This window comes from Pinus tabuliformis, chromosome 8, assembly GCF_031772625.1.
Source record: "Pinus tabuliformis cultivar Carrire ecotype Pingquan chromosome 8, CPIR1, whole genome shotgun sequence".
NCBI lineage: Eukaryota > Viridiplantae > Streptophyta > Pinopsida > Pinales > Pinaceae > Pinus > Pinus tabuliformis.
The window spans coordinates 2,037,492,227-2,037,780,584 of NC_142294.1; the positions used below are offsets into that span (position 1 = coordinate 2,037,492,227).

At 38.3% G+C, this 288,358-nt stretch overlaps 1 protein-coding gene across 1 annotated transcript; it reads right to left on the bottom strand.

Annotated features, from left to right (window-relative positions):
* Positions 1-29,850: 29,850 nt before the first annotated feature.
* LOC149244623 (putative amino-acid acetyltransferase NAGS1, chloroplastic) lies at positions 29,851-240,637 on the bottom strand. Its single transcript, XM_089374921.1, has 11 exons — positions 240,213-240,637; positions 239,303-239,680; positions 216,773-216,860; positions 215,826-216,034; positions 215,369-215,520; positions 212,033-212,456; positions 193,959-194,056; positions 161,112-161,223; positions 160,722-160,881; positions 145,066-145,138; positions 29,851-30,290 (listed from the first exon to the last, which is right to left on the bottom strand). Exons 1-11 carry the CDS (start codon positions 240,303-240,305, stop codon positions 30,152-30,154), a joined length of 1,926 nt encoding a protein of 641 aa, XP_089231047.1. The 5' UTR covers positions 240,306-240,637; the 3' UTR covers positions 29,851-30,151.
* Between the last annotated feature and the right edge of the window lie 47,721 nt (positions 240,638-288,358).

The following is a 288,358-nucleotide window of genomic DNA, read 5'->3' on the forward strand; positions in this document are numbered from 1 at the left end:
TTCTCTTCAGTGAAGGAAGAGAATTGTCTCAATGGGAGGACTAGTAAGTCAGATGCAAGAAGCAAAAAGAATGAAAAAAAAGGTGCTCATGATTGATGAAGGCATGGTCATGTTGTCTTGTTGATTACAAGAACAAATTGGTTTATTTTGAATGTATCAACATTGAAGACGAGGAGTGCAACCAGCATGAAGAGTACACAACAATATCTTATGTCGTGGGAAGAAGAAGATGGGTTGCAGCTGAAGAGAGGTTCGACAGGAAGCTCACAGTCAAGTTAGGTCGACAAGATCATTCCCCACACAGAGGCGAGAAAGAATGGCAGGAAATCAGAGAGAATTGGCTCAAGGGGAGTTGTTTCGATAAGCAATAGTAGGCAACAATTGTTAGCCTCAGAAAGGAATATTATTGAGCAAATGAAAAGTTTGCATCTTGGGTGAAATACCCTTATTTCATTTACGTTGTGAGTTTGAGTATGCCTAGTAGTCTTGTGTTTATGAAACACAATTGGTGTAATCTTTCAATGTCCTTTAGTCTTTCAATTGGTATCACCATGGGAATTGATAGTTTGGGCTCATGTGGAGTAACCTTGTGTGCAAATGGACATTTATTTCTGAGAGGAAGTATTAGAGTGTCTGGTACATTGTTCCAATTGTATCTTTTTTTGGTACAATTGGTATTGTTTAAGCAACGGTCCATATTTTGAGGCTTGAACTCAGGGGGAGCAGTGTTGATTGTAAAGATGCTCAGGAGAAGTGAGCATAGAAAATGAATAAGCGGTAGTGAAGAAGAGCAAGCTTAAATGCATCATCATTGATTGGTATTTGAAACAACAACAATATCATGAGCAGTTTAATTCAAATCAGTTTTTCTTTCTAACGGATACAAGAGGTGCATTGTTATGAGAGATATCCAGCCAGGAGCCATAAGATGTCTAAGACTAGAAGCACAAAGAAGAGTCAATGTATGTTCAGAGGAAGCATATCACATATGGCCAAGTTATGGAGTAGAAATAGCGACGGTCCTTGAAGAGATGTCTGCAAAATAGAATGCACATCTCAATAGCTAGACCTTGGTCTTCACAACCAATGATTTCATGAGGAGAAAAAGGTATCATGTAGCCCCTTGCCATTGATGTGAAAGGGGGAGATAATTTGTTGAGAAGTTGTGATGGCCTATGAAGAAGAGAGAAGGTCATTGGTGGCTCATGCTAGGAGAGGTTTGGAAGCAGCGTGTGGCGTTGCCATCAAAATGAAAATAAGGATGAGGTGTTTCCATCAATGTCAAAGGGGGAGATTGTTGGACAGTTGGCATTGTCTGGATGGCTAGTGGCCTAATGAAGATATTTGCAAGTGTGTTGGCATTGATGTCAATATTCATGTTGGGATATGTGATGGGCAGTTACCATTTCCTAATTGTTGGATAGTTGGCATTGCCTAACTATTGGCGAGAGTGTTGGCATTGATTTCAACCAAACTTGCATGGATGCCTGTCATAGCAAATGTTGGCAGTAATGGCCCAGGTGGAATTCCATGGTTGTTGCAGTTCTTTGCAGAGAATCATCACAGTAGCAGGCTTATTGTAAAAGCCATAAAATAATGACTGTAGTGATAGGGAGTTCAGGAGGAATCTCATGGTTGTTGGAGTGCTCTGTAGAGAATCATCACAGTAGCAGACTTATTGGAAAAACCATAAAATTATGACTACAGTGATGGTCCAGATGGAATCCCATGGTAGTTGCAGTCTTCATGTAGAGAATCATCATAGTAGCGGGCTTACTAGAGAAGCTATAAAATGATGACTATGGTGGTTGGGAGTTCAGGATTCCAGGCACAAGAGAGAAAATCAAGGAGAAAAAGAGTGGTATAGAGTTTGCATCCATTTTATAGGGTATCATATGGGCTCAAATCCTACATTGGAACCTCTCCATTGGAAAGTTCTCTCGAAGAGATTTCAAACGGTGTGTGGAAGTCTAAAAATCACCTCCTGGATCAAAATTTATGGTATACTGAAATCAGGGCCTTGAAGTCCTAAGCAGGTCGATAAATCAGATAGACTATATCGGAGATCGGAATATCAGGACCTTGGAGCAGGTCATATCGGCATATCAAAGGTCAGCAGAGCAGAAGGATGAGTATCGAAGCATCGAAGCATGCCACATTAGAGGTTGGAGAATATAGGAACCTCGGGGCAGAGCATATCGGGATATCGGAAGCTGGACATCATCGAAATACCAGAGGCTTGGGATATCAGAATATCAGAATTTCGTAACAGTGGTATTTTAAGAAGTTATGATATCCAACAGGGTCGATATTGCTAAAATCACTGAGGAAATATGGGCCAATTTAACAAAGGAATTGATGCCAAACCGAGGTTGTTTGGGACTCTTTCTCTCTCCTTTGGTAGGACACATGGTGGCATGAGATTGGCACTGAGAAGGTGCAGTGGCAACTGATGTCAGCGTGACATGGAAATGAGGTGGACATGTAACATCCTGTGTTAGCATTTTCGGTGGCCAGATGGGGAAACCAAGGTGACACGTGTCACCACTCAAGAGGGGCCACGCAGAGAAATGACGAAAGCATGACGTCATATCGAAGGTTAGCATATTGGAAGATAAGGACCTTGTAACTCCTATGCAAATGGAATTCAAAATAGTTACAATAAATGGGGCTCTGATGTTAGTTTGGCGCTCGGTCGTGATAATTCCAAAGGAACCAAGGGCTGAACAAAGGGAGCCAAGATGCAATCGAAACTTTGTTGTAGTCATGATATAAAGGGGCTCTGATATAACATTAAGCCATCAGTCACAAGCACGATCCTATGAGAAGGAAAATGCACAGGGAAGCTAAGCACCAAGGGAGTTGAAGATATTGAAACTGAGTAATATCGTAACATCTTGTTTGTTGAAGTTACGATACAGAAGGGCTCCAATATAAGTTCTAAGTCGGCGGTCACAAGCAGCGGTCCTATGATGTGAAAATGCCAAAAGGGCTAAGGGTATCTAAACTAAGCGATATCGTAACATCCCTCTTGTATGAGTTATGATATGTTGCGACTCTGATATGATAGTGCAAAGGTCTATGGCAAATGGATGAGTTGACAGCAAGGACCATGATCGTGCAGAGGAGTTGGTCTCAGGATTAATGGAGACTATCAAATATCATTGGGTCAAGGAAGCAAGCACCATGATTTATAGAAAAAAGGTGTTGGGTCAGCCTTGAGGTGAGACAAGCCATCTCTATGCTTTGATGTGTGCCTCAGTGAGTTACATGGATGAATGGGTCGACAATTGAAGAAAAAATTTCGAACAACGGAGTTGATTGTTGAAGTTGGCTAGACCTGCAGAAGACTCTAAAACAAGGAAACAAGGACAACGGTCCACAAAGAAGACATGTTGAAGTACAATCAAGCTATGTGAAACCATGTACAAGCACGGAGAGCCTCAGTGATAGGAGATTAGTCCACATAGAGGACAGTGTCTGGTTGAAGTGTGCATGTGGACTGAGAATTAATTCTCAGTATGGAGAAACAGTCAAATGGCCATTCTTGTGTTTAATGTCGTGGCAGAGACCAAGTCAGATGCAACATCGGAATTGAAAATCCATGCCGATGTAAACTCGGGAAATGTGGATAGAGGACAAGACTGGCAACATCCATCCACGAGCAGCAGAGGAACAAAACAAAGAAGCCTAGTTGAGCAGAATTGTGGGTGGATACAACATTGTAGAGTGAGATATGTGGAGAGCTAGTTGTTGAGAGAGCATTGTTGTGTGTAAGGCTGAGTGAGCCAATTCAGCATAGATAGGTTGGAGAGTGCCTAAGTAGAAGTAAGAGACCCAAAGAGAACCCGTGTTGCAGTAAGAAAGGTCGAAGGTGCCTGCACTATGGGAATAAGGTTGAGCAAGCCAGTGCTATGATGTGTAATTTTCAAAGGGCCTGATGAATAAAAGAGGTCGAGAACTGACTGTATGCAGTCGAAGAGCAGAGTGTAAAGAGGAATATGTGGCTTGGGTGTGTTGGTGAGTGTTGTGAGTGGAACGAGTTGTTGCAAATTGTGCAGAGGGACGAAGAGCTGTCATGAGTGATTATTGTTGACTAGATCAGTTGGTTGTCACAAACTGAGTAGAGTGATCAGGGTTGTGAAGAGAACAGAGTTTATATCAGGCAGAGTGGTTGTCAATTACAGAGAACATTGAGATCTTTATTGAGTGTGGGTTGGAGCCTGCATATAGGGAGTTGGTGCTCCCATCTCTAGTGGGTGCTTGAGAAGGTTTGGGGGTTGGTGCTTCCTGCAAGTTGGTTCTTACATAAATCCAAGGAGCTACAAGTTGGTTCTTGCAACAAATCCGTGAAGTTAGTGCTTCACATGGTACTTCTGGTAAGTTGGACAGGTGTCTACAAAAAGAGGGATTTGGTGCTTCCTGCTAGTGGGTGCTAGCAAACAATCAAAGGGAGTCGGTGTTTCTTGTGAGTGATGGATTACAGAATAGATTTATGTAATAGAGAAGGTGTCCTTATTTTACATCAATAACAACAACAAGATTTGGTGATTTTTTTCCCAAAAGGGTTTCCACGTAAAACCTTGTGTCTCATGTGTATGATGCTCATGGTGTGTGCTTGTATGTTGATTTCATATTGCTACCATATTATATGTTGTTGTTGATTATATGGATGGTTACGAAGTTTGAATAAGAAAAAAAAATTGGAATAAAGAATTGAAAGTTAGCATTAATATTGATTCACCCCCCTCTCAGTATTAACATTGTTTCCAATAATAGGTTGTGCACTTCAAGGGTGAGCTCAATTGAGCAAATCAATTGTAATACATCTCTATTCATTTGATTAATGCAAGCAGGCTTGGGGTTTTTAGCAGATTGTTTTCTCCAGATAACAATACTTGTTGCATTTGTGTTATTTCTTCTTGCATGTCTGAGAATTTTTTTCTAACTTGTGAATTACTTTCTGCAAAGCAATTAGGTTTGTGTCTTGTGATTTTGATTAAAACTTCATGAACAATTGCAAATCTACATCGCAATTTCTACAGTTCTTCAAATTCTACTATGGCAACATGTTTATTTTGTTTTCACTTTCTATCATTTGATATTTCCGGACAATAATGTCTATAGTGACCAAATTTGTGACAATGATAACATTGGACTCTTGAGATATCTCTCTTTCCTTGAGAAGCATATCTTCTTCCATCATTTCTTTTTTTGAAACCAAACTTCTTTCTTCCTTCAGCCTTCTTGAAAAATGTTACATATGCTTGAGAGTCACTTTCTTCATATCTTTGAATCTTTCCTTTCGACATGAGCCTAGATTCTTCTTGAGTACATGCAATCCAAAGTTATTCAAACTTTGGAGCTTCTTTTCTGGAACATATACATGATGCAAATGAGTCCCAAGATTAAGGTAAACCATCAAGTGTTGTAGTTACTGGTTCTCTTTCATAAATGACTTCACCAATTACTTGAAGTTGATCTCTTAATTGAGAAATCCTCACTAAATATGAGGCTATGGTGTCACTTCTTGCCATTCTAACATCATGAAGCTCATTCTTAAAACTCGTTGTTTGATAAATGTTTTCGATAATGTATAATCCAATTACTAAGGGCATCATACCTCTGTTTTGAGGATTCAAGACTTACAACATAAGAAATCAAATGATCTTTGATAGAGTCTACAATGATGCTCATAGTTGCGATGCCATTCGTCTCATATTTTGTTTTTTCCCTCAGTATATGAAGGTTCAATGACCTTGTCTTTCATAATACCCAAGAGGTTATTCTTTGCAAGAATGAGGTCAATCCTTGTCTTCCAAGTGTTGAAAATTGTAGCTCATTCCAATTTGTTCTCGAGCTTCATAGAGTAACCCATGATCATAGATAACCAAACAAATTGTAGATATAGGTCTTCTTCAAAAGTGATCTTTTATCAAAAGCTTCTTCAAGAGTGATCTCAATGTCCTTTTCGTTACCAAAGCTTTGATACCATGTGCAATAGATACAAGCACAAATTTCTGAAATACTATAATTACTTCAAACGATGTAGATCTTTTAACAATTCCAATTTATCATTAAGTAATTACACTTCAGAAAGTCAACCATAAAACCACAAGAACAAGAGAGATCACAACACACAAAGAGAACACAAGATTTACCCCGAGAAAACTCACTTTGGGGAAAAACCTAGTAGCCTTTTATTAAGAGAAATTCTTCAATTCAACAAGAGATACATCTAATGCAGCTAATCAACTTTGAGGTCAAATTGACCAACAATGTTATGATCAAACCTAGTCAAGTCAAGTCAAGTCAAACTTTTTCCCTTCAACTTCAACCCTATCTAATCTGCCTAGGCCAAATATCGGCCTCCCAAAATATGCCCAAAAATTCAGCCCTACTAGCTATAACAATCTACCCAGAATTTTGCTTGCCCGGGATATGCTGCTCAAAAATTCACATGTACGAGATCAAGAGAGAGAGATAGACGCTAGAGATGAATTCATCCTTCTTATCCTTCGTCCTTCTTCTCATTTTCTTGGATGTCCATAATATTACATGTATTGTGAGAAGTTGAATGGTGCCTTGAGGAGGAGGTCAAATGCTATGTATATCTGAATGGGTGTCTCTCTTCATTTGGGCCAACTTGACTTGAGGGAGGGCCAACTTCACTAGTTTGAGCCAAAAATTCAAATTTCGAAAATGTCTTATAATAATTCTTTCAAGGGTTAATCAATGAAAATGACATCAAAAACATGTGTTACAATTACATTATACATTTCAAGTGCTAAAATATAAATTATGAAGACCAAACATAGCTACAAAATTCAACACACTAAACTTTGAATTCAATACCTAATGCTCAGCTTTGCGCAAGGACCTTTCGAAAACTCGAAAGCAAACAATCTATTGTGTTGTAGATTACATTTCAATGTGTTTAGACCAATTAGATCATACGATCAGAATTAGAAAACACTTAGATGTATTACATTTAATTTATGTCTACGCCCAAATAAATCATGAACAGATTGAATTCTTTGGACTTTGCACACCATCAAACTTGCATAACCAAATTAGTTATTGGACCACTCCTCTCGATTGAGCACAAAATTTAATATATATTTGTTGATCAAATATTATATCAGGCTCTAGTTGTAGCGTGTAGCGTTGAGATCTCAATTCACAGTTATATTGAATCACAACATCCAAATCTCAATTCACAGTTGTAATGTCCATCATTCATGGTTCCATGATCTAGCTCCAGTCCACTTTTTAATATGGTTCAAATCCAATTTCCAAAGATAGAAACTCATATTGGACAGATAACTCCGGTTGCAGCAAATGTCAACATTGAATGTAGCATGACACAATGCTAAAAAAATATTCCACTCCACTACAACATCCACACCCTCGCAAATTTTCACTCTATCCAACTACTTTTCAGTCCACTTGATCATCAAATTGATCAACCCACTAACTCTGCGACCAGATCAACAATGTGTTCATTCCTTAATGTTCTTGGAGACTTGTGCCAAAATAGCAAAAATAATAACAACCAAACCATGTCGCGAGCTTAATCTCATCATAACAAGATAAGATAAAATCCTTTAGACACCAAATCAATTTCCATTCATGATCCATTACTTCATTGGAGACCAAATCAAAATGTCAATGACCAGATCAATAAAGACTTGCACCAAGCATTTCCATAATATTTGAACATTAGCCAAAGTCACTTAAAACAAGCAAGCTTAAAACAAGATAATTGTTACACTCAAAGCCATGTTCTTTGAGTCCAAGGGCTACACACACACACACACACACACACACACACACACATATATATATATATATATTGAGGTCCTTGGGCCGATTTGCATATTTGAATTTTAAGCTTGGGGCCAACTTGAGCTCATAATTTTAATTTGAAAATAATATTCCAATTAATTTAAACCCTTTTTCAAAATGATAAATCCTTCATTTAATACTATCTTGGTCATCATGGAGAGGTAACCCTTTTGCAATGGCTAGGAACTTTTAATCTTATGCCAACTATAGTGCTTTTGTTACAACTCGACTATTATGAACCGTGTGGCATGCAACCTACCGTTGGAAACAACATGATGAGTACTATCTGATGATGATGGTCTTGCAAGCAAATATATTGTCCTTCCCAATCATTTATCTCAACAAGCGTAGGGCATCTTGATCACACCACTAGGACTTCTATGTTTTGGTCTTCCTTTCCTCTCCTCTAGGGCTTCTTGTCCATTGGAACTTCCAATTATTGTAAACCATTTGCATATATTAAAAGTGTTCAAGTTAAAACATTCATATCATGACTTTCCTTCTTTCCTTCTGTTATCACTCAGAATTTTCTCAAGGTTAAAGAAAGAAATTTCCGAGGTAACCACAAACCTAATCTTTTAGACTCGGGTTCTAGCCAACCTAAGTCCATAGAGGGCTCTCTCTTTATTATTTAACTTTTTTTTGGGTGGGATTTCAGGCTAGTTCTTAATGCTCAAGATGTTTTGTTTTGATTGGGTGGTGGAATTAAGAAAACAGATGGGCAGAACAAGTATTTAGGCCATTGGGATATTGAGTCAATCAAAGAGTGGCTTATTGGATCTGATTAATCACTAAAGTAAGAGTTCACAGGGCAGGCTAGCACAATAAAAGAAAATCTGCAGGTTCAAATGGATGAAGTAGTCCTAACCAGGGCAAAGGGCAATGAAGAATCCTTAACCGGGATTAAGATGAAGAAAAGAAGGATGATCAGTAGAAAAGGGCAATGAAGAATCCTTTACTATGGACCAAAGGGGGGAAACTACGGAAGTAAGGGAGCAATTAAGAATTCCCAGACCAAGATAGTTTAGAAGAAAACATAGAGAAAGTAAACAATCAAGACAAAGAGCATTAAAGTTAATTCTGAAATATCATTCCTTGTTTACCATTCAGATTTCGTAGAGACACATGTGAATATTTATAAACATGAAGAGAAACCATTAATAAACATGAGAGATAATACTTGTTTGATTTCCGTTGTGCACAAGAATCTTGTGAAATGTCTTTAACTTTATTCCATGATCCAACAAGCCAATCCAGTCTTAATTACAATAGCTCTTTAACTTGATATGAAATTTCTATAGAAATTTCTTTGAATCCATCCAAAATACTTCAAATGAAGAAGTATTTATACTAATTCTAAATTGAAATATCTTGCAGAAATATCAAGATTGGTTTTACAAATATCTCAAACAGTTTTAAATTAATAGAACTTAAATAAAGGTCATTCAAAACTAATGAATCTATTTGGAACTACTTTTATGGATTTATGGTGATAAAGAAGAGAAATTCAAATTTGATAGCAACTCTTAAGTGATGATGAGGCTTCCAAGTCACTAATTGCCTCCTTCCTTTGTGCATTTTACCCTAGAAATTCTGCAAACTTAGGGTCCAATGATACACTTTTATATCTCAATCCGAGCTAGATATGTAAAAAGTGAAAGAGTTTATTGTAGATAAGAATGTTTTTGAGATAAACCTCTCTCAGTTTCCCAAAATTCAGCTCCAGTTGTTCACAATATTCTCTGCAAAAAGATGTCAAAAACAGGACTTTGCACAAACTGAAAAATAGGCTGTGAAGACATGCACTTATCTCACTTTTGGTAATACCTGTGTAAAAAGTGAGATAGGTTTTTGTAGATTGGCCTATTAGGAACAAAACCTCCTCCATTTTCTCAAAATACATCTTGGATTGGCCACAATAGTTTCTGAAAAACTATGACTTAAACAGGAAATTTCTGAAGAATGTACCATTTCTGCTCTGATTTCATCTTTTAACCTCAAATTTCTTTTAACTGTTTTTCACTTTTACTTTGGATAAACTTCATTGTTTCTGGTGAAAGTGTTTTCATCTCTGTTTAACCCTCACTGCCTCCATGTTTACTTTTATTGTTTTAATTTTACCGTTCTGTTTTTTCATCTGTCTTCACTTTGACATGAATTTGTATGCTATGCTTTGTAACTGTCTTCCATGTTGTTTATCTTCATGCTAGATGATTTACTTGACTTGGTCTTCAATATGATACTCTTTAACCCTGATACACTTTGACTGTTCTTTACTGTGTCCTTTTACCTTCACTGTATATTTTAGTTTTTTACTGTATATTTCAACAGTAAATCATTTAATTTCATGTTTCCTCTGCTTGTCTTTTAACTGTATGTTTTATTTTCCATCTTTGTTTGAATAGATTTGATAACAATCTCGGAGTAAACAAGTCTTATGACTAGTATTAAAACTATTTATCCAAGGCTGTGGTCTTCTGATCACCTATAAAATAAAACAAACTATTAGGAAAATGTTGGGTTGACAGGGAGGTTCATTAATGCATTTATCAAACTTTATAGGTCTATGGAGTGAGTCCAAAGTGATTTCGGGAGGTAAACCATGCTTGAATTAGTTAGCAAAGGCTTCAGGTGGAGCAGAAGGGTTTCATAAGTTTACACAGTAGAATAGGCGAAGGGCGAGAAAACCTGGGTTCTAGGGGTTTGAACTTTAACGGGCAAACTTTTTAAAATATGGCGCGAACTGAACAGTAGATGATTTGTCGCATAGCGGGCGGGAGGTAAGTGGTTTGTTTCGCACAGCATTTGGGTGCTTGGCGGTATTGGGGGGAGGCCGCCCGATGCCATTCATCGGGTGCCACGTAACGGCATGGTGAACAATGAAACCACTCACATCGGACGGGTAAAGGTCGGCCTTCGGAGGCGCCTGATATGAGCGTTGATTGTTGGATCAAAAGGGGTTACATCGAACAGTGATCGGGGCGATGATTTAATCGGAGGTTTAATAGAGGGGCCCGACAGGGTTTTAATGAGCGAAAGGGTTAATTAACTGCGGATTATGGAGGATTAAGGGCATCGGGGGTGATTTCATTGGTGGATGGTTTGACTAGTAATTAACCACGGATTGATTAATTATGTCGGGTTTTATTCATAAAGTTTATATTTCAAGCTTTCGAGGTGGGGTATTAATATAAGGGTTTTATTGATATATATACGTGAAGGGTTTATATTTCTTTTTGGGATTTAATACATATAGAAGTGTTTAGAAATTAATATGAAGATGGTGGGGAATGGGTTTTTAGCGCTAAGTGTAATGTATCTAATTCATTTTATTTTCATAAACACATTGTAACTTAGGCTAAAAAGGTAATTTTTGAGAGTTTTTTAGGAAAAAGGGTTTACATGGGAGTAATTGCTTTTCCTTAGGAGAAATAGTGTTTTACCTTAAGAAAAGGGATTTGTTTGGGAAAACGATGGAGAGTGAAGGGGGTAAATGTTTATGAGGGGATTCTCAATACTTAGGACCTATAAGTCATTAGGTCGAGGGTCTGGTCCCTCCATAAGTCAAATAAATGCTCTGAGCCCCTTTGAATTAAGATTTTAGGTACTTATGACTTTTCTTGGAAATTAGTTAAGTGAAAAGTGTAATGAGTGAGGGAGATTAATCAATTTTGACTTTGTGGATTTGATACATGCCCAATTATTATCCATACTTAGAAATTTGATGATGAAGGTGAATGATATGATCTTTATCTAATTAATCATCACAATTCTGCAACCATTCAACTACTTACCCACCTACTCATCCTACCATTTTTACTTCTCTTTATTATGGTCCACTTAAGTTGGCAAACCCTTATCAAAACCTTTTTCTTTTCTTTTACAATGGTATTCTAACTAATTCTAACATTATTACATCCAAGGGCTCAGATTAAACAGTTGAACTCTTTTTTATTTACTCTACCTATCTAATTATCTACCAAGATTAAACAGTTTGGTCAGATTTTATTCTCTAACTAAAAACATAAAATTCAAAGCATGGAATAACCAAGATTAAACTGTTTGATTACCATGGATTGTGGCATGAATAACAAGTTGCACACAATCATTTATTTTGCACAAAAAGTAAATAGTAGTGGTTTTTTAACTTGCACACTTTCTTGGTCTTTTTGTTTTTGGGGTTCATATTCTTTCATTTTTTTGACCTTCTCTTATTTTTTTTGTCCTTTTATTTATCTTTTAGGACATACCCTCTTTACATTTTTAAATTTTTATAATATGGAAAACATTTTCAGAAAGAAAAGGTATGTACATATTACGGATTTAATCTCAGCGATTCAAAAATTATAACTCCTATTGGTATAGGAACCTAACAGTGGCTCCAATTGGGGATGGAATTTCCTTGTTAAATGTCAAGAAAACCGTCGACTAGTAGCCTGATCCATTGGGCCAATCCCACACATGTGTATGCTCTGTTGTATAATCTATGTGACTGAAAATTTTGAACTGAAATTGTAGCCTTTTCTGCAAACTGAAATCTGATCTAACATAAAGTTGTTGCTGAAAACTGAATTTATTCAAACTGAAATCCTACCTACTTACTCTAATCAGTTGTCCAACTACTGGTTAGGTAAAATGAAACAGCCAATGCAACCAGTCAAGCATTATATACATTGATGGATTTTGCTGCTTGGGCTTGTTTGTGATTAAAACTGAGGTTCTAAAGCCAAATATAACCTTGTCAACCAATGAGAAGATAAGGAAATACTTGCTTTCCTTTGTAGGCTCTAAAAATTGTACAAAAGGATCTTCCAAAATATACACACTATTTTTCAACTGATTTAAGCAACTGCACACTTTTTCTGGATGGCTTCCATGCCATGAAACTGAAATATCACTTTTATCTTTAAAACTCTGCAGACTTTCAGATGAGCTTTGTGATGATACTTCTACTGATTGTAATGTCTGTTTGGTGAAACCTTTATCATCTTGATTTTTACTCTCATAGTATGTTAATGGAGAAAATATTTTATTGCATTCACTATCCAACACATTAGTTATGGGATCATGAAAAACTTGGAAGGATTGCTGCAAATTATTACTCATAGGTTTGAATGGAACTTCATAGATTTCTACAAGCTGCTCATCCTTTTCTTTAGAGATGTTATACCACATTTCCTTTAAAAACTGAAATGATTCAAAACATAGAGGCAAAGAAGCTTCACTTATTTCCAAATTTTTTGCACTTTCTTCTTCACTTTCATAGCTGATATGGATAAAATGATCACTGTTTTCAAGCTGCTGAAACTGAATTTCCTTATTCCCCAAACTAGCTTCTGATTGCTCTTGATCTTCATCAACCATATCATATACAACAGGGAAGTCTTTATCATTATCTTTGTCATGTAGAAGCTTGCAAGGGAGTTGCAAACTCTCATTAATTTCAGATGAAAGATCATGATCTATCAAAGTATGTTGTCTTATTTTATTTACATCCAAGGAGAGAAAATTTGGGAGATGGTTTTCATCAAATAAATTTGACTGGTCTTTAATTTCTGAAGAAACCACTACTTGCTAAAGATGCTCTTGTGGATCAATACTTTTAAGCTCTACCACCTCTATCTCCATATCATCGGTCTGTTGTTGATTTTCACTGTTGTCTTCTACTTGAGCCAGTTCAGGGAGCTGAATTTCTTCTTTACACTGATCAGTTTGTTGTGCTGCAAGAATTGTTTCCTGTGGGGAAACTTCATGGACCTCTAAACAACATACATCATCTTTTTCTTCCTGAGGAGAAGATCATTCAAGCAAGGCTTATACTTTTTGAAAAGATTTTTCTTCTAAAGCCTCTAATATTTCATCATCCATGAACTGATCATCATCATAGTAATCTTCCAGATATTGAATAAAACTTTCAAAATTGTCACAACAGTCTTGAATTAACAACAAAGATGAATAACTTTCCTTGTATTTTTCATGAAACACAGTATGAAAATGCTTTAAAGAACATATGCTAGAGGCTGGTAAATTTTCATACCAAGATCTAGCCTTTTCCTCTAAATTTTCCATAAATATTTTCATAAGAAAATCTTCATGGAATTTAACTTTAAACTTTTGGATGTGCATATGAAACTTGAATAAATGTGAAGCAGCATCATTTCCTGTTTCATCTTTAAATAATGGAAGATTTTTTGACCAAACAACGTTGGGCATAGGATTTGGAAAACCTAAAACCTTTGACCTGTCCAAAGGAGCATACATGCGTTGTATTCCCGAATACATCTTGAAAACACTTTAATGGTAGAATGGAGTCACCATAGGTTCTCAACAACTCCGGATTCTTTTACCAGTGTAGTTTTGATTATTTGGGGCTTCTTGATTGGAAAGTGATCATCATAAGATTCAGAAGGATGTTGTTTAAACGGATAAGGAGGATATGTATTTACAATTTTCAAAGGAAAATAATTAAAAAATTAATCTAAAATCTTCTCTAAAATACTATATACATTGAAAAACTTTCTTGATGAAAAAGAACATAATGTCTTGGATAACAATCCAAGTTAAAAGCCTGATCTTTTCACATAGTTCTTTCAGGTTCATTCCTCTAGTGGAGTCTTGATTGTGGAATTGATTTAGAGTCGCTAGGTGGATGATTTTAACCTTTGTGTGTCTGATCACTATCCACCATCATAGATCAGATCTAAACCTGTAAAACAATTCTGAAGAAAATGTTAGTTCTCCCCAGTATGGTCGCCACTATGTTATCACTCAGAATTTTCTCAAGGTTAAAGAAAGAAATTTCCGAGGTAACCACAAACCTAATCTTTTAGACTCAGATTCTAGCCAACCTAAGTCCATAGAAGGCTCTCTCTTTATAATTTAACTTTGTTTTGGGTGGGATTTCAGGCTAGTTCTTAGTGCTCAAGATGTTTTATTTTGATTGGGTGGTGGAATTAAGAAAATAGATGGGCAGAACAAGTATTCAGGCCATTGAGCTATGGAGTCAATCAAAGAGTGGCTTACTGGATCTGATCAATCACTAAAGTAAGAGTTCACATGGCAGGCTAGAACAGCAAAAGCAAATCTGCAGGTTCAAATGGATGAAGTAGTCCTAACCAGGGCAAAGGGCAATGAAAAATCCTTAACCGGGATTAAGATGAAGAAAAAAAGGATGATCATTAGCAAAGGGAAATGAATAATCCTTTACTATGGACCAAAGGTGGGAAACTATGGAAGTAAGGGAGCAATTAAGAATTCCCAGACCAAAATAGTTTAGCAGAAAACATAGAGAAAGTAAACGATCAAGACAAAGAGCATTAAAGCTAATTCTGAAATATCATTCCTTGTTTACCATTCAGATTTCATAGAGACACATGTGAATATTTATAAACATGAAGAGAAAACATTAATAAACATGAGAGATAATACTTATTTGATTTCCGTTGTGCACAAGAATCCTGTGAAATGTCTTTAACTTTATTCCATGATCTAGCAAGCCAATCCAGTCTGTTGGAAATAATACTGAGGGGGGGGTGAATTAGTATTATCAAGTCAATTATTTTTCATTTCACAATTAGATTTGTATACGCTACTTCAGTTAGTTAAAACTGCGTATATACGCAACTGTAGTTAAGGAAAATAGCGTATAACCTGCAGAATTATAATTTAATTTATTCTTCATATGTTGATCATTAATCTGTGCATCAAAACCATATAAACAATAACCATGTATAGTAAAACAGAGCAGACAGTCACACACAAGAACACAAGATATAAGGTGGAAACCCAATGTGGGTGAAAACCACCTGCTGCAATTCGTCTCTACTTTTAATAAGAAACTTCTTTTTACAATGGTTTTGTACTGGTGCAGTCTTATACCAGTACGTAGGCTTCTACCTGCAGAAGGCTACAACCTTCTCTCATTTTCTAGCTTCTCCTAGAAGGGAGCTACAACCCCCTTAGGTTTTGTACTAGCTGATGTTGGCCTACAGAAGGCGACAACCTTCTCTTTTCTTCTAGGGACCACGTTTCATAAATTTTCAGACTGGATCCATCAATAACAATAATCAAACATCAAATACATCTGCATCAACCAATCTCCTTTGTACCATTCAAAATTGAATCAACCAATCAATTCTCTGAAAGATGTAACCAGAATACAGTAACAGTAACCAGAACCAATCCTGAACCCAAAACACTGCAGCAATAAACAGAAGTAGCTAAAACATATTCCATGAGACATACGCTACTTCAATATGTAGAACCTGCGTGCATATGCTTCTGTATTACGACAAACCTGCGTATACACAGTTTTGTAATACTGAACCAACGTGTATATGCGCCTTTGCTATGCTGAACCTGCGTACAGATCTATAAAGGATAATCTACCCTTTCAATTATTCAGACATCAGTTATACCCAGATTATCAGATTTATAGATCAAGTTATGCGCCAAATGTAACAGATCAAAATCACACAAAGATACTTCTCTTCAAGTCTAGAGATCTTGACCCATCAATAGAACTTATCTTGCTTCTAGCGCTCAGGTTTCTCCTTGATTCAGATCCAGCTATGCACCATAACCTAATGACCAGTATTCTAGATCTTTCTCTTCATAAGATATTCAATCCTTGAGTGTGCCTTTTCCTAATGATCTCCTTCCCCTTTTATAGTCTTAGGCCTTACTCAATACCATGGTCCAAAACCATATAGAATCAATACCTTGGACCCAATACCTGGGGTTAATACTTCGGACCAAATACCATGGACCAATACCAAAATACCATGGACCAAATGCCACGGACCAAAACCAAGTTTTCCAAACTGTACGCGCTTTTCTGTGCATGAAAGTGTGTGTATACGCATACACGCCTTTTGGTCTATGAACTTGCATGTATACGCGGCTTCGTCAATGGGAACCTGCGTATACCTCCTTTTTCTTGATTCTGAGAGCCTGTGAGCCTAAACTGTCATCTGAGAGATTTTCCAAGTGAGTAGCCATCAAGGACAATATATGTGCCATAGTGCCAAACATGTGTCATAATGCCAACAATATCCCCCTTTGGACTTGATGGAAACACAAGATACTCAAATTCATTCTCCCCCTTTGTAATCAAGGGCAAAGGGTTATGCTCCCCCTGAGTACATGCTGAAATTTCTACTCTGTTGTGTTGTCCATGCTCCCCCTGACTATAGGCAAGGTCTGCAAAAAAATGTTCTACAAGAAATAACATGACTCTATACATCATAAATGACCTTCCTATCACCGAAGACTCATACATACATCCATCTCCCAACCAAGTGGGGATTGAATCATCCACCCAACCAAGTGGAGATACACCAAAAGTTTACACATGATCAAACAAGAACATTACATCATCCATCCCAGGCATAGTGGGGAAACCAAAACAGGTCTTTACATGACCTTGATAATAAAAGAAATACATGACATAGAGACTAAATATCTAAGACAAGATTATGATAGTCATCAGCAACTAACATCAGCATCATCTGTCAATCATCATTCAGACCGACAACCATGATCTCCCTCTGCACCTGTTCCACCTGAAACAAAAACAATTGTGAAATTGAACCAAGATCTTCTAAGATAATGCCAACAATGCATTATTAGAAGTATATGCTCCCCCTGAACCTGTGCTAGATGGTCTCTAATAGACCCATATCAGACTCTTTTCATCCTGAGTTTGGCCCCACTTTTTGTCTTCAAACCAACATATACGTGACTGTATCCAAAGAAACCAGTGTATGTACGCAGATATGCTTCATGAAACTCGCGTACAATCACTGATCTCTAAAACAGATAATTTCAACAACAAGATGATGCATCAACTACTCCCAGCTTTTGTCTGAGGTATTTAAATGTCTCCCTGGGTAATGGTTTGGGGAATATATCAGCAACCTATTCCTTGGAGGGAACATACTCCAATTTGACCCTTTGTTCAAGCACTTGTTCCCGAAGAAAATGATATTTGATAGGTATATGCTTGGTCTTCGAATGCATGACTAGATTCTTTGAAATACTAATTGCACTTGTATTATCACAAAAAATGGAGATAGGTGGAGTACAAGTGATTTGAATGTCTTGCAATGTTTGCATCATCCAAAGGAGTTGTGTGCAGCAAGATGCAGCAGCCACATATTCTGCGTCAGCTGTAGACAATGCAATTGAACTTTGTTTCTTGCTGAACCAAGATACTAATTTGGAACCCATAAAGAATGCACCACCACTAGTGCTTTTTCTGTCAGCCATGCTTCCTACCCAATCTGCATCTGTATATGCATGAAGTGTGAGATTTGTATCTCTATGATACCATAAGCCATAGTTTTGCGTTCCTTGAAGATATTTGAAAATCCTCTTAACTGCCTGAAGGTGTGCTTCCTTTGAATTTGCTTGGAATCTTCCAAATATTCCCACTGCATGCATGATGTCTGGTCGAGTACCTATCAGATAGAGCAGACTACCAATCATGAATCTATAGGTAGGTTGATGTATTGTTGTTGATTCACCATTTGCGGTGAGGTTGCCTCTTGTTACCATAGGGGTACAAACTAGTTTCGAATATTCCATGCCATATTTCTTCAAGATCTTCTTGAGGTATTTGGTTTGTGATAAAAAGATACCTCCTTTGTTTTGTTGGACTTGTAAACCAAGAAAATATGTGAGCTCACCAATTAAGGACATTTCAAATTCTTTCTGCATCACCAAAGCAAAGTTTTGACTCGTGATTTCTTCATTGCTACCAAAGATGATATCATCAACATACACAACAAGTATTAGCAATTTATCATTGTCAATTTTTATATATAGATCGCTATCTGTTGATCCTTTGGAAAAACCTTGTTGATGGAGGTATTTGTCCAAACGAAAATACCAAGGCCTTGTTTAAGGCCATAGAGAGCCTTTTTGAGTCTGCATACAAGTTTTGGATCATTTCCAAGGATGAATCCATCTGGTTGCTCAATGTACACTTCTTCTTCTAAGTCTCCATTTAGAAAAGCAGATTTCACATCCATTTGATATACTTTGAACTCCTGAAAGCTAGAAAGAGCGAGGAACATTCTTATGGCATCAAGTCTAGCAACTGGTGCAAAAGTTTCTTCAAATTATATACCTTCTTGTTGAGCATACTCTTTACAAACAAGTCTGGCCTTGTTTCTAATAACATCTCCATTTTCATTCAGCTTGTTTTTGAATATCCATTTTGTCCCTATGACATTCTTATCATTTGGTCTAGGAACCAACTCCCAAGTGTTATTCTTTTCAATCTGCTCAAGTTCTTCATTCATGGCCTTGACCCAACATTCATCTTTGCATGCTTCACTTACATTTTGTGGTTCAATGGATAAGAGCAATGCTAGATAGCTTGAAGCTTTTGAAATAGTTCTTCTTGTTTGTACACCTGCCTCTTTTTGCCCCAAAATTTGAGTCTCTGGATGATTCTTTTGGACGTACCTGGATGGAGTCTTTTCTTCTACCCTTATCTGTTCTTCTGGTGCCTCATAGGTTTCTTCTTCATCATTAGTCTGATTTGATGTTGAAGGATAGTCCTCATCATCTTTGAAATCTTCGGATTTTACCTGCCTTGGATTGTTTCCTGCTTCATCAACCACTACATCAATACTTTCAACAATTTTTCCAAGTCTTTTATTGTAACACTTATATCCTTTACTTCAGGAAGAGTAACCAAGGAGAATGCCTTCATCTGCTCTAGGTTCAAACTTGCCAAGGTTTTCATCAGTCCTTTTGATGTAACATTTGCTTCCAAAAATTTTGAAGTATTTTACCGTAGGAGTCTTACCATACCAAAGTTCATGAGGAGTTTGAGTGCTGTTTACACGGACGTTTGTTTTGTTGAGAATAGTAACGACAGAAAATGCAGCTTCACCCCAGAAGGTTGCAGGAGTTCCAGACTCATCAAGCATAGCACGAGCCATTTGTTGAACCGTTCTGTTCATCCTTTCCACTACTCCATTTTGCTGAGGAGTCCTTGCAGTAGAGAATTCCCTTCTTATTCCATGTTCTTCACAAAAGTCGAAAAATTCATCCGAGGTAAATTCCCCTCCTCGATCAGACCTGAGGCATTTGATTCTGCGATCTGATTCATTTTCAACCAAGGCTTTGAAAGCTTTGAACTTTTCGAAAGCTTCGTCTTTATGCTTCAGAAGTCCTATCCAACACATCCTGGAAAAGTCATCAATGAACAATATAAAGTATTCTTCTCCACGAGGTGACTTTTTCCTTGATGGACCACATAAATCAGTATGGACAAGTTCAAGTGGCTTACTAGCTGATCCTTCCTTCTCAGGGAAATGAGTTCTGGTTTGCTTACCAAACTGACATGATTTGCATATTGTATTGTCTGGAATTTTGATGTCAGGAAGATCACGAACAGCGTGATATTTGCATGCTTTCGTTATCTGAGGGAAGCTTAGATGCCCCAATATTCTATGCCATAGCCAGTGTTCATCATTATTGCTTAGATAGCATTGTTGTTGTCCTCCCTTAAGTATGTATAAATTATTTGGAGTTCTTATGCCTTTGATCACTGTTTCTCTTGTATCAAGCTCACGAACAATACATCCATTTGATCGAAATATTACCTCATTTCCTTGATCACGCATTTGGCTAACACTCAATAGATTATGCTTTAAGCCATCAACATACATAACATTTCCAGCTTTGACGTTTTCTTTCAAAATAACAGAACCTTTACCTTTTATGAGTGCAGGGGTGTCATTTCCAAATGAGACCTTCCTTTCCTTTTCTAAAGCATTATATGACTGAAGTTTTTCTTTATCACCTGTCATATGTTTCGAGCATCCACTGTCGATGTACCACTGATTTTCCAGTCCTTCCGCATATAAGGCTATACCACATCTTTCTGGTTACGGTTCTTTCTTTCTCCATATTTTGGGACCCAATGAAGATTGCTCCTTCTGAGATGTTTGCCGAAACCTACTCCTACATTCAGAATCTTCATGACCGAAGTCGTTACAAATAGAACATTATATTTCATTTTCAAGAGCAAAAAAATTATTGTAGGTCCTTTTCATGATCCCAGTCACACTCCTTTGATTTCGTGCTTCTCTAGTCATGATGGTCTTGTAGGAAACACATTGAGCAGCTTTGTGTCCAAAGTTATGACAAGAGAAACATTTGCCATTAAAGAAATTTGTGTGATTATCAAATCTATTGACCATGTGATTTTAGTTTCCATTGACATTCATTCTTGAAGCAAATTGAGAATGATTTACCTGCGGTTGGTTGTAGCTTCTATTCATCCTTGAAGTAGATTGACCTCGATTTACCTGGAGATCTGCTTTATGCCTTTGCTAATGATAGTCAACCTGTTCACTTCTTCTTGTTGCATCAAGATAACTTTTGGAGGTGGATGGCTTCTGTGCTTGAGATGCTTCTTCAGTATATCCAAGACCTGTCTTGATTAGAGGAAAACGCTGCACTTTGACAATTTCATCTAAAGTTTCAGATCCTTTAGCAAATCTAAGATTAAGAGCTTTTTTTTTCTCAATATCTTTTCTAAGTCCCACAATTTCACATTCTAACTTTTCATTGTGTTTTTCCCTTTCAGCAAGTTGGAATGTCAGAGTATCTATGATCATACTCTTTTCTTCTAAACAGGTTTTAAGTTTAGAAATTTCTTCATAGAAATCATCATCTATAGCATCCAAGAAATCATAATCTTAAAAAGCCATCAAAAGTCTATAATCATTACCATGTTTATCTTCATCACTATTAGAAATTCCATCGCTATCTTTATGTGTATAATAACTCTTCTTACTTACGTTCTATTTTCTGCTCCATTTAACCGGTTCCTTACCTTTATCAAGCTTATCTTTATGAGGACATTTGGCTGCATAGTGATCGACTCTTTCACAAGCAAAGCATTTGAAAAGTAGCTTACCTCTGAATCTTCCAGATCCCCGTTGAAGGTTCTTGACAAAGTTTGATTCTTCCTCTCCTTCTAACGTATGTCCTGACTCATTGTATTCTCCTTTTCCTGAAGCTTTGAATGCGGCTTCTCTCATGTCTGATGGACCCACTTTTCTCATTTCGAAAGCAGTTAGGATTTCGTGCAGCTGTGACATAGTAATGCTTTGAAGATTATGCTTTTCTTCTATGGCAGAAACTTTTGATTCAAACTTAGAAGACAAGGATCTTAGAACCTTTTCAACTGAAGTAACTTCTTTTATTTCTTCACCCAAATTTTTCATGCGATTAACAATCTCATCTATACGTAAGAAATAATTAGCCATGCTTTCATCAATGTGCATTCTGAGAGATTCATATTGAATTCTAAGAGATTGTAGTTTTGCGCGTTTTACCTGATCGTCTCCTTCATAGCTTAGAATGATCTTGTCCCATATTTCTTTGGCGGTTTTGAGCTGCATAACCTTGATGAATTCTGATTGAGATAGACTCCCCAATAGAGTATTGATAGCCTTTGCATTTGTTTCATACTGCTTTTTACCAGCCGTATCTGTAGGAGTTGTTGATGGAAATGTGTATCCTCCTTCCACGATATCCCAAACTTCTGTACCAAGAGATTGAAGATAGGTTGTGGTTCTTACCTTCCAATAGACGAAATTGCTCCCATCAAAGATTGGTGGCCTAATGGATGTCTTCTTTTCATAGTTGCTCATGATGATAGATCTTCCTTCAAGCGATCAAGCTTTTTCTGAAGGACCTGCTCTGATACCAATTGTTGGAAATAATACTGAGAGGGGGGGTGAATCAGTGTTATCAAGTCAATTATTTTTCATTTCACAATCAGATTTGTATATGCTACTTCAGTTAATTAAAACTGCGTATATACGCAACTGTAGTTAAGGAAACTAGCGTATAACCTGCAGACTTATATTTAATTTATTCTTCAGATGTTGATCATTAATATGTGAATCAAAACCATATAAACAGTAACCAGGTATAGTAAAATAGAGCAGATAGTCACACATAACAACACAAGATATAAGGTGGAAACCCAATGTGGGTGAAAACCACCTGCTGCAATTCGTCTTTATCTTCTTTTAATAAGAAACTTCTTTTTACAATGGTTTTGTACTGGTGCAGTATTATACCAGTGCGTAGGCTTCTACCTGCAGAAGGCTACAACCTTCTCTCATTTTCCAGCTTCTCCTAGAAGGGAGCTACAACCCCCTTAGCTTTTGTACTAGCTGATGTACTAGTACGTAGGTGCTGGCCTATAAAAGGCGACAACCTTCTCGTTTCTTCCAGGGACCACGTTTCATAAATTTTCAAATTGAATCCATCAATAACAATAATCAAACATCAAATACATCTGCATCAACCAATCTCCTTTGTACCATTCAAAACTGAATCAACCAATCACTTCTCTGAAAGTTGTAACCAGAATACAGTAACAATAACCAGAAACCAATCATGAACCCAAAACACTGCAGCAACAAATAGAAGTAGCTAAAACATATTACATGAGACGTACGCTACTTCATTATGTAGAACCTGCGTGCATACGCTTCTGTATTACGACAAACCTGCGTATACGCAGTTTTGTAATACTGAACCAGCGTGTATACGCGCATTTGCTATGTTGAACCTGCATACAGATCTATAAAGGATAATCTACCCTTTCAATTATTCAGACATCAGTTATACCCAGATTATCAGATTTATAGATCTAGTTATGCGCCAAATGTAACAGATCAAAATCACATAAAGATACTTCTCTTCAAGTCTAGAGATCTTGACCCATCAATAGAACTTATCCTGCTTCTAGCGCTCAGGTTCCTCCTTGATTCAGATCCAGCTATGCACCATAACCTAATGACCAGTATTCTAGATCTTGCTCTTCATAAGGTATTCAATTTTTGAGTGTGCCTTTACCTAATGATCTCCTTCCCCTTTTATAGTCTTAGGCCTTACTCAATACCATGGTCCGAAACCATATAGAATCAATACCTTGGACCCAATCCCTGGGGTCAATACTTCAGACCAAATACCATGGCCCAATACCAAAATACCATGGACCAAAACTAAGTTTTCAAAATTGTACGCGCTTTTCTGTGCATGAAAGTGCATGTATACGCATACGCGCCTTTTGTTCTGTGAACTTGCGTGTATATGTGGCTTCGCCAATGGGAACCTGCGTATACCTCATTTTTCTTGATTCTGAGAGCCTGTGAGCCTGAACTGTCATCTGAGAGATTTGCTAAGTGAGTTGCCATCAAGGACAATATCTGTGCCATAGTGCCAAACCTGTGTCATAATGCCAACACAGTCTTGATTACAATAGCTCTTTAACTTGATATGAAATGTCTGTAGAAATGTCTTTGAATCCATCCAAAATACTTCAAATGAAGAAGTATTTATACTAATTCTAAACTGAGATATCTTGAAGAAATATCAAGATTGGTTTTACAAATATCTCAAACTGTTTTATATTAATAGAACTTAAATAAAGGTCATTCAAAACTAATGAATCTATTTGGCACTATTTTTATGGATTTATGGTGACAAAGAAGAGAAATTCAAATTTGATAGCAACTCCTAAGTGACGATGAGGCTTCCAAGTCACTAACTGTCTCCTTCCTTTGTGCATTCTGCCCCAGAAATTCTGCAAACTTAGGGTCCAATGATACGCTTGTATATCTCAATCCGAGCTAGATATGTAAAAAGTGAAAGATGTTATTGTAGATAAGAATGTTTTTGAAATAATCCTCTCTCAGTTTCCCAAAATGCAGCTCCAGCTGTTCACAATATTCTCTACAAAAAGATGTCAAAAACAGGAGTTTGCACAAACTGAAAATAGACTGTGAAGACATGCACTTATCTCACTTTTGGTAATACCTGTGTAAAAAGTGAGATAGGTTTTTGTAGATTGGCCTGTTAGGAACAAAAACCTCCTCCAGTTTCTCAAAATACTTCTTGGATTGGCCACAATAGTTTCTGAAAAACTATGACTTAAACAAGAAATTTCTGAAGAATGTACCATTTCTACTCTGATTTCATCTTTTAACCTCAAATTTCTTTTAACTGTTTTTCACTTTTACTTTGGATAAACTTCATTGTTGTTGGTGAAAGTGTTTTCATCTTTGTTTAACCCTTACTGCCTCCATGTTTACTTTTATTGTTTTACTTTTACCGTTCTGTTTTTTCATCTGTCTTCACTTTGACATGAATCTGTATGTTATGCTTTGTAACTGTCTTCCCTGCTGTTTATCTTCATGCTAGCTGATTTACTTGACTTGGTCTTCAATCTGATACTCTTTAACCCTGATACACTTTGACTGTTCTTTACTCTGTCATTTTACCTTCACTGTATATTTTAAGTTTTTTACTGTCTATTTCAACAATAAATCATTTAATTTCATATTTCTTCTGCTTGTCTTTTAACTGTATGTTTTATTTTCCATCTCTGTTTGAATAGATTTGATAACAATCTCAGAGTAAACAAGTCTTATGACTAGTATTAAGACTACTTATCCAAGGCTGCAGTGTTTTGATCGCCTGTAAAATAAAACAAACTATTAGGAAAACATTGGGTTGACAGGGAGGGTCATTAATGGATTTATCGAATTTTATAGGTCTATGGAGTGAGTCCAAAGTGATTTCGGGAGATAAACCATACTTGAATTGGTTAGCAGAGGCTTCAGGTGGAGCATAAGGGTTTCATAAGTTTACACAGTAGAATAGGCGTAGGGCGAGAAAACTTGGGTTCTTGGGGTTTGAACTTTAATGAAGAAACTTTTTAAAATATGGCGCGAACTGAACAGTAGATGGTTTGTCGCGTAGCGGGCGAGAGCTAAGCGGTTTGTTTCGCACAGCTTTTGGGCGCTTGTCGGTATTTGGGGGAGGCCGCCCGATGCCATTCATCGGGTGCCACGTAGCGGTGAGGTGAACAGTGAAAGCACTCACATCGAGCGAGTAAAGGTCGGCCTTCAGAGGCCGCCCGATATGAGCGTCGACCGTTGGATCAAAAGGGGTCAGATCAAACGGTGATCGAGGCGATGATTTGATCGAAGGTTTAATGGAGGGGCTCGACAGGATTTTAATGAGCGGAAGGGTTAATTAACTACAGATTATGGAGGATTAAGGGCGTCGAGGGTGATTTCATTAGCAGATGGTTTGACTGGTAATTAACCACGGATTGATTAATTATGTCGGGTTTTATTCATAAAGTTAGAATTTCAAACTTTCGGGTTAGAGTATTAATATAAGGGTTTTATTGATATATATACGGGAAGGGTTTATATTTCTTTTTGGGATTTAATACATATAAAAGTGTTTAGAAATTAATATAAAGATGGCGGGGAATGGGTTTTTAGCGCTAAGTGTAATGTATCTAATTAATTTTCTTTTCATAAACACATTGTAACTTAGGCTAAAAAGATAATTTTTTATGGTTTTTTAGGAAAAAGGATTTACATGGGAGTAATTGATTTTCCTTAGGAGAAATAGTGTTTTACCTTAGGAAAAGGGATTTTTTTGGGAAAATGATGGAGAGTGAAGAGGGTAAATGTTTATGAGGGGATTCTTAATACTTAGGACCTATAAGCCATTAGGCCGAGGGTCCGGTCCCTCGGGAAGTCAAAGAAATGCTCTAAACCCCTTTGACTTAAGATTTTAGGTATTTACGACTTTTCTTGGAAATTAGTTAAGTGAAAAGTGTAATGAGTGAAGGAGGTTAATCAATTTTGAGTTTGTGGATTTGATACATGCCCAATTATTATCCATACTTAGAAATTTAATGATGAAGGTGAATGATATGATCTTTATCTAATCAATCATCACAATTCTGCAACCATTCAACTAATTACCCACCTACTCATCCTACCATTTTTATTTCTCTTTATTAGAGTGCACTTACGCTGGAAAACCCTTATCAAAACCTTTTTCTTTTATTTTACAATGGTATTCTAAGTCTAACCTTATTACATCCAAGGACTCAGATTAAACAGTGGAGCTCCTTTTTATTTACTCTACCTATCTAATTATCTACCAAGATTAAACAATTTGGTCATATTTTATTCTTTAGCTAAAAACATGAAATTCAAAGCATGGAATAACCAAGATTAAACTGTTTGATTTGGATTGTGGCATGAATAACAAGTTGCACACAATCATTTATTTTGCACAAAAAGTAACTAGTAGTGGCATTTTGACTTGCACACTTTCTTGGTCTTTTTGTTTTTGAGGTTCATATTCTTTCATTTTTTTGACCTTCTCTTATTTTTTTGTCCTTTGATTTATCTTTTAGGACATACCCTCTTTACATTTTTAAAATTTTATAATATGGAAAACATTTGCAGAAGGCAAAAGTATGTACATATTACGGATTTAATCTCAGCCATTCAAAAATTATGACCTATTTGTATAGGAACCGAACACCTTCATGACTTTCAAAGAGGATGCACTCTTTATGCTAACTTTTACATCATTCAACAATAGCCATCACAATATACCCAGCAAGGTAATGATCAAAGAAGACTAAAAAAATTATGCCCAACAAAAATAAGCTTAGAATGATCAAAGTGATGTTGCATTTTTAACTAATTTAGCCAAAATAAGCTTAGAATAATCAAAGTGACGTTACTTGCATTTTTTAACTAATTCAAGTGATTACGAGCTCCAACCAAGGAATACATACATATGCATTCATTAGTTTTCAACTCTACGACTTAATTAAAATATTTTATCCCAACCATGTTTTGGGCATCGTCTAAAAACATGCTGCAAAACAACTTTGATATCTCAATCAAGTATTATTATTTACCCTCCAAATATCATCTACTTTGATATCTCAATCAAGCATTATTATTTACCCTCCAAATATCATCTTCTTGTGGAAGAGTGTATTTCTTACTCCAAGTTGAGAACTCGTTATCCTCTCTAATATGACATGGTGATGAAAAATTTAGAAGGAGAATTAGATTGTTTATTATGCCAAAGTTACAATGTATCATATGTTGATAAAAAAAATTGTAGAAAGAATTAGGGTATTTTAATTTTTCAAATTAACAAAATTTCAAATTAGGATAAGAATGGAAGAGTGTATTTCTTACTCCAAGTTGAGAACTCGTTATCCTCTCTAATATGACATGGTGATGAAAAATTTAGAAGGAGAATTAGATTGTTTATTATGCCAAAGTTACAATGTATCATGATAAAAAAAATTGTAGAAAGAATTAGGGTATTTTAATTTTTGCAAATTAACAAAATTTCAAATTAGGATAAGAATATATATTGTCTCTAGTTTTTTATTTAGAAAAAGTCTAATTATTTGAAATATGAACTCTGGTTAATGCCTTTGCAAGTAATAGAGACCAAACATAATATTTATGAAATATCATGAATAATGTTTATTAAATAATATTATAATATTATGAATATCATAAATATTGTTTAAATAATATAATGGCTTTGTAATGATAAACAAAAAAACAAAAAAACATATATAATAGCTTTCTAATGATGTAGACCAAACATAAAAGTCTTAAATAAGAATAAAGAGAAAAAACAGAAACTATGAATAAATATCACTCAACAGATTCATGAAGAAATTATTGTGAAAATAGTTATCCATGTAGACCAAACCTAATATTTACGAAATATCCTGAATAATGTTTAAATAATATAATGGCTTTGTAATAATCAATAAAAAATATATATAATAGCTAGCTTTGTAATGGTGTAGACCAAACATAAAAGTCTTAAATAAGAATAAAGAAATTATTGTGAAAATAGTTATCCATGTAGACCAAACCTAATATTTACGAAATATCCTGAATAATGTTTAAATAATATAATGGCTTTGTAATAATCAATAAAAAATATATATAATAGCTAGCTTTGTAATGGTGTAGACCAAACATAAAAGTCTTAAATAAGAATAAACAATAAAGAGGAAAAACAGAAACTATGAATAAATATCACTCAACAGATTCATGGAGAAATTATCGTGGAAATAGTTTTGCATATGGTTAAACTAAATATATAACTATATCATAACTATTATGATCATCTATTGCTATATAAAGAACCCAATTGTATAATAGATATAAAGATTTATTGAGTGTGAACTCGTAAAATCCCTTTACTTATGCATGTTTTAGTGCATTTGCTACAAGTTTATGCCAAGTCCATGTCAATGTCTAACAACCACGCTCTTTTTCAGTTCCTCTCAGCCTCGAGCATATTCTTATTCCCACGCTTTGATGCCTCAATCAGACATTATTAGTTATGCAGCAAATATCCCCTTGTTGGCCGAGTATCCCTCACTCCATGTTGAAAAATTGGTTATCATCTCTGATATGGCATGATGATGAAAAAATTGCCGGGAGGATTTGATTGTTTATTTCACCAGGTTTACAACGTATGACATACACTGTGATGAAAAATTCCAGGGAGAATTATATTGTTTATTTTGCCAGAGTTGCAATATTTTGACTTGGAATAATGACAATCATATTGTATTTCTGGTTTTTCATTAAAAGGTTTCACAATATTAATGAGTTCTCAAGCTCAATTTGTAATAGCCAGAGTCTAACAATCATGCTCCTTTTTCAGCTCCACCCTTGGGCGTATTCTTATTGCCTTATATACAATGAATCATTCACCTAAAAGCCGCTGCACTGTGTTTCCTCACTAATCCATATGAATTGCTCCCAAAAACTGTTTTTGGATATCGAGACTGGTTTTAATATGACCTGCAAAATTATGATGGAAAATTCATAGTTCCACTAGTGACTACTGTTAGGAACAATGTATCGACGGACTCTATTTCCTGCTTAGAATTACTTGTAATTTTGATGGGAATTTGTTTATGACATGTAGCTAAGTTGTCCAAATAACCTCTCAAAACGCAACCGCAAAAACGGTACAAGGCATGCATAGGAGTGCAATGGGTGTAAAGCTCGAAAAAATTCACAGAAAAAATAAATTCTTGATAAAGTAGATTGCTCATTGTGGTTTGACTATTTTTCAAAATGATATTTCAAAAATTGCACGATTTATTATCAAACATTCTGAACCTCAATTCTCTTTCAGGACTTAACAAATTACAGATCTCAGTGACAAAATTTTGTGCGCTTATGAAGCTAGAAGCAATACACTCTTTGGCTTTTCCTCACCCGTAATCGACATTTTGACCAGATTAAGAATTTTCTGGCAAGTCGCTAAATTTGTAGTATTACTCAATAGCCAACTAAAGAGGCACATGAATATTTGTATATTAACAATGAAAAATTATACATCGACGCTTTTCAAGTTCCAAGGATAAAATCTCATCCTAGTCAACGATAACTCTATTATAAATGGGTTGAAGTTTTTTAATGTAGTACTTTGATCCACGGGTTAGATTTATCCTTGTTCTCCTCGATTCTGGAATAGAATCTATGGTACATTCCAAGAAACCACGGCTGACAAACCTGCAATAACATCACAGTATTTGATTAGTCATTGCATACATTGCACTATATGAGCTTCATTCATGATCAAAATATCCTCTAGTGGTTATATGTACCATCAGAAGATATTAACGGCCAACAATATCTAACATAATCATTTTCATCATACCAACAAGTAGCAAGCAGTTTCAAAATGTTTTCATTTTATTTTCTTTCGCCAAAGTGCCGTCATTTTATCATCCATCACCACATGGTGCGAGTACAACAGCAGAAATGACACAGTCAATGCCCATGTCCAAGCATCTCATATACATGATATGCATAATCTCATATACATGATATGTTGATGCAGGAGCATCTACAAGCCAATGACCATTTTTGACCTCTTAGGTCAAAACTCATTTAGTAAGGGAATTGGAACCCTAGTTTGTTTATCCAGGGAAGTTGGGTTCCCTAAGACATTTAATTAGGGAAGTTGGGTTCCCTAAGATATTTGATTTGTAATATTTCCTAATATAGTCCATACGGAATTTGATTTGTAGGAAGTTAGCCGAGTTTCACTTAATTTCTATGTAAAAGGGATAAACTAGCTAAATCTGGGATTTGTTAGATAATTTAGGAACTTTGTTAGACTTGTAAGAGAAATCTATGGAAAAGAGTTTCCCTATGTAATTGAGTGATCAAAAAGAAGAGAGAGAGATACATACAATGAGAAATTGATTCTGTCTTATTAAAGAAATCTGTGCAGAATTGTGTAATGGGTAATTTCCTTCTATTTCAGAAATAATATTCAAATTTGTTTCCCCCTGGTGTTTAAGAATCTGTGTATATGTGAGGTTGTGCTAAGCAACTAGATCGGCTTCATTTGCAAGTTAACACGGCAGTAAAGTCTCAATAGACAAACACAACAAATTTTATTTTTCCCAGCTTTTTATGAATTGACGGAGATGTGAATTTTTTTTCCCTCGACCTTTTCTATCTATCGGCCCTCGGGGATGGCAGAGACTTTCACTTCGCGCAATTAACCCTTTGTTAGCCGATCCGATAACCGTCGACCAGTCACGTCGAGTGACAGACCTTTTTTCGTTTCCGTTTCCCGTTTATCAACCTTCGGCAATGAGTTAGTAAAAGTTGGCGCTTTCATCAGTTAACGAGCCCGATATACAGAAGTTTTCACATCAGTTGCCGTCCTGTTTACCGCCCTATCGTCCTGCAAAGAAAAAAATGGAAGTTTAAAATGCCAACGAGAGAGCGTTCGGTGGTCCCATCAACAAACAGGCCCGATCTACGGGATTTTTTTCGACAGTTGTAGGTTATGCCACCACCATCACCGCCCGGTTTTTGTTCACCGCCTTTAATTATAACAAGGAAAACGTCGACAACAGCGAGGGGCCACGGTCTACCGCCTTTCAATTTCGGCCTTGGTTACAGTGTTGGTCCAATGGACCGTGCTGGGTAGCTACAAGAGCTAGCAAATTGGGGACAGTGACTATCGGCATTATATGTCAACATTGTACAGCCAAGAGAAGTAGACCAAAAGAACCCCCTTTTTATAATGAAATACACATTTTTCCAAATGAATTAGTCCCCATACCCATTCTATAATGCATCAATTTATGTTTTCCATGGTTGATTGTATTTTCAAGTGTCTACAATCACTGCAATGCTTATAAGTTATAATGATATCGTGTATGCATGGAATATGTATGGCTCGTTTTGTACCTGTGCAACGTTCTTACATATCTAGCAGTAAGGGTATTTTTGGTCATATTTTCAATGGTGTAAATAGTTTTGATTTTCACTTGATTTTTCCATGTTTGCACTGTGCTAGTCTCTGCGAGGGCATGTTGTTTTGGCGCAGTTGGTTGAATCCTTTATATCCCACACTCAAACCTAACATCGTCTTTTTGGTCGTATTTTCAATGGTGTAAACAGTTTCGATTCTTCACTTGATTTTTCCATGTTTGCACTGTGCTAGTCTCTGCCAGGGCATGTTGTTTTCGCGCAGTTGGTTGAATCCTTTATATCCCACACTCAAAGCTCACCTTGTTGACCAATGACTTACCATGTTAGTAAATAAAATAATTATTATAAGTGTGAAAAATAAAGTCAATATGTTGTAAGTATTGGGAGGAGGCACAAGGTAAGTATTATATAAAGGGGTATCCCATAAAAATAAGGGAATTTTTCACTAAAAAGATATATATACAATTATACAAGGACGGGGTTTAACAAGACTTTGGAATGCATGTATCAATATCTAGTGAAATTAATAGTATTCCATGAACTCACATGCTATGTCACAAACCCATCCGGGGAAAACCCTATGGAACTAATTACCCACCAAAAGTGGGTGACCCCTAGGAGAAAAATTTTCTCCCAATTGATCAGTGAGTCAGGTCCTCGGATGATCCACAGATAGGTTAACTTCAATGTTTTCCACCTATGCTCCAAACAGTGCTCTCTCCCGTCTAGCATACTTTTTAAAGGAAGGTGGGTCATCTATCAAAGGTACACTAACTATTTTTGTAAACATGTGCTTTCATTTAATCTTAAAGGCATTACTAACATGGATCACAAGTTGAGCTATATGATTCACCGCTCTTGATTGTACCATTGTGCCCACACTTCACCTAGGAAATTATCCTTTGGCCCTAGTCCAATATGACCTCCCTTGAGGCTCTTCTCTTCCACTATTTAGAAGGGGTATGAATAGGAGACACTAATTAATATAGTGTGCTCCATGTAATCCATACTTACCACTCCCCATATCTCCCTTATATTCGCTTCCATTCTTTAGATTGATTGCCATTGGTCATTGGTCATGTACTAGTCATGATAGTTTCAAACCAGGTAGAATTCATCCTTAAGGGTATCAACAAATCCCTCCCAAGTGGGTTAGTTGTAGACTCATTTATATGATGCCTTTCTTCATAACTTTCCCACCAATCTTTGACATGGGGACAAAGCCTTAAAGAACACAAAGGCATCCTTTCAATATCCAAAATTTTTGAACCAAGTAATAACTCAAATTTAAACATTTCTCAAAAATATATACATCTATCTTGCCTTCTAACAAAGGAATATCAAAGTTAACTTGTACCATGTGTTAGAAAATCGGGAGACCTGAAATTTAATTTAAATTTTCCTTGCATAGTAATTGCTTGTGAAATCTATTAGCTTCTTTAATTTATCTCTATCATGATTCTTTCATCAAACAATTACCATAACATGAACATGAAGATCACAGAAACAAAAGGACACAAGACATAGGCTCCAAACCTGGGAAAAATTGCTCCAAGGGGAAAACCCAAAAAATCCCTTCTTATAGAATCAGAGCAAATGAGATATCCAAGACCCATAACAACAAAAACTTCCACCTCTTGATACCAAGTCAAACCTTTCTTCTTTCCAGCAAATCCATCAGCAAGAGATTATCAACAAGAGATGTGCCAAGATAGACTTTCCACAAACTCTAATTCAAGAAGACATCCTCTATTTCACACTTTGTCCTCCACATCTCTTCTCTGCCACCTCTATGATATTTCAAACCATACTCCATCAAGTGTGTGTCCAAATGACCTCCATCTTCCCTTTATTTATATAATTCAGAGAGGGGTATGAATAGACATGTCCGTTGGGGCAAGGGCGAATTGACCTCTAGGCCGACTTGGCATCTAGAAGGGTTTTTGTCTCAAAATTACATTTAAAAATTGTTATTCTTTTTCTTTTACAATAGGTCCAAAATAGGACTTTGACTCTTTGATTCAAAACCTAGAAGCATGAAGTAAATGCTTCTCTAGAAAAATAATAATAATTTTTATTTTTGTTTTGTTTTGTTTTTACATAAAATACATAATGGTACAAATTGTGAAGATCGAAACTAGTTACATTCTCCAACACCATGAAGGTTGTTGCACCTCCAAAATGGTTGCTTGTTGAAGATGTCTTGGTTGCCATTAATGATCTAGGTGAAATCTTTGTCATATCATTCCTTTGTTATGTGAGGCCTTTCTTAAGAAACAACTTGACGGAATCTTCTGCTCCATCATCTCTCTTGATAAGGTGATATGAATCACTAATTAGGTTCAAATGTTCAGGATTTCCATCACCATTTCACTGATTATAAGGGCAATCACCAACATTATGAAGTTGCTAACAATAAGGACATTAATCATCATCATCCTTCCTAATTAATAATCTCTATAGGAGCTAAGGTACTAGGAACATCTTGTTTAACAGCAAGTCTATTGTTTTGATCTTCATTCCTTGTTATTGAACTAAGGTCTAGGAGGATAATTGGGACAAAGTTCATTATTATTCTCCAAAACTATTCAGTTTATTCATCAGAGCAAGTTGCCCTTAAAAAACTTATTTGGTTACTTATCATATTTGTGAGCAAATTATTGTAATTCACTTGAGTCAGCACAATTCATGCCTCTAGCCTTGGTTCTGAATTTGCTATAGGTTTGAAGAAAATATCAACTTTTGAAGTTAAAATATTTTCTTTAATGATGATAGTGTACACTCTAGCTTGAGCAAGGGCCTTGAGGTCTTTATCCCTTAGAATGAAACTAAACTATCTGTCAAAAGCACTAGTATATTACAATAAGATAGCCTTTTGCGAAGGTTTAAGGTTATTATGAATGATTTTGACCAAACTGTCAATTCTTTGTTCAATTTCTAAAAAATTTACTTTCTTCTTTACCTCATGAAATTGCACAATCAATAACTTTCCATCTTTCCTAGGTGCCCACTTTTTTGTGAAAGCATCTATGAATTCATCCTAGGTTTTGATGTTCTTATTAGGTAAGTCCCTCAACCAAGATTGAGTACTTCCCCATAGCGACACGTTGTCGAAGTTTGTAGCTCGGGCAAGTACTTATGCGCAGGCCTTGTGTCTAAGCATGCCAAAGTTGCCCACATTTCACCTTAGAATATTTATTGATATCACTTAGCCCCAGTTAAACTTAGGAAAAAGCACATAATTATATGTTGGCTTATTGAGCTAAAATAAAACTTAGATAAAGTATTCACTTTAGTCATTAAGTTTTAATCTTAGTCGTTGCTCACAAGTGAGACGAGATCTAATCTCGGTCATCCATCACTTTGAGATTAGGGTTAGGGTTAGGATTAGAGCTTTGGCTCAATGTAAAGTTATAAAGGTAAAGGCTAAGGTGAGGAGAAGACATAGTAACAACACAAGATTGAGAGGGGCTTCTCAATGAGTGTATGCTAGGTCTGAGAGAGTGTAATGAGATTGGTGATCAATTTTGTATTTTCTCAGTTAGGCCATTATCCCTAATACAGGAGCCCAAGTAAGTTCTATGACAAATTTATTAAGGAAAAATTGTTGATTGGGCAGAAATTTATGTGTATGTGTGATTCAGATTGAGTTTTTTTTGTTTCCGTTGTATTTTTTGTGCTAGGAATCTAGTCGCGTATTCGTTCAATTAATAATTCTTGTGAACAGAATACCAGGGATTGAGTTCAAGAAATTCTAACACTAGTATATTGCAATAAGATAGCATCTTGTGAAGGCTTAAGGTTATTAGGAACCATTTTGACCAAATTGTCAAATCTTTGGTTAATTTCTAAAACATTTTCAACGTTCTTTACCTCATGAAATTGCACAATCAATAACCTTCCATCTTTCCTAGGTGCGTACATTTTGGTGAAAGCATCTACGAATTCATCCCAAGTTTTGATGTTGTTATTAGATAAGTCCCTGTTGTGCTCTACAACAACCCCCCATTTCATATCATCTTTATTTACAAATATTAACGTATGAAATGGGTCCCTTCAAAAATTAATTGGTATCAATACTTTTATTGTTCAAAAGAGGTCCGATAATCAAATGAATTCATTTCATAAAACCCTTTTTTGAAAAAACCCTTTAAAGAAATAAGGCAAATCTTTGTCATTGCGATAAAGCGATCGCAAGATCGCATATCGCAATGACATAAGAAATATAAATAAGCGGCACATTGATTACCCCCGATGCGATATCGCAATCGGCGATCGGCATCACTTCATACACATCTTAAAAAATGCACATAACATAAGCTCCGACGCGACGCGATATCGGCGATACTCCGTATGCGGTCAAGGCAGATTAAGTCATTTACTCCGATCCGATGCAATTGCGCAATCGGTAGTCGGCAACATCCCATGCACATTAATGAGGCGCCCTGGTCTTACCCCCGATGCGATGCGATATCGGCGATCGGGGAATCGGCAAAACACTCTAAATGCACCTTGTTATATTTCTTCGCGCTAATCCGATACGACGTCGCAATCGGCGTTCGGGAGGATCCTGTGCTTATGATTATATTATACCTATTCTCCTAAAGCGATGCGATATCGCTATCGGTGATCGGAATTTCAAAGGGCATAGCTTGAAGATCTAAAGTATTATTGATATCCGATCGATAGAGCGCGGATTTTGAAAAAAGCCGTTAAATGGAGGGATAAGGTGATGTATTCATATTTAAAGTTTTGCCCCTTCGATTAACGATCACCTACGTTCAACCGCCAAAATATCCATTGCACGCTTAAGGGAGTCATTCAACCGGATAATGGTGTAATAAGCATTTAAGGAGTAGCAAGCCTTAAACGGCCATTTAATATATCTGTAATATCTTCTCATTGATTGGATCCGCAACCATTTTTTGAGAGATAATCTCTCAGCACGCTTCAATTGATATATCTTTCCCACCGTAAGTCCTCATTATTATATTTCTATGTTACGGTTTTTCTTGCCTTTGTGCAGAATTCATCTTCTAACAGAAGCCTGAGCATGATGGGAAAGAAATCTAAGAAGACCGCGGGTTCCGCTGCTACAACAGTTGCAGGACAAGCTGCCACAGATAAAAAGAAGGGCTTAATATCAGATACTACATGCACGGGTCTTACCAGAGCTACATGGCAAGGCACGTATAATTTGATTGAAGCCGAACAACCAGAAAAGGCAGTGACAGAAGCTACTGTGGATCCTACTCGCAAGTCTGATTCCACTCTCAAAGACTTAGCCGACTCTTTCCTTCACAGGATAGCGGCCAGAGAACAGATTCTCCCCTACACAGACGTCGTGCGATGGGCAATTGAGGAAATTCCAATCCTCGACAGAACTTTTTGCACCAGAGATGGGAGGATTTTTGGATCGTTCAAGCCAGAGCATCTAAGGCAAATGTATCATTTGCCTGAGCCAGAGAAAGTGTATAACAAGACGTTCCTGGAGAAATTTGCAGCTGATAATGAAGTGGAATCCGAACCCATCCGGGATTGGAGGCAGAATCCAGCCAAACGCAAGCACGAGTCTTCCAGTAAGTACTCAGTCGATTCTTTGGCTTCTCCCTATTGTTATGCGGGGATAATGATGTGTAGCCTATGGGGATTACATGACTGCTAATTTTACCATAGAGATGGTTCCTCTAATGGAAGCAGCAGTAAACAGCATAATTATGGATTGGGCTACTATTCTCTCTGATAAGCTAGTCGTAGTTGTTCGTGATTTTAGAAAAGGTTCTGTTGTTACTGAAAGGAAAATTCCCCCGTTTTATTACAGTGCATATATTTTAGATACATTATGTTTCAATTCTGAGTTTCCCGTCCTCGGTTGGAGGTGGACTCCCCAAGACCCCTCACCCATTCATATATACCACCAGAAATTGTGGAAATCTTCTTACAAACACCATTTGTACCAAATCTGCAATGGCTTTATGGTTCCCATTCATTATTCTATTTTTGATAAGCCCATTCCCAGAATCTCCTATCTAGCTTCCTTTGATTTACCGGCGGTAGCGAGTTGGTTTGGAGAAGAGAGATTTACCTACATTAGGGTTTTCGGCAGCCAAGCCAATCCGCATGTTCTCCCTTTGTATATTCCAGATAAACTGCTAGCAAGAGAAATCTCCTATCAAATTATGGCAGAGAGTACTACACAGACTCTCAAGAAAGAAAAGAAGAGGGGTTGGCCCTCTTTTCCCTTGAGAATTGGTGTCTATACTCTGCATGATCTCAAACACGCAGAAAAGGAAGCCACAAAGATTCATTCCTTAACCCTGGCCACTATCCCGAATAGGCTATATGATCCAAACAAACACGCCTATACTGCATTAGAACAGGCCAAATTAACAAAATGTGACCATCAAGAAGATTGGTTTGATGACCTATTTGTTTCAAACGAAACAATAGGTCAAGCTAGAGAACTTGCTCGATTGAAATATAATGATGAAGGGGTAACTGAGTTCAATAAACTTAGAGAGCAGAGGTTGCAAACTCTGCCTCTAGATTTACTGGCAACAACCCCAGCGACGTCTTCAAGCGAGCCTGGTCGGCAACAGTCAAGCCAGCCTCCTGTTATAACAAAAGATCAGAAGAAACAACAGGAGGAAAATCAGAAGAAGCAACAGGCAGAAAGGCAGAGAAAAGAACAAGTGGAAAGACAAAGGAAAGAACAAGCAGAAAAACAACAGAGAGCACAAATGGAACAAGAAGAAAGACAAAGGAGAGAGCAAGAAGAGCAGCAGAGAAAAGAGCAGGAAAAAGAGCAGCAGAAACAAACCACCGATGTCAATGTGGACACTACCATAGACCCCAAACTATTTCAAGAATGGCAGCAATTTCATTCCATCATCAATGGATTGGAATGTTCAAAAGATGGGGACACTTCCAAGACAAATGATACATAGGACATCACTTCTCCTCAGGTTCTAAGTGGAACCAGCGGCCCACCCATTCCCCAGGATCTTGAGGTAATTCCTAAAGACCCTTCCGATCAAATCGTTCTCCAAGTGGAAGATATTCCTCCCTTGGATGTTTTCTACAGCCCAAGGCATAGAGCGGTTGTGAAGCGATCAAGGAAAAGACGAAGGATTGATCAACCTTTTATCTTTCCAGAGCAAACAGTCACGGGTAATGTAGTATGGAAGGAGGAATTGGACCCCTCCGATGACCTAACAAAGCTGTCACAGTATGCAGGAGCCTACTCTGCAGCAACTATTGATAAGGCATCAGAGGTAAGTCTTCTACTGAAGACTAAAGATCAAGAAATTTTTGCACTACAGGCAGAAGTGACCGAGGCAAAGCAGAAGGCAGCGCAAGCAGAGGAGCAGTTGTTGGTACAACAGCAAATGAATGATCAATTAACCCAGCAATTGCAGGAAGAAAGGCAGAGGATCGACCAAAGCGCGATCCAGAAACAAAAGGAATTATCGGAGGCATTGGCACAGTTGAAGACAGCAAATGAGCTGATGATGAAAACGAAGGACGAGCAAATAGCTCAATTATCATCACGACTCGAAGTCATAAAAGGCACCCAAAAAGTGGAGGATTTCAGAGCAGAGGCATCGCAAATAAACAGTGCTTTAATATCGCAGATTAGACTCCTGTGTAATCAACTCAACGAGGCAGAACCATTGGGCGAGCTAACTACATCAGTATGTCAGCAGGTAGAGAAGACCAGAAATGAGTTAGACCAAGCTGAAGAAACCATAATCGGATATCTTGATTGGCAAGATTCTGATGTGGGAAAAGCAGCGAATTTGCCTAGGATCCAAGAAACATACAAGGACATACTCTTTACAGAATGGCACACTCAAGTGATGAAAGCAGAAAGGGCGGCTTCAAGATGTAAATTAACTGCCAGCAATATGATTGATCTGATCAACAACACCCTCTACCTGGCAAACATGATCTCCCAGTGTACACCTAGAAGAATAACAACAGCGAATGTGATTGAGCAAACAAGTTATCATGACTTAGAGGAGAAGGGGAGATTAATCGCTGGGGTTAACACTTTGACTTTCGATGCATATTGGCTCTTTCTGATCAAGCCACACACACAAAGGTCTGCCCTCAAATGTTTAACCGATGCACTCGAGTGTATAATTCCCAATATTCAAGATGCCACATACGCTGCTCAGCTCAGTTCGCGCCTCAACAAACCGCCTGAAGTAGAGCCAATGCTTGCGACAAGTCAGCTCAGGTTTAAAGGCAAAGAGCCTACCTGATGAATCATTGCCGCCGATTGCCAGATCGCTCCAGTAAATAGGATCAATATTTATTGATGCCAATTATGTAGGATTTCTGTTTATTAGATATTTAGATTAGCTTAGTATTTATAGACCCTTTCATTGTTTTGGAAAGGGTCGTAAAATTTTGTAATAGACTTAAAGACTGAAGTTTGCACTACTGTGCTTCAGCCTATATTCTTTTATGAAACTCGACCAATCGTTCTTAATTTGACAAGGAAGTTTCTTTATGCAATTGCACACTACTGTCTTTTGTTGGGGATGTTTTCTGAGTCGAAGGAAGAACTGCGACATAGCGATTGATATATGGGAGTGTTAAGCAGCTTATATGGTACTTTTATCTGTATCTGTATTCATTCCTTTTATATGAATTGTTGTGTAATTATTCTTGCTATTGTTGAATACATGTATGTGTTGTAACGGCAAATCTCTATCTCATTCCACTATTGGATGTTTAGCGATATGCCTTTTCCTTTAATCATGCATGTAACAATGATATAAATGATAAAGTGTGGTAATTTCGCTGTTATCGCTTTGCGTAACTATTTATGCACAGCAGTCTTGAATGATTTAATATCTATGTTTTAGAGATGGAGTCATCTATATGCCTGTCTTAGAGCACAGACCATCAAACGCTACGCTTTAGAAATCAATAAGTCCCCGGGATAGATTATAGTTATTATACTTTGCTGATAGTTTTAATTATTCGCTTATCGCTAGCATATTCTATAAGTCATTCATCCATCCCGTTTACCTATAATTTTTGGGAAACTGGTCCCATTATCCCCAATCGGAGCCACTATTCCAAACGGAAAAGGAGCTATACTAAGGTCCGGACCGGGTGGTTTCCCCTATGTTGTTGCAGCGATTTTCGAGGCATCAACAGTCCCTAAACCAAGATTGAGTACTCCCCTCTAGGGATAATGCAAAAGCATCATTACCACATCTTTTTAAATATAAAAGCCACCCATGAACATGCAAAATTCATCAATATGTTGTTCAATTCTAACTATGTTATCCTTAGAGAATTTAGACAACCAATCATTAATCTTATCATGCATCTTATTTAGATACCTATGGATAGCAATCATATCCAAAGGTTTGAAATCATTAGTAAGCCATGCCTTGGCCATTGGAACTACTTTGAGAGGGTTCATTGAAGAGAAATTTAACTTAATGAGTTGTTTTTTCTTGGATCTAGGATGATTATACAATCTTCTAGTAGTTATTTGACTAGAGGTTCCCGAGTTCAGATTAGATTGTGGTGAGACTACAGAGTGTTGAAAAATGTAACTAGTATCGGTCTTCATAATTGTGCTTGAGTCATGATGTAATGTATTTGTCAAAAGAAAGAAAAATAAAACTATTATAAAAAGAAAATTTATTTTTATGAGCATGGGTTTCATGCTCTATGTATTTGTTTTTAGGTCAAGCCTCCATTGAAGGCTTCTAGGCTTGTATCTTGAGTCATTATCATTATCATTATATTCTAGACCCTTCTTGGGCTTTTAGTGTCAAGAAAGAAAAAGGTTTATGTAATAAATATGTGTCTTGTCCCTTCGCCACCAAGTCGGCTCCTTCAATTAACTAGTCGGCCTCATGAAGGGATTTGTCACCCTTGTAAAGTCTATAACTAAGAGAAGAACTTGGCCTCTTGTGGCCATTATCCAAGAAGGAACTCAGTCTACAATTAGAAGTCAAGAAAAATGGATGTGAAGGTCAAAAAGGAAGAAGTAACTCCAGCAAAGAAGAATGAGAAGTCTATCAAGCTAAGAGAACCGAATTTTTTACATCTTTCTGTCACATGTGCTAGGAATTTGAAGCTAGTTGCAAACGCTGAGGATGGAGGACAAATTTCAGAAATTGCAAAGAAGAGGAGTTCAAGGAGTTGTGTTGAAGGTTGACTTAGTGGATGAAGGAAGTCTTTGTCTTGGTCTAGGGTCAAGGTTGTCTCATTTGATTTGATTCTAAAGAAGAGAAGAAGAATTTCTGGGTTTTCCCCTAGAAGAGGGGTTTTGCCCTGGTTGAGTGCCTACATCTTGTGTCCTCTTTTGTGTTTGTGATCTTAATTGTTTGGCATTTGTCTTGATGATATGAACATAATAATTTGAAAGAAAAAAACTAATGAGAAAACATCACAAAAAAAATATCAAAGTAAGAGAAATCAATTCAAGAAAACACTAAATTGTCGCCCTAATGGATTTCTCAACATGGTATGAGAACTAAGGACAGTGTAATAAGGTAAGCTACAAGATCATTCCTGTACAAGAAGAAAGGGTTCCAAGTCTGCTCCTTGAAGACCGAATTATCTAGAGTCGGTATCAAGTTCAAGAACAAGATTATGGACACACTTTTATAAGTAAATCTTTGCGTCTAGGTCACAGGTCCGAGCAAGGATAGTGAAAGAATTTGAAGAACCCAGGAGCTTTGTTCAACTAAGAGGCTAGATCCCTAGATTAAATAAGGTTGAGATCCTTGAAAGGAAAATCGCAGTTTTGTGCTCAAGTATAGAAGTTTGAAATCACCATTAAAATCTGAACATTGTGTCATCTCAAAGATTCGAAAACCTCAGAAGTTTTTACATGTTTGTGGGTGGTCAATTCAAGGAGTAGAGTGTCTCATTGTGGACTAGAAGAAGCCTTTTCAATCCAGAATAAAGTTCACATGTTGACTAGCCAGGACCGAATTGTTTAGAAGCCTTATAAGCCTTGTTGGAAGGTCAAATTTGAAGCTACAGTGACCTAGAAGGATGAGTCGAGACTCCTATTGAGAAAGGAAGAAGTCCTGTGCATAATTGTGTGTACATAAAAAGACCCAAGAACGATCATTTAAAACATCTACAAGACTATTTTGGAAGGTTTGTCATTTAGCTACAACCACCATATTTGAAAAAGAGAACACAATTTTGTACATACATATGTATATGAAGTTTGAACTCTGATCGGTGGATCACACTCGTTAAGATCTAATGCGGAAGTCTTAGACCTAGGGTCTAACCTATAAAAGAAAAGCTACAGTGATAGTCAAGAGAAAGCAGACCAGCTTGAAGTCATCATCAAATTCAAGTAAGTATTGTTTTGTTCTTTGTGTCTCAATCATCTAACAATATGTCTTCAGTTTCCAAGGAGAGCAATAAATTCAATAGAGGACGGAGGTATGTAATTTTTGAGGTATGTATAAAGTGTTCATATGTTAAGAATCTATTGTCTTAGGATTTTATTGTGTATATGATCCTAGGGTCTGCAAGATCTCTTTATATCTATGAATTGTAAACCCTAGATACTACATATGAAAATCTCGTTTGCTTGTTCCCTCTTAGTATCTATATAATGTCTAGGGTTTGTAAGTAGTATAACAATCCTTAGCAAGAACGAAATTGAGTGATATCTAGATTTTGTAACTCAAATCCCTAGGAATTCATTCTCTAAAAGGTAATGGAAACCCTAGATAATCATCATGCTATTATACTAGTATATTTTGGTTGTGCTTGTCAATAAATATTTGAAGGTATATCAAGAATTATGACTTGGTAAATCAAGTTGGATCCTTGAATAAAAGTTGACTAATATGGAAATGGACCATGAAGATGTTGTCATGATTCAAAGGGAACCCTTCGATAAGGAAACCCTACAAGGTTTGTAAAAGAAACAACTCGAGGTATGTAAAATATTAGTAGTGGGTCTCTTCATTAAAAGGTACGATCATTTTGAAATTTGCTTTGTATTACTAACTCTTTCATGTCTAGGATTTGTTATAGAATCATTAAGATTTTATATTATTAGGGTGATTAAAATCTAGATCAAATCAACCCTTGTTACACATTCTATCTTTAGGGTTCACTAGAAAATTAACCTTTAGGGTTCACTAGAAAACCCTAGCCTTTTGATGCTTAGAGTATGTTGACATTAATGATGAAACCCTAGTCTATGTAGGGTATGTTGATAAAGTCTAGAATATATAATGAAATCCTAATCTCTTAATGTTTAAGGTTTGTTAATATGAAACCCTAGCCTTTTAAGGTTCATTGTTGATGTCTAGATTATATGATGAAACACTAGACTCTTGGGGCTTGTTAGATTAGGGTTTATGACAAAACGCTTGCAATAGTCAATGTAAAATCCTGGGAATGAAACCCTAGGTGTATATGCTTTCGTATGATTGAAACCCTAGCTTGGTCAAAATAGTTGAATATCTAACATTGAAGTTTTGGTGTTTGTATCTAGGGTTTATGACAACCCTAATAGAGATTGATATAAATTTCTAAGGCATAATAACGAAACCCCTAGATGTAATAATGCTTTCACTATATTTGAATTAGTTATTAATATCTAAGGTTTTAGTTTTGATGAAGAACTCTAGGGTTAGTGACAAAAACCCTAACAAAATTGATTGTGATGGTCTAGGGCATGAAAGGTGTAACCCTTGTTGATAGTAAACATAACTAGATTTAGGTTTCGATATCTAAAGTCTAGTTAATTATGCTTCCCTTGTGATGACATGCTAACCCTATATTAATAAAGTTGACTTCATGCTCTATATTTGAATTTGGTTGAACTTGTTGTTGAAGATTTGCAAGTACATAGTCCTGAAGCTGATGAAGATGTTTACCTACTTCATACTTGATGATGACTTGATGATGATGTTGAACATGATGAAAAGAGGGAGTTGTAAGAATCTTGGTGACATTGAAGTCGACATTGTTGACGACCTTGTTACCAAGTGAGAATAGAACAAATGATGCTCCGAAGAGTTGAAGTTCTCAGATGATATGATGATACGAAAGAAAGAGAATGTGTGGTTGAAGTTGATGAATTTGTCCCTAGTAGAAGCTTGGATAAAGAAAGTGTATATCTCCCTAGTTGAGAGGGAGCTTGGTTGAAGAAAAGTAAAACTCCTCCATAGTTGAAAGCATGATGTGAAGGCCATAAGGATGTTTGAGATCAGAGAATAGCTAAAGCACTACAGATGGTTATTCGTGAGTTGTATTCATGATAAATAAAGTTGTGAACAAAAATTGGATGTTTTGGAAAGTGCTAAGGTTGAGTTTGGTGTTGTTGGAGAAATTGAAGAAGGAAGCTTTCATTGAAATGTGTTTGGATATTATGATGACCTAAGCAGCATCAGAATAGTTGAAATACCTTGAAGATTATGCTAGCATACAAGAACATGTACATTGGAAGTTTGAATATTGATTGGGGTCGTGAAGCTACAGTACGTGCCAACAGATGAACAAGTAGTTGATGTGTTGATGAAATCTCTTCCCCATCAAAAGTTAGTTTTAGGAGCATCCTTGCATTGGTGAATGTGTTGATCTCTTCCTGAAAAGTTGGCATATTGATAAAATTATTTGATTTGGTTGAGAGGGAGAGACGAAGTACCTTAAACTTTCCTGTATGTTGGTACTTGGGAGGACATCGTGGCCTGGTTAGTATTGAGATCTCAATTGATGTCTATATCCTAGAGGGAGGGTATCATTTGGACCTCTGGTTTGGTGCTCATACCTAGATCCCTGTGAGGGTTGGTGTCAAGGCATGGAGGCCTAGATGATATCCTATTGGATGGATACCAAGGCTATAGTCTGATGGTACCTATTGTGGCAAATGCCTAAATGACACCTTTGTTAAACTTTGACAGCTCAGGGGTGAATTTATCCTAGAAGAAAGCATATCTTTCAATTCCGTTTGAACCAGCTATAATAAAATTTCATTTCTAAAAATTCTAATATGACTTTCCAAAAATAGTAAGTCACATTTCAATTTGGAAGTGACTTTCCAAAAATAGAAATTCATGTCTAAATGATCAAGGATGATCTCGACATATGGAATCCACTTTAAAATCAAATCAATCATGATTATACAAGTCAAGAATTAATATTTTTATCCTTACTAGTATTATTATTATTAAGATATTATTATTTATAAAAAGTCTAAAGTCATTCACCTTTAATGGATTAATAAAAACGAATTATCTTATGAAATAAGTAAATTAAATTCGGAATCTCTTACTTGGCAAATTGAACCTCTCTCTTAGAATAAAATAGTAACTCCACACTTAAGAGAATGTGACTCTCCCTCACTAATTCAATGTATGACAAAAGTGTAACTCCTCATTAAATGCACTTGTAACTCCCTCATTCAATTCAATTTGCAACTCTCACCATATACTCTCTCTTTCCCTAATTCGAATTGTAACTCCTCAAGCCAAGTGTACCTCTCTCTTTATTCTTGGGATGAGTTACACTTCTCCTCAAGTGACTCCTCCCTCATGGAATTCAATTCTCCTATTATTGGCTCAAGAAATGAGTTCATTTTGTAACTCTCATTTCTCATCTATTTAAGTAAGAGCAAGTGAGAGTTGAGAGTAACGTGTTCAATGTGAAGAAGGAGAGCTAGAGTTGAGTATGTGCAAAAGACGTGTGAGAGAAAGTGAAGAGTAAGAGCACGGGAAGAGCTGGAGCAAGTGTGTAGAGCAAGATCTAATCAAGAGGAGGAGATTTCCCAGCAAAGAGCACGAACACTTCAACTGCAAGTTGATTAAACATTGGTGACTTTATTCATTCTCATTCTCTCTCTCTCTGTACTATGTTGAACAATTGAAGAAATCTAATAGAAGAAGAATCATTTGGGTTTTCCAGTTGTGGATTTTGCCCTGGTCATTGGACCTAACTCTCAATGTCTCATATTTGTGTTTGGTTGTCTTCATATAATCCTTAAGTTTATGTTCTATCTACAACTGTTGTTCTAAAAAGTTGTAAAAGAAATTTGCATTCTAAGTAATTGTAACAGCATAGTACATTCAGTTTTATGCAAAGTACATTCAACTTTCTGCAAAGTACATTCAACTTGGTGCAAAGTACATTCAATTTTCTGCAAAGCACATTCAATTTTCTGAAAGTACATTCAGTTTTTTGCATAGAATGTTCAAGTTTTTGCAAAGAACTTTTAAATTTTTGCATAGAACTTTCATATTTTTAACATGGTATCAAAGCTTTGGTGAAGACAAGTCCAAGGAGACCAAAGATCACCACCTGAGGAGACCCCACTTGCTCTCAAAGTTTTCTAATTGAGATGGCTTTGTCCTACTTCAAGATAAATGAGAAGTTGAATGATGCTTCAAACTTTGGTCCATAGAACGCAGGGGTAGATATCACTCTTGAAGAACACGAAGTTCTGGAGTATGTTGAAGACACAATAGTTGATTCACCAGAGAATGCAAGTGTTGTCATCAAATCCAAATATAAAAAGGGTGAAATCAAAGCTAGAAAAATTATCCTTGATTCTCTTACTGATCATCTCATTACTTATGTTTCTAGTTTGAAAAAAGCTAAAAAAATGGATGCAAATTAATTGGCATGTTGCAATTAGTAACTTGAACCAGATTATTGCCTTGAAGAATCAGTTGAAGGACATCAAGATGAATAGAGGAGAGACGGTTCAGACATACTTCCTGAGAATGACTGAATCAAGAATCAATTGTCAACAATTGGTGAAATTGTACCCGACAAATAAATGGTGTTGATTGCGCTTAGAGGCCTTTCCCCTGTTTGGGAGACTTTTATCACCACCATTAGCAACATCAACATTGTTCTCACATTTGATGAGCTCTTGGAAAAGTGTACCCAAGAGGAGGCCAGAATGATCTCCAGAGGGAGAATTTCACGTCATGAAGAACGAGAACCTGTTGCATTTTCAACCTATGACAAAAGAAAGAAAAGTAATAAAAAGAAATCTGCTTTCAAATCAAGTAAAGGGAATCTAGACATGTCAAAAGTTAGATACTTTAACTATAAAAACATGGTCATTTTGCTCGTGACTATAAAGAAAGAAGATCTCCTAAATTCAAAAGCAAACCTAATTATAGAAATGACTCTTTTGAAAATCAAAGAAAATGGCATTTTAAGAAAACAAGAAATCCAAGATATAGAAATAATACAGCAGAAACTCAATCAGAATATTTTCTTGTTTCTGCACTTTCTGATTCTTCCTCTGCAGATTCATTTGATGGTTAGTTGATAGTGGTTCTTACAAACATTTTACTGTTTACAAGCAGGCACTCTCTCATCTAATTGAAAGGGAGACTAATTTAAATGTTATCCTTGGAGATAATTCTACTCACCAAGTTAAAAGTTATGGTTCAGTTTCATTTCAATTAGATGATGGAAAATCTATTTTTCTGCAAGAAGTTTTGTATGTCCCTAGTTTGAAAAAGAATCTTGTATCCATATCTGCTCTGGAAGATAAAGGAATGAAAATTGTTTTTATTAATGGAAAAGTTCTATCTTGGCCTTTGAACTCAAATATGAGAGAAGCCTTCACTCTTGAATCAAAATGTGAAGGGCTTTACAAAGTCAATGGTAAATCCATTCATGCATTGGTCCATGACATTGATCTTCAATGTGAACATGGCATAGAAGATTTGCTCACTTACACTACAAAGTCTTCCCTCATGCACGGAAGATGGTTTCTAGAATGCCTGAGATCATAATAGATCATGAAGGCGTTTGCCCAGGGTGTGCAAGTGGAAAGCATATAAAATACCATTCCCTTCAAGCAAAACAAAAATTAGTCAGGTACTACAACTTATACATTCTGATTTATATGGACCTATGCTTGTTACTTCTCTTGGTGGCTACTTGTATTTCATGATTTTTGTTAATGATTTTCTCGCAAGATATGGATTTTCTTTTTGAAAAAATAAAGGGGAAGCATTTGACATGTTCAGAGATTTCAAAGCTTTGATTGAAAATCAAACAGGAAAATTGATCAAAGCTTTACAATTTGATAATGGGGGAGAGTTCACCTCCAATGAGTTTAATGATCTTTGTACAGACGCTGGAATAAAAAAAGAAACCATTGTGCCGTATAATCCACAACAAAATGGTGTGGTTGAAAGGAAAAATAGAATCATTATGAAAGCAGTTAGAGCCATGTTGCATGATCAAAAGCTAACAAAGTTTTTGTGGGGAGACGCTGCAAATACTGTTGTTTATGTGCAAAATGGAACTCTTCATCAGGCCTTAGACAATAAGACTCATGAAGAAGTCTTCACTGGTAAAAGGCCTGAGGTGAGTTACTTGAGAATCTTTGGTTGTCCTATGTACTTCCATGTGCCGAAAGAGAAAAGGAACAAACTAGAAGCTTCAGGTAAGAAAGGTACATTTGTTGGTTATTGTGATAATTCAAAAGCTTATAGAATTTATGTACCTGGTCAAAGAACTATTGAGTTTAGCAAAGACGTAACATTTGATGAACATGCAGCTCTTAGAAAAAAAAGAGACTCTCCTCCTCCTGCCATTGCTGAAAGACAAGTTGTTAATGAAAAAAAGCCTTCATCTGAGTCTGAACCGAAACCTGAGAATGAGCTTGTTGATAATCCAATGGGTTCCATGGATCCTCTAGATCCTCCACCACATGATCCTCCTACTAGAAAGAGACCACTATGGTTGCGAGATACCTTGCAAGATGTTAAACATGTTGCCCCAAGAGGAACGTTCAAAGAAAGTAATGAGCCAAGTCGGTTTCAAGGGTACGTCGCTGCCATGAGCAACATCATTCAGACAAAACCATGCACCTTTGAAGAAGCTGCAAAAGAACAAGTCTGAAAAGATGCCATCACTGAAGAATACAAGTCCATCATCCAAAACTATGTCTAGGAAGTGGTTCCTAGACCTCAGGGTAAATCTGTTGTCACTTCCAAATGGTTGTTTAAGATTAAACATGGTGCAGATGGTAGTATTGAAAAATATAAGGCTATATTTTTAGCTAGATGATTCTCTCAGAAAGAGGGAATAGATTATGATGAGATTTTTGCACCTATAGCTCGATATACTACTATTCGATCTGTTATTGCCTTAGCTTCTAGCCAGGGATGGACTCCACCAAATGGACATGAAAACTACTTTCTTGCATGGCTTCCTCAAGGAAGAGGTATTTGTGGAACAACCACAAGGCTTTGAAGAGCATGACAGGGAAACTCATGTATGCGGACTCAAAAAAGCCTTATATGGGTTGAAGCAAGCTCCGAGAGTTTGGTATGCTCGCATTGATAGCTCCCTGATAAAGCTTGGTTTCACAAGAAGCAGTGCAGATCCAAACCTCTACTTCAAGAAAATCCAAGCTATATGTTTGATTTTGGTATTGTATGTTGATGATTTATTCTTGATAGGAGGAGAACCTCTTATCCTCCAGTGTAAGAGGGAGTTAGCTTCTGAATTTGAAATGAAATACCTTGGTTTGATGCATTACTTTCTAGGACTATAGATCTGGCAAAGACCTGGTGAAATTGATCTTTCTCAAGGAAAATATGTTGTTAAGCTTCTTGAAATATTTGCTATGGTAGAATGTAAGTCCATGCATACTCCTATGGCTATGAAATTTAAGAAATTATGTGGCAAAGTTGTAGGACCTTGTCTAGCAAATCCCACAAAGTATAGACAACTCATTGGTGTTTTGATGTTTCTGGTAAACACTAGGCCTGATATATGCTTTGTTGTAAACACTTTAAATCACCATATGATTGATCCCTTTCATGCCCCCTAGATTGCTACAAAATATGTACTCAGTGACTTGCATAGAACTATAAATCGAGGATGGAAATATACTACTAAAAATGTAACACTTCATGCATATACTGATGTTGATTGGGCAGGGAACTCTACTAATAGAAAGAGCACTTTTGGGTATTGCTTTAACATGGGATCTGCCATGATCTTTTGGATGAGTAGAAAGCAAAAGTTTGTTGCACTAAGTACAGCTAAAGCTAAGTACATTGTTGCTAGCATGGCTAGTTATGAGGCAATTTGGCTTAGAAATCTTTTTGGGGAACTATTTGAGCAAGTTCCATAGACAACAGTTATATATTGTGAAAATAAGAGTGGGATTCATTTTGCAGAGAATCATGTGTTTAATGACAAGCCCAAGCATATTGATATCAAGTATCACTATATCTAGGAAATGGCGTAGAGAGGCTCCATCACATCTCCATTGATCATTAGATAGCTGACATTCTTACCAAGCCTTTACCAAAAGGGAAGTTCTTGGTTTTTAGAGAGCAACTTGGACTTATGGACGTGACCCTTCTGGGACGTGGTCACAGTTGATCGAGAACATTGAGATGCCTTTCCCCCCTGTCAGAGCTCACAGGATTAGGGAATGATTTCGGAAAGCCCCTGACGATGAGGCACCTCTTGTGCAGTGTGCACCACAAGAGTAGGCCTCAGTATGCATCCGACCCATAGTCTGGGACGTGGGAAAAGTCGCCTATCTGGCCAATAGGTGTAGTGAGACTTGTCTGTGTGACTTGTTCTCCAAAATCGCGCAATCATGTCTAGCAGGGCCTTTGCTGCCTTGCTTTGCACTGTACTCCAAAACTACATAGACATGCCCAATCGACCCTCTGATGCATGTCCTTCACTGCTCTTAGGAATTGCGCAGAACTGCCCAGCAGGTCCCCTGCAAGGCTGTCTTGTCTTCCCTCCAAGAGCTGCACAGGAGTGCCCCGCTCAGGGTCCTACCTTGCAGCTACCACTGGTGTCCTTCACTGCGCAATTCTGTCTCCCAGTGGTCACTACGCAGTTTTTTCCCGACAGTGCAAGTTGTCCTCCCGAAGTTCCTCATTCAGCCTCAGTTGCGTTGTCTCAGTGAGTTGTCCTCCCTCCCTGTCACCCAAAACACGAGAACAATGCATCATGCTAGACTATGAGGTTTTGGATTTGATGTTGTCCCGTCATGAGTGAATTGCAGGAACAAGTACACTGATAGATCATGGCGAGACAACGAACGGGATGAAGAAGATGCGCACATGCTAGAAGACTTGCTCGCTGTTGGACAGACGTACCAAGCAACAAGCGAAAGGAACACATGCATCGAACCATCATGCAAAACCAAGACCATCGAAGACCCTACAGCACTATGCCATGCAAAGGAGAAGAAAAAGCACACCAAGAGTACATCCATCACTCAACAGCGCAGCAGCTTGACATGGACACCACAGTTAGCCAGTACATGTCAACAGTGTCATGTCGAGTTGTGTCATGAGTTATCTTGGCCACATCACCACTATGGGCCATATCCGTTGTAACTGAATGTAATGTAAAGTGAAAGTCTAATGGACGCACACAAAAAGTTGAAGAGTCATGTCAGTGGAAAAGTCATGGGAAGTTGAACAGTCACGATCGTAGTCCAAGAGTCACAAGGGTCAAGCATCACCCTTGGCTATATATACCCCTCCCATTGTATGAGCAAGGACTTTTCACCTTGGCTCCTCCCACATAGCCTTGAGAGTCTATAGTATGTTCTTTGAGGAGCGAGGAGTGGCTCCAATGTCCCACTACTAGGACTAGTGATGTATGGTGTACAGATGTGTCTTGGGACTTTTTCTTAATTCAGAACAATGTTAAGGCCATCAAGTTTTCAAACATGTTTTGTAGATGTTTGTAAGACTACTCTTTAAACATTTGTAATGCATGTTTGCTTAACCTGTACTAAGATAGTTGAACTACTTTGGTTATTTTAGTACTTACATTGTTGAAGATGTGTTGTATTGCTTATCACTGTTGTCTCGTCCTTGTGGACTACTTCGCAGGATATTAGACAGACCATCCATGTTTTCTGGTTATAATGATCGTCACCTCCGTGTGGACTACTCTGCTGGATGGTGTACGTGTTTTCCCTTGCACTTTGGTTTTAACGACTTCCGCATCCGCTGTGGACTACTCCATTAGATGCTGGACAAACCCTTGTTGGTTCGCGTGTGTCTCTCCCTGGGTGGTACTATTACCTCTCATCTAGAGGCTCACTTTACTCCCTCTACAGTAAGAGAACCCAAACACAAATTACATTACACACTCACCAGGCATACTCACCTCGCTTTTTGAAGATACAAGCATAACACTCTCATGTGCTGAACAACAAGAGCTAAGGAAAATCTCTAAGATAATGGCAATCGGGCCATCGTACTGGATGAGACTCCTACACCAAATGGTGTGAGGTCTAGTTGGGACTTCATACTAGGGAGATCCCCTGAATGTTGACGAGTCCAGCACCGTCAACATTTCTGGCACTAGAAGGAGGGTCGCTGGTAGTTTATGGTTGAATGTCCTACCAACCCCACTCATCTATCATCTAGTCAAGGCAATAACATGCACTCCCTCTCCTCTACGCGCAACTCTGAAGTTGGTTATTCCTCACCTCCCGGACCTGAACAAGAAATCTTGTATCAACACATCTGCTTTGTCCGTCCCATCACCCGTCAATTTGCTAAGGTTGTTGGCTTGATTCCAAGAGTGCATGCTCTTCCCTATTCGCAGAAGAAGCGAAAGAGAACTCCCACAGGAGTGGTAGTCTCATATGTGGAAGAAGCAATCTTCGCCACTCTTGAAAAGTTGGCAAAAGTTGTTGAAAACGAAGAGGAACCTCCAGCCTTTCGAGAGCGAGAAGAAGACAACCTCTTACTCTTGGGCTTCGGTTCCAGCACAGGAGGCAGAGGGGGAGGCAGCTGAGGAGGTGGAGGTGGAGACGAACCAATAGATTCAGAGGTAGAACCGTCAAATCCAAAAGAAGAGGAGGAGGACGAAGAAGAGGACAACATGGCTGACCAAAATCTGAAATGGATGACCCGGGGCCCATTGGCACTCTCGGCTATCTTCCACAAGATGCCAAGAAATGCAGAGTAGTTGTTAACAAAGTATGACCCTGACAAGACAGTAAAGGCGGAAGATCACTTAGACACGTTCTACCTACATTTGCAAACACTCTAGGTACGTTATGACGATGTTACATGTAGACTATTTCCATGTACCTTGGATGGCAGAGTAGTTGTATGGTACCACAGCCTTCTTGTGAACCCCATTCAAAATTGGGGGGTGTTTAAGAGAACTTTCCTTGAGAAGTTTGCTGAAGACAAAACCCTCGCCATGTTGCTAAAAGAGATGGGTAGTCTCAAGATGGAGCAGAAAGAAAAAGTCAATGATTTCAACCAGAGGTTTAATCGTATCTTGAACAAGTTCACAACAGACACCAAACCTCATGACTCCATCACTATTGACTACTACACGTCTGCATTGTCGACCAGCATTCCGCAGTTCGTCAAGCGAGCTACGAAACCAACACGATTGGAAAATTGCCAAGAGGCAATGGTTGTGGAGAAAGACCTATGCACTATTGGAGTCATTGTACATGACGAATCAGCTAAGGAATCCAAAGACACGGGCAAGACGTCTCAGACTACCGTGACTAAGGAAAAGGAAAAGGAAGCAAGTGAAATTGAGAGCCTTACTTGTCTCGTCAAATCCTTGACAACCGAAGTTTCCGAACTCAAACAATGGACGAGCGAGACAACTGTGAGCAATTGGCCTCCCAAGTTCACGCAGAGGAAGAATATGACTTCAGGCAGCAATAGCAGCGACCCGACCAAATCTGCATAGAACTCTAGCCTTGTGCTCAACTTGGATCAAATCGCGACAAATCATTACTGCAAGTTCCATGACGAACAACATTCAAAAAAGACTTGCCCGCGATGGAACCAAGGAATGAGGTCCCTGGCTACACAGTTGTCAGACCAATTCGCGGCCAGTGAACAGGCTCGACCTAAGGATGAAGACGAAGAAGAAGCTAATGCATCTGATGAAGCTCCAAGTGTTGGGCATGTAATCAACATGTATCAATGTGCTCGCACTGCCCAAAAGACGACCACCGAGAAGGAGCCTTCGAACAACTGTCCGGCCCCAAAACAAAACAATCGATACAACTTGAGAAGTCAAGGGGGCCCCACTGTGTTTGAGATATTGAAAGAAAAAGTAAGACATCTGCACAGAGCAGTTGATCTGTCGGTCAACTCAACACAGAAAACTCAAAGCAAGTCCGAGAACACAGATACAGCACAAGGTACATTTGTGAGCAGCAAAGACAAAAGCATCCCGACGGACAACACGAGCACAATTCTACCTCCGAACATCTCGATGAGTCTCCTGCTCTGGACTACAACATTGTTGAAGACATGAAAAAGACTCGTGTGAACATATCTCTGTATGAGTTAACCAAGATCACGAGTCAGCGGGATATTATTTTGCGCACACTGGGGCAAACCTCCACAGACAGTGTTACCTCTTCCAACAAGGGACCAAGTAAGTATCTCGACTCACTCGCATCCATGCTCAACGCGCTCCGTATGGAGGAAGAAAACTCGCTCTGCCCACCGTTTTTGTTGTCATTCGAAATATTCAACTTCAATGTTCACAATTGTTTGGTTGACTCTGGCGCATCAATCAATGTCATGCCACTCTCCATTGCTAAGAGGATCAATGCTCAATGGAGTAGCACAACTGCGCAGATCATCCAACTTGACAAAACATGTGTGCCAGCCATTGGTGAACTTCGGGATGTGATCATTCGGTTATCGTCCGACGGACGAGTTCATCAGTGCATTAACATTGTGATTGTGGACATCCCGGAAGCATATGTCTTACTACTTAGCAGAGACTAGTCTAGCAAGCTGCAAGGATACTTTGCTATGGACTGGTCACACTTATGACTTCCGCACAAGGGTAGAAACAACCAAATCCAGGTGCTATGGGAAAGATACATGAAATACAACATTACTCCCTTGAATGGCAAAAACGAACCGTTGGCTTTTGCAGAACTCATGTTCGACAATTACTTTCTAGAAACACAATTGGGGCGTTATCTTGCACAGCCAACTCCCACCCCACCAAACAAACAGTTGTGTCTCCTTCCTTGCCCAACTGGCGAAAATGAAACCTGTACAGTAGATTGTGACAGTAGTAGCAGTAGAGATAGTAGTAGTAGTGCGGCAAGCGATCCTCGTACAGATAATATGTGGACGTTATACTTTGACGGATCCAAGATGCAGGAGGGCTCTGGAGCCGGTTGTGACTTGACAAACCTGTTGCAAAGGAAACATTTTGTCTCTAGCCGCTTGGAGTTCGAATGCACGAACAACACTACTATTAAAATTGGCAACCAGGACAAAAATTCATGTGGGTCATCTTATTCATGGATGATAATACTTTTATTAGATTCCTCTCGTCGAGAGGTGTAGGATTGATAATAAGATCATCCGATTCCAATAAGTATTCATGGAGATATGAATTTATTTTGATTATGGAATTATTATCAAGCCGACCTACAACTCATGTAGGCTCAAAAGCCCAACAGTTGCATCTATTCAAACACCAATGTTGTGTATAAATACAGGAGGACTTTTCCTCATTTGGACTCACTCATCTCATCACATCTCTCTCTCTCTCTACTGCGCAAAAAAGAGTCTCTTCTCTACTACGCAGAAAAGGGTCTCTCCCTCACACATGTGAGGCCGGAAGCTACTGAAACTGAAGCTGCAACTGCAGAAGTAAAGATTGACCTGCATGGACTAGGAGATCTCCTCATCTAAACTGCACTGTACATTTCATCTGAACCTCCTCTGAAAGCCGCAAATTTTGGTGGTGGAATCAAGTCAATCCGACGAATGGTTTGCAAGATATCGACTGCCCTAGTTTGAAGCCAGAAGCTACTGAAACTGAAGCTACCACTGCAAAAGTAAAGATTGACCTGCGTGGACTAGAAGATCTCCTCATTTGAACTGCGTTGTAGGTTCATCTGAACCTCCTCTGAAAGCCACAACTTTTGGTGGTGGAATCAAGTCAATCCGACGAATGGTTTGCAAGATATCGACTGCCCTAGTTTGAAGCCGAAAGCTGCCGAAACTGAAGCCGCAACTGCAGAAGTAAGATTGACCTGCGTGGACTAGAATATCTCCTCATCCGAACTGCATTGTAGGTTCATCTGAACCTCCTCTGGAAGACGCAACTTTTGGTAGTGGAATCAAGCCGATCCAACGATCAATTTGTGAGATATCGTCTGCCCTAGTTTGATGATGAAGCCGCTAATGCTAATGTTGCTGATCTAGGGTTTGCTACTGCTGATATGAATCAGATTTATTGTACTATTTCTCTCTGCTGAAATATTGAAGATAAAAGAAGATTTGATCAAAGGGTTTCCCCACACATTGTGGGGTTTGTCCCTAGCGAGCCACCACATCTTGTGTCTCTTGTCTTGGCTTGTTTTCTGTCGATCGTTTAATGTTCTATCTGCAATTTACTTTATGTACATGTGATTGCTAATCTGTGGAATATAATAAGGAAAAGAAGTAAACTGTTATAAGCATAGAACATACCATAACTTAACATGGTATCAGAGGTGAGGTGAAGACAAAGCCCGAGCAAGAGCAAGAGCAATAACTAAAGAGAAGAATGGCGAGGCTATCCTAAAAGAACGATGGGGTCCTCAACACTCTTTCCTGCCGAAGACAAGCTCCATGAGAAAGCTGACTATCACGGTTGGAAGATGTCTATCGATCTAACCCTTGAGGATCAAGGAGTGTTGGATCATGTGAGAGGCAATACTGTTGAGCCTTCATCAAATGCACCTCCTGCTGCCAGGAATAAATGGAAGAACGGAGAAATTAAAGGGAAGAAGATCATCCGGGACTCTATCGAGCTTGGGGGCCTACATCTCTGAACTAGACACCTCCAAGGAAATGTACGATAGACTGGTGAGTTTATTTAAAGTTAATGATGCAAATCAAGCTTTGTTTCTTAGAAATAAGCTGAGGGAAATCAAGAAGGGTAAAGATGAGAGTATACTTCTTAAGAATCACCGAGATCAAGAACGATCTCCTATCTATTGGGGAGACTATTACTGACAGAAAAATGGCACTCACAACTCTTGGAGGATTACCATCCGAATGGTACGTGTTCAGGACTACTCTTCTGAACAATAATGTAATTCCTGGTTTCGAGGAATTAATGGCTAGATGCATTCAAGAAGAAACAAGGGTAGAAGAGCAAGAAATGCCCTTGCCTAAAGGTCCTCCTGCTGCTTTTTCTTCTCATGCGAAGAAAATAAATCATTCTGCATCGAAATCGAAAAGAAAGGCTGGACCTAAGGATGGAAGAAAAGGACGATGTTACATTTGCAATAAAGCAGGTCACTATGCAAGGGAATGCCCTGATAGGAAGGACTCTCACCGTGACGATGATCAAAATCCCTCTCATGGTAATCAAAGGGATGGAAAATTCAATAGAAAGGTAAAAGGAATGCTGGAAATCAAGGAAGAGGACAACCATTCAAGAAGGCTAGAAATTCCAGGATGTATTAAATGCACCTGACCTTCGAAAGAACCTGGTGTCCATCTCGGCAATGGAAGACAAAGGCTACAAGGTAACCTTCAGCGATGGCAAGGTACGTGTATCAAAAAATAATGTTAAAGATGCCTTTACTCTTGGGTTTCGTGTTGATTCATTATATCAAGTCGATGAAAGTCAGGTAGGTGTCATGTCTTATGACACATCTCTTTAGTCTTAACTTTGGCATCAGAAGTTTGCCCACCTTCATTATAAAGCTCTAGTCGGTGTAAAACAAATGGTGACAGGGATGTCCAAATTCCAAGTAGAAAAAGAAGGTGTATGTTCAGGATGTGCCAAAGGAAAGCTCAAAAGGGGACCATTCCCCTCAAGCCTAAGCAAGACCTCTGATATATTACAGTTGGTTCACTCAAGCATACCTGAGGTTGGCATTAAGAGGGAGACTACTACACCACATATTCTAGAGCAGAATGGTGTGGCACCGTATGATTGTGGACGCTGTCTCTATGGATAGATGATGTAACAATGCTCGATGTGGAAGAACCAATGGATCCTATTTATCCACCTAAGCCTTCCTCTTCCAGGAATAGGCCTTCATGGCTTAGGGGGATACTTGATGATGCTAAAAGACATGCTGCACCCCGACGAACCTTTCGTGAAAGTAAGAAACCCAAAAGGTATCAGGGATACCTGACAAGTATGAGCTCAATCATACAAAATGAGCCTTCATCATTCTCAGATGCCGTCAATCATCAAGTATGGAAGGATGCTATGACCAAAGAATATGAGTCTATTATGGAGAATGATGTCTGGGAAGCAATTCCCAAACCCCAAGACAAGACAGTTGTCACTTCTAAATGACTTTACAAGATCAAGCATGCAGCATATAGAAGTACGGAAAAGTATAAGGTACGTTTTGTTGCTCGTGGTTTCTCCCAAAAGGAAGGTATACACTATGATATGATATTTGCACCTGTTGCCAGATATACGACCATCTTCTTGATCATAGCCCTTGCGGCTTCACAAGGACGGAACCCACATCAGGTGGATGTCAAGACCGCATTCTTGCTCAATTCAATCAAAGAAGAGGTCTACGTGGAGCAACCCGCAGGATTTGAGATCTTTGATCAAAAATCTCATGTATGCAGGTTGAAGAAGACTCTCTATGCGCTGAAGCAAGCACCCAGAGCATGGTATGAGAGGATCGATAGCTACTTGATGAAGTTGGGATTCACTAGGAGTGAAGCCGATCCTAAGCTTTACTTTAAGGTTGAAGATGACAAGCCTCTCATACTAGTGTTGTATGTGGATGATCTCTTTCTAACAGGTGCAAACCCTCTCATTCACAAATGTAAGAGGGAGTTGGCTTCTGAATTTGAAATAAATGTCCAAGGACTTGAAGTGTGGCAGAAGCCAAGAGAAATTTTCTATCTCAAGGAAATTATGTGGTGAAGATATTGGAAAGATTCGGTATGGTGGACTGCAAGCCTATGACTACCTCAAGGATCTTAACTTTCAGAAGTTATATGGTAGTGATGTCGGACCAGATTTGGGAAATGCCTCTGAGTTTCATAAACTCATTCGCATTGATGTTTTTGGTGAACCTCCGTCTGATCATATGTTTTACAGTTAGCATTGTGAGCTCATATTTGGTTGAGCCTCACTAGATTAGGGTCAAGAATCTTCTGAGATGTCTTCACGACATAATCTCTCATGGATTGAGATACATTGCCGGAAATATGAAACTACATGATTATTCAAACGCTAATTAGGCAGGTAGTGTGGAGGATCACTGGAGCACTTTTTAGAATTGTTTCTCTTTGGATTCTGCTTCAATATAATGGATGAGCAGGAAGCAGAAGTCGGTTGCCATAAGCACCACCGAGACCGGATACATATCTACGAGTATGATCTCGTATGAAGCTGCCTGGTTGGGGAAGCTCTTCAGTGAGCTGTTTGAACACATGCCACTGTGATTCTCTATAACAACCAGAGGTGGGATTCGATTATTGAGGAATCTCGTATTCGTTGATTGCTCTAGTAGATAAGACATCATCTGGGATACGGTAAGTCGATGAGCAAGGAGGATCCATCGCATTAAGATGATGTACAGGTCGATACACCTTGTCAAAGCCCCGAGGAAAGATCTAATCTGTGATTTTCCCAAACGACTTGGAGTCATCAAGAAACCCTTGTACAAGGGTCCTGCATGTTGCATACATTGAGCTCAGGGAGCTCTGAGGGCTTGCGGTTCTTACAGGAGCAACATATGACCACAGGGTGACTCACCGTCCCCTGGTGGTGCGCACTGGGATAAGATGATTCGCTCTCTTGTGGGACAAGATGATTCGCTCTCTTATGGAACAGGATGATTCGCTCTCCTGTGCAGCAAGATGATTAGTTCTCCTGTGAGGCCTGGATGATGTGTTCATGGTGATTGTACCAGGATTGATGTGTTCTCCTGTGAAGCCTGGATTGATGTGTTCTCCATGGCGATTGTAGCAGGATTGATGTGTTCTCCTGTGAGGCCTGGATTGATGTGTTCTCCATGGCGGCCTGGATTGATGTGTTCTCCATGGCGATTGTAGCAGGATTGATGTGTTCTCCTGTGAGGATAGGATTTATTAGTTCTCCTGTCGAAGCATCCTACCCATGCAGTCTGGGACTCATGGGAAGTACCTCTCATCTGATCAATGAGCAGGGAAATGAAGTTAGGGACCATAGTGGTACCGATGGACGCATCGTTGTATCTACCCTACTCCCTACGCTAGGATGACCTCCACTGATCTGGGATCAATGATACTGGTCTGGGACCAGTGGTAGGAGTTGTACCATACTATGACACTGACTTCGGGTCGGTTGAGACTAGTCTGGGACCGGTGGCACATAATCTGAGACTGACTTCGTGTCAGTGCAGTACTGGTCTGGGACCAGTGAGAGTGGTACATAATATGACGTTGACTTCAAGTCGGTTGAGACTGGTCTGGGACCAGTGGTACACTCTCTGAGACTACGACACTGGTTTGGGACCACTGGTAGCAGTGGTACTTACTATGAAGCTGACTTCGGGTCAGTTGAGACTGGTCTGGGACCAGTGGTACGCACTCTGAGACTGACTTTGAGTCAGTGGAGGATGATATTGGTCTGGGACCAGTGGAGTTGTACTCACTGTGACGCTGACTTCGGGTCGGTTGAGAGTAGTCTAGGACCAGTTGTACATACTTTGAGACTGACTTTGAGTCAGTATGATACATCCTCGATCATTTCTTCTTCATAATTCGGACAAAAGCATAGTAGAACAGAACAAAGCAGAGCAGCGCATAACAGAGCAAAGTCGTACAGATCAGTACAGGGCAAATCAAGACAAAGCAGAACATATAGAATAGAGCAAAGCAGGGCAAGGGTCAGGTTGTACAGGGCAATCCATTTGATGGATGAATAGTAACGACCGATAGACAGATTGCAGATGAAGTTCTCCCTAGTTGAGAGGGAGTGTTAAAATTGGCAACTAGGGCAAAACTTCATGTGGGTCATCTTATTCATGGCTGATAATATTTTTATTAGATTCCTCTCGTCGAGAGGTGTAGGATTGATATAAATATCATCTGATTCCGATAAGTATTCATGGAGATATGAATTTATTTTGATTATGGAATTATTATCAAGCCGACCTACAACTCATGTAGGCTCAGAAGCCCAACAGTCGCATCTATTCAAACACCAACGTTGTGTATAAATACAGGAGGACTTTTCCTCATTTGGACTCACTCATCTCATCACATCTCTCTCTCTCTACTGCGCAGAAAAGAGTCTCTTCTCTACTACGCAGAAAAGGGTCTCTCCCTCACACATGTGAAGCCGGAAGCTGCTGAAACTGAAGCTGCAACTGCAGAAGTAAAGATTGAGCTGCATGGACTAGAATATCTCCTCATCTGAACTGCCTTGTAGGTTCATCTGAACCTCCTCTGAAAGCCGCAACTTTTGGTGGTGAAATCAAGACAATCCGACGAACGGTTTGCAAAAGATCGACTGCCCTAGTTTGAAGCGGAAGCTGTTGAAACTGACGCTACAACTGCAGAAGTAAAGATTGACTTGCGTGGACTAGAAGATCTCCTCATCTAAACTGCGTTGTAGGTTCATCTGAACCTCCTCTGAGAGCCGCAACTTTTGGTGGTGGAATCAAGTCAATCCGACGAATGGTTTGCAAGATATCGACTGCCCTAGTTTGAAGCTGAAAGCTGCCGAAACTGAAGCTGCAACTGCAGAAGTAAAGATTGACATGCGTGGACTAGAAGATGTCCTCATCTGAACTGCACTGTAAGTTCATCTGAACCTCCTCTGGAAGCCGCAACTTTTGGTAGTGGAATCAAGCCGATCCGACGGTCGGTTTGTGAGATATCGTCTGCCCTAGTTTGATGATGAAGCCGCTAACGCTGATGCCGTTGATCTAGGGTTTGCTACTGCTGATATGAATCAGATGTATTGTATTGTTTCTCTCTGCTGAATTATTGAAGATAAAAGAAGATTTGATCAAAGGGTTTCCCCACACATTGTGGGATTTGTCCCTAGCTAGCCGCCACATCTTGTCTCTTGTCTTGGCTTGTTTTCTGTCGATCGTTTAATGTTCTATCTGCACTTTACTTTATGTACATGTGATTGCTAATTTGTGGAATATAATAAGGAAAAGAAGTAAATTGTTATAAGCATAGAACATACCATAAGTTAACAACTACCCAGTATGAAGCACTCATCTTGGGCTTACAGAAATCAGCCTCAATATTGTTGTGCTAAAAGTGGTAGGTGATTCAAAGATCATGGTACGTCAAGTACGTAACACTATACATTGTGTGTCACCCCGTCTTAAGAGTTATCAACAAGAGGCATGGTGACTTATCTCTAATTTCCAAGCTTTCAATATTATTTTTGTACCAAGAATGTGTAACGCAGCTGCATATGCTCTGGCGAATGCAACTGCTAGGATGACACCGTTGAGGGATAGATTTTCAGTTGAAATTTTGTATAAGCCATATATTCCTGATAACATCACTAATTTACGTGTTTTTGATGATGACCAACAGATACTGCATTTCATGGCTAACGTTGACGTCTTCAAAGACGTAGCATTAGAAGAAGACAAGCATGAGCAGTCTCTACAGAACGCAGCTGATGATAACAAAGGAAACCTCAACCCCAAAGGTGTGGTATCACTTGAGAAGTTGTATGACTTGCAGAACCACTTTCAGGGGCCCATGAATGCCAAAACCCACAGTTCCACAATGTTGTACGAACAAATCAATCTAGGAACAGACAAAGATCTGAAGTTTGTGAATCTCAGTACATGTTGCACACCACAAGAGCAGCAAGATTTTGTCTGCCTGTTCAGACAGTACTATGATGTGTTCGTGTGGACGTACGATGACTTGAAAACATATGACATGTGAATAATCCAACACGTCATTCCAATCAAGGAAGGGGCCAAGCCTTTTCAGCAGAAGCTAAGGAAAGTGCATCCATCACTTGAGCCCCTCATACAGAAAGAATTGACTAAGTTGTTGGATGCTCGGATCATCTACAAGGTTCGTCATTCCACATGGGTTTCAAATTTAGTCCCTGTTAGAAAGAAGTCTGGGGAGATCCACCTGTGCATTGATTTCTGAAATCTTAACCATGCCTCGGACAAAGATAACTACCCAGTGCCATCTATGGAACACATATTGCAAATAGTATCTGGAGCAGAGATATTTCCTTTGCTAGACGGTTTCTCAAGATACAATCAGGTTCTAGTAGTAGAGCCTAACAAACTTAAGACAACATTCTGTACCAAGTGGGGCATGTTCGCTTACCGTAGCATGTCGTTTGGGTTGGTAAATCTAGGAGCTACATTTCAGCACGCAATGGACATCACTTTTCGTGGGCTCATCCAATGTTTTAAAAACCGAAACCGGTGACCGGACCGGTCCACCTAATGAACCGGGTTACCAACCGGAACCGATCGAACCGGGACTGGTTAGGTCTAAACGAACCGGTTTTAGAAAAATACATTAAATAGTTACTTTTTAATGAAAAACTATTTTTAAGATTTAAAACCATGATTCCAAGCCAATAGAGACAAAATATCCAAAGAATGCTCATTTATATACCATGTAAAGGTGAATGTATCCAAATGGCACCGAGTGCAATACATATCATCGACAAAATACATAAGCAATGAGGCTCTAAATGGCCTCTAGAGTGCAAAAACAAAGCCTACAAACTATGGGGCCAGTGGCCTACTACAAGACTCAAGTCTACAAATATGATAATAGTGATCAACATTATCACTTGAAACTTCTCATGAGTCATCATGATCAAACTCAGTTGGTTGAGTCTCGACTCCCAAAATTTGCAGTCACAAACTTCTCCATTGGTTTAGTGACTTGAGTCTTAAACTTCTGAAGGTATTCTGCCCTAATATGCCCTATTACTTCATTTGGTGCTCCACATGGCTTTACATGGCCTCCTATCCCAGCCAAGTGTTGCTTGAACCTGTTAATACCCCCTCCTTCAATGGATTTTTGGCAATATTTGCAGATCATTTTGCCATCAATCATATCACAATGAGCCCATGCAGTATCTTTGGCTTTTGGAAGCATAATGACTACTACTTAGCTTAAACTCTCTGTTGTTCCACTACTCCAGCAAAAACTCAACACTCTCCAAGCTCCCAAGCAAACCCACAAACACTCCAAACGAGATGTGTGAGACAAATGAGAGGGAGAAGGGCCTCTTAAAGGCTTGGAGAGGGTGTTTTTGGAGGGAAAGGACCCTTACTTTTCCTGCAAAAACCCTAACCACCTTGGATACGCTGCTGCGTGGGTCCTCCGCAAGCATGGCAGGTAACCGGTCAGTTTAGGACGGAATCGACCGGTTTGACCACAAACTAGCCGGTTAGGACCGTTTAGGGCTAAAAATTGACCAAATGACCTTGTTGACCGGGTTTTTCAGCGGGTTCCGACCGGTGGCCTTGTTGACCGACCAATTTGACCGATTACCGGTTAGGACCGACCGGTTTTAAAAACACTGGGCTCATCGCACAAAGCGTAGTGGTCTACCTCAATGACGTGACAATCTTCTCTAAATAGCGGTCAGACAACCTGTGCCATCTTAAGAAAATCTTTAAGAGATGTCGGAAGTACAAGATATCCTTGAATCCCAAGAAGAGCGTCTTCACAATATCTAAGGGTAACCTCCTTGGGCACATCATTCCCAAGAGTGGGATCAAGGTAGATCCAGATAGAGTTCGGACTATCGTGCAGATTCCTTACCCCGTGAACAAGAAAGCTATGCAGTCCTTCATGGGGAAGGTCAACTTCCTCAGAAAGTTCATCTCTGATTATTCGCAGATTGTCAAACCCATTCAAGAGATGACCAAGAAGGACGCAGCGTACAGTTGGGGGAAAAGGAAACAGAATCGTTCGCCCGGATTAAGCAAGACCAAGAAGGATGAAGCGTACAATTGGGGGAAAAGGAAACGGAAGCGTTCACCCAGATTAAGCAAGCTACAAAAAAGGCGCTTGCATTTTACAACCCAAACTTCAACAAGGATTTCTTACTCTACACTTTTGTTTCAAACACTTCACTCGTTGTTGTGCTCACTCAGAAAGACGAGCTAAACAATGAACGACCTATCTCTTTCATGAACACGATCATGCAAGGCCCTGAACTAAACTATCCTGCCGTGGACAAACAAGGATACGCAATATACAAGGAAGTTAAACACGTCAAACCCTACCTCCTGAAAAATCATTGCATTGTCTTTGTGTCGCACCCAACAGTCAGATCATTGCTTGTTCAGCAAGAGCTCGGTGAGAGAGGGGTGAACTGGATGACAGGACTGCAAGAATATGATCTTGACATCAAGCCAGTTCACACCATCAAGGGTCACGGTCATTGCAGACTAGCAACGGAAGTAGTACATGTGCAAGAGGAAGAAGAAGAGCTCGTTGGCATGGACCAAGAAACTGAAATGTATAATGTTGAGCGAGCCCTACCCCCCCCCACTTCGCATAGAAACTCTTGGTATGCAGACGTCCACCAGCACCTTGAGAATAGCACCATGCCCTCTCACTCTATACAACAGAAGAGGGCACTCTGACTAAAAGCTCTATCTTACCAGTTGGTGCATGGAATGCTTTACAGAAAACATCAAAACGACGGTTTGTTCAAGTGTCTGGAGGCACGAGGTTCAGAAAGGGTGTTACATGATCTCCATCACTGACAAGTCGGGGGTCACTTTGCGGGTAACACAATAGCGCACAAGGTCATGCTGGTCGGTTTCTATTGGCCTACATTATTCGAAGATGCACATGTTTGTGCCCACAAGTGCCTAGTTTGTCAGAGATGTGCCTTCAAAAAACGAAGGTCAACAGCCCCACTACAGCCTGTTGCAATGAACGAACCATTCCAACAGTGGGGCTTGGACATCATTGGGGATATTTTCCCACATTCGTCAAAGCAGCGCCGCTACATCTTAACTGCTACAGATTACTTTACGCGGTGGACAGAAGTTGTTCTGCTGAAACAAGTGAATGACCAGGAAATCATCAGCTAAAGCAGAACATCATCTCCAAGTTTGGCATTCTTGTATCACGTGTTTTTAACAATGCAACGTACTTTTATTCGTTAAAGCTTTATGACTTTGCATTGCAAAATGGTATTATTTTAAAGCATTCTGCTAACTACTACCTGCAGGGAAATGGTCTTGCTGAGTCTACAAACAAAAACCTTATCTGCATCATAAAAAGGACCATTTACTCTAAAAAACGAAACTGGCACTCCACTCTGGTTAATGCTCTATGCGCTGACAAAGTCACACCTAAGCCCTCTCTGAATACCTCCCCCTACTTCCTGGTATACAGAAAAGAAGCCATCCTCCCGCCAAACATCTACTTGCCTGCTCTCCAATTGTCCCAAGAATCCCAACGCAAGTCATGTCTATTAGTCCAGCGTAGCATGGACACATTGCACAAGTTGCAGGAAGAAAGGGTGAAAGCAAAGGAAAAGCATACACTTCACCATAACCATATCAAGAGATGGTTCGATAGAAATTCTTCGTGGAGTACCAGCTTCATTGTGGGTGACTTAGTCTTGAAGTGGGATAAACCCCACGAAGACAAAGGCAAACATGTGAAGTTTCAGTCCCTGTGGATTGGCCCATTCACTGTTCACGAGAAGCTTGGCCAACACACGTATCGCTTAAAATCACTTGGACGGGAAGATTGACTATCTCCCTGTCAATGGACAAGACTTCAAATATTATTTTCAATGATTTGGGGCCACACCCCGCACTATGTACATAGTCCTTTCATTGCTTGTTTTGTTCTTTGCTTTTCTATTTTTCTTTGCTTTACTTTTATGTTCTTTGTTTTGTTGTTTTTCTTTGCTTTGTTGTTTTGTTGCTTTGTTTTGTAAATAAGTGTTGTCACGCACTGCGTTCTGACTTCTGAATGTGTATGTGGCTGAAGTTCAAAGAGTCTTGTGACACTACAATGCTTGGCCAGTCCTGTGTGCATCTTCTTTGTGCTCGCTTGTAACTTTTGGCCGATGAACTCTTGACGGAAAATAAAATCTGTCTGTAAGGAAAGTTTTGGTCAACCCATGAACCTGTGTCCAATCTGGGAAACCTCATCCCTATACTCGGTTTTCTGCTCTCTGTGTTCAATCTTATCCAACTAGTAGAAACGAAGAAGGGGAAAATCAAAACGAGCAAACCTAAATCATAGGTCTTTACATGCTTCTCTGAAGGAACAACCTCTTATGCTCTCAATATGTCGGGATCCCTCTTCTGCCCCAAAAATAAATAAGTGCCTATGCATAGTCCTATTTCAAAAAATAATAAAGGCAAAAGAAGAGAAAGGCCTCCTGCGCAGAGAGGTGAAGCAAGCAACTCCACTGGGGTATTGTCTAGGCTCGTTGGCAGTGGAGCAATGTTTGTGTTCATGCGTAACTCTGTTGGGATACTGTCCAGGCCTACTAGCAGTGGAGCAACACCACGGATGAAAAATTATACTCTGAAAATATTAAGCTCGCGAGCCAAATTACCCTTCTCGATTTCAAACATTGTGATCTGGCTGAATTTTGTGTTGTGTTCAACTGAGTTGGTACAAGGGGGACCATGTTTGTCCATAGCGCAAGGAAGCCGAAGTGATCTTCACAATGAATCAATACTCCCCGAAAGGCCAAGGCCCTGCACTGTAAACGAAGCAAAACAAAGACACTGGTATTCAACCAGTGTGTCCTCAAGTGTTGTAGCGGCTACAACACCCTCCAAAATTTTGGCTTGCATCCAAATTGCGAAGCCATCCTTGGTTTTTCCTTTGATGGTTGCAAACACTCGAGCTCACCCCATGAGCTCTTGTGAATTCTTTTCATCCTTTTGCTTGTTTGACCAGCAGTCGTCTTTTGGCATATTGATTGCTTTGTCATGCTTGCGATCTTATTCTGGTGAGTTTGAAGGTTTGTCTTTGTGTGCTTGGGTTGTCTTTGCTATGTGAACACCCATCGTACTCACACACAAAGTTGTAAGCATTGTCGCGCAAGTGTCGTCACAATCATCCGAAGGTCTATCTCAAGTGTCGCACTTGTCGCTCTCAGCTCTAAGATAGTCTCATCAAGGGCATGTTTGTCTTGTTGTCCTGGTGGTCTATGTTATCTCATCGTCGAAGTATGCTAAGTGTGCGATCACAATGTCAAATCTGCAAAGTTCACTTACTCTCAACACTTAGCCATTTTCCTCAAATTTGTCCGACCAGACAACCCTCTTCCACCGAACCCCGACTGAGCTACACTGCGCAGTCTCAGCCCTTAGTGACCCTGCTCTACTGCCTGGAACTGCGTAATGCTTGAGGTTATCCTACAAGTCGGTTGCACTGCGTAATCCCGGAGGTGAGCAACTTGTCTACCTCCCAGAACTGCGCAGAAAACTGCCTCCATATCCAAACTGTATTGCACATTTCTCAAACATAGTCATCAAGCCTCCTTCTTGTCTACCGAAAGCCTGCACTGCTCTGAGCCCTGGGTCTACATTGTTCTCCAACACTGCGCAGACATGCTCAGCTAGTCCTCTGCTGCCTTGCTCTGCACTGCCTTCAGAAACATCGCAAACATGCCAACTGATCCCTCTGCTGCTTGTCTTGCATTGTTCTCCAAAACTGTGCAGTCATGTCTAGCAAGTCCTCTGCTGCCTTGCTCTACACTATTATCCAAAACTATGCAGACATGCCAAGTTGATCCTCTGCTGCTTGTCTTGCACGGATCTTAGGAATTGCGCAGAATTGCTCAGCAGGTCCCCTATAGCCCTGTCTTGTCTTCCCTCCAGGAACTGTGCAGAAGTGCCCCCTCAGAGTCCCACCTTGCAGTTGCCACTGGTGTCCTTCACTAGCAATTTTGTCTCCCAGTGGTCACTGCGTAATTTTCCCCAACAGTGCAGGTTGTCCTCCCGAAGTTCCTCATTCCAACCTTAGTTGTGCTTTGTGCTGTCTCAATGAGTTTTCCTCCCTCCCTGTCACCCGCAACACGAGAACAATGCATCATGCTAGACTAGAAATTTTTGGTTTTTATGTCATCCTGTCATGAGTGAATTGCATGAACATGTATAGTGATAGATCATGGCGACACGACAAACAGGATGAAGAAGGAGCGCACATGCTCGAAGACTTGCTTGCAGCTAGACGGACGTACATAGAATATCAAGCAACAAGCGAAAGGAACACATGCATTGAACCATCATGCAAGACCAAGACCATCGAAGACCATGCAGCACTATGTCATGTGGAGAAGACAAAGCACACCAAGAGTACATCCATCACTCAGCAACGCAACAACTTGACATGGACACCACAATAAGCCAGTACATGTCAACAGTGTCATGTCGAGTTGAGTCATGAACTGTCTTGGCCACATCACCACAATGGGCCATATCCGTTGTAACTTAATGTAATGTAAAGTGAAAGTCCAATGGACGCACACAAAAAGTTGAAGAGTCATGTCAGTTGAAAAGTCATGGGAAGTTGAACAGTCACGAGAGTAGTCCAAGAGTCACAAGGGTCAAGCATCACCCTTGGCTATATATACCACTCCCATTGTATGAGCAAAGACTTTTCATCTTGGCTCCTCCCACTTAGCCTTGAGAATCCATAGTATGTTCTTTGAGGAGTGAGGAGTGGCTCCAATGTCCCACTACGGGGACTAGTGATGTATGGTGTACAGATGTGTCTTAGGACTTTTTCTTAAATCAGAACCCTATTAAGGCCAACACATTTTCACACATGCTTTGTAGATGTTTGTAAGAGTACTCTTTAAACATTTGTAATGCATGTTTGCTTAACCTGTACTAAGATAGTTGAACTACTTTGGTTATTTTAGTACTTACACTGTTGAAGATGTGTTGTATTGCTTATCATTGTTGTCTCGTCCTTGTGGACTACTCCGAAGGGAATTAGACATGCCATCCTTGTTTCCTGGTTATAACGACTATCACCTCCGTGTGGACTACTCTGCTGGATGTGTACGTGTTTTCATTTGCACTTTATTTTTAACGACTGTCGCATCCACTGTGGACTACTCCGCTGGATGTTGGACAGATCCTTGTTGGTACGCGTGTCTCTCCCTGGGTGGTACTATTACCTCTCATCTAGAGGCTCACTTTACTCTCTCCCTTTACAGTAAGAGAACCCGGACACAAGTTACATTACGCACTCACCAGGCATACTCACCTCGCTTTTTGAAGATACAAGCATAACACTCACATGTGCTAAACAGCAAGAGCTAACGCAAATCTCTAAAGATAATGGCAATCGAGCCATTGTACCAGATGGGACTCCTACACCAAACAGTGTGAGGTCTAGTTGTGACTTCATACCAAGGAGATCCCGTGAATGTTGGCTGGTCCAGCACCGTCAACACACCACTTGACACTTGGTTGTGTTTGATTCTTGTCTGTGTGACTTGTTTGAGTCTTGTCTATGTCATGTCTGTGTTTTATCACCTATTTTTTTTAGATGAAAATTGGTTGCATATAGTCCTTGTTTATGTGACATGTGATGGTTCTTTCCTTTAAAAATTTGTGTCAAGTGTACGATTCTTCTTTAAATTGTGACTTCATTGTTATAGATGTTCCCGAGCAGAGTTGCACTGAGATGAATGAATGAGATCAAAGGAAGCAGAGATCCTTGATGCAAAAAGAAATTCCTCCCTAGCTAAGAGGGAGTGTTCAAATTTGACAGCTAATGGATAAATTTCTCCTAGAAGAAATCATGTCTTTCAGTTCCGTTTGAACCACCTATAATAAAATTTCATTTCTAATATGATTTTCCAAAAATAGTAAGTCTCGTTTCAATTTGCAAGTGACTTTCCAAAAATAGAAAGTCATGTCTAATTGATCAAGGATGATCTCGAAATATGGAATTCACTTTAAAATCAAATCAATCATGATTATACAAGTCAAGAATTAATATTTTTATCCTTACTAGTATTATTATTATTATTATTATTATAAAATAGTCTAAAGTCATTCACCCTTTAATGGATTAATAAAAATGAATTCTCCCATGAAATAAGTAAATAAAATTGAGAATCTCTTACTTAGCAAATTGAACCTCTCTCTTGGAATAAAATAGTAACTCCACACTTAAGAAAATGGAACTCTCCCTCACTAATTCAATGCATGACAAAAGTGTAACTCCTCATTAAATGCACTTGTAACTCCCTCATTCAATTCGATTTGTAACTCTCACCAAATACTCTCTCTCTCCCTAATTCGAATTGTAACTCCTCAAGACAAATGTAGCTCTCTCTCTATTCTTAGGATGCGATACATTTCTGTTAATTTTAGGCAACATTGGTATGTTCTATGCTTTAGAGCAATTTTAGTTCAATTTCTTTATTAGCCAACATGATAATAAAATGCAGATAGAACATAAACATAAACAATAGAAGACAAGCCAAGACAAGAGGACACAAGATCTGGCACCACCCAGGGACAAAGCCCATTGTGGGGAAACCCTTGATCAATTCTCCTTTAGTCTTCAATAGTTCAGCAGAGAGAGATAGTACAATTTACAAATCTGATAATTTATAACAACAACAAAAGAGCCCTAACTAAAAAAGTCAAATGCTAGTCAATAGGGCAGATTTGACCCTCGACAAATCGGTCAACTTTGGCCTCCAAACAGCAAGATGAATTAGCCCTCAAAATAGTCTAAAATCAGCCCAGTCAAAATCTTGTCAAACAGTCGACCTGCGGTTAGCCCTAGCCACAGTCAACGCTAGTCAAAGTCAACGGATTGCCTCGATTTCTGTGCCAAGAAATGTGACCTGCCCAAACAGAGATAGCCCTCACAAAAATGCAGTCAAAGGAGGTCAACGCATGCTAGTCAACGCTTGGTCAAACTATCCAAAAAATTCGCACTCCTGAAATTTTGGGCTCCTGAAATTTCGATCCCCTGAAATTTCAGACGTGTGGAAAGAGAGGCCTGGAAATCTGTACCCAATCAATGAGGAGAGAGAGAGAGAGAAGTATGAATATGAGTGTGTCAATATGAGGCTAAGACATCATGTATTTATAGCAAACGTTGAGGATGAATAGACGTCATTGTTGGGCTTCTGAGCCTACATAAGTTTGTTCGCCGACCTTGACAATTTGTCCATAATCAAAATAAATTCATAACTACAATTGTACATGTCAGAATCGGATGATCTTTAAATCAATCCTACACCTCTCGAAGAGAGGAATCCAAGAAAAATATCAGCTGCCATAAATAAGATGACCCATGTGGAGTTCAGCCGTAGTTTCCAATTTTAACACTCCCTCTCAACAAGGGAGAACTCCATCTGCTAATCCATCTGCCAATATGTACTATCTCTGCCATCAATGCACTGCTCTGTTGAACTATGAAGACGAAGAAGTGATCGAGAATGTATCATATCATTCTCTACTGACCCGAAGTCAGTCCCAAATAAAAGGGAGTGTCTCATACCACTCTTACTAACCCGAAGTTAGTTCCAATCAAAAGAGAGAGTCTCATACCACTCTTACTGACCCGAAGTCAATTCCAATTGATCCCAGATCAATATCAGTCATCCTAGCATATGGCGTACAGTAGTACATGATGCGTCCATTGATAGTACTATGGTCCCTATCCTCATTTCCCTACTCATTGGCCAAATGAGAGGTACTTCCCATGAGTCCCAGACTGCATGGGTAGGATGTCTCAGCAGGATAAGGATGAACCACTCATCCTACCTGCATATCACCAAGGGGTATCACAAGGGAAGGTTGAAACACTCACCTTGTGCACAGCAAACCACTAGGGGAATGTTGAACCACTCCCCCTATGGTTGCTCACCGCTCCAAGAAGTACTCCAAGCCCCCAGGGGCTCCCAAAGCTCAATGTCCATCTCCACGACTCCAAGTCGTTCTCGGAAGGCCAAGAATTTGACCTTCCCCGGGGGCTTTGTCAGAATATCGGCGACCTTCTTATCAGTCTCAATGTGATGGAACCTTATTGCTCCTCGTTGTACCATATTCCAGATAAAGTGGTACCTGACATCTATAAGATTGGTGCGATCATGAAACACGGGATTCTCTGATAATCGGATCCCACTTTGGTTGTCGCAAAGGATCACAGTAGTATCCAACACATGTCCAAACAGCTAACTGAAGAGCTTCCTCTACCAAACAACTTCACAGAAGGCCATACTAGCAACTATGTATTTGGCCTCAGCGGTGCTCAAGGCAACTGATTTCTTCTTCCTGCTCATCCAGGATATCGACGCAGAAACCAAAGAAAAACAACATCTATAAGTGCTCTTGCGATCTACCACACTGCCAGCCCAATCAGCATCAGAATAACCATGCAGCCTCACATCTCCGACAGTGTATCTCAGTCCATGAGTGATTGTGCCCCGAAGATATCTCAGAAGATTCTTCGCACCAATCCAATGTATATGATGAAGCTCGACCATATATTGGCTCAATGTGTTAACTGCAAAACATATGTCCAGACGGGAGTTCACCAAGAACATCAGTGCTCCTATGAGTTGACGATACTCAGAAGCATTTCGCAATTCAGGTCCAACAACAATACCACATAACTTCTTAAATTTAAGTTCCATCGGGGTAGTCACAGGCTTGCAATCCACCATCCCAAATCTTTCCAATATCTTCACAACAAATTTTCCTTGAGATAGGAAACTTTCACCTGGCTTTAACGAGACCTCCAACCCTAGGAAGTAGTGCATCGGTGCTAAGTCCTTCATCTCAAATTCAGAAGCCAACTCCCTCTTACATTTGTGAATGAGGGTCTGCATTTGTCAGAAAGAGGTCGTCCACATAAAGTACCAGAATGAGAGGTTTATCATTTTCAACCTTAAAGTAAAGGTTCGGATCGGCTTCACTTCTAGTGAATCCCAGCTTCATCAGATAGCTATTCATCCTCTCATACCAAGCTCGGGGTGCTTGCTTCAACCCATAAAGAGCTTTCTTCAACTTGCATACATGAGATTCCTGACCATGAACCTCAAACCCCCGGGTTGTTCCACATAGACTTCCTCTTTGATTGAACCATGCAAGAAAGCGATCTTCACATCCATCTGATGTAGGTTCCATCCTTGCAAGGCAGCAAGGGCTATGATCGAGCGAATGGTGGTGTATCGAGCAACAAGTGCAAATATCTCATCGTAACCTACACCTTCCTTTTGAGAGAAGCCTCGAGCAACAAAACGAGCCTTGAACTTTTCTGCAGTTCCATCACCTGCACGCTGTAAAAATTTATGTTTTCCCACCCCGGTTTTCAGTTTCACCTTATTTCTCCCATGTAGTTAAATGCTCATTCCCATAACCATACATTTAACAGACTGAAAAAAATAAATATCGCTGAAAACACAAATTCTGGAAATTTTTCAGAATGCTGGAAATTGCAGAAATAAAAATCAGCAATTAAAAACAGCCATTAAAACACATTAAAACACTGATATTTTTGGTCAACTTGACCCTGGAAAAACCCCCTACAACTCTTGGGGAAACCAGTTTGAGACCTCTTCTTTATTTTTGAAAATTGCCTTTTTACAGTGAGAATTATTCAGCAAAAAAATCAGCAAGCAAATTTACAACTTATCTCCTTTCCCGTGCCTCACAGCAATCTGGAAATTACAGCAAACAGGACAGCAATAAATGTTGTACAACCTCAGTTTTGTGTGCAGAAAAATCAGCAAACTGCTCCTCGATGTTTGTGCAAAAATCTGCCTTTCACTATGTGCTGAATCAGCTGTACAAATCTGCTCAACTGCTGCCTTGGAATGTGTGCCAAGCTGCTGTCTCCTTCTCCTTCCTGCTCAGAAATCTCTCTTGCTCTCTTGCTCTCCTTCTCCCAATCTGCTCATGAAAGAATGAATGACCTTTTCCTCCTTTTCCTCCTTTTCCTCCTTTAATATAACTCCAAGTGACTTTTGAGTGATCCAAGTGACTTTTGGGTGATCTCTAAATCCAATGGCTGAAATAGATTTAGATCAATGGTTGAGATTAAATGCTCATTTAAATCTCACTTTCTATTTTTTAATTCACCCCACTTTAATAAAGACCCACTTAGTCATTTATTTCCAAAGTCACTTTTCCTTTCTAATTTTTCATTGACTTTATAAAAGTCACTTTAAAATTAGACTTAATAACTTTATCACCTAAAGTCACTTTTAAATTAGATTTAACTTTAAAAAATTATAAAGTCACTTTAGGAGAAAAATTAAATTCTTTTGGACACTTTTCCCTAGGCCAAAGATCAAAGCCTAAGGGAACCACCTGTCCTCCGGTACCAAATTTCAACACTCCCTCTTACCGAGGAAGGTGTTCCTCACCACACCCATCTTGTCTCTGAAGTAGACATGCTTGCCCCGTGGTAAGGCTTTGGTAAGGATATCTGCAACCTGCTCATCAGTGGAAATATACTCAAGCTTCACAGCTCCCTTCTGAACATAGTCTCTGATGAAATGATATCTGATCCCGATATGCTTTGACCTGTCATGAAATATTGGATTCTCCATGAGTTTAATGCAACTTTGATTATCACAGTAAATCACTGAAGGTCTCAACGGCTGACCAAATAAGCCAAACAACATCTTGCGAAGCCAGATGGCCTCACAACTAGCTAGACTGGCTGCCATATACTCTGCTTCCGCTGAACTCAGTGCTACTGACTGCTGCTTCCGGCTGAACCATGACACTACTGCTGAACCCAACCCAAAACAGCACCCTGAAGTGCTCTTCCTATCAGAAGCACAACCTGCCCAATCCGAATCAGTGTATCCTGCCAATCTCACTCCATCTCTCTGCCTGTAGTCCAGACCATAATCCACTGTCCCCTGCAAGTACCGCAAAATGTGTTTTGCAGCCACCCAGTGAACCTTCCTAGGCTCACACATAAACTGACTCATCGTGTTGACTGCAAAACAGATATCTGGTCTAGTGTTGACCAAATACATCAAGGAACCAATCAGCTGCATGTACAATGTGGGATCCACCAACTCGGAATCTGAAGCATGAAGCTTCTTCCAGTTGGTGATCATCGGTGTCGACATGGGTCTACAATCCTCCATGTGGAATCTGCTAAGGATGTCCACAATATACTTCCCCTGCCCCAGGAAGAAATGCCCCTCCTCCTGCCACACCTCCAAACCCAAAAAGTAATGCATCAAGCCGATGTCCTTCATCTCAAACTTCGCCGCAAGATCTCTCTTGCAGTGCTCTATGAGTCTCTCTGCACCTGTAATGATCAAGTCATCCACATACAGCACCAGAATGAGAGGCTCCTCACCAATCACAATAAAGTAAAGGTTCGGATCTGCCTCACTCTTTGTGAAACCCATCCCCTGCAAGTATGCATCTATCCTGGAGTACCAAGCTCTGGGAGCTTGCTTCAGGCCATAAAGGGCCTTCTTCAATCTGCACACATGGGACTCCTTCCCATGCACCTCAAAGCCCTATGGTTGCTCAATGTACACCTCCTCCTGTATGAAGCCATTGAGAAATGCGGTCTTCACATCCATTTGGTGGATCTTCCAACCCATCTCTGCTGCTATCGATATAATGGAGCGGATCGAAGTATATCGAGCCACGGGAGCGAAGGTCTCCTCATAATCAACTCCCTCTACCTGGGAGAACCCTCTAGCCACAAACCTCGCTTTGAATTTCTCAATGCTGCCATCTGCAGCATGCTTTACCTTGTAAAGCCATCTGGAAGTAACCACGGATTTGCCCTCAGGCCTCGGCACCACCTCCCAAACATCATTCTTCATGATAGAAGAATACTCCTCCTGCATGGCCTCTCTCCAGACCTGCTGGCTAGCTGCCTCCTCATAGCTAGAAGGCTCAGAGTCAAGGATGCTGGTAACCATCGCCATATAACTACAGAACATCTCAGGTGGTCTACTCTCTCTGACCGGCCTCTTCGGCTCAGCAACAGATGTGGCATCTCTCAAGGTGTCCTGAAGCCACTTGGGCTTCCTCTTCCCTGAGCATGCTTCTCCCATAGGAGAATGAAACTCCTCCTCCTCATCACCATCAGTAGCCTGAACTCCTGACTGTCTGTCTGCTGTCCTCCTGCCTGCACCTGAACCTGTAGAAGCTGAGGTACCGTGTGAACTGTCCATCAGTGGACTCCCTAGTGAACTGCTCTGTGAACTGCTCTGCATGCTGCCCGGAGCACCACCCCTCTGGCTCGGCGAGCCACTGCTCACTGATGGACCTGACATCCTCATAGATGTACCTCCGGATCCTCCTGATCCCTGCCCATTGGATCCTTGCGACTGACTCAACTGCTGTTGAGGGTCTGGCTGATCCAGATACTCTAACTCCCGTGACCTCCTAAAGGCCCTGTCCTCCTCGAACTTCACATCCCGTCTGACAACAACTCTCCTCTGTGCAGGAATGTAAATCCGAAAGGCCTTTGGGGTCTCACTGTAGCCCACAAAGATACCCTTCTCTGCGGTGGGCTCTAGTTTGGTCCTCTCCTCCTTGGGTATATAGGACTATGTAATGCATCCAAAGATATGAAGATGACCAAGATCAGGTTTCTTCCCAGAGAAAGCCTCCTCAGGAGTCATGTGCCCCAAGGCACAATGCGGACTCCTGTTCTGCAAGTAAACAGCTGTGTTGCAGGCCTCTGCCCACAAGAACAATGGCAACCCCTAATCATGTATCATGGCTTTGGCAGCCCCTATGATGGATCTATTCTTCCTCTCTGCAACTCCGTTCTGCTGGGGGTTGTAAGGAACAGTAAACTCCCTCCTAATGCCTGCCTCCGCACAATAGTCAACAAACTCTCCAAGGGTGTACTCTCCTCCATTGTCCGACCTCAAGGACTTGATCTTTCGACCTGTCTGAGTCTCCACAAGAGCTCTGAACTCCTGAAACCGCTTGAAGACCTCACTCTTGGTCTTCAAAAAATAAATCCAGGTCCTCCTGGAGTGCTCATCAATGAATAACACATAGTACTCATATCCACTCAAGGAAACATGAGACATCCAACCGCTCACATCGGAATGAATCAAATCAAGTATCCCCGTCGCTCTGTTGTCACTGCTGGGAAAAAGGGATTTGGCAAACTTGCCCATCACACAACCTCTGCAAGTATCAAAGTGATCAGTACTGAAATCTGGCACACCTGTAGTGATCTCCCGCAATGTCCTCAAGGCTCCGTGATACATGTGTCCCATCCTGCGGTGCCAAATCTCACACAGCTCAGAACTGCTAGCTCTGCTGTCGGTACTACTGCTCAATGCCAAAAGGGGCTGGAATGCAAACTTGTACACCTTTGCATGGCGTACACCTATCACTCTAGCTGAATCAGCTGGAGCGTCCCTAGGATACATCAACACCTGTCCTCCCCTGAACAGTACCTCATATCCTCTGTCCTCCAAAGCTGAGACGGATATGAGGTTCTTCCTCATCCCTGGCACATAAAGAACCTCTGACACCTTCAAGGGAGGTTTGGACTCCCTCTGAAATGTCACTGTCCCCACCCCGACTGCTCTAACAACTCTGTCATCACCGAGTACTACCTCAATATCAGTGCCTCTCTGAAAGCTCTGAGAAGTACTCCCGGACTCCTGTCATGTGACGTGAAGCCCCACTGTCCACATACCAAATACCTGAAGATGCTCCGCTAATCGAGGGAAAAGCATGCTCCCTCTGAACCTATGTGGCAGGTGATCCTGTACTAGAGGACTCACACGTAGTGAACGCAAACTCTCGGTCAAAACGACCAGCAAAGTCCTCAATCTCTGTTGAAGCTGCCACGTCCTGGTTCTTCCCCTTCTTCTTCTTCTTCTCCGGACACACAACTGCATAGTGTCCCATCTTTTGACAATTCCAACACTTCACCTTGGAATAGTCCTTCTGTGAGTTACCCTGTTTACCTTTACCTTTGCCTTTGCCCCCACCACTGCTTGTAGAAGCCTGCTTCTTCCCTTTCCCTTTCTTGACTCCTGCCACCAGTGCTACGTCCTCATCCTGCTCAACTGGCTTGGCTGCCCCAAGCTGTCCTTTCCTGATCTCTGTCTGAATACAATCATCCCAAAACCTCTCCCATGTGGGAAGGGTCTCACGTGCACAAACCCCATCAGCAAAGTTCAACCATGAACGGGGGAGGCCATTCACTGCAATACGCACCAACTCAGTGGATGGAATGGCCTCTCCAATCGCTGCCAACTCATCTCTCACATTGGTAATCTTTGTGAGATATCCAGCTGCACTATCATTCCCCATCTTAATGTTCTTCAGCTTCTCCTTCAGGACCGTCTTCCGGTTCTCATTGGTACTCTGGTAGAGATTGGACAATGCTGTCCACATCTCATGGGCATTGCTCTTTCCTCTCACATGAGGAATGCAATGGTCTTTGATTCCGTCTAGAATCAGCCTCTTACCCTTATTGTTCTTCTTTTTATACTCAGCCAACTGAGTAACATCAGTGGGCACAACAACAGGGTTCTGTGCGGTATGCACCATGATATCCCAGACTTCTGCCTCCTCAAAGATACTCTGCATTCTCTCCTTCCAAACGCTGTAATTTATATGCCCATCCAGCCTATCCTCCACCCTCAATCCCAATGACATCCTGCTGTCCTAAAACTGAAAAATAGCACTGCTGTAGTAAAGATAAAACTGTTGTTTATGAAAAATCAGCTTGCTGGAATTTTCTGAGTGAAAAATCAGCAATTGTAATTTTTCCTTTTGCTGTCCCAAACTGCCCTTCAGCACTCAAACTCTGATACCATGTAAAAATTTCTGTTTTCTCACCCGGTTTTCAGTTTCACCTTATTTCTCCCATGTAGTTAAATGCCCATTCCCATAACCATACATTTAACAGACTGAAAAAAATAAATATGGCTGAAAACACAAATTCTGGAAATTTTTCAGAACGCTGGAAATTGCAGAAATAAAAATCAGCAATTAAAAACAGCCATTAAAACACATTAAAACACTAATATTTTTGGTCAACTTGACCCTGGAAAAACCCCCTACAACTCTTGGGGAAAACCAGTTTGAGAGCTCTTCTTTATTTCTGAAAATTGCCTTTTTACAGTGAGAATTATTCAGCAAAAAAATCAGCAAGCAAATTTACAACTTATCTCCTTTCCCGTGCCTCACAGCAATCTGGAAATTACAGCAAACAGGACAGCAATAAATGCTGTACGACCTCCGTTTTGTGTGCAGAAAAATTAGCAAACTGCTCCTCGATGTTTGTGCAAAAATCTGTCTTTCACTATGTGTTGAATCAACTGTACAAATCTGCTCAACTGCTGCTTTGGAATGTGTGCCAAGCTGCTGTCTCCTTCTCCTTCCTGCTCAGAAATCTCTCTTGCTCTCTTGCTCTCCTTCTCCCAATCTGCTCATGAAAGAATGAATGACCTTTTCCTCATTTTCCTCCTTTAATAAAACTCCAAGTGACTTTTGGGTGATCCAAGTGACTTTTGGGTGATCTCTAAATCCAATGGCTGAAATAGATTTAGATCAATGGTTGAGATTAAATGCTCATTTAAATCTCACTTTCTATTTTTTAATTCACCCCACTTTAATAAAGACCCACTTAGTCATTTATTTCCAAAGTCACTTTTCCTTTCTAATTTTTCATTGACTTTATAAAAGTCACTTTAAAATTAGACTTAATAACTTTATCACTTAAAGTCACTTTTAAATTAGATTTAACTTTATAAAATTATAAAGTCACTTTAGGAGAAAAATTAAATTCTTTTGGACACTTTTCCCTAGGCCAAAGATCAAAGCCTAAGGGAACCACCTGTCCTCCGATACCAAATTTCAACACACGCTTGATTTTGTAGAGCCACATAGAGGTCATAATCGATTTGTCCTAAGATCTAGGTACCACATCCCAGACATCATTCTTCATAATTGACTCGTATTCTTCATTCATAGCATCCTTCCATACTTGTTGCTTCACAGCTTCTTCGAATGATGAAGGCTCATTTTGAATGATAGTGCTCATGAGTCATGACGGTCAAGTATCCTTGATACCTGTTCGGCTTATTGCTTTCACGGAAAGTCCCCCTTGGTGCAATATGTCTCTCGGCATCTTCGAGAGTCTCCCTAAGGCATGAGGGTCTCCTCTTGGAGGAGGAAGGCTCATGAGGAAGTGGATTTATAGGATACATAGGTTGCAAGACATGGCTCCCAATGGACTTCCTCCAACTTCATACAAACTATCAACCAGGAACCCAAGAGTAAAAGCATCTTTAAAATTTCTTTTCCAAACACGTAACTTTCCATCGATAAAAGCCACCTTGAATCCTTTATTTTCCATTGTTGAAATGGACACCAAGTCCTTCTTGAGATTGGGTACATATAGTACTTCTTGAAGATGAACGATGTTACCTTGATTCAATTGAAGGGTAACATTCCCAACTCCCATCACGGGATAGGTGGCATCGTCTCCAAGGATGATCTCCAAGTTTGTCTCCTTTTCTATCAGATTAGAGAGGGCTTCCTTGTATCCGGTGAAATACCTTGAGGCACCACTATCAATCAGCCAATTTCCCAAAGTGTCCAAAGGAGAGGCAGTGGGGAGCGCCAATATAAGATATACTCTTTTTACTTATTGTTAAGAACATTGGATTCTTATACCTGGAGTTCCTTGATTTCTTGGAGGGTTGACCATTTCCTTGATGTCCCACATTCCTTTTTCCTTTGCCATTGGACGTGCCATTCCTTTGATCATTGTTGTTGAAGTTGCCCCTGGAGTTGTTATGATAGTCGTCATCTCGACGTGTGTCCCTTCTATTAGGGCACTCCCTTGCATAGTGGCCAAACTTATTGTAAACAAAGCATCTTCCCTTCCTTCCATTTTTAAATTTCGGTCTTCCTTGACTTTGCTTCTTTAAACCTGCATTGTTCTTCCTCTTGGTATGAGCGGAGAATGCAGTGGGGTTGCTTCTATTAGAAGGCATTTCTTGCTCCACCATTTTTGCTTCTTCTTGAATGCATCTCGACATCAATTCTTCAAATCCTGGAATTCGATTATTGTTGAGTATAGTGGTTATAAATACATACCACTCAGGTAGGCGTCCTCCAAGGGTGGTGAGAGTAAGTTCCCTGTCAGGAATGACTTCTCCAATCGAGAGTAGATCATTCTTGATCTCAGTGATCCTCAAGAAATAGGATTGAATGTCCTCGTCCTTGCCCTTCTTAATATCCTTCAATTTATTCTTGAGAAAGAAAATTTGATTAACATTACTAATCTTGAACATGTCAACCAACCTGTCGTATATCTCCTTGGAGGTCTTCAATTCAGAGATATAGGCCACTAGATGCTTGTCAATGGAATCCCTGATAATATTCTTTGACTTGACTTTAGCCCTATTGCACTTTACCTTTGCAGCAGTCGGTGCATTTGAAGGAGGTTCAGGGATTTTACCCTGCACATAATCCATCACTTCTTTTTCTTCCAAGGTCAAATCAAAAGACATATTCCATCTATGATAGTCAGATTTATCATGGAGCTTGTCTTCAGTCAGGAAGTAGGATGAAGAACCCATTGAGTCTTTTGTCCTTGTCCAACTGTCTTTGGTGATTGCTCTTACACTCTTGCTTGGGCTTTGTCTTCACCTCGGCTCTGATACCATGTTCATTTTAGGCAACATTGGTATGTTCTATGCTTTAGAGCAATTTTAGTTCAATTTCTTTATTAACCAACATGACAATAAAATGCAGATAGAACATAAACATAAACAATAGAAGACAAGCCAAGACAAGAGGACACAAGATGTGGCACCAGCCAGGGACAAACCCCAATGTGGGGAAACCCTTGATCAATTCTTCTTTAGTCTTCAATAGTTCAACAGAGAGAGAGATAGTACAATTTACAAATCTGATAATTTATAACAACAGCAAAAGAGCCCTAACCAAAAAAGTCAACATTGGTCAATAGGGCAAATTTGATCCTCAACAAATTGGTCAACTTCAGTCAACTTTGGCCTCGAAACAGCAAGATGAATCAGCCCTTAAAACAGTGTGAAATCAACCCAGTCAAGATATGTCAAACAATTAACCTATGGTCAACCCTAGCCGCAGTCAACGCTGGTCAAAGTCAATAGATTGACTTGATTTTTGTGCCCAGAAATGCGGCCTGCCCAAACAGAGATAGCCCTCACAAAAACGTAGTCAAAGGAGGTCAACACATGTTGGTCAGCGCTTGGTCAAACTGTCCAAAAATTTCGCTCTCCTGAAATTTCGAACGTGTGGAGAGAGGCCCGGATATCCGTACCCAATCAATGAGGAGAGAGAGAGAGAAGTATGAAGATGAAGTGTGTCCAAATGAGGCTAAGGAATTATGTATTTATAGCAAACGTTGAGGATAAATAGACATGACTGTTGGGCTTCTGAGCCTACAAAAGTTTGTTGGCTGACCTTGACAATTTGTCCATAATCAAAATAAATTCATAACTTCATTTGTACATGTCAGAATCAAATGATCTTTAGATCAATCCTACACCTCTCAGGGAGAGAAATCCAAGAAAAATATCAGTGGTCATAAATAAGATGACCCATGTGGAGTTTGGCCCTAGTTGCCAATTTTAACATCTTCAAGTAACTCCTCCCTCGTGGAATTCAATTCTCCTATTATTGGCTCAAGGAATGAATTCATTTTGTAACTCTCATTTCTCATCTATTTAAGCAAGAGAAAGTGAGAGTTGAGAGTAACACGTTCATTGTGAAGAAGGAGAGCTAGAGTTTAGCGTCTGCAAGAGAAGTGTGAGAGCAAGTGAAGAGTAAGAGCAAGTGAAGAGTTGGAGAAAGTGTGTAGGACAAGATCTAATCAAGAGAAGGAGGAGATTTTCCAACAAAGAACAAGAGCACTTCAGTTGCAAGTTAATCAAACATTGGTGACTTTATTCATTCTCATTCTCTCTCTCTCTCTTTGTACTATGTTGAACAATTGAAGAAATCTAATACAAGAAGAATCATTTGGGTTTTTCCTTGGTCATTGGACCTAACTCTCAGTGTCTCATATTTGTGCTTGATTGTCTTCATATGATCCTTAAGTTCATGTTCTATCTACAATTGTTGTTCGGAAAAGCTGTGAAGAAGAAATTTGCAATCTAAGTAATTGTAACAACATAGTACATTCAATTTTCTGCAAAGTACATTTAGTTTTCTGCAAAATACATTCAATTTTCTACAAAGTACATTCAACTTTTTTCAAAGTACATTCAGTTTTCTGCAAAGTACATTCAAATTTTTGCAAAGTATATTCAATTCCATTCAGTTTTTTGCAAAGCACATTCAATTTTCTGCAAGTACATTCAGTTTTTTGCATAGAACTTTCAAGTTTCTACAAAGAATTTTTAAATTTCTGCATAAAACTTTCATATTTTTAACAACCTTCATCCCTATTCGAAGGATACCTTGGGAATGAGGGCATCCCAAGCATTGTGTATGTTGTTGTATTCTTCTTTGTAATCTTCTAGGAACATTTCAAATTGAGGTCAACCTTGTCCAAGTTGAACAATTATGAATACCTCCCTAGTTAATGTTGAGAAATCTAGGGCATCAGTAGTTATGTGATTTCTCTACTTACGATAATTGCTTGTGATAGACTTTTGCTTCTTCTTATGATCTTCTCTTTCTTGTAATTATTATTGTGTTCTTTTTATCAAGACAAATACCATATCATGAACAAATAAAGAAACAAGAGACACAATATATAGGCTCGTCAGCCAGGGCCAAAACCTCGCACTCTTTGAGAGGAAAACCCAAACGAAATTCTTCTTATAGATCTTCAATTGACGAACACCAAGACCATGACAATGACCTTTGACACTAGAGTCCTCCCAAGACCAAGTCACTAGCCTTCTTTCCAACGCTGCTCTTCTTCTTCTTCTTCTCGGTCTCCTTGATGTAGGTCTACAACCCTATTTCAGAAACCTTAGAACACTTTCGCTCCTTAATGAGTCTCTTCAAGAGAGATACCTATTGCACTTCTACTCGACTCCTTCTAGCGAGGTCTTCTACCCAAATAACATCACCTTAATGCAGCTACAAAACCTTCGACCTTCTTCTGGCACCCTCATATCTTCTGCCTTAGCACGTGGGAGGATGCATTACCCAAAACAGTTCACAAACTAACTTCACTCTTCTTCCCTCTTGCTTCACTGAGATAGAGGCTTTCTCTAGTATGTTTCTCGCACTTCTTTGTAGACTTGCTTGATCGAATTGCTTGCCTCCAAATTAAGTCGAGCACCGCTATATACACATGTTTTCTCATCTTCTTTAGGCCGACATGATCACTTGAAGGAGGGTCGACATCATCTTCTAGATTTCTCCCTTTGTTATAGGCCGACTTGAAGAGGTGTAGTGACAAGGTCTTGGAGGATGACTTTACATAGACAAGTGTGACTCTTTACAATGTGTAACATGTCTTCATTACATAACAATGACTCTTTATACTTTTATGACTAGATGACAAAATTCTCAAGGGCTCTCAATGGGAGCCTGTACTAAAATAAAATCTATGCAAGTATTAAAAAAAATTACTTTTCTTCTTTACATCTCTTACATAAAATCACAATTACATGTCATTATGAAGACCGAACCTAGTTACACTTTTCAACACTCCCTCTTAACTCGGGAGGTATTCATAATGGTACTCGGCCATTCTCAATTTGAATAATTTCTCATAAGAAGAATCGAATTGGTGACCCAATTGTTTAGCATCATATTAACTAGCATTGTTATATAGCAAGGCCTTGACTAACAACTCTCCACAAGATTTGAGCTCAATGCTGGCGATACCAATGTTTTATAGGCACCCTCATCATTTTCTCTCTCGGAACATACCCCACCTGGGTTCTCAGGGTGTGCTCCATGAGGACTATTCTTATCTTGGACTCCCCAACCCTTAAAGAATATCGGTCCTCCACGAATCCTCTTATTTTGGATTCCTTATCTCATCCTCAAAGAGTGTCGGATTCCAAATCATTACCCAATCCTTTATTCTGTCTTCCCAAGTGAAGACAAGAATAATGTGTTTATCTCTCCCTCTCAATTAGGGAGGACATATCTATTCCAATAAACAAATGTCCTCATTCCCACAAAAGGAATGTACCTAAGCTCCCTCTTGGCTTCGGAATTTCCAAGTTTCTTCCAAGTAAGAAACTTGTTTTCCAGGGTCCCTCCTAAATAGGAACCTACAACAACTCCATCGGTGGAGATGATGGGACGACTAGTTGCTTAAAGAACTCCTTCCTTCAATGTCATGAATTTCTTTGTCTTAGATTCTTCATCTTTTGGGGACTTCTTCATAGGGCATGAACCATCCATCACTTTCATCGATGAGTCAGTCATGTCATCATCCCTCTCATCAGAAAGTGAGCTATCAGTCTACATCTGGCATTGCTTCATGTTATGCTACCTTCATCATGCTTTCTTCTTCAGAAGGATCTTGCATCCTTCTATATGGTTATCTTGGAAGATACCCATAGTTCTTCCCTTTGGTAGTCTTGCATAAGCCCATCTAGATACTAGTTCATAAATAACCAATGAACACTTAAATCATAACTACCTTTGTGAAATTTTTTCATCATGACATCTTGTAGGCATCAGCATTCAACGTACATGTTGACACATCTCCTAAAGATATGCATTTTCAAGGGTCTCTCTTATCTTTTCCAGACTTCCATTAGAGTATTCATATCTTTCTGGGAGATATCATATTCAAATCTTCTTGGTCCCTTGGATGTTGATTGCCTTTACCATTGTTGCTTATTCCACGATCTCTTCCTTTCTTCTTCACATCTTTCATTCCCAAGAATTTCCAATTAGAGTTCCTCAATTGTAATCAGTTACCTCATCTTTCATATGAGGACATATTATGTTGATTTCATCTAGTAAATATGTGATCTATGAATTCCTGCATCCTAGGAGGAGATCCTTTCTCTAATCATGCTTCTCAAGATAGAACATTGATTCATGATGTCTATAACCATATCACTTGTGAGCATACATACCTCATCTTTCCTCAGACTTTCTGCAACAACTTCCTCTGAATGAAGGAGCCTTATTCTATTGACCTGCTTCCCTGTTATGTCATCATGTCATTATCCTATGAATTCCACTTGTCTTTCTTCATGATCAATGAACCTTACAATGAAGATTCCATCAGAGAATCTGGAGGATCTAACATATCCTATTATGCAGATGTATGATGAGCCTTGTCCTAGATGACTTCTTCCTTCTCCATAAGTATATTTCAATGAGGTTTTCAAGAGCTATACCCTATATAGCTATAGATTTTTGTCCCAGACATTTTACATGTTACCTATATCATGAGGTCGTAATGCTTCTACCATGATGTCATTCTCTAATATGATGCATCCTATCTTATTTACAAAGCTTCCTACCTATACTTTACACAATAGAAGAATATTTGAAGGAGATCATCTCAGTCATAGTAGGCATATCTCACTTCCTCCTTCTTAGGGTTCTTCATTTTAGGTTCTTCCACTTCTTTAGTGATATGAGCTTCTTCTTTGTTTCTCTTGTTATTGTCCCTTTTAATTTTAGGACAATCTCTTTTATAATGCCCATATTCTTGACATCCATAGCACTGCACCTTAACCATGTTCTTCCTTTTCTTTTGAGGACCAAATTTTCCAAACTTTCCTTTTCCTTTTGACATAGCAGCGTATGCTTGATTCTGCTCATTCGATCCCACATTAGTTTTTGCCTTCAGTCTGGTTTCTTCGATTTTGCATAAAGACCATAGAGCTTGGAAAGGGGTGGCTTCTTTCTTCCCATAAATACTTTAAGTGAAGTTGCCCCATTCCTCCGGTAGTGCATTTAATACTACAGTGGTCATTTCTTTATGAGACATTATTTCTCCCAAATCCTGAAGTTGATCTCTTATTTATGAAATCGTCATAAAATATGAGGTTATTCCTTATTCTCTTGAGATCTTCAATTTGTAGAGTTCTTGGCTTAGAGAGATAACTTCTCCTGCAGTACTTATGGAAAACAACTCTACCAATTTGTCATATACAGCGTTTGAAGAGTCTAATTTTGATACATATGGGATGAGAAAGTCTTTGATGGATTCTATGAGAATCCTCTAGGCCCTCACCTCTCCTTTCATGTATTTAGCAAGTGCTTGAGTATCTTCTTTGGGAGGTTGGGTTATTGACCCCTTGATGTGATCCATGACTTCATTCTCAATGAGGTTTAGGTATGTTCTTTTCTTCCATGCAAGGAAATTTGAAGCTGCAACCAATTTGTTGCTTTCCTTGCAAACAGAAATTTTGGTAGTTTAAGATGAAGTCATATACTTACATGAGTAAATGTTGCTTCTTCTAGTTGCTTCCTCCTTAATCTTGATGTTGATGTAGATAGTAGAAGATTATTCCTTGAAAGAGTCATGAGAGAGAGCTTGTTTTATGAACCTTCTTGAAGATTAAGACAATGTTCTTTGATCTAGCCTTCCTTATTAGTCTTTTGAAGAGCTTCCACTCCTTTGGTGATGGATGAATGATGAACTCAGAAATGCTTCCAGGGTTTCGATCCTTTCTTTATGTCTCCCCCTAGATAATAATTTCTTCGATCTAGGGTTTCGGTATGATGAAGATCTTAATCTCTTGCTTGATATCTTTTGTCTCGCTTTGATCCTTGCTTGAAACTCGATCTTTGTGTGCCTTCTTGATTAGATGCCCCTTCTTGACTTTAGCACCTTAGCTCTGATTCCATGTTGAGAAATATAGGGCATCAGTAGTTAGGTAATTTCTCTACTTATGATAATTGCTTGTGATAGACTTTTGCTTCTTCTTATGATCTTATCTTTCTTGTAATTATTATTGTATTATTTTCATCAAGACAATTACCATATCATGAACAAATAAAGAAACAAGAGACACATTATATATGCTTGTAAACCAGGGCCAAAACCTCTCACTCTTTGAGAGGAAAACCCAAAAGAAATTCTTTTTATAGATCTTCAATTAACGAACAACGAGACTATGGCAATGACCCTTGACACTAGAGTCCTCCCAGGACCAAGTCACCAACCTTATTTCAAACGCTTCTCTTCTTCTTCCTCTTCTCGGGTTCCTTGAGAATCTCGATCTCCTTGATGTAGGTTTGCAACCCTATTTCAAAAACCCTAGAACACTTTCGCTCCTTAAAGAGTCTCTTCAAGAGAGAGACCTATTGCACTTCTACTTGACTCCTTCTAGCGAGGCCTTCTACCCAAATAAGATAACCTTGATGTAGATGCAAGACTTCGACCTTATTTTGGCACCTTCGTATCTTCTTCCTTCGCACATGGGAGGATATACTTCCCAAAATAGTAAACAAACTAACTTCGCTCTCCTTCCTTTTGCTTCGCTGAGATAGATGCTTTCTCTTGTATGTTTTTCGCACTTCTTTATACACTTGCTTGACCGAATTGCCTTCCTCCAAATGAGGACAAGCACTGTTATATATACATGTTTCTCATCTTCTTTAAGCTGAAATGCTCACTTGAAGGAGGGCCAACATCATCTTCTAGATTTCTCCCTTCGTTGTAGGCCGACTTGAAGAGGGCTAGTGACAAGGTCTTGGAGGATGACTTTACATAGACAAGTGTGATTCTTTACAATGTGTAACATGTCTTCCTTACATGACAATGACTCTTTATACTTTTATGACTAGATGAAAAAATTCCTAAGGGCTCTCAATGGGATCCTATACTAAAATAAAATCTCTTGCTCATGAAACCCATGATGCAAGTATTACAATAATTTTATTTTTCTTCTTTACATCTCTTACATAAAATCACAATTGCATGTCATTATGAAGACCAAACCTAGTTACACTTTTCAACAGTTAAGAGAGAGTGCTGAAAAATGTAACTAGTATCGGTCTTCATAATTGTGCTTGAGTCATGATGTATTGTATTTGTCAGAAGAAAGAAAATTTATTTTTATGAGCATGGGTTTCATGCTCTATGTATTTGTTTCGAGGTCAAGCCTCCATTGAAGGCTTCTAGGCTTGTATCTTGAGTCATTATCATTGTCGTTATATTCTAGACCCTTCTTGGGTTATTAGTGTCAAGAAAGAAAAAGGCTTACGTAATAAATATGTGTCTTGTCCCTTCTCCACCAAGTCGGCTCCTTCAATTGACTAGTTGGCCTCATGAAAGGATTTGTCACCATTGTAAAGTCTATAAAGAAGAGAAGAACTCGACCTATCATGGCCATCATCCAAGAAGGAACTCGGTCTACAATCAAAAGTCAAGAAAAAGGGATGTGAAGGTCAAAAAGGAAGAAGTAACTCCAACAAAGAAGAATGAGAAATCTATCAAGCTAACATAACCGATTTTTTTTTGTCTTTTTGTCAAACATGCCAGGAATCTGAAGCTAGTTGCAGGGGCCAAGGATGGGGGACGAATTTCAGAAAATGCAGAGAAGAGGAGTCGGGCTTCTAATTAACTTCAATGAGTTGTGTTGGAGGCTGCCTTGGTGGATGAAGGAAGTATTTGTCTTGGTCTAGGGTCAAGGTTGTCTCATTTGATTTGATTCTAAAGACGAGAAGAAGAATTTTTAGGTTTTCCCCTAGATGAAGGGTTTTCCCCTGGCTGAATGCCTACATCTTGTGCCCTCTTTTGTGTTTGTGATCTTCATTGTTTAGCATTTGTCTTGATGATAAGAAAATAATAATTTAAAAGGCGAACTAATGAGAAAACATCACAAGAAAATGTCAAAGTAAGAGAAATCAATTTAAGAAAACAGTGAATTGTTGCCCTAATGGATTTCTCAACATGGAGTTGCCAAATGAGCAATTTAAAATAAGCTTTGATATATACTCATCAAGGGAAAGGTTGAAGCATAAACTTCAAATCTTGAGGACGACTCAACTTCTCCCACAACAATGTTAAAAATGTTACTGCAAAATCTAGCAGCAAGTGCAAAGCCACACTAGGTGACCTGTTACGGACAAAGTTCATATACACAACCGAATACTCAAAATATCTAGTATATGTAATATCCATCATAGGATATATATATAGATATATATATATACAAAAGAGATATGAGACGAATTGATTACAACTGAGGGTCCCGTATATATAGCAAGGCAGGTCCCCTTTCACAAACATTCATGTCTATAGAGACATGCCTCTTCAATACTAATTATTAGTTAATTAATCATTATCATTATTATTATTTATATTATTTGTATTATTTTTATATATATTTTATTCATATTGCCTTCTTCAAAAAGCTTTGTCCTCAAAGCTTATCACTGACAAGGCATGTTATCTGTTTCTTTGTTTTCTAATCATTTCGTATCTTTTAGAGTTCTTCAAGTTGTCATCTTCGTTGATACATGATGATAGGATCCTCCAAGTGATAAACAAAATTGTCATACTCAGAAGGGATTTAACCATCCTAAATCAAGCTTCTATGCAATCTTGCGGTTGCTAAAAACTTGTGATGAGTTGTTATCATAGGATTGGATTATGCAAACTTCAACATTCTTTAGAACATAAGTTTGTTGCTTATGTTCTGAGTGATACAGATATGCAAATTGATTAAGATGTCTTCTCTTGAGTTCTTCTAGTTTGACTTTCCCTTATCATATGTATGGTGATTCCCTGATTTACTTCAGGTACTGATGTTGTTGAGTTGATTACAAAATCTGTTGAAAAATGTGTAACTAGGTTCGGTCTTCATAAATATGAAATGTACTTTTGATTCACGTAAATTGTAAAATGAAAGAAAATTATTATTATTATTTTTGGAGCATGGGTTTCATGCTCAAGGCCTTTTATTTTATAGGTCAAGCACCCATTGAGTGCTTCTAGGGTTGGTCCTAGGTCAAGAAGTCAAAAGAGTCATTGTCATAAGTTGAAGACCCCATTGGGCACATTGTAACTTGTAAAGAAAATTATTCATGTCCTTAAAAGTGTCAAAATAGCCTTTAAGACCAAGTCGGCTTGGCAGCTGGCAAGTCAGCGTAATTTGAGGAGCCACGTCCACTTGGAGAAGCCTATATAAAGGAAGAAACTCGACCTCCTTGAAGCACAATCATCACTCATTCATCCAAGCGAAGGAGGAATAAGAAGAAGACAGCGGAGAAGCAAGAGAACAAAAGAGACTTGTTTTTGGCCTATTTCTCCTTCACACTTGTGAAGGAAGGCTAGGGTTTTTGTAGCAAATCTAGGGTTTTCTTCTGCAAGTTCGATCTTGAATAAAGGAATGAAAGAAGGTCAAGCAAAGGTCACAAGAAGGCATCCTCAAGCTCCAGAAGGAAGAGAAATCCAAGCGAAGGTCTAAGGAAGCCTTGGAAGGCTAAACGAAGCTCACTCTTGTGGCAACAGCAACTACAAGAGGGCCGAAAATTTCAGGTCTACAGTGGAGGTCGAAATTTTGTTGTTGGGGGTCGAAGTTGTGCTACTGGAAGAGATTTGAATGGGTTTGATTTGTTCAAGGAAAGAACATCATCAAGAAACATTGGACTTGGTCTTGGAGGGTATCGGTCTTCGTCTAGAGGTCTTGGAATTCGTCAATTGAAGAATCTACAAGGAAGAGAAGAGATTTGCGGGTTTTCTTCTCAATTGGAGAGGTTTTGGCCCTGGCTTGCAAACTATATTTTATGTTCTTGTTCTTCTTGTTTTGGTAGTTGTTTGATAATATACAAACATAATAATAAGTAAAGAAGTTAATAAGTAAGAAAAAGGTAAAATACATCACAAGCAGTTATCAAAGAAAGAGAAATCACTCTAATCAATGCCATATAGATTTATCAACAGAATCTTCACTTGGAATTTTCATCATTTGAACTGCAACATCTGAATATGTTTTCAGTTCAATTGGATTTGGATGTCTGAACTGTGGAATTAATGGAATATGTGTTTGCTCCTTTTTCTTCAACTTGGACTGCTACGTCTGAAGATTTTGATGCTTCTTTTGCGACAACTTCTTCAAATTTATTCTTCAATGATTTCTTATCATCCTTAAGTTTCTTAATATGATTATGCAGATTTTGGTTATGATTTTTTTTAACATGAAAGTTCTTCGTTTTCTAGATTGTTGATTTTATTCTTAGTGTTTGTGTCTTCTTTATTTTTTATTTGTTCTAATAACCTTCGATTAAAGGTTTTTAAGCGCAAATTTTCTTCTTCTTTTTGTGATAGACTCTCGTTGACTTTCTTCTCAAAACTTTCATTTTCTTGCTTTAATTTTTGTTTCTTAACCTTGGACTTCTTGATCTGTTCAAGTAATTTTTTATTAGTGTCCCTTAGGCACAAAATTTCCTCGCCATTTTCTTTTGACTTTCTGTAAAACATGTCTTTGAAATCATTATATTTCTTTTCTGATGCATTGCTTTTTTGTTCAAGCTCCGCGAATTATTCCTCTGATCTTTTTATTTGTGTTTCTATTACCTTGATGTTCTTCGGTACTAATAATCTTCCACATGTTGGACAACATAATTTGCAATTTTTTTGATATATATATATATATATATATATATATATTCAATTTTTGTTAAACAAAATGGGCACTTAGTCCAAAATGTTGACTAATGTGTTGAACTCATCTTGATTTATTTATTTTAGGTATATTTCCTTGCTATAGAAATTTTTTATTAAAACCTTTGAACTTTGATTGGAACTTTTTGAATTGAATTGGTGATTTCTCTTCTTTTTTAAATTGTCCTTTGTTATTATATATTTTTCCTCTTCACTCCGAATTGGCCTTGTATTTTTTTTTAATTGACTTAAATGTACTCTTTTAATAACTTTACACTGGTGCTTAAGGTTAAAACCTAAGTAATAATAATTTTTTAATAAAATCTAAATTCACTTAAAAAGTCATGCCTTTTAATATTCGAAAGGGTCACAACATTCGCTCACTGGATGATTTGAAGAAGCTTTCAATTTCTCCTACATGAACAAGGGCGAAACAGCAACAATATGTGTACACACAACGGACAAGCTGCAACAAAAAGCTTTGAATGTATGCGTCAGCCAATTTCTGTTTTTTTTTCTCGTCTCAGTTTGATTGATTCCTTGTTTGTTGGGATGAATGACGACGCAATATGGCAGATGGTGGCACAATACGGAGTTGTTGCAAGGATGTAGTGGTGACTGGTTGAACGCAACAGTGGTCAGGAATTAAACTCGGGGGATCTGATTATTTTCAAGGTTTGATTGTGCTTGTGGTTGTTGTTTGCAGTGACTCGAACTAGACTGGACAGTAGCAGTGGCTGGATCAGTAATCTGTTATGCGACGGAGCGAGGGGCCGAGCACCAAGCAGCACATTGGTGTGGTTGCGACAGCAGCCTTGACGGCGAAGCGAGACAAGGCTAGTACGAGGCCGCAGTCGCAGTTCAAACAGAGCAGCGTCCTCGGCGACAACTCTGTCCTAGATGGCGACTGCTGTCGGGCGACCCTAGCTGGGCATTTTTTGTTATGATCCAAAATACATAAATCTTAGTTTAATAATTAGAATATAATATTTAATTTAAAAATAGTAAATTGTTGTAAAAAATATGGCATCTAGAAAGGTGTCGTTTCTTAGGCTCCAATTGAGCAAAATAGTTAGTAGATTTGTTAGGATAGCATTTAATGTAAATGGACAATTGTTAATTAAAAAAGTGATCCATAACTAAAATAGGTTAGGGCATTTAGCGTATTTAAAGCACATTTTCCTGCTTGCAAGAGTGTTGAGTTTTCGAGTGTAAACTCTTGCAAATTTTCTATGTAATTTTTCTTTTCCTTGTTAATAAAATTTGTGTCTGAGGACACTTCTGCCATTATTGTGGTATCAGAGCTACAACAATGCCAGATGTTATGAAGGATTTTTCAGCTCTGCAGGCTTTTGGAAAACTCTACCAAGCAGTGAATTGGTATGCAAATTGTTTGGTTTTTTGTAAAAGGAAAAGAAATTTCAATTTGATTTCAGATTTTGAAATTTGTCAATATTTTTTTCTACAAATTATCAAAACTTGAAAAAAAAATCTGGAGATTGTGGTTAATTACTATAAATGTAGTATTTGGGCCACCAATGAAAGAATTTCAATAGCGCTAAAATTTAGCACATTAACCGTTGTGAACAAAGCCCAAGCCAGGATTTAACTCCACCACTGCCCGCTACTTCCAATTCTCCCATTTCCTCTTCCCGGAATGCTGCCAAGTTTGTGAGGATACAGAGCATGCTTTCCTCAAACTAAGTTGTCGTCAGCCTAGACGAATTCAACGACTGAGAGAACGCCTTTCTATTGAATGCGAACACTGTACGGCTCTATTGGTAGTTTCTTTAGCATTCAATGTTGTATATGGGTGAGGACAATTCAGTGTTGTATATTGGTGAGGACCACAAAGGTTAACTTGGATTAATTTGGCATCGGATCACACTCACAACCAACTATAAAGTTTCAAAGGACTCTTCTCCGAAGAAGTATGAACCAGGATGAGAAGCCACTAGTTGAACACAAATACAATGGGCGACTACTGGTAGAATGGTCTTCTATTCCAATTGTTGAAACTACTGTGTAGCTTGAAATATATAGTGCAAAAATCCACGGTCCATTCTCAGCGGTTGCGCCTTCATAACCATTGTTTGAGCAGCAAGACTAAGAGCAGTAGGTGATCGCACTTCCTCAATATCTAAACGAATATCTTCACAATCTGACAAGTTTAAGATGGTTTACAACTTCCCATACACCAGAGAGACAATTCGCAATTTTCTCTAAAGGCTCAACTAGTCCTAACCAAGTTGACTATATTGTTGCAAGACGTGCTTCCAGGTGTTGTATGTTTCTAATTCCTTCCTTTTAACGTGCATTCATGAATTGTGCTTTGACCTTTCAAAAAGGATATTCGTTCACTTTTAAAGTGACTCCATTCACTTTTTAATTCACCTTTTTAAAGAATTTCATAAAATTCTTTTAAATGGGAGTTTAAAAGAAATTATAAAAAATTATTAAAGTTCATTAATAAAGTGATAAGGTGTGAGTTTTGGAGTGATAAGGTGTTTTTTATTTGGAGGGATAAGTGAAATGTCGAGTGATAAGTAGATTTTATTGTTTTGCAGTAATAAGGTGCATTTCTTTTTTGTAATTTTGGGAGTAATTAGTTATTTTTGTAATATTTGGAGAGAAAAGGTGTAATTATATTTTGAAATTTTGTATTTTAGTGCAGTAATAAGGTGTGATTGAATTTTGTAATTTGGAGCAATAAGGTGTGAGTTTTGTCACTTTGGAGTGATAAGGTGTCGTTATGTCATTTGTAATTTTTGGAGTGGTTATTTTTGTAAAATTTGTAAATTTGGAGTAATAAGGGGTAATTTTGTAAATTTGGGGTGATAAAATTGTAACTCAAAGTAAGATTTACTTTGAGGGGGGGTTAGAGTCAATGAAGACAGAATTTGCAAGAGCATTGTAAACAGTCAATTTTGAAAGTTTCATTGTAAATTTTTAGAAAAAATGACTAGAGCCAAGTGCAAAGCTCATTCATTTTTTCTCATTCAACGATTATACAAAGGTCAAGGCCAAGCCCCGATAGATCGTTTTTTTTGCGTCGCGTTTTGTGTATGCTGTTTGCTCATCTTCTTTTTCTAGTGCATGATCCAGCCTGGTGCCTTATCACATTTACTTTTACAATGTCAAAGCTCGTAAACTTATTTTCTGATTCTGACAAACTTGTAGGTGCAAAGACATACAAGACATGGAAAAGGTTCATTGAAAGCACTTTAATTTATAATGAACTTTGGCGAGATGTATGTGATGGTGATGTTAAACCAAATAAACCTACAGATGTAGCTCTACTAGCTAAATGGGAGATCAAAAAATGCCAAAGCATTAGCATTAATCAAATCTTCAGTTAATGATGAAATGTATGTTCACACTGAAAATGCTTCTGATGCATGGTCTACTTTGAGAACTTTTAGAGATTTGTTTGATATACAACTTGAATCTAAGAAATTTGATCCTCAATTCAAGTTGCTTCAACAGAAATTGACTAACGGAGGAGATGTACTTGAATATATTTCAAGACTTAAGAACATTAAGCAAGAAATAGTAAATGTTGGTTTTCAAGCAGTGGATGATAGTTTCATGTCCACAATTCTGATTGCTAGTTTGTCTTCATCATATACTCATTTTTTGGAAACTCATTGCTAGTTAAAGTTTGATGAATTAAGTGAAATGCTAGTTGAACATGACAAAAAAATTGGGAAGAAGAAACAGATTGGGGAAGATGGCTTCTTCACAGAAGCTAACACTAGTAAATCTTCAACTGATAATTCTAGAGGTAGAGGAAAAGGGCACTTCAATCAAAATCCAACAACACGTAGTGGACAAGGTCATGGTAGAAGTCAAGGCAGAGGGAACAACTTCAACAGAGGCAACAGTTTTGGCAGAGGCAATTTTCAAGGCAAAGGAAACAGTCAAAGCAGAGGAAACAATCAAGGAAGAGGACAAAGTCAAGGCAAAGGACAAAATCAAAGTAGAGGACAAAGCAAAGGTAAAGGACAGAGTCAAGGCAGAGGCAGAGATTTCAGTCAAATTGTTTGTAGAAGATGTAATAAAGTTGGTCATTATGTTGAAGATTGTCGAACTTCTATTGACAAAATTCCAAAGTTTCATCAACACACAACACAGTTTGCTAATGATCAAGAAGATGATGGCTCAAAATATGTCTTTACTACACATCAAAGTTCAGAATCAACAGCATTACAGGTCTCCACTTATCTTAAAAGTGATTATGAAGATGCTTGGATCTTAGATACAGGAGCAACACAACACATGACTTTTCGACGTGACTTCTTTTGGAATTTTCAACAATGCCATCTCAATTCAATCTTTCTTGCAGATGATACAAAACACACTCCTTGTGGAAAAGGTGTAGTAAAAGTTTATCTTCCTCGCATTGGAGAAAATTTGATTTCAAATGTTTGGTATGTACCAACTTTCAAAAAGAATGTGTTATCTTTAGTCACGATTTGACAAGCAGGACATCAAGTTGTTATGGAGGATGGCTTGGTCAAAATCAACTCAATCAAACAGAGTATGAAAACGGACATGACAAGATATGAAGATGGAAAACTGTTAACGATGAAAGGAACAGTTATTTCACGAAATTCTAACTTTGCAGGAGCAGCAAGTACAGATATATCACCAATAAGATTGTTGCATGTAAGATATGGACATTTAAATTTTGAAAGTCTCTCTCAACTTCAAAAACAAGAAATGGTTAAAGGACATCCAACTTTTAAGAAAGAAAATGCAAAATGTGAAGCTTGCATTTACGGGAAACAAAGTAGAGAGAGTTTTCCAACAAGTTCATGGCGTGCAAACAGGCGTTTGCAATTGGTTCATAGTGACATTTGTGGACCTCTACAAACTTCTCTAGGAGGTTGCAGATACTTTTTACTCTTCATTGATGATTTCAATAGAATGATTTGGGTTTATTTTTTGAAGCAAAAGTCATAAGCATTCGAAAAGTTTAAAACTTTTCGCCAACTTGTTGAGAATGAAGTCAAAGAAAAGATTGGCACTCTTAGGACAGACAATGGAGGGGAATTCACTTCCAATGAATTCCAAACTTATTGCAGGGACAATGGTATAAAAAGACATCTTACAAATGTCTACACTTCATAGCAAAATGGACTAGTAGAGAGAATGAAGCAATACATACAACAGTCTACTTAAGGAACAAGTCTCCTACTGCTTCTTTAGATGGTATTACACCTTATGAAGCATGGTTTGGTTTCAAACCTCGAGGTAAACATCTGAGAGTTTTTGGATCAGTGCGTTATGCCTTAATTCCAAAAGAAAAACGAACTACACTTGATTCACGAAGTTTGAAGTGTACAATGATTGGGTATTCTGATGAGAAGAAAGGGTATCGACTTTTGTCCAATGGAAAATTTATTGTCAGCAGGGATGTGATTTTTGATGAAACAGAAAGCAAGAGTGCCACAGAGATCGAAAATCTTCTACAAAAATTGGAAACTAAGGGAGATAAAAGGAAAGGCAAAATGCAAAGTCAACAAAGTTCACAACATTGGTATGAACTCGATTTTCCTTCATCTGAAAATGGTTCATCCAGTCCATCTACTTCGACTACACCATTTGGATCTTCTGGCACTTCATCTGAATCTCCTACCAACAACAGTTCTTCTGACAGTGACTCTCCACCCCCTGAATCTTCAGTTGATCGACGAACATCTGTTTACATCAATCCACTTTACAATGATGGTGATTATTCAGATCCTCAAACAAGTGAACATCAACTACCAAAATGGGTTGTTCAACTTTTGAAGATGTTAGGCCTAATGAGCAAAACAAAACAAGCACACAAGGGTCACACAAAAATGAAGAAATTTTTTCCTTGGTAACAAATGATTTCACTGAACTCTCCACATACAAAGAGGCAGTAAAACATAAAGAATGGCAAAAGGCTATGATTGAAGAATACCAAGATGTAATAGAAAACAACACTTTGAAACTTGTTGATTGTCCTCAAAATGTCAAACCCATCGGATGCAAATGGGTTTACAGAATTAAGTACAAGCAAAATGTAGACATTGACAAGTACAAAAGCAAGACTTGTTGCTAAGGCTTTTGCACAACAAGAAGGCATCGATTATGAGGAAACTTTTGCACCTAAAGCTAAATGGAACACCATCTAATTAACACTTGCATTAGCAACTCAGAAAGGATGGAAAGTCCATCAGATGGATGTTAAAAGTGCTTTCCTCAACAGAGATTTACAGGGAGATGTATATATGACACAACCGCCAAGTTTTGTGATTGAAGGGCAGGAACATAAAGTATGCAAATTGATCAAGGCTCTATATGATTTGAAACAAGTTCAACGAGCTTGGTATGCAGTTCGTATTCTTTTGCACTTTATGTAGGAACCACGAGACAGGCATTAGAATGCAGCCAAAAGGGTCCTTAGATATATCCAAGGAACGAAAGATTTTGGTCTTCTTTACAAAAAGACTAAGAACTTTGTACTTGGAGGATATTCAGATGCCAATTTTGCTCGCAGTATTGATGATCGGGCATCAACCTCAAGTTATTTGATGAGCATGGGGACAGCTGCAGTTTCTTGGAGTTGCAAGAAGCAAGCTACAATGGCCACTTCTTCAACAGAAGCAAAATACATATCAGCATGGGAAGCACCATGTGAAATTGTTTGGTTGTGCAGAGTTTTGCAGGACTTGAGCATTTCTCAAGCAGAAGCTACATATTTATTTATCGACAGCCAATCAGCCATAAAGCTTGCCAAAAATCCAGTTTTTCACTCCAAAACAAAGCATGTGGACACAAAGTATCATTACATCAAAACGCTCATTGCAAAGGATGTCATCAAGCCGATATATTGTCCTTCAAAAGATCAGATCCTAGATATTTTCACAAAACGACTTGGCAGAATCAAATTTACTAGGTTCAAGGATGAACTTGGTATATGTTGTAATGTATCTTAGGATCATAAGGGGGAATGTTAGATGATCCAAGATTATGCTTACCAAACCACAAGATTTTCTTTTCGAACTCTCTTTCTTTGCTTTCTTCATGATGCTCCTGCAATACTTATTAGCAAACGCAACCAAGCAAATGTAATAGTAAAAGTATGATGTCCATTAGTCATTCTAGGGTTTCCATGGAATCTAAGAGGATGGACTCCTAGGGTTTTCGAATACAAATCTCGAAATCATCACATCCATTCATACTAGGGTTTATCATATATTCTAAGCTACATACAAGCCCTAGAAATCAGGACATATGGTTTCTATGAGGGAATAAGTTAGGGTTACCATATAGCTAGGGTTTCTCATGTACCATCTAGGGTTCACAATCCTAGACATCAACAATTTCAATAAAGACTACAAACCCTAGAACCATATATAAGCAACCAACCCTAAGACATCTCATCTTAACCAAATGAACATGTTGTACATACCTCAAGGTTACAAACCTCTGTCATAAGGGCTTGCTCCTTTGGATGCCATGGTCTCCTTATCGAAACTTCCTTCAAGGTGTAAAGTAACTTCCATGTCGCATAATGTATTCTATCTTCCATGTTAAAGTAGAAAGACATTCCTTTTGACTCCTTGGCTTGCTTCTTTCAAACCCTTGTCTTTTATGAGTGACAACTATAGGATTTGTATTACTGCTTCCAGGGAGACTATTCTTCAACGATTTTTCTTTAGTTAAAGGTTTGATACCTTTTCAAGGAAATTGTTCCTTCTTAAAACTCAAATATCCTCTTACTCTTCTTGCTTCAGGATTAGTAAGTTATTGCTCTTTTGCTTCCAAATCAGTGATGCACAAGTCCAGAGAGTTGACTACTATGGATGCAACAATATCCCTTTACCCAAGAATTTTCTAAAGTTTTCTTCTATCAAAAGTGTCGATCGATTTTGAATGATTCAACAATGATTGTCAAAGCAGAACTTGTCTTGCATTGATTCCAAGAAAATTTCCTTGTTGTCATTGTCACACTATTGTGACCTTACTTACTCTCTATAACTTATATGTCAGGGCTTCCTTTTCAATGGGAACAGTCTTTGTACATGTAGCTTACCTATAGATGACTAGGGCTTTCAAGGCAAACCCTTAAACATGTTCCCTAATGATAAGACTTCTTCACAATATATATTTGAAAGTATACCTTTCCAACGTCAAGGGAGTAGGTCGGCTCATTGTTGATGAGATTCGGACTATATATATATATACTCAAAATTTCGACACAATGCAAGCACAAGACTTCCACAACATCGTGGATCCTATAACATAACTTCTAGTCTTTTATGCCATTCCACAGGGCAACGAATTATGTTGACTATAGCTTGATGATTTGCCTAATGTGCCTACAAAAGATTCGTTCTAGGTCTCTTTTGCATAGAATTTTTGTGGACCCTATACCACAGTAGGTATGTATCACCTTATGGTTTTGTTGCCATTATATATGCAATGTGCATGTGAAATTATGAGTGATGGATCTACCATAATGCACAGACATTTTAGTCTCACAAGAAGCACTTTAAAGAAGTTTGGGCTTTCTCCTTCAAGGTGATAGTGGCCTTCCAATTAGGTGCACAATTCGAATTTTATTAACAACTGCTACAAACTTGCAATATGGAATTGATGCTCAAAATTTCTTCTAGACTTTCAACTCGAATATGCTCCGAACTTCAGTGCATAAGTACAAAGAATAGGTCTTAGTTTCCAATTATACTTATGCTTAGAACTTTGGCTCCTTTGATGACTTCCTTTCTAGGGCTTTCAATGTAGTTTTTGTTGAATTTTGTAGCTTGGGAGGTACTCCAAGCCCCAGGGGTTCAGGGGTTGGAGGACAAAGCGCCACAAGGGCAGCTTGTGGGCTTGGAACCCAAGAAAGAGGTTTTGGAACCCATTGTGTTTTTGGGACAAAACCATGATGGATTCACGGCATGTGATGGATGAGGATGATAATGCTTGGAAAGATGATTCCAACGCATCGAAAATTGTCTGAATCCGAGTTTTTGTTAGAGAGATATAAATTTTTGAAGTTAACATAATCAATTAATTAATTGTCAAGTAGGCCATCTTGACAAGTATCACTTCAAATGTGACGTTGAGCCTTCATATGTGTATAAATATGAAGCATATTGAAGTCATTTAGGCATCCAAGTGAGGGTAATACATCTCCAAGTGAGCTCTGGAATTTTCGGTGGATAAGAAGAGTCAAAGGCACAGCGTGAGGAGGGCTAGAAGGCAACGTGGGTTTCTCTATTTGTTGTAGGTGACAGCGTGGTGAGAAAGGGTTGTTTGAGGGCTATCTAAGGGTTGTTCTAGGGCTCAGTTTTCAAGACAAAAGTAGAGCCAAACCGCAGTGGGAAGGAGACTTGGATCAGCGTGGAAAGGTCTGCCCTAGACAACATGGAATTCTTGTAGGTGACAATGGATTGTTTGTGGGCTAAGACAAGGTTGTTGGGCTGATATTAAGTGCAGATTAGGGCCAGTTTGAAGGGTTTTCTAGGCCGAGAAGAATAGGAGCATGGCAGTGTTGTTTTAAGCGCTGGTTGGTTGTGTTTTGGAGGAGAACGAAGACCTACAGCAGTTGTTGTGCTATGCTGCAGGCCATAGCCAACAGCTAAGTTGTTTCAAGGGGGTAGCGTTGAGGTATACAAGCCTAGATTGGGACAGCGTAGGTGTGGAGGAGCCTCTCCTTGGAGAACTGCAGCCATAGAAGGCTTAGTTGCTGACTGTGTGAAGGGTGGAGGGGCAGCGTTGTATGCCCTAACCAGAGTTGCAGTGACAGCAGGTGCAAGCGTGGAAGACAACAGTATTTTGTGGAGAGGTATTGGGTCAAAGTATTGACCAGAATTGGATCAGATTTGTTGGTGACTGTTGGAGCCAAGTAGAAGACATATTGTGGGGTGCAATTATCCTCTTAGGTGCAAATCCAACAGTGGTAGATTGGGAGTCATAGAGCTGGTGGAGGGCAGTGAATTGACCACCCAAAAGGAGCCCTTGACAAGCTATCTTGAAGGACAAAGAGCAATTGAAGGTTGGGTGAAGGACAGTGCCAAAGTGTAGCACTTTGATGGACGAAAGTTGCTGCTAGCCTGGCAGATTGGAGCTCGGGTATTGGCCAACCCAAAGGAGCAGATTGGATCAGCCCAAGTACACCATGCAGAAGGACGTGCAATAGTGTTAGAGGGCAGCCCTCCTGAAGTTGAGCAGAACGGGTGTGACGGACCGGCAAGAAAAGATACGACATAGTAGCAGTGAAGCAAGTTTGTCATTATATCTTGTAACCAGTGTGGAAAAAGTCTGCAAAAAATCCCGATTTAATCCTAAAAATGCGATTTTTTAAACTAAACGATTTAATCCCCCGACTTTTGGCGACTTTTTCAGAAAGGAAAAAATCGTGATTTAATCGTTATACTCCCGATTTAATCGAGAGTCGACCCAAAAAGTCTGCCTCCCTCCCAGGCCATGGATAAAGAGGCCGCAAAGGTGAAAATGATATAATTTTCTCCTGTTTAATCTTAAGGCAGAGAGTGGAATCTTTCAAACATAGCCCTAGAAATTTGGTGATAACGTTGTGCTGTGCAATTTGTTTTGTTGTTGAATCTTAATTTCGAGCATTATAGTTGGTTGGTGTTACTGAGAAAATTAATTGCTTGGTTGCTATATTCTGTTGAATGTTGAAACATATACGACTATTATTGGTTTGCTCTTGCTGGATGTTATGTCTACAAAACAATAGGGATCTATATGAGATGTGCAAAAAAATACAAACAAGAGACATTAGCCGAAGGCTAAGCTGTCAGAAGGCTGCTATAAGAAACTGAGAAGACTATGAAAAAGAAGTGCATACCTACCTCGACAAGCATGATTGTGAGACATAAGAGAAAGAGGACAAGGAGTATCTAGACTAGCAAGCAAGGAAGTGTAAATAGCTGATGAACATTCCCAAGAATCAACACTATTATGATCATAATTTTTGTGGATAATGTTGAAAAAAATTGGTGATAAAATGCACTTAGAATGCAGACTGCAAGAGTGTAACATCCTTTTAGTGATCAAATTCACATGTAAAGAATGACATTGTAGTAAAACACTGAAAACACCTCTAAACTATGATTTCGACTCTAGATGTTAAAAAAAAATGAATAATTTTGTGGTTTTTTAATTTTGACGACTTTTTGCCGACTTTTTCAAAAAACTCCCGACTTTAACGAGTTTTTCAACTTTTGGACCCTTGCCGAATTAATCCCGACTTCGACTTTTTCCACATTGCTTGTAACCATAGACTAATGTATTTATCAGTTTGGATTAATATAACGAATATTGGTGATTGTACATTATTGTACAATTTTGTTTAAAAATTGTATATATTGTGCATGTATGACTTACTGCTTTAGAATTTTCCGCTGTGCAAAGTAGTTTATGGTTGAGACTCTTGGTTTGGTAGCGTCCGTGATTTAAGACTCTAACCTAGATCCAAGGTCACAGAATTTAAACAGTTTTATGCTCAGAACGAAGTCAACAATACCCTCCAACAAAACCAAATATTTTTACCTTATGAATTATGCTCATAATTGGAGAAGCCTTGACTCTTTTCTAGGTTTATTGGGGTTGAAAATATATAGGCCTTTGATGCCTTGGAAAACTTAGAACTTCCTTAACAAAAACTTTTAACAAACTAGCTCTTGGATACAAGGATACATAGCATAGATTTTGCACAGAGTGTCGAACCCTTTTGATGAGGATATTATACCTTGTAAGGTCCCTTTTAGACCCTCGCTCTATCACCAGGATGTGCGGCCCACCTTGAAATGCTAGGTCAATCTTTACGTCCTCCCAATACAAGACTTTTATACCTTCACTCTTTTGCTATAGGTCTACAATTTTGTCACAATGAAGAGCACTGATAAAGGGTGCAAAAACTTCATTTTCTTTGCCAGCGATCTCGACCTAGAGTGGGCTATTGGATTAGCCCTTCGGTCTCTTAAAACAGGGCTTGTATGCCCTCCAAATGCCCTCACTCTCCTTGTAAATGCCTGCGGCCTTATCACTACAATTAGGGCTAGATTGAGTGCCCAAAAATTCGATCCTCTTCCTCTAGGAGCTCGGTCCTAGATAGATGACCTTCTTGAGCTGAATTGGTGCCAATCTGATCTCCTTTTCTGCCCTTTCTTCAAAGCCCTAGCTTTGATACCATGTTGAGAAATCTAGGGTAGAGTAGTTAGAATAATTATTAATTTGATTTCTCTTAAATCTTGACACTTTCTTGTGATATTAGATTAGTGCTTCATCATTATTATATTGTTCAATTCATCATCAAGACAAATGCCAATAAGAAGATCACAATGCAAACAAGAAGACACCAGAAATAGGCTCCAAGCCAGGGCAAAACCCCACAAGGGGAAAACCCAGAAACTCTTCCTTATAGAATCAATTCAATGAAGACTTCCAAGACCTTGACCCAGACCAACCAAAAGATAAGCCAGCCAAAACCCTTCAACGAAATTTTTGCAAAACAAATCTGAGGAAACCCTAGTTTCCTCTAACAACTCACTTGTGTGACCTTGTAGAAGTGCCAAAACAGAACTCTTCTTCCTTCTCTCTTCTTTGCAGCCCTCTTGGCTATCTTGCTCCTCTTTCTTGCTCTTAATCAAATCAAAAAATTATGGGATATCTGTCTCTAAATGAGGATGGCTTCCTTCTTTTATAAGCATCTTGAACGCAGATTTAGGCCGACATGAAGGGGTTAGCCAACTTACCTTTTGGTGGCTTCTAGATGTGGAAATTTCTAAACTGAAATTCTACTGCAGCAACTGATTTATTTCACTTACATATTATTCACAATAAGTTATTTACGAAATCCCTTCAGCAAATATTAAAATAATTCTACTGCAGTTATCACACAATTACCCAAAGAAAAATACATGCACAAGAACCAATCACATCAACACAGTGGTTTTGGACAATTGTCCCCGGAACAACCCAATGCAGGAAAACCGGTGCAAAGATGAGGGCTTTATTAATCTTCAGCAGCAATTGCTTTTACAAGGAATGGTTTTACAGAGAAACTGAAAGAAAACACCTTAGACTTTCCCTTTGAGACTTTCTGACACTTTGGAGACCCTGCTCCCACTCCTGCGTCACCTCTGCGTCACTCTGCGTGACCCGGCGTGGCTCTGAGTGGCTCTGTGTTCCTCTGCGTCAGCATGCATGAGTTGTGTCTCTCCTCTGGATTGCGTCTCTCTCTGCATGGTCTCCCACTATCCCTTTGTCACCTCCTCCTCAGTCACTACTTGCTGTTGATGCCCTCCTCCTCCTCCACCCTGCAACTCTCCCTATGAAATCGACCTCCTTTACTTGAGAATCGATTTTCCTAGAGATATTGAATATCTGTCAGTGTATCTCCAAATGATCCTCAAGTCTTCTCTTATACTTTTCATGTTGATGAATCAACCGCCGAGATTAAGTCTCTAATCAACGACTAAGATTAAAACAAACTTGATCATCGTCATCGTCTCTTAAAAGCTTCTCACCCTTATCTTTATTAATACCCATTAATATTTTTATTTTCCTAAGTTTAGACTTAAGAACACATTAAAAATATTAATTATTTTAATAACTCCTCATCCTGGTGGAATTTCTCAAAACGATTTCTGGGTTTTGGAGATCTCATGTGCCTTAGCCTCTCCTCCAAATTTCAAGGCTAGAGCACATCTGATGCTACCAAAATCAACACTCCCTCAACGAGGAATGTGCTCTAGCAATGCTTCACTATAGAAACATCACACTAATCTTCTGCATCAGTACCTGTGTTGATGCTTGGCCTGCTGCCTCACATTCCCTGCACTGCTTCTTACTGTACTATTGCCCATGACACTGCCACTGCCACCGCTACATCTGTACTACAACTCCCTCTCAACATGCTATATCATGTTGCCCATAGCACTGTCAGTGCTCACTGCTACACTGCAACTCCCGACACTTATCCATTTCTGCTACTGAAATGGATTCTTTACCATCCCCATCTTCTCCTTGAAATAAACAAACTTTGTTCTTCCTAGAGCCTTGGTGAGGATGTTTGCCACCTGTTCTCCTCTATGAGTGTACTTCAACTGTACTGCTCCTTGTTTGACACAGTGTCTGACAAAGTTACACTTGATATCAATGCGCTTTGACCGATCATGAAATATTGGATTCTCAAAGAGCTTGATGCAACTTTGATTATCACACATGATCCTGGTTGTCTCAATCCTTCTCCTGAATAGATTCACAAGCAATTTCCTACGCCATATGGCTCTGCACGAAGTTGTGCTAGCTGCCATATATTCTGCTTCAGCTCAGTTCAAAGCCACGGATTTCTGTTTCCTACTACACCAGGGGGTCATTCCTAATTTAATGTAGAAACAGTAGCCAGTTGTACTTTTCCAATCTACTGAACTTCTAGCCCAATTTGCGTCAGTGAACCCACTCAGCCTGATGTCATTGCCTTTGGTGTACAATAGTCCATGCTACCTGAGAACATGTTTGGTTGTTGCCCAGTGCGCCTTCTTAGGTTCCACCATGAACTGACTGAGGGTGTTGACAATGTAACAAACATCTGGCCTGGTATTGACCAGATACATCAAGGACTCTATAAGCTGCCTGTACAAGGTGGGATCAATGTATTTATCTTCTAATGCATCAATCTTCTTCGAGTTGGCGATCATTGGAGTAGCCATAGGTCTACCTTCCTGCATCCTGAATCTCTTCAAGATCTTTGTAGCATATCTCCCTTGCCCAAGGAAGATCTCACCCTTCTGTTGCCAAACTTCCAACCCCAGGAAAATAATGCATCTGTCCCAAATCCCTCATGTCGAATTATGTGGCTAGGTTCTTCTTGCAGTCGTTGATGAGCCTAGATCATCTTGTCAAGAAGAGATCATCCACATATAACACTAGGATTAGAGGCTCATTCTCTGACAAGATAGTAGAGATTAGGGTCTGCATCACTCTTGACAAACACCATCTTCTGCAAGTAGTCATCAATTCGACCGTACCATGCTCTAGGTGCCTGTTTAAGCCCATACAAGGCTTTCTTCAATCTGCATACATGAGATTTCTTCTCATCTGTCTCAAAACCTTCTGGTTGTTCAATGTATACATCCTCTTCTATTACCCTATTCAATAATGTCGTCTTGACATCCATCTGATGAATCTCCCACCTCATTTGTGTTGCAAGAGATATCACGGTTCTAATAGAAGTATCCTTGGCTACTAGGGGGAAGGTTTCTTCGTAGTCTAACCCTTCCTTTTACGCATATCCTTTAGCCACAAACTTGTCTTTGTATTTCTCCACACTACCATTTGCAGCATATTGACATTGTCGATCCATCTCGAACCTACCACTGACATGTCCTGAAGCCTAGGTACCACTTCCCAGACATCATTGACCATTATAGAGTTGTATTCCTTCACCATAGCATCCACCCATACTTGATGTTGAACAGCCTCCTGAAAACTAGAAGGTTCCCCAACTTGAGCTACTAAGGCTTGGTATCTTTTTGGTGGTCTTCGCTCCCTTTTATTATTCCTGGGTGCACCAATGAAGTCCTCTACATCCCCTAGAATTTGTCGAAATTCCCGGCTCGTTCTTCCAATGGTAGTAGGCACATCTATCAGCTCTTACTCTTCATGAGATTCTTCGTGTTCTGATGCTTTGTCTTCAAGAGAATTTTCTCGTACTAGTTTCTGATGGTCGAAGTGGTTTGGACAACGGCTCATCTTTCGACTGCTCCTTGGAAAGCATTTCTCGGGATTTCCTGAAAGCTCTGTCCTCCATGAATTCAAAATCTCGTCGAACTACTACCTTCCTACTCCCTGGAAGATAGACTATATGCCTTAGCATTCTCACTATATCCTACAAGATATCCTTTCTCAGCAGTTTGATCTAATTTCTTTCTCTTTTCTTTGGGTATGCGGCAATACGCTAAACTCCCAAATATCCTGAAATGACTGACTTCAGGTGTCTTCCCTGTGAATACCTTCTCCAGAGTGATTTTACCCAAGGGCATGTGTGCAGCCCTGTTCTGGACATAAACTGTCGTGTTGCATGCTTCTACCCACATCAATTTAGGCATATTCTGATCATACAGCATTGTCGTAGTTGCTTCCATGATAGTCCTGTTTTTCCTTTCTGCTACTCCATTCTACTCCGGATTGTAGGGAGTGTCCACTCTCTTCTGATGCCTTCCTTAGTGCAAAAATCGGTGAAGTCCTTGTCAACATACTCTCCACCATTGTCTGAGCGCAACACTTTTATCTTCTTTCCTGTCAGATTCTCCACTAGAGCCTTGAACTCTTTGAATCGACCAAAAACCTCATCCTTGGTTTTCAGAAAGTAGATCCAAGTCTTTCTGGAATGGTCATCGATGAAGGTGACAAAGTATTCGACACCACTAAGAGCTTTTGTGGACATTGGTCTGCAGATATCTGAGTGTATCAATCCTAGAACACTCTTAGTCCTATTGTTATTTTTGGAAAACGCTGCTTTGGCATACTTGCCCAAAGCGCACCCTCTGCATACATCATCTCGTTAGGTACTTAGTTCTAGAACCCTTCACACATTTTTTCTGAGAATTCTCAGAGCCCCATGGTGTAAATGTCCCATCCTCCTGTGCCATAGTTCATTCAAATCTTTGTCTCCATTACTGCCTATCAGTGCCATTGGTGATTCTAGTTGCAACCTGTTACTTATGATTCCAATAAAGGCCTTCTTTTTCCAACTCGAATGTTTGACATATACTTTCTCCTAAATGAAGAAATGTCATAGCCCTTGTTTTGAAGTTGAGATATAGAGAGTAAGTTCATCCCCAATGTCGGCACATGCAGCACATTGGTTGCTCGAAGCCGCTCTCCTGCTTCGGTTTGAAAGACTACAGTACCTCTTCCTACTGGAGTATACTTTGCCTTATTTCCCATGGTGATCTGAAAATTCATTCTTTCTTCCTGATAATCTGAAAAACATTCTCGGATTCCTATGATATGCCAGGAAGCTCGACTATCTATATACCAAACCTTAGAGGAGGCACATCTTGCTAAGCAAGCAACTTCTTCTTCCACTCTGGAAGCTAACATAGAATAATCGTAATTCATGTCCCTTGTGCATTCTTCTGTAAATCTGTGCGAGTCCCCTTGAGTGGATACGTCTGCATCATGCTCTTGACCCACAGTTGATTTTCCTCTCTTGTTGCTGGATCTCTGCTCTGATACCATGTGTATATTTCTAGATTGAAATTCTACTGCAGCAACTCATTTATTTCACCTACTTATTATTCACAATAAGTTATTTACGAAATCCCTTCAACAAATATTAAAATAAATGCTACTGCAGTTATCACACAATTACCCAAAGAAAAATACATGCACAAGAACCAATCACATCAACACGGTTGTTTTTGGATAATTGTCCCTAGAAAAACCCAATGTGGGAAAACCAATGCAGAAGATGAGGGCTTTATTAATCTTCAACAGCAGTTGCTTTTAAAAGGAATGATTTTACAGAGAAACTGAAAGAAAACACTTGAGACTTTCCCTTTGAGACTCTCTAACACTTTGGAGACCCTGCTCCCACTCCTGCGTCACCTCTATGTCACTCTGTGTGGCTCAGCGTGGCTCTAAGTGGCTCTGCATTCCTCTATGTCAGCCTGCGTGAGGGCTACGTCTCTCCTCTGGACTGCGTCTCTCTCTGCGCCATCTCCCACCGTCCCTGCGTCACCTCCTCTTCCTCCACCCTGCAACTCTCCCTCTAAAATCGATCTCCTTTACTTGAGAATCGATTTTCCTAGAGATATTGAGTATCTACCAGTGTATCTCCAAATGGTCCTCAAGTCTTCTCTTATACTTTTCCTGTTGATGAATCAAAGACTGAGATTAAGTCTCTAATCAACAGACTTGATCCTCTTCTCTTAGAAGCTTCTCACCCTTATCTTTATTAATACCCATTAATATTTTTATTTTCCTAAGTTTAAACTTAGGAACCCATTAAAAATATTAATTATTTTAATAACTCCTCATCCAAGTGAAATTTCTCAAAACAATTTCTAGGTTTTGGAGGTTGTAGTATACCTAAGATCTGACCTGCAAATATATGAAATGATATCAATATACCCAATAACTGTAAATAATCACCAGAAATAACAAGATCTGAATAGATAGAAATGCTTCTTTATTGATCAAACCCTTAAGGTAGGGCAACACCATACATTCACTCCTTAAGGAAGGAGAACACTCCACAAGCCATATGCTTGTCCATACAATATTCCTTGACATTTCTCCATGGGGAGTCTCTAGCCTCTATATAGGCCTCATACATACAATACCATGGGTCATTACCATGGTTCCCTCAATACCATCTATCTAATACAATGGGCTTATTATATTATTGCTAACTACTTGTGGTCCCTTACATGATACGGGTTAACCACTTTATTTATTACTATGGCCCATCCCATTATTACATTATTCCCTTGGGTACCTCCCTCTGTACCCCATACTAATGTAGTATACACTAGAGGGAGGTACCCAAGGGAATAATGTAATAATGGGATGGGCCATAGTAATAAATAAAGTGGTTAACCCGTATCATGTAAGGGACCACAAGTAGTTAGCAATAATATAATAAGCCCATTGTATTAGATAGATGGTATTGAGGGAACCATGATAATGACCCATGGTATTGTATGTTTGCGGCCTATATAGAGGCTAGAGATCCCCATGGAGAAATGTCAAGGAATATTGTATGGACAAGCATATGGCTTGTGGAGTGTTCCCCTTCCTTAAGGAGTGAATGTATGGTGTTGCCCTACCTTAAGGGTTTTCATTAACAAAGATCTGAAGTTTATCTATTTCTATCTTGTTATTTCTAAGTATCTTTGCTTTATCATATATTTTCAAAAAAGATCTATTACAAGTGGTATATATGCCTTAGCCTCTCCTCCAAATTCCAAGGCTAGAGCACATTTGATGCTACCAAAATCAATACTAGACTCAACTTTGTACATAAAATATATTTCTTTCTTTGAATACTTGAGCCATACAAGGGCTATTACATCATTGTGATTTGACCTTTTTGACATTGCAAAATACCCTTGAGCACACAATGGGTGCTTTGACCTAGGACAATAAACCAAGAAACCCATTTACATAATAAAATAATTTTTCTTCTTTTTACAAGTAATATTTTTCTTTTTCTTCCTTTTACAAGTACAATGATTACATGACATCATTACAATTATGAAGACCAACACTAGTTACATTTCAACGCTTGTGACGTTCTTTTATTTGACTGATTAGATTCTTCTTCTTATTATTATTATGTTATTTATCATCAAACAATTACCAAAACATGAATATCATCAAAGACAAATGGACACAAGACGTAGGCACTCAACCAGGGCAAAACCCCTCTCCTAGGAGAAACCCAACAAAATTCTCTTCTTCTTATAGAATCTTTTTCAAAAGAGACTTCTAAGACCCAAGACCCAAAGACAAGACTTCCCCAAGATCAAGCCAACCACCATAAAACAAGATCATCATAGAGTCAACAAGGTTGACCTTACTAAGATGTAGCCTTTCAGAATTTTGTCCTTCTTTGCAATTTCGGCCTTCTATACTCAAAACTGTAATAGCCTTTGATGCTAAGAATTAGCATATGAGATCCAAGAGTATAGAGATTTTGAAATTCCTTTCCTTGCTAGAGTACCTCCTTATTTCGCTGAGATTATCTCCTTCTATCCTCTTGGCATTCCCTTTCTCATCTCAAATCAGATCAGAAGTGTGTATGCCAAGTGAGTGTCACAAGAGGTCGAAGTCCTCTTCTATTTATAGGCTTTGCATGGGCTCGAAGCGCCTCTCTAGGTAGACTTGAAGGCAGGCCGACCTGATCTTAGGGGTCTTCTAGACCTTTCTAAAAATCAAAATAATATTTTTTTTCTTACTACATGTTCCCAATTGGGTCTTTTACATCATGACTTAGACTTTGACACAAGACACAAGCCCTAGAGAACTCAACGGGTGCTTTGAACTAGGACAAAATAAATTGAGCATGAAACCCATGCTTTAATAATAATTTTTCTTTTACAAATAAATTTTTCTTTTTCTTTTGACAAGTACAATAATAATTACATCATGTCATAAGCAAAATACAATTATGAAGAACGATACTAGTTACATTCTTCAACAATCCCTCTTAACTAGGGAGGTATTAATAATTGATCAATGGTACAAAGACAGTACTTCCTTTGAAAAGTTCTCATAAGAAGAATATCAGCATACACAATGTTAGAGATACCCTAACTGCCAAGGTATCCTCCCAACAGGGACTAAGGTGTCATCAAGGCAACTTGCCATTATAGGTACTGTTGACCACTACCGGTCAACTACCCATGCATTCCCCCCCTTTTCTTGGCAAAAAGGGGTAGCACCTGATCGACGTGTCCGTGCCATCCTGCGGTCATCAGCAGCTTGATCATTTTGATTGTAAACCCAGTCTGCATGTATGAATTGTAAATAATCTTAGCAGATATGAGTCGTGTATGTAAATTGCCTAGGTGGACCTAACTTTCTAATGATAATCTACGTCCCGGAAGGTTTTTCGTCTCACCGATCTACGATCGGCAGAGTTTTCCTTCAGCCTGACCCCAAAGCCGGGATGCATTTTGTTATTAGAACTTTAGGAGAATCCTAGTGTGTTAATCTGCTAGATTATAGTTGTGTCGCAGAACTGGGTGGTTTTTGAGGGTCTATGTTAAGTGGGTTTGTCCCCTTAAGATGTAAATTGTAAAAGTCATGATGTAATGTGTCTTGAGGGTTGAAAAATGTTTTAAATCCCCTCATGAGTCCTAAGTCCTAGGTCCTAGGTGATGTTTCTGAAGGCTTAGTTCGATTATCCATTTGAGAAAATAAATAAAAATTATAAAATAATAAAAAATTAAAAAATAATACAAAAAACCCTAAATAATAAAATAATAATATTTTGAGTGAATGCATGCAAAATATTATTTTTAATAATAAGTTAACAATTTCGACGGATGAGATTAAGAGATGTCTTGATCCTCATCGACGGTCGAGATCATTTCAACATGGATCACTCGAACTAGCCGTTGGGATCATTTCCTTTAAATAGGGTGCTAGGGGTCATTTCAGATCATTGGATCTGTGAGTCTGGTACTAAAGAAGCTCTCTTGTACACTGTTTCTGGTTAATAAAAGAAGACTTTGGGGTCCAAATTTAGCTGGTGTTACTCTCTGGAAATGCTGTGAGATTGTTTAATTTTCTGCATATTTTATGTTTCAGCCATTAATAATAGCTTATTGTAGAGTATTGTGAGCACAGGTATCTTGTTCACTTGCTAGAGTTTGAGTGGTGTTAGGGTTTCTGAAGTAATGGCAGGTATCTCCATTACTTTTTGAGATCTAGCAGCATTTTTGCCCTCTTTACTGATGGTTGAAGTGAGCTGTGCAGGAAAACTCTTACTGAAGAAGATTGTCGGGCGTTTGGGGAAGTTCTCGGCTGAACCAGCCAACTCCCGCAAGCATTTTTTGCTGAGCCCAGTTGGATTTGATCCTGGGTCTATCATTCAGTTTATTTTTCTAATTTGCATGAGAGATTTTCTGAAGTTCTTCACACTGAAAACCTAAAATTTTTATTCTTTAATATTTCGGTGCGTATTGCTGAATCTGGCTATTAAGGGGCCAAAATCTGTAAATTAATTAAGCTGATCTAGGGTTTCATTCAAATTTTGCTTTACACAGTTCTCATTAGGGTTCTGTTTTTATTGTACAGGTTTTTCATCAGGAGTAAATTTTTTTTAGGATTTTCAGAAGGAGATCAGGGCTGCCCGGATCATAGCTTAAAATCGTGGCCATCTTTCACTGTTTTCTCCCCACCATTGCATGACAGCCTTCAAAAAATCAACTCAAATCCGCTGACATATGGACATAAATACACAGCAGCTTTCAAAACCCTGATTTAGCGTGACCATCTGCGTGCTGGATTAAGTTTGCTTATTTACGTCCTTGGTACCATTGATCTGTACAACATCAAAAGCTGTTACGATTTTGTATCAATTCATATTTGGTCATGATATTTCCTTCTTCTGTTGGTGATGATTTTATCTTGCAGCTGTGTAAGATTCGATTAAAAAAAAAAAAACGGTCTAAACCCGCTGCCATCAAGTTGTAAGCTTAATCGAAAACGCCAGGGTTACGCCTTGTTTGAGGCCATAAAGCATGCCTCGAAGTTTCCTGGGCAATCTCTTCATGTATGGGCAAGCTGAAAGGGCGTGTGGCGTATTTCCTTTTTTGACGGCTTAAACCTTTATGTTGGCGCAGTCACGTTTTTTTGGATTGCATATGCCATTCTCGGTTTTCATTTGCTCGCTGTCAGAGTCTGGTAAGGTTACGCAGGAGGCTTTTATGCTTTGAACCCATCACCGCAGGCCATCACGCAGGTAAACGTATTGTACAGGTGAGCTATGATCTCTTCTTCGTTTGCGTAGCAGGTAAATCGAGTTGGCGTTTTGTGGTCATATAATACATATCGGAATTTCTGAGTGGTTACGTAGCTTTAGATTAGGGTTTCGTTATAGTTTCGTTTTTTTTATTTTTTTCTGTTAGATTTCAAATCGTATTTCGTTTTAGACTTTGATTTTTTTTAAATAAACAAAAAATATATATGTAAAAGATTAAGCGTAGTTTTGGTTAAATTTCGATTTAAATTTTGTTTTAATTAGATTCTAGGTTTAAAGTTTCATAATTTTTAGATTTTCATTTTTATAATATAAAAAAATATATAAAAAATCAAAAAAAAAAAATTATTTATAAAATTTGTTTTTTTTTAGGCTTAGTTAGAGTTCAATTTTGTTTTGTTTAGATTTTGATTTGTTTTAATTAGATTTGTTTTAAATTTAGATTTTAAATTTTAATTTTTGTTTTAGTTTAGATTTTTAGGTTTTCAAAAAAAAAAAATTAAAAAAAAAAAAAATAATAATAATAATAATAATAATTGAAAAGGTATAAAAATATTGTGGAAATTTTCTTTGTCAGATCCAGTTATTTTTCGGGAAATTATCATGTGGAATAAATGTTTATCATGAATATTTGTTGCATTTGCGTGGTTGTTTAAAGCTTTGATCAAAATTTTCTTAATTACTGGATACCGTTATTGAGCTTTGCCCATTTTAAGAGCGTCGTTGTTTCAATTGATATTTTGCGTCATTCTAGATTTCATGATAAATGCTTGCTCTGCATGGTTTATATTGTTGCAGCATCTGACAATTTTGACTATTAAACATTTACTCCACAAGGCACTGGTCTTTCACTTCTAAATCCATCTAGTGCTTATCATATCGTGTTTCGTGCCTCCCAGCCCAACTGTTTGGCAGTTGGTCTTCATCTTCTCATAGGGTCTACCCCCCTTAGCCGCGGGAGACAGGTTTAAACGAAGGGATCGGGGATCAGAGTGACAGCCCCCGGTCTGAGCGTTGTCGTGTCAATCTGCGCGACAACATTTTTTGGCGTCGTTGCCGGGGACAGAGTTTTTCTGTTCCTAGCGTTTCAACGACATTCATCTTCTCATTTCTCATCATTCTTTCATCTTTCTCATCTCTCATTTGAGCTGGCAGATTCAACATTTTTTTGGCATCATTTGGATCTTATCTTTTGTCATATCAGCAACTTCTCTTCGTTTTGTTTCTTGTTTGGGTGGTGATTCCATTTTCTTATTTTTCCCAGACAAGAAGTCTTCCTCATATTTGCTTGTTGGTTGCTTTTTGGATCCTAGAATCAGATTCATTGTTCAAGTGGCGACTCCACTTCTTTCATCTATTGACTTTCTTGAGCAGAGGTCTTGTTCTATCATCCTTTTAATCCCTTATCATTCATCATGGATTATTCATTTAAACCATGTCGTTTTACTGAACGTCTCCATGATTTTCCGGAAGAGGCCATTTCTAAATTACCTATTTTCTCGGGTGGTGATTCAATCGTTGTTAGAAGGCATCTAGGCTTGTTTACTCGCATAATGATCATATATTGTAGACCCCCTCAGTTTAATCATGAAGATATCAAAATGCGTCTATTTGTCCTTTCTTTAGAAGATGATGCTTTGAATTGGTTTAACAATTTTCCTAAAGATTCTTTCACTTCTTTACAAGACATTGTCAATGCTTTTAAAGATAGATATGGTTATCCAAACAGCGTGCCTTTTGCCCCCAAAATTGTGCAAAAGAAAGAAAGTAATCTTATAAAAGATCCAGCTGTTGAAGAAAGTTTTCAAGATCAGAATGTGTCATCCACCGGAACTATCGCAGACCAAGTTCATGATAGTGGAAAATCAGGGACAAATGACAATGACAAGGAGGAGCAAAAGCAAATTATACGAGATCTAATGACGCTGGTGAAAAATATGGAGAGCAATCAAAATAATTACGTTAATGATGTCAAAACTTTATGCACCCACCTGGAAAAACGTAATAGGGAGATGGAGATCATGCAAAATCAGCATACTAAAGAAATTGAGGCCACGAAGACTAATCATGAAACAGAAAGTAGATTCATGCAAAGCAAAATGTCAGGCTTAGAAGAAAATATGATGACCATGAAAGCTGATCATGATAGGGAAATTGATTCCATGCAAAACAAGTTATTAACTATGGATGAAGAAATGACTATCATGACGTTCAATCATAATAATCAATTGGCTAACATGCAAGCAAATCATAGAGAAGAAATAAATTCCATGCAGCATTGCTTGATGAACATGAAGGAAAAGAACGATAAAGTAATAAAAGACATGGAAGAACATCATTCCAGACAAATCAATGCTATAAAGGTTGAACACTCTAGTCAGATGGATGCCATTAAAATACAGGTTCAAAAGTTTCAACAATGGTCAGAGGATGAGAGAAACCAGGGGACATCAACAGATCAGGAGCCTTCTCATTTGTCACAACAAGTTCCATCTTATTATGAAGAGGCCATTGGTTCAATTGAAAGATGGTTAATTGAAGGTGATCCAGATAGACTTAAAAACGACAAAGATCAGATGCAGGATAAAGAAAGACATATCACACATACTTCATCTGATAGTTTTGAAACAGAAAGTTCCAGGTCATTAGTAATTCAACCTGCCAGAAAGAAGAAGCGCAAAAGAAAGAAAATGAGACGAAGATTTGATGCATCAGACCGCCGCGAGCAGCTTGATTTTCGGATAGGAAAAAGTCCTACCATATGCAGAATTGGACATGGCACATCCGATAAGCAGCCGACAGATTTGCCTGAAAGCAGGCAAATGCTCAGTATGCACTTTATTGAACACATCTGATGCCGTGGGGCATCTTTTGTATCGTATTTCTAACCCTACTTATTTTTTCCGCATTTTCATTTTTTGTTTTAGGATTAGATTTACTTTTCTAGATAGTTAATAAATGAAGAGTTTTTATCTTTCTTGTGCTTAATGTATATGATGATTTTTTTGGATGGACGCTACTTATTTTTGTGTTGTATGGATGCAGATTCTGGATTCTCACATTCCTGCAAGCAGCAACGTGTCCCCAAATAGAGCCAGATGTTGACCACTACCGGTCAACTGCCCATGCAGTCCCCCCCCTTTTCTTGGTAAAAAGGGGTAGCACCTGATCGACGTGTTCGTGCCATCCTGCGGTCATCAGCAGCTTGATCATTTTGATTGTAAACCCAGTCTGCATGTATGAATTGTAAATAATCTTAGCAGATATGAGTCGTGTATGTAAATTGCCTAGGTGGACCTAACTTTCTAATGATAATCTACGTCCCGGAAGGTTTTTCGTCTCACCGATCTACAATCGGCAGAGTATTCCTTCAGCCTGACCCCAAAGCCGGATGCATTTTGTTATTAGAACTTTAGGAGAATCCTAGTGTGTTATTCTGCTAGATTATAGTTGTGTCGCAGAACTGGGTGGTTTTTGAGGCTCTATGTTAAGTGGGTTTGTCCCCTTAAGACGTAAATTGTAAAAGTCACGATGTAATGTGTCTTGAGGGTTGAAAAATGTTTTAAATCCCCTCATGAGTCCTAAGTCCTAGGTCCTAGGTGATGTTTCCGAAGGCTTAGTTCGATGATCCATTTGAGAAAATAATTAAAAATTATAAAAAATTATAAAATTATAAAATAATACAAAATTATAAAATAATACAAAAAACCCTAAATAATAAAATAATAATATTTTGAGTGAATGCATGCAAAATATTATTTTTAATAATAAGTTAACAATTTCGACGGATGAGATTAAGAGATGTCTTGATCCTCATCGATGGTCGAGATCATTTCGACATGGATCACTCGAACTAGCCGTTGGGATCATTTCCTTTAAATAGGGTGCTAGGGGTCATTTCAGATCATTGGATCTGTGAGTCTGGTACTAAAGAAGCTCTCTTGTAAATTGTTTCTGGTTAGTAAAAGAAGACTTTGGGGTCCAAATTTAGCTGGTGTTACTCTCTGGAAATGCTGTGAGATTGTTTAATTTTCTGCATATTTTATGTTTCAGCCATTAATAATAGCTTATTGTAGAGTATTGTGAGCACAGGTATCTTGTTCACTTGCTAGGGTTTGAGTGGTGTTAGGGTTTCTGAAGTAATGGCAGGTATCTCCATTACTTTTTGAGATCTAGCAGCATTTTTGCCCTCTTTACTGATGGTTGAAGTGAGTTGTGCAGGAAAACTCTTACTGAAGAAGATTGCCGAGCGTTTGGGGAAGTTCTCGGCTGAACCAGCCAACTCCCGCAAGCATTTTTTGCTGAGCCCAGTTGGATTTGATCCTGGGTCTATCATTCAGTTTATTTTTCTAATTTGCATGAGAGATTTTATGAAGTTCTTCACGGTGAAAACCTGAAATTTTTATTCTTTAATATTTCGGTGCTTATTGCTGAATCTGGCTATTAAGGGGCCAAAATCTGTAAATTAATTAAGCTGATCTACGGTTTCATTCAAATTTTGCTTTACATAGTTCTCATTAGGGTTTTGTTTTTATTGCACAGGTTTTTCATCAGGAATAAATTTTTTTTAGGATTTTCAGAAGGAGATCAGGGCTGCCCGGATCATAGCTTAAAATCGTGGCCATCTTTCGCTGTTTTCTCCCCACCATTGCATGACAGCCTTCAAAAAATCAACTCAAATCCGCTGACATATGGACATAAATACACAGCAGCTTTCAAAACCCTGATTTAGCATGACCATCTGCGTGCTGGATTAAGTTCGCTTATTTACGTCCTTGGTACCATTGATCTGTACAGCATCAAAAGCTGTTACGGTTTTGTATGAATTCATATTTGGTCACGATATTTCCTTCTTTTGTTGGTGATGATTTTATCTTGCAGCTGCGTAAGATTCGATAAAATAAAATAAAATAAAACGGTCTAAACCCGCTGCCATCAAGGGTATCCCCATGACAGAGCTGCCCTCAGTGTGAGTTCCGGGTTTGATGGTGCGTTCGGAGTTGTAAAGCTTAATCGAAAACGCCAGGGTTACGTCTTGTTTGAGGCCATAAAGCATGCGTCGAAGTTTCCTGGGCAATCTCTTCATGTATGGGCAAGCTGAAAGGGCGTGTGGCGTATTTCCTTTTTTGACGGCTTAAACCTTTATGTTGGCGCAGTCACGTTTTTTTGGATTGCATATGCCATTCTCGGTTTTCATTTGCTAGCCGTCAAAGTCTGGTAAGGTTACGCAGGAGGCTTTTATGCTTTGAACCCATCACCGCAGGCCATCACGCAGGTAAACGTATTGTACAGGTGAGCTATGATCTCCTCTTCGTTTGCGTAGCAGGTAAATCGAGTTGGCGTTTTGTGGTCATATAATACATATCGGAATTTTTGAGTGGTTACGTAGCTTTAGATTAGGGTTTCGTTATAGTTTCGTTTTTTTTTTTTTCTGTTAGATTTCAAATCGTATTTCATTTTAGACTTTGATTTTTTTTAAATAAAAAAATATATATATATGTAAAAGATTAAGCGTAGTTTTGGTTAAATTTCGATTTAAATTTTGTTTTAATTAGATTCTAGGTTTAAAGTTTCATAATTTTTAGATTTTCATTTTTATAATATAAAAAATATATATATAAAAAAATCAAAAAAAAAAAAAAAAAAATTATTTATAAAATTTGTTTTTTTTTAGGTTTAGTTAGAGTTCGATTTTGTTTTGTTTAGATTTTGATTTGTTTTAATTAGATTTGCTTTAAATTTAGATTTTAAATTTTAATTTTTGTTTTAGTTTAGATTTTTAGGTTTTAAAATTTTACAAAAAAAAAATTGAAAAGGTATAAAAATATTGTGGAAATTTTCTTTGTCAGATCCAGTTATTTTTCGCGAAATTATCATGTGGAATAAATGTTTATCATGAATATTTGTTGCATTTGCGTGGTTGTTTAAAGCTTTGATCAAAATTTTCTTAATTACTGGATACCGTTATTGAGCTTTGCCCATTTGAAGAGCGTCGTTGTTTCAATTGATATCTTGCGTCGTTCTAGCTTTCATGATAAATTCTTGCTCTGCATGGTTTATATTGTTGCAGCATCCGACAATTTTGACTATTAAACATTTACTCCACAAGGCACTGGTCTTTCACTTCTAAATCCATCTAGTGCTTATCATATCGTGTTTCGTGTCTCCCAGCCCAACTGTTTGGCAGTTGGTCTTCATCTTCTCATAGGGTCTACCCCCCTTAGCCGCGGGAGACAGGCTTAAACGGAGGGATCAGGGATCAGAGTGACAGCCCCCGGTCTGAGCGTTGTCGTGTCAATTTGCACGACAACAGGTACCATCAAGCTACCTTGGTATCAATTTAGATACCATCCAGGCCTCCATGCCCTGATACCAACCCTCAAGAATCAAGGCCAACACAAACAAAGCTACACATGACCAAGATACCCTCCCACATCGGGATCCAGTGCTCATCAAGGCTAAACAACAACTGAGATCTCAATACTAACCAGCCAAGATGTCCTCCCAAGTACCATCACACAGGCAGTTTTATGGTACTCATCTCTCCCTCTTAACCAAATCAGAGATATCCAACAATTCAAGCATCCTTATCAATTAATCAAACTTCTCATGGAGAGATCTATACATCAGCTACATGTTCAACCATTAGAACATCCAGTAGCCTTACGACCCCAACTAGTATTAAACCTCCAATATATATGTTCTTATATGCTAGCACAAAACTTCGAGGTCTTCAAGCATTTTTATGCTAATTAAGTCATCACAACACATCTCGATGGAAGCTTCCTTCTTCAATTTCTTCAGCAAAACCAAAGACAGCTTCAACACTTCTTCAAAACATTTGAATCTTGTTCACAGCTTCATCAATCACGAATAACCATTTGTAGTGCTTTAGCCATTCTTCAATCACTTTCTTTCTTCAAGGTCTTCATTATAGTTGTCACAATATGTCCTTCCTTTGATCTAGGGAGATATACACTTTCTTAAATCAACAACTTTATTCTTCCAGCCACACAGGCGCTTTGTTTCTCATCATCATATCATCAGAGAACTTCAATCTTCCAAAACATCACACTTCATATGACAACAAAGTCACCTTTCAATCAACAATGTAAACTTCAATGTCATCGAGGTTCTTACAGCTCCCTCTTTCCATCATCCTCATAACAAGGTCATCAACAAACACGAGGTATGCTTACAACTTTATAACCTTTTGCGCAAACTACGTGCCTGCAAATCTCAACAAGTATAACCAAACACACAAATGTATATGTACAAGAGCATGAAATAAATGTTATCAATATAGAGTTAGTATGTTATTACAAAAACAGCATCTAGGGTTATCAAAACTTAGATATCTAGACCTAGTTAGCGATCAACTAGGGTTACAATTTCATGCATTAGACTCTTACAATAACCTTTGCTAGGGTTTTGTCTCAAACCCTAGATACCAATATTAGATATACAATAACTAGACCAAGTTAGGGTTTCAACTATACGGAAAACATTATACCTAGGGTTTCATTCCTAGGCTCTTACATTAACTTTTATAAGGGTTTTGTCATAAACCCTAATTCATCAAACCCTAAAAGCTAGGGTTTCATCATATGTTCTAGATAAAATCAACAATCCCTAAAAGGTTAGGGTTCTACCAAAGTGAACCAAAGATAGATAGTACGATAAGGGTTGATTTAATCTAAAGATCAATCACCCTAACCAATAAGAATCTTTATGATTCTATAGCAAAAATCTTAAACATGAGGGAGTCATTAATGTAAAGCATAAAGATCGTACATTTTTGTATGAGAAAGACCTACTACAAACCTTTATGCATACCTTGAGTTACTTCATTCAAAAACCTTGTATGGCTTCCTAATGAAGCATCAATATTTTCATGGCATAAGATCATCATTTCTTTATATACCTACAACATTCACTGACAAGTACCACCAAAAGTATACAAATACACCAACATGATTTTGTGAATCATTAGAGAGGGCGAATTCCTAGGGTTTCAAGATCCAAACCCTAAGTTTCATGATGTTACGTTTCAAAACATCAATTCTAGGGTTCGAACTTCAAATCCAATTTTGCCCTCACTAGGGTTTTCCATTTTACCCTGGACTACCTACAAACCTTAGAGACCAAAAGTTAGGCTTTCTAATATCTAAGAGGGAACAAACAAATTAAGGTTAGGGTTTCTTTCTTGACTAGGGTTTCCATGTACCAACTAGGGTTTTTATTCAAGTTTCATCTAGGGTTTACAACTCCTAGATACCCAATAAAAAATCAACAATTTGAGGTCCACAAACCCTAGATCCAAAACATGTATCAAAACCCTAAAGATATTTTATGCATACCCTCTATTCATTTATTCATAAAAACAATTATAGGTACCTTGTTTGCAACAACACCTTCTTCAATTTCAGAAATCCAAGACATTGTTGCTCTCATGATCTTTCTATCTAATCTTTATGTTTTGATACCTTTTTGAAGTCTTTCCTGAAGCCTCCTCAAGTTAGAACTTTCCTTACAGCGTTTTGCTTAAAACATGAGCAGAATACTTAAGGCTTTTCTTCTTTAGTCCTCCTAGCAACCTATTGTAGGCCTTTACAATCCTTCAAAGGATTACCTATAGGATTCGTTCTGCAACTAGGACATATATAAGAAAAACTTTCTTCTAGCTTGACAAAGATGCTCCTCTTATTCACTGGCTTGTTTACTCAAAATAGACTTACAGTCATCTTCCTTTTATTACTTCGTTTAGACTTATTTGGCCCTCTCCAATAGTCACATAGAGGAGCTTGGCTTTCTCATTGTTGATACAACAAACTCGGCCTTTATCTCAGGTATGTAGTAGTCCTTGATGTGTCCTTCACTCTGTGGTATAGGTCCTGAGATTGCTCAGCTTTTGTCCAATCTTTTTATGTGACTTTCAGCCCTGGTTAGGGCTTTCTCATTTTTACTATATATGAACTTAACAGAATGTCTATAAAGCCTTTCATACAAGTTGGCCTAGTTCCTCTTCTAGGCGTCATTCCTAATGTTGTCCTATAGGATTATGTAACGATAAGATGCCTTATGTAACTCGGATCATTCTACAACCTATTGTAAACTTCAAACCTTCTCCAAGACTTCTGCAACTCGGACCTCGGAATTTCTTGTAATTTTCGGGTGCCTATATTATTACCCTGCAACTTCGTTATGTGGTTATGTGACTATGGTATGTAAAGAAGCAGACTTCTTGAGTTTCGGATCCTTCTACTACTATAGGTTTCTTATTGTGCTTGTTCTCCAAGAAATGAATTGTTGTTTTGGATTCCTTATTGGTATAGGATTGTGGTTTTCAATTTGGATTAATTTTGTAGCTTCAATGTTGTTGAAGGAAATGTAACTAGGTTCGGTTTTCATAAATGTACTTTTGATATTTGTATTTATTCAACAAAAGAAATATTATTTTTATAATATATGTCAATGAGTTTCTTGCTCATTGAAATAGGTCTAACACATGTTAAAGTGCCATAGGTGAGTCAAATGGTCAAAAGAAAATGTTGAAGACCTTAAGGGCATGTTACACCATGTATATGTTTGTATAGGAGTCAAAGAATAACCCTCCAAGCAAAGTCAAGTCTCCTCCAAGCATGTAACACCACCAAAGAAGTTATTTGAAGCAAAGATAGCAAGTCGGCCTAAAGGAGGGGCAGTCCTCTATATATAGAGCCTAGCCACTCGTCTAAAGACAATGCACTCACATCTCTGAAATCTGCGAAGTAAAGAAGCAAGTAAAGGGTAACGAAGGACAAAGAAGAGGTCTCCCAGTGCAGCGAAGTAGAAGGATACAACACCAAACATTAGAGGTCTGCTCTAGGGTCGTTGCAGTCACACATGCGAGGAAACAGACGGTTGTCACTGCGGTTATGACAGCAACAACTCACAGTCATCTATCTCGCTTTGTTTGGGGTTAAAGCCTCCTACTCAAGCATAGAAGAAGGGTACTCAAGCGAAGTAGAGAAGGGTATACAACATCAAGTAAACCTCCCACACGTGCGAGAATCTAGGGTTGTTGTACAGTCACTTCACTCTACACCTACATCTCAAGAAGGATCTCATTTGAACGAAGGCGTCTACATAAGTGAAGGATATCTCTAAGTATAGAAGAGAAGCATCTCATCTAGAGCAAGTGCAACAAGGTTTACCAACAATTGAAAGAAGAACGAAGTGCCAGAAGGAGAAGGACAAAGTGTCGGGGAACGAAATGCCGAGGATCGAAGTGTCGAAAGAAGGAAATGTCGGGGAACAAAGTGCAGAAAGGAAAAAGGACTTGACTTGTTCTTGGAGGACATTCTTGTCAAGGGTCTAGGGTTTGGCATTGATCAATAAGAAGCTTCAATAAGAAAAAATTACTAAAGGGTTTTCCTCTCAAGAGAAGAGAGGTTTTGGCCCTAGCAGAGAGCCAACATCTTGTGTTCTTGTTCTTATGTTTTCGATAGCAGTGTGATGAAGTACACACACATGCATTAATAAGAAGAAGAAGAAGATTAAGCTAACAAGGAAAAGTAAAAAGGCTCCACAAATTGTTATCAAGTCAAGAAGAATCACACTACACCTAATTGCCCTTGGTTCTTCAACAAATGCCGCATATATTCCTTTGTTTCATCACAAGGGTATTCCTCCTCCTTGTAACTTTTCTGGTCTATTTAATGATGCCAAGTTTTGTACCTTTCTAGAGCAGATATAGTGAAGATAACAAGTTTGTTCTAGGCCTTACTCAACCATAGTTTTGATGACCTTATTTTCAGCTTTCAAGGAGAATACAAGCCATCAAACCATAGTGCTCTTCTAGCTGCCAAAGATACTAACCTTAGCTTTGATACCATGTTGAGAAATCCTCAAGGCAGCTTATTAGGGTGATTTCTCTTAACTTAATAGTTGCTTGCGATGTTTTTTTATTTGATTGATTAGATTCTTCTTCTTATTGTTATTATTATGTTCTTTATCATCAAACGATTATCAAAACATGAAGATCATCAAAGACAAATGGACACAAGACATAGGCACTCAGCCAAGGAAAAACCCCTCCTAGGGGAAAACCCAACAAAATTCTCTTATTCTTATAGAATATTTTTCAAAGGAGACTTCCAAGACCCAAAACCCAAAGGCAAGACTTCCCCAAGATCAAGCCAGCCATCACAAAACAAGATCATCATAAAGTCAATGATGAAGGTGTCCATAAATCATTGGTCTCGCCAGCATTGTGCTCTGATCTTGTGGAGAGATAGAGTTGTTAGTCAAGGCCTTGCTATGTGACAATGTTGGTTGATATGATGCTAAACAGATGGGTTACCAATCTAAGTATTCTTATGAGATCTCTTCAGATTGAGAATGTCCATGTACCTTATGAATACCTCCCTAGTTAAGACAAGAGTGTTGAAAAATGTGTAACTAGGTTCGGTCTTCATAAATATGAAATGTACTTTTGATTCTTATATTTTGTAAAATGAAAGAAAATTATTATTGTTATTTTTGGAGCATGGGTTTCATGCTCAAAGTCTTTTATTTTAGAGGTCAAGCACCCATTAAGTGCTTCTAGGGTATGTCTTAGGTCAAGAAGTCAAAAGAGTCATTGTCATAAGTTGAAGACCCCTTTGGGCACATTGTAATTTATATAAGGAATTACTTTTGTATTTAGAAGTGTCAAAATACCCTTCAAGATCAAGTCGGCTTGGCAGCTAAGAAGTCGACCTTTTTGAGGAGCCATGTCCACCTTAAGAAGCCTATATAAAGGAAGGAACTCAACCTCCTTAGGACACATTCACTTCTCACTCATACAAAAAAAAGGAGAAGCACAAGAAGGCTAGCAAAGAAGGAGGACGAAGAAAATAAGTTTTTGGGCTAATTCTCTCTCACACGTGCGAAGAAGGAAGGTTAGGGTTTGCTGCTTCAAGGTCGAAATTCTCTATCTACTGGAAGAGGATCAAAGTTGTTGGAAGAAGGGCCTAATAGGTCACCTACTAGCCCTAGATAAGGAAGCAAGGCAAGCGAAGTTGTTGGGAGGCCTTGGAAGGCTAAATTTCGCTCACACGTGTGGATGCAATAGTAGTTGCAGGGGGCTGAAAATTTCAAACCTGCAGTAGAGGCCGAAATTCTAAAGTTGGGGATTGAAGTTGTGTTGCTGGAAGAGATTTGACTGGGTTTGACTTGGACAAAGGAAGCACATCATCCGGAGAGGTCGGACTTGGTCTTGGAAGGTATTGGTCTTGGTCTAGAGGTCTTGGAATTCGTCAATTGAAGAATCTATAAGAAGATAAGAGATTTACGAGTTTTCCTCTCAAGTGGAGAGGTTTTGGACCTGGCTTGCAACCTATGCCTTCTGTTCTTGTGTACTTTCGTTCTTCTTGTTTTGATAAAAAAAATTATGATAAGAACGAACATAATAATAAGAGAGGAAGCTAATAAGTAAGAAAAATAAAAAGATATCACAAGCAGTTATGATAGATAGAGAAATCATCCAAGCTACTGCCCTTTAGACTTCTCACTACTTCTTTCAACAAGTGCAACATTTATTTACATTTTGCAAGCAATATTTTTGGATCTATTGAATCTTATTAGCAATCATTGTCTATCTTTCAAATAGCTCTCTCCTTATTTTGCAAGTAACGTGGATCTTTATATTTGCAATCTTTACTTTACTTGCTAAGTTGTTATCTCATGCACTTGATGTTTAGCTCATGATTATTGGATGATATTCTCTTGTTACTTGAGCATTTCTTACAAGTACAATATTCTATTTATATCTTGCAAGTGATATTTCATTATTGCTCTAACATTGTTCTCTTTTGCAAGATTGTTTGTCATCATATTTCAATTTGAGCAAGTACTTGTTATTAACTTTCAGCAAATCATTTTGTATAAGCATTGGTCTATGTTATTTATCTTTTGCATGAATTATTGAATATTGCTCATGTATATTTACTTGCTTGTTCATATCTTGGAATCAAGTTACCTTTGATAAGCTTTCCTTTAACCTTAATCTCCTAGAAACTAACATTTCCTTTAACCTTCTTAGAGACCATCCCCTTCGCTTTAACTAGGAGAGACCTTTAACAGAGAGAGTTGCGAATAGGTGACGGCCCCATCTCTTAGTTTGCCACCAAGTCACACTTTGTGGGGTTGAGGATTTTTCCCACATTAACTAGGTGTGCAAGCGAGGCGGCAACATTTTTTCGCACTGTTGTCGGGGACAAGTCCTCTTAGACCTGGAATATGACTAACTTTTGGTTTTTTGCATATTGGATTTTTAGACTTACATTCCTACTCAAGTGTCGACTCCACTTGACTCAAATTCTGCAAGAGTTTCTACTAGGAGGAATCCAAGTGGTCTAGTTAGCCCCATTCTTGAGCCTGAAGGGGTTTTTAGAGTGAGGTTAAATAAACTCTCTTATGCCCAATCATATGTATGACATTGTTTTGATTCTTTGAAGAATTTTCCTATTGCTTGTTCATATTTCAGTGATGCACATCTCAAAGGGTTAATCAAAAAAGGATTAAGTTTCTAAAATAAAAACAAAACACAATTAGGATCAAGAACTAATTTTCAGAGAGACAAAAATAATATGTACAATGATTATTAATTTGTATGTAACGGCAACCCAAAATTGAACTCTTACAATCGAAAAAATGGAATTGTCATTCATCTTTGTCACGATCATGTCTGGGTAAGGACAGGGAACAGTGAATTTCTACAAGATATCAGGATCTTGTGTCACCCTGATTAAGAAGGTTATAACTTGTAATCCTTGGTGTTGTAAAACTCTAATTCAAAACCACACCATGTTAGGGAGGTTAGATCAAATGTACCTCTGGGAGTAATATCTTTTGGGAACCTCAATTTTGTATAAAGTTTGAGTCATTCTTTGGGCTTCAGACCACAGTGGTTAATTTTACAGGACATATGGTACATTTGAATCCAACATAAGATTGAAAACTCATTTCCTTTTAGGTGGCTATGAGTTCAATGAGTTTTATGAGGCTATGTGGCTAAGAACATTTATTTGTTCAATGTACAATTCTATAAAATAACAAAATGTCACATTTTCAAAAAAAATAATAAAACAAAATAATTTCCAAACTAAAAAACAACCTAAACAAAATAACGAAACAAACTATCCACATTCCAATATAATGAATTTCACTGAATAATCAAGACAAAACAAGCCAAAGTAAAAGTAGTGCCTTACAAAGCCTCCTCCCAGTGTAAGAAATCATGCATGCGGAAGTTGAAGAAAGCTACATCTCTCAAATGAAAACTTCAAAACTCCATTTCCACTAAGTATATCACTACCCCACAAGAGCTTTTCCTCACTCCCTTCCACAATTGGAGTTCCTTGGATCTGTTTTTTAAGTTTTTTAATTTCATTGAGTGTCAGGTAAGTTTATTGTTACGATGATTTTCAGTGAACACCATTTAGAGTAATAGAGGCAAGGTTTCACTAAATTTCAACCAGAGTCTCCTTAAAGCCAAGTGCCCCTTACTTACCATTTATCTTTCAATAGCTGTTCAATGGAAGGGATAGTTTGCGGAAAGCTCAATGCAGGCAAGCTATTGCATTTGTTGTCCGGAAATTGGATCATAACTTATTCGTACAAGGAAACACAAGTGACTTATGTTAGCCTACTTACCGTGCCTCGAGCATAAGCAACATAGTGATTGTTCGAGATAAGCAGAACCCTTCTTTATCTATTCAGTTATATTGTCTTGTTTTAACTCTACATGTCCAGGAATTTCGACTTGGCCAGTGGAGAATACAAAGTGGGGATTCCATAACAAACAAGTCGAGATCAAATCAGCAGAGAAAAGCTTCTTAAGAGTTCAGTCTCCTCCTACTTCTAATTCGCAGCTGTCACAAACTCAGAAGAAAGGAGGGTTAGGCTCTAATACATAGACACCACAGGAGAAGAAATATAAATCGCGGGAAAAAAATACCAATACCAGATAAGCCATGGGAATGGATAAAATCATAAAACCCAATAGGTTTATGGGAGAACATGGAAGTCTGCTGAATTTATGAGCAGACTTTAATAATAAAATAAGAATAGAGAAGAGATTCAAACCTCTGAAACTGCCTATGTTTTGATGCCCTTTCCCAATCCCTTTGATGTGTTGTCCTCAAGTCTCCCTCTCTGAATAGCAAACATAGCAAATCATCCACTATGTTCTCTCCCGCTCTGAACAACAAGCACAACAAACCATCCAATGTGCGCTCTCCCGCTCTAAACAGCAAACACAACAAACCATCCACTATATGCTCTCCCGCTTTGAACAGCAAACCTCAATGAGTGAAAAGGAGGCCCGACCAACATTTATGGAGGACTTGGAGTCTTTTGGCGGGAACTAAAAAAATTTTGGCGCCAATTTGTGCCACGTCACCTTGGGAACATCAGAACTCCCAAAAATCAATCAACATCGCTTCCGAAACTATCCCCAGCACCCGTTGCAGCTCTCGCTAAAATCGGATTGTTCCCATGCAGTTCCAAAGCTCCCAAGAGTGCATAAGCCATTGGAACACGTTTCCCAACTCTCGGGAGCGGTTCTGGTGTAACAGAGCAATTTTTAAGATTCATTTACACAAACTCTAGTAAAATTGTTTCCAATGATGGTTATTATAAAAATAAAATACTAGGTCTTCATGCTTATTGATTTATCTTCTAATGTAACCATTTGAATTATAATTTATCGTGACTTACAGTTATCAAAAAAGAAAAGAATTACAACTTCTTTGACTATGTACTACATTGGGCATGATAGCAATATGAATATTAACATGATGAGTTCTTTGATTTTCACTATGTTTCTTAAATTCAAAAGTGTCTCTTGAATCATTTACATTTTCAAATTTTCAGTTTCGAATTTAATATTCAAATAAGGAATTAAAATTTTAAATTGATTTTAATATTTGAATATTTTGATTAATATTAATTTTGATTATTATATAAATTACATAGTTAAAAATTTATTTTTTATTTTTTTAATATATAATATTACCGCTCCCGATTAGCTGTTTCCTGTAAATTTTGGGGAAGCTTCTAGCCGTTCCGAACACCGTACCCAAGTTCCCAACGTTCCCACGTTCCAGAAACTCATGCAACATATATATATATATATATATATATATATATATTGCCTTTCTCTTCAAAGAAGTTATGTCCTCAAAGCTTATTGCTCACAAGGCGTGTCATCTGGGTTTTTGCCTTATAATCTATTTGCATCTTTCGGAATTCTTCGAGTTGTCATCTTCGATGATACAAGATGATAATATCCTCTGAGTGATAAACAAAATTGTCGAACCGAGAAGGGATCTAACCATCCTAATTAAATCTTTTGTGGAATCTTGCGGTTATTGGATACTTCAGATGAATTTTTATCATAAAATGAATTGTGCTGACATTAATATTTTTCGGAACATACATCAATTGTTTCTGGTCTAATGGATATGTAGACTAATTTTAAGATGTTTGTTTTTATGATTTGGGTGTCAATAAGGAGTTCTTGTGATCTGATTTCCCCTTAACCTGTTTGTGGCAATCTCTTGGTTTACTTGAGGTATCTGACTTCCTTCAGATACAAAAGTCGTTTGGTTAATTGTTGGATTTTCACTTGAAATTTTTGTCGTTTGAACTACAATATCCGAGTATGTCTTCACTTCAATTGGGTTTGGATTTGTCTGAACTATGAAATTAAGGGGATTTGTGTTTGTTCTCTTTTCTTCAACTTGGACTGCTACATCTGAAGGTTTTGATGCTTCTTTTGCAATGAGTTCTTGAAATTTGTTCTGCAATGATTTCTTATCATCTTTAAGATTCTTAATCTAAGTGAGCAGATTTTGATTATGATTTTTTAAACGTGAAAGTTCTTCAACTTCAGATTCAACTTTTTTTACACTTAAGCTTGTAATTTTTTAAATCTCTAGTTTGTTCTAATAACTTTTAATTAAGCTTATTTAAGCGAAAAAATTGTTCTTCTTTCTCCAATACACTCTCGTTGAGTTTCTTCTCAGGACTTCCCTTTTCTTGCTTTAGTTTTTGCTTCTTACCATTAGACTTCTTGATCTGTGTAAATAATTTTTCATTGCGGTCCTTAAGCCAAGAAAATTCATCACTTTTGTGAGCGACAATTTTGTCCACTTCCTTTTTCATATTTTGCATCGACTTTTGACCTTCTTGAAGTACTACTTTTGAGATATGTTGTATGTCTTCTAGTGCTACTAAATCTAGCTCTCATATAGTATGCTATAATGTTATTTTTTTTCTTTTTATAGGAGAATATTACGAACTTCTTTGTGTTTATGATGAAGGACCCTAATGCTTCCATCTAGGACGATCCTAGCACTATGGCACTATCATCATAAAATAAAGATTTAACAATGAATTGTGAGATAAAAGTATAGTCTTCAATACTCAGTTCTAGATTGCTTATATCATATTGCTTTTTAGACATTGAATCCACCGTTTCAATTATATTTGACTCGAGAATCACTAATTGGTTAGTAAATTCAGTACTAACACAAGTATTATTTTGACTAAGAGCAATAGAGATGATAATAGGGCATGGTTAAGTCAACCTAAGAGGAAATGGGTATAGTCCTTCAAAACCTTCCTAACATCTAAGGCTAGAGAGAAGAATCATGTGGTGAGTCTCATTGATCAATCTAGGTAGGGAGGCAATGATATGAAAGGATGTGTTTCCTCATATATCTAATAGATCTAACGTTTGTTGTGCCCATGGCTAGGGCGTCTATATGACATTCCATGTTGCTGCAAAACTAGAAAACCTAATGCAAAGCCCCATTAGGAAAAAGAAAACTTTAGGGCAGTAAGAGATCAGTGGCCACTATCACCTTAGCAACCTTTCTCCTACTATTTAGTGGTGTCTGACATTAAGAAAGCTTCCTTAAATGCTCACCTAGAGATATTCAATAAGAATGGCTCAAGTCTAGCCTAAATATTCTATACCAAAATTCAGGTACTATATTCCTACACCAATTATAGAGTTGTTATAAGTTAGGAATTTGCATATTTTCAAATATGAGGCATGTGATGTCAAATAACAACCCCAAAGAGTAATTAAACATCAAACATCATTTACTTTTCAGCAATTTTCCACACAAAACCCTATACCTAACCCTGGATATTTAGGAATAAGATAGGAGGGGGAGAAAATTATCCAAGAAAGACGGTTGATCAACACTACAATGATTAATGCTTTGTTCTACATGGAAAATGGAGTATTTGAGGGCTAAATCAATGAAAAAAACTTGTTGAAGGGGAGAATGATTAGGACATTTACTTAAAACCCTAGTGATTTCCTTGTGAGGGGAGATTTTAAATTTAATAATGCACACTTGAAGTTCCCTTAAAGTTTTCTGGAAAACACTCTTACGTATCATAGAGGAGCAAGATTTCAAGATAGATTTTGCAATTTATAACATGAGACAATTAAAAACCCTACTAGACAAACACAATATGCAAAAATATAGAAGATATGGCATAAAATTACAAATTATCCAAAAGAAACACTTCAACCAATCCCAAAAATTCATCTCCAAGCAAGAACCATCTCCAAGAGAATTCACACATAAAAAGATCACAGTTTTCCCAAGTAGAAATGTTAAGTTATGGTATGTTCTATGCTTATAATAGTTTACTTCTTTTCCCTATTATATTCCACAGATTAGCAATCACATGTACATAAAGTAAAGTGCAGATAGAACATTAAACGATCGACAGAAAACAAGCCAAGACAAAAGACACAAGATGTGGCGGCTAGCCAGGGACAAACCGCACAACGTGTGGGGAAACCCTTTGATCAAATCTTCTTTTATCTTCAATAATTCAGCAGAGAGAAATAGTACAATAAATCTTATTTATATCAGCAGTAGCAAACTCTAGATCAGCAACATCAGCATTAGTGGCTTCATCATCAAACTAGGGCAGACGATATCTCACAAACCGACCGTCGGATCGGCTTGATTCCACCACCAAAAGTTGCGGCTTTCAGAGGAGGTTCAGATGAACCTACAGCACAGTTTAGATGAGATCTTCTAGTCCACGCAGGTCAAACTTTACTTCTGCAGTTGCAACTTCAGTTTCGGCAGCTTCCGGCTTCAAACTAGGGCAGTCGATATCTTGCAAACCGTCCGTTGGATTGACTCGATTCCACAACCAAAAGTTGCGGCTTTTAGAGGAGGTTCAGATGAACCTACAGCGTAGTTCAGATGAGGAGATATTCTAGTCCACGCAGGTCAATCTTTACTTCTGCAGTTGCAGCTTCCGGCTTCAAACTAGGGTAGTTGATATCTTGCAAATCGTCCGTCGGATTGACTTGATTCCACCACCAAAAGTTGCGGCTTTCAGAGGAGGTTCAGATGAACCTAAAGCGCAGTTCAGATGAGGAGATCTTCTAATCCACGCATGTCAATCTTTACTTCTGCAGTTGCAGCTTCAATTTCAGCAACTTTCGCCTTCACATGTGTGAGGGAGAGACCCTTTTTTGCAGAGTAGAGAAGAGACTCTTTTCTGCGCAGTAGAGAGAGAGAGATGTGATGAGATGAGTAAGTCCAAATGAGGAAAAGTTCTCCTGTATTTATACACAACGTTGGTTTTTGAATAGATGCGACTGTTGGGCTTCTGAGCCTACATGATTTGTAGGTCGGCTTCATAATAATTCCATAATCAAAATCAATTCATATCTCCATGAATACTTATCGGAATCGGATGATCTTTATATCAATCCTACACCTCCCGACGAGAGGAATCTAATAAAAATATTATCAGCCATGAATAAGATGACCCACATGAAGTTTTGCCCTAGTTGCCAATTTTAACACTCCCTCTCAACTAGGAGAACTTTATCTGCAATCTATCTATCGGTCGTTACTATTCATCCATCAAATCCACCGCCCTGTACAACCTGACCCTTGCTCTGCTCTGCTCTATTCTGCCTGTTCTGCTTTGTCTTGTTCTGCCCTGTACTAATCTGTACGGCTCTGCTCTATTATGTGCTGCTCTGCTTTGTTCTATTCTGCTCTACTTTTGTCTGAATTATGAAGAAGAAGAAATGATCGAGGATGTCTCATACTAACTCAAAGTCAGTCTCAGAGTATGTACCACTGGACCCAGACCAGTCTCAACCAACCCGAAGTCAACGTCATAGTGAGTACAACTCCACTGGTCCCAAACCAGTATCATCCTCCACTGACTCAAAGTCAGTCTCAGAGTGCGTACCACTGGTCCCAAACCAGTCTCAACCGACCCGAAGTCAGCTTCATAATAGGTACCACTCCTACCACTGGTCCCAGACCAGTATTGCAGTCTCAGAGAGTGTACCACTGGTCCCAGACCAGTCTCAACCGACCCGAAGTCAGCGTCATAGTATGTACCACTCTCAATGGTCCCAAACCAGTACTGTACTGACACGAAGTCAGTCTCAGAGTATGTACCACTAGTCCCAGACTAGTCTCAACCGACCCAAAGTCATTGTCATAGTATGGTACAACTCCTACCACTGGTCCCAGACCAGTATCATTGATCACAGATCAATGGAGGTCATCCTAGCGTAGGGAGTACGGTAGATACAACGATGCATCCATCGGTACTACTATGGTCCCTAACTTCATTTCCCTGCTCATTGATCAGATGAGAGGTACTTCCCATGAGTCCCGGACTGCATGGGTAGGATGCCTCGACAGGAGAACTAATCAACCTGTCGTCACATGAGAACACATCAATCCCACCACAATCGCCATGGAGAACACATCAATCCAGGCCGCCATGGAGAACACATCAATCCTGCGACAATCGCCATGGAGAACACATCAATCTAGGCCTCACAGGAGAACTAATCATCCTGCTACACGGGAGAGTGAATCATCATGTTCCACAAGAGAGCGAATCATCTTGTCCCACAAGAGAGCAAATCATCTTGTTCCAGTGCACACCACCAAGGGAGGGTGAGCCACCCTGTGGTCGTATGTTGCTCCAGTAAGAACCGCAAGCCCTCAGAGCTCCCAGAGCTCAATGTATGCAACATGCAGGACCCTTATACAAGGGTTCCTTGACGACTCCAAGTCGTTTGGCAAAATCACAGATTAGATCTTTCCTCGGGGCTTTGACAAGGTGTATCGACCTGTACATCATCTTAATGCGATGGAGCCTCCTTGCTCATCGACTTACCATATCCCAGATGATGTTTATCTGCTGGAGCAATTGACGAATACGGGATTCCTCAATAATCGAATCCCACCTCTGGTTGTTACAGAGAATCACAGTGGTATGTGTTCAAACAGCTCGCTGAAGAGCTTCCCCAACCAGGCAGCTTCATACGAGATCATACTCGTAGATATGTATCTGGTCTCGGCGGTGCTTATGGCAATCGACTTCTGCTTCCTGCTCATCCATTATATCAAAGCAGAATCCAAAGAGAAACAGCACTAAAAAGTGCTCCAGTGATCCTCCACACTACCTGCCTAATCAGCATTCGAATAATCATGTCGTTTCATATTTTCGGCAGTGTATCTCAATCCATGAGAGATTGTGTCCTGAAGACATCTCAGAAGATTCTTGGCACCAATCTAGTGAGGCTCAACCAAATATGAGCTCACAATGCTAACTGCAAAACATATGTTCGGATGGAGGTTCACCAAGAACATCAACGCGAATGTGTTTTTGAAACTCAAAGGCTTTTCCCAAATCTGCTCCGACATCACTACCATATAACTTCTGAAAGTTAAGATCCTTGAGGTAGTCACAGGCTTGCAGTCCAGCATACAAAATCTTTTCAAAATCTTCACCACATATTTTCCTTGAGATAGGAAAATTTCCCTTGGCTTCTGCCACACTTCAATTCCTAGGAAATAGTGCATCGGTCCTAGGTACTTCATTTCAAATTCAGAAGCCAACTCCCTCTTACATTTGTGAATGAGAGGGTCTGCACCTGTTAGAAAGAGGTCATCCACATACAACACCAGTATGAGAGGCTTGTCATCTTCAACCTTAAGGTAAAGGTTAGGATCGGCTTCACTCCTAGTGAATCCCAGCTTCATCAAGTAGCTATCGATCCTCTCATACCATGCTCAGGGTGCTTGCTTCAACCCATAGAGAGCCTTCTTCAACCTGCATACATGAGATTTTCAATCATAAATCTCAAATCCTTTGGGTTGCTCCACATAGACCTCTTCTTTGATCGAACCGTGCAAGAACGCGGTCTTGACATCCATCTGATGTAGGTTCCATCCTTGTGAAGCCACAAGGGCTATGACCAAGCAGATGGTCGTATACCTGGCAACAGGGGCAAATATCACATCATAGTCTATACCTTCCTTCTGGGAGAAACCACGGGCAACAAAACGAACCTTATACTATTCCGTACTTCCATCTGTTGCAGCTTTATCTTGTAAAGCCATTTTGAAGTAACAATTGTCTTGTCCTGGGTCTGGGAACTACTTCCCAGACATCATTCTTTATAATAGACTCATATTCTTCGATCATAGCATCCTTCCATACTTTATGCTTGACGGCATCTGAGAATGATGAAGGCTCATTTTGTATGATCGTGCTCATGATGGTCAGGTATCCCTGATACCTGTTACATTTCTTACTTTCAAGGAAGGTTCCTCGGGGTGCAGCATGTCTTTCAACATCATCAAGTATCCCCCTAAGCCATGAAGGCCTCTTCCTAGAAGAGGAAGGCTCAGGGGGATAAATAGGATCCATCGGTTCTTCCACATCAGGGATTGTTACATCATCTACCCATAGAGAGCTTCCACAATCGTACAGTGCCACACCATTCTGCTCTGGAGTATGTGGTGTAGTAGTCTCCCTCTTAATGCCAACCTCAGGTATGCCTAAGTGAACCAACTGTAATATATCGGAGGTCTTGCTTAGGCTTGAAGGGAATGGTCCCCTTTTGAGCTTTCCTTCGGCACATCCTAGACATACACCTTCTTTCTCTCCTCAGAATTCGGGCATCCCTGTCACCATTTGTCTTACACCGAGTAGAACTTTATAATGAAGGGGGGAAAACCTTTGATGCCAAAGTTCGGACTAAAGATATGTGTCATAAGACATGACACCTAGCGGACTTCCATCAACCTGATATAATGAATCAACACGAAACCCAAGAGTAAAGGCATCTTTAACATTATTTTTCCATATACGTACCTTGCCATTGCTGAAGGTTACCTTGTAGCCTTTGTCTTCCATTGCCGAGATGGACACCAGGGTCTTTTTGAGGTCAGGTGCATTTAATACATCCTAGAATTTCTAGTCTTCTTGAATGGTTGTCCTCTTCCTTGATTTCTAGCACTGCTTTTACCTTTGCTATTGAATTTTCCATCCTTTCGATTACCATGATTGGATTTTGATCATCGTCATGGTGAGAGTCCTTTCTATCAGGGCATTCCCTTGCATAGTGACCTGCTTTATTGCAAATGTAACATCGTCCTTTTCTTCCACCCTTTGGTCCAGCCTTTCCTTTTGATTTAGACCCGGAATTCTTTCTTTTCTTAGCATGAGAAGAAAAGGCAGCAAGAGGACCTTTAGGTAAGGGCATTTCTTGCTCTTCTACCCTTGTTTCTTCTTGAATGCATCTAGCCATTAATTCCTCGAAACCAGGAATTACATTATTGTTCAGAAGAGTAGTCCTGAACACGTACCATTCAGATGGTAATCCTCCAAGAGTCATGAGTGCCATTTCCCTGTCAGTAATAGTCTTCCCAATAGATAGGAGATTGTTCTTGATCTCGGTGATTCTTAAGAAGTATGCTTGCATACTCTCATCTTTACCCTTCTTGATTTCACTCAGCTTATTTCTAAGAAACAAAACTTGATTTGCATCATTAACTTTAAATAAACTCACCAGTCTATCGTAGATTTCCTTGGAGGTGTTCATGTCGGAGATGTAGGCCACCAAGTGCTTGTCGATAGAGTCCCGGATGATCTTTTGTTTTGACTTCTCTGGTTTTCCATTTGTTCCAGGTAGCAGCGGATGCATTTGATGGAAGCTCAACAATATTGCCTCTTCCATGGTCGAGCACTCCTTGTTCTTTTAGGATAGCCTTGGCTATCTTCTGTTCGGTGATTTCTCTTGCTCTTGCTCTTGCTCGGGCTTTGTCTTCACCTCAACTCTGATACCATGTTAAGTTATGGTATGTTCTATGCTTATAACAGTTTACTTCTTTTCCTTATTATATTCCACAGATTAGCAATCATATGTACATAAAGTAAAGTGCAGATAGAATATTAAACGATCAACAGAAAACAAGCCAAGACAAAAGACATAAGATGTGGCGGCTAGCCAGGGACAAACCGCACAATGTGTGGGGAAACTCTTTAATCAAATCTTCTTTTATCTTCAATAATTCAGCAGAGAGAAATAGTACAATAAATCTTATTTATATCAGCAGTAGCAAACCCTAGATCAGCAGCACCAGCATTAGCGACTTCATCATCAAACTAGGGCAGACGATATCTCACAAACCGACCGTCGGATCGACTTGATTCCACCACCAAAAGTTGTGGCTTTCAGAGGAGGTTCAGATGAACCTACAGCGCAGTTCAGATGAGGAGATCTTCTACTCCACGCAGGTCAAACTTTACTTCTGCAGTTGCAGCTTCAGTTTTGGCAGCTTCCAGCTTCAAACTAGGGTAGTCGATATCTTGCAAACCGTCTGTCGGATTGACTTGATTCCACCTCCAAAAGTTGCGGCTTTCAAAGGAGGTTCAGATGAACCTACAGCGCAGTTCAGATGAGGAGATCTTCTAGTCCACGCAGGTCAATCTTTACTTCTGCAGTTGCAGCTTTAGTTTCAGCAGCTTCTAGGGCAGTCGATATCTTGCAAACCCTCCGTCGGATTGACTTGATTCCACCACCAAAAGTTGCGGCTTTCAGAGGAGGTTCAGATGAACCTACTGCGTAGTTCAGATGAGGAGATCTTCTAGTCCACACAAGTCAATCTTTACTTCTGCAGTTGCAGCTTCAGTTTCAGCAGCTTCCGGCTTCACATGTGTGAGGGAGAGACCCTTTTCTGCGGAGTAGAGAAGAGACTCTTTTCTGCGCAGTAGAGAGAGAGAGATGTGATGAGATGAGTGAGTCCAGATGAGGAAAAGTTCTCCTGTATTTATACACAACGTTGGTGTTTGAATAGATGCAACTGTTGGGCTTCTGAGCCTACATGAGTTGCAGGTCGGCTTGATAATAATTCCATAATCAAAATAAATTCATATCTCCATGAATACTTATCGGAATCGGATGATCTTTATATCAATCCTACACCTCTCGATGAGAGGAATCTAATAAAAATATTATCAACCATGAATAAGATGACTCACATGAAGTTTTGCCCTAGTTGCCAATTTTAACAAGAAACAAGAAGACTAATTCACACTCTTTTGGAAGAGAAGAGTGATGAAAGTGTGATGATGAAAATGTAGAAAACTTTGCAAAACTATTGTACCCTCCCGGTTTCAAGTTTTTAGCATATGGTCTAATTTCCTCACCCTAAACAGTTAGCTGATATAAACCTTTTGCAAATTTGCTTGAAACATTTAGGACTACTCTACAATATCTTTTCAGTTGATATGAAAGTAAAGACAAGCGCACAGAAAATTTTTACACAGTTTTTTTGGTCTAATGACCCAGGAAAAACCCACAAGGGGAAAACCAGCCTTAACAAGGATTTTATTTGCTAATCTTAGATATAATTTTACACAGAAAAATTGAACTTCAAGTACTTATCTCTCCCTCGAAGTTAGAGCTCAGCGTTCTAAAGTAATATGCAACTGTCCTTGAGATCTTTACCTCTGTCAGACCTCTACTTGATACCTCTGTCAGACCTCTGCCTTGGATTTGGCACTCAGACAGTCACAAAATACTAAGTTCTGCTACCTTGGAGACCATGCCAATTCTCTGTTGTAATTACTCCAAAAAAAGCGTCGTTTGGCAGTCTGAATACACAGTCTGCTTACCACAGGCAGCTACCTTGGAAGGTAGCAGAAACCCTTCACTGCATGTGTGGTACTAGCTCCAATACTCACACGGAAATCTAAGCATGTCTTTGAAACATTGCAGAACACTGACCTCATCCATGTCATGTGATTGGATGCTCTACGATCCAAGAGCCATAGCCCACTATCCTCATACACAGCAGTACCATTGTCCGATATACAGGCAATAAGAGAGAACTCTTTCTCAAATATCTCAGCAAAGTCATCAATCTTACTTGATGCTGCTACTGCTGCATGAGCCTCTTTCTTCTTCTTCTTGTATGGACACTGGCTTGCATAGTGACCAATCTTGTGACATGAAAAGCATTTAATTCGCTCATGCCCTTCACAGAAGCAGATCCACCCCCCCCCCCTCCCCCTCGTTCTTTTTAAGCAAAACCCCTACAATCCCGACAATATTCCTTGTGCCAAAAACACTGTCTACTGAAACTCAGAGTCCTAGCTCTGATACCATGTAGAATTTCACATACAAGCTATTAAATCTTGTAGGCATTCTGTCAAACACTTGGGAAAACTCTAATTTCTGACTCCAATAAATATTCAACAATAATGCAGATTTTTCACACATTCAACCTTCATTTATGAGCAGATATACAAATAAATAAGTCTGGAAAATATTTGCAGCGAAACAGAGTAGTAAACAATCACAGCATTTGACACAAACATTTTGGGCAATGTGCCTAGAAAATCCCTGGGGGGAAAACCAATCCATAAGACAAATTTTATTGAGCTCATAGGAAATTTCAAGCAATTGATATCCAACTTATCTCACTGAGTCTGCCCTTGATTTTTGTGCCAAAAACCTAGGAAAACGTACCAGAAATCCCTCCTTGATTTCTGTGCCAAGTTTGTCCTAGTTTGACAACATACAGCCTCCTAGAAAAGCATACCCAGCAACTATACGAACTATACCAACAAAACAGAAAATTGTTGCCTAGAGTTATGTGCCATCTGCCTTAAAAATGTGCTCATATTTCACTATATAGCCAGCATTAAATGCATTGTACGGACTGCTAAATTTCTACTGATTCCTTGGGAACTGTGCCAATCTCTCCTAGATATGTGTGCCCAGCTCTCCTTTCCTTATTGCTCCTTCCAAAACTTTCTTCAGCTCTCGCCCTTCTCTCTCACTCTTCATTAAAAATGAAGAAAAAACATGCCTCTTCCTCTCCCTTTTCTCTTTTTTTATTTCTCATTAATCACTAAAATCCCTAACCCTAGATCTCAATGGTTGTGATTCAATCTGGCCATCTCAAGGTCAATGGTCATGACTTATTTCAGATTGGGCCCACTTAAATCACTTAAGTGAACCAAACTTTATAAAGTCACTCTCACTTTATAAAAAGGTCGTGTTCTAGTCCTTGATTAAAAAAGTACATTTTCCAACTTTATAAAATCACTTTATAAAGTAAAGTGCCTAGAGAGTGAAATATGCTTAGTCAATTCTGCATACGAGGCATTGCCAATGCAGAAGTACCTCCTGAGCTAAAAAAGCCAACGGTAACAATAATAGCTTTTGAAAGGTGTGAAACATCAAATTTAGTTCAAATTGCAAAATGGTACCTTCATATTTTGGATCGGATAGGCAATGGCAGCAAATTAAATATGAGGATAGTTTATAAATTTATAATCTAACTTATGTAGCCTAATGTGTAACCTTACTTATAACATATCCAGTTCAAAAAAATAATCGCTTATAGCATGCTACTTATTTAAAACATATCTAATTAAAAACATAATCATATATTTCCATGAATCCTTCCAAAATTGAGATTTTCAACACGTTAAAACCATTAATGATATCATGGAAAATTATCTCCGATAAAAACAAATATTGAGCAGAATAATATTCAACAAAAATGTGCAACAGAAACTAGATATCTCCTAATTACACTAGTTGTGAGATTGAAAACCTTGACTATATTAACTATCAATAATCCTTAATTTCTTGACATGGCTTAAAAATATTAGAGAGTCATTATCATATCCATACCAATCTGCAGTGCGAGTTGTTAACAAAAAAAGCCTCTCTAGTCCCATTGATATTGCTTTATTTTCCATGTAATCTGCAAGGATTTTAACAATCGAAGAATGGTAAAATTTTGTCAATTGCAATCTACAATTTGAAATACAAGAATATGCAAAACTAGCAACCAAAACATAAACCATTTCAACTTCAATGAATGGAAACTTAACATAATAATTATTGACAAATACTATTTTATTATTATTATAAAATAGGAAAATGGATAAACTTTATCTTATTATTATTGGATTGTACCTAAGGTGTATAATATCAAGTACCTTCTCCCAAGGAGACAACGAATGTAATATTAACATAATAATGGAATAGGCCATTGTGTAATTAAAAAAGGAAATGATATAATAACAAGGGGTATCTAGCATAGGCACCTAGGAACACCCATGAGAAAGTATAAATACAAATGACTATCATTGTAGTGAAGGTGTTGAATTGTATTGTCTTGTAGCAAGCATAGCTTGTGGAGTGATACATTCCAAAAGGGGTATCTGATATGTTGAAAATAAGGGTACCAAGGAGTTGTTTCCTACGCATTTCTCCTTTTGGCCTAGCGAGACACAGTAATCACCTTTTGTTTAAGTGACATTATGAGTTTAATTAATGTCAACGGGCTAAAATACTTTTTATGTGGAGATGCACTAGGCACTTTAAGTTATTAAAGTCACATTATGTGAAAAAGTACTAAGTACACTTTATATTATTAAAGTGGCTTTTATATTCTAAAAGTGAATTTATGTGAAAAAGTACCGAGTACACTTATATTATTAAAGTGACTTCTATATTCTAAAAGTGACTTTATGAGGAAAAAAGTGACAATGGTACTAAAACATTAAAAGTACGAGGAGGTTCATTAATAGAAGGGAGACCACATGAGAGAGGTGGTCAAGTAGGGGCTTGATCTCATCCATTGATCTCATGGGTTGAAATTTAATCTCAACCCTTGATTTCAAGTGTTAGGGTTCTCCATTCTGAAGGAAAGAAAAAAAGGGAGGAAAAAAAGGAAGAGCTCATTATTCTCATGAGCGATTGAGGAGAGGAGCAAGGAGAAAGGAGGAGGAGAGCTTTGAGAAATTATTCTACAACAGAGAGCAAGGACTAAGACCACACTGGTTCGATTATCTAGAAGGCTGAGTATAAGCCAGGGAGGGAGCTCGAATCTCAGAGTGAATGGCAAAGTAATTATTTGCTACAAGTTTTAGACATGTTTCAAGTCTGAAATAAGTCAGTAATAACATTCAGGTAACTGGAAACCTTCCTACAATCAGAAACAACCTTTCCTGAGTTTCTCGGGCCTGCTGTGTGAGTTTCTCGAGCCTGCGGTGTGTGATTCTCAGGCCTGTTGTGCACGATTTTTGGGCATGATCTGAGTGCAGTCAGTGAACTTCCACGGTCCAGGTTTAGACAGTGGTTCTGTGCATGATTCAAGGGAGGAGAGGGAAGCTTTACGAGTGTGTATTTTTTGCTGAAGTAAACCCGAGTTTCAGGGAAGCATAAGCCTGAGTTTCAAGGCAACCCATGACATTGAAAGTGGTACGAATTCCTGAGTATAAGGAGCAGTTCAGAGGTCTCAGATTTCTGCTGAGGAGAGCTGGACATTTGTTGAAGCAACGGTTCAAAACTCAGTTTGGGAAAAGGACTTCAGTAACACTTCTTTAAGGGAAGACATAAGTCCTAACTTCTTGTTTTATAAAAAATTCCTTTAGAAACAAAATAAAATCCTCCTTCAGCACAGGTTTCTCCTTGTGGATTTTTCCAGGGTCAGTTGACCAAAATAAGTGTGTAAACTTCATGTGTGTACTTGCAATTTTCCCTTGTATCAGTTGTTGAAAAGCTAAATGGTAGAGTAGTGACGTAGTCCTTTTGTTTCAAGTAAATGCAAATATGATATATATATATATATCACTCATATATTTTATGATGGGTTTGGGCATTAAACCATGCAAAACTTGAAAACCTGGTTGGGCTATAGAAGACAATAATTTTCTACATATTACCCAACCTTGAGGTTTCTTCTATCTATATTTTGGTGTTGTTCATAGTGAATGTACTGATATTTTATGTGTTTAGGGTTTGTCTTGGAAGTTTTAGAGTGGATTGTCTCTTATATCTCGGAAGTTTTGCTCCAAATGGTATCAAAGCTCTTTCTTCCAAAAGGAGTATTTGATAGCGCCACCCAACCTTAAGGTTTCTTCTATATATATTTTGGTGTTCATACTGAATGTCTTGGTATTTTTTGTGTTTAGGGTTTGTCTTGGAAGTTTTAAGGTGGATTGTCTCTTATATCTCTGAAGTTTTATTACAATTGGTAGCAAAGCTCTTTCTTGGGCACAAAGTGGAAGAATTTTCTTTCATTTTGCCGACTTTTAAAGGAAAATGAGGATGAAAGCATTCAAGTCGATTTCAAAAACTTAATATGCAAAATTTGGATAATTCAATCCAATAACTAAATACCTCTCTAAAAAATACAATTTAAAAATAAAAATAAAAATAAGAAATAATTGTCCAAGATGGAGTCTAGGGAGTGAAGTTATCTACAATTTAAAATCGACAATGTTTAGGGATTTCTCTAATGATAGTCAGGGATTTCACAAACTGGATATCTTTTCATAAAAAAACATAGTTTTTAATCAAACCAGTGTCAATAGATCCAGAGAAGGTGTGGCATTTCATAATTGGGATTAGAATAGTTGATCTAAAAAGTATCACAGAAGTTATGATCATTTTACCTTTTCGATCTCAAAATCTAACTACATAATGGATACCATTTACAAATCATCAACTGAAAATCACAGACAAACACACAAGGGACACCGTTATTTTTGGGCAAACGTCCCCGGAAAAACCCAACTTGGGAAAACAGGTGCAGCAGTTCTAAGGATTTTAATATTAAGCAGCTTTCTTGAGTACAACTAGGGTGTCGAACTAGTTCACCCAACAAAGAAATCTATCTGGCAATAATACCCTTATTCAGAAGCAGATATTCAGCAAGTCTACTCCACGAAAATCTCTCCAACGCTTCTTTGAGGCTTTGCGTCAACCCTCATGGCATCTGCGTCACTCTAAAGCCCCCTGCGTCAGCCTTATGCTGCTCTACGTTGGCTCTCTAGCCTTCTGCGTCACCCACGCAGAACCTCCTAGCCTCTGAGTAGTCACTCTGGCCCTCTACGTGGTTCCTTCTAGGTTTTCATAGACTTCTCTGCCTTTGCGCTGGTCCTTCCGCACTATCGTTTCCTCTCTGCTATGATCTCACTGCGCCTCGCTGCAACTCAGATCACTTCTTTGATTTCTCTCAGGAAACCCCGCTCCAGAAAATCGAACTGACTGATCAATCTTGGTGTGTCTCCAACTAACCCTCAAGCCTCCTCTTATACTTTTTCTATTGAGTCTTCAACGACCGAGATTAAATCTCTAATCAACGACTAAGATTAGATTTGGCTTGATCCATGTCATTTAGAACCTTCTCACCCAGTTTTATATTAATACCCATTAATATTTTTATTTTCTTAAGTTTATACCTAGGAACTCCATTAAAAATATTAATTATTTTAATATCTCTAACCAGGTGGAATTTCCCCAGACCATTTCTAGGTCTTGGAGATCTCATGTGCTTTAACCTCCCCACCAATTTTCATGGCTAGAGCACATTTGATGCTACCCAAATCAACACCCTCATATCTATTGCACCAGTTTTCCCGCATTGGGTTTTTCCGGGGACGATTGTCCAAAAATAACGGTGTCCCTTGTGTGATTGTCTCGGTTACTTCAGTTGTTGATATGTATATGTGTTAAGGCTGCATTTGTGTTTATTTTTGGTATTTATATTTATAACTGACTTGTTAATGAAAAGAACAAGAAGGAGAAAATAAACTAGATAATGCAGTAGGGATTTCTGACGTGTCAGACTTGGAAATTTCAACATGGTATCATAGTATTGCAGATCACAGGAGAACTAAAGGCACCAGCAGTAATCTGAAGAATTTGCAACAGTAGCAGCGATGCCGAGAGATATTGTTGTTCCAGAGCAGAAGTAGCTAGAGAGGAAGTGACGCAGAGCCTCCGTCATCATTTCAAGCCAAGAGGGGGGTCAGCGCAAAGGCAGAGAGGAGCAAATCGAACCTACGCAGTCCCCAGTCATCTTTCTCAGCCAGGAAAGATCGACGTTGTGCCCAGGAGGTGCAAATTCAGCCATTGTCGGGATTGCGCAGAGCCTGAAAAGCTCAGTTTCTTCCGTCGTTGGGGCTTGGGGAGCTGTGGGCAGAATGTGATTTGAGGAGCTGGTGGGACGTTGTTTCTATTGAAGCAGAATAATGTCTAAGGAGACAGAACCAAGTTAGAGGGACTCGCTACCTTGACGGATTTCTAGCCAAGAAATACAGATCCGAGTTGCAGTTGTAAGGACGATTGGAGAGGAGCAATTCGACAGCTAGCCAAAGGATTTCCAAGAGGGAAATCAGGACTTAGAGGGAGATTTCCAAGAGGGATGTCGAATGATAGAGGGAGTCCAGAAGAGGAGCTGAAATGTCAGTGAACGGACTGACGGATCAAGACAAGTTGGACGGGGCTTCCAACTTTGTCATCTGGAAGGCCAGCATCCTAGGAGTCCTGGATCGACATCGCATCAAGGACTTTGCCTTGAGAATCGTTGCTATCTCGGTTGACCCAGATGAGAACAAGAAGTATGAGGATGCAATGGCGAGGGCGAAGTGCATGATCCTAGACGAGGTCAAAGATCATGTCATACCACATATTGCTGAAAAGAACACAGCAAAGTAGATGTGGGACACCCTGACCTCCTTATACCAGGGCTCTTCTGTGCAGTGGAAGATGTTATTGGAGAATCAGCTGCAGTCGTATCAGAGGTAAAAGGGAGAGCAAATAGATCCATTCCTTCTCAGTTTGTAGGAGATTCGCGACCAGCTTACTTCTATGGGGTCTACACGGATCTAGAATTTATGGCCAGGATTGCCCTAAATGCAGTCTCCGAGGAGTGGGAGATATTTGTCCAAAGTATTTTGGGCAGAGCTACTCTTCCCGGTTGGGAGGAGATGTGGGCAGCTCTTCGCCTGGAAGAGATCAGGAGAATGACTAAGGCGGGGAGTAGTGGCAAGGGAGGTCGAATCAAGAAAGAGGAGGATGCAGCTCTAGCATCTGCGGGACAACAAGGGAAGAGGAAGAAGAAGGACATCTCCAAGGTGAAGTGCTTCCATTGTGGGGAGCTGGGACATTATGCATCCCAGTGTCCCATGAAGAAAAACAAGGGAGAGGCTTTCGATTCTAAGGCAACTCCAGCTAAGGCGGAGAAAGAGGTCGAGACTGATGACGATTATGCCATGAGTGCTCACGCACCTCTAGAGAAGAGGTGGGGAGACATCGAGTTGTAGTCAAGAGGACTACATACTAGGGGTAAGATCCTTGAGGTACCCAAACTCTTGGATCACATCCAGCTATAGGAGCCCTTAACGACAGTAGCATGATGACAGATGTCGAATGGAGCAAAGTGTAGTGGAGTAGCAAGGCAGTGCTTGGGTGCAGAATTCTGAGGCAGCGCAGTGAACGTTGGAGCAGTGCGAGAGGCACAAAGGTGTATGCAGCAGCATAGTAGCAGCAAAGGGAGCATAGAATAGCAGCAAAGGCAACTCCAGTTTCACGAGGCTTCCAAACTGACTAAGATGTCAGTATTTGGGAGAAGTCATTACTTACTTCTCGGTAACTGAGTTGCAGTGCAGCAATAAGCAATGGCAGTGCTAGGGGCAACATGGGCAGCATGTTGAGAGGTAGTTGCAATACAAATGTAGCAGTGGCAGTGGCAGTGTTATGCGCAACAATACAGGGAGCAGTAGTGCAGAGGATGTGAGGTAGCAAGCCAAGCATCAGCACAGGTACCGGTGCGAAGGATCAGTGAGATATTTCAATGGTGGAGCATTCCTAGAGCACATTCCTCGTTAAGAGGGGCTGTTGATTTGTGGTAGCATCGGATGTGCTCTAGCCATGAAAATTGGTGGAGAGGCTAAGGCACATAAGATCGCCAAGACCCAGAAATCATTTGGGCAAATTCCACCTGGTTGGAGAGATATTAAAATAATTAATATTTTTAATGGGGTTCCTAAGTCTAAACTTAGGAAAATTAAAATATTAATGGGTATTAACATAAAACTGGGTGAGAATGTTCTAAATGACATGGATCAAGCCAAATCTAATCTTAGTCGTTGATTAGGGACTAAATCTCGGTTGTTGAAGACTCAACAGGAAAAGTATAAGAGGCTTGAGGGTCAGTTGGAAATACACCAAATTGATCCATCAGTTCGATTTTCTGGAGCAAGCATTTGCTGAGAGAATCGAGCTAGTGATCTGTTGCAACGAGGGTCAGTTCGGCACGAGGCCGAGAATACATCGCAAAGAGACAGCGTAGAGCCTGGGAAGGTAGACGCAGAGGCAGTTGGGACCTACGCAGAGGCTAAGGAGGCCAGTGTGGGTGACGCAGTGGGCCAGAGGGCTGACACAGAGAGTCAAGGGGCTGAGCAGAGGCATCAATAGCTGCGCAAAGGCTAGCAGAGCTGACGCAGGGCCAAGAGGCAGCACTGGGTGATTTTCGTGGGGCAGACTGAGTGCTGGTGAGCTAAGAGGGTGATGCAGTCCCTATCAGAGTGACGCAGAGCAGTGGAGAAGCTTGGAGCAGCTTTCGTTGTCCAGCTAAGGAGTTGTCGTAGTTACTATGGGATCGATCATCTGGTGACTGATCAGCCGGAATATCCGTCTCTGAGGAGAGGTACATCTACCAAGTGCATTCCCTGTTGGGTGAGCCATTTTTGGCACCCTAGTTGTATTCAGAAACTGCATAATAATAAAACCCTCATATCTACTGCATCAGTTTTCCCGCATTGGGTTTTTCCGAGTACAATTCTCCAAAAATAACGGTGTCCCTTGTGTGATTGTCTCAGTTAATTCAATTGTTGATCTGTATATGTGTTAAGGTTGCATTTGTGCTTATTTTCGGTATTTATATTTATAAATGACTTGTTAATGAAAAGAACAAGTAGGAGAAAGTAAGCCAGATAATGCAGTAGGGAATTCTGATGTGTCAGACTTAGAAGTTTTCATAAAACATTACAAGGTGTTTGGCTATGTTTCAATCTTGAAGAATTCACATAAGAGAAACCGGATTGGCAATCCATCTTTTACAGCATCATAGTAACCAACATTGTTTCCGCAGCAAGGCCTTGACTAACAGCTCTATCTCTCAATAGATTAGAGCACAATGTTGGCGAGACCAATGACTTGTAGACACCTTAGTCATTGTCTCTCAAGGTACATACCCACCAGGGTGTTCCCTGAGTATGACCTTCTAGGACTATTCTTATCTTGGGTTCCTAGCCCTCAAAGAATATCGGTCCTTTTGCCTACTCTTGTCTTGGATGCCCTACACATCCTCAAAGAGTATCGGATGCCAGATGATTACCCAATCCTCCCATTCTTTCTTCCCAAGTGAAGACAAGAATGTTGTGTCTATCTCTTCCTCTCAATTGAGGAAGACATGCCCAAGTATCCTCTAACAAGGTACTTGTCCAAGTTCCTTTGTAATTGGGAACTTGTTATAACTCCCTCTTAGCTAGGGACTTGTCCATTCATCAGCAACTTCTTCTTTGTGGGTCCTCCAGTTGCTTGATCTCCTTCTTTCCTTTGATGTCATGAAATCTTTGCTCGAACTTCTTATTGGTAGGGCACCATCCATCGATCACTTTCCTTCTCGATTTATCATGTCATTCCTTCCTTCATGGAAAGTGGCCTTCTTGACATATATCAGGTTCTCTTGCCATCTGGCTACTCCTTTGTCATCTGTTCATGCTTCGGAATACTCTTCTCATGGATACTTAGTTGTACTTGCTTGTTCCCATACTTTGATCTAGTAGCCCTTCATGACTTCATTCTGATATTGCTTCAACATTACATGGTGCTTTTGCTGGATGGATTCTTCATCATGACATCTTTGTACAGTAGAAACTAGAATCAGTGATCTGCACCTTTCATATCTCCAAGGCCTTCATAGGTGTCAAGGGTCCTTTGATCTTTTTCCTTCCTTTATCAGAGTTGTTCTGCCTTCTTTTGGGAGATGTCTTCAATGAATCTTGTCAGATAGTGATTCTTTGTGATCATGGTGTTCTTCACATGCTTGATCTCTTTCTTCATTTGCTTCTTCTTGGATAGATTATTCAACCATCTTATGCTCCTTATGGGAGCACTTCTTCATTGCTTGCTTCTAGGACTAGTCAGCGTTCCTTCTTCACTTGCTTCTTAGTCAATAATCTTATACTCCTTATGTGAGTATTTCTTTTTGTTGACCTTCATTGCATTGTGGTACATGCCTTCGAGCATGTCATTGGTGAAAGAGATTATTTCCTACTTGATCATGTCAGAACTATTCCCATGACTCAATAATATACATATGATAGCAGACTAAACTTTGATGCATACATACGTCATCTCGATTCTCCTTTGATCATCTTACCTTCAATTGATTGTCCATGGTGTGGCCCTTCTCGCTTCATCTGAGCTTGTCTGCATATCATCCTTTTCTTGAATCCCATGAATGGGACTCCCAATGAGACATCTGCTTTTGATTATGAATCTTCTTTTGAAGATTCCATCAGAGGATCTTGAAGACCCTTACCCTGCAAATGTTTCGTTCTTTTTGATGATGGAGGTCTTCTAAGATTCTTAATCATGATCAATTTTCTTTCATTGTGAATGAGGTCCTGTACTAGGTATGCTCCTTCTACATGAATATCTTGAGCTATATCTACCATGCTCCTATATTCTAGAAGATATTTCTAACCATGTATTTTGTTCTATTTATAAATGCTCCTTCTACATGAGTATTTTGAACTCTATGTACTTCATGCCTCTAGATTCTAGAAGATGTTTCTAGCCATGCAAGTTTACTCTATTCCTACATGCTCCTATACTACTCAAAAATTTGAAAGAAGACATTAAGTAAAGAAGTAGTCTTAGTCATAGTAGAGATCTGGAGGATCTTCCTTCTTTTGCTTCTTTTCTTCTTCTTTCACCTCTTGAGTCATGTGAGCTTCTTCCCTTTTTCTTTTGTTGTTGTTGTCCTTAAGTTTTGGACAATTCCTTTTGTAGTGTCCATATTCTTGGCATCCAAATCATTCGATTTTGGACATGTCTCTATTGTTTGTTCTTCGTGGACCAAATTTGCCAAATTTTCCCTTTTTCTTGGCCATGGTAGCAAATGCTTGCTCCTTTGATCCTGCATCTTCCTTTGCTTTGAGTCTTGTTTCCTTTATCTTGCATAGAGACCACATTTCACTTAGTTGGGTGGCTTCCTTCTTGGCATATATGATTGATGTGAAGTTGCCCCAATCCTCAAGTAGAGCATTGAGTACTACAATTGTCATTTCTCTGTCAGACATGACTTCTCCTAGCTCTTGAAGTTAATCCCTCATCTCAAAGATCTTCATGAAATATGGAGCTATTCCTTCCTTTGATATCTTCATCTTATACAAATCATTTCGAAGAGATATCACTTCTTTGGTTGTGCTTACCGAGAATAGCTCTATTAGTTTGTCATAGATTTCTTTTGATGTTTCAAGTTTGGAGACATAAGGAATGAGAGAGTCTTTGATGGATTCTATTAGAATCCTTTGAGCTCTTGTCTCATGCTTATTATACTTAGCTAAGGCTTGAGTTTGTTCCTTAGCAGGAATAGTGATATTCCCTTTGATGTGTTCAAGAAGTTCATTCTCCTTGAGAAGTAAATCAGTCCTCTTCTCCCATGCAAGAAAGTTATTGGTACCTACCAATTTGTTGCTTTCCTTGCAAAAATACATTAATGTATTCAGAAAGCGACATATACTTACTTGATAGATTTTGAGATGTAGTGGACTTGCTTTCTTCTTGAAGACTTGTTGTTCTTCAAGTTGCTTTTTCCAAGTGGGCTTGCTTGATGATGAGATTTGCTTGATGACTTGTAGCTTGATGTAGGTCCTTCTTTGATTTGCTCTTCTCGTAGGTGCCTTTATGTAAGGCTCTTCTTCTTGCTTTGTAGTCTTCCTTGATGAGTGATGGATGGTAGACCTTCTTGGCTTGATGCTTCAACTTTGTAGATGTCCTTCCTTGATGAGTGTTCTTGAGATGCCCTTTCCTTGATGTGTCACCTTAGCTCAAATACCATGTTGAAGAACCAAGGGCAATTAGGTGTAGTGTGATTCTTCCTAACTTGATAACAATTTGTGGGGTCTTTTTACTTTTTCTTGTTAGCTTAATCTTCTTCTTCTTCTTATGTGTGTGTACTTCATCAAACTGCTACCAAAATACAAAAGACAAGAACACAGGATGTTGGCTCTCTACCAGAGCCAAAACCTCTCTCTCTTAGAGAGGAAAACCCTTCAATAAGTTTCTCTTATTGAAGCTTCTTATTGATCAATGCCAAACCCTAGACCCTTGACTAGAATGTCCTCCCAGCACAAGTCAAGTCCTTCCTCCTTTTTGCACTTTGTTCCCCGACACTTAGTCTTCCTTCTTCCATCACTTTGCTCCTCGACACTTTGTCCTTCTTCCGGCAACTGATAGTAGTCCTTGTTATGTTTCCTCTATAAGAGATATTCCTCTTTATTCGTTGGTAGATTCCTTTACATATGAAGGGTACTTTATCCTTCCTCCAACCGAGCTCTTTCTTGAGATATAGTTTCAGGTCTGATATGACAGCAGTGTATCATTGTTTCTTCGCACGTATGAGGGGATTCCTTCAAGATCCTTATGCGGAGGTCTTCTTTTCTTCTTCGCTTGAGTGAGCTTCCTTTTCGCTTGAGTCATAGGCCTTATAGGCCTACTTTTCTAGCCCAACCAATGAGATATGTATGATTGTGGTGGAGGGCTACTATGACAGTAGAGATAACCTCTTTATCTTCACAAGTGTGACTGCAGCTTGCCCTAGAAACAATGCTCTTAGGCTCGGTTGTGTACCCTTCTTCTTCATTGCACTTGGAGACCCCTTCTTCGTCCTTCGTTCACCCTTTTCTCTTGCCTTCTACCTTCGTTGATTTCAGAGATGAATGCTTGACGTTATGAGGGAGTGGACAGCCTCTATAGATTGAGGATTGTCCCTCCTTTAGGCCAACTTGCTATCTGTAGTCCGACTTGACTTATTTGCTTTGGATGGCTTCTTTTGATGGTGCAATTGCTTGGAGAAGACTTGACTTTGCTTGGATGGGTCTTCTTTGACTCTAATACATAATTATACATAGTATAACATGCCCTTAAGGTCTTCAACATAATTCTTTTGATTCTTTGACTTTCCTATAGCACTTTAACATGTGCTAGACCTATTTCAATGAGCAAGAAACTCATTGACATATATTATAAAAATAATATTTCTTTTCTTGAATAAATACAAATATCAAAAGTACACTTATGAAGATCGAACCTAGTTACATTTCCTTCAACAGATTGCTCATGCATTATCTTGATAAGTCATCATTTGCAAATAATTAGAAGTATAAATTTCCCTTATAACCTAGTTTTTTCCTTTATCGTGCAGAGTTGTTGGGGAACTACTTGATTGAAATTACACATCTCTAAACATTGTTTCCATTAGACTCCATGCTCCCAATAGGGTAGGCACTAATCTAGTCCAAAGGTGAGCACAAAAGAACATTAGTCTTCACCTTTTCTTCTCTTTCTAGGCCTAACCCTAATAGTTCACCTAGGGCATCAAGCGAAATCTTATGTAGCCATCCAAACACCTTGAAAATTGGTCCAAAACTGGGCTAGAGTTGTCTCAAGGGATCCTCCAATTTTGAGCTCAATCCGAACAAGGAATCTTGAGATATCACAAGCCCTAGCTCGAGGATCATTTCTCTCCCTAGGTTGATTTGGGTTAGTGTCCTCATTTGGATCATTGCATTCAAATTTCAAAAGAAAATTAGTCCTTTGATCATATTCTCCTCCCTAACTAGGTCAGGCCCATCTATTGATGATCAACCCCACACCCTTGACCTAGTTTAGGTCCACCTGGGTTCTTTGTGGTCCCACAACTTTGTGACTCAAATCCCACAAGGATTACATAGAAACCTTTCCCTTTAAGGATTCTTAGCTCTAGGATACCTCTTGTCAAGGGATATTCTCCATACCTAGGTCTAAGTGTCCCCTCAGCCCTTCTAAGAGAGCCCATCACCTTGCTTCAAAGGCAAGTAAGCCATTTATCTGAGTCTCTCTTGTGAACAGGCTTTAGGAATCACTCCTTATCCCATCATTGATCTATCCATCCTTGTGATTCCTCTCATACCGGGTCTCCTCCCATCAGTGAAAGTCTCCATTGTTGCCACTTGACCTAGTAGTTGCTCTATAAGATCCCCTCCTTGGACCCTGCTAGTTTGAAGGGTAGTAGACCCCTAAGTGACACCCATTCGACCCCCACTTGAAGGCTATATAAAGAAGATCATTTCTCCTCATTTGGACAAATCAATTTGGTCTAATGTATCTCTGATCCAGCGAAATTACAGGGGGGCCGAAATTTTAGGGACTTGGATTTATTGTGTGCCTAATTTTAGGTTGTGTGCCTAATTTTCTGTCTCTCTTGTCTCTTTGTTTCATGGTTATTTTATTGCTCTTTCACGTTTATTAGTTGACGTTCTTCTTCTGTAAAACTACCTACATGATATTGAATTTAATGCTATATGAAACTAATGTTTAATTGATCATTGAAGTAGTTATCGGGTGAAGAAAAACTTAATTCTGGCTGGTGTCCTAGAATATCAACATTTTTTAGCCTTGTCAGTAGAAAGGATATATTAGGAAACCAAAAGCCTATTGGTGGTAAAGTATTTTCATGTTTGCAACAGCACAATACACTAGTTGAAAATTGTGCAAATCAAGTTACGCAATTGAAAATGGGGGAAATTTTAGTTAATGGTAACCTTAGCCTCAACCAATTCCGTAGTTAATAATAAATATGAAGGATAGGGCATGATGCTTCCATTTAAATAGGCATAAGGAGAGACCACCATTCAATGGATCAACTAATATGAAGGGACTTTCTCCCTCAACTCACACAAAACAGCAACCACTCCAAATTGCGCTTGAATTCATGGGCAAATTTCTTTGGCATCAATGTGAGATAATGGCATGGACAGAGGTTTATTCATGTTTAGGCTTAATTGTGGCTCGTGTGCAATGCATCTGAGCTTGTTATGTTTTTTTTCCTCGTCTTCCTAAACATTGGGAAGCCAACTTCCTCCTATCGCTTATTTAACACCACTGTGACTTGGGCAAGAGGTTGGTGTTCTAAGGTTTCATCATCATCTCTTATCCTCATTCAGATAGTATTTTTTGTTTTCTCCTGAACCTATACAATGTTCTCTCTCTTTCCCAAGTGCTCTATGTTCGGTTTCCGAGTCCAATTTCAGTTGGGTAGAGGCATGGTGGTTTGGAACAACTTTGAATCTCCTTTCTCTAGAGCAGATCTTCCCTATTGATCTTTCAAGGTAAGGGTTTTCTCTAGCCCATCATTACCAGAGGTATGCTCAGTGTGGCTTCTCGATTCCAAAGTCAAAGCTCCCTCTCAACAAATCCTTGGTATTGGGCATATCAGTAGTAGAGTGGCTTGGCATCTTTGGAGCTCCAATTTCATATCAGGTATTGTGCAGCATTTGTCACAGAATGGATTATAGAGAATTGCAAAAAATTACAAGGGTATTGAGAAGCCAGAAGGAGGCCACTTGCAAGAAATTACGAGGGCATTGAGAAGCCAGAAGGAGGCCAGCTAGGGCAACGGAAGTTCAATTTTAGTGGCCATAAGCAAAATTCAAGAATAGGATAATCATGTAATTGGTTCAATTTAAGCGCCAAATCTGTGTTGGAAGCTGACTGCAACATGCTTCGCACTATGGTTATAAATTTCTCTAAAGGCGATCAATCAGGGACCTCAAATTAAGCACAATCCATTAATTCCAACCACAGGGCTAGCAGGGAAGACAAAACTATTCACTAGCTACAGAAGCATGCAGAAATTATTCAGCCAAAGCAATACAAGATGAAGTGGCCAGCCGACACACATTTTGTTAATTCTGTATGTTTTTTAAAGTTGTTAGTTTTCAAGGCCTTTAATCAGAATTTATACCACCAAGTTTTGATGGAAGCATTGGTCATTGGCCTAATTTGGCTGTAGTTATAGGATAGCATCATAGTAGTTTCTTCTCCTTCAAATTATTATTTAAGACTATGTAAAGCAGACTTTTGAAGTACATTTGCAGCAAGCCTCGCTGTAGTGTTTTGCTTAATACAAATATCTTATGGTTAAAAACAGAATCCTCTTAGCCCTGTAATGCTTTGAGGAATAGGTCACATTGTAATAGCTTGGATTTTTGGTGGATCAGCATTAACCCCTTCTTTGAAAATGACATGGCCCAAGAATTAAGTTCTTTATGACTAGAATCTCACTTAAATTTCTTAGCACATAACCGATTCTCTTTTAAGATCTGCACAACTTTGTCTATATGTGAAATGCAATCATGCCAGGGCTTCCTCTTAATTCATAATATGATTAAAAGAAAGCATACCCTTGCAGGTAGGGCTTGAAAATCTTATTCAAGAGGGGCTTTAGAAAGTATATGGAGCATTGGTCAAGTCAAATGGCATAATCAAGAACTCAGTCACACCCATGAGTTCTAAAAATTCATTTTGTGAATAGTCTCTTCAAGGATCATGATTTGGTGATGACCACTACAAAGATCATCTTTGGAAAATTAAATGACTCCATTCAGTTTGTCTAATAGCTTGTCAATTACAGGAATTGGAAACTTGTCCTAGACCTTCATTTTATTTAATTCTCTATAACTAATCAACAATGGCCATGATCTTTCTTCTTACAAAGATGACGAGTGTAAAGAAGGCATTACCATTGGGTTTAATGACTCCACCATCCAATAATCCCTAAACAAGGTGCACTATCCCACTTTTATCTTGCTAAGGGCAGTGATAAGGCTAGATATAGAAGAGGTAATCCTATCAGCAAGGATATAGTGTGGTCATCTCACATGATGAAGGTAGGCCCCATGAAGGTTCTTGAAATACTTGTCATCCATCCATAATTGTTATGATATCACACCCAAAGTACGAAATTTGAAAAAATAAAAGCAAAAGACTAAGTTACACAGAGAAGAATCAAGAAAGGATACAGATACTACAGTTGTTTAGAAAATTAGGATACATACATACATATACATATATATATATATATATGCAGAAAGCACATGGCATAAAAAATTGACAACACCATGAATTTCAAATTTGGAAAGATTCATTTCAAATGTTAAAAGGCATTTCGTACAAGGATTCATTTCCAAAATGCAAAAACACATTTCCAGCCCATTGGGTGTCATTTCCGGTAACTTACATAAAAGATCATCACGTAAGAAATACCATAATTTAAACAACTAATACAGAAGAAAAATGCTCAGAATTAGAAATGAACGTAATAAATTCTCAAAACAAGTAAAACCAAATTCAAACAAAGATGACAAAAGCGAGATGTCAATGTAATCCCCAGATTGTTATTATCCAAAGTAGACATTGAGATTGAGGTCCACACATACCTAGCAATTTATCTCCTTGACCATGACCTCGACATTCTGGGGCAACAGCAACAGCAGCTACTTCTCCGCACTTTTCATCATAGAATGGAAAGAGAGCGGCACATGCAATAATTGAACCATCTCTCTGCACAACAGTGAATTTGTCTATTTCTTCAAGCAACTGTAAGAAACAAATGAAGATTAGAATGGACAGTACAATTACTTGATTGTTCAACATTTTACAGGACAACAGATTCAATGTACATTAAGTATTCATTAGCAATTTTCTTCATGTGCCATAAGAAAGGAACTTTGCAGAACCATCACAGCAGGGATTTATCCTCAGACAATTATAAACATTTCTAGAACTTAAATACTTCAAAAAAATGGACTGCATGTTTTCAAACATGCCTGCTCATTGCTCCTCTTAATCACTACACCAGCTTCCTCCAAAGGTAGTAAAAGATGTTGTATTCCATTGATGTCGCCTACCCCAGCAGTCCGAGTGCCTTCATACACATCACTGTTTTACATCAAATAACACCTAAACGACTTCAATGAAAATTGTCAATGTAATTTATCCCATAATCCATTAACTTGATTTAGCATGAAGTAGTCAATCTAAGGAATCTTTTAAGTGCAAAGGAAATCCAACTAGATCAAGGATCTTGGATTAAGCATTCTAGTTTCCAAATTCAGATTTCAAAGCAAAAATGGACTTCAGCATTATCTAAAAACAACATTTTAACCATGCAAGACAAGTACTAAGAAATTCTTTCCATACAAAATCATTGTAAGTTCTTTCTACAACCAAGACACAAGCTTGTCCCATTATATCAAATGTTCCAACAAATTTTGGGGACATGGGGATGCATCTCGAGGGACATGTGGAGAGATCTGCAAAATTTCTACGGATGTCAAGACTCAACATCCCCTACATGGAGGACTGTTGCCAAAAATCTAGCAAGCCTAGTGCAAAACCCCACTAAGCAGAACCAGACGTTAGGGCAACAAGAGATCAGTTGCCACTGTCACCTTAGCAACCTTTCTCCTGCTATTTAGTGGTATTCAACCACAAGGGAGGCTTCCCTAAATGACCACCTAGTAGATATTCAATGAGAATGGCTCAAGGTGATTGAAAGAGATCCAAAGATTGGGATATACTACCGGAGGAGTCTAGAAGGCCAAAGTAATCTCTGCCAAAGTTCAAATACTATGTTCCTAAACCAATTTTATGGCTACTATAAGTTAGGGTTTTGCACAGTTTCAATGATAAGACAAGCAATGTCATATAACAGCCCAATGAAAAGGTCTCTCAAGGATCATTCAACAAAAGGGGAAAGACCTTCAAATAGATACCTAGGATATAGGGTTTATAATGCAGTTTTATGGCTGAAACTATGCATAAATAGAAAAAGGATGATGACATCAGCCTTAAAAGAGGGACTTATCATGCATTTAAAGCTTGATTTTGCTTTTATATAATTATTAAATTCATTTCCTACTTCAAGAACAATAATATATAAAACATTGCTAGTTTTTGGTGGCTTAGGTACTTTTGCATTGAGGGTGCCTAGCATGTAGAAGAAACCGAGCATATTTCATTCTCTAGGCACTTAACTTTATAAAGTGATTTTAGAAAGTTAAAAAGTGACGCTATGATTTTATTAAAGTCATGTGACTTTTTGTTAGTGACTTTGTGAGATTATAAAGCACATGGCACACTTTATATAATTAATGTGACTTTATGTTTTAAAGTTACTTTATGTGTCATAAAGTACATGGTCACTTTTAAGTTATTAAAGTGACTAGGAGGATAAATTAATGAAAAGGGGGAGTTGGGGGGGTCAATGTGAAATAAGATCTCCAACTTTGATCAAGAGAGGCTAAGATATAATCTCAACCCTTGATCTTGTGGATAGATCTTTCTGTTCATAAAGAGAATAAAAAGGGAAAAAAGACACCTTGCATGCATTCCTTATTCATTCTTCGTGTATGAGACTGGAGAAGAGAAGGAGAAGAGAGGAAATCAGATTGACTTGCAGAGAAGGAGCTGAAGGAAAATCAAGGCCCTAAGAGGGCAGATCGTACAGCCTTTGGAGAGCACATTTCCCAAAGAAATCATACAGCTAAGAGGGCACGATTTCCCAAGAAGACTGTACAACAAAGGTGAGACAAACAGCAGAAAAAGGGGCACGATTTTCCATGGGAATCAAACAGCAAAAAAGGAACTGTTAGCATGATTCTCGAGGAGCAAAATCTTAGCATTTAATGCATGTGCTACATTGTACCTTCAGTGTAAATTTCAGGGCTTTTGAGCGAGATTTTTGAGTTGATATTTGGGAACAAAAGTTGAGGGTATTGTACAGTATTTGATGTTGTTACAAATCATTGGTTTCTGAGCAGAGTGGCATGCAAATCGAGACTATTAAGGCATAGATTTCAAGGCAGTGGTAGCACAGAAATCAAGGACAGCTATGTGTAGTATTCATCGTTGATTGTACTGTTGTAAAAAAAAATCTCAGATCTGAAATAAAATCTCCCTTCTTCACTGGTTTTCCCTTCAGGGTTTTTCTAACGTCAATTTGACCAAAAATTTGTGTCAAAATTTAATCCATGCATGTGTAATTCTCAACAAATGGAAAAGTAGAGTAGATTTGTTATGTTTCATTTTGAGGTTCAAATTCAAGTTTATACCAACTTCTAAATATGATGGGAAGGGCATTAAACTTGAAGTGAAAACCAAACTTGAAACTAGGGAGGGATCTATAGGTGCAAATTTTCTACAAACATAAATTATTTTTTAACAATACTTCACATAAAACCCTAGCCCTAACCCTAAATAGAAAATATCTAGGAGTTAGAAAGAAAAGGAAAAAATTATTAAATAAAGAGAGTACAATGACTAGTGCCTTGTTCTAAATTGTTGATTTTGTAGCTATGCTGTTAGGAAACGAGTGGTTCAGGACGGGTACGTCACTTTTTGAAACAGGGCACATGGGTTCGTCAGGGGTATATTAAAATTTATATATATATATATATATATATATATGAACTTGCATATTTTCCAACTTTAAACAAGAAAAATTATGATTTAAACATGCACATCATTGAACATTCACATTGAAATTTCAAATTTCTAGTTTGATATCAACTGCAAATTGGAGTTTACATATCAATAAGAATCATGATATATGTCCATTTTCATACTACACTCAAAATTTGCCTTAAGGCATATCCAAACATGAACTAGGAAATTTCAAAATAGTGAACAATGGCTTCCTCAAGCCATGCCATTAGCATCACTTAGGTCTTTAGTTAGCATGCTCTATAAGTAGGAATCACTCTCATCTTGAGGCTCCTGCTCATCCATGACAACTAGAGGTAGCTCAATAAGGCCATCTGGTTGTATCTCCTTGTCCACACACATAGCATCATCTGTGTATTGGTGCCATCTCTTGAAAGGACCCTCCTTGTACCCAAGGTCTTTTCGAGATATGAGACGAAGTGTGCTATGAATGTACACTAAGATATATGCCTTCTTTCAGCCCAACCTATTTCCCTTTACTGAATGGATAAAGACATAAGTACTCCAATTCCTCTCGCAAGATGAGGAACTAGCTACCTAGCATTGAAACCGGATTCGCTCAAACTAGGCGACGTGTCTGAATCCCGTGAATCGGACACGATTTGTTGGAGATTCGAATCCCAAAATGGGACACGATCAAATCTCGCTCGTGTCCCGATTTTGGGATTCGAATCCCAAAAAGTGAAACCCGCGGGCTTAAAACAACGTTGTTTCTTTAACTCATTTACCATTTCTCTCCTTCAATTTTGCAAACATTGAGCTGTGGGCAAGGAGCTAAGGGTTTGGAGCAAGGAGCTAAGGGTGTGGAGCGTTCAGCAAGGAGATTCAAGCACCAAGTAAGTGCATTTCATCTCTATTTTTTTGCATTTCTATTACAGCAGTTTGTATATGAATTTTTTTTACAACTTTGTGCATGTTTTGTTTATTTTTTTTACAGTATTCATGGTTCAATCAAGGGCAGTAGGTAGGGGGCAAAGGAATGGGAAGAATGTCTCCATTGGAGATGCCCCTCCTCCCCCGATATCATCAAAGTCTGCTGCAAGTAATGTTGAGGGAAGACTTCCTCCTAAAGACAACATTGAGAAATATCCCTTGTGGAAATATGTCACAAGAGAGGATGGGACAAGCACCAAGGGGAAGGGAGGGGGCAATGTGCAATGGAGATGCAACTTTTGCCGCATTTCTTTCAAAAGCACGTATTACCATGCGAAAGGCCATTTGTTGGCTTTACCAAGTTGTGGAATTGGAGCTTGTAAAGTTGTTCCTTTACAAAATAGGAAAGAAATGGAAAAATAGTTCACTGTTGGTATGGCAAGTGTGGCTGCAAAATCAAGAAAAACCAAGAACGAAGACCCCCTTCCATTTTTGAGGAAAGGCACCACCAAATTTCCATTTGAGAGTTTTATTGGGGGACAAGCAGCAAAACGAAGAGCAATTTCACTTGGTCCAATGGACAAGATTTTTCAAAAAGAGAAACAGGAAGAGCTTGATCTCACCATTGCCTTCTTTTTCTATCAAAACTTCATATCATTTAATGTTGCACATTCACCTCTATTTATTGAGATGTGTCGAGCTCTAACTCACGGGTCTCAGTCATGGTATGTGCCTCCTAGTTCAGAGAAGCTTAAAACCACATTGTTGACGAAGGCAAAAAAAGATGTGCAAAAAATGCTTGAGCCTATTAAAGCATCATGGGCAACATCTGGGGTTAGCATTGTTTCTGATGGATGGACAGATCTAGCACGACACCCAATCATCAACTTCATGGTGTCTTCCTTGAATGGTCCAGTTTTCTTGAAAGCAATGGATACACTTGGAGAATATAAGGATGCGCAATTTATGGGTAAGTTATTTATTAAAGTTATTGAAGATGTAGGTGTTGATTCTTATGTGCAAATCATTACAAATAATGCACTTGTTTGCAAGGTTGTTGGCATGATTGTGGAAGCTAAATATCCACAAGTGTTTTGGACACCTTGCATTCTCCATTCATTGAACTTAGCACTGAAATCCATTGCTTTTGATGTGCTTTGGATTGGTAACATTATTGAGGATGCACGACATATCCGTAACTTTGTGCAAAATCATACAAATGCCCTCACTATCTACAAGGAGTACAGCAATCTATCATTGTTGAAGATTGATGTTACACGGTTTGCCTCTTCATTCATCATGTTGAAGAGGTTGAGGGAGGTCAAGGCCGCTCTTGCGGCCATGGTTATTTCTGAGTTTTGGTCTTTTTGGAGAAAGACAGATCAAGTAGCCTCTAGAAGAGTGAAGGACACAGTGCTAGATGATGCTTGGTGGGAGAGGGTAGATCTAATTATTCAGATCATGGACCCTATCATTTCTTTGCTTCGATTTGTTGATACAGACAAACTCGTCCTAGGAGAGGTTTATGAGGGATGGGATTCCATGATTGAGTCTGTGAGGAGCATTATTCTACAGAGTGAGTGCCCCGAGTATGAGACATCACCAGAGGCCTTATGTGGTACTATACAGGATATTCTTGTCAGTAGATGGGACAAGAATTGCACACCTTTACATTGTTTGGCTCATTCATTGAACCCAAAATACTACAGCCATGAGTGGCTGAATGGTGGACCTTCCCGCAAATTCCCTCCTCACATGGATGGTGAAATCTCACAGGGGAGGAAAGATGCATTCAGGCGGGTTTTCGAGGATAGAGCATCCCTTGATGAGGTGGAGGATGCCTTTGCAAAGTTTTCCACTGGCACTAGTCTATTTGCAGGATATGATGTGATTAGAGACAAGGGGGCTAAGAAGCCCTATTCTTGGTGGGCAAATCATGGGGCAACAAGCCCCCCCTCTTCAGCAGTTAGCCATGAGGCTCCTCTCTCAGGTGATTTCATCCTCTTGTTGCGGGAGGAATTGGAGCACATATGGGACTTTATATAGTGTGAAGAAGAGCAGGCTTGAGTAGTCCAAGGCAGAGACCATGGTGTATGTGCACACCAACCTTCGTCTTATTTACAGGCAGAGGGAAGAGGGGTTGAGGGGAAAGACAAAGATGTGGGATGTCTTTCCTGATGATATGGGTCTAGACAGCAGTGTTGAGTTGGCATTGACCAACATGGATCTCAATGATCCAGTGCTAGGGCCTGTTAGATTTGATGACGGTGATACTTTAGAGGGGTCATCCTCCACACCAGCAGATGCAGAGGCGACTATGGATACAGGGGAGGAGGAGGATGCAAAGGAGAGCAGTGGTGACCATGATGATGAGGACACTGATGCTGATTCTGATGATGACTATGAGGATTGATGACTCGTGATTCATGGGCTACCTATTGTCTTGAGGCTTGTATACCTGTAGTTGTTTTATATTTTCTATTTCTATTTCTATTTGCCATTGGCACTACACTACCTATGTAACACATTTTGATTTGATGACTTAATGAGAAAACTACAGTTGTTAGTGTCTTTATCTTACTATCTTGTAAGTTGTCTTTCATTTATGAATCATGATTTATGTGGCATGTATTTGAATTTTGTATATACTATGCATGCTATAATGTTACTAACTTACTTTGTAAGCAGTAAAATTAACATCTAGATGAAGATCTATGTTTGAAATCAATGAATTTGTATCATTAATGAGAATTTGTGTAAGAAATATCTAATTTTTAATATATATATTTTTAATAAAATAATATATAACGAATCCTACGTGTCCTATTCCGGGGGGTCAACCTGTCTGAATCCGACACTCGAATCCCCGTATCCTACGAATCCCAAATCCCCGTGTCAGGTGACTTGGCTACCTAGAATGTTAGGGAAAGCCCATTAAATTAATTAAAACTAAAAATAAAAATAAAAAATTGAAATGAAAATTTAATACAAAAATTGAGAAATAAGATGAGGAACTCCAAACTAGCTACTTGTCCAAGTAACTGTATGGAAAATTGTTGCAACTCGGGAGCATCAACACCATGAAGCCACCACCAATCAATTGGATCCTTCTTCTTGCGGCTATCGGCCAAAGTTGCATGTGAACAAAAGACACCTTAGCCACATGAAAATTGGGCAAACTAAGATCGTATGTTAGAGGCTTATTTTGTACAACCATAAATTCTCTTGAAAGCAATCAAGAATCCTTTGAACACCTCTCTATCTTAGGGAGGAGGCCTCCTCCATGTTGTGAGATCATACCATTTAGGATTAACTACATAAGCTACCATATGAAGAGGGGTGTTCAATTTATTCTATCGCCCATATATAAACTATTTTATTTGTGGCCATAAAATAGGATCCTTCCAATCTGTGATGGTTTGGATCCTCTCACACATGGAGCCCATGTTCTCATAAATCTCACCTAAACATGGACCATCTATGTTTGCATAGCGGATCATATCACAAATTGGTTCTATAATTTACACAACAAATTTGGCATCAACCCAAAAATGATCATCCAAAATCAACCTCTTCACCTCCAAAGTTGCATCTGAGGTAGATAACCTCCATTGGTCCCACATGTCACTGAAAATTGTGGCAAATAAAGCCTCTTTCATCTGTTCATTTAAAGCTCCATTTTGGCATGCTTGTGGTATATGGCTTGTGATTGATGATGGTTGCATAGAAGCATTTGAATTTTGCAGCCATTTTCAATTAATGCTCAAATCCATTCAATTTTCTCAATATCTTTCAATGCATTATTCAAAGAATGCATTGCCCATGGTGTCCAAAAAATATGCCTGGGTACATCAAGGACAAAATTAAAATATTAATAAATCAAAATGTTTATTGTTAAAAATTAGAAAACAAATCAAACTTGTAATCAAAATTAAAAATGTAATTCATGTAATTTAAATATAAAACAAATCAAACTTGTAATCAAAATTAAAAATGTAATTCATGTAATTTAAATATAAAATAAATCAAACTTGAAAGTTGAAACTTGTCACTAATTTGTACTCTTTCTTGACCATTTCCCCTGTTGCTTTACAAACTGGAGTTGCATTAATAATAACTTGAACAACATTGGATTGTCCCACATCTGCAGTTGCATCACATAATTGGTCTTTCAAGAACATAGTTCTTTTCTTGACCAGAAAAATCAATGGCCCTGAGGAAATAAGGACTAGACAAGGAAGAGACAATGATATTATTTATAAATGGACGATTCCTACAATCATTCCATCAATCCATGACAATTGAGCATCCATCTACACTCCAAGATGTTTTCAAGAGTGCCATTGTCTTTTCAAGACGGGCTTTCTCCTTGTCCACCAACACAGTTCGAAGCTTCGCATAACTAGGTGCTTTATACCCTGGAGGTCCATCATTAATAGCACAAACCATTTGCTCAAAATAGGGTGAACGCACTACATTGAAGGGAATGCCACATCCAAGAAAAAATCTTGTTATTGCAAGATCAACACCCTCCCTACATTTCACATCAAACATGTTATAAAGGCCACCAAGTTTAGGCTTCTTGCATGTATGACTAGTAGTGCTTTGTGATGCTCTAGATGGCACATGTTCATCACCAACTTGAACTTCACTATCAAATGGTAACTCTTTCTCATTGGAGTCATCATTTTCATCAACATTGCGACATGGTTTGGATATTGCCTTGTCTGCCTTACCATCAATCTTTTGTTGCTCTCTTTATGCATTGGGGAGTCTAGCGAGATCATATGGGTCTCCAATGCAAGCATAAACGCCCTTCCTTGGTAGCTACATAAAATGAGCTTTAAATCTGGTATAGCTCCATTTCCATTCAAGCTGACAGAAATTGCATTTTATTGTTGCTATCCCCCCAACACCCTTTAAAGGTTTTTGCCTATCCACATATTTCCAAAGTGGATATTGTGTATTTGATGAAAAAAATTTTGATTTTGCAAATTTTGGAAGACAATATGTTCAACAAAGTTCAAAAGTAATTTTTTTGTTAATAGAGGTTAAATAGTTAATGGATACTTTGACAACAAGAAGCTACAAGTAAAGATCTCCAAGGAAAAAATTCAAAAGAAATAAACAGATCTCCGAAGAAAAATTCAAAAAATAATTTCCACAATCCACTACTTCATGAATTTATAGACCTCTTTTCTATATATATTTGACATAAAATTTTGCGCCACTCTGGTTAATGGTAAGATGAAAATAAAGTTTAAAGTCTATGAAACAGTGGGTAGCAGGGGAGGCATCTTCCTAATGTAGTTCGGTCTGCAAAGTCAATGTCAAATCTTCTCGATAGGGACATTACTACTGCAGTGGTACTTGTTTTCTACATGCCTTTAATTAGGTTCATGAAGTTTCTAAAAGACTAACAATTTTATCATATTCAAACCTGAGGATAGCCATGCTTAGTGTAAGTTATACTTTTAAAACACAGTGTAATCTCTCTGTTACTTTTTAAATAAAAAAGTTAAAGCTTTTATCTATTATGGGAAGCACTAAACCAAGAATACTTTGATTCAAGGGACTTTTGACTAGAGATTTAATGACTTAACCAAAATTGTAACAGAGATTAACCACATAGCCACCTCCAATTCAATTCCATGACTGTGTCTTGGCATCCACACAACTAAATTCACCTTCAACACAATGTTTTGGCACCTACAGCATCATATCTACTCTCAGCATTATGTTTCGACATCTACAACTCATATATCAGTATTAAGTTCTAACAAATGAGCAAGTTGAAGCTAGTAGCAAGAACTCCAAACTACCTGTGAAGCTTCAAGCACAGGATTACGGTTTGCAAGGTTGCGTCTTTGTGGAAAAAAGGTAAGTCGGTAACCTCTTGCACGCCAACAAACAAGGTGTCTCTGTGGAAAAAATGGTAAATTGTAACCTCCAGGGTCCTGCACACCAACACACCCCAGTGTCTGCGCCTCAAACACACCAGCGAATGCCCCACCTTCTCAAACCAAATGACATTGTCAAACTGTTGGGCGAACAAAAAGAATTTCAATGTTCGCTTTTAGGTTTTAAGTTTTCACTTTCAACAAATTTTTAATTAAAAAACTTTATTTCATTCCACACGCAACCGATTTTGGGGTTCCACGCACCCATTATCAGGGTTTCGCGCACCCAAATGGACAAACAAACCCAAATTTGTGATGTTGTGAACCTGATTCCTACTATACACACCTGGTTCTTATGGGTTCGTTTTGGAAGCACCCGTACCCGAACCCAGTTCTTTGGGACGAGAACCTAGGACAGGTTCAAGAACTCCACCCCCGAGATCGCGAACCTGTGCTACATAGATCTCAACCCTAGGTCTCGTATAGTAGTTTCTCTCAAGGGGTTTTTTGTGGAAAGTCATTCTAGTTTCTCCCAAAGCTCACACTTTAATCGAACCTTTCTATTGAATGAGCAATCCTAGCCTCAATTTGGACTCCATTATAGACACATTAACCACAAGTGAGGGATACTAGGACTCCTTCTGTCGGTGAAAATCCGGGAAGAGAAGGGGACATAGGTTGTGGTGACAGTGGGCCTTTGTCCCAAATTGTTGTTGTGCCCTCTAGCTCTAGCCTATGTATTAGGTCTTCTAGTTTGTGCAACAATAGTCCCATCCTAAGTACTTCTCAAGAATAGCGAAAGCTTATGTAAAGGGATATAACCATCTTACAAAGCTTCTTGAAAGGTCCCTATCATCTTTGGAGCCTTGACTTTAGGTCTTTTGTCATCATTGAATATCATAAGCCCTAGGTCTAGGTCTCCTCATAGGTCTTTCTTGGAGAGCCTTTTTGCTTCTCTTGGAGCATTGAGCCTTTATTTGAGCCTCTCCTTTGAATGGGCCTTGGAAATCACATCATAACTTATCATTGATCCTATCATTATTGGTGATTTCCATCATACCGGGACTCCTCCCATTGGTGAAAGTCCGTAAAGAGTAGGGTACATAGGTTGTGGTGACAGTGGGCCTTTGTCCTAGGTGTTGTTGTGCCCTCTACTTTTTTGCCTATTTACTAGGCCTGCTAGTTTGTGCAGCAACATGCCTTAAAGTGTTAAGGGCCTTTGTTTGTCATTTGTTGAAATTCTGATGTTCTATGTTATAACAATCACTTATTACAATTTTTTTTATGTTGCAATATTTGATAAGCAATTGTAGATAGAACATAAATCAAATGCACAATAGAAGACATCAAAGAACAAAAATGAAACACATAGAATTTAGGTCCAATGACCAAGGCAAAACCCACAAGGGGAAAACCCAACTAGATTTTTCTTCTATTAGAAATCAATTATTCAGCAGAGATACAGAGTACAATGAGAGATCAAGAGAACGAGTAAGTTCACCCAAATCTAAACAAGTTGTAGCATGAAGATCACTGGTAGCAGCAGCAGATGCACACACTAAATCAACCTTGGCTCACCAAGTTCTGCTCTTACTCCCCAAGTCTCTCTCACAATCTTCTTCATGTTGGGTGTGTGTTATATTCTTTCCAAGACTAGTGTCACGCATTGTATGTTGCATTGGGCGCAGCAGGGCAGTCACAAGGGGGGCAGCATCCCCCCCTGTCGCAAGGTTTGCAAGGGAGCAGTAACCCTCCTTGAGGCAGCGCCCCGGGAAAAAAAAATTGCAGACCCAAAGACGGTGGGCGAACCTACCCATGGTTTTGGGCATGATGGTTTTCTGCCTATGGTATTTTGTAGATCCGATCAAGGAAACTACGGTTATGTTCTAATCCAGGGTTAGGAAATGTAACTCATGCCATTAGGGAGGTACGCATGCATTTGCAACTTATGTTTTTAAGAGAGAGTGTAATGTATGCATTAAAAAGTGCGTAAAAGGAATCTTTTATAACATGCTTTTATTGAGTGTAAGAGAGTGTAAGAGAATATTTTATCACGTGCTTTAATGTGTAAGAGAGTGTAAGAGCATTAATGAGAGTGTAAGAGAACATTATTGAGAGCCATGATTGAGTTACTTGAATTTCTTTTTAATAATAATATAATAGTATCATAAGAATAATAATAATATTAATGATAAAATATTAAGTCGAGATTGAACTATTAGGATTGATTAATGATAAAAAGTTATTTTTCATCAACAATACTTGATTATCAATTGATGCAAGGTGGCTTACGATCTTGAGACTTTCTAATTTTAGACTTTCCATTTTTTGAAATTCTATTTTTAGCCCTTCTATTTTTAGAAATTCATCCCTGAGCTACCAATTTTCAACATCATTCGCTACCACTTGTCAATGGGACAACAAGGAAGAAGACAATGATCGTCCTAATAGGACCTTGCTAGAAAATGTTGAAGAAAGTAACTGGTGTTGGTCTTCATGATTGTATTTGAGTCATCATGTAATATATTTATCAAAAGAAAGAAAGAAAAATTATTATAAAAGAAATTGACTTATTAAAGCATGGATTTCATGCTTGGGTCAATGGTTACTAGGTCAAAGCCTCCATTATAGGCTTCTAGGGTTTGTGTCAAGTGTTCTTGTCCATCTCATAATGTAATAGACCCTTCTTGGGCATTGTCAATCAAGAAACAAATTTAGTTTTATGTAAATTAGGTCATTTAGGCCTCCTCCACCAAGTCGGCTTCAACCTGGACAAGTCGGCCTAATTAGGGAGGCAAAACCACTATAAAAGGGCAACAACTCGACTCATTTGGAGCACATAAACCACAAGTTCAATCTGTAGTCGTTGGAGACAAAAAAAGGGTGTGAAGTTGAAGGAAGGGGAAGAAAATCCTAGCGAAGAGGAAGGAAGGCTTTGTCAAGCAAAAGAAAGTCAAATTTTCTCTCTTCTCTCACACGTGCGAAATTCTAAAGTTGTTGGGGAGGCTGAAATTCTCGTTTTGCAGTAAGGCCAAAATTTTGGTTGCTGAGGGTCAAAATTTTGGGTTGTCACTGTTGGACAAGAAGGGACTACTAAAATTTGTTGAATCATCTTGGAAGGCTGACTTGGTGGAGGAGGAAGGTCTTTTGGTCAGGTCTAAGGTCTTGGTCTATCTCAATTTGATTAGTGGAAGAGTTTGACTGGGTTTTCCCCTAGAGAGGGGTTTTAGCCCTAGCTGAGTGCTTACATCTGGTGTCATTGATCTTCATGTTTTGATTTGATAATTGCTTGATGAAACAAAGATAAAAGAAGAACATAAAGAGAAGATAATAAGTCTACAAGAATATCACAAGTAATTATCAATATAAGAGAATCTTTCTGCCTTTCTGATTTTCTAAAATGGTAAGAGAGCTAAGGTGAAGAAGGAAGGAAAAGGTAGCTTGAAGGTCAATTGAAAGAAAAATTAAGGAACAAAAGAAGGTCATTAAGGAAAGGATCATATAAGAAGAGAAGCCTTCTATCTATAAAGACTATGACAACCTCAATGAAGATAGAAAACAAGCCAGAAGGAACCTCCAACTATAAGGCATGGAAGAAGAGGATAGATCTTATTCTCACTAAGCATAAAGTTTTGGACCTTGTTCAAGAAAAAGTTAAGAAACCTATAGATGATGCAGAAAAGGAGAAGTTCATGGAAACCAACATCTTGGCCATGAATCTAATAATAGTAGATGGAGTAAAGGACAATCTAATCCCATACATATCCAATATAGATTCCACTCAAGAAATGTATGAAGCCCTCTCCAAGTTGTTCACCATCAAGAATATTGGTCAAATAGCTAGTCTCAAGAATGAACTAAGAACAATTAAGATGACGAAAGATGATATTGTTTCATCATATTTTGCAAGGATCTCTAGGATAGGAAATGAACTCCAAGCTATAAATGAAATAGTACCAGAGAAAGAACTCATGATTGTTGCACTACTAGGTCTACCAAAATCTTGGAGCTTCTTTGCATCAGGGATCAATAGTTGGAAAGATACTCCAACCTTTGAACAAATGTGGAATGCATGCAGTCAAGAAGAAGCTCGTATCTCGTTAGTAAGTGACAAAAAGGAGGATGAAGAAGACAGGATGAAGAAGACAGAGAAAGAAAACATGTGAATGTTGTTGATGAAGCTCCACCAAAGAAGAACAAGACAGAAGAATCTGACGTCAAAGACTTATTTGCTAGAGAATCTTAGGGATACTATCCCTTGCATATCCTACTTTAAGTTTTGCAATGTTTTCTTTTATGTTTTGATTTTCATAGTTCATAGATTCAATGTATTTTGTTAGAAATTCTTGAAGTTGTTTTGATAAGTTGTAGGGGTCCCTTAGAAAGATTGGATTAAGCGGGAGCCTTCACCATTTTACCAAAATATAAGTATCTTGTTCCTTGTTTCCTCTTTTATGTTCCTCCTCACATCAAGATTTGTTTGCATTGTATACTAATAACCATTTCTTTATATTTTTCCTTGGTAGGAAAGCTTACAGAATACATAAAGGCTATGGAGGAGACTTCTAAGAAAAGACTTGAATCATGGAAGAAATCATGTTGCAAAGGAAGCCCTTCAAGAATGAAAGTCCTACAACGTTTGTTAAAGAACAAATCAAGGTATGTCTTAAGATTACAAGTTTTGTTATAAGGTTCTCTTCATGAAAAAAATATGATCATTCTCTTTTGAAATTTGCTTTACTAACATCTTTATGTCTAAGTTTTGAATCATAAAGACTCTTGTTAGGGTGATTAATCATTAGATTGAATCTACCCTCGTTATATTATCTCTTGTCATTTGATTATTCTTGTGAAACCCTAACCTTTAAGGTTCACTGTAAAGCCCTAGCCTCTTGATGCTAAGGGTATGTCAATGTTGATTATGAAATCCTAGTTCTTTTAGGATTTGTTGATAAAGTCTAGAACATATGATGAAATCCTATTCTTTGAAGTTTAGGGTTTTGGTATTGTTATGGTAAAAACCCTAGTCCTTTAGGGTTTGCAATTAATGTCTAAGTTGTATAATGAAACCTTAGCTTTTTTAGGGTTTGGTGAATTAGGGTTTATGAACAAAACTCTTATAATAGCTATAATAAGTAGGAATGTAAAACTAGGTGTATATTCGGCCATATGATCAAAACCCTAGCATTGTCAAAATTGTTGTATATTTAACTTTCATGTAATGATGTTTGTATCTTGGGTTTACCTAATACATATTGATATGAGATGTTAGTACATGATATTGAAACCCTAGATATGTATATGCAAGTATGCTATCTTGATGAAATCTAGGGTAGAGATTGATATTCTAAGGCATGATGATATTGTTTTCGATTTTTAACTTTGATGATAAAATCTAGGGTTTGCAACAAAAAACCATAGTAGGGTCTGACATGTAAATTGTAAAAAGCATATCGCTGAAACCTTAGATGTATAGTACTATGATTGGATTGTTATTGTTGACATCTAAGGCTTTGTATCTTGAAGATGGAGTCTACAGTTTATGACAAAACCCTAACAAAGAAGTTGAAGTCTAGTATGTAAAAAGATGTAACCCTTGTTGATTATGAACCTAACTAAGTTTAGGTATCTAATGTCTAAAGTTGATTATTTTGATGCTTCCATTGTAATGATTTGATATAGTTGACTTCATGCTTCTGTATATTTGTATTTGGTTGTACTTGCTATTAAAGTTTTGCAGGGTCATAATCTTCAAGATGTTGAAGATGTTCATAATTAAAGATGATTATAATGATGAGCATGATGAAGGAAGCTACAAGGATGATGAAGCCTTGAAAGGTTGAAGTTTCTCTGATGTTATAAAACAAGGTGGTTGTTGATCTCCCTAAATTGAGAGGGAGCCTGGATAAAAGAAAGGATGTATCTCCCCGATTAAGAGGGAGGACATATTATGACAGTCATAATAAATACCTTGAAGAATGAACAAAAGTACTACAGATAGATTTGCAAACAAAAGACTTGAGAAGTATTGATGTTGTATTTGGTGCTACTGAAGAAGTGAAAGAAGAAGAAGGCTTCTGACAAATTGTATTTGGATAACTTGATGATGATATAAGTAGCATCAGAATGATTGAGGACCCCGAAGGTTTGTGTTTACTTGTGTATATACTTGAAAGTTTATTACTGATTGGGGTTGTGATTGTGCAAGATCTCTCCATAAAAGGATTGAACATTTGAAGTATGCTTGAAGTGTTGGATATATATATGATTTAATTGATAAGGAGAAATGAAGCATCTTGTGGCAACAAAATGCTTGGGAGAACATCTGGTTGTCCTATGTGTTGATGTCTAGATCCCAAAGTAGGGAGGGTAGAGTGGGTCATGGAGCTTTGACATTGGATACGCATCTAATTTTGATGTCTGGTAGCATTGGATGTGCTCTAAGTCTCAAATTTTGCAGGGAGGCTTGGACACATGTATTCCAAAGAACCCAGAAAGCGTTTTGGGAAATTCCATCTAGAAACAGTTTTACTAAATTAATTAATTATTTTAAAGGGACCCTAAATCTAAACTTAGGAAAATAAAATAATTAAAGGGTATTAATATAAACTGTGGGTGTAACTTCTAGAAGAAGACGAGGATCAAGCAAAAATGAGCTTATCCATTGATTAGCTTCTAATATGTGTCGTTGAATGTCAACGAGGAGATTATTTAAGGAGGCTTGAGGGTCACTTGGAAGATACACACCGAGTGAGTTCAGAAAATCGAATTTCTGAAGCAGAGCAGCTGCCAGAGAGAGATTCGAAGTGAGCTTTTGCAGTGAGGGGCAATGAGTATCCAGAAGAAGGAAGTTTTCCTGAGTCGGAGAGTACGAGGCAGAGAGAGGGCAGAAAGACGTCTAGAGAGAGGCAGATGCTGGCCCACGTAGACCTGATGTAGTGGCAGTGCAGGCCTTAGAGGGAGATCGAATTCCTGCTAAGTATATCGAGTTTCAGTAGCCAGGAGTTGGGGTGTGAGACCAGGAGGCAAAGATTCAGATTTTCCACCCAGCAGAGGGTCCAAAGAAGGAGCGGCATGATACCCAGCAGGGGTAACGCAATAACTATGTTACGCAATTCTGCATAGGCTACGCAAAGGCTCCAGTTCAGCGTGATCAAACTCAGATTCTCCCAGTGACAGGGTGAGACCACTTCTCCATTCGTTTTGTCCAATTTCTCTCTGTATCGGATTGCTAGTTGAGCATCCAAGAATTGTACTCCGATTTACTATTGTATACTAATAAAACCCTCAGACCTGTTGCACTGGTTTTCCCACATTGGGTTGTTCCTGAGACAATTGTCCAAAAACAACGGTGTCACTTGTGTGTGTGTTATTTCTTCTTGCTTAGTTTTTGTTTCCACATATTATTTATGTTGTGCAGGTTGCAATTGTATTTATTTCGATTGTTACCATGTAATACTGTAAAGAACTTGCAAGAGAAATAGCAAGCAGGACAAATAACATCATATTGCTACAGTAGGGATTTGGGTCACCAGGTTTTCACATGGCATCAAAGCTGCAGGTGGAACAAGAAGAGCAGTACTGGAGAACTCAGCGCTGAGAATAAGTGGGAAAATCGGAAAAACTGCAGGACGCAGCAGTTCGAAACCCCAGAGGGTTTGTGCAGTCCTAGCCGGAGGGCTGATTTTCGATACAGTCTCTCTCTAAGTGAGTCGACAGAGAGGAAGGACTCCCAATTCGAAATTTTGTCAGGGCAGAGAGAGCAATGTTGAAGCCTCAGCGTGAGGAGAAGCTGGTGGGACGCAGATTTTCTACAAGCAGTTTGCTGGGCGAAAAATCGTCATAAGAAAGAGAAGCACAAGTGAGGTAATTTCCTCCTCAGAGAATTCCTAGCCAAGGAATTTGAATTCTCACGAGCTGAGCAGCAGCAAGGGGCAACAATTTTACTAGCTCCAGCAGGGAGTGCGTAGGCTAGCCCAGCAACAGCGCAGAGGAGAGAGGAGATTTTCGACATTTGTGTCAGAGATGGCAACCAGTGGATTGAAGGATCAAGATAGATTGGACGGAGCATCCAACTATGTCAGCTGGAAGGCAAGGATGTCATTCCTTCTAGATGAGCATGCCCTCAAGACATATGTCAACAACGTGGTGGTTGTGCCTACAGATGCAGATCCGTTCAAGAAGTATCGAGCTAACATGGCAAAGGCGAAAAGAATGATCCTCGATGGAGTGAAGGATCATGTGGTATGTCACAGCACTAACAGAGGGACTGCTAAAGAGATGTGGAATGTGTTGTCTATGCTATATCAGGGATCTTCCAAGCAGTGGAAGATGTACTTGGAGCAAAAGCTAAGATCTGCTCAGATGCAGAAGGGGGAGCTTATAGATCCGTTCGTCATGAAGCTTTGTGAGACCCGGGATGAGTTAGCAATTATGGGGTCTACACCTCAAGGTTCCAAGATGGTGAGACTGGCCCTAAACTCAGTCTCAGAAGAGTGGCAAGTCTATGTCCAAAGCTCCTGGGCAGGGCAGCTTTGCCAGACTAGGATAGTATGTGGGCAGCTCTTTAGCAGGAAGAGCTGAGGAGAGATCTAGTCAAGTGCAAGCTTGACGGAAGCAGCAGCAGTGGGTCGCATCCCAAGGAGGAGTAGGATAATGCAGCTCTTGCATCTAAGGCGCAGCAAGAGCAACAAAGAAGTAAGAAGGACCAGTGATTCGAAAATCGCAATTTTATCGTATTATCGCAATTTTTAAAAAACAACGATATAATCGCCAGATTTTTATGCCTATTTTTTCGCAATTTTTTCGATAATTTAAAAAATGGCGATAAAAACGAAATTATTGCGATTCGATAGCGTTTTTATCGTCGGGCCAGCGGACAGCGGGTTTATAACACCAAAAAGCGAAATTTTTTTTTATTCATTTCTACAGACAGCAGCAGCAGTGGATTGGGAGTGACCTAGGAGAAAAACTTTGGTCAATTGGGCGCTGGTTGGAGGAGAAAACGACTCAAAAACCCTATGGATTGAGAGCTGAGGAGGAGAGGATCAATTTTCTCCGGCAAACCGGTATGGCACCAGATTTATGTGTTTTGTTTTGGTTTTTTTTTGTTTTTTGTTGGGTTTGGATAACCCATTGGTTTATCAAATAGTTTTGAGATGATTTGACGGTGTTTTTGTTAAATTGTCAAAAATTCAATGTGTTTTGTCATGTTACTCATGTATGTAATTTTTTTTTAATTTTTGTAGCTAGCAATCCTTATTTTGCCATAGATTCACCATTCAACTTCAAAGTTCAAAGTTAAAACTTCATCTTACAAATTTAAGACTCAAGAGTCGAGTTCAACCAAGTTACAAACAAGCCGAGGAAATTGGACCCTCTGTGGGAATTTGGTGAACCTGATGGAGGGTCTGATAGAATAAACTTGAGTTGCAAGTTGTGTGGGCATCATATGTCAGGGGGGGTTTATAGATTGAAGTATCACCTTGCACAAATCCCTGGATTTGATGTAGGGCCTTGCTCAAATACAAATCTGGAAATCATCCGAAGAGCCATGAGATCATTGGAAAATTTAGAGCACGATAGAGAGGCCAAAGCAGAAATGAAGAAACAACTAGCAAAGAGGGTGTTAGGCTCAGGTGAACAAAGAAGTGGCACTGATTCTACTTCAGCGTCAATATCTACAACCAACTCGGTAGTTGCCTCATCATTTTTTGTTCCTAGAACCACGCCTGTTTCACAACCATCTATCAGTTCAATGCTTAAAAAAACTGAGAAAGAACAAGTTGACAAGTTGTTGGCCAATTCTCCTTTGGAGTGATATTCCTTTCAGCGTTGCAAGGAATAATCTATTTTTCCATCCTGTTGTTGATGCTATTGCAATTGTTGGCCTATAGTACAAAATCCCTTCTTATGATGACTTTAGAGGCCGGATTCTCCAAAATGCAAAGGTTGACTGCACCAAAAGATTGGAGGAGTCTAGGGCATCATGGGCACAAACAGGATGCACCATGATGGTTGGATCGACCAAAAGGGGAGAACCCTTATAAACTTCTTGGTTAGTTGTCCCAAGGGGACAATGTTTATGAAATCTATTGATGCATTTTCACATATCAAAGATGCAAAAACTTTATGTGATTTGTTGGATGTGTTTATTTTGGAGGTGGGTGCAGAACATGTTGTCCAAGTCATAACGGACAATGCTGCAAATTATGTTGTTGCTGGCAGGATGCTTATGGAGAGGCATCCTACTTTATTTTGGACACCTTGTGTTGCACATTGAATTGATTTGATGTTGGAGGACATAGGAAAAAATTCCTTTGTCAAAGATATTGTTGAGTCATCAAAAAGCATTACAAAAAATCATATATTTGTGCTTATCTTGATGAGAAAATTCACCGACAACAAAGAGTTGGTGCGCCCCGCCATTACACGGTTTGCCACTAGTTTCATATCTCTTCAATCCCTCTTGAATTCTATGTGGGATGTGAAGAGAATGTTTCTTTCAGAGGAGTGGTGTGCTTTAACAATGAGCTGCAAACTAGAGAGAGAGGCCATGTGCAGATTAGTTTCATACCAGGAAGACTTTTGGGCAGGAGTGCAGGAGGTGTGCACCGTTACTGAACCTTTGGTAAAGGTTCTTCGATTAGTTGATGGTAAAAAGCCCGCAATGGGCTCTATTTGTATGAGGCCATGGACAGGGCCAAAGAATCCATTCGGGCCTACTATGATGATAAGGGAGATGAGGGGTTTCAGAAACAACTCCTCCTATGGGGAGTGATTGATGAACGATGGAACAACACACTCCATCGTCCCATTCATGCTGCAGGGATCTACCTGAACCTCGCATTTTCTTACCCATGTGGGTTCGTATTTGATGCTGAGATCATGGATGGATTCTTACTCTGTGTTGAGAGGATGGTGCGATCTCCAGCAGAACGTACAGAAATCTCCAAAAAAATTGAGACATATAGGATGGCAGGTGGCACATTTGGCTTTGACATGGCTGTGACTGATAGGACGACTAAAATGCCAGGTATTTTTTAGTTTGTTTCAAACTTCATTGTCTCTTCAAGTTCATAACTTCATACTTTGCTTCAACTTACAAATTTCATTTTTTTCTTATGTTTATTTAAAATTTTATTTGTAATTTTGTTCTAGATGCATGGTGGGGAATGTATGGTGCCAGGGTACCCCTTTTGCAAAAGCTCCACTCAAATCCTCAGCCAAACATGTAGCTACTCAAGATGCGAGTGCAACTAGAGTGTATTTGAAAAAATACACAACAAGAAGCACAACAGGTTAAACTTAAAACTTAAAATATTTCAAATTTCCAAATAATTTTTTGAATTCATTAAGCAATATTTTTTTATAATTATTATTTCATGATCTTTGTACAGGTTGGAGTCCCAGCGACTTAATGACATGGTCTACGTCTACTACAATCTTCGATTGTGGGTGAGGCAACTTGAGAGGATACCTAATAATGGAGGCCATCTCATTGGATGGGATTGACACCACCGTTGCATGCAGGGTTGAGACCGAGAGGCCTCTCATGGAGTCTGTCGATGTTTGGTTAGAGCAAGAGATAATGGAAGGCGTAGAGGGGGAGGAGGACAAGGAGGAGGAGGTGACACCACCTACCCGGGCTACCCCTGCCACCAATAGACGACGTGGTCTACCTCCTATATCTCCTAGTTCTTCAACTTCTAGAGCACAGCAGAGCCCACTACCAACTCCACCGGCATCTACATCTAGAGGGAAAGGGAAAGCTATTGCATTTTCTTGCAAGAGGGGCAGAGGAAATCAGTGGTATTAGACTTTAGTTATTTGGTTCATTTCATTGTATATGACATTATGACTCATGATATGAAATACATTATTAAATTTTTTGTTGATATTTTGAGGCTGAGTTGGGACTCATGAGTCAAGACTTACTATTCAGGACATGATTCACTGTTATGTGTGATGTAGCACTAGAAATGATATTACACATCTTATAAATTAGTTCTTTTATCATATTTATGTGTCAATGTATTTATTTTATGTTGTAGATGCTTTAGATATTAAAAAAATTGAAAAAAAATGAATATTTTTGTATTTTACAATTTATTCTCGATTATTTCCCAATTTTTACGATTTTTCCGGTTTTTTACCCTCGCCGATAATATCTCGATAACGATAACTGCAACTTTGAGAAGGACATCTCAAAGATAAAGTGCTTCAGGTGTGGTGAGATGGGTCACTACACAACTCAGTGTCCTCTCAAGAAGAAGGACAAAGATGAGAAGCACAATATGAAGGTTGCGCCTGCGAAGATCGAGGAGGAGTTCGCCATGACAGTCAAGATACCTCCAGGAGGGAGGTGGGCTGCTTTGGAGTTGTAGTTCGAAAGAGTTACATATAGGCCTGATCCTTGAGGAGCCCACCTCTAGGATCATTTCCTTGCTACGTGAGCCCAAATCAAAAGTAGCAAGATGGACTAGTGTCGGAAGGTGCCAAGGAGTGTCGAAGAGACAGTTGCAGTGGCTAGGAGCGCCAGAGACTGAACAACGCAGAGCAAAGTTGGCAACAACGTAGATGGCACAAAGCAGAGGTCAGCAACAACACAGAAGATTCAGAGGGTCAACACAGAGACTAGCAGTAGTCAGGCTCCAGCATTCACATGGTATCATACTAAACACAGTCAGTTCAGTAATTTGGATGTTTTTTCATTGTTGATGGAGTAGCAACAACAATTTGCAGTGCAAGGGAAGTTGGCAATGGCGATGCCAACAGCAGCACGGATGCAAAAATTCAGAGGTAGTTGCAGTACGGATGCAGTGTTGACAGTCGCAGGGTCAGCAGCAGTACAGATGCAACATTTGCACAGTGATTGGTGGACAGCATGTCAAACATCAACATTGCAGAGGACGATGTTATGAAGTCAGGGTGATGCTTCAATGGGAGTCATTGCTAGAGCACATTCCTCGCATACCTCGCTAAGAGGGAGTGCTGATTTCTGGTAGCATTGGATGTGTGTCTCATATTTTGTAGGTAGGCTTGGGCACATGTATTCCAAAGAACCTAGAAAATGTTTTGGGAAATTCCACCTAGAAACAGTTTTATTACAATAATTAATTATTTTTAAAGGGACCCTAAGTCTAAACTTAGGAAAATAAAATAATTAAAGGGTATTAATATAAAATGTGGGTGTAACTTCTAGAAGAAGACAAGGATCAAGCAGAAATGATCTTAGCCATTCATTAGCTTCTAATCTGGGCCATTGAATGTCAACGAGGAGATTATTTAAGGAGTCTTGAGAGTCACGTCGAAGATACACACCGAGTGAGTTCAGAAGATTGAATTTATGAAGTAGAGCAGCTGCCGAAGAGAGATTTGAGTGAGCTTTTGCAGTGAGGGGCAGTGAGTATCCGGAAGAAGGAAGTTTTCCTGGGTCGAAGAGTACAAGGCAGAGAGAGGGGAGAAGGACGCCCAGAGAGAGGCAAAAGCTGGCCCATGCAGAGTTGACGCGGTGGCAGTGCAAGCCTTAAAGGGAGATCGAATTCCTACTGAGTAAATTGTGTTTCAGTAGCCAGGAGACGAGGTGTGAGACCAGGAGGCAGAGATTCGGATTTTCCAGCCAACAGAGGGTCCAAAGAAGGAGCAACGTGATACCCAACATTCGTGACGTAGGAACTGCGTGGGAGTGACGCAGTTCTGCGCAGCGGCTACTACATAGGGTACGCAGAGGCTCCAGTTCAGCGTGATCAGACTCAGATTCTCACAGTGATAGGGTGAGAGCACTTCACCATTCGTTTTGTCCAGTTTCTCTCTGTATCGGATTACTAGTTGAGAATCCAAGAATTGTACTCAAATTTACTATTGAATAATAATAAAACCCTCAAATCTATTTCACCAGTTTTCCCACATTGGGTTGTTCCAGGGACAATTGTCCAAAAACAATGGTGTCACTTGTGTGTGTGTTATATTTCTTCTTGCTTAGTTCTTGTTTCCGCATATTATTTATGTTGTGAAAGCTGCAGTTGTATTTATTTCGATAGTTACTGTGTAATATTGTAAATAACTTGTAAGATAATTAGCAAGTAGGAGAAATAACATCAGATTGCTCAAGTAGGGATTTGGGTAACCAGAGGCTCCAGTTCAGCGTGATCAAACTCAGATTCTCCCAGTGACAGGGTGAGAGCACTTCCCCATTCGTTTTGTCCAGTTTCTCTCTGTATCGGATTACTAGTTGAGCATCCAAGGATTGTACTTAGATTTACTACTGCATAATAATAAAACCCCCCGATCTATTGCACTAGTTTTCCCACATTGGGTTGTTCCAGGGACAATTGTCCAAAAACAATGGTGTCACTTGTGTGTGTGTTATTTCTTCTTGCTTAGTTCTTGTTTCCGCATATTATTTATGTTGTGAAGGCTGCAGTTGTATTTATTTCGATAATTATTGTGTAATATTGTAAATGACTTGTAAGATAATTAGCAAGTAGGAGAAATAACATCATATTGCTGCAGTAGGGATTTGGGTCACCAGATTTTCACACCTAGATCCCTAGGTCTGTGTTAGACCTTAAAAGCCTAATGGTACCTAGAGTGGCTAAAGCTTGAGTACACCTTAGCCCCACCCAATTAGAGTACCCTGGTCAGGTATCTAATCTATAGCATTGCATGTGTAGTGAACTCTTCATAGGGTATATCACTTTGAGATCTTCCATGTACCGTTGTATTTATGTAATTATGAATACCTCCCTAGTTAAAAAGGGAGTGTTGAAGAAAGTAACTAGTCTCAGTCTTCATAAATGTATTTGAGTCATGATGTAATCTATTTATCAACAGAAGAAGAAGAAAACAAAGAAAAGAACAAAACAAAAAAACAAAAAACAAACAAAAAAAATGACTTATTAAAGCATGGGTTCCATGCTTGGGTCAATGGTTACTAGGTCAAAGCCTCCATTGAAAGCTTCTAGGGTTTATGTCAAGTGTCCTTGTCCATGTCATAATGCAATAGACCCTCCTTGGGCATTGTCAATCAAGAAACAAATTTAATTTTATGTGAATTAGGTCATTTAGGCCTCCTCCACCAAGTCGGCTTCAACCTGAACAAGTCGGCCTAATTAGGGAGGCAGAATCCACTATAAAAGGGCAACAACTCGACTCCTTTGGAGCACATAAACCATAAGTTCAATCTGCAGTAGTTGGAGATAGAAAAAGAGTGCAAAGTTCAAGGAAGAGGAAGAAAACCCTAGCGAAGAGCAAGGAAGGCTTTGGCAAGCAAAAGGAAGTCAAATTTTGTCTCTCTACTCTTACACATGCGAAATTTTGAAGTTGTTGGGAGGTCAAAATTCTGGATCTACAGTAGGGCCAAAATTCTGGTTGTTGAGGGCCGAAATTCTGGTTTGTTATTGGGCTGTAACTGTTAGACAATAAGAGAATACTGAAATTTGTTGAATCATCTTGGAAGGCTAACTTGGTGGAGAAGGAAGGTCTTTTGATCAGGTCTAAGGTCTTAGTCTATCTCAATTTGATTAGTGGAATAGTTTGACTGGGTTTTCCCCTAGAGAGGGGTTTTAGCCCTAGATGAGTGCCTACATCTGGTGTCGTTGATCTTCATGTTTTGATTTGATAATTGCTTGATGAAACAAAGATAAAAGAAGAACATAAAAAGAAGATAATAAGTCTACAAGAATATCACAAGTAATTATCTCTATAAGAGAATCTTTCTGCCTTTCTGATTTTCTAACAAAAAGGACCATGTAGCCTCGACAATCTATGCCCTAACACCTCCATCACAAAAAGAAGTGGACATTCTGATTTGGATAGTAAAACAAGGTGAAGATAGAGACAATGAAACTACCCTTTGATCTCATGCTAGATGGGTCATTTGAAGATGAGGTGCTCCTACAGCCTACAACTCAAATGACATAATTGGCAAGTCCTCTCAAGCCATGGAATGTGGTGACTTATCACAACCCAATGGGAGCCCATTCTAAACCAACCAAAGGGGATATGGTTGTTGTGCAGTTGATATTTGTTCACATACCCAAGTATGATAATAAGGTCATCCCTCCATAGCATAATGTGCTCCAAATGTAATGCCATCTTAGAGTTATAGCCTTCATGGGGACCAATCCAAGTAACTTGGATGTATGACCTATAGATATCATTTCTAATCCCCTTGCTCAATCTTGTTCAAACAATAGAAGGTGATATGATGTGTATAAAGGGTACTTGAAAGGGGAAAGTTGATCACTATAAATACCCATGAACTCGAGCAATCAGGGAGTCATTAAGAACCAACAACTCCTCTACCCAAGGGGACCTACAAAAGCAATATTCTCTGAGGAACAAAGCGTTGGATAATGGTAGACATTCCTACCAAAAACAAGGCCTCTCAAGTTCTGGAATCCGGAAAGAAAGGAGACATAATCTCATTCAAGGTCCATACTCTTTGAAGGCAACAAGTCTAAAGATGGCCTTGAGGCATAGAGGATGGCCATTAAACTCCTCTTGGATGATGGACAATGATAGCCAAACCTGGCTCAGTTAAATAATCCAAAAGACTTGGAATATAAAGTAATTGATTGAGGATAAAATATAATATATTGAAATGATTGAGGATAAAATATAATATATTGAATAATGCATGAAAGAATTGATATGATTTAGTTACAAATGAGGACCTCGTATAAATACTAAGTGGGATGCCCTTTCATAAATAGTCATGACCCAACTAACAAACATTTCCTTTCATAATTGTTAATTATACCTATTAATTAGTATTATTATTATTGTATTGATAGCCCCCATGTGGTAGCTCAATTGGCGATGGTCGTGAAAACAAAGTGTTATGTGCGAGGAGGTTCAAGGTTCAAATCCCCCTAATTCCCCTGTGCCTGCAAAAGGGCCATACATAGGCACCTAGAGGTTATAGTGGTAGTGGTTGGAATCAACGTCGTGTCACGCAAGTACAAGACTGACCCATTGGTCGATTCCTATATATATCATTGCCTTTCCCTTTAGAAATGCTTTGTCCTCTAAGCATATTGATGAAAAGGCTTGATATCTTTTTCTTTGTCTTGAAATGTCATCACAACTTTCCCAATTCTTGGAGTTGTCATCTTCAATTATGCAAGATAAATATGACCCTCTAATTGTGGTACAGAATTATCACACTATGAAATGAACTAACCATCCCAAATCAGTCTTCTGTGGAACTTTGCGATTATAAACTTCCAAAGATGAATTGTTAGCATGAGACTTAATTTTGCTGACATCAATATTTTTCGGGACATAAGCCAATTGTTTTTGTCTAGAGCGGTATTGATACGCCAAATTGAAATGTCTACTCTTATGATTTGGTTGTCGATAAGGAGTTCTTGTGACCTAATTTTCCTTTATCATGCTTGTGGCGATTTCTTGGTTTACTTCAAGTATTGATGTTGTTGAGTTCATTATGGAATTTTCACTTGGAATTTTCATCGTCTATATTGCAACATCTGAGTATGTTTTGACTTTAATTGAATTGGCATCTTTATGAGTCTTATGATTAATGGCATTTGTATTTGTCCCCTTCTCCTCAACTTGGACATTTTTACTGAAAACTTCAATGTTTTTGTCTGGATAAGTTATTCTATTATGTTTTCCAATTACTGCTTCATAGCCTTAGAATTCTTGACTTTGCAAGTAATTTCTAACTTTGTTTTTATCAAAGATAATTTCGCCAAATTCCTTATGAATATTTGATATTGACTCTTGATTTTCTTGAAGCATCACCTTCGAGATATCTTTAAAGTCATTTAACAAAGGTATTGTCAACTGTAACTTCATTGTAATTTCTTGGAATGTCCTCATCTTCTTTTTATAGGGAAACATCAAAAAAACAAAATCTCCATGTTTAACATGAAGATACCCAGTTCTTTAAACCAAGGTAAACCGAGAATTATGTCAATCTCTTCTTTAAACATAGTTACAACATTGAATTGAGATATACATTCATAATCATCAATTATTACTTGCAAGTTCTTAATTTTGTATTCTACTTCAAAATAAGAGGCATCTTTATTCTCAATTATATACGGTTCTGAAATTAATAATTGATTTGCCAATTAACATTAATGGAATTTTCTTCATGATTCTTGTTGATAATGATATTAATCTCTTTTCCTTGAATATTCCCCTCTAATCTACATAATCCATACCATGAGATCATGCTAACTTTATAAGAGAATCTTCCTTCCATCATTTTCGAATTTTATCTGTTTCTTTTTAAATACTTCTTGTTAATTCCTTGTAACTTTTTTCTTCTTTACACCATGTCTGCGCACGTGTGTGTGTGTGTATATATATATATATAACCTTGTAAATATATTTCAAGCCGTTAAAAATTTTGCACTTATGAGCCTTCTAATATGGCCTTTTATCCATTTAAATAACTTTTTTAAATTATATACAATTTTTCACAGTATTGAAACAATTCACTTGTCAAAACTTCCTTAATATAATCCCTTAGTTACATATGTATATAGATGTAAAAATAGTGTGGATATATATATATATGGAATAATCCTCAAACCACATATATATATATATGGAATAATCCTCAAACCACATATATATATATGGAATAATCCTCGAACCATATATATATAGATGGGAATAATCCTCAAACCTATTTATTAATTAGTTTCACGAATCGATAATCCTCAAACCCGATTATTAATTAGTTTGACAATATAATCCTCAAACCATTTATTAATAAGTTTGACCAATCATACCTTTTAATTGATTTATTCGAGGTTAACCTTTAGATGTGTACAACGCACATCCCTTTAACCAATGCATTGTTTTTCCTTGGAAAGTAACTTATTAGGCCAAATTAGCGAAATCCTACAGGCGTCTATGTTTTAATTTTACAGTGTGATATCTTTACAAGCGGTAAAATTCAATGTTCAACAACCACTGGAACAAAACTTAGTGATACCCACGATTTATGATGGCCTAATCCAGGATGGTTGGTGGATATACATGGATCAATGGATATATTAAACGATTGCTAGCAGCTTAAATTCTGATTATACGAATTAATATTATTTGCAGACTGTGTACGGACACAAATTTTTTGTTGTAGTCATTACAGAAATAAATATTGCATGTGCAGCTCTCATGACTTTGTACGGCTGTGTATGTTAAACCAATTAGGTGCCTATACTATAGCCTGATGGCTGGAATTATTTTTCCTGCAATCATTTAGTAGTACCATGGACGTTCGGGATGTTTGCATGGAATTTCGAACTGGCCACTGGGTAATACAGATTGCACGATTTGTACGGATGTAATGAAACGGTGAATTGTACAGATGGAGTTTGTACAGATAGCTTCAGCACTAACTAATTTCATTAACAGTGTTGTACAATGGAAGCAAAAATCAATTTACTTGTACAACCATGGATATATTATTCTATAGCTATATGGATCAAGAGCAGAAGGTGCATATGGTAGAGTAAGGTACGAAATGGCGAAAAGTATGGCAATTGATTGATTGATGGTGTGTGTGGCGGACCGCTGACAGCCATGATACAACAAGACAACAGTGGCTGTACATGTGGATGGTTGTAGTAGCGGATGGTATTTTTTTACTAAAATTATTGAAATGCAAACGGCCAAGTGCCGATTGGTCAAAGACCTGAGAATCATGAGAAGCTCCAAAATGGCAGTGTTGAATGGTTCTAATAAGAGCATGGCCAAACGCAATACCGGAAACCAGCATCTGATACCAAATGTGATACCCAAATTTGGCTCGCAGTTAAATAATCCAAAAGATTTGGAATACAAAATAATATATTGAATAATATATGAAAAAATTGATATGATCCCATCACAAATCAAGGCACGGTATAAATACTAGGCCGAGGCTGGATGCCCTTTGATGAAACTAACAGACATGTTTTGAAAAAAAAACAACCGACAGACATGTTTTGAAAAAAAAAACAACTGACAGACATGTACTTTCATAATTGTTAATTATGCTTATTATTATTATTATTATTATTGATATATTTATGTTCATGACCAATAAACTATATGTTTGCAATGGATGGAGCATTATAACAAAAGACTTTAAATTAGCTCCATCCTACCCAATTGTCCTAAAGCAAGCTAGGTTATCAAGGCTCAAACCTTGTCACCATAAAGGACCGTGGGGTACCCACAAGTAACTAAGACGTTCCATTTCCACAAGGGCATCTCCAATGAAGTCCCTTGATAGTGGGAGCATACTTGGGTATGGGATTTTGAAATGAAGATCGTATGTCCAAGTACCATGGGAAGCAAGAAGGACACATCACACTGGAATATGCAGAATTTCTTTTGACGGGCATGCCTAAAAGTTGTGATAGCAGTTTGTTTTGCCCTAGTGTTTTTGAACCCTTTAAAGTTAGACAACTTGTTTGAAACAACTATGCCATGACAATTTCCTTTAAAGTTTTTTTGGTACAGAATCTAGCCACAGGTCTATAGTGCAATGATGACATTTTTCTATAAAATGACATCAATTTTGTACATTTAAGCTGCATAAAGAAAAGGTCTGTGGCAATATCTGCATTTCACAAAATCAGCTGGCAAATACTCTCGAAGATATATCTGTACATCTTAAGAATGAACATCTTTAGCTGTTCTCTTCAATTAAAATCATGCTTTTCCAAATCTTCTCACATGGCAAAAATTTGTTTCTGAAACGACTATGCCATGACAATTTCCTTTAAAAGTTTTTTTGGTACAGAATCTAGCCACAGGTCTATAGTGCAATGATGACATCTTTCTATAAAATGACATCAATTTTGTACATTTATGCTGCATAAAGAAAAGGTCTGTGGCAATATCTGTATTTCACAAAATCAGCTGGCAAATACTCTCGAAGATATATCTGTACATCTTAAGAATGAACATCTTTAGCTGTTCTCTTCAATTAAAATCATGCTTTTCCAAATCTTCTCTACATGGCAAAAATTTGTTTCTGAAAGATATATATCTAAAGCCACAGCATATTGAATTTTGATATTCTTGGACGATCGCATCTGTATCCTTGTAACATAATCACCATGCACCATGTCTTCCTTTGTTAAATCGAAATCGGCCAAATGGAATAAGTACGAAGTAGTATCTTCCTTCAATCCCTTATATTCTAAATCTGTTCCTTGCTTTCAATGTAAATTATCAATGATATCTTGCTAAAGGATCGTTAATGAAAATTAGCATTTCATATGTTAGCATATTTTAAAAGTTTATATACGCTACCAATATTTCATGAGCTTAAGATTAATCTCAGTTGCAGAGCTACCACGCACCCATTACAATTAATATTAATAATAGTTCTCGCATAGATTATAGCCTTCTCTTGCAATTGCTCACATACTGTACAAATTTGTCACACGGGTTCAGTATTAGCTCCTTCATTCTTGGGTGATATTTGCATTATGAAAACATCTGAAAGTATAAAAAATTCCCAATCTATCCTGTGTTTTCTACCACATCAAGAAAAATAATTCAACTTTTCCACCCAAGCTAGTAGTACTATATGTTTAAAAGAATGATGCCCATGCATACACATTACTCCTGAGTCCTTGCTACAGGGCATACCTAACTCTCAACCGTAAATAAAGCTTTCGTTAATATTCTTTCCTTGTGTTTTTTCGATAAACAAAATTTACTTATTATTCTTTAATAGAGTCCAACATAAGGTAGCATTCCTGCAATTTTTAGAACTTACACCCAAATCTTATGCCATCTCATCTAGAAGTAAATATACTGCTGTATTCATCTCTAAACCATATCTCATAACTCAATAACAGAATCTAGCTATTGGATATTCTATTTTCTGGAATGCTTTCTAACTTCAGAAGGATTATGTTTTAATTGTGTATCACAGCATTCTAATCTGTTCCCAGTTTCATTCATTAACCATGAGGTAAACCGTAAACGTGTCCACTGAGGGGCTTCCCAGATGCTGGAATTAATGTCGGTCCCCAAACCTGTATATCAAATTTGGCCAGTCAAAATAAGAGTTTGAATCTTGAAACCATGTATTACAGGTAGTATCACTAAAGTTCATAGTTCCTACAGATCAACATTGGATCTGCTATCTCCTGTGAAAGGACATAGCTATCTTTTATTGTTTGTGATTTAACCAGAACTTGAACATGGAATTTTCATTAACATGCACAAAGTCAAATGACCTAAGAATAAATTTCATCACGCACAAGGCCAAATGACATAAGAATAAATTTCTTTGACATGCACAAGGCCAAATGTCTGAAGAATAATTTAAATTAACATGCACAAGGCCAAATGGTCCTAAGGGTAAAATGACAAGAGTTTAAACTTGACAATAAGTCAAACACTGTCTAATAAATGTCAATAGTAAATAGAAATTAGCATGGAAGTGGAAAAACCACAGCTCCTATGCAACACATTTCCAAGCTTGAAAGGTCCCATCCCCTTTTCTCCTTAGGGATTTTCCTGCACCAAGAATTTCTTATCATAGGACTGCTTCTTTCTTCAAGAAGTTGTCCAGTGGCATGAGCATTCCCCATTAAAGACATTATACCTTCTTGGATGGCCACAGGTAGCACATCTAAATTATAAAATGACTATCCCTACCTCACTTGAGCTGCATATTTCAAAATCCTCATTAGACCCTTTTACATCATGCCACTTCAAAACATAGGCAATGCGAGCTTGTCCATAACTACACCATCTGGTGTTTTTCTGTCCCGTTTCTAATTATTCTTGTACTTTATGCTCATGATTTTTATGTCAATATGGACTTCTGCTTTCCTGTGGGTATTTTACATGAAAATGGAGCTGATCTTCCAACTGCAAAAATACATGTTTAGCCCTTGCATCCTTCTAGATGATTTGTCTGAACATCCAAGCCATTCTTAGTATTATAAGGTAGAAAATGACAAGCATGGCTAGATTTTGCTTAACAAAATATAAATCATTATATGAAAGGGAGATCAGACATAAAACTTGAAATTGCCAAAGCATTAATCAACAAGATCCAGTAAGCGATCGGAAATTCTTATTAACAGTATGGATAAAGCTTCACATAATATACTATAGAGATACTATTCTCAAACTAAATACATAATAGCCTCCATACAACCAATAAGGACTTTCATAAAGATGAATTTCATGAAGGGAAACAAGAAAATACATGTACTGTAGGATTCAAAGCAAGGACAAAACATTTTAACCAACAGAATAAGGGATTCCATACACTTCTTTATGTCAACAATACTGTGAAGCCTATCCCTGGCAATATGAATTAAATAAAAGTTATAGCTAGGATCTGCAAAGGAAAATGCCTAAAGGGATGCTTGAAATCAGAAACGAACAAACCTTGCAACCATGGTACCTATGCCATCCCTTGTGAATAGTTCTAATAATATAGCTCCACCAACAGTACCATCCAAGAGATGAACCCTCTGTACACCACCCTGGATGTTTCACAGGTATTATTAAGCAGACATGAAGCAATATAATAATCCAAAATGTCTAATGAAGAAGAAATAATACACCAAATTAGAAAATACAAAGAACTATCTTGTATAAATGTTAAATATAAAAGGCTATAACAATGATTAGATATCTTTGTTTTTAAAACAACAAAAACACCTAGTCACAGAGAGTCCATGACAACTTACGAGAAAAACGAAGTAAAAAATAGTGTCAGGAGGAGGCAAACCTCGAATGCATGTTGAAAGGAAGACCAATTACCAGCAGTAAAATAGAGTATCTGCCTTTTGTCCTTTCAATGACTATGTAATATTAAACGTAGAAGTTTATAACAAAGATTAGATCTCACATTTTTAACAGATAAAGCATGGCTAGTCACATAGGGAGTCCACAACAATTGATGAGAAAACAAAGTAAAAAATATTGTCTGCAGAACGCAAACCTTGAATGATTTAACCATAGAATACAATGTGGAAATGTTGAAAGCAAGACTAGATAGCAGCATCAAAAAAGAGTGCGTTTTTTCGTCATTTCAATAGCAATTTTTGATGAATCTCCATCACTTAGCCTGATTTTCACTGCATCTCTATATTTAAGTCAAAACTAATCTATAGGTTATTTTTCGACAAATGCTTCTCATATCTCAATGCACTAAGCACGCACATTCCTTATATGAGAATATACTCAATGATGCAAAGCCAACTTGCAATATTCAACTACTTGAGCATACTTTGCCTCAAGCTGCAAATGGGGTCTATCTATTCCACCTAAGTAGCCCAAGACTTCCACCGAGGCCCAAACATTTTTGCTAGCATCAAACTAATACAAGCACAAGCATGTCATTGGGGAGACTTCAACCCTAGTCATGCAAATATCAGTGCCCTGCTTTCACCGACCCAAAGAGCCACCATTAATAACACAGGTTTAATTTTATTCAAATAACTTACAACAAGAAGGATTATGTACAACCTGAGTGGGCCTAAACAGTTAAGAACGTGTGTTTTCTTGTTGGAGGTCACCTCTTCAATTCTGGAGGGGGGTAGAGTGTGTACATGTGAACAAACTATTGTTTGCAGATATTTCGCATAAGGGGGAGATCGTAAAATGTTTCCCAATGAGTTTCCCCATCTTGAAAATGTGGAAAGCAAGAATGCACCCCCACATCTAAGGGAGTGCATCCATATCCCCATGTAACACTAGTAAAATTATGTATGTATATGGTAAATTTTAAGACAAGTATTACAAATTTTTCACAATTTTATGTTTAATATTACAAAATTATGCACAATGTTAACATTTCCTTTCATTCAAATCACTGCTCTCCCTCAATCCATCACAAAAAGTATGAAATTATGAATAGACGAAATATAATTGAGTCTTAAAATTATAAACTCAATTTTTCAAAGTTTTGAGGGTATAGCACAAGCTAAATGTGACATACCTTATAGTACTCATGACATGCCATAGGCTAAATCCATCTAGTCCAAATGACAAAAATTGATAATTCAATATGAGTTAAAAAAATATGGTTATTTGCAATCAAGAACTCTATGATACACATGCACACACTCCTAATAGACCAAAGGACATCACCCTAAACTATGGATTAGAAAATTTTCCAACTTTTTCTGACAAACTTTGTAAATATCTTCCACGATAAATTTGGAATTTTTTGTTTAGTCTCGTTTTGCTGAAATTTATTTAAGTGCCATTTAAATCAACATGTTTTTGCTTTTTTATAATAAAATTATTGAGTTAATGCTTCGTTCTTCTTTTCCAATTCAATAAATTTTAATCATTTCTTTAAGTATTCTTTATTTTGATGATTGCTACTTCCCATTTTAAGGTATTGACTTCATTAGTAAGATTTTCATTTTCATTTCATAAATCACATGTTTCTAAAGTGTCCTTTAAAAATTTCATTTGAAACTCTTCCAATTCATTTTTCAATTGTACAAAACTAAAACTTATATGTTTACTTTGTGGTTGATGTGATCCCCCTCTAAAATTGTCAAGGCCTTAAAATTAAAGAAATTGTCAAGGCACAGAAATTAAAGATTAACACATAATATACCCAACATGAACAAAATAGCATAAAGTACTTAGAAAAGAATGGCAATATACAAAAGAATGGCACAAAGTCACATAGATAATGAGGAAAACTACATAACATAGTGGGAAGCACTACTTCCAAAGAGATGAGTCGCACACTACTTGCCCTAAAAAGGTAATCGGGGATAACCTAAAAACCCACAAGGTCCAAAAGAATTCATTGTTCTATGTTCATGAATAATGCCTGCAATGGGCTAAATATCATAAATTTATTTTACAAAAGTTATAGCCCAACTAGCCCTTATGGACCTATAGGTCTGATCAGAAACACTATCTTCTATGTTATACATGTAATATATAGAACTAGGTGCACAAAATTTTCCTCCCTCAAAAGATTCACCCTCAACGCATTAAAGGAAACCTAGAAGTAAGACTTCTTCAGATTTGTGTGCATTTGTTTCCATGCTTTATTATTCATCAAACCATAACTGACTCTTAATGGTGCCAATCCCAAATAGTCTTTTGTCACACAATGGCTTTTTCTTTGACTCTGTGTTGTCATAATCTCGCCAATTCCAAACATAAGTTGGGCATTTAATAATATCTTGTCAAGTAATTTTTCGTTGATTTGTGATTCCACTAATGCCATTAGCTCTACCATCTTCTTAACTAGAAGTGAGAATGCCCATGTGCAATTTTTTTTCTTACAGACATTCCTAATAATGAGGATGTCAATATGATTCCACTTTTCATAAATCTTCCTCTTGGTATAATAAAACATCCTTGCCTATGTGTTTGATCTTCAATTGTATTTTCTTAACAAAGAACGTCAACAAGTATTTTCATCGGGTTTAAGATTTACCTCCCTCATGTTGGTTCTCAACTTCTCAAGTATCTCATAACAACCTTCTTATAGCTTCTCCTCTTTTTGAAGTTGAAGCAAGATGTTATCCATCAATTTCTTTCATCCTTCTTGAATTCTTATCCCCATTTCTGATATGGCAACATCCTTATTTAAGGCTTCTTCAACCTTCTTACATGTTTCCTCTTCAACTGTCATGGTCATCAGTTCATCTATGATCCCTGATTATACCTCCTATAGGCACCTCTTTGCATTCTTAACTTTGTTCAAAAAGGCTCGATTATAGTTACAAAAACCTTTTATTTTGTTGTCTCTCCTTGCAAGTTCTTCCTCTAAACCATCGTTGTCCTCCATCAAATTGCTTTCCTTTCCTCCTCTTACTCTCTTGAACGCTTTAACAAGTGCTTGATTAAGGACCCGAATCTTGGGCAACTTATCATCTTTCTTCGTAAGTTCCTCTGTAATTCTTGTTTTTCCTTCTGCGATTTGGATATTTGAGTATCTTTTTTTTAAGTGCACATTTTACTTCCTTCCATGCACTCATCTTTGATATTTTACGTACTTCCCTCACGTTTGACATGAAGGGAACCCATTTTTTCCCACAAATTTTTCCTATCAACCACATATTGTGAAAGAGTACTATTCAAAATTGTCAATAGAAATGATGGTTATGACATTCCTATTGAACCATCCTTACCAAAACCTTCATATATGGTTTGCATGTTCCATATATCACATGGGTATGCACCTTGCTTTGTTCATTCGATGCCCTCGTGTGTCAAAGGTTATTCTTAGCTTTCTTTTCCACTTGTGTAGTGCAATTTTCTCATTCACTTTTACTTGTAGGAATTCAAATATCTTAATTTGCAAATCCTACGAAACCCAACACCATCTCCATATGTATTGTTGTTAAAACCATGTCCTACATAACTAGCAACATCATTGTTTTTGTTAAATCCACAAGATACTATGTTGTTCCCACATTTTCCTAGAAGCTCAACCTTAGAATCTTTTCTTCCACTTCTGTGCTAAAAGTTATGGAAATTTTTACATCGGCTGCCCAAATACTCCACAAACTAGGGTTTTTTTAGAACCACTAACTTGTAAATAAAATATCTCAATAAAGACAAGCAAACATCGTCCCAAATTTGACATAAATATTCTCATATGTGTCCTATATTACTTTCGAGTCACCTGATTTGGATATACCAATCAAAAGTTATGTCTACTATAAGTTGACGTGTTTTTTACTCTTCTATGGGGATTCTCTATAGGTCGACCATTTACCCACTTTGAAAGTAACTTCTCCCTAATGTAATAGGTCACACTTAATTTGGATCTGCCAAAGTGTTAATTTTTGGTATGTTCTATGCTTAAGAGCAATTTACTTCAATTTTCTTATTAGCTCAATATCTTGATAGTAAAATGCAAATACAACGTAAACATAAACAGTAGAAGACAAGCCAAGACAAGAGGACATAAGATATGGCACCAGCCAAGGACAAACCCCAATGTGGGGAACCCTTGATCAATTCTTCTTATATTCTTCAATAGTTCAGCAGAGAGAGAGATAGTACAAATATACAAAACTGATATTTTATGACAGCAGTAGTAAAGCATTGACCAGAGAAGTCATTGTTGGTCAAACAGGACAGAATCTTTCTCCAAATGGCTTGATCAAGCCCAGTCAACTTCAGCCTCCAACAGCTAGCTCAATCAGCCCAAAAACTACATTGTTGGTTATGTTCCTATGAAAATCCTTCAACTCCTCGGAAGATCCTTCACATGGCAACAATAGTCTACTACAATCACGATCCAATCCGATCAACACTTTGACCCAACACTCCACAAAATGATGTTGTCCTCCACTGTTTCCTCGCTGCTCTTGCAATTCTTGTTAGGGCATAATATGCAGCCCTTAACCCTCCATGCTGTCAACAGACTAAGCCCTTCTAGAGTTGCGGTCCACCTAGGAGAGTCTCCCTTTCTGCCACACTGCCTCGTGCAAGCATTGTTCACCTTAATGTTGCCTTGGAACAATCTTAGCTGCTTGCTATGGCTTGCAACCTAGCCAAGCAGCTAGTTGTAACTACGTTCTCCTCCAACAAGCCCAAACAGTCATTAACCCATGCCTAGAAACAGCCTATATCACTACGTTGTCACCTACAGCAACTCATGCTTCTTTCACGTTGTCAACAGGTTTCTTCTTGCTGCGTTAGGGCTCCATTTGTTGCGGCTTAGGGTCTCTCCTTGGCTGCGTATTAGTGCTCCTCTTTGTTGCGGATCTGGCCTCTCTTTGCTGCGGATTAGGCCTCCTCCTTGTTGTGGATTAGGGCTCCTTTGACTGCGGCTAGATCCCCCTTTAATCTGCGGCTAGATCTCTTCTTTAACTGTGACTAGATCTCCCTTCAATCTGCAACTAGATCTCTTCTTTAACTGCGGCTAGGGCACCTTTGTGACCTTTCTTTCCACCACGTCCTCCTTGTGAGAGGACAAACCCAAACGAGTGGAGAGAGAGATCATGAGTGATGTGCCCCTCAAATGACTTGAGGTCTCCTCTATTTAAATGCAACGTTGAGGTTGAGCTGGGGGTAATTTGCTTGCTAGCCGACCTTGACAAATTGTCAATAATATTAATAAATTCATATCTCCATAAATACATGTCGGAGTCGGATGATCTTTAGATCATTCCTACACCTCTCGGAGAGAGGAATCCAAGAAAAATATAAACTGCCATAAATAAGGTGACCCATATGGAGTTTGGCCCTAGTTGCCAATTTTAACACTCCCTCTCAACTAGGGAGAATCCATCTGTTAATCCATCTGTCAGTCGGTACTATCTCTGCCAATAATGCACTGCTCTGCTGAACTATGAAGAAGAAGAAGTGATTGAGAATGTATTATACCATTCTCTACTGACCCGAAGTCAGTCCCAGATAAATGAGAGTCTCACACCACTCTTACTGACCTGAAGTCAGTTCCAATAAAGAGAGTGTGTCATACCACTCTTACTGACCCGAAGTCAATTCCAATTGATCCCAAATCAATATCATCCTAGATTAGGGAGTACAGTAGTACACGATGCGTCCATCGGTAGTACTATGGTCCCTATCCTCATTTCCCTACTCATTGGCCAGATGAGAGGTACTTCCAATGAGTGCCAGACTGCATGGGTAGGATGTCTTAGCAGGAGAAGGATGAACCACTCTTCCTGCCTACATGTCGCCATAGGGTATCTTAGGGGAAGGCTGAACCACTCACCCTGTACACAACAAATCACTAGGGGAAGGTTGGACCACTCACCCTATGATTGTGTCTCAGCAGGAGAAGGACGAACCACTCATCTTGCCTACATAGCAAACCACTAGGGGAAGGTTGAACCTCTCGCCCTATGGTTGCTCATCGCTCCAAGAAATGTTGGAAATAATACTGAGAGGGGGGGGGTGAATCAGTATTATCAGATCAATAAAACTTTTTCAATGCTCAGAAACATACATGCTACTTTCGTTAAGTGAACCCGCGTGTACACGCGACTGTATCTAATGCAACAAGCGTATACCCAGAGATCTTATAATTCAGTTAGCTTTAATCTTCTGTAAATGCATCAGAACATTATTAGGTATATTAACAGTAAACAGGTGCAGTATAACAGAACAGAACATCACACAAGAGCCACACACATGAACACCATGATATAAGGTGGAAACCCAATGTGGGTGAAAACCACCTGCTGCAATTCGTCTCTTTCTTCTTTAATGAGAAACTTCTTTTACAATGTACTGGTGCAGTCCTTTACCAGTACGCAGGCTACAACCTGCAGAGGGCTACAACCCTCTCTCGTTTTCCAACTACTTCTGGAAGGGAGCTACAACCCCCTCAGCTCTTGTACTAGCTGATCCATTTACTAGTACGTAGGTGCTGACCCTACAACCTTCAGGGACCACGTTTCATCAATTTTCAGACTGGATCCAAGAGTACAAAACAAACATTACTGCAATACAATCATCAACTTATACTTGCATCATAATTCATTAAACAACCCAATACTGAATCACTGAAACCCTGTCATCAAGAACACAGAACCCAAACCAGAGCCCAGAACTCTGCAACAACCACCAGAATCAGCAGCAACCTGAAATATCAAATCTTATTATGCATACGCTACTTCACTGTACCAAAACCGCGTGTATACGCGCTTTCACCAAAGGCAACCCACGTGCAGATCTAGAAATAGATTCTTATGCCTTCGCTGTCAGATCCGACCCTTGCCAAAACGTCCCGAACAGATAACCAGCAATACCAGATCCTCTCACTGCATCAGACACGCCATACATATCTTTGCCTAATGATCTTCTCCTTATATAGCCTTAGGCCTTGTTCAATACCAAGAGCCAAAACCATAGTAACACAATACCATCAACTTCAAAACTAGGGATCGACACGCCCGTCGAGACACAATGGTCCGAAACCATAGGCACAACTTCCAAGGACTAACCGCCATGGACCAAAGGTACTTTTCCACATACACGCGCTTTTGCTGAAGCCAACCGGCGTGTACACGCGACTTGTGCTTAACGAACCTGCGTGTATGAACTTTCTTGCCATGCTGTACTAAGATCTGTCCTCTGATTAAGTTGCCATTACCTGTACCAACCTCTGAGCACCTGTACCAACCTCTGAGTGAGTTGCCATCAAGGACAACACTTGAAACATAATGCCAACAAGAAGTACCCCATGCCCCCCAGGGCTCAATATTCATATAATACAAGACCCTCAGGAGAAGATCTCTCCACGACTCCTAGTCGTTTTCGGAAAGTCAAGAATTTGACCTTTCCCAAGGGCTTCGACAAAATATCGACGACCTGCTCATCAGTCTCAATGTGATGGAGCCTTATTTCTCCTCGTTGTACCATATCCCGGATAAAGTGGTACCTGATGTCTATGTGCTTGGAGCGATCATGAAATACGAGATTCTCTGATAATCGGATCCCACTCTGGTTGTCGCAAAGGATCATGGTATCCAACACATGTTCAAACAGCTCACTAAAGAGCTTCCTCAACAAGACAGCTTCACAAAAGGCCATACTCGCAGCTATGTATTCGGCCTCAGCGGTGCTCAAAGAAACCGACTTCTGCTTCCTGCTCATCCAGGATATCGAAGCAGAACCCAAAGAGAAACAGCACCCAGAAGTGCTCTTACAATCCACCACACTGTCTGCCCAATCAGCATCAGAATAACCAATCAGCCTCACATCTCCGGCTGTGTATCTCAGTCCATGAGTGATTATGCCTCGAAGATATCTCGGAAGATTCTTGGCACCAATCCAATGTGTGTGATGAGGCTCAACCATATATTGGCTCAACTTGTTGACTGCAAAACATATATCCGGACGGGAGTTCACCAAGAACATCAGTGCTCCTATGAGTTGACGATACTCAGAAGCATTTCCCAATTCAGGTCTAGCAGCACTACCACATAACTTATTAAAGTTAAGCTCCATCGAGGTAGTCACAGGCTTGCAGTCCACCATCTCAAATCCTTCCAATATCTTCACAACATATTTTCCTTGAGATAGGAAAATTTCTTCTGGCTTTTGCCAGACCTCCAACCCTAGGAAGTAGTGCATCAGTTCTAGGTCCTCCATCTCAAATTCGGAAGCCAACTCCCTCTTACGTTTGTGAATGAGAAGGTCTGCATTGGTCAGAAAGAGGTCATCCATATAAAGTACCAGTACGAGAGGTTTATCATCCTCAACCTTAAAGTAAAGGTTTGGGTCGACTTCACTCCTAGTGAATCTCAGCGTCATCAGATAGCTATCAATCCTCTCATACCAAGCCCGAGGTGCTTGCTTCAATCCATAGAGAGCTTTCTTCAACCTATATATACGAGATTCTTGGTCATGAACCTCAAACCCTTCGGGTTGTTCCACATCTGTGATTTTGCTATTACTTGAGGGGAATGGTCCCCTTGTAAGTTTTCCCTCGGTACATCCCGAGCATATACCTTCATTCTCTTCTTTGAATTTGTGCATCCCTGTCACCATCTGTCTCATATCGGGTCAGGTCTTGTAATGAAGATGGGCAAATCTCCGTGCCGTAGTTCAGATTATAGAGATGTGTCGCAAGGCATGGCCCACAATGGACTTCCTGCAACTTGATACGAAGTGCCAACCCTAAACCCAAGAGTAAAACCATCTTTAAAATTCCTTTTCCAAACACGTACCTTTCCATCGATGAATGCCACCTTGTAACCTTTGTCTTCCATTGCCGAAATGGACACCGGGTTCTTCTTGAGATCAGGTAGATATAGAACTTCTTGTAAATGAATCGTGTTACCCTGATTCAATTGAAGGGTAACATTCCCTATATCCTTTACGAGATAGGTGGCATTGTCTCCAAGAATAATCTCCAAGTTTATTTCCTTCTCTATCAGATTAGAGAGAGTTTCCTTGTATCTGGTGAAGTGCCTTGAAGCACCACTATCAATAAGCCAATTTCCCAAAGTGTCCAGATGAGACGTAGTGGAGAGGGTCGATATAAGATAGTAATCCTTTTGCTTATTGTTAACAACATTTGATTCTTCATACCTGTAGTTCTTTGCTTTCTTGGAGGGTCAACCATTTCCATGATGTCTCGCATTCCTTTTTCCTTTGCCATTGTACCTGTCATTCCTTCGATCGTTGTTGTTGAAGTTTCCCCTGGAGTGATTGTGATCATCATCATGTGATGTGTCCCTTCTATTTGGACACTCCCTCGCATAGGGGCCAAGCTTATTGCAAACAAAGCATCTGCCCTTTCGTCCATCCTTAGTTTCGGGCTTTCCATCGAAATGACCTTTAGACCCTGCATTATTTCTCCTTATGGCATGAGCAGAGAAAGCAGTGGGGTTGCCTTTATTAGAAGGCATTTCTTGCTCCACCACTTTGCCTTTATTAGAAGGCATTTCTTGCTCCACCACTTTGCCTTTATTAGAAGGCATTTCTTGCTCCACCACTCTTGTTTCTTCTTGAATGCATCTTGACATCAATTCATCAAATCCCGAAATTCAATCATTATTGAAAATAGTGGTTCTAAATATATACCACTCGAGTGGGAGTCCTCCAAGGGTAGTGATAGTAAGTTCCCTGTCAGGAGTGACTTCTCCAATCGATAGAAGATCATTCTTGATCTCGGTGATCCTTAAGAAGTAGGATTGAATATCCTCATCCTTGCCCTTCTTAATATCCTTCAACTTATTTTTGAGGAACAAAATTTGATTCGCATCACTAACCTTGAATATGCTTACCAATCTGTCGTAGATCTTCTTGGAGGTGTTTAAATTGGAGATGTAGGCCACCAGACGCTTGTCAATGGAATCTCTGATAATCCTCTTCGCTTTGACTTCAACCTTGTTGTACTTGCTCTTTGTAGCAGCCAGTGCATTTGATGGAGGCTCGAGGATTTTACCCTTCACATAGTCCAACACTTGTTCTTCTAATGTCAAATCAAGAGACATCTTCCATCCGTGATAGTCAGACTTTTCACGGAGCTTGTCTTCAGCCGGGAAGTGGGATGAAGAGCCCATTGAGCCTTTGAACTTGTCCAACTGTCTTCGATGATTGCTCTTTCACTCTTGCTTGGGCTTTGTCTTCACCTTAGCTCTGATACCATGTTAATTTTAGGATGCTTAGAGAAAATTTACTTCAATTTTCTTATTAGCTCAATATCTTGATAGTAAAATGCAAATAGAACATAAACATAAACAGTAGAAGACAAGCCAAAACAAGAGGACACAAGATGTGGCACCAACCAAGGACAAACCCCAATGTTGGGAAACCCTTGATCAATTCTTCTTATATTCTTCAATAGTTCAACAAGGAGAGAGATAGTACAAATATACAAAACTGATATTTTATGACAGCAACAGTAAAGCATTGACCAGAGAAATCATTGCTGGTCAAACAGGGCAAAATCTTTCTCTAAATGGCTTGGTCAAGCCCAGTTAACTTTAGCCTCCAACAGCTAGCTCAATCAACCTCTGTTTTACAACTCGGCCGAGTTGAAACCGAAACGGCCGTTTCGGACCGAGTCAAACCCCAACACAATGACCCGGCTCGGCTGACCGAGTCATAGCTGACTCGGTCAACCCGGCCGGGTCCGTATTGACTCGGCCGAGTCATTAAAAGCACGGCTGGGCAGCGTATTTTATGAATTGAATTCACTTTTTTGCTGTTTTTTGGTAAAGTTAAGTAGGGTTTGTGCATTCCAAAGGGTAATGGTAGATTGCTAAATGCTTTTGGGGTCCATTTCCCCCTCCCAAACTCTATTTAAGACAGCCAAATGCTCTCATTTCACTCACAGCAGTCTTATGCATTTGAGTGAGAGTCTTCTTTGAGAGTTAGTGAGCAGTTCTTGAGCTTGTTTTGGAGCAGCAGTGAGGAGTCTTGGAGGAGCATTGTAGCTGGAGTGAGGAGCTTCTTGGGCAGCGATTTGGAGCAGCATTGAGGAGCTGATTCTTGGAGCAAGCTTGAGGAGGCAGTTTGTGCCTGGAGGTATTTTTTTCCACCTCTATAAATCTGTTTTTACTTAGTAAATTTTAGGTGCATATCAAGATAGCTTAGAGAGTGTTTTTAGTCAAATAAATGAACAGTGAATCAATTTTTATTTTTATTTTTCATTTTCAGATTGTTTTCCTAGTCAAAAAATGGCACCTAGAGCAAAAGATCCTGCTTGGGCATATGTTGAAATGGTTGATAGTGAGATGTGTTGCAAGTTTTGCCATAGGAAAATTAAGTCAGGTCCTGGGGGGATTCATAGGCTGAAACAACACTTGGCAGGGATTAAAGGCAATATTACTCCATGTCCCTCTGATCAAATTGGGGAGATTAGAAAGAATTTGTTGGAAAGCTTTGAAAAATTTAAAGAAGAAAAGACTAGGCAAAAAGAGATACAAGCTGAAATTGGGAGGAAGAGGGAGATACAAAGAATGATGGCTGCCAACCCCCACTATGAGTTTGAGGGTTCTTCCTCTATCCCTCAAACTGATGCATCAAACCCTTTCCGTTATGTTCCTCCCTCTTTTGCTTCTGTTCAAGATAAGGGAAAGGGTAGAATGAAGGGTGATGGGACTATCAAAAGTTTTTTCACTCACTCAGGCTCCTCTCCATCAGATGCACATGGTCCTGAAGTTAGTATTAGTAAAGGTCTTGCTCAGCCCACTTTAGATGACCATTGGAAGAAAGAATTGAGGGAGACTGCTTGTGACTACATAGCTAGATGGTGGTATGATGCTGATATCCCCTTTAATGCTGCTCGTTCACCATATTATGAGCCTATGTTTGAGGCCATACATGCTGCTGGAAAAGGCTTCAAAGGCCCTACTATGCAAGAGCTAAGGGGTTTCGTTTGCAGAAAGAAATTAAATCAATTAATGAGTATTTGCAAGATTTCAAGGAATCATGGGCAAGAACAGGGTGTACCATCATGTCAGATGGATGGACTGATCAAAGAAACCGTACCATCATAAACTTTCTTGTCTTCTGCCCACAGGGAACCATGTTTTTAAAATCAGTTGATGCATCTGATAAGGTAAAAGATGGCCACTTGTTGTTTCAGCTATTGGATGAGGTTATTGAGGATGTGGGGGTGGCTAATGTTGTTCAAATCATCACAGACAATGCCTCTAACTATGTTCTTGCTGGTAGACTGTTAGAGGAAAAACACAAGACCATCTTTTGGACCCCATGCGCTGCACATTGCATAGACCTCATGCTTGAGGATATTGGAAAATTAGATTGGGTCAGAAACACTGTAGATAATGCCAAAAGCATAACAAAATTTATCTACAATCATACACTGGTTTTGAGTCTCATGAGGAAACACACTGGAGGCAAGGATATTATTAGGCCTGCCATCACTAGATTTGCTACACATTTTTTGACATTGCAATCTATGCTTTCCCAACATAGAAACTTGCAAAAGATGTTTTCCAGTGATGAATGGAATCAAAGCAGTTGGTCTAACAAACCAGAAGGCAGAGAATTGAAAAGGAAAGTCCATGATGAAACTTTTTGGAGAAAGGCAGCAGAGATTGTGAAGCTTGCTGAGCCACTAGTTAAGGTGTTGCGGTTGGTGGATGGGGAAAGGACTATGTTCTTGCTGGTAGACTGTTAGAGGAAAAACACAAGACCATCTTTTGGACCCCATGCGCTGCACATTGCATAGACCTCATGCTTGAGGATATTGGAAAATTAGATTGGGTCAGAAACACTGTAGATAATGCCAAAAGCATAACAAAATTTATCTACAATCATACACTGGTTTTGAGTCTCATGAGGAAACACACTGGAGGCAAGGATATTATTAGGCCTGCCATCACTAGATTTGCTACACATTTTTTGACATTGCAATCTATGCTTTCCCAACATAGAAACTTGCAAAAGATGTTTTCCAGTGATGAATGGAATCAAAGCAGTTGGTCTAACAAACCAGAAGGCAGAGAATTGAAAAGGAAAGTCCATGATGAAACTTTTTGGAGAAAGGCAGCAGAGATTGTGAAGCTTGCTGAGCCACTAGTTAAGGTGTTGCGGTTGGTGGATGGGGAAAGGTTGGCTATGGGCTTCATTTATGAGGCTATGGATCAAGCAAAGGAGCAAATAAAGACAGCATACAAGGATAGAGTGGCAAAGTCTGGGCCCATTTGGGCCTCTGTTTTACGAAACGGCCGAGTTGAAACCGAAACGGTCGTTTCGGACCGTTTCATTAGCCAAAACATTGACCCGGCTCGGCTGACCGAGTCAGCTATGACTCGGCCGAGTCATCCAATGACTCGGCCGAGTCATAGCTGACTCGGTCAACCCGGCCGGGTCGGTATTGACTCGGCCGAGTCATAGAAAGGACGGCTGGGCAGCGATTTTAATAAAAAAAATTCATTTCTTGGGTTAGTTATTCATCAAATTTTGCAGAGTATTTTGGGTAAGAACTTGTGTTTCAGGTGGCCATCATTGGAAGGAATTTGGTTAAATAGCTTCAAGGCCTAGGGCCTCAGGTTTTGTCTTCTAAACCTCTATTTCATTCATTGTCTAAAACATTAAACTAAATCACATTTAAAACAGTGATAAAGCAATCATTAAGCTACAAAACCTCTTATCATAAAAAACCTGAATTGCATTGTTAAATTCGAGGCTAATCAATGTAGAATTGTTTGGCATGTTAAATTGGCATTGGTTTAATTTCTTAACTTCATTGTTGTCATAAACAATTTGCTGCAGTCATAAAATTTGTCTTTGAAATGTAAGTGATTTTGATCATTTACTTCAGCAAATTTGGCATTGGTTTTTAAGTCTGAATACTTGCTATTTTCTGAAGGGTCTAATTTAAATCACATATAAGCTTGCTGCCCTAAAGAACATTTAGTTTCACACTTGGTTTCATAAACAAAGGCATTGTTGATATTCATCTTTTTAAAGCACTTTTTCATTCCTTACATAGTGAATGGTGATTAGGCTAAAATTTAATTCCCTCAAGTTAAAATTGCATGACATTGGAAAATGTGAAGATAATTGATTGGTTTGAATCTAATTGAAATACTTGGGCTACTTGAACAGCTCGTGTATAGCTAGTTTTTGAATTTTAAGCAATTTGTCTTTTTACATTGAGCAAATCGTCATTTACATTGAAATTTCTATTGTGAACTTGTGGTACATTGAGATATCTTTGGAAACTTGAATGAAAATCTTTAAAATTATGTTTAAATTACTTAAAATTATGTTTTTTTATAAAAAAAATAAATATTTAATGTATTTTTTACAACGACCGAGTCATTGAAATCGAGCCGGCCGAGTCATTACCGAGTCGGAGTCGATCCTCGGCCGAGTCCGAGTCCGAGTCCGAGTTGTAAAACATTGATTTGGGCAATCATTGATGAAAGATGGAACAATCAACTCCATCGCCCTATACATGCAGCTGGGTATTTTTTGAACCCACGGTATCATTATAAAGCTAAGGAGTCAGGAGCTTTGAGGGGGGAGGTCAGAGATGGACTGGTTGATTGCATTGAGCGCATGGTCCCATCGGAGTCTGATCAGCTGCTGATACATCAGCAGGTCACATCCTTCAGCAATGCAACAGGTACCTTTGGGAAGAACCTAGCAAAGATTGCAAGAGAAGCAGATGAGCCAGGTAAACAAAAATTTCAATTTTCAATTTCTTAATGGTTTTACTTTTTTTATTAAAGTTTGTTAAATCATTTATAATTTGTAATTTTGTTGAGCTTCAACCTTCATCTAACTCATAATTCATTACACTCCTATGTTTTTTGCAGCACAATGGTGGGAGGCCTTTGGTGGCCAGTGCCCTGAATTGCAAAGGTTTGCAATTCGTATTTTGAGTCAAACTTGCAGTGCATCTAGGTGTGAGCGCAATTGGTCTGTCTTTGAGAGGATTCACACAAAGAAGAGAAACCGTTTGGAGCAAAAACGGTTGAATGATCTAGTTTTTGTCCAATACAACCTTCGGCTCAAACGGAACCAATTGCTGAACAAAAGACCTGATTCAGATCCCATTGTGTTGGAAGACATTGATCCAACATCAGATTGGGTAGTGGAGAGTCGTCTACCAGAGTTTGATCCTGATGAGGATCTTGAGATTGATCAACTTGATGTTGAACATCCACTGCAGCCTGTTCAGTTGAATGCAGATCCCGATCCACCAGCCTCAGTCTCACAGCCAGCTAGTAGGACTCCAGTTGTAGGTGCTTCGCCTTCCTCTGCTCAGCCACGACAGAAGCGCAGCCGCATTTGTACTCTATCTCAGCTTGCATCTGCTGCACAGCCTAGTGGTACTGGCACCACTTCTACAGTTGCAGTTGGAGACGATGATGATGAGGAGGAGCCATGGGGCCCCTTGTCTGACTCTGATGATGATGATCCAGAGATTGGTCGAGATGATCTTGGCTCCTCTGGGAGTAGCTACTAGCCTCCTTGGTTATTTGTATTTTGTTTTGACTCTTGAGTCTTTGATCATGTATGACAGACTACAGTTGACTATGTATTTACTATTGCCATTGGGTACCATTTTGATATAATGGATTGGTTCATGAGCCTACTTTGATCATATGTTGTCTTCCATGTATATTATAATGTTGTGTGTTTGGAAACTTGAATGAAAATCTTTAAAATTATGTTTAAAATATTTAAAATTATGTTTTTTTATAAAAAAAATAAATATTTAATGTATTTTTTACAACGACCGAGTCATTGAAATCGAGCCGGCCGAGTCATTACCGAGTCGGAGTCGGAGTCGGAGTCGATCCTCGGCCGAGTCGGAGTCCGAGTCCGAGTTGTAAAACATTGGTTTGAAGTTTGAAGTTGGCAATTATAACTCATTAGTAATGAATTATGAATATGATGCTTCATGAAAGTTGAAAGTTGTTTCATTTCATTTCATTTTATAACATTTCATTTCATGGTAGATATTGTTTGTTGTAATGGTTACACTTAGCTTACAAGTACAACTTTGGTGATCAATGATGATAAATGTTATATATTGAACTTTGAAAGCTTGAAACTTTAAGATTGATGAATCATGAGACTCAATATGTTGTATATTACCATGTTACTAACTTGTGGACGTGGTTGATGAATATTATAACTTATAGATGATTGTTGTTATATGGTTCAATCTATGTTTTTAATGTTTTTATATCTAATTCATCATTCTACATGTTTTTGTTGACATATATGCATCAATATATATATATATATATATAACTCTTCGGGATTCGCTCCCAAACCGGGAGCTTCTCAAAATGTCGCTCCTGCTCCCGTTTGCACCCCCGCTCCCAAGTAACCCTGGGTTGAGCAATCCAAATCTGATGACTTTGAGCTAGATGGTGTTTATGTAGCTCTTGTTGATGATCCCATTTCTAATGGTGTTGAATGAATGACGAGTTTTATGAGTGACCATGTTGATCAATGATTTGTAGTTTTGATTTCTAGTTTTGTTGCTACTACTACTACCACCGAGGTTGTAGAGGAGTCTGAGGAGTCCTCATACTCTAGGCCAGATGATGTTTATATAGCTCACATTGATGATCCCACGTTTAGTAGCAATGATGAGTTTGATCATAATGAGCAGTGATCATGTTGATCAATGATATGTAGACTTGTAGTAAGCCAGTGGCCCCATAGCTTGTAGCATTTTATTTGGACTCTAGAGGCCATTTCGAGCCTCATTGATTGTGTATTTTGTTGTTGATATGTATTGCACTTGGTGCCAGTTGTCTTTAGTGCGACTTTTTGGAAGCTTTTCCGGTGAGTTTTTCTAATCTAATTTCTCTAAAATCTGGCAGGAATTTATTGAAATCACAAGCTTATCGGTAATCCTGCACAATCGAAGTGCCCTAGGGGTTTTTCAGGGTGCTGAATCCATATATACAGTCAAAAAACTAGTTTAAATAACACAAATCAAGATTTCACCTCAATTTTTTCCGTCGGATTCCGGCATCGGAAAATCCAAAAAGTCGCACTAAAGACAACTCCTTTTGATATATTCACCTTTATACGGTATATAGATGAGCAAACTTTGCATATATTGTTTCTACTAGTTTGGAATCATAGTTTTAAATCTTAAAAATAGTTTTTCAATGTTTCATTAAAGATTAATTATTTTATGTATTTTTTAAAAGACCAGTTCATTGAGATCTGACCAGTCCCAGTTTGACCAGTTCCAGTTTGAAATCCGGTTTGATAGGTGGACCAGTCCAGTCACCAGTTCAGGTTTTGAATACTATGCTTACAATTATTAAAGAAGCAATAGGACTCAGGAGTGAACAGCTTTCCTAAACTATAAGTCATATACAAAGTAATTGATTCAAATGTTCAACTAGGAGCAGAGATCCATCCAAGCAAATGAGAGAAAAAGCTATTAAAGGCATCAGAGGTTATCCTGATATGAGAAAAGCTGCACTTTTAAGTTAATTTCCAGAATGCATTCATTCTGCAGCCAATAAAAACAAAACAGAAACCTAATAAATGTTGTTCATATCAAGAGCTGGAAATCTTACTCTGCACACGAAGACTGCCGCGGCTAGTTCTGAAAGGTATGCATTTAATCTGCCCAGCCTCTCTTCCCCACCAATAGCAAACCCCTGTCCTCCAGCCCCAAGTCCATTTCCACTATCAAAGCCAACACCATTGTGAAATGTTGCACCAAACGCTTTCCTAGCACCAAAGTCTTGTTGAAATGAAGTATCTCTTCCATTCACACCAGAATATTCCAGGTGATTACTAGTAGTGCCAGCAACAGCTTGTACATATTTTGCGGCAATTTCACTCTGCTCAGCTCGCTTCCGTATAAGTTGGTCTGCTTCAGGAAGAGTCATATAACGAATTAACCTTCCATTTTCATCTAGAATAGGACCATCAACCAAGCAAATGAGTTTGTCTGCTTGAAGAGCCAGTGCACAGGCAGTAGCTACCTCATATGTGCTGCAACCACCCAATCCAAATCAATTATTCACACAACAACAATAAACGAAGACATTCTTACAACTAGATATTGAGAAAATTCTATAATCCCAGTAATCATCTTAAGTAAAGGATAAAGCCACTGTCTTCTTTGAGGAATTGGCAAGCAATGTTAAATTAAAAAATGTCTTAGAAACAATTATGTCTTTTTGTAAATGATATCAAGTGCATTTATAACTTGAAACAAAAATAACAGCCTGTGTTGGAACTTGTCCATCTGCAAAAGGGGAGAGTTCTCCTTAGTCTCCTTTAAGCATTTATTCAGAAAACACAGCATAGTTGCCGACAGATAGTCTAAACAATGCTTTCAACTTGCAAAAGACACATTGAAGTTGACTTTATATAAAGATAGAGGGGTCTTCCCTCAAGCCACCAGGAATTGCTCTCTTTAGTTAGCCGCATTCCTTCCAGTGTCCATTTATGGTAGTAAAGCTTGTCTTTAGTGGAAAATTCTATGTATGGCAAAAATACCCTAAAATCAATCTAGTATGAATTGTTTATTCTGTTTCATTTTTTCATATGATGTCCAACCTTATGCAGGCCACAATGATCAGTAGACAAATGAACAATTCTGTTAGTTTCTTTAGCTGCCTCAAGGACCAGTAGGGATTTTTTGGCCTTGTGCTTTTTTGGTGCACTTGCTAGCACATAAGAAATGTAACTTTTTTTCATCTCAATATAAAATTTAAATTTAACAATCGTGTTAAAATGTAAAAAGGAGAGAGAGAGAGAGAATCAAATATAATGTATCAGCAGACAAATTAAGAATAAAGAAAGTTATAAGTTTCTTTTCCATTGTGACTTAATTATCAATACCATTAATATACCAATTCTCAATTACGATTAAAATAGAAAAATTACTTCCGTGAAGAGGTCTGTATATGAAAATTACATGAAAAATGATCAGTAGACAAAGGACACAACCGTTTTTGTTATCTTGCTAAACATTGGGATTTAAGTATGTCACCCATGAACCATGGGTTGTAAAAACTAAAACCAAATGTTTACATTCTTACAGCATTCTATTAGAGTAAGAATAGCCTAAAAGACATTTTTCACTTCAATCCATGAATTTTTATGTATCATTATTCCCATTTCAAGTTTGTCTGTTGGCTGGATGGGAACATGTATAAGAACATAACACTCATTAGAAAATTGACCTTTTATCAGAGACTTTGGATATGCAATTTTCAAATCATTTATCTGTGTCTGAACTTATTTGTTGTAGGCTTGTAGCCGAGGGAAGACTGAGAGATGTTTTTGGTTCTCTCATGATGAAAATTTTCATTATCTTGTTACAGTTCAATTTGGTATGTCCTGGCCTATATTTAATGTGTTTCCTTTCAAAGCAGTGCCTTCCTACCTCAGGGAATTTACATTACAGTCCTCTACTTCGCTCAATTCCTATAGGCCCCAGCTCACACTGTGACTGCAAGGAGGATCACCTCAAACTTTCCAATTGCACTATCAAAATCGGAGCAGCTAGCGACAAATAGACCACCATCAAAATATTTCAAATCACAGAACAATGAGACCTCAAGTCTCCTCTCAACTGCCCGTCCCCTAGGTTGTCGACCACCATCTTTGAGAACTTTGTCAATTTGTCAAACCAAGCCATTGATGATGCATCATCAAAGCAATAAACAGACCATATCCATACAGGTAAAGAGTAGGGTGCTTCTCACTCATCATACTACCCCCCAAATTCAGCCAAGTAGTCATGGTTACATCTAGAATTTCTTTCCTTCAAAAATGGACGGTAGGAGAGTAGGCCCTTCTCACTTCAACCCCCACCCCCAATATTGTATAATTGGATCCCTTCACAGCACTAAACGACTCTGACAATTGCCAGTATCCTGATCTGCCCCATTTCTCTCCATCATCATGACAATTAGCCAGTGTCCCTATCTCTTGCTCAGCACCAAGATTTCCAGTCTCAAACCCTCCCTTTGTATCAAAGCACTTACACCACTTACATATATTTTGGCTATTTGGTCAGAATCAGAGAACCTAGACACTTATGTTGTATTATTTTTAATTTTCTCTTTTTCTTTTAGCAATACATAGGAGTTGCTTTCACACTCTCACATTCTATTCACAATGGATGTATCTTTTAGCCCCATTGACCTACTATTGTGGTCATTTGTTGGAAATTATCTCATCCTAAAACCTCCTTTTATAATTATAGTTTCCAATTATCATTGGAAGATCACAAGATTTGTGTTGTAACCAAGGTATCATGCATGAAATTCATAATAACATAGCAAAAGTTTAATGTATGAAATTTGAATATATGTGAAACACTCGATGACATCGTTGGAGAATGAGCAGTCCAAAATAAAGAAAATTAAGTTAAAATATTCAAAATTGAGAACTATTGGCTATTATTTTAAGGCCAAATACCAGTTCCTTAAGTATAATATACGCCACAGAGAACACGAAAAATCCAAGTAATTTCTTTTTTTAAACATGCTTATACGGATATGATTTCAAGTATAATCCGTTGTTTACTTCTAAGATTGGTTGCCTTTATTGACAAAGGATTATCTTGTCAAAAATTCATCTGTACAATCAAGTCAAATATCAGCTTTAGCCTAGAGTACTAAGCATAAAGTTAATGACATTCAGGGGCTTACAAACCTTAAGGGTCCTCATGAATGTCAACAAAAAAGGATTTAAAAATAACTCCTTCAGTGTGTCAATTGCATCCCTTTGTTTACTTCTAGGGCAGGTTGGCTTTGGTCAGATTAAGAAGATTGCTCTAAAAATAGTTGCTACCCTGGAAACTGGACCCTTTTGCTGAAATTACAAATATAAAATTCCATGTGTGGCAAAACAGCGCTACAATCTGAAAATGATATAATCTGACGTACTTGCAATTTAGAACTTGCCCAGTGCTGGAGTAGCCTAAGTTGCTCACTATGACAACACAATTAGCTTCGAGTCTCTCCCGTATCCGAGAAACATCAATTCTTTTTACCTCTCCAGTGGCCATATAATCAATTCCACCAACTACTCCTCTACGCTGTGTTAAGACATTACAAGCAGTGCGTCAGTTAATATTAAAATGTACATGAGTGCTTTAATCTCAAACAAAACATTTCGTGAGTAGTGACATACATGACACAATTTTCCATTTTGAATAAATCATATATCAATGACAAAAAACTTAACAAAAATAATCAGTTAAGAAGTAGAAAACAGCAACAATATAAGCCAGCAAAATTACTTGAATATACAGCCCATCCAGTAGTGTTTGACTAATTTGTTTTCTGATCATAGAATGCAATATATAGGTAACTTGGTCCTCATCAATTCAGGCTAACTCACCTTAGCCGCCAGAAAGTTCCCACTGGCAACACTTACTCCAACATCATGCCAGCGGTCATTGTCACCATGTCGCCGAAGACTTGGAATCGGTGGCCCTGGAGAAAGTTTGGCTTCTATTGTAAGACGGATTCTACCAGCTGCCTCCATTGCTGCTTCTAAAGACTCAGGATCTGTAATTCGATACCGCCCAACATATTTGGCCTTGTTTCCTGCAATAAACAAATATTTTCATTAACCTAGCACTAATGCAGATTATTTTGTAGATATTTCCAAATATATCGTAATCAAACTAAGCAAAATAGAAATACTAGCGACCCACCTGAAGAACCAATCCTTTAATCATCTTAACTTATCCTATAAAATTATCTTGACACCTAGATGAACGTTTAGTGTGCTACATACTAGAATTCCATTCATCTAATGATCACGGAGTCTTTTTTCTTGATTTACTCCTGCTAACCTCCAACCATAGAATAAATATATATCATATAAAAACATACTTAGCTCTAATGAGCTATAATAGCATCATTCAATATAAGTTTATACACTTCAACATTATAGATGTAATATACTAATATTCATCAAGCATGGAAATGCAATATTGCAGCAACAGCGTTTCATGGTGAATGTAAAACAAACCGGGTGGCATTGTAAAACTCCACATGTCCATAATTATTTCTCTAAAATAGCAGGCTTCTCCAATGTGTTTCTCCAAGGCTGAAACTCTTCCAATGTGTTTCTGGGTTTCCAAGAAAAATTGATGTGTCAAAGGGCCCTAAATGAATGCAAAACATTCAAGGTAAACATGCTAGAAAAATGGTTGATCTAGCAGCTAACCAGAAAGGGCACATTAGTATAGCTCCAGCCTTGTAGGGCACTATGGATTATTCCTAGTTAGTCGATATGCAGGACCTTACTATCACAGTTGATTTATGCTTAATGCTTACCTCTCTCCTGCAGGAGTTGATCAATCTGAACATGTGTTCCTGGAACAATCACAAACTTGATTCCTAAACCATGGAGGAGAGAAATATCCTGCAATTTATAAATGTTCACGTATCAATATAAAAATATTTGGAACAAAAAGATAGTAGAAGAACATTGTGCTTGACATTAGCCATCTGTATTGACAAAGGCCAAGGATATATCCTGGGAACCAATAAGTGCAAATTTCTGAAGATTTAACACTATATATATATATATATATATATATATATATATTCAAAAAAACATGCAGAATGCCAGATCACTTACATAATATATGAAAACATACATATTTGTGCTATTTGTAGATGAATCGTGCATTATTATGAAGTTAGAAATGCCATCCATAGTATATTAATGATTATATTGAAACTCTAAACGAAAGCATTATAAATAAAAGAGCAAGACCATTTAATTTTTTAAATGAGAAGCAATGTTCCAACCATCACTTATAATGGGATCCTCGTCATTTACTAACATCCTTCATCCTTTGCCTCTTGTCTTAGCTTTTGCCTCTACCTCAGTCCTCTACAGAGATCAGTCAACACCACCCAATTTTGATGAAACTGCCTAACCCAACCCTTAAAATATGGTATAAAAAAGCTTAACATGCCTAACCAATGATTTTGGTTTGAGTGAAGGATACATTTTTGCTAAGGTCGTGACGAAGAATTTAAACAATCCACACCACCAACATTCGGGTACATAAAGCCAAGGGCATCGTGCTCCAGGAGCGTCCTAGGAAGTGTCATACTCCCCACAGCAGCAGGGAGCACCACGCTCCCCACAGTGACAGGGAGCCCAAGAGCGCACTCCCAAGGGTGCTCCATGAATACTCCCACATGAAGCATGGTTTGGGTGAGGTTGGGGGGCATGACCCCCGGGAGAGTTTTACCAGCAAACATTGAATCTGGACAATAATTACCATCTCTACTCACTAACTTATTCTATCAGGTACCACTACTGAAATGATTATTATCAAACTCCAAACCATAGTTTTAAAAACCGGCCACAAAAACCGGTTACCGGTCAAACCGGCCGGTTAGATAGCTGGCCGGTCCGAACCGGCCTAATAAACCCGGTCAGCTCCCTCCTGTGCCCAAAATCTGGCCCTAACCGGTCAAAACCGGCCGGTTTAGGACGGAACCGGCCGGTTTGTATCAAACCGGCCGGTTCCGTCCTAAACCGGCCGGTTCCGTCCTAAACCGGCCGGTTTATGGACAGAGCGACCACTGTGATCTGAAGCCTGAAAACATTCTTGTAAAAAGTTACAGTCGGTGTGAAATAAAAGTTATAGATCTTGGGAGCAGTTGCTTTCAAACAGATCACTTATGTTCGTATGTACAGTCACGCTCTTATCGTGCACCAGAAGTCATTTTGGGCCTGCCATATGATCAAAAAATTGACATCTGGTCCCTCGGTTGTATCTTGGCAGAACTGTGCTCTGGAAATGTAAGTTTGGATTTCATGTTTGAAGAGTCTCTATGTTTTGCTGATCATTTTCTCAATATAGCAAGATAAAAATGGAAGGATTGTTGCATGTCTCCTTGGTGTGTGGCATTATATAGTACTATTTATAAGTTGCCAAGCAAGGGAATTGTTTGAAAGTTCTGTCTGTCCAGAATAGTTGTTGCAAGTTAATGGATCCGACTTTCAATCACTTGAAATGGTTCCTTTGGGAAATCAGTCCCAAGGGGGTCGATTGAACATGTAGAGAAGGTGCCCGTCACTGGCACAATCCATATCTCTTTGGAACTAGTGCATGCTAGCTCCAAGGTTGCAAGCCTTAAAAAGGAAATTCTATATTCTGATTTGTTTTAAGAGTGCTAGGGGACAAATTCAATGGGTGATGGAGAGAGTCTGGAAAATATAAATTTGCAAGGTAATACTAGATTAAATCTTTCTACCTAAAATCCCTAAATCTGAGATCATAAAGCAAAATACAACTTCATAGATCAAACAAAGCTGCTTTCATTAATCTGAGACAGAAATTCACAATTTGGTATAAATATAAGTTTGTCCAAAGGAACCATAGGGGACATGGAACAATAGTCACTGGTCAAGATCTTGTTGATTTACAAAGATAGCCTAGAGTGGCTTTTGTACTCAGACACTAAGACTAGATAATAAAATGACAAGGAGACTTAGATGGTGTAGAGGAATAAGGATGGCACTGATAACTTGGTCATGAATTTATGCTTAATGCTGTTTCTAATGTGCACTGCTCAGGGTTAATTTGGTATGCTAAATTAGGCTTTTTGTTTCTCCAACTTCTTTTTTCCCAAGATAACACTAAGGGTTTCAGCATGTTGGGTGCCTCCACATGATAACCTCCAAAATATTTCTAAACTGGTGCACACTCCATGCTGGTCAAATATGGTTCAAAGCATGCATGGCAGGCTGCGGCATCCTCCTCTGCTGGATATCTTCATAAACAGTCCTGTCATAACTTCCCAGGGCTGTGCCCTGTTTTGCCCAAATATAATTGCAACCAATTAACAAAAAGTTATTAGAAATGAAATGATGGGATATTTATAATTTTTGTACAAGTGCCAAATTGAATAGGTGATGGAGAATGTCTGAAAAATGTAAATCAGCAAGGTGATAATAGAATAACTCTTGGTAACTAAAATCCCTAAAACTGAATCATAAAACAAAGACAAGTTCATAGATTAAAATAACCTGCTTTCATTAGTCAGATATACAACTGCACAAATTTGGTACAAATATAAGCTTGTCTCAAGGAACTGTAGGGGAAAGAATGTATTTTGCTATTTTGTCGATGATATGTATTGCACTCGGTGCCATTTTGATATATTCACCTTTGCATGGTATATAAATGAGCAAACTTTGCATATTTTGTCTCTATTGGCTTGGAATCATGGTTTTACATCTTAAAAATAGTTTTGTTTCATTAAAAATTAATTATTTAATGTATTTTTTAAAAACCGGTTCGTTTAGACCAAACCAGTCCCGGTTAGACCGGTTCCGGTCGGTAAACCGGTTCATTAGGTGGACCGGTCCGGTCACCGGTTCCGGTTTTAAAAACACTGCTCCAAACTGCCACAGCATCCCAGCAACTAAATGGCATCAAAGCAATGTTCCACCAAGGACAGGGAGACACACAAGGGGGACGTGTGGGAGTACCTTCAAATTTTATTGAAATTTGGGGGGACGGGGGGGATGTCGGGGTATATAATTTTGTTTCCTTTTTAATATATATATATATATATATATATATATATATATATATATTTCAAATTCATATTCAATAATGAACATAAATACTAAATAGAATGATACATACATAATTGAATTAAATAATGAAATACATTGATCCATACTCATCATTCTTACTAATACATACATGATTCATCCATAAACCACGAGATTCAATAATGAAATACTCTGATCCATATTCATTATTCATTATTCACCATTCTAGAATCTACATTGATTTAAAAATTAAATTCATCATTCTAGATTCTAAATTGATTTAAAATTAAAATTCATCATTTATCATTCTAGAATCTAATTAGTACTAAGCAAAATAGACTATAATAGATACTGAAATCTAAAGACTGAAATATTAAATTGATATAACTAAAACTCAAAAACAATGGAGTGACGAGTCTAAAAGTCACTCTAAAGTACACAGAGGGCTTGGTGCTCTTGATTAAAGACTAATTCCATACCCTTGTACATGACAAAATGCAATGGAAACATTGCAATCCATCAAATCCTGAATTCCTGAAAAACTGTTAAGTTTGCTAGATTTTGAGTGAGATCTAAAATTCTACTTTCTCCATATGAAATCCAATGAGGTCAGAACCACTCTCAAACATCCTGAGTTGTTTCATGGTAACGTTAAAATTTAAGTAGAAGTGGCATTCTCCTTTATCTTTCATTTTCATCCTTTTACTTTAAGAATTTAACACTACCATGAATTGCATTGCATTAGTAGGGAAATATGGTCAAATACTAGGTTTCCCCCGTCATAAATCATTGTTTACAAGCAAATTTACCGGGGAACGCATAGACCATTTTCAGGGGGGACGTCCAGGCATTCCCCTTTTGGGGAGTTGCGTCCCCCACATTGGGAAAACGCCCCCCCTACGTCTCCCCGCGTCTCCCCAAAAGGGGGACGTGGGGAAACGTTTCCCCAAATGTCCCCCCGTCCTGGGTGCATGGGGTGCGAGGAGTGCACGCACCCGACCCTGGGGGACGCGTCCCTGTGGAACACTGCATCAAAGTTCTCATCCTTTTGTCTTGAGACTAGTTACTTTTTATTTCTATTCTTCAGTTGCCTTCCCAATATCATTAATTGCCTAAATCCCCATTATATCAAAAGGTATGTTACACAAAAGTTAAAATCAATGTGGAAAAAGTCGAAGTCGGAATTAAATCAGCAAGAGTCCAAAAGTTGAAAAAGTCGTTAAAGTCGAGAGTTTTTTGAAAAAGTTGGCAAAAAGTCGACACAAAAACAAACAAACAAAAATTCAATTTTTTTTTAATCCCGACATTTTCAATAAAATCTCGATTTTTTCAAAAAAAATTAAAAAATCGTTAAAGAAACTACCTCATTCACGATTTTTTGGAAAAAGTCATGATTTAATCCTGAATTTTCAACTGGGAAAAAGTCGGCAAAAATTCGGCCGATTTAATCGACCAACCAAAAAAATCGCGTTTTGGGGATTTAATCCCGATTTTTTCCCGACTTTTTCCACACTGGTTAAAATAACTTATGTTAAAGTTTAAACCATATTTATGGAATTATTTTCTTGGAGCAAGATCATTATATAATCAAGGAAGATGTGTTTCTTGTGTTGAAGGAAATGTAACTAGGTTCAGTCTTCATAAATGTACTTTTGATATTTGTACTTATTCAAGAAAAGAAATATTATTTTTATAATATACGAAAACGAGTTTCTTGCTCATTGAAATAGGTCTAGCACATGTTAAGTGCTATCGGTGAGTCAAATAGTCAAAAAGAAATATTGAAGGTTTTAAGGGCATGTTACACCATGAATCAAGGATCAAGGGAATACCTCCAAGCAAAGTCAAGTCCCCTCATATGCAAAGGAACCATCAAAGAGGCTCCTTGAAGCATGTGACACCACCAAAGAAGCCATCCAAAGTAAGACAGCAAGTCGGCCTCCAAATAGTCCTCACGTCAGCCTTCTAGTTGGCCTAGAGGGGAGGGACAATCATCTATATATAGAGGTTGTCCACTCCACTATAACACGCTAACTTACCTTTGAAATCAGAGAAGAGATAAGCTGAGAAAAAGGAAGGTGAAGCAAGTCTAAAGGGTCTCAAAAAGTGCAACGAAGGAAGGAGGAAACTCAGCGAAGGTAGGTGAAGCAAGTCTAGGGCTAGAAACAGTCACACGTGCGAAGAGAAGGAGGGCATATTGCAGATATAACAGCAGTAACATTTCAGTGCAAGATTCGTTGGTGTTTGGGCTAGATATTAGGCCTACAAGGCCTCCCAAGACAAGCGAAGAAGTCTCTCTCTCTAGCGAAGGTGAAAGGACCTTAATTCACTAAGGGTACCCTCCACACGTGGGAAAAACTAGGGCAGTAGAACAGCAGTACAGTCATACACCCATATCTCAAGAAGGATCTCATTTGGTCAAAAAAGAAGTCTATATGAGCAAAGGATAGAAGAAGGCTCACTCAAGGAAGGTCTATCTCTAGACTAGAAACAAAGAGGGAGGACGAAGTGCTGGGGAGCAAAGTGCCAGAAGGAGGAAGTCTATGTGTCAGGGAACCAAGTGCAGAAAAGAGGAAGGACTTGACTTGCGCTTGGAGGACATTCTAATCAAGGGTCTAGGGTTTGGCATTGATCAATAAGAAGCTTCAATAAGAGAAAACTTACAGAAGGGTTTTCCTCTCAAGAGGAGAGAGGTTTTGGCCATGGCAGAGAGCCAACATCTTGTGTTCTTGTTCTTATGTTTTTGGTAGCAGTTTGATGAAATACACACACATGCATTAATAAGAAGAAGAAGAAGATTAAGCTAACAAGAAAAAGTAAAAAGACTCCACAAATTGTTATCAAGTAAAGAAGAATCACACTACACCTAATTGCCCTAGATTCTTCAACATGGTATCAAAGGTAAGGTGACACATCAAGGAAAGGGCAACTCAAGAACACTCATCAAGGAAAAGCATCTACAAGGTTGAAGCATCAAGCCAAATCTACTCAAAGAAAAGAAGGCCTACCATCTATCATTCTTCAAGGAAGACTACATAACAAGAAGAAGAGCCTTACACAAAGGCACCTACAAAGAAGAGCAAATCAAAAGGGACCTACATCATCTACAAGTTACCAAGCAAATCTCTTCATCAAGCAAGTCCACTTGGAGAAAACAACTTGAAGAACATCAAGATCCTAGGAAGGCAAGCCATCAAGCCTTCAAGGAGGAAACAAATCCATTACATCTCAAAATCTATCAAGTATATGTCCCCTTCTGAATATACATCAATGTCTTTTTGCAAGGAAAGCAACAAATTGGTAGGTACCAATAACTTTCTTGCATGGAAGAAGAGGACTGATCTACTTCTCAAGGAGAATGAACTTCTAGAACATGTCAAATGGAATATCACCATCCTTGCTAAGGAACAAGCCCAAGCCTTAGCCAAGTACAATAAGGATGAGACAAAAGCTCAAAGAATTTTGATAGAATCTATCAAAGATTCTCTCATTCCTTATGTCTCCAAATTTGAGACATCAAAAGAAATTTATGATAAGCTAGTAGAGCTATTCTCAATATCCACAGTCGGAGAAGTGATATCTCTAAGAAATGAATTGTACAAGATGAAGATATCAAAGGAAGGAATAGCTCCCTACTTCATGAAGATCTCTGAGATGAGGGATCAACTTCAAGAGCTTGGGGAAGTCATGTCTGACAGAGAAATGACAATTGTAGTACTCAATGCTCTACCTGAGGATTGGGGCAACTTCACATCAAGCATATATGCCAAGAAGGAAGCAACCACACTCAGTGAAATGTGGTCTCTATGCAAGACAGAGGAAACTAGACTTAAAGCAAAGGAAGATGTGGGATCAAAGGAGCAAGCATTTGCTACCATGACCAAGAGAAAGGGAAAATTTGGCAAATTTGGTCCACGAAGAACAAACAACAAAGACATGTCCAAAATCCAATGTTATGGATGCCAAGAATATGGACACTACAAAAGGAATTGTCATAAGCTTAAGAAGGACAACAACAACAAAAGAAAGAGGGAAGAAGCTCAAATGACTCGAGAAGTGAAAGAAAAAAGAAAAGAAGCAAAAGAAGGAAGATCCTCCAAATCTCTACTATGACTAAGTCAAACTCTTTACTTCAAGTCTTCTTTCAAGGTTTTGAGTAGAACATGAGCATGTAGAAATTGCATGGCTAGAAATATCTTCTAGATTCTAGAAGCATGTAGTACATAGAGTTCTAAATACTCGTGTAGAAATAGCATCTATAGTGAGAACAAAATGCATGGTTAGAAATATCTTCTAGAATATAGGAGCATGTTAGATATAGCTCAAGATATTCATGTAGAAGGAGCATACCTAGTATAGAACCTCATCCACGATGAAAGAAAATTGATCATGATCAAGAATCTTAGAAGACCTCCATCATCAAAAGGAAAGAAACATTTGCAGGGTAAGGATTTTCAAGATCCTATGATGGGATCTTCAAAAGAAGATTCATAAATAAGAAGCAGATGTCTCATTGGGAAGTCCCATTCATGGGATTCAAGAAAAGGATGATGTGCAGGCAAGCTAAGATGAAGCAAGATGGGCCACACCAAGGACAACCAAATGAAGCTAAGATGATCAAAGGAGAATCAAGATGAGGTATGTATGCATCAAAGTTTAGTCATGTTATCATATGTATATTATTGAGTCATGGGAATAGTTCTATAAGATGATCAAGTATGAAAGAATCTCTTTCACCAAGGACATGCTCGAAGGCATGTACTACAATTCTATGAAGGTCAACAAAAGAATATGCTCACATAGGGAGTATAAGATTGCTCACTGAGAAGCAAGAAGAAATGTTGACTAGTCCAAGAAGCAAGCAATGAAGAAGTGCTCTCACAAGGAGCATAAGGTGATTGACCAATCTATCCAAGAAGAAACAAATGAAGAAAGAGATCAAGCATGTGAAGAACACCATGATCACTAAGAATCACTATCTGACAAAAATACTTTGAAGATATCTCCCGAAAGAAGGCAGGACAAATTTGACAAAGGAAGGAAGGATTTTTGACACCTATGAAGGCCTTGGAGATATGAAAGATGCAGATAACTGATTCTACTCTACGAAAATGTCATGATGAAGAAGCCATCTAACAAAAGCACCATTTAATGTTGAAGCAATATCAGGATGAAGTCGTGATGGGCTACTAGGTCGAAGCATGTAAACAAGCAAGTACAACATTGTATCCATGAGAAGTGTATTCCAAAGCATGGACAAATGACAAAGGAGTAGCCAGATGACAAGAAAACCTTATGTATGACAAGAAAGCCACTTTCCACAAAGGAAGCAATGACATGACAAACTAGGAAGGAAAGTGATTGATGGGTGGTGCCCTACCTAGAAGAAGTTCGAACAAAGACTTCATGACATCAAAGAAAGGAAGGAGATCAAGCAGCTGAAGGACCCACAAAGAAGAAGTTGTTGATGAACGAAAGAGTCCCTAGTTAAGAGGGAGCTCTGACAAGTCCCTGATCAAGAGGAAGTTTTGGATCACCCTTGATCACAAAGGAGTAACAATTGTGTTTTTCCATTTCATGGGTCATGCACTAGACCAAGACTAACAGCCGTAAGTCTAGATGAAGGCCATGAATGGAAATGTAGACACGAGATAGACATAGCATTCTTATCTTCACTTGGGAAGAAAGAATGGGAGGATTACGTAATCATCTGGCATCCAACTCTTTGAGGATGTGTAGGGCATCCAAGATAAGAGTAGGCAAGAGGATCAATATTCTTTGAGGGCTGGGAACCCAAGATAATAATAGTCCTAGAAGGTCCTACTCAGAGAACACCCGGGTGGGTATGTACCTTGAGAGACAATGATGAAGGTATCTATAAATCATTGGTCTCGCCAGCATTGTAGCTCATGATCTCATGAAGAGATGGAGTTGTTAGTCAAGGCCTTGCACTATGACAATACTGATTGATATGATGCTATAACAAATGAATTGCAAATTCGGTTTCTCTTATGTGAATTCTTCAGAGATTGATAACAGCCAAACACCTTGTAATGTTGTGTGAATACCTCCCTAGTTAAGAGGGAGTGTTGAAGGAAATGTAACTAGGTTCGGTGTTCATAAATGTATTTTTGATATTTGTACTTATTCAAGAAAAGAAATATTATTTTTTTAATATAAGTCAATGAGTTTCTTGCTCATCAAAATAGGTCTAGCACATGTTAAGTGCTATAGGTGAGTCAAATAGTCAAAAAGAAATATTGAATTACCTCTGAAATCAGCGAAGGAAGGTGAAGCAAGTCTAAAGGGTCTCCAAAAGTCTAGCGAAGGAAGGAGGAAACTCAGCGAAGGTAGGTGATTGTTTCTAGGGCTAGAAACAGTCACACGTGCAAATAGGAGGGAAGATTGTGGATATAAAAGCAGTAACATTTCAGTGCAAGATTCATTGGTGTTTGGGCTAGATATTAGGCCTACAAGGCCTCCCAAGACAAGCGAAGAAGTCTCTCTCTCTAGCGAAGGTGAAAGGACCCTAATTCACTAAGGGTACCGTCCACACGTGGGAAAAACTAGGGCAATAGAATCGCAGTATAGTCATACACCCATGTCTCAAGGAGGATCTCGTTTGTTCAAAGAAGAAGTCTACTTGAGCAAAGGATAGAAGAAGGCTCACTCGAGGAAGGTCTATCTCTAGACTAGAAACAAAGAGGGAGAACGAAATGCTGGGGAGAAAAGTGTCGGAAGGAGGAAGTGTATGTGTTGGGGAACCAAGTGCAGAAAAGAGGAAGGACTTGACTTGTGCTTGGAGGACATCCTAGTCAAGGGTCTAGGGTTTGGCATTGATCAATAAGAAGCTTCAATAAGAGAAAACTTATTGAAGGGTTTTCCTCTGAAGAGAAGAGAGGTTTTGGCCCTAGTAGAGAGCCAACATCTTGTGTTTTTGTTCTTATGTTTTTGGTAGCAGTTTGATGAAGTACACACACATGCATTAATAAGAAGAAGAAGAAGATTAAGCTAACAAGAAAAAGTAAAAAGACTCCACAAATTGTTATCAAGTAAAGAAGAATCACACTACACCTAATTGCCCTAGATTCTTCAACATCTTGGACATCTTCAAGACTATTGAGAATTAATCATTGTTTGCTCTCTTTTAATGGAATCATGACTTCTCCTTTGATACCATTCTTTTAGAATTTTTGGAGATATTGTAAATAACTACAAGAACCTTAGCATAAACTATTTGGAATGACTATATGGAGCATATGATGTTAAAGCCTACATATTTTTGAAGACATCTTTCATGCTCACTTTGTAATATGTATACTTTACTTTATCACCAAGTTGGAACTTTTGCATTTGGTTAGGTGCACATATGAAATGTGTTTCTTTGTCCCTTGTCGAGTTTGACCTATGTTGGATCCCAAATTATATGATTTTAGAACATAGTAGGTTAACCTGTAAACCCTCCACAGGTCCATAAATTTTGGAAGTTCAAAGTTTTAATATAACATCCCATGATAAAACCTATAAGTAGCCCAGGTCATAATTGTTGATATAATCAAATAACCACAAGAATATTAACAAAAACCAATTGAGCTAACTACATGGAGCGTAACCTCAAGAGCACACATGAATATGCCATATTTTTAGGATAACAGACCTCTTTTTTACTTCCCAAAATGGAGCCACGGATTTTACTGCCATAGACCCCACTCTTCAGCCTCCTCTATTCCTACCTCTTGCAGATCAACAATTTCTTCTTGTTTCCTATGATTGAACATTCTTGCACCTTTTTCTATGAATAGACACCCCATTAACTAGCCAAAGCCTCCCATCCCAAGCACCACTAAGTCAATAATTGGGTGGGCCTTGCAAGGGAACAAGTATCTACTTCGAAGAGAAGTTTCTAAACTCAAAACCTTCCTCCTAGTTCTACACCAAGAAGTCCACGTCAGCTGATCTGAGATTTTGCGATGCCAAAGAAGTGATTGTTCTAGAACAGCGAGAACAGAACCTTCCGCTTCAAAATGTAGGCACACGTACTAGGATAGTTAGGGCTCTTCTAGCCTTTCGATGACTTTGATCTCTTCAGTAATGGCTTCCTCCTTCAAGCTGCGGTTGGATAGGACCTCTAACCCAACGATATACTCATATAACGTGATGCCCTAGACCAGATTACAATGTCGCATGTGAAAACAGGCTTGATGAGCTCATATGAGGGAACAAACTTCCTCATTGACTGCGGCTACCCTTCTCTTCGACCATTTCACTTCGCTTGTCCTTTATGAACGAATGAGAATGAATGTGCTGTGAGGAGGTATCAACGCTACCTTTAAATAGGCTTTCCTCCTCATCTCAAGGCCGACATGATCCTTTGATTAGGCCGACGTGGTCCCTTGATTAGGCCGACATAATAAGAGGCTTCCAAAATTATTTCAAGCGATTTCTTTGCATCAATTCCGTAGGTATATGTTGGAGTATTTCATTGACGATCTAGAAGGATTTTTGACTTACATCAAATACATTTACAAGTGTAACGATACATGACTGTCTTCATTTTACATGACTCATCTAAGGCTCTCAATTGGAGCCACAACTAGACCAAGAAACTTCTTGAGCATGAAACCCATGTCTCAAGCAAAAATATAAAATTTTCTTGATGCAAAATTATAAAAAATACATCATTACAATATTTGATACTATGAAGACCGAACCTAGTTACACTATTTTCAACACTCCCTCTTAACTAGGGAGGTATTCATACATAGATGATACATGGACATTCTCAATACAAGAGTTCTCATAAGCAAAGAGCCAGATTAGTTATGTTGGAATTTCTAAGTTTAACTCATTAGAAATTCTTCTTGTACTATTTGGTTTATTTCTTCCTACTTGTTCAATTACTTAACAAGTTATTTACCATGTAAACACTAAAAACACAAGTACAGTATCAACATCTACAAATCATCAACTGAAAGAAAACAAGCACACAAGTGACACTGTTATTTTTGGACCAGTGTCCCCGACAAAACCCAATGCGAGAAAATCGGTGCAGCTATTCAGAGGGTTTTATTATTATGCAGTTTTCAGAATACAACCAGGGTGCCAAAAATGGCTCACCCAACAGAGAATGCCCTCGGCAGTAGTACCTCTCCTCGAAGACAGATATTTCGGCTGAATAATCACCGGATGAACAATCCCATAGCAACAATTGCAGCTCCCACTACTCTGTCACAATGATAGGGACTGTGTCACCCTACCTGGCTCACCAACTCCCAGACTGTCCCACGAAATCCTCCCCGCGCTGCCTCTAGGCCCTGTGTCAGCTCTGCTAGCATCTACATCAACTTCTGGAGCTTCTGCGTCAGCCCCTAGACCCTCTGCGTCTCACACATTGGCCTCTCCTGGCTCTGCGCCACTCCTGGCTGCCTCTGCGTAGCCTCCAGCTGACCTGCGTCAACCTCTCCCAGCGTTGCGCTGTCTCTCTGGTGCTAACTCTGCCTCTCTGTTATGTATTCACTGCCCCTAGTTGTTGATCACTGATTCTATCTCTCTTAGCAAACACTGCTCTAGAGAATATAATGACTGATCACTCTGGTGTATTCTCCAACTTACCCTCAAGCCTCCTCTTATACTTTTTTCGTTGGTCCATCAACGGCCGAGATTAAATCTCTAATCAAAGGCTAAGATTAGATTTGGCTTGATCCATGACTTTTGGACCCTTCTAACCCAATTTTATATTAATACCCATTAATATTTTATTTTTCCTAAGTTTAGACTTAGGAACTCCATTAAAGATATTAATTATTTTAATATCTCCCAAACTGGGTACAATTTGTCCTAACCATTTCTGGGTCTTAGAGATCTCATGTACCTTAGCCTCTCCACCAATTTTTATGGCTAGAGCACATCCGATGCTACCCCAAATCAACACTCCCTCTTAGCGAGGATTGTGCTCTAGTAATACTCCTCACTAAGTATCACCCTGATCATCCAGCATCTTTCCCTGTGCTAATGCTAGGCCTCCCAGCCCAACATCCTCTACACTGCTACATTCTGTGCTGCTGCCCATGGCCCTGCCACTACCACTGCTGCATCCGTACAACAGCTCCCTCTGCATCCGTGTTGTTGCTAGTTCATACGCCCAGCACTGCATCTGCACTACATTCCCTTCTCCTCACGATGCATCGTGCTACTGCATTGCAACCCAGTTACTGTGAAGTAACTGATCCACCCAACTCTGACATCCCTATCAGGCTAGAAACACTCCCAATGTTGAAACTCCCTCTGCCGCTAACAAGTGCTCCCTCTACTGACCTCTGCACTGTTGCAATAACTCCCTGCATCTCGCACCGTTGCACACCTCTCTGTGCCATCCTGCACTGGTGCAAACCTCCCGTGCCTCTCGCACTGTTGCAGCCTACTAGCCTTGCGTTGTCTCGAGACTCCTACACTGTAGCACTCTCTGCCGCTCCATCTGCATCTGTCTCTACCGACATCCGCTAGTCCTGCTACTCCTCTTCGAGGCTCCCATAGCAAGGTATAATCCAAGAGGTTGGGTACCTCGAGGATCCTACCCCTCATCGCCTGTAGTCTACCTGACTACAGCTCAATGTCTCCCCACTTCTTCTCAAGTGTCATATGAGCACTCATGGCACAATTGCCATCCTCCTCGACTTCTTTCTCCGCCCTCACTGGCGCTACCTTGGTCTCGGAAGTCTCTCCCTTGCTCTTCTTCCTAGGACACTGGTTCGCAAAATGACCCAGCTCCCCACAATGGAAGCACTTGACCTTGGAGAGGTCCTTCTTTTTCCTCTTTTCCTGCTTTCCCACAGATGCTAGAGTCGCATCCTCTTCTTCCTCCTTCTTGATTCTAACCCCTTTGCCGCTACTCCCCGCCTTGGTCAGCCATCTGATCTCTTCTTGACGAAGAGTCGCCCACAGTTCCTCCCAATCCGAAAGGCTCGTCCTGCCCAGTATGCTCTGGACAAATACCTCCCAATCCTCTGAGACTGCGTTCAATGCGGTCCTCACCATCAATTCCTCATCCGGCGTGGCCCCTATGGAAGTTAGCTAGTCACGGATCTCCTTCAATCGACTGAGGAAGACATTTATCTGCTCTCCCTTCTGCATTTGGTATGACTGCAGCTGATTCTCAAGTAACATCTTCCTCTGCACGGAAGTATGTTGGTACAATTTCTTCAGGGCCTCCCACATCTCATTTGTTGTATTCTTCTCGATAATATGCGGTACCACATGATCCTTGACCCCATCAAGGATGATGCACTTCGCCCTGGCCATTGCCTCCTCGTACTTCTCATTTTCAGCTGGGTCAACTGGGATCGCTATTATTTTCAAGGCGAAGTCCTTGATGCGATATCTGTCTAGAATGGACAAGATCCTGGCCTTCTAGACCACAAAGTTGGACACTCTGTCCAGCCTATCCTGATCTCTCAGTCCATTCACAGCCATTATGTTGCTCTTCTTTCGACTCCTCCGAGTCTCTCTACTTCCCTCTTGGAAGTCCTATGTTCGACTCCTGCTGAGTCTCTCAACTTCTCGTCTGGAAGTTCTCGGTTCGGCTCCCTATAAGTCTTGATTTCCCTTCTGGAAATCCTTCTGCCAACGTCGAGTTGCCCCACTTCGATCATCTATGCAACTGCACCACTAATCCAAATTCCTTGGCTAGAAATTCGCCTCGGCAACAACTCCCTCCTCCTTAGTCTTGCCCTGTTAGGTATTGTTCTGACCACAGTACCCCACCAACTTCGCTCCACAAATTACCCACAACCTCCTATGCCCCAGCAACTAAAGTACTGAGCCTCTAGGCTCTGCGCAATCCTGGCACCAGCAAAATCTGCACCTCCTGGCCACAGCGTCGATCCTTCCTGACTGAGAAAGATGACCGGGCACTGCGTAGGTCAGATCTGCTCCTCTCTGCCTTTGCGCTAATCCTCCACCTGGCTCGAACTGATGACGCAGGTCCTCTACGTCACCCCTTCCTTGCTTCTTTCTGCTAGGAACAACTTTTGTCACTTGGGACAGTTGTTTCTGTTGCTACTGCTCTACTTGGTTGATGCCTTCAGTTATCCTGTGATCTGCAACCACGCTCTGATACCATGTTGGAATTTCTAAGTTTAACCCGTTAGAAATTCTTCCTGTATTATCTAGTTTATTTCTTCCTACTCGTTCAATTACTTAACAAGTTATTTACCATGTAAATACAGAAAACACAAGTACAGTATCAACATCTACAGATCATCACCTAAAAGAAAACAAGCACACAAGTGACACCATTATTTTTGGACCAGTGTCCCCGACAAAACCCAATGCGAGAAAACTGGTGCAGCTATTCAGAGGGTTTTATTATTATGTAGTTTTCAGAATACAACCAGGGTGCCAAAAATGGATCACCCAACAGAGAATGCCCTCGGCAGTAGTACCTCTCCTCAGAGACAGATATTTCAACTGAATAATCACCGAATGAACAATCCCACAACAACAATTGCAACTCCCACTGCTCTACGTCACTTTGATAGGCACTGCGTCACCCTACCCAGCTCACCAGCTCCCAGTCTGTCCCACAAAATCCTCTCAACGCTGCCTCTAGGCCTTGCGTCAGCTCTGCTAGCCTCTACATCAGCTTCTGAAGCTTCTGCGTCAGCCCCTAGACCCTCTGCGTCTCACACACTAGCCTCTCCTGGCTGCCTCCAGTTGACCTGCGTCAACCTCTCCCGGCTCTGCGCTGTCTCTCAAGTACTAACTCTGCCTCTCTGTTATGTATTCACTACCCCTCGCTGCTAATCACTGATTCTATCTCTCTTAGAAAACCCTGCTCTAGAGAATAGAATGACTGATTACTCTGGTGTATTCTCCAACTGACCCTTAAGCCTCCTCTTATACTTTTCTCGTTAGTCCATCAACGGCCGAGATTAAATCTCTAATCAAAGGCTAAGACTAGATTTGGCTTGATCCATGACTTTTGGACCCTTCTAACCCAGCTTTATATTAATAACCATTGATATTTTATTTTTCCCAAGTTCAAACTTAGGAACTCCATTAAAAATATTAATTATTTTAATATCTCCCCAACCGGGTACAATCTGGTTTCATTTCTGGGTCTTGGAGATCTCATGTGCCTTAGCCTCTCCACCAATTTTCATGGCTAGAGCACATTCGATGCTACCCCAAATCAACAAGTTATCCATCTGTTCTAGCATCATTTCAACCAACATTGTTTCCATATAGCAAGGCCTTGACTAACCGCTCTATCTCTCAAATAGATCAGAGCACAATGTTGGCGAGACCAATGACTTATAGACACACTCGTCATTGTCTCTCTTAGGGTCATACCCACCCAGGTGTTCTCCAAGTATGCCAAACTATGACTATTCTCCTCTTAGGTCCCCAGCGCTCAAGAATGTCAGACCTCTTGCCCACTCTTATCTTGGATGTGCTACCACATCCTCAAAGAGTGTCGGATGCCAGATGATAACTCAATCCTCCATTTCTTCTTCATTCTCGGAAGACAGAAATGTAGTGTCTATCTTTCCCGCTCAAATAGGGACGACATATCAACCAGACCAAGCTTGTCTCTAAAATACACAAGCTTCTTGTTCGGAAGCGATTTCGTTAATATGTCAACAGTCTGCTCATCAATGGGAACATACTCCAGCTTCAACACACCATCTTGCACCAGCTTCTGAATATAATGATACTTGTTATTAATGTGCTTTGTCTTCCCATGAAACACTGGGTCCTCAGACAATCTTATACAGCTGGTATTATCACAATGAATAGTTGTAGGGGCCAACGGTCCTGCAAACAAGTCAGATAACAATTTCCTCAACCAAACCGCTTCCTGGCTGACTTCACATGCTACTACATACTCGGCTTCAACACTGCTTAAGGCAATTGTCTCTTGCTTCCTGCTCATCCAAGAGACCATCGAGGATCCTAGACTGAAGCATCCTCCGGTAGTGCTCCTTCCATCCTTCTCGCTGCCTCCCCAATCGGAATCAGTAAATCCTGTCAGAAGTACATCTTTTCCTTTCTCATATTTTAGGCAGTGATATATGGTTCCTCGCAAGTATCTCATTATATGCTTGGCTGCCACCCAATGATCATGACGAGGCTCCATCTGGAACTGATTGAGAACATTCACTGCAAAACATATATTTGGCCGAGTATTTACTAGGTACATCAGGGATCCAATTAATTGCATGTACCTTGTGGGATCCACCAGACTGGATTCAGAGTTTCTTAACAGTCTCAGGTTTGTAATCATAGGAGTCGACATAGGCTTGCACTCCATCATATCAAACCTCTTGAGAATTTCAATTACATATTTCCCTTGACCCAAATAAATCTCATTGGGTTCTTGCCATACTTCCAGTCCCAGATAATAGTGCACGGATCCCAGATCCTTCATGTCGAATTCTGTTGTCAGTTGTTTCTTGCATTTTTGAATACGACCATCTACACCAATTAGTAGAAGATCATCTACATATAGTAAGATGATGACAGGTTCATCCTTTACTACTTTGATGTAGAGGTTGGGATCAGTCGAACTTTTGATAAAGCCCAGTCTTTGCAGATAAGCATCCATCCTAGCATACCATGCTCTAGGTGCTTGCTTGAGGCCATATAAAGCCTTTTTCAACCTGCAAACATAGCCTTCTTTACCCTTGACTTCGAATCCCAAAGGTTGCTCAATGTAGACTTCTTCATCTATGGTGCCATTCAGAAATGCAGTCTTTACGTCCATTTGATGAACTTTCCACTTCATGGATGCTGCCAGAGAAATCAGTGAACGAATGGTTGTATATCTTGTTGTAGGAGCAAAGGTTTCTTCATAGTCAATTCCTTCTTCTTGAGAGAAACCTCTAGCCACAAACCTGGCTTTGTATTTGTCTATGCTCCCATCCGCAGCATGCTTGATCTTGTAAATCCACTTCGAGGTTACCACAGATTTGTTTTCCGGTCTAGGAACAATTTCCCAAACACCATTCTTCATAATAGATTGGTATTCCTCATTCATGGCAGACTTCCATTCAGAGTGCTTGGAAGCTTCTTCAAATGTGGATGGCTCATCTTCTATCAATTTTGACATGTAGGCTGCATACCCAGAGTACCTTTTAGGTTTCTTGCTTTCTCTAAATTTTCCACTTGCCTAGTGTCTTTCAGCATCTTGAAGTGTGGAGGTCAACCAATTAGGTCTCTTCCTCTTTTCAAGGATAGTGACAGGTTCGCTAGGACCTTCATCTTCTTGATGAGCATCTTCTTCTTCTTTATTGACTTCTTCCTCAAATATAGGAAGATCTTCTTCATCGGAATCGGATGAAATATCTTTTGACTTTTTGAATGCAATATTCTCATCAAAGATTACATCTCAGCTTACCTCTATTTGATGTCCTTCCTTGATGTAGATTCTGTAAGCCTTGGATGAATTACTATATCCCACAAATATTCCCTTCTTGCTTGTTGGATCTAGCTTCTTCCTTTTGTCCTTGGGAATGTGGATATATACCGGACATCCAAATATTCGGAGATGGTCCACAGTAGGTTTCTTTCCAGTGAAAACTTCTTCGGGAGTTCGATTATTCAGAGACCTGTGGGGACTTCTATTTTGAATATAGACAGCAGTCTTTGTTGCTTCGCCCCATAGGAATTTCGGTAGATCTTGGTCATGAAGCATTGCCTTGACACTTTCTTCTATGGCCCTGTTCTTCCATTCAGCTACTCCATTCTGCTCGGGATTATATGGAACTATGAGCTCCCTCTTAATCCCAACCTCCTTGCAGAAGGCTATAATTTCCTTAGAAGTGTATTCTCCACCGTTGTCAGATCTTAAAGTCTTGATCTTTCTTTCTGTGAGATTTTCCACTTCAGCTTTGAATTCTTGAAATTTTGAAAAGACTTCATCTTTGGATTTAAGAAGGTAAACCCAAGTTTTCCTGGAGTGGTCATCTATGAAGGTGACATAGTATAGATGTCCTCCAAGAGATTTGGTCATGGGACCACAGACATCAAAGTGTATAAGATCAAGTATCTCTTGAGCACGTGATGTACTATGTCCAAATGGTTTCTTTGCAATCTTACCCAACACACAACCCTTACATACACCTTCATGTTCTTCCTTGAGATTTGGGATTCCATTTACTATGGAATTTAGGGTTGGAAGAATTTTGAAGTGAAGGTGACCCAATCTTCTATGCCATAATTCACATGGACTAATTTCAATATGAACAAGTGCTTGATTTTTAGGAGAATCCAATCCATATAATCTGCCTTCTCGAACACCAATGGATCTAGCTTTTTCAATGCTTGAATCTTTAGCCCAAACAACTACCCTTCCATCTATAAAAGCAACTCTATCACCCTTTTCTTCTAAAGATGAAATAGAAATAAGATTTTTGCACAGACCTGTAACATAAAGAATGTTGTTGAGATGAATGTTGCTTCTGTCTTCAAGCTTGATGGAGGTAGATCCAATGTCATTTACCGGATAATTTTTGTTGTCACCAAGCTCCACAGAATAGGACTTTCCCTTGGAGAGAGTCTTGAGTTAATGATGGTGTCTTGTCATATGTCTCGAAGCTCCACTGTCTATTACCCAAATGTTCTCATCTTGGAATGTGCCTGAGAGTGTGGAGAATAAGCCATCATCTTTTGTAGATCTATCAATTTTGGAGATCAAATAGACCCATATTTGCTTGATCTTTAGACCAATGAAACTTGACACAACTGATCTGAGGCTAGCCAATTTCTTCATGAGGGAGATGATCTTCTTCACGCCCTTTGTAGAACCACGCTCTGATACCATGTTGAGAAATTAAGGGCAACTTAAATATTCAATTTCTCTTAACTGTGATAACTGCTTGTGATATTATTTCCTTAGATTTTGCTTCTTATTGTTAGCATGAGTTGTTATCATCAACCAACTATCAAAACAAGAAGATCAAAAATGCACAAGTACACAAGATATTGGCACCAAGCCAAGGCAAAAACCTCTCCAAAAACGTGAGAGGAAAAACCCTTTGAACTCTTTCTTATAGAATCTTTATTGAGGAATTCCAAGACCCAAACTATGACTCAACAATGCCTTCAACATCAAATGACAATACCTCCAAACATGTACCCAAACACTTTGTCTCTTTCTGCAATTCTGGATAGTATAGCAGGTCTGCAACAAGAGTATGACAGTCAACAAATATGGTCTAGGACAGGCTCATCTAGCCTCCTCTTATCCTCACACTTCTTGGAGACCCATCATGCATATGATAACCTTTTGATTTGAGCTTGATCTGAGATTTCGTGATGCCAAAGAAGTGGTTGTTCTAGAACAACGAGAACAGAACCTTCCACTTCAGAACGTAAGCACACGTACAAGGATAGTTAGGGCTCTTCTACCCCTTCGATGACTTCGATCTCTTCGGCAATGGCTTCCTCCTTCAAACTGCGGTTGGATAGGACCTCTAACCCAACGATATACTCATATAACGTGATGCCCTAGACCAGATCAGAATGTCGCATGTGAAAACAAGCTTGATGATGAGCTCGGATGAGGGAACAGACTTCCTCATTGACTGCGGGTACCCTTCTCTTTGACCCTTTCACTTCACTTGTCCTTTATGAACGAATGAGAATGAATGTGCTGTGAGGAGGTATCAACGCTGCCTTTAAATAGGCATGACTCCTCATCTCTATGCCGACGTGACCCTTTGATTAGACTGACATGATCCCATGATTAGGCCGACGTAATAAGAGGCTTCCAAAATTATTTCAAGCAACTTCTTTGCATCAATTTCGTGGGTACATGTTGGAGTATTTCATTGATGATCTAGAAGGATTTTTGACTTACATCAATTACATTTACACAAGTGTAACGATACATGATTGTCTTCATTTTACATGATTCATCTAAGGCTCTCAATTGGAGCCACAACTAGACCAAGAAACTTCTTGAGCATAAAACCCATGTATCAAGCAAAAATATAAAAGTTTCTTGCTACAAAAAATACATCATTACAATATTTGACATTATGAAGACCAAACCTAGTTACACTATTTTCAACACTAAAAACTTCTGAAGCCTATTTGAAGCTTTAAATGGTTGTTTTTGGGGTCAAATTTTGCAAACAAAATTTGCAACCTCCAAACATTGTTCTATGCATTGAGAGCTTTCCAATGGCATGAAAATCACCTCAATCAAAAATTTTATAAGGAAGTTATGCCATTTACAAGTTGACCTACACTATTGACCACCACGACACCAATTGAACGCCACATCTACATCCATTACTCACAAAGCTAGTGACTTGTGGCCTTTATGAAGATTCTAGAGGCTCCAAAATCCTAACTCTAATCAAGAGTGAGGCATGTAAAGACCCTAACCCTAACCTTACACTACTATCAAGCCCTATAAAAATTTAGGCCACTAGGATAGAAATGGGTTGTTTTGTTGTCGTTCCATAGGTCAATAGAGCGTGTAAAAGTGGGATATTGAAACAAAACAAAGGAAGAAAAAGATCCTATAGCAGCCATAGAGGGCATAGTGTCCATGGCAACTCCATAGTGAGTGCATTTCTTTGTATTTGCACTTCATTATTGAGAAGAAATGAGCAAGGCATAGGCCTCAGCTTCTAGCTACTTTTTTTCATATAGAGTTTTCCTAGAATAATTCTTGTGTTTATTGTGTGGGATGGTGTGTTATTTCTTTAGCTTTTTTCATTTCAGTTTCAGGTTATTTCAGAATTTTGTGCACTAATCTAGCACTATTAAATCCAAATCTAAAGTAATACACTGCATACATAATAAGAAATTTCAGAATATTGTAAGATTTATTGTGACAAACTGTTCTAGTGGAATATCCACAGCAGTTATAGGAACACAACTATTGAATCCACATTGGTACAGGAATGCAACTTTTTGAATGCACATTTGATGGCAACAAAATCCATCATATTGGACATAATTTTATGATAGGAAATCCTTGAAAGTATCTTAAACAATGACAAGTCCCTCCCCCGGAAACAAATTCAAGGGCGATGGTTAAAAAAAAATACATGCCTTCCAAGAATGGCACCCTCATCATACATAGTTGAATCAATTCTTCATCGGGGCAAGCATCCTGTTCTGAACTTTATACTAAAATTTGGACGCTCATCGATCAAAAGAAAATGCATATCTTTTAATAAGTAGAAAACCAAATTTCTGTAACAACTACTAAAAATAAATCAACTGCAAAAGAAGACGAAGAAAAGGAAAGATAAGCCCACCTGAAGAATGCAGTCTATGTGAGGAGTTGCCATGATCTCGCCTGAAATCACGACAACGAACGTGCTCCCCCGGTGGCCTTGTATGTAAGGCCACGCCTGTCTGAACCATCCAACGAACTGCTCCTGATCCTGGTCAGAACCAGGCAGCCCAATGCCCAGATTGCCATTATCAGGTACGCAGCTGCAAGCCAAGCAGGAGTCCTTCTTCCCAAAAACATCCCACGGTGCTGAAATCCTCCGCGAGGCTGTCAGGAGCGGCACCGTAAGGTTACTCCGACCAATTCGACCAAGAGAAACAACTGGCACCGATGATGGCACAGCCCAGGCATTCCTCCAACCAGAGACACAGACACTTCGTCCATTGAGAATCTCATTCCACTGCAGATTGAATTGATGACATTGAAATAAAGAAATTAGATTAAAGCCCCCAAACGATCAAATCACGTCAATGGGACTCAAAAAGTACATCAAACCCCGATGGCAATGCAAGAGTACCTAAAGCATGTCCTGAAAAAGAAAGAAAAAATAGAATCTAATGGAAGGAACAAAAAGTTTTAAACACTAAACCGCAGACAACGAAGTACAGATTGGCCCCGATTAAAGCACATTGAAAAATCAACCATTTTAGTTCAGCATACTCTTTGTAAAACCCTCTGCAATGAGCTTAAATTCATTCCACTGAATAAGAAAGCACACTGCAACACTCCTTTTACAATTTAGTAACCAGAACAACAATTATGCAGATTAAGAGGAAGAAAATACACAGAATAACACAGTTCGCTATGTTCGACCACTTCGAGAAGATCCTCTCGATCACAGATATAATTTATATCTTAAGCGACATTCACATGAAAATATGCTGACCTGCAGTAATAATAATAATAACAACAAAAACAAGAACTCTGCTTACCAGGCTGCTTGAATCCCGGCTCAACACACACACTGCTCTGGGGTTTCCGGGGCAAACCCTGCCATTATTTATAATTCCGACGGCTGAAGCCATTTTCAGAGCTTCTGCTAAAATATTCTCGATTAAGACATTTTATAGCAGGTGGAAGCCCGAGAAACCCACAGCTCAGCCGCCTTTATTCGTAAAAGAATAGACGAGTTTCTCAGCTATATGAAACGCTCGTTATTGCCAGTAAAATTTACGGGATGCAACCGCCGGGACCAAAGAATCCCCTCCAGAACTCTCGTTATTGGCATGAAAATTTACGGTGTCGAACCGCCGCGGCCTAAGAATCACATGCCTCGACATTGTCGGGACTGGCGAAGATTTCACGAAAAATTAGCATCATAGAAGCGATGGTGTCAACAAAACGAACGAGAGAGGCGGTATTTATAGGGCGCCGGTTAAAGTTCGCATGGTTTTGAGTGACACTGAAATGATAGATAGGGAATTGGTGGGGCCGTGGGAAATTGGAGCATATGCCCTTCCACCACAGGGTAGATACCCCGGAAGGGATATGCACGGAAACAATAAGGGGCAGATGTCATTCTTGCCAAGTTAAAGCTATCCAAACTCCAGAGAATTCCCATACATCTTATCTAACAAAAAAATGTGAAAAGGAAAATTTTGAAAAAATAAAATAAAAATCAGAAAACTGTAAAATAGGGAAAAAAGAAATTTAAACACGGTCATACAGTGAGCAGCGTTCTCTATAAAATTAAAAGAAGAAATATGTACTCCAAACAATAATAAAATTGAAAGAACAAATAAATTATTTTTAATTATGAGACAAATTGCTTTTTCATTTGCTTTATGTATTCGGTTTTTCCCTGTGAAGCTTCAAAATAAATGCTCTCAGCTTCTCGACAAACCCCTCGCTAAATAGATTATCCCAAGTCTGGGTAACTTTTCTTATTGTCTTTGAAGGCCTCACATTCTAAAATGAAATGTTTCTCTGTTTCCACTTTTCTGGAAGAACAAAAAATGCATTATCTTTCCTCCCACACTTCCATTGGCCTTTTCCAAGAGATATTGGCCTCTATGTATGCTTTTCGCTGATGACTATGATTGTAAAATGAATTATATGAATATTTGTTTAACTTTTTTTCAATTAATTTTTTTAATATAATTAAACATTTTTTTGGTAGATAAAAAATATATATATATATATATATATATAATTGACATAGAAGAGAATGATAACAAGTTAATAATTATTTATTTAATATTAAATGATAGGTAATTTTTTTATATAATGCTTATATTATAGTACACGTCATGTCGGTGAGAATATAGATTGATATAATGAGAGTTGTACAAATTGTACACATATTTTTTTCAAATTTATATTTTTTTGTAACTTGAAAAATAAAGCCCATAAAAATTGTCTTTCCAACACTTTACACCAATGAGAAAATAGAATTTTTGAATTTAATTACAAACCATTTGTATTTATGATAACTAGTAATTAATATATAATGTTATTTTTCAAATTATTTATATTTTTTTGTACACAGTGATTAATAATAAATTTCACAAAAGTCACTCCTTGCCATCATTACACAATAAAAATGGAGACATTTCAACCAATCATATTTAAAATAAATAGAAAAAATTTATTTAAAACTAATAAATTTAATTTCATAATGTAAAGTTTAGTTAAATTTTAAATTTTTTTAATAAAAAAAAAATAATAATATAATAACACAGGATATTACACTATGCTTTGAATCACCAGCGATTACACCACTATTTAGATGTAAGGACAATATTTTTTTGATATTTTATAATAGGAATGTGTCATGGTTACATGAATCAGGTATTCTTAGAAATCATTTTAAGTCGTTGAAAATTGTATACCCTTTGGTTGGGTGATGAGTATTTTTGTTATTTAAAACTTTATCAAGTTTCTCATAAATGTTTAATGATATTTATTTTGGGATATTATTTATAAATGTTTAATGATATGTATTTTGGCATATTATTTATAATGAAATAGATAAAGTAAATATTGTTAAAATAAAAAAAGTACTTGAGACATATCAAGTTTTAAAATTTTTGATGAGTAATTTTTTTTATTTTTATATATTTAAAATGGTATAATATTTTGGTGTTAATAATTTCTTGTGAGGTAAATTTTTTTATTTAAATATAGATTTAGTATTTGTTAATTGGGGTTATTTTAGGTTGTTAGGGGAAATGATTATTCTTTCCCTTACTTAAATTCATTTTTTTATTAGTGATATGTTGAGCTTTGATGTATCAATGAATATTGTTGTAATGGTTTATGACCTAAGAAAATTATTTTTAAGTAAGTATAATTGTGGGCTTATTTGGTATTTTTGCTTTATGATTAAGAGGGAGACATGTCTATATTCAATGTATATGATATAGTGTCTAGATTCAATGAATTGTTATAATACACTCAATAAATCACCTTATAATTAAGCATTAATACCACATGCTCAAAAAATTATAAGTCACTTTATATGAACATGTTTCATATTTATTTTAATTAAACAAAAAAAATAGCTTAATTTGTAAATCAATTTTAATTTTTTATTTATGTATAATATTATGAATATTCTAGAATATTTATGAAGATTAAATCTCTACCATTCATTTAAAGATTCCAAAATAAAATAAACATGCATAGACTTAAATAATATGATTAAAACATAATTATTTTAAACATTTCTTTAATGCATAGTCAAACTAATAAACAAAATGTCTTTATTGGTTGAAATCTGCGAATACAAATTTTGGAGCAAGAATATGATTGCTTGTTTTTTTAATTAAAAAAATAGCATAACTACTTTGTAAATCAATTTTAATTTTTTATTTATGTATAATATTATGAATATTCTAGAATATTTGTGAAGATTAAATCTTGGTGCAGGGCAAGACCCGCACATACCCACAATATGCATAAATATGCATCCACACTTCTGTCCCAGGTGTTTGACTCTTCAAAGGAGTCAAAACTTCAATCTCATAAATGTCAAATGGTTAAGGCCCTTTTATCTTGGTCCCTTTATATCGGAACCAAATCACCCCACTTTAAACCCTCTATCGGGAATTAAAACTCCTCTCATTAACCCTTTAATACATTGTTTATATACATTTTAACATATAAAACCTTCTATCGGTCCTTTCACTTATTAAACCATTACAAAGGGAAAATTACGCAAAACAATCCTTCCCACCTTTAGTATGGCCTCTACACAAATTCCGAGGCTAAGCCCCATTGCAATCAGCCATTGCTCCTATCAGTATTATATACATACCTCATCACCCCTTCTTCTTCTTACATGTGACTATTGGAACACCTATATATATAGGTTTTAGTCTTAGAAGAATTGGGCCATCACTTTATTAAATACAAAGGAATTTCATTAAAGTTCCGCTCCAACCTATATAAGACCGAACTTCAAATTCATTAAACCTGCGACTATATTTGTCGTCGGGTCCGCCTCTTAATCCATCGCTTTTCCACTGCGCTGATATCCATTCTCCGATGTCGATGCCTCTGATCACCCGATACCTCCAATCGTCGATTTTATCGTTATCGGCATATCGATCCGTCGCTATTCCACTGTCGCTAGACCTTTGGCTTCTCCGATATGCGATAAGCGATCAGATCTGGACAATCGATGTGACGTCAGATCCGACGGCTGTCACTTAATCGCAATCTCGCAATCGCTCTATTACAAGGTCCATTCTGATGTCTTCAAAAGGGAATCCGCTGATGCGACTTAATCCTAGCCGTTGATCTTAACGATCCAACGGTTGTTGAGCAACCATCCTTTACTTCTCCGCTCAACTCTTTTTACTTGGTCTTTCCGTGTTTTCTTTGATTTCCTCTTTGTGGTTCGGTTCTTCTGAAGGTTTTGATCCTTCACTGTTTCTGTTGCGCCACTCTAATCTGAGTTTAAGTCTTCGAACTCTCAGCTTCGCTATCTCTCCAGAGCTTCTCTCTATTGCTTCAATTAGACTCGATGGTCCATTGCGATTCTTCTGAATCGATCTCCTCTCTCTGCATGTTCTTCACTAGAATTCTGCCTGCAATCATAATTACAAACCCTATGGGTTCACACCATAATCAATCATAAAACGTGTGTTTCATACGCTCTGACATAGTCAGGAAAAACTCTGCATATATTAATGTAAAAGCAAATATTACATTCGAGACACCTCGGTCTCACACAGGCTTGATTCTCAACATTTGTGGCCTCTTTTCGACTTTGCCCGTAGGCTTAAATATATTCTATCTGTCTCGCTCTCTCCTAATTGAACACACAGGTTCACTATTTATAAGAATACATTGGATCGGATCACTACGAAGGATCTAATCAATCCTCTCCTTGAATCAATCAACTAAAGCCCTAAAGCTCGCTACAGAATACATATGGCAAATTACATTTAATTAAGTCTTCTAGAGACTTATCCATTCCATCATTTAAGCTCTGTTTTAAACAGAAAGTCCCTTTGTTTAGCTCAATGGTCCACGTCCGCTTTGGATTCCTTTGTTTAATTAGGGAGGGTTAGATGCTCTTGCATCAAATCTATACCATTCATTTAATAATTAAATTAAAATTCAGGAAGCCTTATTCCAAAATAAAATAAACATGCCTATAGACGTAATCAATATGATTAAAACATGATTATTTTAAATATTTCTTTAATGCATAGTCAAACTAATAAACGAAATGACTTTATTGGTTTAAATCCACCAATACAAATTTGGAGCAAGAATGTGATTTTTTGTTGTTTAAAATGCACTTTTGAATGCATGAATGGATTTGGCACCTTAAAAACCTCAAAAGCACTCAAAATTTGCATATTAAACAACTTAAATTTATGATTCTTAAAAATCGTTGTAGAATTTTGGTAAAATTAACCAGAAAAAAGTGCCCAAAATATTTGAAGTTATAAGTTACTATAGAACTTGGAGCAAGAATGTGATTTCTTGTTGTTTAAAATGCACTTTTGAATGCATGAATGGATTCAGCACCTTAAAAACCTCAGAGGCACTCAAACTTTGCATATTAAACAACTTAAATTTATGCTTCTTAAAAATCGTTGTAGAATTTTGGGCAAAATTAACCAAAAAAAATGCCCAAAATATTTGAAGTTATAAGTTAATATAGAAATCTTGCTTAAATATGATTTTACTTTCTTTTAATGAATTTGTGTAATTGTTAAAGATGGCATCTCCACCAACTCTCTAATAACAATTCGGTAACTACATTTTGAACAAGATTATAATTATATTGAGTATCCCTACCAGTCCCTATTAAGTGTGATCACTAATGTTTAGCAAAATAATGAATATTTATTTGCAAAGTTATAGCTATAATGAGTATATTAAGTGTGTTCATCAATGTTTAGTAAGATAATGAGTAACTTTTTTATTCTCATTAATTTTAAAACGAGCCTAGATCCATCTTAACCCGAATCTATCAAGCGTCGAGAGGGATCCAATCTCTTGAGGTGCAAACCTATTTTTTGAGCGTTAAATTTGAGGAAAGGTTTGCACCTCGAGAGATTTGATCCCTCTAGATGCTTGATAGATCTGGGTTAAGATAGAACTAGGTTAGTTATATAATACTATATAATATCTATAATTGTATATATGTTTCTCTTTCTTATTCCCTCTCTTTATCTCACCCCCAAACATACATACTCTCTCTCCCTCCCTCTTCCTCTTCCCCTCTCTCTTCCCTTCCTCTCTCTCTTTCTTCCCCTTCTCTCCTTCTCTCTCTCTTCCTCCCGCTCTCCTCTCTCCCTCACTCTCTCTCCATCACTCCCTTGTCACTCCCTCTCTCTCTCCACCTTTCTTCCTCTGTGTACTTCTTTTTCCTTCCCTCTCTCTCCCCCTCCAACTCCATCTCTCTTGAGTTCTATCTCCCCCTTTCTCTCCCACCTCCCTCTCTCTCCACCCATCACTCTCTCTCTCTCTATCTCCCTCTCTCTCTTCCCTCCTCTTCTCTCCCTCACTCTCTCTCAATCTCTCCCTTGTCACTCCCTCTCTCTCTCCACCTGTATCTCTCTATGCATTTTTTCTTTCCTCCCTCTCTTCCACTTTCCAACTCTCTCTCTCTCTCTCACATCCCTCTCTTTGTCTCCCCCCATCACTCTCTCTCTTTCTCTTCGCCCTCCAAATTTATCACTATCTCCCTCCGTCTCTCCCCCTCCCCCTCTCTTCCCTTCACTTTGCTTGTTGTCATTGCTTCGATCCTTAGTTAGCATGGATCTACATTCATTCATTTTTTTTTACAGAAACGGGTAGTGGATATATTAGATACTTGGCTTTAATGCCAAAAAGCGGATTACAAAAGGAGAGCCTAATGCCACGAGTACCGCACAGCCTTGCAAGGTCGTGTTATTTATGCTTAGCTCATATCTCTTTTTAGTTGCTACTAGGTGGTCGATTTCAGAGATTTTCCCAAGATTGTGGATACATACATACTCATTTAACAATAGGGAGTAAAACATAACAACTCTCTAAATTAAGGAATTGGTTCCCATGTTTCTTGTCCACCTTTGAGCAAAGCTCTAGCCGTAAGAAGGGCTGCTTTTTTGGCTTCAATGTCCGCCTCCTTGTTATTAGCTCTCAACACGTGGTAGAAATTCAATTTCTGAAATGAGTCTCCGAGATCTGTTATTCTGAAAATCAGCCTTGCAAGCCTTAGGTCCGTTGGCTTAGCATGTGTCACCATACTGTTAATGATAACCTGAGAATCCCCAATTACATTAGCCTCCCTAATGTTCAGCACTTTCAAAAGCTTGAGCCCTTAAAAAAGAGCCAAAGCCTTAGCTTGAATGCTAGAAGCGATGCCCAGACCCTAGGTGAAACTGTGGATCCTTATGCCATCTGGATTCAATATTACACCTCTAGCGCCAACTCTTCTAGGATTGCCCTTTGCAGCCCCATCAAAAAATAGAGAGTGTCTCGGCTGATTTGTAATCCATCGCTGAAACTCTTTTGCTGTAACTCTTATTTGCCAATCTTTGGGGAGGGAGATACTATTTGCAATTTTTTGGAACTGAAGATCAAGAGAAGAGCCCCAATTTATATCTTGCTGGCTTAGGCTTAAATTGTCTTTATACTCTCTCAGGCACTCTTTTAACTAGAATTTAATCTTAACTACCACGAGCTTGGCATCCTGTTCGTGGTTTCTGAAGATCCTTTTATTTTGCTCAAGCCAAACCTGCCAACAGAGAATTTTAGGGAGAACAGACCAAGCAGCTCTGATAGTTTTATTTTTTGGAGGGGGACCGGGATACCTTTGCAGCCATTTAACAAAAATATCAGGAATGGAGGAAGGCAAAGCGAAGCTGGAACTCAAAGATCCCAACAGCTCAGTCCAAATATGCATTGTGAAAGTGCATTCAAGCATCAGGTGATTTACGCTTTCCTGGTTTTCCTTGCAAAGGCAGCGCCTTGAAGGGCCATGGAATCCTCGCTTTTGAAGATTATTGTCAATCAAAATTTTGGAGTGGCATAGCAGCCAGTTGAAGAAGTCGATTTTTGGCAGGGAGGGATTATGCCATATCCCTTTCCATGGTTCTGGGTTCGTGGCCACATGAGGACGCTCACACAGCTTGGCGTAACCATGAGATACTGTGTATCCACCAGCCTATGCACCCCATCCTCTTGAGTCACGATTTCGTGCCAGTGTTGGAGCCAATCCATGGAGCTTGGATAACAGGATCTCGCGCTCCATAAACAATTCTGGGGGCATTTGAAGATTCCAGCAAGCCCAACGTGAATCTTTCCAAACAGAAATGTCCCACAAGGAACGCATTCATGTCTCGTTCATCCATCTGCACAGCGCTTGGAGTGCGCTACAGTCTCCCAGCGGCTCATTGTTCATTATACTGTCTATCCAAAGCTTGATCCTTTTTCCATTACTGAGAATCTAGTAGGCATGAGCATTAATGAGAGGGCAAGTTTTGAAACAGAGCTTCAGAAAGGGTGTATTTGGATGCGTCTAAGGGTGGTCTAAGCAACAAGAGCATTGGCCTTTGAAATATTTTTTCCAAAGAGCTAATTGCGCCCAGACAGGGTTAGGAGCGATAATTCTCCAAATTAATTTAGCTCCCATTGCAATATTATGGATGCTAAGATTTTTGAAATTCAAGCCTCCTTCCAATAGAGGTTTGGAGATGGATTCCCAGTTGACTAGTGGAATATTTTTCTCATTCTGCTTACCCCCCTTCCAAAAAAAAATTCGAATGATCTCCTCCATTTTTCTGAGAATGCCAGTGGGAGCAAGAAGGATAGAAAACTGAAATAAGGGAAGGTTGTTAAGAACAGATTTTATGAGAACAGACTTACCAGCAATGTTAAGCCAGGAAAAGCCCCAGGCAAGCAATTTGATCTTGAATTTCTCCAATTGGGGGAGCCAATCTCTGCTGTAGGCTCTTTTGAGAAAAATAGGGAGGCCCAAGTACTTGAAGGAAGTCCAATTTGAGGAAGCTGCGAAGCCAAAGGTTCTGGAAATGGAGTTGAGCAAGCTGGGAGTGGTGTTCCAGCAATAGATATGGCATTTGCCATAGTTTAGACTGTTTCCCGAGACCATACAAAAATCATCCAAAACTCCTTTAAATCTGGAGGCCATGAGTACACAAGCAGCTCCCAATAACAAGGTGTCATCCACAAAGAGGGCATGATTTATGTTTTTAACGCCTATTGCAATGCAGAGCCCAGCGATTTCCTGGTTCATATTTTTTTTGTCTAAATAAAAACTGAGGACTGAGGCTTGAAGAAAAAATAGAAGTAATGAGAGCGGGCACCCCTTCCTGAGCCCTCTCGTGGCTTTGAAAAAATCAACAACTCTGCCATTTACTAACGAGGCAATCCAAGGCTCTGAAATGCAAGCCCAAATCCAGTTTATAAATTTCTCACCAAATCCAGGCTTATGTAAGACTTTCAGTAGAAAACTATGCCTAACTCGATCAAATGCATTTTCTAAATCAAGTTTGACAGCCATACCTTTTTCATTGCGGCTCAGACTTGAGTGGATTGCCTCTTGGACCATAATGAAATTGTCCACAATCTGTCTGCCTTGAATGAAGCCTCCTTGGCTTTCCGGAATGATTTTGGGGAGGATGAGCTTCAATCTATTAGCGATAACTTTGGTAATCAATTTGTAACCAATATTACAAAGCGAGATCGGGCGAAACCTGCTAAAGGAGTTGGCTCCTTTCTCTTTGGGGATGAGAGCAAGAAAAGTGGAGTTCGTGCTGCCTCCGATTTTCTGGCAAACTTGGGACTTTAGAACCATTTTGTAAAGATCTTTTTCCACAATTGACCAGCAAATTTGGAGGAATCTGGCTGAGAATCCATTTGGCCCAGGGGCTTTGTCTGGGTCCATGGCAAAGAGGGCATCCTTGACTTCATTCTTGGTGACTTTAGCTTCGAGGAGTTGGTTCATTTCAGCAGTAATCAAGGAGGGGACCACATCCATCAGATTAGAGTTTTGGTCCAGATTTATATCTTCACTATAGAGACTTTTTAAATGAAAGGAGGCTACTTTTTTTATGTTTGTATTATCCTTGTGGATGGTAGTGCCATCTTTGATTTCAGAGATGGAGTTGGTACATTTCCTTGCCTGAGCTTGTTTGTGAAAGAAGGAAGAGTTCCTGTCCCCTGCTTTAAGCCAGAGGCTACGTGACTTAAGCCTCCAGTATTCTTCCTTAGCTAGACAAGCCTTGTGATAGTTTTGCTAGAGATGGGCTTATTTATCTAGAATTTCTTTTGTTATATCAGCTTTTTCAGCCTGGAGATGGTGAATTTCCAGTGTGCATTGAATTTTTTTTCTTTCGTTGGCTGGATTGGGCAAAGATTTGGCCCAACTTTTCAAAGCCCTTTTCACTCTTTTGAGCTTCTCCTCCCAGATGAAAAAGGGGGAGCCTTTGACCTGTTGCAACCAGATGTCCTTAACTAATTGCATGAAGCCAGATTCCTTAGCCCAGAGTGGGCTAAATCTAAAGGGAATAGGACCGAGATCAAGCTGAGACACGAGTTCCAACTTGATGGGTTTATGATCAGAAGTGTTTCATGGGAGAATGTGGACTCTAGCCTCTAATCCAAGCAGAAGGAAAGAGCTTTGTAGAAATAATCTGTCCAACCTGGCAGCGATGTGACCGGGTCCAATTCTTTTATTAGTCCAAGTGTACTTTCCAGAAATTGGCTTAATGTCTAGCAGATCCCAGTCCTGCATAAGGTCATCTGCCCATTCCCTTGCTGGGTTGCGAACAATGCTGCCTCCTCTCTTGTCAGCTGACAGGAGAGTGAGGTTAAGATCTCCAGCAATGATGGTGTTCTCAAGATTAACGAGGTCTGCTTGGTTTCTTATGGATTCCCAGCAGGTCTTTTTTTCCCCAATGTTCACAGGGACATACACATTGAAGAGACAAAAATCTCTTTTGAGTCTAAGCGCTGCAATTTTAAGAATAGCCAATGAGTATTAAGGGTCTCAGAAATGACTGAGAATTTACTTAGATTCCAGAGGGTGCCCAACCCACTGAAAGCCTCTCGGGCGGAGATTGCTTTCACCTCACATTTATTTCAGAGTTTCTTACTTACTTGAAGGAAGACGGAGTCCTCCAGTTTGGTCTCTTGGATGAGGAGTATGTCAGGAGCTTCTATCCTTATTAAACTTCTGATGGCTTCTTCTTTGATTCTGCTCCCCATACCTCTACAGTTCTAGGAAACAATCTTCATCATTTGTATTTCTGGTTGGCTCCCTTGGAGCCTTGGGGCTGGTTTCTTACCATCTTTGGTTTTGACGCTAATAGCTTTTCGAGAGTTGGCTAGCTGCCTTGGAGCTTATCTTTGAAAGTTTCCTACTCTCTTTTTTCCCGATTTGTTTTGCAGCCTCTTGTGGATCTCCTTACCAAAGCTTGGGATTCTCCTATTTCGCCTTCTTCCTCTGAGCCTTCAGATTCTTGCTCAGCTTCCTCGACTTCTACAGTGCTTCCTTTGGAGCTCTCGGCAAGGCTTGCCCCCTTGGGAGAAGAGGGGGTACCTTTTGCGGGGGGGTGATTTTTGGGTATCTTCTTCCTGTGTTTCCTTTATTTGCGAGCTTAGAGGGGCAAATTTATTTTCTTGTTGCATTCTGGAAGGGGGTTGCTGAGGAGGGGCCTGCTGGGGGCCTCTTCCATTTGGACCGACATTTTTTTGGGTTTTCTTGTCTCACTTGACCTGGTTCCAACCTTCTTCTTTACCCTTATCTGATTCAACATTGGATGGGCATCCTCTGGCGAAGTGTCCATAGACATGGCATTTTCGGCATTTGAAGGGAACTGCTCATAATCTAGCTTCTGCAAGTGGGTTCAGCTTCTTACTTTGATTTTGATGGCTTCCAAAAGTCCCACCTTTATATCTACTTCTATGCAGATTCGGGCACAATCATATTGATCTTTGTTATTTGCCCTATCTATGAATTTCCCGAGGGTGTTGCCGATGTGTTTCAGCGAGTCCCAGTTCCAACAATGCATTGGAAGGTTTGGAAGCCTGACCCACACCGGGACAGTCGTGGGAATGTTGACTGCAGGGTCGAAATCTGACGTCCATTTGTTGAGATAGAGACCCTGGGGGCCCATGAAATAGGGGCCATTCTGGAAGATCAGATCCTTGTCATCCTTGGAGGTGAATTCGAAGAGAAAAAACCCTTGTCCTAAGAAATAAGAAGTGATGCTATTCTTGATCAAAGGTGCCCAATTCTTATTGACCCAGATCTCAGTGGACTTAGAAGAAGGCCATAAACCAGTGAACTGTCCAATGAGGGCTCGCTCAACTAAGGACAGGGTGACTTGGATCGGGGTTTCTGGCGGCAGGGAAATTTCAAGAATATCCTCGAACCTCTTAACAAACTTAGCTGCTTCATTCTTTTTCTTCGGCGGCAAACCGGCCAAGAGCCGAGAGAAGGCTTCGACAGATGGAGGCGGTGAGGGGGGGAGGTGGCTTGCCTGGGGCGAGCCCGAGGCCTCCATGGGGGCGAACCCTAGCTTACAAGCCCCTCTCAGCAACAAACGAGCCTAACAGGAGCGCAGGCTCTCAACCTCAGGGATAGTCGCAGCAAGGCAAAGGGCCCAGGGCTGCGGGGCCGCAGGGCAGGAGGACCTAGGGCGCAGAAGAGGCGCTGAAGCGCAGGCAGAAGACTAGGTCTTCATGGGCTGCACCAACGCTCTAGGTCACGAAAAAAATTCTAAGCAATCCCGGATCTATGTTGATTCTTACTAATATTATTTGTATTATATAAATTTCACATCTTTAAATATAAAAGTATTCTTATTTTTAATTTTATTAAAACCTTAATTTAATTTCTATGGGGTCCACGGTGTTTTGGATAGACGTGGTTAGGTGCTCTGTTAAGGCACTCCTTGATGTGAAGTGACATATTCAATTCCTTGACAATCGGGGTGATATATTGGACATAATTAAGATGTAGCTCCACCAAGCTTACAAAAAAAATCTATGGGAATATTTTTAGTAGTCGTGAGGATAAAGGGTTTAGATATATCTCAAAACTAATTATAACTCTTTTTTAACTTTAATTAGAAAAATGTTACAAAAATAAATTAAAATGAAATATTTTTATTGTGAAATAAGTTATAGTTTTTAGGCATGTGGTAATAATAAGCCATGGTATTGGCCCATGATATTGTAACAAAGCTTATTACAAGTTGATAATGTCCATGGTAAAGTGGGGGTGAATATCCATGGTTAAGAATCTTGTCATATTATTATAAAATATTTTGATTGTGAAATAAGATATGATTTTTTGGTATGTGATATTGATAAGCCATGGTATTAGCTCATGCTATTGTAACAAAGCTTATTCACAAGTTCATAATATGAATGGAAAAGTGGGCATGAATATCCATAATTAAGAATCTCGTCATGTGTGGTATTGATAAGCCATGGTATTAGCCCATGGTATTGTAACAAAGTTATTTACAATTTAATAATATCCATGGTAAAGTGGGGATGAATATCCATGGTTAAGAATATTTTTGTATTGTTATAAAATATTTTGATTGTAAAATAAGTTATGCTTTTTCGGGCATGTGGTATTGTAAGAAAGCCTAAGTCCGAAGGTGGATGATGATCTTTTGACTTTTATTTTTTATTTTATTTTTAATTGACGACCTAGATTGGTTCTCAAATGAATATGCTCAACATATGCTTAGTCTTAATGTTGTAGTGTGTTAGAGTTTGTTAGGTTGCATTGACTTTTCATAAATTTAAAAAGTTAGATTTGTGTCAAGTGGCTCCTCGCCCACAAATTTCCTAAGGATCTAAGATTATTCCAATTCTAATAGGCTCCTCCATGATAAGTTCCTAGTTATTATTTATAACATTAATTTTATATAAGCAATTTTTATTTCGCAAAATGATCCATTACTTTTAATAAATTAAAAAAATTATATTCATGTCAAGTGGGTGTCCACCAATTTCCTAGGAATTTGAGATCATTCTTATTCTAATAAGTTCCTCCATGATAAAGTCATCATTATTATTTATAACATTCATTTATATAGAAACAAATTTTATTTAGCAAAATGGTCCATTTTACAATAAGATGTGTAATTATTATTTTTTCTCAAGTTAAAGTTGACACGTAACATTTTTATATATGGTTAACCAAGTAAATGTGTGCATTGATAACTCATTCTTCATGTTGCAATAGTTTATTTTTGCTATATTTATGAAGTCTTTGGCTATATCAACAACTTTAATATTTTTAATGTGGTTGTACTAGTAATTACACAAAACCAATATTTATTATTATTATTATTATTATTTAAAACTATAAATTAATCTTATCCCACAACACTATGTTATCAGACTATAACTTAATTATAATAATAAAAATGTTTCAACACAATTAAAATGTAATATTCTCAAATTGTATAATGAAATTCACTTTTATATTTGAAAATGACTCTCAAACGACAAAAATAAATAAAAGATTTGTTGACTTTTTATTTTTATTTTTTTAATTAGGGGCCTAGATTGACAAAAAAAATAAAGCAAAATTGTCCATTATTTTTAATAAATTTAAAAAATTTGATTCTTACCATCTGACTCCCTACCCACCAATTTTCTAGGGATTTGAGATTATTCCAAGTTCCTCGTTACTATTTTTTTTTGGTAGGTAAGCACCCACGAGGATTTGAACCAGTGACCTATTGCAAGGAGTGCCTTAACAGTGCACCCATTCACCGTCAATCCAAAGACCCATGGGCAAGTTCCTCGTTATTATTTATAACATTCATTTATATTTTTTTTTTCTTAAGTTGAAGTTGACCCATAAACTTTTTATACATGGTTAATCAGGTAAATGTGTGCATTAGTAAGATATTCTTGTGTTGTAATATATTTTTTTTGGTTATGTTTATGAAGCCTTCAGCTATATCAACCACATTAAAAATATTAATGTGGTTGTACTAGCTTTTACAAGTTAATAATATGCACAGTAAAGTGGGGGTGAATATTCATGGTTAAGAATCTTGTCATATTGCTATAAAATATTTTAGTTTTGAAATAAGTTATGGTTTTTGGGCATGCGATATTGATAAGCCATCGTATTGTAACAAAGCCTATTCAAAAGTTAATGACAAAATCAAATTATAACAAATTGAATTTTATTATTTTAATTTTTATAACATTTTGTTATTTTTTAATTAAGCCCACATTTATAATTGTTTACATATTTACATTATACCTACACATCTACTCTATACTTGCTATACTAATTGTAGAGTACCTCTCGACGCAATAATAATTTGTTAGTGAATTAATTTTGATTAAATAATTAAACTCTAATATATATATATATATATATAATCAAATCGTTCTTTCACATCAGTGACATTTCAACAAAATGTCATTGTCGTCAAGAAATGAGTGAATTCATGAAACAAAAAGTTATAACTACATGAATATTCAATGTTAAGTGTGATCACCCCTTTTTAATAAAATAATGAATAATTCTTTAGTTCTCATTCATTTTATAATGATTTTTCAAAACAACATAACCATTGTTATTAATTTTGTAATAATTTGTCGGTAAATAAATTTTGATTAATTTATTAATTCTAATATATCTTGTAATAAAAAAATAATTTATATCACTTTTTAATATTCCAACAAAATTTCACCCATTCCTATTTTTAAGTAAGCTCTTTGCAAAGAAAAAAATGAATCCCTAAAACCAATTACATTATATTGTTTGAGCTAATGATTCTATCCTTTTAAATTAATTATTAATATATAGATAAAAGATAACACTGAGAAAAAATATTGTATCAAACATATTTATGATTAATATGCTTTGTCCAATGTTTCCCTCACCCTCAACACCTTCTAAATTCCATCTTTATCCACTTTACTTATAATAATAACATTAAAATTTCTTACTTACTCACTTAACCCTAATACCATGGTCTTAAATTAGTTAGTAGCTTTATCTCATTGCCTAACTATACAATCTTACCCTTGGCTCCTTAAGTTTCTTTGTGTGATTAGTTTCCTTCCACATGTAACCTTCATCTTCCTCCTATTGACATACTTATCACACACCTCGCTCATCATGCTTCATATATATATATATATACATACTTATCTTCCTCCTATGGACATACTTATCACACACCTCGCTCATCATTCTTCATATATATATATATACTTGACATTTGTTTATATTGCTGTCATTCTATTTTGTTTAATCTCAATAGCTAACATGTGCTTTTCTTTTCACTTTAATATTAAATTGTGTACTATACTGTCACATGTCTTTATATGTCACATATATATTTTTGTTGCGTTCTTTTGTGTTATGTTCTTCTATTTCATAATAGTGTTTTCTTGACATTATGTACTATATCATGATGTTGTAATCACTCTTTTTTATATATTTCTTCCTGTACTACATATGTACTCTTGTCACATCCATTTAACTTTATTATACCAAGTTTTTTTATTTTACAAATATTGTATACTATATCATCATGTTATTAAGTCACTCTGGTAGCAGTGAATTATAGTAACTGCATTTTTGTAAGAATTTTCATTGTATAGATAAATTTTTATTAAAAAAAATCAACATTTCTCTGGTTCAACATTGGTTTTGAATTGTTTTGGGAGGGTGACGTAGGCTCGCACTAGCGCTACAGAGGCTGAGGCCATACGACAGTATGTTGCCTTTCTATCCCTCTGTCTTGTCATACAAGCTCTGAAATTATATGTTATCGTGCTCCTCAACATTTTTACAACCGGTGTCTGTCATTAATTCTCTCAACGATCCTTTCTCTATAGTTAGACTTGAAGGATGGGGCTTCTTTGGATGTCTTGCATCGGTCTTACCATCGAATTGTTTTATTAATTATCCAGTCCATTTGAAACTCAAGGTTATAATTACGTAACGACCTCTCCAACTTTTTTTCAGAGAGAAAAACCATAATAGATTATATTAAGGAAATATAAAGATCTGTATACATGATCGAAATCTGTGAGAATCAGCTGGAAAAACATACAGCTGATCAGATAGTCAGATAGTGTGACTGATGAGACAGCATGAAAACATATTGTCACTAACATGAGAAAGCCAGCAAAAACGGGCACGCCTGAGCAGAAATGCGAGAACATAAAAGCATACGGATCCATCAACATAACAACAGTTATGATCCAAATTTTCATGTCCAACGACTAAAACTAACTGGAAAAATTATTAAATATAGTAATAATTTTTATTTAAATAAATAATAATTTATTAATAAAAACAATCTTATATATCAAAATTTTATATTTCAAATATTTATTATATAAATTAAAATTACAATTTTTATTATAAATAGAAGAAAAATGATTAAATATGTGTTCATTTGAGATACAATCCAAAAAAAATCAACTAAAAAAGCAATCACATTGTAAATATAATTGTTTCTATAGTGTTATGTAATTATAATATTTAAAAAGGATAATTGTTTTGAAAAAAATTCAAGAGGATATATATTAATTATTTTAATAAGTAAAAATAGGCCATATAATTTATTATGCGAAGATATGAATAATTATTATATATAAAAAATATTTATAATGTAAAAATATAAAATAATTAATATATTTTTAAAACATAGTTTATTTTACGATAGATAGAATATCAATTATTCAATATGAAAATAATATATATATATATATATATATTTTCTAAATAAGATTAATCTATTAACATAAAGGGAGTAAAATTACAACGTGACCGTAGTCAAAAACACTGCCTTGAAGAAAGGCATAGTTGTCAAGATAAGCATAGAAGGAGACTGCCCAATGTCAGGGAACTCAGTCTTGAACTAGTTATCAGAACCCACGCAGGGGAACAAGTTATGATCTTCTTGATATTGCAGAGTTTACAAAAATTCAAAAATAAACAAAAATTCCACATAGCAGTTTGAACATAAACTTGCCCAATTGTATGGGCCGCAGGGCACGATAGCAAGGCAACAGTGAGCAAACTAATCATCTGGAGGCTCTTCAACTATACGGCACCAACCGGTATCAGGCAGATCCCTTGCAAGAGCAGCTTCAGATTCGGAAGGACCAGGATCAGCCGGCGCCATCACAACAGCCTGAGCACTGCGAGCTTGAGCATCCGGAGCCTGCAAAGACGCGCTGCCAATCCCCATCTGGAGGTTCGAAGTCGGAACAGTGACAGAGCCAGGGCCCTCCGGATGAGAGCTAGACTCCCCCTCCTGGGCTTCCTCATGGAAGACCACCAAAATGTGAGCGGTAATCCTTGGGCGGTTCAGAGAGCAGTTGAAGGTGAAGAGCACAGAGCCAGACGAGGGAGAAGGCATAGGATAGTGGCTGGAAGCAAGAAGACGCCCTCTCCCACTGCGGGTGCGAGGGTAGTGGCCGACAGAGAAATCACTGGAAAGGGAAGGTGAATCAGAGGAAGGGCTGGAAGGCACGCGCCGAGGATGGCCCCTGCGGGACCGCATTCTATGGCGCCGACGAGGCATTGGGGAGACAGAAGCAACGGGAGAAAAGCGAGGCTGGGCAGCAGCAATGACAGGGCTAGAGCAAATCAGAAGAACGTCAAAGCGAAGGCCAGAGGCCCAAGAGAAAAACCAAGGGATTAACGGAGGCAGCTCCGCAAAAAGACCAGAGCAAAGCTTCAGAGTAGCCTCCCCTTTCAAGCTACGAGAGGCAGCAGAGATGACGGAGCCAACACCATACAGACAGAAACCATAGCTGAGGCCAAAAGTTAGATAGTAATGTGAATGAATCGACGAAAGTGGCTCCACAGCAAGCTCATGGCTGAGCCTTAAATTATCTTCCCCCTTCACGCATCAAGAAGCACCCGCCATTACTGTTGCATTGAAGAGAGCCAAGGTCTGAGGCAAGCCGGAGCGTGCAGAGGCATTAACCAAAGCGTCGGACAGGATGGGAGATCCAGAGCCACTTGAAATAAAGCAAATGAACACTACGCTTCTCAAATGTCGAGATCCTTCGTTCATAAGCCGTTTATCCATTCTGTACTGGGTAGGCAGGTGTCGTCCCACCTCGCTCCACCCCTGTCCCATCAGATTTAAAGCCTGTCTATACACCCGCATCCGGGGATATGAAAATAAAATATTATTAAAAAGGATAATTTTAATTATATATATATATATATATATAATATCTTTGTTAATTTTTAGTTTATTGTAAAAAAAAAATATTAGTTAAAAATTCTAATTATGTTAAATAAAAAATATTTTATTTAATATATTTATTTTCTTTTAAGTTTAATTAGTGGACTATTTAAATTCATTTTAAAATAATAGTTTTATTTAATTCAATTATACTTAAAAATGTTTTTAAATTTGTTAATTTATTTTAGTATAAAAATAGAATTGAAATTTTTAATATGTAAATTTTTAGTGAAGTTTTTTATTTCAAATCATTTCATCACCCAAATAAACTAAAAGCTATATGCACAGAGTTCACGTCTACTAATGACATTCCACCACATGACTCTTGTTATGTAAGGTAATCACACTTTTCACATGTGTCTTCATATACTACACATGTAATTTGTTTGTGCTAACTTTATTATGTGTTATTGTATTGCATAATCATCTTTAACATTATCCTATGTACTTTGCAATACACAAGTACAATCAAAATCATTGTTTGCCATCTCTTTTTCAAATCATTGGTATGCCATGTTACCATCTTTATCACCAAATCATTATATTTACTAACCATGTTAATATGGAAACATTACTTTTACTATTTATTATTTAAAATATAAATAACATTGGTTAAATAAAAATATAGGGTTATTGTATTTAGATATGCATGTTAACTATAGTCATTGAAAGTAAACAAAAAAAAAGTTGACGGAATTATATTGTAATAATGATTTATCAATATAGTAGAAATGTTAGATTATGAGTTGTTAGACAAAAACAAAGTCGAGACCACATAGATATGAGTTCTAAATCTTATCTTTGATGAGGGTGTTGTCATGACCCATCTATGAGTTGTCAGTGAGATCTAGATCTAGAATGGTCCAATTGATGTATTATAAATTTAGATCTTGAGACCAATACAATGAGTTGAATAGGGCTTAAAGTCTTTTCTACTAATATTTGTCTTGTTTGGTTTGTTCTCCAAAATTTGACATGGTATTAGAGCATTCGAAATGCTTTACAACAACACATAAGTTGTCATCACTCCTTTACAACAATCCTATATGCAAAATATAAACCCATCTCATCACCATCATTTCCATTACACTTCAACTAAAATATATACAAAAGATCATGCACTCATGTGAGTGAGACCAATAATACACTTTTCACCCATCACTCTTTTAAAACACAACCATGTGATAAACTTTAACATGATCCCATAAAATAATGAGCATTATCTCAAGCTCCTCATCTTTGTGTCCCTGCATTTAATAAAACAACTCTTGAAAAGGAAACAACTTGCATATTCAAATTACTCCAAACCAATTTAGTTTGTTAGCATAGGATTTCTTGAAGATGTCAAGAATCTTGAAAACCATAGCCAACATTGTCAAAGAGTTAATCACATGGAGAGTCAAAGTTTTGATCTCCATCAGTGTCTTCATTGTGGGAAAGACAAATCACCTATCAACAAAATGTCAAAAGCAAAATTAGGTTAAGAATACAGTCCATTATGAATGTATAAATTCTTGGTGATGGAATCAAGGGGTAAAGAAATTGCATTAGCCTTACCACCTAGTCAAGGCAAAAAGTAAATGCACAACAACAAAAAAACAAGAAACCTTTAGCCAATTATTCCTAATGATTTTGGGCATGACCCAGATCTAATTCTATTTGTTCTCTAAATTCAAATATTATATTATCCACACCTCAAAGGACGAGCATAATGATAAAAAGAAACTCACCTACACCTTTAAATGTTGTGAGAGGGGTAGTGGGGTGGAATTTACAGAGTAAAGATGGTTAGCGGTAAACTAGAAACCACCACATTATTTAAATCAAATTGGTCAGTGCCCATATCAATCCACCACATTGCTCAAATGAAAATGGTTAATGGTCATCCAAAAATTGCCATATTATTCAATGTGGATTAGTTAGTGGTCATCCAAAACCACCACGATATTCAAGTGAAAATGGTTAGTGGTAAACCATAAATCATTGGTTTTAGTGGAATATGGTTAACGATCAATTAGAAAAAAAATGTCAAATGAAGTGAATATGGTTAGTGGTCAACCAACAAAACCATCACCTGGAGAATCCAAAGTCGTAGCTTAGATCCTTTCAAGAATGAATTATTGAAAAAAAATTCACCTTGCACCTAACAGGGGAAGATATCAAATATCAAGCTTCAAGGTTTGAAGTCTAATCAATTAATCAAACTTAATCAACATTTGGAATTTCCAATATAACAACCAGTCTCCTCAACAACGATAATTTCAGTTATTCATTAAGAATATTCAACCATAGAAGTTCTTCACTTATAGATATTAGCATTTTTTCAGGAATATCTTCGTTGAAGCTCATTTTAGTGGTTTTGTATTGAAGACGACAAAAGTGACTTGTGTAATTATTTAGACTTGTGATTGAGGGGAGGAATGTTAGGTTGTGAGTCCCTAGACATTCACAAAGTCGAGACCATATAGATATGAGTTGTAAACCCCATTTTTGATGAGGTGTTTTCATGATCCATTGATGAGTTATGAGCGAGACCTAAATTTAAAATGGTCTAATTGATGTACTTCAAATTTAGATCATGAGACCACTATAATGAGTTGAATATACATTAATGCATTTTCAACCAATATTTGTTGTGTATAATTTGTACTTCAATTCTTAACAAAAATAAAACCAAGTTATTTATAAATGTCTATTTCAATTTAAAACAAAATTAAATACATTACTATAATACAATAAATATTATCTCTTCACATATTAAAATTTTAAAATTAAAATATATATTTTTAATTTATGTTAATATTTTTAATATAAAACAAATAAAAATATTTTAAATGAACCAATTTAATTGTATTATTTATCATCTCATTTTTGTGGTGTACATAAAAGAGATGAGCATAGCATCTTGTGGTGTAGGTAGTTGTGTTCTTTGTTTTAAAGGAATTTTGGTAGCTCAAAATGTTAAATGTTTTATAAAATATATTATAGTGTTTTTCCTCGATAAAACACTGCATTAAGTGGATTTTAAGGTGTCGTTGTTATTTATAATTACTTACATTAACTAATAGTTGTAATAGGAGTTGCAGTGTGTATGTATGTGAAATAATGATGGGTAGTGTTAAGTTGTGGTGTCTTGGAAGAGTTTATATGATTATGAAAAATTTTCTCCACCTTTTCTTATTAATTAACGTTTTTAAAATTAAAACATCATATATTTTAATGAATATTTCTATTTTTTTTTTTTTGTGTTTTGGAAGAGTTTGCATGAATATAAAATATTTCATTTTTTATTAGCCATATCAAAGATAAAATATTATATGTTTCAATAAGATATCGCTTTGTGGGATCATAGCTTTCATTTTTGTTGTGCATTTTTCTTCACTATTACAAAAGATGATTATCATTCTAGAGATGATTATCATGTTAGAGTGTGGAGATCACAACAACATTTAACTTTTGTCATATGGATAATTACAATAAACATTCATTGACATTGCCCATGTATATCTTTCATAAAAAAGGAAGCTTAGTCATGGACATGTGAGGTTGATGTTCTTAAATCACAAATTGTCCTTAAATTGTAAGTAAGATACATTATATTTAAATCCATATTTTCTATATACTTATATCTATATATGTATACACATAAAATAAAATATTTGACCTTGTATGTATATGACTATGGTTTCCATAGAGACATGGCGTCATTTTCCCATGAATGTTTCCATGTCATATTTTGAATGGTGAACCACATATATAAAAAAACAGAATGAATTAAGATCACGATCTACAAAAATAGCATACACAAATGTCATTATTTATTGTTGTAGTGTTATACAATTTTACATCTATTATTTTAGTTGCAACCTAATATGACCTCAAGGGGGGTATATGTGGGGGTAAATATACATGTGTACAAATATGGAATGGAACAACATAATAATTGAACAATAATAATAAAATTATCATTTTATTGTCAAATTATGATATTTTTGCATATAATACCCTTTTTTATATAAGCATACACAATTGGGACACCATGTTTAACTGTGTCTCCCCTTTTATTTAATAAGTGTTGTAATTAACTACTTTGTCACTAACTAGGTTATACAATTTACTATCCTTTAAGTTCTTGTACCATTTCCTCCTAGTTTAGATGGAAAGATTCCTTGCTTCCTCTTGATCTAGGAAAGATGTTAGATGATTTGAAATTTTTGTGTATGATATCATCTCCATGGTTACATTGTTCACACAATAAGAGTTTTTCTAGAAACACCAAGATGGTGTGAGATGATTTGAAATTTTTATGTATGGTATCATTTCCATGGTTAGATTGCTCACACAATAAGAGTTTTTCTAGAAACACCAAGATGGTGTGCATTGCTCAAAATGAACTCATCATCAAAAGGAGTGATGTTGTGGGATCCTTGAAATAATGGGTTTCTATAGGTGCTAAAATTGATTACTAGATCCAAGAGTGCCTTACTGCATGCAATAAGGCTTTTACTTCAAGGGATTCCACTCATTTTGATTTCTACCCAACATGATGCTCAATGGGAGCATCATCTTCCAAAACTTCTAAATATTCATTTTGATGTCTCTTCATGAGCATGGTTTGGTAAGATTTTATATAGTTATCCTCTTTGAATGTCATATCCTCCTTTTGGGGGCCTTATGTTTCTTCCTCATATTTTGAATATCCACTTAGATACATTCGCTTTCCCTTACCTATCTACCCTTCTCTTCTAAACTAGTATCCCATAAATGAGCCCCATAATGACATGTCCACCAGTGCCACATTACTCCATGATATAGTGAAGTTTATTATCCAAATGTGTTAATGGATTTTCTTATAGTAGATTCTAGAGAAGTTCGTTTTTATGGGATAAGATGTTTCTTGCTATTAGACAAAGAGGTGTTGAGGGTAATATTACGAGTTGTAGCTAGAACAATGGTGAACAAGGTGGTGGATTGGGAAGATGGGCTCATAGGGAGATTTAAAGCATATTTGTAAGCACATCTATACCCTTTTTCAACTATTCAAGATTTGTAGTGGTGTTATTCACTATAATCATTGAACATGAAGCAATGTGACCATAATTGGGATTGCTTGAATTAGTGATCTTACTCTCTACAAAAGAAGAAGTGGTTTAAGTTCTCAACCATGTCTTGACCATGAAAATCGAATTTATATTAGTATTGTTGACATAGAATGTTTATGGGAGTTGGACGGTGCATTCGGGGGATATATAACCATTAGATTTGTGATAATGTGAATCAATAATGTGACTTCTTAACAAATTTACCAATTAAAACTTCTCTACTAAATCATGCATATATTAACCAACAACACATTAGATTTACACATAAACCATATAAGCAGCTAAAACGAGATAACCATGAGAGCAACAATGAACAACACATAAGAAACACATCCACACAAGATATCTGGTAGAAAACCCTTCTCCCCGAAAAAAACCGCCATTGTAGTTGTTACGCTGCTCTAAATCTCTATTATGTCAAGCAATGGTCTTTTACATAGATTTGTTGACTCCCATAAGTTAGGAGACTCGAACTCATATACAATCAATTGACTCCCATTAGTGAGGAGACTCGATTCTACTGATCAACTCGGAATACTATGTTCTCACTCAAATCTACAGACTACCATCCACTGAATGCCACCACGATCAACGATCCTCGCCCAACACTGATTGGATGGAGAAACTTTTCCTATAGTTGAAGCTTCAAAATCACTGCTCCACTCTCATGAAGTCACTACTCCTCTACTCTATGTAGACTTTGTTTCATATATTTTCACACTAGATCCCAAGACACTTTGCTCAACTTCAATTCAGCTTTGCAATACAATCTTCATCAACAAGACATCATTAACACAAATAAAAACACCACAAACATGTGCTCTCCACACAAGAAAAATAATGGCCACAATGCACACATCAAATCTCAATAGAATAATCACCAACAGCTAGAATAAGCTCACACTCAACCATAATTATATCAAATCCTCACTGCAAAATATAATTACTGCATAATATAATCAACAACATAAAGCATAATGGTTGTGTCAAATGCATCAACAACACTTGCAAAACAAAGGTGAGCGTGACAACCTTGGAGCTATACCAAGTTCTCCATATCTACCAACACCTTTGCTACATCTATCTACATCTCTGATCTACAATATGAAGTTTTGAATCAATACACTACTTCATCAAATAGATTTGCTCATTTTACTACCATTAGAACTCATACACTAAAGCAATCCTTCTCACAAATAGTCATGAATCACACTCACTCTATGTAACCTTCTCTCACTCACATATACACTCAACTCCAAAGTGAAGAATATAAAACATGCTGGGTGAAATTCAACTTTGGCCTGGGATCAAGCGTGCAAAAATTTGATGAAATCAATCCTCAACGATCACTACTTGTGTACTAAATGTATTCGTACGCATTGGAAGACTTTTCAAACCAATTTCAACCTTTTTCAATTAATTTAGAATCTTACCGATATTTGCAAGTAGAATTAATTCGAATGTGTGTGAGGAATGCGAAGAAATTCTAACTAAAGACACAATCACATGCGCAAAATTGGTTGATCTAGGTTGCAACCACATGCACAGGATTGTCTCCATACGGTTGGAGCCTTTCAACCACATGCACAGGCTTGTCTCCATATGGTTGGAGCCTTTCAACCGCATGCACAAGCTTGTCTCCATATGGTTGGAGCCTTTCAACCGCATGCACAAGCCTACATGAGTGCAATTGGGACAGAGGATGGTCAAAACCAAAGATCCACTCAGTCTCTCAACCATTGGAACCTCTCTCTAGCACCCATACAAGCCTCCAAAACTCTGCCAAGTCCTTTGACACCTCTCGAAATATCCTAAGCATGTCTCCCAAGTGTCACTGCCAAGTTGACCTGGAAGTCAACAAACAAGGGTTGACTAGCCTGTCAACAAGTCCTCAACTCTCCTCAAACACCTGCATAAGATGCAACACATATGTACATCATTGTAGCATCTCAACACCATCATCATCATCATCATGAGGCCAAACCATCACTACAACAAGTCATCTCCATGAGCATAATCATGAAGACCTAGATGAAGACCTAACTGCCAACTCAACCAGTGTGCCAACTCAACAAAATGAATGACACTTTCACTTGTATATCTACATCATCCACTTGTAGTAGCATCTCCAATGCTCCAATCAATGCATAACAAGGCATCACAAAATTGACATCAATGCACATGCCAACACAAGACAACTCCTCCATGACCACCATGTTACCAACAAGCTACATCATCTAACCATCATGAGTGTGACATCATAAAGCTGACATCATTGCCAACTCAACTAGTTGCAACGATGCTACAAGGAGGCATTCAAACATCAGCTAGACTACATAAGGTTGACATCAATGGAAACATGAGCTAAGTGCCATCATGAACCAATTCCAACACTGGCTAGCTAGAATCATGCACACCATAATTCCAACAATATCCCCCTTTGGCATTGATGACAACCATACACAAACTCCATACCAACATCCTCTATCACTCCCCCTTTGACATCAATGGCAAAGGGTCAACTCCATCTGATAAGGCAACAAGAATACAAGTACAAATAACAATGCATCTGACCTCTAAATGGATGAAAAATAATGTTCATAAACAATCATCCATGCCTCGCAACAACAAGCAACACATATAACTAATCAAAATTCAGAGCAACATATCCAATCAAAGAACCTCTAGTAGCATGCAACAATATGCACAATTGTAAGCAACATCAATGAACAACATCCTAATAGTAACCATGAGAAGCAACAAGTATATGTAACAATATGCACATCAAGCATCAACCAACACTCCATAGCAACCACATAGCAACAACATCAATAGTAAAACATATCCTCTATGCTCATAACATGAGGCTAAGAATCCCAACAACCATAACATAGTATGAGACACATCATGAACACCTCCAAGTGGATCATAATGCCAACAATGGATGGCTATAGTAAATAGGAACATATGATGCCCCCCTTGAACATATACGATCTCCAAAATCAGTTCCAACCTACAATAAACTGCTTCCGCTGCAAACAATGCTTCCTTGACACAAATAAAAGCACCATATGGATTTAGACTCCACATGACCATGACTATATGACATGTATACTGACAAATACATGGTTGTAGCAATGACATATGACCTCATATATGACCATTACATGACCTCATGACATACTTTTACATGAATTTCCAACTCTAGCACCAAACCACTAGAAGACCCAATGATAAAACAATACAAGTACAAGGCATTATTAGCATTTTACATCATTTATCACTGAAATACATTGTTGCTATAAAATCTCCTATGGACCAATGACCAAAAACATGACACATAATGATTGTTATATTAACATTAGCCCATAGATGTGGCTGCAAAATGACTCCATAATACTCCTTAATAGCACGCCTATCACCATGATGACTCAACTCACTAATGACTGGACCCAATACCAATGTGAAATGATGAAACAATGGTAAATACATGTCTATAATAAACTGCATATAACAACCTATACATGGTTGGTCCATGTCTCATGTCATCTCTATACATGGTTGAAGCAATGATCACATTCTATGCATGGTTGCACATCTTTTCAACCAACTGTTAGTGGAAACCAAAAACATATATGTGGCTGAAAAATGTATCCATTTCACTCAGGAAAACATGTACATACCTGCTACAAATAACTGAGTAAAAGTGATGAACAAAAGACAGAAAATCCATGCAAATATCATACCATGCACAGCTCCCCCTAAGCTCAATACAACTTCAAAAGATAGGTTGATCCTATGGACCTGGATGTGCATGAGGCTCACATGAACTCATCATTTATTGTTGCCATAACTCGTACTCTTCCAAACTATCATGTTCCTACCATACACTCTCCCTGACGTTATGCACCTCTCATGAACATCTACAGTCCTCTATAAGTATGCAAGAAATAATCATGGACTGTAGGAGGGGATGCTCTTCACTACTTGAAGAGTGGTCACTCCTTTCTCCACACGATCTTTGGTTGCTTCTTTTCTTCCTTCACTGGTTTTCTACTAGGTCCTTTTTTTTTGTTGCTTTTATCAAATTTGCCTTGAATAACATGGCAACAAGTAGTCTCTTTCCATATGGCCAAAGTTATGACATGTGTAGCACTCCACGTGGCCAATATATGAAGCAATAGGATCAAATCTCATTTTTCTCATGCCAGATCTATACGTTGCATGCAATGTGATTCTCCTCCATTGTTTAGACATGCAATCAAACGCCTTATGGCCAAACAAGTTACATGAGTAACAATAACCATAAAAACCATGATTATACATGTTGGCAAATCTCCTTGGCTATTAATATTGTTGTAAGATCTACTGATTAGGTATATACATTTTTCTTTTGCGGTTAGTTGCAACATGTCCAAGCTTGTGGCAGTTGTAACACTCAACCTTGCTCATCAAAGGAATGAAGGGGCTTTGATTCCTTTGAAATCTTACAGATCTGCCATGATCTTCTCTTGGAGAAAAAGATCTTCTAAATGTATGTGTTCCTTAAGGTTTTCTTTTCTGTTGTTGTTGGATTTGCTGGTTGATTTGTTGTTGGTTTCTTTCTTTGCTAATCTTGATGATGGCATTGTCCACTAAATATTCTTTTGGTTCAACTTTGTGTTTTTACTTGCATGTAAACTAGTCTCACCCTTTTGAAATCCAAGACCAAATTTATCAAATGGTGATCTCTGGATCTCAAGCAAACTATCCAAGGCTACAATGCTCTTCTCCATCTTTCGTTGTTGTCTCAAGGAAATAACTTAACCTTCTAATATTTCACACTCATCTTCCTTTTCTTTGTATTGCTTCCTCATACTTTCTTCAACTCTTTTTTATTTTGCCAACTTAATATTTATGCTGATAATCTCCTCCTTGATCTTGGCCTCCTTATCATCATAGATCTGCAATAATTTTTCTTGATCCTTACATGCAGTTGTTAGTCTAGAAATCTCAGCTCTAAGAACCTTAATATCATTCTCATCTTCACTAGGCACTTCAACATGATCAAAATCTGAATCATCAAAATTATAACTCAAAAGAAAATCATTAATATTTATACCTTTGGATTCAAGATTTTTTGGTTTCTTCTCATCATTAGCTGAATCATTTGCAATAGAAGAATGAGACTCTTGTTTTTGTAGGCCATTCTTCTTATTCTTCTTCGTGTTGTTATTTTTTCTCAAACTCCTTATTATTGTTAGTACCATCTACAAATATGGACTCTATCTTGTCCCACATAGGTTTGGCATATTTCAAACCTACTAGTTTCTTCAAATAATCATCATGAAGATTATTGTCGATTATGCATCTAGCTCGCGCATCTTGCTTCAAAATTTTAGGTACAATTGGATCCTTGCCACATCCTTCACATACCAGTCTCCAAATGTTAGATCCACAAGACAAAAAACAAGATTTTAAATTTTTTCTCAATACATTGAAATTTGCAGTAGTGAGAACAACCTCTCCTTAAGAAGTCATTCTGGAAAGAAAAAAAATCAAAATTTTTGCAAACAACCCCAGATTTACTCTCCAACGATCAAGCTACAACTGAGGTCCCCGCTCTAATACCAATTGTTGGAAACTGTTAAGCACTACTAATAAGGGGGTGAATTAGTAGTGTGACTTCTTAACAATTTTACCAATTAAAACTTCTCTACTGAATCATGCTTATATTAACCAACAACACATTAGATTTACACATAAAACATATAAGTAACTAAAACAAGATAACCATGAGAGCAACAATAAACAACACATCAAAAACACATACACACAAGAGACACAAGATATTTGGTGGAAAAATCTTTTCTAGGCAAAACACCACCATTGTTGTTGTTGCGCTGTTATGCATCTCTATTATGCCAAGCAATGGTCTTTTACATAGATTTGTTGACTCCCATCATCTAGGAGAGTCGACCTCATATATAATCAATTCACTCCCATCAACCAAGAGACTCGACTCTATTGATCAGCTCAGAAGACTATGTTCTCACATGGATCTACAGACTACCATTCGCTGAAAGACACAACGGTCAATGATTCTCGCCCAACTCTGATTGGACTATCCAACTTCAATTGGATGGAGAAATTGTTCCTTTCGATGAAGTTTCGAAATCATTGCTCCACTATCATGAATTCACTGCTCCTCTACTCTATGTGGACCTCATTTCATATATTTTCATACTGGATCCCAAGACACTCTGCTCAACTTTGATTCATCTCTGCAATATGATCTTCAACAACAAGACACCATCAACGCAAATAAAAACACCACAAACATATGCTCTCCACACAAGGAAAATAGTGGCCACAATGCATACATCAAATCTCAATAACATAATCACCGGGAGCTAGAATAAACTCACACTCAGCCATAATACCAAACCCTCACTGCAAAATATAATTACCACATAATACAATCAACAACATAAAACACAATGGCTATATGCCAAATGCATCAACAACACATGCAAAATAAATGTGAGAGTCATAACCCTGGAGTTATACCAAGTTCTCCATATCTACCAACACACTTTGCTACAATTGTCTGCATCTTTGATATGTAATCTGAAGCTTTGTATTAATACACTGCTTCAACAAATAGATATGCTCATTCTACTACCATTAAAACTCATACACTGAAGAAATCCTTCTCACAAATAGGTTTGAAGCATACTCACTCTATGCAACCTTCTCTCACTCACATATACACTGATCCAACCATCACTCAGCTCCAAAGTGAAGAATATAAAACATGTTGGGTGAAATTCACCTTTGGCCTGGGATCAAGAGTGCACAAATTTGACGAAATCAATCCTCAACCATCACTACTTGTGCACTAAATGCATTCACACCCATTGGAATACTTTTCAAACCAATTTCAACCTTTTTCAATTAATCTAGAAGCCTCCTGATATTTCCAAGTTGAATTAATCTAGATGTGCATGACAAATGCAGATAAATTTTAGCTAAATACATGATCACATGCACAAAACTAGCTGATCTAGGTTGCAACCGCATGCACAGGCTTGTCTCCATGCGGTTGGAGCCTTTCAACCACATGCACAAGCCTGCATGAGTGCCAAGGTAGAGGATGGTTAAAATCAAAGATCCTCTGCTAAGGACCTTAGCCACCTATTGGAACCTCTCCTCTAGCTCTTGTACAAGCCTCCAAACCTATGTAAAGTCCTTTGACACCTCTCAAAATAACCTAAGCATTTCTCCCAAGTGTCACTGCCAAGTTGACCTAGAAGTCAACAAATAAGGGTTGGCTAGCCTATCAACAAGTCCTCATCTGTCCTAAAACACCTACACAAGTTGTAACACATATGTACACCATTGTATCATATCAACACCATCATCATCATCATCATCATCATCATGAGGCCAAACCATCACTACAACAAGTCATCTCCATGAGCATAAGTAAGAAGACCTAAATGAAGACCTAATTGCCAACTCAACTAGTGTGCCAACTCAACAACATGAATGACACCTGCACCTATAGATCTACATCATCCACCTGTAGTAGCATCTCCATTGCCTCTAATCAATCCATAAAAAGGCATCACAAAAATGACATCAATGCACATACCAACACAAGACAACTCCTCCATGACCACCATGCTACCAACAAGCTACATCATCTGACCATCATGAGTATGACATCAATGCCAACACAACAAGATCAATGCCAAGTCAACTAACTGCAACCATGCTACAAGGAAGGCATCCAAACATCATCTAGACTACATAGGGTTTACATCAATGCCAACATGAGCTAGATGTCGTCATGAAACAATTCCAACACCAACTAGTTGGAACCATGCACACCATAACACCAATAGATCCTCGTAACATTTAAAAAAAAATAGTGGTCGATGAATGTAATCCATTTGGATGCGCTGCTTTGGAACTATCAATCTATAGATGTACTATCTATTTGGCTAACCCATTGATAACTTGCTTTATTGATGGATAAGTTGAATACGTTCTTGGAAAAACTATTGTTGTTGTTAGAAAAACTAAATCTACAGATCTAACAGAGGTGTCTTCATTTTTTTATTTTTGAGGTGTCATGCATGACACACAACAAAAGCATTCAACTTATTGATAGATTAAATAGATTCTTACAATGGCTTGAAAGCCTAAAGAAGAAGGGAACAAATCCTTGTAATGGTTATGTAAGCTTGAAGAAGAAGGGAAGAAATCCATATAATGACCATGAAAGCTTGAAGAAGAAGAGAACAAATCTTTATAATGGCCATGAAAGCCAAAAAAAAAAAAAGAATAAATCCCTATAAGGGGCATTGAAGCCCGTAAAAGAAAGGAACAAATCTTGTGTGGCAATTGTGAAAGTGATTTTTGATACCAAATAATATGGAATGGAACACTATACTAGTTGAACAATGATAAAAATTATTATTTCATTATCAAAATATAATATCTTTTACATTAAATAATATTGTAATAAAAACATATTGAATCACACATCATATCTAATTATGTCGTCTTCTTTTTTTTAAAATTTAATATACCTTATAATTAAATACTCAATAACAACTGTAGTGTACTACCTACTCTTCTTTAAACTCATGTATTATAAATCATATTTTAAAAGTTATTATAAATTCATATCGATTATTTATGTGAAATTATAATCTATATTTATATATGAACAAAGTAAACACTTTAATATAAATGAATTAACATTCTTAATGTGATTTAAGAAAGCATCCATTGGTTTTTGGATATTTTTCCTTTAACATTTCATTTAGATAAAAATGATGCTAATTCTCTAATGCATTATTGCACCTTTATAGGAAAAGCAACTGATTTTGGATCAAGTCAAATATAATTGATCAAGGAAAAACTTGTCATGAGTGTAAAGTTGGTAGTGTACAATTTTCCACACCTCTCTTCTTTGCGAACATACTTGAAAAGCTTTCAAAAGAGTCGTTGATGCTAATTCTCTAGTGCATTATTGCATTATGCCACTAAGATTTGATCAAAAGAAATATAATTGATCGGAAAAGCTCTTTTGAGTTTAAAGTTGATAGTGGGCAATATTACACACATTCCATCCTTTGGAAAGTTTTTTAATAGACAATATATATCGATGCACATATATTATTGTCCACGTGAGAGGTGAGGGGCTGGTTTGGTATTTGTCAAATTATTTTCTCCTTAATGTTATTTTTTTTTTCCAATAAATAAATTATATATTTTTAAAAATCAATATATATATTATTGTTAATATAAGAGTGTAGGTTTCGCTTTTGTTAAATAACATTGTTTTATTATTTGTTAAGAAATTAGCAAATAAGGTATATTTTTGGGTGAAAAATGCTATGAAAAGAAATAGTCAATTTATTGCTTTACGTGAACTTATACAACTTGAAACTCTTGAAGCTCTTCAAATCCATGGAGTTAGATGGCTTTCAAGGGGACAAGTCATTGAAAGACTTGTTGTACTTATGCCTCCCATATTAACATTGTGGAAAAATGAAAGAAAATACTCATGGTATGATAAGGCAAGAATCTTTTCAGTAAAATTTTGTTTACATATGCTTGAAGATATAATTTGTGAATTAAACAATTTGAACAAGCAATTCCAAGAACAGTACATTGATGTCAGCTCTTTAGGGGCAGCCATAGATGTCACGGTAAACACTTTGAAAAGGTGGTTTTTAAGAAGCGACACATGTGCAAATGGCACATGTTATTTATCTAAATTTATAGATGCCTCTAAATTTGGCTTTCTAGAAATTTGTAATAAGGAGGGGCTTGTTCACAAGCATGAATTATGATTTGTAGCAATTCCACATGCATATGTTGATTGTGTTGATATACAAAAACAATCATGGAAACCATGTATTGAAGGTTCAATAGAAAGTTGCAAACAACTTGCAAAAGATTATGTTCAAGCTCTCGCAGAGAATTTGAACGGAAGATTCCATGATCTTGCATTTTTCAGCTCGGCAAGGTTGTTTAGCCCTTGCCATTATTTAAAGGATGTTCATGGCAGAGAAAGAAATTCAAGGCGTTGGCTCGAAAATATTTTTCAACACTTACAAGTTCCTTATTTTCAAAATGAAGAAAACAAAACTACATTTGATTTCGAGGCTTGTTTGAAAGAGTTGCATCCATTTGTTGACACTCTTCGTGTTAATTGTGAGGGATCATCCATGAAAGATGCATGGAGGATTTTTTATGTTACAAGGTTGCATACAAATTTTTCTAACATGTCAAAATTATGGCAGGCAATACTTACTATTCCTGGCAATTACAATTGCTTGTGAGAGAGGATTCTCAAGACAAAACATAATAAAGGATGTCTGAAGAACAAAGCTATCATTAGTTGCATTGAATGCCTTGATGCGGGTGTCTCTAACCGGGCTTGATTCATCGATGGTAGAATAGGATAGGGTATATGACATCTAGAAAGATGCTAAAGAAAGAAGAATCTTAAATGTTTAAAGTTTTTTCTTTTATTTTTATGTTCATAATGGTGGTGTTTTGACAATTACTACTTTTGGTGAAACTATCCAAAATTTAGTTTGTGTACATGTTGATATTGAATCTACTTTTTGAACATTTACATAGTTCATGCAGATTAATTTTTTGGTTTGAAACTTATTTCACAACTATTGTTCTTTTAATGGGATTAACATCATAGTGACTTAAATAGAAAACATGGTATGTGTGTTTCAATTTCAGTTAAGTGAATTACTTTTGTCAAATTTGTTGCGACAATATTTACATTCATTATTTTTATGTGAGAGTAATTATGAATATATATTTTTTTCACTTTATAATATTAATTTTTGTTGTTTCTATACATATTTTCCATCTATTTTATCACTATTTCCATCTTTAAAAAGAAAACATTGAACATTTCAATAGCCTGGAAAATTTGTAGAAAAGTTTGATCAACAGGTCTCAAAAGAAAGTGTAGCAATGAGACTTGAGTGGACTGGTACAACAGAGAATGGAAAATTTGCAACAATTATGAGTACAATTTGAAATTAGATGAAACTTGTACAAATAAATATTAAAAGTCATGTGATGGGCAGTTTAAAAGTAAAAACGTCATCAAAAAAATTCCTTGACAAGTAGAGGCACCAGTCAAATTTAACCCCTGGGTGTGGCAATTGATCCAAAGTGCGTACAGAATAAGGACAAAGGTAGAAGCTAAGGTTGATTAAAGGATAAGTATCAATATTTTATTTTAGTTTTATTATGCATGTGATTTACGATTTTGGTTTATGATGGTTACATGCGATTTATGATTATGGTTTATGATGATTTCATGTAATTCATGATTTTAATTTATGATGTTTGATTTTGAGTTAATAGGATGTGATATGTTTATACATGATGATTTGATCAAACACTTAGTTTGACTTGTTGTGACAGGAAGTAAACAACGTTGCAAGTGTACCTTATTAACGAGCTACCAATGAGGTATGATGTGAATTTATTTTAAATTATTATTCTAATGGAAATTATGTGCTTGGAACATGCCTCGTTGAGTGGCCGAAATCGATTGCAAGAATTAGCAGCAGCAATGAAATAAGATGGAACATGCAATAGTATGTTGGTAAAATATTCAGGAGTAGGGCCATTGTGAGACACTGGTATCCAAGAGTGTCCATTGATTTCCATGAGTATGCTATGACTAGTATGATTTTTTGAGGCAGGGATATTCCTTGCTTGTTGTATCTTCGGATGAGAGGAAGCCTTGCCAAGGGATGGACGACCCGAGATGGGGGTGCCAGCGGAACCTGGAAGGTGAGTGACTGCACGGAAGGGGTGAACGGAGTCCCTGAGGGACTGTGTAGCAGAGAAAGGAAGGTCGTGGATATATTTGTTTTGGTCATTAGCATTGACAGATGGAAACAGATGCACATTAGGAGTGTGCCTTGGAACATTGAGTCTGTAACTGTTCACTAAGAGGACAAGTGGAATAGGATTGTAGCGCTAGACATTAGATGCAGCTTTGACCTTGCAGTGGATTCTGGAATTCCTGGGAAGGAGGTGAATCCTGGTATTACCTTGAGGGTGGAGGTGTGAGCCTTTGGATTCCATTGTTGCATATGCAGGCATTATATCCTTTTATTTGATCGATGAAGCAAATGTATATGTGTGTATATGTGATTATTATTGTAAATACCGTAATGAGTTGTGTTATAAAGCTCTAGTAAACGACATGTTTGTCATGTTTTAGCAGATGGTCCTTATAAATACTGCAACAAGCTATGTTATAAAGCTTCATGAGCAGTATCTTTTGTTTTCAACAAACTTATGGGTTATAGGTGTCATTGAACACCGAGGACGATGTTCCCCCAAGGGGGAGGGTTTTGTAACAACCTTGGTTATAAACTCATGTAAAAATATATAAGACCATAGTTGATGGGACACGTATTCCAAGCCGAATGGTGGACAAAACATCCTAATGAGTGTTCATTTGGTTGTTTATGGCTAAGGAAATTGGCAAAGACAATGGCTAAGGCTTTGGAAATGCAAAATGGAATTTTTGGCACATTTATTTATGAAAATAATGGAAATTAGGAGAAAAGGAAGGTGAAAGGTCACAAGTTGCATGTGAGGAGAAAAATGAAGGAAAATAGAGGCCTCATTAATAAAAAGACTTTTGAGGATCAGTGGGTAAGCTTGGTCAGTTCAGTTTTGGAGCTCTCATTGTTCTCTCTCTCTCTCTCTATCTCTCTCATACTCTTGGAGACTTAGAGTTTCTTGGAGCACTCTTGGAGGGTGTGGCATACTTGGATTCTTAGAGCAAGAAGGCAAAGATCAAGCAGGGAAAGGCAAGATCAAGCAACTACAACATGATTCATTGCAGGTATCGACTTGCATGTCTATTTTCCTTGCTAGATTTGGCATGCATGGTATTGTATGTGGTTCTTTTCTATCATGGAATGGGTGTTTCTAGGTGTGAAAGTGTTCTTGAGCCTAGCCTTGCCATTTCCTGAAAGCCTTGATGAGAGGAGTTCTCATACTTCGGTTGATGTGGGATGGCCGGATGGATTCGAATCTGAGTTGGGTGGATCTTTGAAATGAAAAACACATGGCCTAGTGGTCCTTGAACTAGACTGTGGATCACGGTAAATCCATTGGCCTTGTAACCCCTGAGCCAGACTGGTAAAGTGCAGATTGTGTGCCTTGGTGGGCCTAGGAATCCTTACCGGTGAATAGTAGGATATACGGTAAAGCCAAGAGGTAGATTTATCTCCGTTGGGTCTAGTAGTCCCGAGATGGGATGTACGGTAAGGCCTAGAGATTGGGTCTCAGTGTAGGGCCTAGTGATCCCTGGATCAGACTGTGGATTACGGTAAAGCCTGAGAGAACTAGGAGGCACTCAAATTCCTCACGGTGTAGGTGGAGAACCCCGGTGGCATCCATGCTTGTTTGGTTCTTTTTGGTGTGTTATATGAGTCCCACATTCATGCTTGGAATATGGAACAAGGGTGATTGACTGAAGAGAGACTTGGCTCAACAAATCTATGGTCAAGTGGAACGTGGTAGTCCCATCTTTGGTTGGTTTCTGCATTCATTAATGAGAAATTCATTACCTTGGTTTCATGTATAAATGTATCGTTTTATATGTGGATTTTATGGCTGATATATTTATGGTATTTCTATTGTTACTATGTTATTTATATGTATGTATTATGACAACATCTATGTATGGCCCTCAACATATTTTTTACTTGTAAATGAATGAATAATGTATCTATGACCTAATAGATGATAATGCAACAAATGACATGGGAAAAATTGTCCTTAGCGATTCCCAGATAAGTATGATATCCCTATGCTTAATTATGTTGATTAAACCTGTAGATTACATGTTGATGATATGTTTGATGAAATGCTTGTCATGGCTATTAGGGGCCTGATTAATGTATTGTTCAACTTATTAATTTTGCATCATTGTTTCCATGTTATTTTACTGGTCTTAAGTTATCATTCCATTCTGGGCAGTGACCTGGGCTCTAGGCTTGAAAAAGTGGCTCAAATCCTGGGGACGCTGGCACAACATTGACAAAAAGAGTCTCTGGACACTGGTAGGAAATCCTATGAGAGCGACTGGAGGTACTTGGATGTTGTCATGCCTATAGCATGAGAGCGGCTGGGGGTTAAGTTAAACAACACTTCTGTGGGACCCAAGGGCAGGCTGCCTGAAGTGTTGGCATGGTTCTCAGGGGTCCTGTAGTTGATGTGGAAGGTATGTGTATTATGTTTACGTCGATTCCACTTCCTTAAGGTCACATAGGAGGTCGAATCCAACCATACTAGCCTCTCGTTGCATGTTTACCCCAGTTGGCTGGTTACTTGGGTAGATGTGGGAGGAAGGTGTTACATCTTATCACTCAGTTAACACAGTAAATTCGAGTTGGGGACACTTGAGTTTAATTCTACATGATTGATTGATAATTTTTAGCTATCTATTTCAATTAATTTGAGTTACTGTCATTGTAACTAGTTCTCACTGTAAGTAGAACTAGTGGAGCTCAAGTTGAGGGTGTGTAACTTTTTTCACACTAAGTGATCATCCAATTAACTGATCAATCAACCCAAAATAATTGTTACATAAAGATAATTGGAGTTACCCAGTTGAGATTGGAGTTCAAGGGTAGTGTACTATTAGTTGTAAAGTAATTCAAGTTGTACAAGTGGTGCATGCAGTCAAAGAATTGACCTAAAGGAATTGCACAATCCAGATGGGGAAAATTCCTATTAAATAGGGGCCTAATTCCCGAGGGAATAACAGAATGAAATAGGAGCTCAGAGGCTTGAAATTTTGGCTTAGTATTGGCCAACGTCGGCCAGTTAGGTAGAGTATAGAAGATATAGGTGCAAGTTGAGCTCAAGCTTGAGCAGAGCATATTTCATTCATCCAGATTATTTGATTAATGCAATACAAATAGTAAGGGGTTTTGAGCGGTTACTTTTCCCTAGATAAATCTCTATGTATATGTGTCGAAGCTTGATGCATGTTAATGATTTGTGTTCTTGATCATGAATTTACTTCCACAAATCAGTATAGTAGCTTCTAGTCTTGTGATTTATAAAACTTCACGAGTAATTTAGAATCTACTCATTATTTTCTACATCTTTGGTAACCCATAAATTATATGGATAACTTCACAGGAAAGGGTTAATCTATTCTTTAATTTTTCATCAAGGTTTGACTCCATAATAGCCTTCTTGACCTCTTTTATGACCTTGGGAATGGTGTTCTTGTTAATTTTCCTCTAACTGCCACAACTTCGATGCTGATTCATTTTACGAATGTAATCATCTTTGTCTAAAACAACCATTTCCCCTCCTTTATTTGCCTTAAGAACCACAAATTTGTCATTATTGCGAAGGGCCTTGAGAGCAAATTTCTCATCTTTATTTAAATTAATTTTAAGGGGTTTAGATTTTCTCATAATGAGAGCACATTCTTGTCTTAATACTTCTTTGTCTTCCAAGGACCGACCTTGAATCCCTTCCTCTATGTTACAAATGATGATTTATAAAAGGAAAAGTTACCAAAGGTTGTCCCATAGTGAGCGTGTGTAGTGTTATCACTCAGGTTGTCCCTTGGCTCCTTAAGGGATACGACCGAGGTAACCACAAACCAATCTTTGGGCTGCAGGTCCTAGCCTACCTGCAGTCAGAGAGGGCTCTCTCTTTAATATTTAACTTTGTTTTGGGTTGATTTTAGGCTAGTTATGGTGTACATGGGTTTTGTTTTGATTTTGGTGGGAAGGATGATGTTTTCAAGTAGAGTCGGGATGCATAGTGTGAGAAGTTCAAACCATTGGGCATGGAGTCATGGATTAGGGCTTGTTGTTGTGTTTTCTTGGTCACAAGAGGAATATAGAGTAGGATAGCTACACATAGAACAATATCAGGCTAGAATAAAGATGGGATGAAGGTCAGAGATGAAAGGAAACTAAGAATCTTTCATTAGCTAACAAAGAGGGAAGGTGAATGAAAGTTTGTCTAGGAGCAGTCAAGAATTCCTAAATAATAGTCATATGTGAAAGAAACAGGGTAAATATGATCATTTAAGTATGCATATTCATAACCATTTCTGAAGAAAACATATAGAAATAACAAGAACTGAGCATAGGGTGCAGTCAAGCAAAACCTAAGCTATTCTTTTTTCTTGCTATTTAGATGGTAACACAATGGTGCATAAACATATGTAAACAGTAAACAGAGGTAGGAAAACACTTATTGAGCCATGTAGTAGCACAGGAATTCCACAGTCACTCTTTGGCCATTAAATAACACAACAGTCAGTTCTTCATCCAAAGCATTCCAGCAGTCTTTGATTACAGAGCTTCTCAAAAGATACAGCGCGAGTCTAGAATGAGGATTATTAACCAACCAACCCTTTAAACAATGAATTAGGGTGGTTTATATAGAGAAAATATCTAAAAATATCTATTACAGCAGACCTTAAACAGGTATGAGGGAAATGAGTTCTTTAACCTAATCTTGTCCTGAAATTAATGCAAGAAGATATTTATTTGAGCTGTGCTGGAGGCAGCTGCATCAAAATGAGTTAATATCTGTCCTTATGGCTTTGTGCTGTTCATTTAGCCATAACTGTGCTTTGGGCTTTGATCCCCTGCTCTTGAGTGGTTTTGATGTGCATTAACTGTGATCTGAGAGCCTTAAATGGCTTCACCGCTTTCTTTGACTTTGCTTGGGGGCCTTTAATGTTCACCTGCTTTGATATTGCCGATCTGATACTCTTTGCCGCTTCACTGATACTCTTTAATTTAATCTGGGCTTTATCTTTCCTCTAATACTCTTTTACAGTTGAATCGGGCCACTTTCTCTCCCTTGATGTGCTTGAAACTGTCAAATCGCCCCTTTTCTGCCCTTTCAAGGCAAAAATAGCTGCTGCAAATGTTTTTCGTGGCCTCTAGAATGTTATCGGCGCTAGCCGACTGAAAATGAACATACATGAAGAAATCCTGTCAAATTGCGAATTTTCGGGCCTGCTGGTAGCCGAGCAATAGGAAGCCTTCCATTTTGGGCAATTTTTCTTAGCGATGCGCTAATCACGCATCAAAAACTGCCTCAGTTTTTCATTCTGGGCATCATTTGTTGCGATTTTCTCCCTTCGCACCTTTTTCGGTGATGACGTCAGCGGTGGGTCCTGGTACGACAGTGATGTGGCAGTACGGCAGGGTGATGTGGCACAGGACACGGTAGCGGGATAGGGACGGAGGCAGATGCGGTGGCAGTGACACGTAGCAGTGGGGGGTCGATGCAGAGGTGATGTAGCGCTAACGTGGTGCTGACGTCAGGGCCGTAGAGACAGAAGGCAGTTTGTGGTTTCATCGGACCGCCTTTTGTACGAGAGCGGTAATTGTGGGAGTAGCTCGAGCGATGTTGCATGACCAAAGCCTACCACTGCATTTGTGGGCTGAGGCATGCAATGCAATAGTATACTTGCAGAATAGAAGCCCACATCGTATATTGGGAATGAAGACCCCTATGGAAGCATTTTCCGGGAAGCGACCAGATGTGAGTCACTTCCGAATCTTTGGATCATCGGTTTACTGCCATGTGACCAAAGATGCCCTGTAGAAGCTAGATCCAACAGCTGAGTTGGGAATACTTGTGGGGTACACGGATACACCCCAAAACTATCGGGTGTTCCTGCCTACCAGTCAGAGGACAATGGTACACAGGGATCTGAAGTTCGACGAGCAGAAAGCCATGCGAGTATCACTTGAGAGGGAGCTCAAGTTGCATGCAGATGAGGAACTTTCATTTCCTAAGGAGGAGGAGCCTCAGATTGATGCGGAGCAACTGCATGCAGAGGATCTGGGAGTGGAGACATCCACTCATGCTGAGTCTTCCACAGATGGGCGGAAACACTCAAGGGAAGCTAACAGGTTGATGCTAGATGTGCAGGAGAATGTGGGATAGCCATCTTCTCAATGCAGACATAGGAGGTCACCCGAGTGTTACACTAGTTACATGGCCCTGGTTGGGGAGTGTGTAGAGTCCGAACCTTCTTCATTCGAGGAGGCAGTGCAGCAACCAGTCTGGGTTGATGCAATGGTGGAGGAGTACGACTCCATCATTCAGAACTGTGTTTGGGATGTTGTCCCAAGACCTCAAGACAAGTCAGTGGTGAGTTCCAGATGGCTTTACAAGGTAAAGCAGGCAGTTGATGGCAGTGTTGAGAAACATAAGGCAAGGTTTGTTGCCCGTGGTTTCTCACAGGTCGAGGGGATCGACTACGATGAGACCTTTTCTCCTGTAGCAAGGTACTCATCTATCAGATCGATGTTGGCACTATCAGCTCAAATGGGTTGGAAGATCCATCAGATGGACGTGAAGACAACATTCCTCAATGGGAAGATTGAGGAGGAGGTGTACATTGAGCAGCCAGAAGGTTTTGAGACCTTCAATCATGAGTCGCATGTGTGCTGACTCAAGAGGGATCTGTATGGGCTGAAGTAAGCACCCCGTGCTTGGTACACTAGGATCGACAACTATTTCACCGGGTTGGGCTTCACCAAGAGTGAAGCAGATGTGAACCTTTACCACATCATGGTAGAAGGTAAGTCATTGATCATTGTTCTTTATGTCGATGATCTGATTTTCACAGGTGATGATCAACTGATCCAGTCTTGCAAGGAGGACCTTGCAAGAGAGTTCGAAATGAAAGACATGGGTCTTATGCACTACTTTCTAGGCATGGAAGTGTAGCAGAGAGATGAAGAAGTTTTTGTGTCTCAAGGCAAGTATGCCAATGAGATCCTTAGGTGGTTCCATATGGAGAAGTGAAAACCCATGTAGACTCCTCTAGCTAGGAACTGGAGGAAGGAGGATGCTACTTCAGGTGAGGTAGTAGCTGCTACTATTTATCAACATCTTGTGGGTTCACTTATGTATCTGGTGAACACACGACCAGACTTATGCTTTGCAGTGAACCAGCTAAGTCAAGCTATGGTTCAGCCTACCAAGCTGTTTTGGAAGGCAACGAAGCACGGGCTGAGATACCTCAGAGGCATATCTCAGTTTGGATTGTGGTACAGATGGACAGAGGGAGTGAAGCTTCAGGGCTTCACAGATGCGGATTAGGTAGGGGGTCCATCAGACTGGAAGAGAACTTCTGGAGGAATCTTCAACCTTGGTTCAGTTGCAGTTTCCTGGTACAACAAGAAACAGAGGTCAGTTGCACTTAGCTCAGCAGAGGCTGAATACATGGCTGCCAGTGAGGCTGCATGTGAGGCCATTTGGATGCGGAAGATTCTAGTAGGATTGTTTGGTCAGAGGATGGATCCAATCGTGATCTACTGCAATAAACAGAGTTGTATCAAACTCTCTAAGAATCCAGTTTTTCACGACAGATCCAAGCACATTGATATCCGGTATCGCCATCTTCAAGACTGTGTGGTCAAGAGGATCATGTTGTTGTTGTATGTTTCGACCGAGGAACATGATGCATATATTTTGACGAAGGCATTGTCAAAATGCAAGTTCGAGTTCCACAGAGACAGGATTGGGGTTACTGATAATCCCTTTCTTGTTGAGAGGGAGTGTTGAAAATAGCAACAAGAAATGTTAAAAATAGAAGTGCTAAAAATAACACTGTTATAAATAGCATTTCGGGATACCTTCCAATTTTAGTTAGTCCCTGAACTAAAATTGAGAAGTAAAATTCGAATTTGGTCTCAACAGTTGTTTGAAAAATAATTAATTAATTCATCTTGAGTTAATTAGTTGTAGGAAATCAAACATGAAGTCTATGTGAAGACATGCAACCGTTTCTCCATTGATTGAGGAAGTTATCCCTTGATTAAAGGAGATCAGGATGAGTTGTACTTTGAGTTGTAATTAGTTAGCTCGGTTATCTGAGTTAAGTCCAGTTAGATTAGTTCCAGTTCAGTTAGTTAATGCATGCATGCATGTAACTGCTGCACTTTAGATAACTGAATATTCTCTCATAAATAACTCATGCATGTCAGTTCAGTCAGAGACCCAATTGAGATTAGGTGATGGGACAATGTACTATCAATTGCAGGAATATTCCTTGGACGATATATCTTGCATGTAGAAGGAATTCATTCCTTGGGGATTGTGCAGTTACTTTTGAGTTTGATGGTTGTGTGATGAGGCCAATTCACATAGGTGGCAGCATTGTACCCCAATAGAAACTGCGCAAGGAAATAGGAGGCTTGGAGGGCTGGAGGAAGGCATATGTTGTGTCTATTTAGTCAGTGAGCTATATTGTTTGACGGTGCTGAGAGCTGGTTGGCTTGTGAGCTAAAGCTTTGTGTAATCTGAACATATTTTCCACTTGTATGATATTACAGAGATCAGGGTTTTAGGCTGAGGCTTTCCCCAGAGTATTCTTCTGTGTTCATGTGTGATTGCTTTCTCATTCTCAGTTATATGTGTTCTATTTGATCTTGCTCATATTCGACTAAGCTTCCACAAAGTTTGTTGTAGAAGTAGATCTTGTATTTTGCTTTAATATATTGCATAATCTGTTGATCTACAGTGGGAATTTCTACAAAAAGATGAGGAAGGAGCACATAAGGGAGCATCCGGGTTTAGTGGACGCTAGGCTGACGTATGAAGTGAAGTCGACCAATCAGATAGGAGCCATGATTGTGTGGAGCTTGAGTGGGGCCATGAGGAAATGTTGACATCATCCTAGAGGTAAATGGCGTCCACACATTTGAAAAGGATTGGGGATGATAACCAATAGGAACCAGATCAACAACAAAAAAAAATATTTTCGTTTCCCAAAGTTTGTCTCTCAGAAGAGGAAGCCTTTGTGCAAATAGGAGAGGGTTGGGCTAACAAGGATCGGGCGGACGTGGTGTGTCCAAGTCGGATATAGAAAGGTGAGTGGAAGTAACATAGGTGGAGTTGGGGTCCTGCACATTTGTTACATCTTCCTAGAAAGGAAATCATGGAGGTTTCCCTTTGAGCGCACTTTGGAACAACCGAGGTGATGTAAGATGAGGATACAAAGGAGCGGGACCAAGTCTTGTGGCGTGGTCACATACGTGAAGCGAAAGGAAATTATAAAGACGCTGAGATCCTATAGAATGGGGCTGCACAGATTATACTTCCTACTAACAAGGGTGAAGCGACATTCTTAGATAAAGTTTCGGTTGCGGTAGTTCTTGTTTAAGAATAAAGAAAGGGTCCAAGCCTATTATGAGATGAAGAATTAGAGCCACATGAAAGATTGGGAAAGAATTGAACCACCCCAAGAACGAGTCTGCAACTTTGCTTGGGAACAACACATGAGTTTGGGATTTAAACCGAACCTTCTGTTTTGATGTATGAATGCTTCGACAACTATAGGAATGGGCCTTGGAATGCATCATGGGATTAAAGGAAGCACCTAAGCCCTGGTAAAGCGACCCCGGGCACAAATAAGCAGACTTATCACTGATAAGTGGTTAGGCCTGCATCAATATATGTATCTTAACTCCTGGGTATTTGTCATTACCAGACATGGATTTTAATATAAATTTCTCATTTTTGTTAAAATAAAAATAAAAATTAGGTAGTATATGGAGGGATTTATAGTTGCATATAATTTTCAAGTACAAACAATTCCCTAAACAATGACCAAATATGAAGATGCCATTAGAAGTTAAGACCTTTTCAATAATTTATTTTAGTTGACTTTATTTGTCACTAGAGTGCATATTTAAAAAAATTGTCTTCTAACATTCTTAAGAGGCAAATTTAAACATCTTTGCTGCTATTTTACTTGATTTTAAATTAAAAAATAAAAGAAGATAATTTTAATCTTGAAACATATTTAATATATATATATATATATATATATATATATATATAAAAGAGCTTGACTCTAAGAACATCAAACGTGTGACCTAATAGCAAAGATGCTTTAACAATGAGAACTCCCAAAAGCAAAAATGTTTTAACAATGGAAACTGGAATAATTGAACTAATCCTCAAGATACATAATTAATTAATTATTAATAATTATCATTTTCAAAATTTCATTAAGAAATTCTTTTTAATTCAAAACCTGAGAGATAGAATTATAATTTTTTCAATAAAATCTATATGTAACCTTTAAATTTTTTTTATTAATAACAAATATTAATAACATAATTAATTCTATATGCAGAAATAAATAAATACCATTTAAAAAAATATTAATAACATATATTTATTTATGTGAATGTGGTGATATAATTTTTTTTTGTAATATAATAAGTTTTAGTTATTTAAAATAGGAGTTGTCTATAATGCAATTTTTTGGAGATTCCGGTGACGGAATCCAGCGGAAGAAATCGAGGTTAAATCTTGATTTGTTGCAGTTAAAATGATTTTTTAACTGCATATTTGGATTTAGCACCCTGAAAAACCCCTGGGACGCTTTGATTGTGCAGAAACTAGCTATCAAACTTGTGATTCCAATAAATCGCTGCCAGATTTTGACCGAAAAACTCGCCGGAAAAACTTTCAAAAAATCGGGTTATAGACAACTGGTTTAAAATATAATTTCAAATATATTTTAATAAAATTTTCCAGGCACTCGATTTCTGCATATTACATAGTTGAGATTAACGATTCCAAAAATTTGTTGGGTTGGTGACCAGTAGAGGATGTAAAGATCGGTGATATTCTAAAATAGTTCTGTAAAAACATTGATGCGCTCCTTGATTTTTGGACGCAGGTCGTCGGGGAAGTAACGCATGGGTTGGACTAAAATGAAGGAGCATTTGTTCTTGGAATAAATTCACTCCGGAAAACTCTTAAGGCCACTCTGACACATCACAATAGTATTTAGACTGCCAACCTAACAAATATGCATGCACTTCGTATATTTCTAGAATGGGAGGTTATCCCTTTAAGAATAAAAATTAGGACGATATCATTTAAAAAAAAGTTAGTTCCAATTAGTAGAGAGACTATCTTGTGGATTTTTTTTAAGGCGGATAATATGAATCATGTATATATAGTTTAATGTGAATTATATATATATATATATATATATATATATTATATAAAATAAGTGATTTTTTTTTAGGGTTAAGATATTTTTATTAGTATTTTATTAATATAGATGTATGGAGAGGAATAAGAAGTATAGAGCGAAGGGAATGAGAAATTTTTTAGAGGTAAGATATTTTTGTTAGTATTTTATTAATATAGATCTATGGAGAGGAATAATTTTTTTAGAGGTAAGATATTTTTGTTAGTATTTTATTAATATAGATCTATGGAGAGGAATAATAAGTATAGAGTGGAGAGGAATGAGAAGTATAGAGAGAAATTAGAAGTGCATACAAAATAAGTGATTTTTTTTCTTAGAGATAAGATATTTTCATTAGTATTTTACCAATATAGATCTCTGGAGAAGAACTAGAACTATAAAGAGGAATTAGAGGTGCATACAAAATAAGTGATTTTTTTCTTAGAAGTAAGACATTTTCATTAGTATTTTACCAATATAGATCTATGGAGAGGAACCAAAAGTACGGAGAGGAATTAGAGGTGCAATTTTTTTTCCTCAAGTTTTATTCTCACTTTGAAGTTTGCATCTTGACGGATTTTTGTTGGTTCATAAATGATAAATAAAGTCAACCCTCTATAGATTTGGTTCCTCTCGATAGATCTACACTAGTAAAATACAAAAGAAATGTCTTAATTCTAGGAATCTTTTTATTTTCACTCATTTTATATAATATATACATAGTTTACATTGAACTATTTTTATGCATGATTCATATTATGCACATTAAACATATCCATATGGTATAATATCTATATAGATTGAATTATTTTTGTTATTAATATTTTTAAAATGTTATATGCCAACTCCATATTAAACATTGAAAGAATTACAAGTCTCCTTCATACTTTGAATGAGCAAGAAACCCTTAATGGAATAAAAACCCTAGTTTTGATTTATGACTCACATTATTAGTTTTTTCTTATTAATATTTTTTAATTATTATATACAACTCTATATTAATTATGAAATAAATTATAGATATCTCTCACAACAAAAAGTAAAAGTATGAAAATTTTAATATAAATTTGTTTCTTTTTCCTATATATGGTTGATATGAAATTATGTTATTTAATATGGACATTGAAATATTTTATTTATGATTAACACTATTTTTTTTTTTTTTTTTTGTTCCTTTTTTGGTAGGCAAGCTCCCACGGGGGATTTGAACCAGTGACCTTTCACAA

Coding starts and splice junctions, on each gene's coding strand:
- LOC149244623 (XM_089374921.1), bottom strand. CDS start 240,305: ATGGCTTCAGCCGTCGGAATTATAAATAATGGCAGGGTTTGCCCCGGA. Junction 215,521..215,825: donor GGAACTTTCTGGCGGCTAAG/GTGAGTTAGCCT, acceptor GTCTTAACACAG/CGTAGAGGAGTAGTTGGTGG. Junction 161,224..193,958: donor ATAGGTACCATGGTTGCAAG/GTTTGTTCGTTT, acceptor GATGTAAAACAG/TGATGTGTATGAAGGCACTC.